The 280,995-nt window shown below is 48.0% G+C and overlaps 1 protein-coding gene across 2 annotated transcripts; it reads left to right on the top strand.

The window, feature by feature from the left end:
- Positions 1 to 89,702: 89,702 nt before the first annotated feature.
- COL5A1 (collagen type V alpha 1 chain) lies at positions 89,703 to 237,204 on the top strand. 2 transcript variants are annotated; one of them, XM_064676749.1, is made up of 66 exons: positions 89,703 to 90,088; positions 123,179 to 123,346; positions 128,960 to 129,173; positions 129,775 to 129,937; positions 154,223 to 154,354; positions 156,067 to 156,213; positions 156,356 to 156,604; positions 161,456 to 161,608; positions 161,896 to 161,952; positions 165,944 to 165,985; positions 166,226 to 166,288; positions 172,346 to 172,420; positions 174,085 to 174,177; positions 176,824 to 176,880; positions 177,011 to 177,064; positions 177,674 to 177,727; positions 178,556 to 178,609; positions 180,221 to 180,274; positions 181,164 to 181,217; positions 182,620 to 182,664; positions 185,434 to 185,487; positions 187,033 to 187,077; positions 187,764 to 187,817; positions 188,435 to 188,479; positions 189,581 to 189,634; positions 192,120 to 192,164; positions 193,669 to 193,722; positions 195,809 to 195,853; positions 196,869 to 196,922; positions 198,467 to 198,574; positions 199,191 to 199,244; positions 200,469 to 200,522; positions 204,852 to 204,896; positions 205,180 to 205,233; positions 206,168 to 206,212; positions 206,850 to 206,903; positions 207,485 to 207,538; positions 210,874 to 210,927; positions 212,416 to 212,523; positions 212,689 to 212,778; positions 212,871 to 212,924; positions 213,551 to 213,658; positions 215,345 to 215,452; positions 216,062 to 216,115; positions 216,819 to 216,872; positions 217,053 to 217,160; positions 217,255 to 217,308; positions 217,394 to 217,501; positions 217,639 to 217,692; positions 218,015 to 218,122; positions 219,172 to 219,225; positions 219,587 to 219,640; positions 220,090 to 220,143; positions 220,579 to 220,632; positions 221,353 to 221,460; positions 221,874 to 221,927; positions 222,021 to 222,074; positions 222,194 to 222,301; positions 222,732 to 222,785; positions 223,437 to 223,472; positions 224,237 to 224,290; positions 224,645 to 224,903; positions 225,337 to 225,449; positions 227,579 to 227,647; positions 231,373 to 231,606; positions 234,215 to 237,204. In XM_064676749.1, the coding sequence occupies exons 1-66, from the start codon at positions 89,989 to 89,991 to the stop codon at positions 234,359 to 234,361; spliced, it is 5,514 nt and encodes a 1,837-aa protein (XP_064532819.1). In that variant the 5' UTR covers positions 89,703 to 89,988; the 3' UTR covers positions 234,362 to 237,204. The 2 variants fall into 2 exon arrangements, with proteins under 2 accessions (XP_064532819.1, XP_064532818.1); XM_064676748.1 differs by lacking the exon at positions 227,579 to 227,647 and adding an exon at positions 227,456 to 227,524 and having other exon boundaries at positions 89,704 to 90,088.
- The last annotated feature ends 43,791 nt before the right edge of the window (positions 237,205 to 280,995 follow it).

Genomic DNA, 280,995 nt, shown 5'->3' with positions numbered 1-280,995 from the left:
CTCTGACCATGATGTGCCACAGCACAAGCAGAGAGGAATGGCACTGTCCTCCTGCCCTGGGTCTCTTGCCCCCCCATCAGCCACCAGCCAGAGCCCATCATCCCTGCCCCATTCCTGTTCCATCCGAGCCCCATCCCTGCCCCATCCCTGTTCCATCCGAGCCCCATCCCTGCCCCATCCCTGTTCCATCCCTGCCCCATCCCTGTTCCATCCCAGCCCACGCACTGCAGCCGAGCAGGGAGGCTGACAAGGTCAGGTTTGGAGGGAGGGCTGCTCCTGTGTGTCCATGGCCATCAACATCTGCCTCCCCTCCCAGCTCCCTGCCTGAGCACACACACCAGGACGTGGGTTCCTGGGCGATCCAAAGACATTACCTAATCCTCTGAAACTGGATCCTCCCGTCAGACTCCGGTTGGATGAGAAAAGCTTGCTCTGGCCTGTCTGTTCCTGCTCCAAAATTGTTTCCCTCCTCATGGCAAAGAATGCGCTGTGCCCGATTTCCTGCTGTCTGGAGGGTGGAGGTGGGTCCCCAAAGACCCCACGGATTAACCCCTGCCTTGAAGGGTTTGATCTTCATGTGCTGATAAATCTTGTTTCTTTTTAGGGAGCCAACTGCCCGTGCCATCTTTCTCTGCTGGAAATTCCCACCTCTCCTGCCCCTTGTCCCTTGGAAGAGACTCACTGACAGGAGATTCCTTCAAGCACATCAGAAGAGCTCACCATGAGTTTCAAAGCCAGACCAGTGCAGTTCAGCCAGTTTTTAGCTCTGACCTTACATGGCCCCATGTCCCGCAAACCAGACTGTTCTGGTGACAGCAGAGAGAGTGAGGGTGCTCTTGGGGCCCAATTTGTGGTAACGAGCCAAGGATGAGCCACATGAAACATTCCCCACTTGCAGAGCCATTTGTACATCCAGCTGGCTGTGGATTCACTGGTGCCCAATGTGGGATGCTCCCAGAGAAGGAAAATCTATAGGGGTATGAGTGAGAGGGTGCAACAGGGGCACCTGCCCAGGGCATCCTTGCTTGGACCCTGCAGGCAGGAGGAGGGCTTGGTGGGATTTAGGAAGACCCTCTCTATGGCTTGGTAGGGTGTGCACAGCCCGTTTCACCCTCCTTGCTGGGTTCTGGAGGCTCTCTGAGCATCTCAGCCTGCTGACAGGCGGGAGGAAGGCCGGCAGGAGACACAATTTGTGGCTGGTTATTTGCTGTTGTCACTCCAACCATTTCACCTTACGAGGCAATAAAGATGAAAGCCAATAATAAGCAGCCAGCCATCATTTGGAGGGAGGGGGGGAAAGGCTGTAATTTACTGTGCCAGGGCTGCAGGGAGTCCATCTGAGGCCGGGGTTATTGACAGCAAGTCTAGATGGTTGGTTTCTCACAGTACTTACGTGCGCTCAGAGCAGTTGAGGGTGACATTTTTAAAATCTAAAAATATATAGCCGGTAGCAAACTTCCAGCAGCATGGAAGGGAGGAGGAGGAGGATTTATGCCCAGAACATTTTGAACTTTAAGGCAAGAGTGTTTGTAGAAAAGGTTTTAAAGGGGTTGCAAGAGGGGAGCAGGCCCTGGGCTGCTGCTTGGCTGGGGGTGTCACTGGGGATGGTGGGTTTTGCTGAGGGTCCTTGTCCAGGGCAGTGCTGTCACATCTTCCTGGGGGTGTAAATTAGGACCTGGGTGATCCTACTCTGAGGTTCTTGTTCTGTAGCTGGACCAGGTGGTGGTTGAGAGTGAACCCAGCTATGGTAGGAGCAGACACGTGCCCTTTGGTCTGGAGCAGAGGACAGGGCTGTCACACAGCTCCGTGCAGACACAATAGAAATTAGGTTTTCAACCTCAAAGGAAGATGATTTGGATTCTCATTTTCTCCTGCTCAAAATAAGCAGTAACCTTGCTGAAAACAACACTTGCCCTGGGAGTACAAGGGCTTGATTCTGCAAATCTGGGGAACTCTATGATTAAGAGATGTCATAGACTCCTTCACAAGGAGATTCAATCCATCCTTCCCTTCAAGCCATCGTCCTGTGGGGGAGGGAGGAGGTGGTTTCAGGAAACACAACGAATGACTAATCTCTCTCCTGCCTCTGCCAAAGGAGAACAACCAGCCCCACGAGCACCCCTGCTGCTTGCAAGAGCTCTGGGATGTCAGCAGGGTTATGATTTATGGCAATCAATCCCTCAATCTTATTTATAGCAGCAGCTCTATGTGAGATTTCACACATGAAGATGGGATTTTTCTATGGCCTCACTCCTGCCAAAACTGTCTCTGGGCCTCCCCCCCTTCCAGGGGGCCTTTGCCTTGTCTCTGCCATGCCCATGTTGGGAGGTGCCTTTCCTACCCCGTTCCAACCCACTTTTTCCATCTTTATTGCCTCTATCAGAGCATGTTCTCACAGCCAGAGGTTTCCAGGCCGGTGGGAAGTGGATGAGATGGGAAGGGAAATGTTTACTCCTGCCCTGCAGTGCTGGGTAGACACAGGGCTTTCCTTCCTACCAAGAGTGTGGGGCTGCACTTTCTTAGTTAAAAATGTGATTTTCACCTCTGTAAAATGCCCTTTTTGACTATTCAAAATATTTTCCTGCTTGCCAGCTGTTGTTGCTCTGTATCTTTTCCATCCTGCTGGTATTTTGCCTGTTTGTCCTGCTGCTCCTGGATGTCTCGGTGTCCACTGGTCCACGCAGGCTGGCACTGGTTTCCAGGACCTCAGGATCTCCCAGTCATCTGGGAAACTCTGTTTTCCTCTGGTAGCAAAGGGAGGCTTCTAATCTGCTTCGAAAACTGTGACTCAGATACAGTCCTAAAGGTTCAGAAAACATATGGCAAATAAAGGGAATGAGCACATGTGAACCCCTGATCCTGTGACAGGAGAAACGAGCGAGGGTCTTGGGGATTGCAATTATGTTTTCTCCCTGATTAATTGGGAATGGGCACCCTGGAAACCCTTTCTCCCTGTCATAATACACGGTGACAGTGAGGGAAAATGTTGCAGCCCCTGTTTAAAGCTGAACCTGCTCCCAGTGGTTGGGTCAGCCCCGTTGTTGCTGCGCCGTGATGAATGGAGCCCTGGGACCTGCTGCCTGTAACAGCCAAATCACTTACCTTGGAAATGCAAACCTTATGGAGAGGGAATCAATAATTTCTGGGGCCTGGGCTTCGCTGACACGCGGCCCGAGCCCGCAGGAAATAAACCCTTTGTTAATCTTTCTCGGGAGGCACACGCAGCCCCCTATAAAAAGCTCCTGAAGTAAGTAACTAATTACGGGCTGCACGAGGCTCCAGTCTGTCACCCCCGACAGCTCAGTGGGAGAAGGAGCTGTGCTGCTGCTGGCCAGGATGATGGACGAGTGTGCACGAGCTCCTGGCTCCGCTCTGAAAGAGGGAGAATTAATGGGCAAATAAATTACAAATCAATTATTAAACCTTAGCAGCGTGCAGGGCCCTGCTCAGGCTGGGTATCAAATATACATTTCTAATTAACTCAACAACTCTTGTCTAATGTGCACTGGATGCTGCCTGCTGCCTGAAATAGGAATTTTTGTCACGGGCTCTAAATAGAGTATTTTATTTCTCCCTTCTTGCCTGGAGAGGCAGTTGAGGTCACAAGTCTGTAAGGCCCCTTTTTATGCAGAGGCAGCACTGAGGGACCCCCAACTTCATGCTGAGGCTCAGGACAGCCCTGGGCAAGCTGCAATGTCGTGGGGAACAAATCTGACACGTACTAAGCACTCGGGGTGCTGAGGGATCCTGTTGGCTTTCCCTGAGCCCCAAATCCCTGATTAAGAGGAAGCCACAGTATTTTCCTCCCCTCCCAGCTTTCCTGGGACTGTCTGTCAGCACCTGGAGCTATTGCCATGAGAATAACCACTGCCTGATACCTGCCTGCAGTGTCTAGACAGATCCCAGGCCAGAAGTTCTTCCTGGAGCTCTAAGAAAATAAAAGGACTTGGCAGATGGACGGCTGCACTCACACACCCACCTCTGCTATCCTTGGATGAGTTGTGTCCTCGAGCTCTCAGCGTCCTTCCACGTTCAGCACCACTCCTGTGTGAGGGCTGAGAAGCCCCTCAGGGAACTGGCTGCCACTGGGGTGTGGATGGAGGGTGATTTTACAGGATTTGTGTTGGAATGAACATCAGGCCCCTCGAAGGAGCTGAACCTCCGAGGGATTCAGCCTCTGCTCCACGGCAATATTTCTGCAGCTCACTAATCAATTATGATTCTTAGACAAGCTCCCATATGGTGCCTTTATAAATCACTCTCTCCAGTTATCAAGCCTGTCTTGTTTGCCTGACATGAGCTATAAGGAGGGTGGTTTTTAGGCTAATGTTAACTCAAGCACGCAGAATGTGATTTATTTATAGAGTTTTTTTAAAAAAGTGGTTTTTAAAAGTCAAATTCCGGGTCCTAAGGAGATAACCAAAAAGCTGGAGACTCATCCTGCCTGAGCATCACCATAACAAGCCCTGGTTCAGTGGGCTGGGTCATAAACACATGTCCTTGGTAACAGCACAAAGACCTGGGCAGGGGTCAAGCCCCTGCTCAAGGGGCTTTGGTGGTGGTACCTGTGTCTGTCCCCCTGGAGCAGCTCTCCATCCCAGTGCTTGGCCTGTGGGACCCCGGGAACAGGCAGGACACTCGGACAGCGACCTGAAGGTGAGGACTTGGTGGAAAAGCTGCACAGAGAGCTGGAACAAAGGGTGTGAGGAGGAACAGGGCAAAGAGAGGAGCCTTTCACCTCCTCATCTGAGTAGAAACCAGCATAAGGTCTTTGGAGCACGGATCTGAGCACACAGGAGAAAACCAGGGGTGTGGCAAAGCCATGTCCCTTGTCACGGGGCAGACAGAGTAAAGGCCAGCCCGGAGTGGATCCTGATGCTGGGTTTGTCTGTCAGGCACCTGAGCTGTTCCCGGCTCGGTTCCCTCACTCCGGCTCACTTGCTCCCCCCAGTGCACTCAGCCGGCTCCCCGAGTATCCCCGCGGCATCTCCCGCATCTCCCGGACTTTACCAATCCCGGGATGTTTCCTCCAACCACGAGGGAATCCCTCTCTTTCTCGACCCACTACTAATCTCCAAACCCAATCCTTCCTTCTGGAATCCTTCTTTCCTGGCCTTGTCTTCTTTTCAGAGTAATAAATCTCCGTTTTTCCCGATCTAAATACTCAATATGCAGGAGCACAGTGTGTGACACAGGAGCTGTCTCCTGTCTCTTTATTAGTTGTAGCATTCAAGATATTCTACTTTACGTTATCAAAATATACAACCAGCCTGCTCTGTTTGCAGATTCGCTTCTGGTTGAGAGCTCCAAAGTTTGCCATTCCCCTCCCCACAGATACACTCCCTAGTTATCTCCCACCTGCAAAATTTCACAATTTCAGCTGTGGATTTTTCATATGACAGCCCTGAACTGCACTAATTCTCTCCACTCTGCTCAGAGGCCAAACATTTTGGGGTCTGATGCTGCAGAGTTCAGCCCTCTCCCCCAGACCTTTGGTTCTAGCACCCTCCATACCAGGAATGTGGGTATGGAGGGGCTGTTTCCCCTCCAGACAGCGCATAAAGAGCATTTTTCTTTTTCCCATGGGAAAAATTCAACCTGAAAGGAAAATCCAGCACATCAGCTTGGTGTCACGTGGAAAGAGAACCTCCCTGGGCCTGTTGTGTTTCCAGGATTTGCATGACCTGAAGAGGATAAGCATATGGAAACCAGCGTTAGGAGCAGAAGGCAGTGGTATGGACAGGTTTCTCGGGAACCCTCGGGAGGTTCTCATTGTCCAGCTTCATTTCCTGGTGCCAACAAGTCCGAGCTTGCCCCCGTTAAGGCAGTTTTAGGGAGGATGTGAGGAAGGCTGTGGCTTGTTAACACGACAGCGGGTTTATGCGAGGAAGACAGACTTTTAAACTTGGGTCCTCAGGTTCCCGCTGGGTTTATCAAGTTCAGGAGCACGAAAGAACTCCCTTGACTCCCGCGTTCTGCTCCTGCTGAGCTGCCGTGAAACTCCAGCGGGATTGCATGGAGATACCTCGGCGTGTTCCCGTGGGCCCATCGCCGGGGCGGGTCGGGGTTCGGGGGTCCCGGCGGGTGCCGTGTCCATGCCGGGGGGGTCCGGAGGTGCCGGTGCGATGTCCCCTCGCCCCCAGCAGGTGACGCCCCAGCCCCGCGCATCCCCCAGCGCACCGCCCTCCCATTGGCTGCGCCGGCGCGTCTCCATGGCAACGCGGGGACCAGGCCCCGCCCCCCGCATCCCGCATCCTTCATCCCTCAGCCTGCATCGCTCGTGACTTCCACGAACTCTCTGCTGTTCCCCTTTCCCTGCTCACCTCTTTCCCCTTCCCTGCTCTCGCCTTTCCTTTCCCGTCTCTCCCTTTCCCCCTCACTGCTCTGCCCGGCTCAGCCCCGCGGGATCAGCAGCAGGGCCAGGGGGTACCCACGAGTGTCTGGTGACAGAGGGTGCCGAGTGGGAGGGCAGTGGGGCGAAACTGCTGCCACACCCAGTCCCACTGACACAGGGAGGGCTGTGCAAGGGCACCCTTTGCTGCTGCTGTGATTTTGCTGCTCGTAAATTCATCTGAACACAGACATGTAGTGATAGGACGAGGGGGAATGGCTTTAAAGTGAAAAAAGAATAGGCTTAGATGGGATATTGGGAAGAAAATCTTCCCTGGGAGAGTGGAGAGGCCCTGGCACAGGTTGCCCAGAGAAGCTGTGGCTGCCCCATGCCTGGAAGTGTCCAAGGCCAGGTTGGACAGGACTTGGAGCAACCTGGGCTAGTGGAAGGTGTCCCTGCCCATGGCAGGGGGGGGTGGAACTGGATGGACTTTAGGATTCCTTCCAACCCAAACCAGTGTGTGTTCCATGACATTTCTCCAGGGACACACACAGGGCTCCACTGAGCAAGGGCAGTGCTGCAGACGGGCTGACCTTGGGCAGTGACCTGAGACAGCAACATCTGCTTGGCCTGGGATAAGAAGCACAAGCACAGACTATAGAGAAGCTCAAGACAATCTTTTAGAGGCCAAATTCCCTCTCCTTGCTCGGGCTCCTCCAGCCAGGTCTCATTCTTGCCCTGGGTGTAGCTACATTTCTATCCCACTGGGAACGGGAAACCGTGTGCTGAGGGTAGAGAAGCCCCTTCAAACCCTGCCCGTGGATGAAGCAGGAGCCCTCTCAGGCCTTGGCTCTCTACAAATGGGATGTGTTCCCATGTGGATTGCATTTAACCCTTTCTGTGCCTGCACAGGAGGCAGAAAACAAAGATTTTGCACAACTGAACAACCCTTGAGCCTGCTACCTGTTCTGAGCAGGGAGATGGGATGCATCACACTCGCTGTTGTTTCTAAAACAACTCATCACCAGACCCAGGGGGCTGCAGTTATGGTTCCTCCCTCCTCTCCATCAAGGGCAGAACATCTGGAATGGGTTTGGATGAGCTGCATTTGCACTCCCAACAGGAGGCTGAAAACCACCCCCTCACTATTAGGAGTTTGATGCTCTGAAAACACTGGATATGACTTAATTTTGAGGTCTTTAAGTCGATTCAGAGATGCATTTGAACCAGACTCTCATCAGTTCTTGGCTGGCTGCATCCCTTCCCACCCGCTCGTGCTACTGGTTCCGCAGGCTCTCTAGTTCCTGGGAAGTGCTTGATCCATTTTTGGTGAACTGTACCTGCCAGGCTGCCTAACAACTGTTCTGGACTCACTGCTCAAGTGGTGTCCTCGTGGTGGTGTCCTGGGGCTGCAGCCCCCTGTGTGCTCAGGGGAATGGTGCTGGAAGCACTGGTGCATCCTCTGCTCTGTCAGCTCCAAGGGAAGGTCATTCCCACTCTTTGGGGCCATCCCTGCTTTCTTGCAGACACTACAAAGCTCCAGAAAAGCACTGGAGATGGGATTTCTCTGCTGGGTGGGGAAGGAGGCAAGGCTGGTCCAGCTCCCACGGCCTCGTCCCTCCTCGGAGTTGGAGCTCTCCCCTCTCCACCTCCTCAGTGGGCACTGGGCCTTCTCCTCCCATCACAGGGCAGGGAGTGGCACGAGGTGGGATTGGCACAGCCTTCCCCACAGGGGGGTTTATCCATGAGCCCCTGGGACTGCAGTTTTTCTGGTCCCAGCACAGCAGAGGGTGTTCAGGAAGAGGCATTTTCAGCAGGATGGGGACTCCTTCTTGCCTTTCCCCAAGGAAAGGGAGCTCACTGGAGGGAAGGCAGAGTTTCAGGCCCCTCCTTTGGAGTTTGTGTCACCCTCCTTCATGCCAGCTCAGTAAATTACAGCCCTAATTGAAACCATGCCCAGGCTGAGCTTGCCTAAATGGTGGTGTGAGCATTTCTGCTCCCAGGGAGGCTCTTGCAGGGACAGAGGTGCTTCCCCAGCGTTGGTGTGCCAGGCTCTGGCTCCAACAGACCCTTCAATGCTCCAGCACACACAGGAATTTTTGCCCTCTATCCTTTGTGAGGGTTGGTGGAGCTTGGACCCTGCAGCACCTGGGGGGCTTCACAACTGATGCAAGGGCCTCATGTGAGGCTGAGTTGGTGCAAACTCACCCCCTGAGCCAGAGGGCTACGGGCAGGTGGAATTGCCTCCACAAAGGCATTGGAAATCCATAGAAAGGGTGGTTTATCAAGGTCCTGGAAGTGCTCAGAGATCAGGAATGGGCTGGCAAAGGTTCTGTCCGAGCCATGGCTTCAATAAGGGGTGAGGAGGCAGGTCAGGAGCCTGGTCCTGCATGACTCAGGAATTTCCCCAAAATGTGGGGGCTGACTGTGTTCAGGATATATGTTGATGCTCAGCATCTTTTGCTCAGCTCAGGACCTTTACAGGCTTCCCAGCCTGGACCATGGGCTGATGGAGAGGCTGAGGCAGCTCCCGGGGATTTTGGGATGGGCTGGGATGAGGGAGAGTGGTCCAGAAAGGCCTCTGTGCCTCAACAACCCGAAGACTGTGCTGCTCCAAGCACAGGCTGCAGCTTCCACCACTCCCCTCCTTTGCCTGGGAGCTCCTGCTGCCACGTGGCCTTTTCCACTACAGCACCCTTTAGTCTGTGCCTTGCTCTGCCTCTTGTTCTTTTTCTTTTTTCCTCAGGAAACATCTGGAAGCTGAGTAAGAAACATTTAAAGGGGGAGGGAAAAAAAAAAAAAGAAAAGAAAAGAAAAGGAAAAAAGCAAGGGGGAAGGGATCTTGGGAACACCATATGATTTCACTTTCCTAAGACAACTGCAATTATGCCTTTGAGGCTTTACCAGTCACTGTAGATTCAAACCATGTTGGATGATGTAAGTGGGAAAATATGAAGGGCCTACTGGATGATAAAAAAAAAAAAAAAAAAAAAAGTAAAAAAGAGAAAAAGAGCAGTTTCTGGCATTTTATTTAACATTCTGAGTCAGAAAAAGGGCGTCGTCCAGATGGACTTTTTCTTTATTGCTTTCCTAGGCTTGGTTGGGCCTTGTTGGTCCCTTGGGAGAGGGGAATTGCCTCCTGTATCTCTCCAAATGACCTGCTCCTCTGTTCTGCAGCCCTCTGCTTCTGTCACGAGCCCTGAGATCCCCATGGACAGTGTTGGGAATGGATTTCTCCCAGAAAAGACACATCCCAGGCCAGGCTCTTCTTGCTCAGGGACCACTTACTTTTTGGAAGCTGGTGAGTGAGATAAGCAGGAGATGTCAATCCCAGTGCAGCACCCATGAGAACTCCTGTTTTCAGGCAACTTCCAGATAACCTGTGTGTTTGACACTGGGTTCTGGGCAGTTTTGGGAGCTTTGGATGTGGTGTCTCACACTGAGCCTGGAGCCTGGCACTGGGGCAGATCCACTGGAAAGGATAAAGATGTCGCTGTCAGATTTAAAGGAATTTCTACCTGAAAAACAGGAGGCTCCAGGAGAACTGGGATTTCAGCTGACAGGGGTTAAACTGCCATAAAATAGACTTGGGAATAATTAAATATTTCCCACTTCAATTCCCACAGGAGGAAACCAGCTTTGGAGAGAGACAATGCTGGGCATTGCTCACAGGGCAGGACTGGGGCTGTAATCCCTGTGCAAGATCCTGGCCAGCTCCAGGGTGATGCTGGGATCCTCTCTCCCTGTGGGTCGAGGGGGGTGGTGGGGAATTGGCACAGCCCAGACAAATATCTCTGTATGGAACACTGCTGGAATTCCATGGAAAAGCCTCCTTTTATAGAAGGCACGTATGTGTGTTTGCTCACCAGAAATGAGGGAAGAGGAGATTCTCCAGGAGTTTTGGCTGAAAAAAAATGAATTATTTCCTAATATTTTGGCTGCTGAAACTCAGAAAACGGTGCTGGGCTGGAATTTCTCAGCTCACCGTCACTGAAGACACAGACCCTGATTATTTCAGTACAAACCCAGGATTGTTTGAAGGAAAATATGCAGTGGAAAAAAACTTGGGTTTCACCAGTTTCACAGGAGAAGTAAAAAAACCCCTAAAATCCAATGCAGGGGAAGCCCTGCCCTGCCTGGGTGACCACCAGCTGAGTGAGCTCCTGTCACAGGGGTGGCACAGAGTGTGGGCACAGACCAGGGCAGTGGGTGGCTGTGGTGGCCCCAGTGATGGTCCCCAGCATCCCTGCATCCCAGTCAGGCCTGGGCTGAGCTGCTGGGCTGCATGGCTGGGGTTTTTGGAGCTGCCCTGAGCGTGGCAGGAGTGATGGGAGATGCTCTACAGCCTCACTGGTCTCCCAAACTGAACTTCTGTGTGGTGGTGAAACAACCCTCCCTGTGCTGCCTTCCCTTCTCCCTCCCATCCCTGAAAGGATTGGAAAATTCATTCAGCTTGAATAAAACCCCCCCTACACACCTGCCTTGTGTGACACCTGCCTGTCCTGCCTGGGGACTCCCACCCTTGGGGCCTGGGGGCTCCTTGCCTGTCCAGCAATCCCCTCTCTGGGCCTCCTCATGGGCTGAAAAGCCAGAGCGAGCCCATCAGCTCCAGCACAGGAAGGTTTTGCCATGGATTAGCCCTCCTGGGGTTTCCCTGGCATCTCTCCACCAGCTTGCAACCTTGATTTTGCTCTGCAGTTTAAAACAGCAGAGAGGGATCCTGGCAGAGCTTCAGCTGTGTGGAGGGAATTGGTCATAAATCCAGGGAGTTCATAAAACCCAGGGGTTGGAGGGAGTCCTGGGGGCTCCATCCCCCGAATTCCTGTCCACCAAAGCCAGGGACCAGCTCTTTCCTGCTTTGATGTATCCCTGAGCACATGGAGGGACCAGGTGCTGCAGACTCAGCTCCCTCCCAGGTTCTGAGCATCCCCATGGAGAGCAAACCCAACCACACTGCTCTGTGCAGGGATCAGCTTTAGCTTGATTTCCCCAGAGCTTAAAGATGCTGCTTCCCCAGCTTCCCAAGGCATCATCCTCCAGGGATTTGACTTTTTACAGCTCCTTTTTTTACCAGGGGAAGATCTATTTGCAGATTAAAAATTCCCTGGATCTGCATAAACCAACAGCCAAAGTGTATCAGGCAGTGGGAGGCTGTAGGAGGGGACGCCCCTCTGGGTGATGCTGGAAAACTTTCCAGGGTTTCTTGCAGCAAAGGGAATCTTAAATTAGAGTCAAAAAGTGGGGGACCACTGCCTGGTGGTGAAGGAAGGAGGAAAGCTCATCCCAACCTCTGCATAAGGGGAGAGCGTCAGTGTTCCCATAGAGACACCCCAGCACCTGCACTGACCCCAAAGTTCTTCCCATTTTCCCAAGAGAAACAACAAGTAAAGCAGAGGGATGGGAAGCAGCAGGACTTTTCCAAGGATGCCAAAGCCTCGATTTTCCTTTTCCTCTGAACAATCTGGTCCACATTTTGTCGTTTAACCAGTGAGTCCTGCAGGGCTTTTGCAGAGTTCCTGCACCCTTCTCCAATGAGAGCACTGGAAATGGAGCATGAATTTCTGCAGAGGCCAGCTTTTCCCTGGCACTGCCCTCAGGATGAGGCTGTGTTGTGACACAGGTAGCTCCCAGCAAAGCAGGGCAGCCCAAGGCAGCCAGCCTGGCTGGAGCTGCTTCCCCCAAATCCCAAAGTGTGCTGTGATTGCAGACAACAGCCAGGACTGCATTAAAACTCACTCAGGCCAATGCAAATCTTCCACTCGCTCCAGCAGTTTTGGTGAGGCTTGTTTTGAGGCAATGGGATTTTGCTGCTTTTATGGGTTATCAAAGCCAAAAGCTCATTTTCACGCAGGCTGGAAACACCAAAACACGAATGTTCCTGGAAAGCAAATATATCAGGACTGCAAATATGGACACATGAACAGTTGTAGCTGGATTCAAACAAAGGCACACACAAAAGCCTCTTGGAGGGAGGGATGTGAGGAGCATCCTTGGGATGGTGACCCAAGGTGCTTTCTGCGCTAGGAGCAATAACACCTACACAGCTGGCACTGGTCAAGTTTAACCTGTCCAGACTCACTCTGAAGAAGGAGAAGAGATCAGATCAGCAGGTCCCAGGACGTGACCTCTCCTTGAGCACAGTGTGGCCCCTGCCTTGTCCCTTCCAGGTGGCTGTGTCAGTGAACACCTCATTTATACATTCAATCCACGCAGCCACTTTACACCCCAGCTGTCCTGGGAGTGTGTGCTTTCCCTCCCCTGACCTTTCCAAGCTGTTAACACTGTCCATGGCTGACGTCCTGAACCCTTTACAAGATTTTTCGGCAGTGACAGCAAACAGCATCTCCTGACACGTTTTTGGTGATGCAGGTCAGGCCTTCTGATAACACACCACGAACACCCTGCACACGATGCTCTCAGCATCCTGAAAGGCTTTGCTGGCTGTTTGCAAATCCTCAGGGAGAGGCAGGAGTGCAAATGAAAATTCAAGTGCTTACAGCTCTTGGCCTCCTCCAGCTCCTCCCTGCAAGGGATTCTCCTGTCCAAACATCCCTTGTGTCCCAGAAACACAGAGACAGCACTGAAAATATATTTAGGGACCTGAGTCACACCAGTTTCCATCAGCTGGGTGTTGAATGGGAGAAGCTCAAACCCTCTCCCAACACCCACCTTTGCTTTCCCCATTGCCATGTGAAGAAAATATTCCTTCACTACTATTCTTTCCACAGGCTATTACCCTGTGCTATTTCAGCTCGTGTTCCAGCTCCAGCCTCACTGTTTGAAGCCAAAACTAATCCTAAATCGTGAATGGATATTAGGCAGGTGAGGTGAAGGTGAGGGCACTGCACAACATGCCTGGCTGAGCTCCCTGAGCACGTGGAGGAGCCCTGGCAGGGCTGGGGGCTGGAGGAGCTGGTCCCCATCAACCACATCCTACTGCTACCTCTGTGCTGCTGCTGCCTCCTCCTCCTCCATCCACTCCCAACTGCATCTCCTCCCCAGATGGTCCCCCAGGGCTGCAGCCCCAGCACAGCACCCACGGGTGCCTGGTACCTCTGGCTATTTGACTCAAAAAGTGCTTTACAGCACTGAATTCCCCTTTGCAACCCAATTAAAACGTTCATTCAAGGGCTCCAGCAGTTGGATTACAGCAATTAATTCACTTCCACGTCCCCAGGCACATCTTGCTCACTTGCTCCGGCGAAACCAGGAGGAGCATTTCGGTTTCTACCCGAAACCCCCCGATTTCAGCTCTCCCTTTGGTGGCTGGGAACTGAGCCTAGACGTGAAATAACGAACTAAAATCCTTCCATGCGTTGACCAAAGAAAACAGGCTGTCAAGTAGAAATATTCCCTCGCTTCTTTTCAAGCCAGCCCGACTCTCCTTCCCATCTGTAGGCATCGCTCTGCCGGGGAGGCAGCGCGAGTAACTCAGCAGGAAATTGTCAGCGACAGCATGTGATGCTGTTTGTAGAGCATAAATCAGCCTAGGAAATGAAAAGCACTATCCTCCAGGTCTTTTTTTTTCCAGGTTTGCTCAGCGTTTTATACCTCTGTGGGGATGCTGTGAAGGAGATTTTTTTGGCAGATTAAACCCAAGTCCAACGTTTGCTGTTAGGGCCTTAATTATGTTCAGTCTTCTTAGTGCTGTTTGCATTAGGCCATAATATCTCCCTCTCCAGAGCTCCAGTGACTCCACTTAAGCATGAAAATGCTGGAGGAGAGACTGAGTCTCTGCAGGTTTTCCAGCTTTTGGCTCAGCCTGGAGAGTGACAGAAGCCAGGACGATTTCAGTGCCTCTCTCACGTGGGTTTCCCACCACAGGAAGCTGGAGCCGTGAGGGGGGATAATGCAGGAAATTGGGCAGAGATTTCTGGGGGCTGAAAACTGAATAAGGGTTTTGAAAGGGCAGGTTTGTGCAGAGCCCCCTGCAAACACCAGAGGTCTCTGACCTCCACGGCTGAAGCTGTCAGGAGTAGCCCGAGCTCAGGCACATCTGTGCTGCAGAACTTACAGGTTGATGTGGTCAATACTCACCCTGAAGCAGAGAAACTTTGCAATTGCCCTTTAATCCTGGTTAAAGATGACCTGCACCACCTGTATTGAACGCTCCTCTAGGCTAAAGCAGAGTCACAGAATTATAGAATATCCAGAGCTGGAAGGGATCCACATCATCGAGTCCAACTCCCAGCCCTGGACAGGACACCCCAAGAATGCCACCAGATGCCTGAGAGAATTGGCCAAACACTTCCTGAACTCTGACAGGATTGGTGCTGTGATCACTTCCCTGGGGAGCCTGTTCCATGACATGCAAAGAGGCTGTTTCCATTCTCATCTGGAGCAACACAGGAGAGGAAATGTGTGAAGTTGTCCAATATTTGCCAAAAGACATGTGGTTCCAAGTCTCACTGGAATCAAATTGGTCCAGTCTTACCACCAAGTGGCATCTGGGTGGTGATGGCACTGCTGGGCCAGGGCACACTGTGCCTGCATCTCCACAGGCTCTTCCACATCCTTCTGCCTTGGCACTGAGAGTTTTAGGACTCAGCTCCTTACGGCCAGCCATCCTGCCCCTCTTCCTTCCCAAAAATCAAACCAGTGCTTATGACTCTGTTCCTGGGAGCTCACCCCTGCTCTAGTAGCAGTTCAGGCTGCAGAGCTGTGAATTCTCCAGCAAAGCAACAATCAGTACCAATTCTCCCAGTCAGCTGCTCCCATCTGCTCCGTGGGTTGTTTGTGTTTGTGGAGTGCAGAGAGCAGAGTTTTTCCTGAACTCACATGGTTCTTGCAGATCAGTTTGACAGAGTGAGATGAGCCATTTAATTTAAGCCAGTTCCTTCCTATTTTTTGCAAAACCTACCTGAAAGTTTGGAGATTGGCTGTGTGATGATGCTGCATCTACCAAAACCTTTGGGGAAGCCTAAGATTTTGGAATGTCTCAGCTGCTTGGCTGATGAGCTGTAAAAAATGGAATGAGCTTTTACACGGCTTTGTGTTCAGCCAATCTTTGTGGTTTTGGGTAGTTTTGCTCAAAGGTGCAGGTTTCACTCAAGCTGCACAGGGAACAAATTCCTTCTTCCCTCCCTACTCTCTCCTGCTCACGCTGCACAATCAGCTTTGGCTCATGGCCCTGGAGACCATGGTGGTGCATCAGGGCTGCAGGTCCTGGAGCTGCAGAGCCCTCAGGAAATGCTGTTTTTGGGATGCTTTGGGCTTGCAGGGGGGAGGGTGACTTCAGGCAGGTGGTTTCTGCACAAGCCCTTGCCTCAGCCTTGCAAGGGTTTAGCCATGGCCAGTCAAACAGCCTGGAAATTCTGGAATAGGAAGAAATTCTTCCCTGTGAGGGGGGGGGAGGCCCTGGCACAGGTTGCCCAGAGAACCCTGTGGCTGCCCCATCCCTGGAAATGTTCAAAACCAGGTTGGATGGGGCTTGGAGAAACCTGGGAGAAGGTGATGTTGCACCAAAAAAATAAGTGGAGAGGTCTCCAGCAGTTCCCACGATCAGAAAGCATCAGAAACGTCCCCCAGATTCAAACTGTTCTGGCCGGTGAAGAGTTATTATGAGGTGTTGCTCGATCAGCCTCACAAAGCCGGACCCTGCCGTGCTCTCCTGTCATCTGGAATGCATTTGGGATAGCGTGTGGCTCAGCCCTGCATCTTGAGCCCAGCCGGGCTCTCGGGTCGCGGCACAGAACGGCCGCGCCACGTGGTGATGCTGCACGGCCCGGGGTGGTGATGTAATGGTGGGAAGGGCCAGCAGAGCGTTCCAGCAAAGCTGCTGGCTCCTGCAGGGAACTGTTACGAGGGCAGTGGAAAGCTGAAGTGTGAACTGGAGATAATAGGTGAATAATTTCCTGATTTTTGTGTGATATTGATGCTCTTCAGGACGGTTACCCTGGTCCTGAGCACAAAGGAGGAGGGGGAGGGGGGGGGGGAAAGGCAGCGCAGGCTGAAGTGAGCTCAGGCTGCTCCAAGCATTGCTTCAGGGACATGGGTGTCCTCCCTGCCTCGTGCCATGTCCCACAGCCCACCTCAGAGCCTGCCTGTGCCTTTTCTGATCTGTATTTGAGGAAGGAACATTTCCCAAGAGGCCACTTCCCACTTGGTTTTGATTCCTATCTCCTGCCAAGCTGCTGTTCCCCCTTTACAGCTCACCATCTGTTTCCCAAGGGAGAGCACAGTGAGAAGGGCACTTTGTCCAGCTGCCTTTTCCATGGACCAGCAGGGCAGTGTGAGCTGCTGGGATTAAAATGGGGCTTTCAAACCCCTTGGCCTGTGGACTTGGCAGGAAACATCCCATCTCCACTTAAAAAGCACTGGAACAGGAGTATGGCTGTGCTCCCTCTGCCCTTGTGCTGTAGATGTTGAGGCCTCCCTGTCCCCACAAGATCTTGTCCTTGCTGTCCTAATGCCCTTTGGTCCTGGGAAACACCAACAGTCCCTTTCCCATGCCTTTTTCACCTAAACCCTCCTCTCCTGTCATGGTTATTGGCCAGAGAGATGTCACAGAATCGTGGAATCACAGACTGCTTTGGGCTGGAAGTGACCTCAGAGATCATCACGTTCCAGCCCCCTGCCATGGGTGGGGACACCTTCCACTAGAGCAGGTTTCTCCAAGCCCCATCCACATATCCTGGTGCATTTGTAGAGCATTTGGAAGCAGGCAAGCAGCTGCTGTGGCATTTCTGTCCCCACCAGGTTCAGGATGGTGAACCACGAGCCCGGGGAGGGCTGCACAGCACCAGTCCCAACAGGGCCCCACGGCATTCCAGGGTGGAGAGCAGAGGCAAAGCATCCCATCCAAAAAGACCTGTGCCAGCCTCACCTGTGAGCCTCCAAAACTCCCCTGCACAGCCCAGGGATGCCCACACCAACTCCAGTGTCTGCTGAGGGGGATTCTGGAAGGTGGTTGAGCTGACAGGGAATGAATGGAGCTTCTGTTCCATGGGAAGGGCTTGGATTTCAGCGTGGAGAGGGAGAGTGTGCTGGGGAAGGGAGAGTGTGCTGGAGCAGAGGGAGAGGCCCTGGTTTACAAAACAAATAACCACTGTGCCTTCTAATCTGTTATTCCAAAAGGATCAGGCATAATTTACCACCTGATAACAAACTCCTCTGCATTTTGAAAGGGAAGTTAACAAATGGAAGCTGAGACAGAGAAGTGGAAAGGCTGTTTGCCCAAAGCTGCTTTGTTTTGGAACTCCCTTAACCCAGGCTGTCCAAACCCAGTACATTACTCTGCCTCTGGGGACAGGGGTGACGGTGGCCACAGCTTGTCACTGAGACCAGGCAGCACGTTGGGGCTGGGGGTGCTGCCATCCCAGCACTGTGCATCCCATTCCATGGGCTGGGGATGATGCTGTACCCCTCACCCTGGTGCCTCCTGTCCCCTTTCTCCCACCTCTCTGCGGCCGTGCTGACAGGAATGCTGATGGGAGTACATGAGGGTTTATCCCACCTGCATCTGCTTTGGGGTCAAACCCTGCAATTCCCAAAAGGAGGGGGAAAAAAAAGTGATTATTTTCTTTGGCAGCTCCATCTGACTCCTGACAACAACTGTGGCCACCCCTTCTCCGTTTATGTGACATCACTCCAGCTCAGTCTGCGGTGGTTAGAGTGGGCCTTTTTGTTTGGACTAATTTAATCTTTCCATTTTCAAAACTGCTGATTCCTATAAACAGTTTTAAGCCAGAGGCTGAGCTGGATGCTCTGTTTCCTTGGAGTATGGCACTTACCCAGCTCAGCTACGTGAAAATGCTGTCTCTGGACAATCCTTGGGCAACTCATGTCTGACATTCCTGGTGATGGGAGCCAGCAGGACCCTCCTGCCCCCGCTGCTCTCGGAGTCCCGTCGGAGGTGCTGCCGCAGCTCCGGGCGGTGCTTCCCTGCCTGCTGCAGGCTCTGGCAGCAGGATCCATGAGGAGAACACTAGATGGCAGGTTGAGGCCATGTCTGAGCCTGCCGAGCCCAGAGCAGGGCGGTGTGGCATCGGGGACGGCTCAGAGGGTTGTGCTGGCTCTGCCCAAAGGATCTTCCAGACGGGGCGGGTGCAGAATCCCTCCGGCTTTATCCAGCTGCACGTTTGCATGAAACTTCTTCCAAACTCTTCCCCTCGGGCCTCTGGGCCCCTGCCAGGTATGGCAGGAGTTGGCAAGGAGGTTTTGAGAGGAGAGTTGGCAGCTCTGCAGGCAAGGGATGGTCTGAGCACTGGATTTGCAGAAAGTGAGGATGGAAACTAGAAAGAGAGGGAGTGTTTCAGCCCTGCTCTGTAACCCCCGTGCCCCTTCATTTGCAACCCCAGTCACTTCTGAGCTGCTCAGCATGACCTGGAATGAACCCCACACAGGGTCAGAGCAGGTCCCACACCCCCAGAGCAGAGGGCACAGCACCCCAAAACACAACCCCTGCCAGGCACCATCTCACCATCCCCGTGAGACGTGTCCTCTCAGCAGAGCCTGGGGCAGAGCACAGCACCCTCTGCAAAGTGCCCCCAAAACGAGGACAATCTGGGATTTCTGTCCCAGAAAGGGCGACTTTTGAGGAACGGCTTTTCCTGTCTCCCTTTCTTAAATCTGAACAAGCTGGAATCCCAGATTTATTACTATCCAGGGATCCTGCAGGCACACGAGAGACTGATTAGAGACATTCCAGGGCTTTTTAAGGACAGGGACAAGAGGTAAGGCCATCCCCTAGCACGACACTGGCAGTTACCAGGTTTTTGTGTTACCAGGTTTTTGTGTATCTAGAGCGTAGTTTGTAGCTGCTCAGTGTTTCCAAGGGCTGCCAGGAGCTGTGAAAAATCAGGAAGCAAAAGAAGGGGAGCAAGATGCAGAGGGCTGTGCTTCAGGTCGGTGTGTGATAGTAAATATGCTTGTAGCTCTTTGATTTCTGGAGCAAAACATCATTAAAACAAAGGAGATGGGAGCTGTGGGGTGCTGGTTCTGGGCTCTGAGCTGAGTTCAGTATAAAGAGGCTGGGTTTTTATCTGCTCTTGGGATTCTGACTTTTAAGAGAAGCCAGTGGTTGGACACAGCTTTTCCAGGCCAATTTTGTAGATTGGAGTTGTTTCACATCAGCCATGGCTGAACTCCTGAACTCCCACACACTTCCCAGAGCTGCAGCCTGGCCCTGGGGCTGGCCCTGACTCCAAGGAAAACTCTCCTCCAGAGTCCCTGGGGACAGCAGGGATGGGGCTCCTCACGGGCAGCTTTTTCACTCATGGAGCCTCCAACACTCCTGACACTTCCTAGTTCAAAGCAGACACTTGGACCTGACAATTTTGGGTGCCAAGAGCTGGAGGAGGCGACACCCAAATAATCAAAAAAATGGCAAACCCCAGTGTTTGGGCTGGGCAGGCAGAGAGCAGCTGATTCACTGATGCTCAGGCAATAATTAGTGAGAAAATTGCTCTGCAAAGGGAAATCCACTGGTGTGGCAAAGGTTTTCTGAGCATTCCTCAGAAGGGGACTGTGATGAGACCTTGCAGCTGAGGGAGGGTGGAAAGGACATTAAAGCCCACCCAGTTCCAACTCCCTGCCATGGGCAGGGACACCTTCTGCCAGCCCAGGTTGCTCCAAGCCCTGTCCAAGCTGGCCTTGGGCACTTCCAGGATGGGGCAACTCCTCCAGGCTCTTCACCCCCAGCTCTGTGGGCCGTGCAGGTGCTGGGGTTGCTGTCGGGGAGCCGCCGTGGCCGTGCCTCAGCAGAAGGGAATGTTCTTCCCGAGCAACTTAAAGGCCCAGAGCTCATGAGTCACCTCCCGCTGCACACGTGGGCTCCGACACAGCCAACATCCCCCAGCGCCAACAGCAACACCACGTAGCCTAGCAATGGGGAGCAACCCTACCATAACAACCCCGAGGGACTCGCAGCCCTGAGCAGCAGACCCGGATCCACTCCTTGTGTCTGAGGAGGATTTTCCAGAGGGCAGCCGGCACGGTCTGGGATCGTGAGGAGGGAAAGCAGAGGGAAACCATTTGTCTGGTGCAGCCTCGAGGTCAGGGCTGTGTCTGCCTGCTGCTCTCACACCTCCTCCAGCCTTATTTTCCATTCTCCTCATCTGTCTCCCTCCGTGAAAGCTTTTTTTTCTGAATCCTTTTCCCGGGGTGTTACTTGCCTGCAGTCACTGCCACGTGGAGCCCCTCAGAGCTCCCCTGGCCATGTGATGTCCCCAGAGCCCAGCTGATATCAGTCAGAGCTGCTGGCCTTGGCCAGACTGTGTTGGGAGCCAGGCCCACAGGCTGCTGAACAGCAGCTTGAACTTCTCCAAGGATTGCAGCAGGCTCTGAATCATGCCTTGACTGCTCATTGCATCTTGTCTGGATGGTGCTCCCACATGTGGTTGGCTTTAACCAAGCTCCTCCTTGAAACATTTGAATATATGAATATGCTTGAACCCCTTCTCCAGCACAGGATCCCTCTGCCATGGTCAAGGACAGAGAAGTTCCCTGACCTGGGGAAAATTGTTAATCTAAAATATGGAGACTGGCCCACCTATGGTCACTTGTAATGTCTTTCAGATTTTTCAGTCATAATTTCTGAGGATTAAATGTCTCCACCTGCCTCTAATGGGACTATTCTCACAGCTATTGCCATAGGTAAAGACTTAAAGTCAGACAATAATTAGTCCCACGAAAGAAACACTGTTTTCTTGTCATGTTCCATTAAACTGTTCACACCAGGAGCCAAAGAATTACTGGCCTTATTGTCTGGCCTTCAAAATAAATTATATTAGAGAGGAGAGAAGACACCAGGAGTACCAGTGCCCAGGACAATACAGCTACAAGGCTATTGGGATGTTTAACATATTTTATCTCACTACTGGTTTAATCAACAAGGGTTGGAGGGAGATTCTGGGGAAGAACCCTGGCCTGGGGAAGGTGGCTGGGCAGAGATGTTCCCTCCCTGCTGGGATTTGCTGAGGTTTATTTGTCATCCTGGCCAGTGCCATCGGCTCCATCCAGGCCTCACCTGGGGTGGGTGTGTTGTGGGAGCTATTTTTGCTGCTCCATGAGGGCTGGAATGCACAAACCTTCCCGTGGTGACAGATGTCAGCTGGGGAAGCGAAGGTGCCACAGCCATGTGCTGGCGGCCAGAACCTGAAATTCATTTGATTAATGAGCATTATTGTCATTTCCCCTCGAGCTGGAGAGCCTGGCAGGCTCCAAGTGGCTTGGAAGTACATCAAATCCCCCAAGGAAGAGAGGCAGAGTTTCCAGCCCTCCTGCCTGGGGAGGATTCGGAGCGGTTCATCTCCCAGACACCTGCAGACACCCTCGCGCCTATGCATAAAGGTGTGGCTCTGGGGGCTCAATTCCTCCTGCCCCAAGGGCTCATTTTCCACCTTTCTGCCTCTCTGGCTCTGAGGATTAAGAGATTTTCTCAGTGGAACAACTCTGAGCTCCTGAGCTTCCTCAATCCACAAGGGAGGCGGCTCACACGGGGACACCGGGACCTGTGTCTGCCAACAGGACATATGGCACAGGGAGATCAGCACAAGCCAAATCCAGGCCAGGTCTGCCTTGGCCCTTCTCAGGGTGCCACACTTCCCTAGGACATGGTTTTAGCAGCAGACCTTGGGATATGAAATGCCAACCCACTGCCACACACTGGGAAAGCCAAGTCTGGGCTGACTCCATCTGCATTTACCTCATGTCCTGGGAAGTTTCTCTCTGGCCCACACATCTCCCTGGACTCCCTTCCAAACGTATCAGGCAGCCCAGGAGAGCACAAAACAAAAAGGAAATAAATCTTCTTTAAATTGCTTCAAGGTTTTACTTTTTTTTTTTTTTTTTCCTTTTTTGGTTTCTGCTGCACCAGTCCTCGCAGACCAAATGTTACCCCTCACCTCTGGATGGACACAGCAGCTGCAACCCTTTTAACAACACCTTCCTCTCCTAAACACCAGCCCAGAAGGCTCATGTTTATGTCCATTGGTCTGCATTGATTTCTTTACTCATTTCTGTTTCAGGGCTGATATTGCTGAAAAACTTAAACTGCTTTTAAGACAGAGGGACACTCTGCTGCTGATTTATGTTCTGCTTCAGCCCGATGACATTCAGCTGGTTTGAATGATTTTTTAATTAAGGGGTCGAGGCCTAATGGCACTTTAGGGTTGAAAAATGATCTCTACACACTTACAGGGTGCTTACACCACACGGCCCTTGTCCAGCAAATGTAATTTTAGTCGAGGCAGTGAACTCAGCTGAGGACAGTGGGACGCCTTGGAGCAACACCAGACACGCAGGAGCACAGATGCTGTTGGGGTGGGAAATATCTCCATCAAAATCAGGCTCAGAAAGAACCACTGGATGCCAGCAAACACCCTGAACCTGCTTTCCTTACCTAAAAAATTGTTGACACGTGAGGTGTAATCAGCGCGGTGTTTTGCAACGTTTTCAAATGTTTATTTAACATTTGATCAGCTTCTTCAACATTTGTTCAGTTTCTTCAGGCACTGGGAATGATGTGGCTTGGGTTTGTTTGGGTTCTTCTTCTTTGTTTTCAAAATGTTCTCCTTTTCCCACACGGAGGGAACACTTTCTGCCTTCCTCCTATTCCACAGAGGCAATAAAAAGCTTAATTGTGAGGAGGAAAAGAAAGTCAGGCTCACTGTTAGTATCCAAGCTGCCTTCTTATGGCTTTAGGATTCACAGGCTGATATTCCCACAGTTCTACCTGTGCGCTTGGAAATGGATTATTATCCAGAAAGTGTCTCGGATTTCTCTGGATGGGGAAAAATACAAATCTAATGCCCTCTTGTGGCTCCTCCCAGCAGTGTCTGGCTGTGCCGTGGTGGCAGGGATGTCTCACCCTCTGCCCGTTTTGGGGTAGGAACGATAACTCTGAGGTGGGAAAGACAACAGGGGGGTGTGTCCCATCTCTTCACCCCAGGAGGTTCCTGGAACGAGTCGATGGGAACTTCCTTCTCCAAGGGAGAGAGGAGAAGTGTTTTGCAGGATGTTCTCACCGACAGGGAGGGGGAATGTGAAGCTCGAGGGCAGCTCTGGCTGCAGTGCCCGGGACATGTTCAGCCACGGCCTGTCATGGAAGGCACCCAGTGACACACAAGGACAGTGGTAGAAATGCTCTGTGTCTGAGAGCCCTCGTGCCTGTCCCCACACCAGCCTTCCAGGAAAGACCTCCATCGGCATCTGCTTCCCATTAAGCATCGTTGGGTTCCAGCCCAGAATAACTCCAAAGATTTATTGACTTCCATGATTTCTAAACAGCTCCCAGGGAGCAGTGGAGAGCCTGGTGGTGGCTCTGCTAACCCAGTGGGATGAGAGGGTTCTCCGTGCTCCTGACCCCACAGATTACCAGAATATGGAGCCAATCAATCACCCTTTGAATATTAACCTAAAACCACTTCCACTGTGAAATTTTAGGAATTTAGGACTCATAGAATTGCTGAGCAGATCTGAAATCAAACCAGTGGTCTATATTACTCAACAACCCCGCCCCCTCTCCAGCAGTGACCTCCCACTGCCTGGGAGAAGTTCTCATCCATTAGAGAGGATGTCCTAAAATAGGATGACCACAGCTCCTCCCTGCTTTTGTTTCAGTCCTTGTTCTTGGAATGAGGAATAGTTCCTCATTCCAATTAAGTGCTGAGCATCTGATTTAGCCCTGTGAGTATCTGGTGGTTGACAGTGCCACAACCTCCAGGATCAGCATTGCTGTCGAGGTGGTTTTTCAATATTTATTTTTATTCACGAGAAATTTCAGCAGCACCAACCTCTCTGTCAAAATACTGCTTTAGAATGTCTGCAGAGATGTTTTCAATTTGAAGTTTTCCTCTATGAAGCTTCTGAACATTAAAAAAAAAAAAAAAAAAAAAAAAAGGAAGAAAATTTTAACTTTAAAAGATGAGTTTATTTATTTTCAGCTCTTTGGCAAAGACCCAAACTTATTTTTTTGGGAAAAGTGTGAGTTGAGAGGGGGCAAAGTTCCTTTAGTGATCACTGCACACACCATCAGGAGGATGCTTACAAAAATAACAGCTGAAGAGCTAAGATATCTTAGCCAACTGCAGATGTCACATGGGCTTGTCCCCACTGTGGGCAGGGGCACTCTGCTGGGCTGAGAGCCAGGAGCATCCAACATCTAGCTTTTTGCTCTGGAGTGAGGATCCACATGAATCCTCCCTGCTGGGATGGGTCTTTTCTACCCCTTACCTTCTGGCCAAGCAAATCTTTCCCCCTTTTCCCTCCATGGTCTTGGCTCTTCCCTGGCCAGCAGAGAAATGGAACATGTATGGACACACCTGTGAGCACAGAATCCCAGACTGGTTTGGGTTGGAAGGGACCTTAAAGCCCATCTCATTCCACCCTCTGCCATGGGCAGGGACACCTTCCACTAGACCAGGTTGCTCCAAGCCCAGTCCCACCTCATTTCCCGTGGGGTTTCTGTGAAGTTGGGCTGTGATATTACTGCTGTGTGCTGCGTATGAGCTCCCAAGTCTGGGAGGAACTGTCCATAAAACAGCAGGGAAGTTGCCAAGTGAGCCCCTGTTTGCCAAAGAGCAGCCCCAGCTCTGCTCCTCCTTGCCTTGACCAGGTGAGCTCTTTCAAGACCCCATGGGATGGCTCAGGATTACCAGTGTGGGACTGTTTTAGCTTTTCCTGGGGTCTTCAACACCTTCCTAGGGAAAAATGTGTGATGCTCACACCCTGAGGAGCCCCTGGAAGTGTTCACCAAGCAGGGGATGCAGGGGAAGAAGCGAGCAGGGGTTTTGGCAGAGAGGCATCATCACACATCTGGCCCTGCGAGGCTCCATGTGCAGTCCCAGCACTCTCTGCTCATTTCTCACTTTTTCCTTTTTAAATGTCCACTTCAGAGAGAGAAATGGCTGAGAAAAGAAGGATGATCAGCTCTTTTGGCCACAGGCCTGGAGAGGATCTGGCAGCTGGTGGTGCTGGAGGGCTGTGCCCGGAGGCAGCGGGTGCTGCACAGGGGCTTCCAGGGTTCCTGTTATCATGGCTTGTGTTTGAAAGGAGGGATGTGGGAGTGGGAGGGGAGCAGATGGACAGTGTTGGAGGCCTGATGGTGGGTCTGATGGTTGAGATGTCGTGACAAGGGGAAGGGTAAGGGGTGCAGAAGGGAATTAGCAGCTTCTCAGGTCGTTCCTGGTAGGATTTCCCTCCTTACTTCCAGGCTCTGTTCAAACCAGGTTGTTGTTTTCTGCCTTGAAAGCAGAGGCTCCTCAGAGGGGCTTTTCTTTCTCTCAAGCAAACACAGATCTGCTAAAAAGCATGGCTCTGCTCTGTGCCAAGAGCTCCATTTCAGTCAGGATTTCAGGCACTACTCAGTAACTCCATTTCCTGGGAATCTCTTTCCAAGAGCTTTGTGCTGATCCTTCCTCTCTTCGTGGTGGGTGTTTGGGACAATCACTCTGGAGGGTGGGGGGATGCTCTCATCCAGCTGCTGGGCACCACATCCACGCTGTGCCTCGTGTGCTGTGAAACACATGAAGTGCTTCCTCCAGGCCCTGCCACTTTTGTTAATGTAAAGCAAAGCCTTGAGAAGACTCAGGGAATTTTGCACTGGGTGCTTTGCACTGTCTCAGCCTGGGCTGCACTGGAGATGTGCAGATCAGTTCCTGTGGCAATAATCACTGAGCAAGTGAGAGTGAGGACACAGTGGGAACATCAGCCTGATCCAACACGCAGCCCCCTGAGGGGTTTTTGCACCAGAGAGAAGGTCTGGGAGAGTTACCACACTCTGTACAAGTCAGAGCTCTGCTGGGTCTCTTAGTGAGAGGGGCAGGAGGGTGCTGCAGGCAGGGGATGGGACTGTCTGCCAGTTGCTGCTGTTCCCAGACAGAAAAGAGATGGAAAAGCCTCAGTCCTCACGCTTCTTTTGTGGCCTGGACAATGTGAGATTCGCTGAGTGCCTGGGCCACCCGAGGCTGCTGCCTGCTGTCCCTCCCTTCCCCCAGCACTCTGGCTCCCTCTCTGCTCCCTTAACATGCTTCTGGGTTCGAGGGGGAATGTAGAGGGACATATGGGAGAGGATGGAGTGACAGGGAAATGGAAGAACAAGACCCAGGCAGCTCCGAGCAGAGCCAGAGTGTAGCAAAGGACTCCAGCAGGAGCGTTCCCAAGCCTTCGGATCAGCAGTGGGACAGAGGAGTAAATTCAACACATATTTTCCATCCTCGGCTATCCACATTGCCCCTAACCTGATCCCAGTTAGATACACAGAGGCAGCTGCCAAGGAACTTTTATGACTCATTTGAAAGGGAGCCTGCACAAGAACCGCGCATTCGAATCCAGCTGTCTGCTCTCTGCTGTTGTTTAGGGAGGACATTTGTGCTTGCTTAGCTCACCTAGGAAAGGGCCAGCAGGCCCCTGGATACAGGGGAAACTGGTCTTCAGCCCAGCCTGGGAACACGCTGTGTATTCCTTAGAAAAAGGGAGAGCCAGAGTTGAGCTGACAGGGAGCATGGCTCAGCCTAAGGTGGTGTGGGCAGCAGATCTGAGCTCAGGGGGAGCCCTCCTTGCCACATTCCCTTTGCCTTCACAGGCTTGGCTGTGAACAGAGCCATTCCCTACCAACACTGCCCCAAAACCATCTGGGAAGTGGAAAATCCTGGGGCTTGGCAGCTGCCCCTGTGTTAGAAGGGACACGACCCTCTCCTCTCACAGAGGCACCAGCAGAAGGGAGAAGCAGAGAGTGTTTGATGCACCCTAAAAATGGGCTGGTGTTCAGCAGCAAGTCTAATGACACAACCAAACCTTGCTCAGGAAATCCCAGGTTAAATGAGACCTTAAACTCACCTGGGTCTCTTACAGCAGCCAGATCCTGCTGTAGGAGGATTTTCACAGCAGAGCGTGTTCCTGCCCATGCTGAGTCCCATCCCAGTCTTTAATAACAACAGATCAACCTAAACCCTGAAGAGTGAGATGGAAAATCCCTTCCCAAATGCTTTCTGTTATTATAACTGCAGTGATTCTTGCTACTGCCACGGTCCACAAATTGCCTGCCTGTCCCCTGGTGTGCTTTAGGTATCTGGGACAAGGTGTATGGGATGTTCTCAGCTGGAATTGGGCAAAAAGGTAGAATATGGTGAATATTTTGTGTCAGGAGTTCAGAGGCTGTCAAACTAGTCTTTGTTAGGAAAATGCATCATTTCTGATTCCAGTCTGGCACCAGAAAGCAGGAGGTTTATCTTCAAAGCTGTGACTTTAAAACAAAACAGACAAACAACCCCCCTCCTTGTGAGAGAGCAGAACAGGTTTTTGGTGTCTCTGCATTGCTCAAAATTCTCATTGATTCTACAAAACTGGCCTGAAGATGCCTCAGTCTCAGAGATCCCTGTCCCAGGCAGGGTTGATTTTTTTGGGCAAACTCCCTGACTTCCAAACATTTTGCTTTCAATATGTAACAGGACACATTTCCCCTCAATACCTTGAAAACTTTCACTAAGTGGAACCGTCCTTTTACCACCCATCTCTAAAATTCGGTGTCTGCAACACCCGTCTTTTCAAGTTTCTGAAGCCCTGCCACTCTTTTAGCTCATATTTTCCCATCATTTCAAATAAGTACCATTAAACAAAAGCTGAGACACTTATAAATTCACATGAGCCTGGAAAATGGATCATTGAGAAAAGTACCTGAATGGATCATTAAGAAAAGTACCTGCTATCCCAAAACCGTTCCTAGCAAGTGCAATCATGTCTCACAAACCCAGGTGGGATCCTGCTGCCATGTGCATCCCCTGCACTTCCAGGGCAGGGAATTTCACAGCATGAAGCTGGCTCAGCATCCTGCAGAGTTAACAACCCTCTGCTGCAAAAAAAGGGGTGGTGGAACCCCATGATGAGCTCCCAGGAAGGGCTGTGCCAGAGGCTGATGTGAAAGAGTGGGCATTGCCCTCACCAGATGGATGAGCAGGATCGAGGAAGGGTTTGGACCACCCAGGAGGTACTCCAGGATGGGATTCCCTAGTTTCCCTGTTGCTCACATTGCTCTTATCTCTCCCTGGGGCTGGAATGCCACACACAACACCCAGCCCTGCACACTGGCACCCCTCCCAACACATCAACACCCAGCCCAGCACACGGGTACCCAGCCCAGCACACCGCACCCAGCCCGACTCCCGCGGGGTTTTTGGGGCCGGTTGTCTCAGGGCCGGCCCGGGCAGCCCGCACAGAGGGGACCGCACCGGGACCGCCGGCAGCATCACTAGATGGTGCTCACGCTTGCCTTTTCCCGAGCTCCCGGAGCACCGGAGCCGCGGGCACCCGCAGGGATGCTCAGGTGGCTCCCGGCGGTCCCCGAGGCCTCGGGAGCCGTCGCGGCGTTGCCATTAATAATAGCGGCCACGAGGAAGATGCTTCCCGGCTCTCCGCTTGTTTCCAGGCTGCCAAGGGGGAGGAACATGCTGCAGGATGCGTCCCTGGGGTGTTCACGGAACCTGTTCTCCCTCTGCTGCTCCCTCCGAGGACGCCACGTGCCAGCCCCAGTGCACTGGGCTCCTCTCCCCAGATTCCTCCACCTCCGTGGGGCTCCCGCAGCCGTGAGTCACCGCAGCCAGCCCTGCACCACATCCTCTGAGACAAACCCACACAGGAGCAAGAGACGCTCAGGGCATTCTCTGGAGAAATTGCTTTCTCGTGACTAAATATTAACATACAAGAAAAAATGATCCGTGGCCATAAATTTACTTAAGACCCATCGTCGACTCCCCAGCCCAGAGGGAAGCCTGGTGTTGCTGCCGTGGTGTGAAGCAGATGAAGGGAGAGGGGTTGGGTGTGTGGGTGAGGGATGCTCCAAGCACCTCCTTTCCAAGAGCTTCCTGTGGCCAGCTAATGACCTGGGCTGCAGGGAGCTCGCTGGGGTGGCCTCCAAAAGGACAACTTCTTGGCTTTATTCTTATAAATAAGGATCTATTTATTAGCAGCTCCTTGCAGCACAAGGGAGAGGAGCAGCTGGGATTGCACTGACACGCAAACTGCTGGGAAAGCTTCAAATCCGTTCTGGCTTTCAGCAAGTCCCCAAGTCCCCTTCCCCAGGCAGAGCAGGAGCCACTGCCTGCCAGGAGCCCTGGGATGGGGTCACCCTAATTAAAAATCCACTCCAACCTGCAACAGGGACCCTCATTTTGCTTTATCATCCCCCCTCTCCTCGGGTTTGAGGTTAGAAAAGTGCCAGCACCACACGAGACAGAGAGTTCTGGTAGGCATAGCTGGTTGCCAGTCACCCTTGGAATTTTGTTAACAGGCTGATCCAGGAGCAAATGAAACCACTGTAAGTGATATTGTTTCTGCACAGTCATGGTCAGAAAAGTTTCAGGCTGTGTCCCCAGCAAATTTTCTTCTGCAGGATATGATTTACCCTTGGTTATGCCAGGACTGGGCTGGTGTTGGGAGTGTTTTCAGTTCCTTAATAAAAATGTTGTCTGGGCAAACCAGACCCTGCACTCCAGAGCAGAGAGTAGAGGAGTGGGAAGGGCAGAGAGCAGAGAGTGCTGACCACGGGGACAAGCTGGCTCAGACCGAGCTGGGAGGGGAAGGACAGGGATCCAGGAGAAATTTGAGGGAAAACCTAAGGAGGCAGAAGGGATTAGTCCCTGCCAATGTTAGCCAGGATGAGCTAAATACCTGGCTTGTCATGCTTTCCCCCAGCATTGCAGCTGAGAGGATCTGCACACATCGCAGGAGGATTTTGGATGGTTTGGGGGAGTGCAATTCCTGTGGGATGTGATCCCCCAGGGGGTGCTGGGCCCTGTGCTCTGCTGAGAGCTGCCTGACCTCCTGCTCCACGCCGTGGAACCGGGGAGAGAGCGAGAAGGAGCCTGAGCAACACGAGCAAACCCAAATGTGTTTCCACTTAGCGGCTCCTCCGAGGCCAAATGATGTAACTCCCGCGAAGCTCTGCAATATGTTGGCAGGAGGAGCCTAGTGACAACTCCAACTGTAAGTTCCTGAGCTAATGAGCACAAAAGTTGAATAAAAATAAATAAATAAAAAAAAGGCTTTTTTTTTTTTTTTTTGGCTTAACACAGCGATCCTCCCCGGGACTGTTTTCTGAGCAGAGAAACAGCACACTGAAGGAAAAATTCCAACCCCAAGGACCCTGGTTCCTCTCCCCTGGGTCTAATGGGGCAAAGCCAAGGGGTCACCACCCATCAGGGCAAGCATTTCAAAGCAGCAGAGCTGGGGTTTGCTCAGTCTGACGAGATGCTGAAGCAGATCCCTGCTCCAGAAGGAGCTCACTGCCATCCTCTGCTCCAGCCTTTATGGAGTTAACCACAATTATTATTACTAAGGTTGGATTTTTCTGTCTATGTGTGTGTGTTACCAGCAAAGAATGTTTTACTACAGCTCTCCACTCAGCCACCAGCCTCCAAATGGACCATGTTACAGTAGAGCTAAATATTGTGTCAGGGACCATGTGTTTCTTGTAAGATGGGCTCGAGCCACAACTGTGTAGGAAATTGTTTATCTCTCTCCCCCCTCTCCCTCTTTCTGCCTTTATCCTCCCACGGGCTGTGTGGACAGACAAGGCTCTGCCGATGGGAACTTTCCTGGGGATGCTGGCGGGGTTTTTTCCCAACTATTAATCCAGTGAGGGCAACTGCAGGCCATGATCCGTCCCTTTCTGGCTGGTGACACGTCACTCCTGCTCCCAAGGGACATGAGTGGCTCTGTCACTGGGCTTGGGTGACTCCAGGCAGTGGCCAGCACCACTGAGGAGGGCTGGCTCAGCACCACAGATGCCTGGGGAACCTCTGCTGGAGGGTTGGGATGGAGCAAACAGCACAATGCTGATGTGTGTGTGGACGTGTCACAGAGGGAAATCTGGTCAGAGAGGTGTTGGTCAAGGTGGAGATGAACCTTTGGAAATCTCGATGTCTGCAGGGTGGACTGCAGAGCCAGATGGTTGGCTGAGAAGCAGAGCAAACCCTCTGAAAATGGATTTTACTGCTGCTGCAGCTAACACAGAGCAGAGCAGCCCCTCTGGGTGCTGGTCTGAGCTGAGCCTTTGCCGCCCATGCCACTGGTGTGACGCTGCTGTCACTGTGAGCAGGGCAAAGGCTTGGCTTGCACATCCATTCCGTGCACAGCAGAGGCACCACAGGCAGGAAACTCCCTTTTGCCTTTACTGAGACAAAATCAGCAGATCTGGGACTTGTTTGTCCCCTGCACTGCTCTGCCAGAGGGATGTCAGGGAAACCTGAGCCCCTCGTGCCTTCCTCTCCTTATCCGTCCATCTCGACGCCATCCCCAAACGTAACAAAGCACTTCTCCTTTTTGCTGCCTCTGCTCTCTCCTGGCCACTGATCTGTACAAAAGCATAATTGTACATAAACATCTGATTTCTTTTACTTTGCCTCAGTAATAGCTTGTAGCAACCCTTTCCAACATCTATTAATACCGTGCAATGTATTAGATCCAGACTTCAGATCCCCAAATGTGACTGTCTTCAAATAAAGTGGGGAAAGGCTGAACCCGGATCAAACATTTGCTCCCTGGTCATTTTTAAATACAGTATAATCTGTGTGTCTCTATAAATTTAGCAAAGGCTCTTGCTTTTAAGCACCTTGGATTTTTCTCTTGGTGAAATATTATAGATGAGGCCCACCTGGATCAGACTGATGATCTCCAAACAGCAGAATCCCGAGTTTCAGCCAGGTGGACCTGGCAGGGCAATGATGCTCCCATTGCCTCTTATCTAGAGCAGAGCTGTAGGAGATCAGGATGTCTATAGGGGGAAATCATGAGCATAGAGATGAACTGACCCATCCCAAACCACCCAGTAGCCAGGGGGGAGGTAGAAACCACCAGATTAATGATGGTCACTCCCTCCAGCAATCCCAGGACCTGGTGTGGGTTTTCGATGGGAACAATGCTGAGGTGCCATTTCAGAGATGCAGAGACTTCAGAGGTGCAGTTGCTTCCTCAATCAGCAAGGCTTGCATTTAATTTAGTCTTTGGAACAGGAGGGTTTTAACAGATAGAGAAATTAATGTTTTTCCAGACAGACTTTTTTTTCTGAATTGTTTTGACTGCAGACAGATTTGGGGGCCCTGTCACTGAAGGTGACTTGCTCTATCCCTGACCCACCTGCAGAGGCAGAAGCAAAAAGCAGTAAATATAGCTAAAAATATGGGCCATATCTAATTCCTGTTCCTTCCCACTATAAGACAGGATAACTTTTGAGCAGTCCTGTGCTGGCAGAGCTGCAGGGCCTGGCTGTGCTGGCATGCAGGGCACCAGGCAGGACCAGCACCCTGCCTGACCAAAGGCAGAGCTGGGGAATGGGGCAGCACTTCCATTGGGAAATTGTCTTTCTCTGCCTAAAAGTAAAAATCCACCCAGCTTATAATAACAAAAAGAAGTGTTAGCCCTGACTGTATCTCTGGGAATGAGAAAAACAGCCAGGGTTAAAACTTCCAGCTAGTTAAAGTTCCTGGGAAGTGCCCCCTGCCCTTCCTTGTCAGGACACCATCAGGGTACAGACCCAATTTTTTTGTGCAAAAAACCCATAAACCCACGTCCTCAGCTGTATTTTTCTTCCCTTGCCCCATGCCATGCACACACCACTGCTGGTGGCAGTGGTGGCTCTGTACATCCCATTGCTCCCTCAGAGTGATCCAACAGACGATACTTGAGGAGAAAAGGACACTGAAGAATTTGGCTTGGAGAGAAAAACTGTCTGTGAAGATCTTCTGGGGATGTCTTTAGGTTTTCAGGCTAAAAGAGATCAGGCCATTTTTCCTCTTCACCAGAAACAGCAATTTAAGGATTTCCCTGGTTCTGCTTTGCTTCTTTCTGCTGGTCACTGGTCTAAATCAGGAAAGGGACTCTTTCTCTCTTCCTGATGCTTGAGGTCATTAAAAAGCCTGAACTGTACCATGGGCTGGTCCAGCCCTTCAGATGCCAACCTGTTTTACCACCAGCCTGTGCCCCAAATTCCTGCAGCTGGGAATCTTTCTCTTTGATCCATCCCTGCTATTAAACAGCTTCAGATAAAGCCACGAAGCTCGTTTCTAGGAAAGGGAACTGAACAACCTAAATCTTGGAGCTGAGCAGCAGTGGGGAGCCGATCTTCAAACTGCGTCTCCTCACCGGCTTCAAAAGCAAAGCAGCTCATTTTAACTCACTACACGACACTTCAGCAATGATTAAAGCACCTTAAACGTGCACCTTTTTCATCACAGCCCCGTCTGCTGACAGGGTGCCAAGTGCAACAAACCCCATCAAAAGCGTCATCCCTGTGATGGATTTAATTGTCGTCGTCTTGGTTTTTTTTTTTTCTGAGCAAAAAATAGAGAAATATGCACATCCTCACACAGAAATAACCCCCTAAAAGCAAAGTGAAGCCGTGGAGGAGCCAGTCTGCCAGGCACAGACACCAAGTGCCGAGCCAAGGAGATAACTGGCTGGTGAGCACCGGGAAATAATGCCCTGAAATCCTTCCGAGCCCATTCATCACCCCGGCTCTAGTGATCATCTCAGCAATAAATTCCCTTATCATCCTATTGGAATTTGACATTAATGACCTGCCTGTTATTTCAGAGGGAGATGGACTGTAACCGGCGGGTAATTGGTAGGAAAAATTGCCGGTTATAGCAAAGATCTGATACCGTCAGAGTAGTTACACCACGAGAGAGGGAGATTAGGGAGCTTTGTTTACCACAAGGGGCTTATTCATCCTGAATAAATGTGTTCACTTCCCAGAGCCTTCCTCTTACACCCTGATTGCCCTTCAGTGGCGTCTTAATATCAGCACTAATACAGTTTTTTTTTCCCAGTGGCTCCGGTACGAAGAACAGCAAAGGAGCTGCTGTCAGTGCACAGATGTCTGTAAAAATGATTAAAAAGTTCTCATCAAACCCTCATTAGTTTATGCATTTATTTCTGAGCTGTCTCAGCAAAGGCAACTGTAATTTCTTAATCATTCACATCACTCAGAGTGCTCCTGCAAACACCTCTGGTCTGCAAAATATTTAGCAACCAAACTGTGCCTGGTTTAGGTTTTGTTTCTGTTTCTCTGCTGGAGCGACACAATTCGTTTATTAACATTTTTCTTTGCACCTGCAGGTCAACTTCCAGTCTACTGTGCCCAAATAATCAAGCCCATGTTCACAGGGGGAGCCTGCAGCCTTAACCAAAAATAGGACAACTGACTTCTCTGGAGCGTGTTGGGAGAGAGCCAAAAGCAAATCCAGAGGTAAAATCCTGGTTTTGCTGCAGTGAACGATACCTTTGCCCTGACTTGATGAGTCTGTGCCTTTCTCAAAGGTTTCCTGTTCCTTCCATCCACTTCCCAGCTACAGGACCAGCAACAGAGACAGAACGTTATTTTTTGGTGAACATTCCTGCTTTTTAAATTAGCTCCCTGGAGTGTTCACAAGAACAAAGCTGCAAGGCATGGCCACAGGAGGACTGAGGCTGCTGCAGAAGTACCGGCACAGGTTCAGAATAAACCATCTGCATTCTTTGCACAGCTCTGACTGTAACTTCCCAACACATCCTTCACCTTTCTGGGGAAGAAAGAACTGGTGATGGTGCTGGGAAAATTGCTTCTCAGGAGCTAAAGGGGGTTTTGCAATCACTTTAACTGGAGCCAGGGCTGCTTTTAACCCTCTGTATTCCCCACCCTGTGGGCTCCCACCACTGTAAGCAGTGATGGAGGAAAATCAATGTTCCTTTTCCAGGCAGATTCTCCCTGGAGTGCCTGCAGGTGGAGGGGGTGGCTCCAAAGGCTCCTTCAGAACGAGACTGGCTTTCTCTGCATCAAGCCTGACAAAATTCACCTTCCAGACTCTTCTGAGCACTTGGATGTGCCAGGCTGGATGTGAGTTCAGGATGATCATCACAATATCCTCTGGCCATGGCAGGCCAACAGTCTGATGCCTGGCCTTGGCATCACCACAGGATGCCAGGATTTGGGAACAAAATACATGGCAGCAAAATCCTTCCAAAACAACAAAACTACCCAGAGAGGTAGTCTGGCTGGAGCTCTTCTCAACCACTCTTTAAAACAGAGATTTGAAATTGGGCTGGGAGCACAGATGGAGCATCAGACCCCTAAAGAGGGAGCAGAGCTTGGAGGGATGGATGGAAAATTTGAGCTTTGCCTTAGCAGCATCTGAGACAGGAGGCTGGAACAACCCTGGAGCCTGAGCACACTGCCCTGGAGCTGAACCGTCCCCTGCAATGGCTTTAACAGGGGCTGGGAGTCGATTCCCACGTCTCTGGTGCCGGGAGGGGGGGAAGGTGCAGGTAACGAGCTGTGGCCGTGCCTCTGCTGGAGACAGCAGAACCAGAATCCTGGGAGTTGGATTTCTTCCCTGCAGCCACATAAAAGCTGTTAACTGCCACTGCAGGAACGGAGCCTGTGGATCCAGCACTGCACTCCTTTTTTGTGGAAGGCTCTCCGTGCAAAAAAAGCATCATCCGAATGAATTAAGCACCCTGGTAGTGGCCACATTCCTGAGTGTTCCTTGTGCTCTTCACTTGACTCACCAATAAGGAAGCCAAGATATTTTGTAGAGGCTGTTTTGAAAACACTCTAATTGATTGAATTCATTGCCAGAGCCCTGGACACCCCCCCAGGAACGTGCTCAATCCCTGGTTGCCCTGTGTCCGTGGATTTGGTGTCCTCCAGCTCGTTCCCTCTTGGCTGCAGCACTGTGCCTGGGGAATGGGGTTTTGCTGCTGGTCTTTGAGGCCATGCACAAGAATGAAAATATTGGTGACAGCCTGAAACAAGCCTCAATTCCTCCTTGCCTTGTTGAAAGGCATGTTGTTTACCGCAGACAAATCGGAGATGAACACGCCACAAAGAGTCCAGGGAGTTCATAAATTAAACCCCGAATAATTGCAGTATTCCTCCAAGAAGGGTTCTCTTATCTTGATTTTCTCCCTTTTTCTCTCTCTCTCTCTTCCCTCCTCCATCTTGGACTAATCACTACCAGAGCAGGAACCTTCAAACAGATTTGTTTGGAGACTTGGCCTGAGCTCGTGGTCGCTGAAGCCTTCACTTCCCCTACGAAAAACAGAGGGGAAGGAGAGCCCCAGTCAGAGCTGAAGTCAGAGCCTAAACAGCACACGTTGCAAACCAGATGAGAAGTAGAAAGCTGCTTAAAACATCTCTGGCGCCTGCCCTGCACATCTCCAAGAGAACCACTTTCCCTTCGAGTTGTGCTGGCGGAGTCGCGATCGCGGCGGGGATCGACCCTCCTGTGGTTTGTTCTTTGTGTGTTTGGGAGGCAGCTCCCAAAACAAGTCTGGAGGCATCAATCTCATCTCTCACAGCCACGGACAGCAATGTGTCAGTCTGTGGGAGAGTCCGGGAGTTGATTTGCACCCAAGGACTGTTTTAGCTCCCCTATGCCCTGCCTGGTTCCATGCTGGAAAATAGGGTGTTGTGGGGTGGGATCCTGGGCATCTGTGGTAGAAATAGGTTCATGAAAGCTGGTGAGAAGACCCCCTAAGGGTTGCCGTAGTCTGGAGCAGCCAGGCAGCCCCTCAACCCTGGGGAAATGCTCGCTGATGCCCAGAGCTGAAACACAGCTTTGGGAAGGGGGTTGTGCTTGTGGCTGTGCCCTGTGGAAGAAAACCCTGCCAAGAGGTTTCTGCCCGTGGGACAGAGTGAGGAGGTAATTTTCTAAGGGTGGGAGAAACCTTTCTGCTCAGCCCACAGGCAGGAGTGGTGAAAATTGGGTATTTAATACCTTTCTCAGCTGGAAATTTCAACCAATAGCAAAACAATGGAAAGCCCCCCAAAAAGATGAGAGTCTCAACCAGAGGGGTTGTCCCCAAACCAGAGGCAGGGATGATGCCTGGGAAGGAAATGTGTTGGCCATATGAGTTTGTGAGTCATCCTGGTTGTGAACAGCACACTAGTCAAGCGCTGGCTCACGATACATCAGGACATATCCAGATAAATCTCCCTCTGAATCCTTCTCTTTACCTTTCTGTCCCAGAAAACAGCCAAGCTGCAAACACTCTGAGGAGGATGACACAGCAAAATAAATGTTTTAGCAAAAAAAAAAACAAAAAAAAAAAAACAACAAAAAACAATGGAGAGAAATGAGATTTGCATATGTTTTTCTGGGAAAAACACCAAGTTTTCCCTGTTGGAAAATGAATGTGTTGGAAACCAGCTTGTAAAACTCCAAGCCTGTTCTCAAGCACTGATTTGCCACGGACTGTCACCTACTCTGGATGTTCACAAGAACTCCTCAGCCCTCTGTCCAAAAGGGAGGATTGCTGCTGATATTTTACTGAGGGATTTGTGGAAGAGCAAATCCTGGTCAGGGAAGTGACTGGAGCTTTCTGTGAATTTGGCAGCGGGCGAGGAAAGTTTGTGGAATACAGAATATCCCTGTGCTTGCTGCTGAGCTGTTCCCAAGGAGATTGGGAGACTGGTGATAAATGAATTTCAGGAAGCCTGGGGGTTCAGCTTGGCTAAGGGGAAAACTGCTGGTGTCCATCTGAGCATTGCAAACCTGATTTTCCACTTACACACCCGATAATAAATCAGCACTAAATGCACTTTTGGTGACGTGCCAAGTTTTCCCTTGGATGTCGTTCCATAGGCACACGCTCCTTCGACCACAGGTGATTAGGTTTGATGAAGGAACCACCAAGAGAGGTGCTTTGGTGGGTATCAGTGGGAGATGTGTTGCATTAGACACCCCAACTGGATGCCAGCAGAGACTGCAACCCAGTGGAGACCCAGCCAGCAGGAATCCTCTGTCTGCAAAGCTCCTCGAGTCTGGAAAAACTGGGCTGGAAATCTCTTAAGAGGTTTTTGATTAATGTAAATTGAATTTTTTTTTGCAGCAGCAAAGCAAAGCTTTGGTTTATATTCGCGTCCCCTTGAGGCTTATTGAGTCTGAGGTTTCCTTGCTGAGGAGCGTGCACAGCTCTTCTCCCTGCTTTCTGTTAAGAAGGACAAAAAGCATCCCAGTGCCTGTATTCCCAAAGAAGTCAAGCCCTGAGCCTGCAAACCAGAGCCACCAAATCACAACTAAAGCCACGAGAACAAGTCCAGCACTCGAGGCTCCTGCGAAGGGCAGGAAAGGAGGTGCTTGGAAACTGGGGCAAAAGTTGAAACAGGATTTAATTTTATCTGGATTGATTCATCTGTCCCTAATTACTAATAGCTTCCCAGTGCATGATGTAAGAATATGCAGAGGGTTTTTAATGAATAACTCTCGGCTAAGATAAAGTGTAGCCATTCTCAGAGAGTTCTTTTATACGCCAGCAGAGATTTGGGCAGTCAAAGATGAAAAATAGATGAGATCCCACAATCACACATGTTGAAGGTTAAAATCTTTTAGGATATAGATCCTGTCTTCTTACCAATTTATTGTGGAAAAAAGCAGTAATTTTTCCATATCCCCTGCTTTAATAACTGTATTTATTTTTACTGAGAGAGGACTGTTAAGCTCCCAAAACTACACAGCACATGATGCTGTACAGAGGGATGAGGTACAAAAACTCTCTATGATTGTTCTGAAAGTTCCAAAAACAGCTGGCAAAAAATGGCCATGTTTAATGGCACGTCAAAAAAAAAAAACAAACAAACAACAAATGAAGCAATTAGTTAAATTAAAAATCCCCATTTTCTAGTTTTTCATGGCAATAACATGAGACTGGGCCACGTCGATCGTCTCATACTGCACAGTCCTTCCCTCTTCCATATCATTCCCTTGCTCCCAGTCATACATCCTTGTACCATCCCACATATTTCATCTCAGTTCTCCGTGCTCACACCCTTGAAATCCTTCCAGGCTGCCTTCATGTGCACTTCTCTAACTCACCTCTCTGAGCCAAGCTATAGATCCAGGCTCTAATTCTTCCCTCTAAACTGATCCCTCTGAGGCCCTGACCATTCTCTGATATTTCCATGAGCCGTGCAACGTGTGAGTTCCTTCTCCTCTTCTAACATCAATAAAAGTCCAGAAACTTTCACCAGGGCGAGAGGAGAATCAGGTTTCTGGGTTCCTTTGAGCAGCTCGGGGATGCTGCTCATGGTCCTCACCCAGCGGTGAAGAACCGGGGCAGGACACGTTGAGCAGATGGTGATTCTGGACTGCAGATGAGGGCTGAATTGCTGTGTTCAAATCACATCTTTGATACCCTTCCAGCTTTTATCAGATGGTTCCACTCAATGCTTGGCACAGCTGAGGCAAAGGGAAGGCCAGGAGAGCACTCAAACAGCGTGAGCAGCTGAAGCAGCCCTGCTCAGGAGAAGGGCCCTGTCCCTGAGGTGCTCTGGCTGTCACACTCCATCCCCACTATGCTGAAGTGGGGACTTCTCTGACCACCCCCACACTTCCAGCACTTGCAGAGCTTAAATATTTACCCCTACATGCAAAAAAAAAATAAAAAAAAAAAAAATCCCAGTAACTCACTGGCTACAAATCCTCTGCTCCTCCTGCCACATCGCTTCATGTTGCGAGCAGCAATTGATTGTAAATCAAAATCTCTGGGAGGATTGATGGCATGTGAGCAGTTTCTCAGAGTTAAAAGACTTCCCTCCTCAGGTTTTGGCTTTGGATGACCCGTGCTCCTAATGCACTCTTCACTTCATTCACCCCTGCCAGTGCCAATGCTCTTATTTATGAGGTCGGTAATCGCTTTCCATCAACACGCTCTGAAAATCTGCTCCTTCCCCAGAACATTCCTGCAAGTAAATCCTTCCCCATGAATATTCTCAGTACAAGCTGAGTCCGGGGCCTGCTCAGGGCAGAGGAGAGGACTTTCAAAGGACTCCCACTGAGTTCAGTTGGCTCAGACCCCAAGTGAACACACACCCACACCCACAAAGCTCTGTTATAAATGGCCTTGTGGAAGTTCACAAGAAGAAAACCCAAAGCCCTTAGGAGGGCCCAGGGTTGTTTTGCCATCCTTCTGCTGCATGTGGACCCCAGGGTTTTACCTCTCAGGAGGAATCTCAGGCAGCACCACCAAGCACACAGCTGAAGGGCTGTGCTGACTGAAAATCCTTCCAGAACACTGAGCCTGGTTCTCTTTTTTCTCCCTTAACTTAAAAGCCAGAAAAATATCTAGAAATGCCTGTGCAGGAGAATCAATCACATCCAAAGGAACCTTCTGGGTCCCATGAAAGAGCCCGTGTTTTCAGCCTTGGCAGTTTATTCTTCCTCCTTTTGGGAGGCAGCATAGATATGTTTTCCATTTGGAATATCCCAGGAGTCTTGCAGCTCACGCTGAGCCCTCAGAAGTAAACGAGCCACTTTTCCCAGCAGCAATCCCAGCTACAATTAAGAAATGTTTTTTTTTTTTTTCAGCATACCCAGACTGGTACTTGGTTCGAGCCATAGAAAAGCAGAGGCACAGGGGCCACACCAGAGCAGAACCAACAAATACATAAATAAGAACATCTTTAGCTCAGCGTGTTCTGCTCCATCTCTCTCAGCTGTTTCACAGCCCAGGCAAAGCTCTTTATTGGTGTCATTTACTCAGCTGTCAAATGGGGTTTTTATCCTAAAGCTCTGCAGTGGGGAAATAGGAACCTGCAATGAACTTGCCCCAAATTGAAACAGATATTTAACTAGAATAAACCAGTGGCTGGGCTGAATAAACACAGCAGGCACTTTAGAAAGAATGTGAAGTTGACATAAGATCTGTTGGGTGAGTCCAAGAAATGGGAGACTTTGTGCTGGAGTCATAAATCTTCTGGGTTGAAAAGGGGATAGTGCTGAGCTCTGCACCTTGGTGCCCTGCTGGGAGAGACTGATGCAGGAGGTTTGCTGTCCCAGAGGCTGTTGGTGTGGGCAGAGAGGTTTCTTCCCCATCAGAGCTGCTGGGGAGTGTGGACTTCATCTCTCTCTTGTGCAGCTCTGCAGCTCAGTGAAGCCTCTGGCAGAGGGTCCTGTCCCTGGCTGTGTGAGCCTGGGTGTTCTGTGAGGAGCTGAATCTCTGCTAAGCCCTGACACACAAATACCTTAAAGCCCAGGGTCTCTGGGCCAACAACATTTGTCCCAGCTGGGACAGCCCCAAATGCTGCTGAGGGTCCAGGCAGTGATGAACCCCAGTGGGGCTGCCCTGCAGCTCCTGCTGTGTTTGGAAAGCACAGTGCCCTCACATGACCCTGATCTGCTCTCCTTTGCCTCTGAAAGGCAGGGATGGGTGAAAGGGTGGGTCTCGGTCTTGGCTCTGGATCTCCTCCAAGCAGCCTGGATGATCTGAGGGGCAAGTCAGAGCCCATTTCCTCCCGGCTTTGCAGCTGCTGGAGGTGTGAACTGCCTGGGGCTGGGCTGGGCACGGGGCACCCAACCAATTCCTGCCCCTCTGAGGGCAGGCTGGAGATGCTGACAGCCCCAGGTAACCTTCAGCTCTGTTCTGAGCAGAGCAAAGCCTTCCACAGTGCTGAAATCCCATTTAATGTGGCTTTGCCAGGACAGTCAGCCCTGCCATGCGTGGCTGTTGTCACTGCGTGGTGGCAACTGGGTACAAAAAACCTCTTGGTTTTGTTTCCCTTTTTTTTTTTAAAAAATTGTACTTATTAAAGAAAGGTTTTAAAAAAACTGGGTATCACTGAAAACCTTGACACACTGCCCTACCTACAGTGATGGATTGCCTGGGCTGGCAGGACCTTCTAGTGGAAGGTGTCCCATGGCAGGGGGTTGGAACAACTTGAGCTTTCAGGTCCCTTCCAACCCAAACCACTCTGTCATTCCATAACCTTTGGGCTTTGCTCAGCCACACCTGGCAGCTGAATGCCTTGGGGAGGTTTGGACCTGCCTGCAGCTCTGCCTCCATCTGCAGCCCCCACGTCCTGAGCGTGCAGGTCATGTTCCCTGGGGAGCGGGCTGATCTCAGCAAAACGCTCTCCACGTCCCTCCGTGGTACCTGCAGGGTGGACTAATCCATGGCCCACGGGGTGAGAGCCCTGGTAAGTCAGCCTGTGCTAAAGAATCCCAGATGTTTAATATTTCTGGCCCCTGCTCCAAAGAAAGGCAGAGAGGAGCTGCAGAGAGCACAGCAATATTTTTTTTCAATACATTCCATATGTTTCCTCCATAAGTCAAGATTAAGCAGCCGTGCTGGTCAGAATAGAAATCAGCCAGCCGGCTGTTCTGCTGTCTCTGGAGGCAGAAGGAGCCCCAGCACGGGCTCTGACCTGACTCCAGAACACATTTCCATGGAGACAGGTGGAATTGTCATCCTCCCAGCAGTGCTGTTGCCTCTGCAAGAAGGACTGGTCAGTCCTGGCCCCACCTGCATGGTGGGGAAACCTGAATTCTGGACAGTTTCTTGGAGGCTTCACACAGTCCTCGTGCTGCAGCCCAATGTGGCATTCCCAGGAAAAAATCAATGTCCTTCAGATCCCTCAGCTCCAGGCCAGTGTAGCCAGCTATGTCAAAACAAAGGTGGCACGAGGCTTCTGTACCTTGAGCCCTCAGTTATCACCCATCCCACCAGCACTCACAAGGTTTTATTTAAATAAAAAAAAAAAAATTAAAAATTATATTTTTTTTCTATTTTTCCCCCTGATTTTCTCGCTCCAGCAGCGCAATTTCAGTCTTCTTGCCACCACCACTCAGGTTGCTTAGCTCCAGCCACTGCAAAAGCCATCTCTGAGGATGGCAGGTCCACAGGGAGGAGGAAAACCCAGCAACCAGGAGGGGAAGGAATTTGCTCCCTCCTGAAGGGCACACTTGGAATAATTGTGCCAGCCAAGTGTGTGCAGAAAGTCCTCAGTAATTGCTATGGAAATCATTTCACATGTGTGGGGTTTTTTAGGCTAAAGTATAATTACAGCTAATTGCTGTTTGATTTTGTTCCTGTTTATATACCCATTAAAGGAATTGTTGAAATGTCTCTGCTAAAAGACTTTCTTCTTTCTTGTTTTTTTTTTTTTCTTCTCCTCTTTTTCTAAAATCATAATGGGAAAAAAAGGGATCGCGTTGCAACACTGGGAGTTCATGAATGGCCATTAGCTCTCCAATGATCTTACAACAAAGAGCCATGGAAAGCCCACAAGAGCCTGATGTTTTCCCACTGTTGGGAACCAACGGGCCTTGAATTTGCAGAACTAAGGAGAATTTGCAAAGATCTTGGCTGTTTGTTAAAGAAACCCTTCTGGGCAAGAGGCTGAGGGGAGATGGGAGGGTTGGAGAGGTTTGCAGGCAGGAGGAAAGGTGCCCTTGACCAGCTGGTTTGGGGAGAGAAATAAGTGACATTTCTGCTGTGTGTCCCCCATGGGAGGCTGGTCCAGAGTACAAAAATGATGGCCTTTGTTTTGAAGTGTCTCATTATTTTTCTTTCCCTGTCCCACACTGATTTTACACTTTGTCCATCTGTTAGAGCCAGCAGAGAGAGAACTGATGCTGGCAGAGCTCAGTGTGTGTGTCCTGGGATCCACTAGAAGCTTCTGTTGGCATGGCTGGTACTGGTACCATCACTGATTATCTTTTCTCAGCCCTGGTTTTTAGCACAGTTGTCCCAGGGCACAACTTGGAGAGAATTAAACATCATGTGTGCTTAAAATCTGGCGAGCTCTTATGTTCTAATGGCCTGCAGCGAGGCCAGAAAACTCTCTTATCAGTTCATCAAATAAAAAAAAAAATATATACATATATATAAATATACATCTTTGAACCATCCTGCAGAATGGCTTTTCCAGGTTTTATTGTTCTACAGGAAAATTGACTTTATGTAGAGGTCTTGAGCAGGTTTTGGGAGAAAGAACAGAAGGAGTTAGTTTTCCTGTCCTGGGAGAATCCCCCACCCCCTTGTTTCATTTGGAATGAAAAATGGAACTGGGAATGATGCTAAAAGTTGAATATATTCTTGACTATGCCCATAGAAGTGCTTTAGGTTCATTCAGCATTTAGCAACTAAAAATCAATCAAAAAAGAACATGCACAAAAAAAAGTGTTGCTTCCTGGGCTCCACTACTTCAGCATCATTTTCCCAGGAGCTTCTCCCTTACCATGTGATTCTTTGGGGGCTGAAGCACTTGGCAGAAGCTCATGAGGTGGGTGATGGTCAGTGGAAGACTGCTGGAAGAAGGGCTGGAGAGGGGCTTTTATGAGTCCTTCAAATACATCCTGGAGGAGGTAACAGGGGACCCCCTTCCGGGCTCTACTACCTCAACAAAATGCAATGTCCCTGTGGAGGAAGGAGAGGCTGTGCCTCACAAAGCTGTAATATTCTCATTCCAGAGATCTGTGCTCTTCAGAGAGGACCCAGACCACATGAAAAGTGTCCTGGCTGTGGTGAGCCACAGGTGATCGCTCCCGGCCCTCGGCAGCCACATGCAAAATGTGGAGCAGGGAGAAAGCACAGAAAATACAGGATTATGTTGCTAAGGGATGGGATGGAAAGAGGGGCTGGTGCCATCACAGCCCTTTGCCTTGGAAAACAGGGAGCTTGTTTGCTCTATATTATTTTTTCCTTTTTTTCCCCCCTTTCTATTTGGCTTCTGCCTCTGCTCCGAGAAGCCAAATTAGCTCATGGTCTGAGGCTCCAGAGCTGCACATAAGCAAGATGACATTGGCTGGAAATAGAGGCAGAAATAGAGCTGTTTACCATCCTGTTTCACTTCCACACTTGGAGGGAGCAGAAAACAATTCCAGGGCATGGACACTCACACTACAGCCACCAAAAGCACCTCTGTAAGCACAGTTGGTTCATGGAATCACAGAACCATGGGATGGTGTGGGTTGGAAGGGACCTTAAAGACCATCTTGTTCCAACTCCCTGTCATAGGCAGGGGCACCTTCCACTAGACCAGGCTGCTCAAAGCCCCATCCAACCTGGCCTTGAACTGGATGGGGAATCCACAGCTTCTCTGGGCAATGTTTCCCATGTGGCAGATGCTTTATGGCTGCTGCTTATCCCCACCCCAAAATTCTATGGGACAGGACATCCCCTGCTTCAGTCAGAATGTTCCAGCCCATCCAATGGGTGTTGAGATAATTTCCAAGGGACTGCATTTCTCTCCCTGAGCAGATGGGAGCCCATACCTCAACCAGGAATTGGCCAGGGAATATAAAACAGAGATTGCAACACACAGTATCCCAGCTGATTGCTTATCCCAAATTGAGATCCTGAGCTGGTGACTGCATCTGGAAGCTGCTGCCCCTCTCAGCACCACAGCCTGTAGTGTATTTTTAACAGGCTCTTCTGAGGAGGATAATGATACAGTGGTGCCTCTTCCCTGCAATTTTGTGAAGTCTCTGAATTTGGAAGATGATTTCAGCCGTGGCACTTGCAGGCTAAATAGCAGGAGGAAGAAGAATGAGCTCTTGATTAAAATATGTCTAGACAGAGAGAGCCTTCTGTATTTTTAGGTCCTAGTTTAGAGAACACAGGTATGGAGGGATTTACATCATTTCCAAAACCTGATCGGTTGATTCTGATGGTTGTAGGACAGTTCTCTTGGTCAGTTCTCAATTTTAACAACAGTTTTGGTGTTTGGTGTTTTCCTGTTGGCCCAAATGGATCCCAGAGTAAACAAGACCTGTAAATGTTGAAGTTTCAGTGGGGAGGGAATCGTAGAATCATAGAATGGTTTGAGTAGAGAGTTGAAAGAGACTTTTTAAAGATGAAACAACACTACCATTAAATGGGATGTTTTGAGCCATCTCATGACTTTTGAAGGCTTGGGGTTTCTGTGCCTACAGAGAAGACCCTCCTAACTTTCAGACCACTTGTGTAGCTTAAGATCCCCAGTCCCAAATCCAGAACTGCCAGCAGCCTGCAGGGTTTTTTGACCCAGCATCCACCAAACCCTCTGAAGGGAAACTCTGTCACGCAGGAATGAGTGCCCCTGGGGACTAATGTGGCAACTGAGCCTTTCCACTTGAAGACCAGCTTGTTCCAATTCCAGCCATGTCGGCAGCATCCTGAGGATAAAGCCAGTCTGAGCCGGGAGCTGCTGCTGGCAGGACACGTTTTCCAACAGTGTGAACAGACTCAACCTAAGAGCAATTTACTCTGCCTGTGGAAAAGCCTCAGAATCCCAACCAGCCATGCTCCAGGTAGCTGTGACAGCACAAAACCCCCCTGATTAGTGGACACATCGAGCCCACATCCACTCCACTGTAATTATCACTGGCACTCAGCTTGATTTGGAAATCAAGTTACCTAATAGCCTTATTATTTCAACTTGTTGAGCAGACCCAAAGTTGAGGCTGCACTTTCCATCCACTGACAATCAGCCTGAGTGTTTTTGCACCACTCAGCCCTGTGTTTGGTTACAAACTCCATTGGAGAGCTCCACAATTACTGGCCTCTCGAATGCAGACACAGTTGATAACCAGGGTTAATCTTGCTGAAACTCTTTGCACTCCACCAAGAACAAAGAGTGGCATGTGAGTGTATTTTGCAGAGCTCTAGAGGAAAGCAGGGTCTGGAGTGTTTGGGTACAAAATTACTTCTGCCAAAATCTATTTCTTCTGCAGGAGAGCCAGATTCTGCAAGGCATGAGGATAATGAGAGTTGGACAGCTTTGTCAGCACCTCAGAAAACAGGTTTGCAAATGGTCACTTTTTGATCCGGTGAACTAAGCAAAGGAAAAGGGAGTGAGACACTAACTGAGATGTAGTTAAGTTTGTATTAATTCCTAAAAAAGCTCGAAGGAGAAAATCAGAGATTTTGCTCCTGGTAGAAGAGCTGATTTTCAATTAGTCTCTTGCCCAGAAGCATTAAAATAATGACAGGATACGAAGAAAAATGAGAACTTCTGGGCTTTTTAAAATCCTCTGTTCAGTTGGGCTTAATGGCTCTTTCTTTTTGAGAAATGCTTCATCCTGTGAGCGTGTAACCAGCCTCAGGACGAGGATGGCATTGCACACATCTGGAATAATGCTTCCTGACAGCTCTGTGGAGGTGGTGGGACTTGGAAAAGTTAATGAGAAACACAAGCTTTCAAAAAGTGGGTGGGAAAAAGGGTTAGAGATACAGCAAAGTGGTTTGCATCCAGATCTCAGGAACGTTTAATGACTCAGTGTGTGCTGACTTTTGAGCTAGAGATGTTGTCAACTCCTTAATGATTTCTCCATCCACGGGCCCACGAAGAAGGGTTTAATGTACTGGAGATGTGAGTCACTATTCCAGCCCTTACAAGGCAGAGAAACTCAGGGAAAAAGATGAAATGGATCTTTATTGTGCCTGTGGATGAGTAACCCCAGGAACTCTCTAACTTGCATCTCAAGGGTATCATTGAAAACCAGTCTGGGAACCCTCCCAGTGCCACACCACGATGGTGGCTGGGCAGCCTGGGCCATGAGGCAGGGTTTATTTTGGGATGTATGTCTCGCTTTCGAGGGCCATGATCCCTGCTCCCATGGCCTGTCAGCCTCCTGGGCTTCTTCTAGCCCGGGACCATCCCAGTCCCTTGGATGACTACTCATTTCAAAGGCAGACAAGGCTTCCCACAGCTATTGTCCTGTGGCTGTCTGCATATTTCAGCCCTTCACTATTCCTGCTCCCAGCAAGAATCCAATCAGAAGCTCTGAACTTCAGCTGAAAGCACACAAATAAAACTTTGAACTAAATAAAAGACACCCCCCTCCAACTTTTACTGAAACACTCTTTAAAAAACAAATCCTTATATATTCTAAACTCAAAAACATCTGGGTTTCCAAGCCCCAGGAAATTACAACTCCCATACTGGAAATAAAATTCATGTTTGTCCATATATCGTATTAATTATACCCCATAATATGGAAAGAGGCCAGTGAAATGTTTTCCTGCTGGTTGGCAGATTTGCATAGCAATTTATTATATTACCAATTGTTATTAATATTATTATTATCATCATCATGTATTCCTTCATGTCAGCTGTGAGTAGAACTACAGAGTGTTCTTTGCTGATCAAGAGAGAAAATAATCTGGTCTCACAGCGATCTGATTATTATTTATCTGCCCTGGTTCACACTGGGGAATCCCAAAGCCTTGTGGACGTGCTGGCTTATTGATTGTAGTGTGTGATTTTAGCAAGGAAGAGGTTCATAATTGGATGTTGACACTGGTAATTTATAAAAACAAGCAATGACAGACTGAGGATGACAGATCTGTCCTCCAGTCTGCTCCTGGAAGGGCTGTGGTTCCATCCCTCCACTCCCAATGTCCCATCTCCCATGGGGAAGTCCCTCATGGATAGAATCCACCCAGTGCCACCATTCCTGCTCCTGAGCCGTGTGCCTTCAGCCCCTGGCCTGGGATCAGGGTGGCAGGAAATGCCACATCAGAAACATTCCAGCTACCGAGGAAAATGATCTGGGGACTGGGAAAAGTGCAGACTCCGGTTGTTCTTCGTGGGTTTTGCATTTTTTCCTGGTGAGGTACCGTGCCCAAAGCCTGTCCTGCTCCATGTGGTCAGCGTTTTACCATAAACAGAGCAGTTGCACGTTGTTAAATTATTATTAGCTCAGCTACCACTGGGAAGGTTGTGTCAGCTCCTCCAGCAGAGCTAAACCAAACACCCACTGGCAGCACGAGCTCTTGTGTGAGTGTGGATGGTGGCACTCCATGAAAATGCCCTGTGTCCCCTCTGTCCCTCCAAACACTGACCCTTCCTCCCCTCCCCAGCCCTTGGAAAGGAGTCCAAGCCTCGGCAGAGGGAATTATTTTCAAAGACATGGGTTGACCTTGTGGATCCTGAGCAGAGGCCAAATTGCCTCAGACTTCAATACATGCCTTCATTCCCCAAGTTGTGTCAGCCCATCTTAAGTTGAAGAAGCCGCTGCCAAAGGAAATCTGGATGCGAATTTTGGATTCCAAAAACCCTGAAGCTGGCAATAGTTGTATCAAGAAATATGAAAGAATTCAGGAAGATTTTCATGGCTAATTTTTTTCTGCCTGGACACAACTCACGCTGTTCAGGTGCTCCAACATCAACACTGATTTTGTGAGGTATTTTTATGGCATTTTGCCATGCCTATGCCACGGGAGAGAAGAGCATTACTTTATCAGAAATGATCCATAGAAAGAGCACGTAGCAAATCCAACTTCTCATCCCCATCCAAGGGGCATCCATCAAAACAAGGTTAGGACTAGAAGCAGCTGCGAGTCTCAGCCTGAACCTGGAGTGCCCATCCCAGTGCTGTTGGGGAAGGAGGAGACAGCCAAGAAACGTGGCAGTCTCCAGTCATAATCTCCAGCCCAGCTGGTCACAGTGTGTTATCACCACTGGATGGGAACGTGCCCTGCATCCCAGCCCCAGCTCACTGACCTCCCCACACCTCCTCAGCCGGAGTTCAGGGATGCAACTCCCTCAGCAGCCCAGGCAGGTCTCATCCTCTCCAATTAACAGTTATTTGCAGCCAAGGAAGTGCATATTCCATCTGTGACACGATCTGGTGACAGCAACCTCCCCTCACAGGGCAGGGGATGTCGAGCGAGACAAAACATCCCGTTGCCTCTCCTCCCTCGTTAAAATAAATGTCATATACTCTGATCAGCCTCTGTGTACATGCACACAGCCAGCAGGAGAAAATCAAACATCAAAAGGATGAAAAAAAAAACACAACCCTGAACAGGATATTGCCATCAATAGGAGTTCTGTGGAGAGAGATGAAATGTAAAATTGAGTTGCAATCCGGCTGATGGAAGTTAAAGATGCCGTTAACCCTTGAGCAGATCCACTGCTGACATGAAAGGGAGGAGAGTTTGGGAAAGCTCAGAGCTACTTGTTCTTACACAGGCACCTGGGCTGTGCTTTTCTTAGGAATCTGGAGGGAATCTGGCACTCAGATTCCTTGGAAAGCCAAACACATAATGCCTTAAGTTCCCTGGGAATTGGCACTTTAATCACTGTTACAGGTCCAACATGTCGTGGGGGAGAAAACCAATTTCCTTCATTTTCCTCTCACCATAGTTTTTCCATTGCTTCTTTCCTAATGGAAAGAGCTCTTTGTTCCAGTGATGAAAGAGGGGGAAAAAAATGATGATAAAGGAAAAAGAGAGCAAAGGTGCAGGACAAACGTTTCTGCCAGATTTTTTGGTTTGGGATGAGAAATAAAAAAAAAAAAAAAGAACTAAAAGAAGTTCCTGACGGAGAATTCTTGGCAGCTTTAATGTCACAACCTCTGACCTTTGGCCACGTCAGCCAAAAAGCTCCTGCAGACACTCTGACGTATTCCCAGCACTGTGGTCTGGGCACTGGGTCTGGATTAATCCACAACTGAAGAAGCAAAGCTCAAGTTGGGAAATCAGAGCCCAGTCCAGTTCTGGGGGGTCAGCAGTCCAACCCCACTCCCACTGGCTTGGACATCCCATATAATAACTGTGCCCTAAGGGGACATGACCTTCAGCTGCAACCTGAAATGCCTGTGATGTTCATACTTATCCTTAGAAAACTCAATTTATTTTCTTAACATCTCTTTTCTGTTTATTTTAAGAAATAATCAGCCGTAGAGTTTGTATTAAGGACAGTCTCTTCTTGCACATTTTTTTCTGACAGAACAAAGGGATTTATTTCTGCAGTGAAGAAATAGCAAAATAACTTGTAAAGACAACTGTAATTCCATCTATTTGAAGTTGTTTCTCGCTCTGCAGCAGCCCCAGATAACTTCAGAAGTAAGTTTAGAAGGGATTTTTATCTCATTGCCTGGATAAGCATCTCCTTGACTTTATCCTTGGTTTCTCAACTTGAGGCTGTTGTGGAAATAACAGGAAGCGACATCATAAAATCATAGAATTATTAAGGTTGGAAAAGACATCTAAGATCATTGAGTCCAAATCCCTGGGTCCAAATTTGCCCCAAGATTCGGGATGAAAACCTGGCTGAATGGCAGGGGACCTCTCTCCCCAGAACAGATCCATCCCATGGGTTTTCATGTTGTGGATGAAAATCTGGGAGAGACTCAAACGTTTTGCTGGGTCTGGACATCCCCACCACTTCAGGGGACAGAAGTGTACAGCGAAGCCTTGGTGGAATAAAGCAGAATAACTCCATGCTGAGGCTTCCTGGAGCAGGGCAGGGTGAGAGGTCCCATCCCTGCCCCAGACAGACTCATCCCCACCAGGACTTGGGTCTGACCCTCCGTCGCTCCGTCTGCTCCGACGGTGCCAGTTGTTAACCAGCACCACTTGCTTGGCCTGAGCTGACCCGGCCTGTACCTGGAAGCAATGAAGCAAAGAGGCCACGAAGGCAAAGGGATTGTTATTTAACAAGTTTGAACAGGAGGGGAAAGGCAATTTGCACCATCACTCCGAGGTTTCCAGGCTGCTGGTGCCTGGAGCTCCCCACGCCGTGATCCAGGAGCCCAACCTCTGTCCCCTGTGCATCCACAGGTGCCTTCAGGGCTTGCTGCTTCTCAGCCTTGGGTGTTCAACTTGCATTTCTTCTCCTGTTCTGTTGAAATAGCCTTAATTATTCCCTATTGCAGCAGGATTAGGACAAAGCTGATGAACTGCAGGTTTTCCTGCACACGAGCTCAGGCCAATTCCCATCTGAGCCATGCTGCAGACCCGGGCATTAACAAGCAGAGCAGTTGGCTTTGGATTTGAACTTTTGGGACAAAATGCACGTGGTCCCTGCCCAGAGGGGCAGGCAGGGATCTGGGGGTGCTCAGCTCCAAGCAGGATGAGCTGTGGGTGCATTCCCAGTCCGGCTCTGCCGCTCAGCCCCGGGATGCCGGTGTGTCACAGGGGCGATGACACAGGACATATGGAGCTCTGTGTTTCAACATACATTTTCAAAAAGCTATTTAAGACATTCCTTCGCACCGAGTAATGTTCTGGAAAGGATCCAGGCTCGGGGATGTTTCTATAAACACGTCATCTCTTGCTGCTCTTCTACCTCTCTCGCTGCGAGCCGAAGGATATGGTGTTTCCCTCTCGTGCTGTCACTTGGATGTCACTTAAGAGTTTGCTGGTCCATTAAAGCACAATTTTTCATTCTTACTCAACTTTCCAGTCAGTGCAGATCACGTCAGAAAACCTTGGGGTCTGTAGCTTTTCATATAGTCTGTGCCTCGAGGAGATGATTTCCTAGAAACAGCCTTCGATTTCTCCAGCTATGAAAACATTCCCGGTACATCCTGTGTGTGGAGATGATTAGACACAGCACACACACACACACACCCATTAGATTGTTTTTCTTAGCTTTTTTGTTTGTTTGAATTGTTACTCGAGATAGGTGACATTTCCTCACAATGCTTGAAAACAACCAGAAAATGCAGGTTCCGAAATACCAGAGGGCTTTAAAAATGTGCATTGAGCCTCCAGTTTCATCATCTGGGAGAAGATGAGCACACAAAGTTATTTTGAGATAGCAATTTGGTAGGAACAAGCTTTAGATCTGTATTTCTATAAACCAGCAAAGAAATATGGATGACTGTTGAAAATATCAAATCCGTTAGGTTGGGATTTTTGCTTTAAAAAGAACAAATATTTTAAAGCTTGGACTCAAACCTGGATGCTTTCTTTAAACCCAGACAGATGTATTCCAGTTGGGAAGGAGCTATTCCAAACAAAGTTTGAATGCTTTCCCACAATTTCTACATTGCCAAAAAGCCAAATTTTGGTTGTTACAGCCTGATATTCAAATCCACCCTTAACTGAGTCTGAAACTACAACAGTGGTTTATTTCCTACAGAAGAAAAACTCAGTGTTTAAATACAGTGGGACATGGTATGGAAAAGCTTTCCTTGTCTCTGATAGACTGGAATCAGCCTCTGTTCCCAGCAGCCCAGGGGCACCCAGGGCATTCTGAAGATTGTGCTGAAATTAGGGATTCAGCAGTGAGACTGATTGAAAATCACTATTTTTACAAAATAGTTTGCATCTCTAAAATATTTCAGAGAAAAAATATTTTTTGGAAATCATATATTTAAAAAAAAATGTATTTCCCCAAAATTGAGGGAAAAAAATTCTGCAGGGGCGGGGTGGTGGTTCCTCAGTACAGAGGGGAATAACCAGTGGAAATGGGAACCATCCCAGGGCGCACACTGGGAGAATGGGGGAGAGCCTGATCCAGGTCTAACTGCCCTCAAGGGTCCGTCCACTGCATTTTCTCCTCTTCAGTCTGCTCAGTTTGGGCCAAAAAGACACAAATTGGGTAGAGCCAAGGCCCTGGAGCTGAGGACTCTGAGCTGAGTCACCCTCCAGCCCTGTGCTCTCTCCCAGGGAAGTGGTGATGGATAGAGAGCAAATACCATGGCCACGACCTTGCCACTGCTGCAGCTCTTGCTCTCTCCCCAGCCCAGCCCAGCAATTTTCCTCATGGCCAGGAAATCATTTTCATGGCCTTTAACTTACATTTTTAGTTAAGTTTTCAGAGCTTGTCCTAAATAATTTGGACTTTATTTTCCTATCAGTTCCTGGCTCTGCCCCAGCCCATCATATTTGAAAAGAGCCTTTACTCAGCAAGTCTCCACTTTGTCTATCTTTGTGTGTGTTGAGGTTCTTGGTCTCCAGGACAAATTCTTTCAAAGCAAAGCAAAATATAAGAGTTAATTGGAACTTAAAATGCAGAGTGTCCTCCATGCACACAGAAATAGCCACTGCTGGTCTAAATTCTTGGTCAAATCACTCAGAGTGAGCAGCTCGTGGCACCAGTAATTTTTTAGGTGTCCAACAAGCAAAGAACTACACAGACCCTGCTCATTGCCCATTAGATCTGCTTAATTAGAGTCAGAAGCATCAGACAATAAGTTAGGGTCATGTTTCTATTTTACTCTAAAATTTCATTGATGTCTTTACAGCCAAGATAAGCAGGTTGTGCTGTGCTTTGCTCTGCCCCTTTGCAAGCACAAAACATTTATTTTAATAGATCTTCATCTTCTTCCCCAGAAATACAGAGTGAACAGGTGTAATTAGAGCAGGAATCACACGTCTGCATTCAGAGAGGAATTCCAATAGATGCAGTTTGCATTCAGAGCAGCCTGGAGTTAAATCCAGGTGCTGGATCCAGACACCTCCAATTTTATTCCAAATGCTAATTGGAATCTGGAAGCTTTTCACTTCAAGGAACAAGGAAAACTCAGTGTACACCATTTTGCACAGTTTCCACTAGGCACGAGAACTGGCCTCCCAGTTTAATTTATGTTGTGAGAATCCCTCACTGCATGATGCCTCTGTTTCCAGATATTCTTAACAGAGCTGGAGTGTCCTTCCATGTGTTCTGGTGGAAAGTAGCTATAAATCAAACGTGCTTCTGGGATGATTGCAAAACTTCCATGAAACTTGACTCACAGTCTAAAAATGTGCCTGTGGAATGGTGGTTGCATCATGTAGGTGCTGCAAAGCAAACAGAAATTGAGGAACCTCCTCTCCTCATCCGCACTCTTCCCTGCAGCACATTGCCACGCATTTCCTCCCTGAGGGATTGGGAAACACTGGAAGTGCATCCCCAGGAATCTGCAGTGCTTGTCTTCTTCTCTGCTTCCACTTTTCTTAGCAGCGAAAGGATCACTGGAGCAGGGATTTGAGAGCTCAGTTGCAGCTTCTGAGCTTATTCCTGCAGTGGAGGAGACCAAGGGAGAAGGGAAGGGAGAGGAGAAACATCTGGAGGCTGGTGCGTGGCAGCTTGGCCTTTGCTTCCAGGGAGCAGCCTTTGGAGAGGAAATTCCCTTGTGGATAGCTGATAGGAGTGTTTGCTCAGGGGGGAGCAATGGGCCTGGGCAGGGGGGGGGAAATTCCTGAGTGCCAAGTCAAATACAGGGAAAAAATCTGGATTCTGCAAGAAAAAATCTCCACTGGAGCGAGGCAGCCAAGTTCTGGCTGGGCACTGGGATGGGCAGCTGAGGTCCTGGAATGAAGCATGTCCTGGTGCTCTGGCATCCTGCATCCCGTTGCATCCCTGGGCTCCATGCGTGGTCCATGCTCTCCCTCTGGCATGGTTGTTTTGCATGGCCAGCTCTCCACTTTGGGAGTCATCTTGTGTCATCTTCCAGCTTCTTTATGCCATGGAACAAGTAGTGAGGGAAAAAGCAGGGAAAAAGCAAGGAAAAAGGAGAAAGAAAAAAAAGAAAGCAAACCAACACAGTTTTCTGTGACCCTCCTCTGGCTTCTGCTCAGTAAAAATCCTGGCATCCACAACCATCAGGTCTCTGGTTGAACAACATTTTAATTTGGGCTGTATTAAAACAGTATGTTTTCCATGAACAACCTCGGCACAAAAGGGGAAGAGGAGGTTCTCAAGAACCTCTTCAGCTTGAGAGTCCCAACATGTGCCCCAGATGCCCTCACGACATCTCTGACAGGCAGGCCAGTTGATTTAAAAGGGAGCAGGGGGGCTCAGTTAATTGAAAGCAGGGTTTTATGATAACCAAGTGTCCTACATCTTGTGCATCCCCCAGAGATGGCAATGCAGACTGTAAAAAAAAAAGAGAGAGAAATAATAATGCTACGTCCGTTTGCAGGGAGAGATCAAAGGATCTCCTGGAAAGAAGAGCCCAGTTGTCCCTTGAATGCATCTGGGCTGCAGACAGCCTCTGGAAAAGCCTATTCCATTCATCCACGAGGCCGAGGAATGCTGTCTGGATGCTTTGAAAAGTGCATGGGCTGGTTGAGGGAGGAGAAGGCTCTGTGTAAAGGGAGCTGAGGGACCTCAACATGGTTTTATGACCAGCCACGGGCAGGTCTCCTCACCCTCTCTTGCCATTGCAATGGGATCCTCTGCTCTGTGCTTTCAGCACAAGGATCAGCTGGTGCTGTGGTACCTGGAATGCTGACTGGAGTCTGAAATGGGAGATAACTGAGGAGCAGGAGATCCAGCACGGCAAACACCCAGGTATTGGGAAGCCAAAGCTCCCTTTAATTCCTGGGATACCTCAGGGTGAACAGCATTCTCAAAACTATTCCCTTTCTTTGGATAATTAAGGCCCAGGAGCCAACGTGCTCCTTGAAAGCACCTTGGCAGAAACACATTTCTTCCCCCAGCCAGTGTCCTCTGAGGTGGCTCTGCCCACACCTGCTCTCACCTTGGACCAGGGTTGGTGGGTGCAGTGAAGCTTCCTCTGCAGTGGAGGAGATGCTGTCTGGGTGAATCAGGATCATCCCAGCTCTTCCTCCTGGGATCGCCCCGACACGTTCCCCTGCAGAACATCTGCTCCTGCACACCCAGCTGCTGCTGGGGCCACGCTCACCTTCCTGCTCCTGGGGCTCTCACCTCATCCAAGCAGCTCTGTGTGTCCCAGAACCACTTACACAACAGCTTTGGCTCTTAACCAGGGGATATTCCCTTCATTTAGAAGTTATCATTATACCTGCAGTAAAGGAAAGGGCAGTGTCCGAGCACCAGATGATCTGAAGGAGCCTTTGATGGCTCTAAGCTGAAAAACAGTGGGTTTAGATGAGATATTAAGAAGAAATTCTCCCCTGTGAGGGTGGGGAGGCCCTGGCACAGGTTGTCCAGAGAAGCTGTGACTGCCCCATCCCTGGAAGTGTCCAAGGCCAGGTTGGATGGGGCTTGGAGCAACCTGGGCTAGTGGAAGGTGTCTCTGCCCATGGCAGGGGGCTTGGAACAAAATGGGCTTTAAGGTCCCTTCCAACCCAAACCATTCTGGGATTTTATGAGCCTTGCTGTGCCCCAAAATGAATGGACCCAGTCTCCCCCCCCAAAAGCCAAACAGATGCCAATGACCTGCAAACACAGCTCAGACACCTGAGCCCTCATTCCCTCCTATAACCATAGGACCAGCCCTTTTCCTCATTAGAGGGTGAATCCCACCACAGGATAAATTAAAAATAACATGGACATGATTAGTGTAAATTAGAAGCAGGATATGGAGGTGAGAGATTTGTGCCTCCAAATTTGCTCCTCAGTTTGGCTCTTCTCTGGTTGCCTCCAAGGCAACCTTCCCTTGCTCAGGAAGGTATTTCTGAGGAAAAAAGGGGAAGGTCTGGATGATTTTGGAAGGCATCTGATTGCACCAGATGGTAAATATATATTTTTTCATTCTCCTGGGAGGATGCCCTGTGAATCACCTAACAGGGTTTTATTGCTTTCTTCTGCATCCCCTGGCAAATTTCTGAGTGCAAAAACTCTGTTTTGTTTGCATTTGTAATGAGGCATTTGGGAACATCTGCCAACAGCTCAGCTTCCCAAGCAGACAGAAAGCCCACTTTTATTTACGGGTATTTCAAACTGCAATTAAAATTACAGACCATCTTCTCATACTAACACGAGCAAAAATTGGGGAATGGCCTCTAGAAATCCAGAGTAACTGAAAGCAGAGCTTGCTCCCATGCTTTGACAAGCGTTATTGTGAATACAGAACACAGCAACCAAGAAAAAAACACCCTTTTAATAAATGCATAGCACCGAGTGGATAGTTTTGTTAAACATTTATGAGATATTGGAAAATTCAAGTCCAGCCCTCATGTTTCATCAGCTGCAGCTAAATGCTTCAGCACAGATGGACAGGACCCAGATGGCAACCTCGGCTCTGGAATTTGTCTCTGCCCTGGACCATATGCTGCTCCGAAGGGAAAAGGACACGGAGCTCGCTTTGAAGCCTGGGCCGGGATGCTCTGAGGGTGGATGGTGCCACATGGACACTCAGAGCTCCTCATCTGCATGTGACCAAGGCATGAACTGAGCCCTGGTGACATGGCAGGGGCGTGGGTCTGGCACTCCCATCACCGTGTGCTCGTGGAGATGCGTCCCAGCGAGGAGCAGGGAGTGCCCCAGGGAGCTGTGGACATTCCCACTGGGAGTTTGTGGTGCTATTACTGGGATGGTGAATAAGACAAATGGGGGTGTCACCACAGCAAGGTACGCTTTTAAAGTGGAGTTATCAGTGAGAAAGCTTTGGGAGTTTGGGATGAGCATTTCCCTAAAAGCAGAGAGTTTTTCTTCTATTTTCCTTTCTTGAGAAGGTGAGATCTGAGCAAGCACCTTCAGCAATAGTCTTTACAGAGCCTCTTTTTGTCTCCTTCCCGAGATGCTGCTGCTCTGCATGTAGGAATGAGCCTTCTTGATGCCTGCCACATTCCCATGACATATTCTGTTTGAGGTGCCAAGCTTTGGATGAGTAACACTCCCCAACTGTGCACCAGTTTGATCATCTCCTGGTGAGCCAACCAGCAGAACCGATGTGAGAGGAGGAAGAGGAGGGTTCCCAGACACCAGCCTAATTGCTGAGTTGTCACCCTCACCCCTGCTGTGTCTGTCTTGGCACATGGTGGCAAACTGGGGGCAAGGCTGCCTTGCTTCAGCACAGAGGAGCACTTTTAATGAGCCACTCAGTGCCCAGATCAGAGGCAGGATTTGGGGACAACAAGATGCAAGTGGATGCTTGATGGAGACACTGATGGCTGGTGGAGAAACCATAAGAGGGGGAACAAACAGATTTAAACAAGCTGTGTTTGCTCTCCTCCATTTTCCTTTGCTCCTGGGCATGGGATGCAGCTCATGGTAAACTCCAGAAGACCTTCTCCGTTGGCATCTGCTGTCCTTGGAAAGGCAAGTGCAGAGCAGCTGGGTGGGCTCCATCCCACCCTGCACCACGATTCCCAACTCCCTTCCCTGAGCTGGGACCAGACAAGGCCTTCAGAGAGCCCTGAGCTGTGCTTATGTTTCAGAGACATATGTTTTTAAAGGTAGCAGATGTTAGAGAATGCTGTTTGCCAGCTCTCTCTGGTTTAACCAGTGCTCTGGGAGCTTTTCCCTTATTTATTACCTTTGAAAAGCAGGAGTGTGGGATCAGCCTTCGTGGAGATGCAGTTTATTGATCCCCCTTTTTCATCCTTCCCTTGCATTACACAATTGTTTCTCCTTTCCCAACCCCCTGGCATCACCGTGGGCACCTGGATCTGGGGAGTGAGGGCAGTGCTGGACCCTTCCTCTCCCATTTTTCCCCTCCTGTTCCCCATCTCACATCTTGGCATGGCTCTAATGGAGAAGTAGAGAGGCATTTTTATTGCACACACAGCTCTGTGTATCTTTTCCTCAGCATTTGTTTTTCCTAGATATACATGTGTTTATCCACAGCCACTTCTACAGTCAGAGATCTTAATTTGGCATCATATGTGGAAAGTTTTAGACATCTGATCAGAATCAGCACAAGCTTCTGGGAGCTGCTTGCCAGCTGAAGGAGAAAGAAAGGCCAATATTAAAAAGAAGCCTTTCCTTAATAAACATAAGTACTGCAAACATAAACACTTAAAAATGTTATTAGCTGTATTTGGAAAGTTTTGGTGAATCAATGGAGTGTGGGGGTGAAAGAGTCAAGCAGAGGCAATGAAATACAAACTTGGGGTTTTTTTATTTGAGTGCCCTGAGAGATCCAAGCTTTAAAAATCCATGTCCCAGTCTGCAAGTCTGATTTTCTTTGTGCCACCTACAGTGTCTGCTTCGAGCATGACCCAAAGTCCCTCAAGGTCATGGTGATGGGCTGCAGTGGTGCTTCACCCAGCACTTGTTGCTGCATGAGCTGCAGATTGCTCAGCCCTGAGGCAGAGAATGTCTCCAGGAGGCCTCAAGCCATGGTGCCACCCAAGAAATGCCACCAGGTGAGGGCTTGGCAGCTGTTCTTCAACAATTCCTGCCTAGGACTGAGGTGGAAACCTCTGAACCAGTCCTTCCTGCATCTTTAGGTTTATCCTGGACCAGGAGGACTTTCCTGAGTGTACAAAAAGTTCAATGCTCTTCAAACCCCTAGGAAACGCTCCAGGGACACCCAGAGCACAGTGTTCTCCTGCCTTGGCTGCTGCCAACCCAGAGCAAAGCCTGGCCCCCACCCACCCACCCACACCCCCCAGCGCCGGTGCCCTCCCTGCAGGGCGCGTGTCAAAAGGCCTCCTTAATTTTCCTGACATTCTTTTCCTGCTCCCAGGGCTAAATTAACACTAAATGAGACCCAGATTCCTCTGTAATTAAGGGCCTCTGTTCCACATCAGTCTGTTACTGAAGATCCTCCTATCTCAGGGGAACTTGCCTGGTGCTTCTTCTTCTCCTCCAAGCCCAATATCCCAAGATTCCTCCTTTTCTTTACATCTCCTTGTCCAATTCCCCTGGGATCCAGCTTCATCTTCTCCCTGCTGTCAACAGGGATGGGAGCACAGAGGGATTTCTCCCACCACTTGCCCTGCTCCTTGACCCGAGGACAGAGCACATGTTTTTCATGAATGAGAAAGCAATTTGAAGCCACGTAAATAAAAATAGCAACGCCAACCAAATCTAAGAGAACGACTCATGCTCGGGAACAGTCAGAAATTCTTGTCTTCTCTTTTCCCATGCAAGTTTTATTTCTCCCCATTCTTTCCATCGTTCCATGCTTTCCAGCTACCAAAGCTTGAGGAATCTCGAGACACGGTCAGCCCGTGGTGGCCCAAAGAGGAGTGAAAAACCTCTCCAGAAAACTCATTTGGAAGTGTTCTTCTATATCCCTGCGATTTCACAGGTTGTGGTAGGATTAGGGTTTGTCTCCTCCAATAAGCTCCAGCACAATAAGCTCCAGCATATGTGTTCCTGGCTCCCAAGGAGGCACCACTGGACAGTCCACGCCAAAGACTGCTCCAGAAACTTGACCTTCTCGTGAACTTCGGGGCTATTTTCTGTTCTGCTCCCAGCTCTGTGCAGGCAGGACTGTCTGGCCAGTGGATTCTGGCCCTTTTGCATGGAAAATGAGCTGTGTCAGCCTGCATGGCTGGGTGACTTGCCAGCTGTGTCCCTGACAGCACTTCACAGCCTCCTCCTGCTCCTCCCTTGTCCAACGAGTCACCTTTGCTCAGATTCTCTTCTCACATGGGGCTGCAACAAGGGGATCACCCCTGGGGGCCTGGGGCCAGCTGGATGACCCCCAGATTCCCCACTGCAGCAACCAACTCTCAACTCAACTCAAGAGAATTTTGTGGGATTTTCCCTTTTTCTTCCTCTTTCCAGAATGCTCAATGTTTTGGTGACATTTTTCCTGGTTTCCCCACCTTCCCCTCCCAGCAGCTGGTGCTGATAGCTGGTCAAGGTCCAGCTTGGGCTGGACATCAACCCAGCAGCACTCCCAACTCAAACCAGGATTATCTACCCAGCCTAAAGCCATTTATGCTGATATTAATAACAAGGCACCAAGTTCCAGCACTAAGGATCTGCAGTGAGCTGTAGTTGAATTTCACAGCAACATTTGTGCCGTTCCTGGGGTCACCAGCATCCTCAGGGGCCCCCAAACCTCACCTGGCCAACCCCACCATGCAGCCCCTTCCTCCCTATCTGTAAAATCAGGGATAACCTCAGTATTCCCAGATTACTTCCCTGTTTCTTTTGCACTCACTGCATCAAAGGGGATCTCTGGTTAAGTGGCTCTTCCAGTAACCCCATTAACAAGCCTTTTAATTAGTTTTTTTTTTTTTCCTAAGTAATTGCTATAGCATGAGATCCACTTGGGAGATGCAGATGAACTGGAAGCAGGATGCAGGAAGGCAGTGGAGGAGCTGAAAGCTGCTGTTAATATCTCCTGACAGGCTGTGTTAGGAGGGGCAGCCCCAGCCCTGGACAGGCAGGTACCTGCCAGGGACTGGGAGCTTCCCTTCTCCACCACACACCTGCCACGGTGCCAGGGGCTCCTGGGCAGATGCCACCTGCCTGCCAGTGGCCCCTGGCTGCTGCTCCAGCCACCTCACCAACCTGGAAAGATGTCACACGTGGTCTGAGCTGCAACAAAGGAGGCATTTTACCTGCAGGAACCACTGTTTCAGGCTGAGGCTAAGTTAGCCCATGGAAATGAGCAACAGCTGCAGAGGGGTTGCTGTTCTCAACAAAATTAGGTCGAGTTTGTGCCTGCACAGCTTTTCCAGCTCCACTTTGACATCCTCTCACATCAGGACAGCTTGAATATGGATATTACAGATGTCACTGGTCATCACCATGCAAGTGTGGAGGGGAAATTTGGGCGAGCAAGTGAGCAGCCATGCCCCAGGCAGGAGCTAAATCCCATCCCTAACCAGGATCTCGTCTCATTTACTGCACAAAGTGCTCCTTCACAGGCCTGGCTGTCCCAGCCCTGCAACAGCCACACTGCTCACATGCTGAGCTGCCTCTTGCTCTTGAGCCAAGTGACTCTGTGTGGAATGAGCTGCTCAGCACCGCTGGCTGAGGCCTCAGCAGGTCCAAAGTGTGACTTCCCCCAGTGTGGCTGTTCTCCTGCCAAACCAGGAAAGCAGCAGCCTGTCCCTTCTGGGAAGTGGCTGAATGAAACTCAGCCAAAACTGCTTTCAGTGTGAAAAAGGAGCCCAAAGGGGCTGTTCTGGGGAAGGACAGTCCTTATGTAGAACAGGACTGTTCAACTTCAGGCAGCAGATACTTGGTGAAGACAGTCAGTCAGATCAGTGGGATGAGCCTGTTATCAAATGAGCATCAGGCTCTTGGCACATGGTACTGGATTCTGGGGAAGGCTCACAAGAGATTTTGCCCAGTGGCCACATCCTTCAGCATCCACAAAGCAAAACACACCTTCAACAAAAGAGGGTTTAGGTGAGATCTTGGGAAGAAATTCTTCCCTGTGAGGGTGGGGAGGCCCTGGCACAGGTTGCCCAGGGAAGCTTTGGCTGCCTCATCCCTGGAAGTGTTCGAGATCAAGTTGGACAGGGCTTGGAACAACTTGGGATAGTGGGAGGTGTCCCTGCCCATGGTAGAGGAGTTGGAACAAGATGATCTGTAAGATCCCTTTCAACCCAAACCATTCTCTGATTCTATGAAAAGGGGCAGCATGAAAAGCCTGACAGATTTGATTCTGCCCAGGCTGGCTCTCTTTGTCTGTTTGTCTGGGTGGTTCCTGTGCACCACTGTGCCACTGCAGTTCTGCTCTGGCTTCTTTTGGGGGCCCAGCCCTGCTTCCCCACATCTGTGCTCCTGGAATGGCCATGTGTGAAGTCCAGCAGGGAGGTGCAGAAAAGCAGGGCTCTAGGACAGGGAGGGCTCTCCAGGCAGCAGATGAGCTCACTGGGTCGAGCACCCTGGCTTTGCCACAGCAGCTCAAATTCACAAGGAAAAGCAGAAAGAAGGGTCTGAAACCCCACTGGGAGCCAGGGCTGGAAGTGCTGCCTCAGCTAAAGATCTCTTTGGGAAATTTCCAGCTTAGCTGAGTTTCTCTGGTGCACAATAAATGGGGACCTTTGTAGCAGAGTTGTTCAAGGGCACATTTCCCCCAGCACCACGACCACTGTTCCCTCTGTCAGTACAGCGAGTTCCCCATGAATTCACATCTCACCTCTCTCCTGGAGGCAGCACCCACGTGGCCATCAGCTCTGCTGCTGTTGCTGCCTTTTATCCTCTGCATCCCTGAGCAGAGCTCACAAGTGATGCTTTGTGCCGGGGCTGGAAGAAAATGAAAGCCGTGTGCCCTAACACACAAAAGGAAAAAGCCCCATCTCACCTCTTGTGTTTTTCCTGGATGTGTCAGTGCCTTTAATGCATCAAATAATTAGGATCACTTCTCCCCCTTTGTTTGCCTTGGCCCTTTCAGCTCACGTTGAACAGGCCAACATAAACCCACGTGTGCCGCAGGAATTTCGGGCGCAGCCTATTCCGTAGCTTTGGGCTCAGGCTGGGGAGTGACTCCCAAAAGCCAATTCCCTGGCTCTGCTTTGTGGGTCTGAGCAGCTCTGGGTGTAGTTGGTCACTGCCCTGAGGAACCAAGATCCTGCTGGTGGGTGTCCTGCTCCATCTGAAGACTTGACTCCAGGTGGAATATTTTTTCCCAGGGACCCGCCTCTAAGAAAACCCTCTGGCATCAGGGAGGAGAAAATTGGGAATGGAGTTTGTATATGTGGGATATTTTGATTGGAAGCTGCCAGGACTGAGGGGCACATGCCTGACTCACAGCAGGCAGGGATGTGCAGGAGAGTGATGGGATGTACCAGGAACCAGCAGGTTCAGCATCCCCTCCATACCTGATATGCCATCAATAATGAATAGATGGATGGATGGATGGATGGATGGATGGATGGACGGACAACAGAGCCAGAGTTAGATCCAGGGGGAGCAGACAAGAGTGGCAGCACAGACCTTGCACCTCTGTTCCCAACACTGGCTCTGATGCCAGGTAAAATTAGGCCAATAGATCATTAAATAAATACTTTGAGGATTAGCTGAGCTGTAGGTATAGACCCCTTTCAGATTGGCTATGTTTCAGTAGGTATAGTTTCAATAATTAGCTAACACTTTTAAAACCTATGCTGCATAATTAGTCCTTCACTTATTATAAGACATTTATAAAGCAGATGTCTGAAGCAGAGCAATATATAAGGATCTCTTTTTAAATTGTAATACACGTAGTTATAATGAGAATTATTAGCTGCCATCAAACATACACTAATGAAATAAAGAAACCCCATCACTAGTAACTTTATAACCCGACATACTCCAGGAATAAAGGTAAATAGGGGAATTTCCCCTCATAACAGTTTGAGATTTCACAAGACAAATGTGTTTGGGTGTCTCTGCATCTTTGAGGATATTTATAGACAAACTGACAGATTTCTTGGGAAGTTGTGTAGTTTTGGAAGCCAGTTTTTCTCCTGATTCCTGGTCATTATATCCCCTTGAAAAGCTCAAACTGGAAAAGCACCTTGCTGCTGCTGTCACTGCAGAGGCTTGCTGATGGGTTTTTGCAGAATTACATTCACTGGGAGATTTATTTGTACAGAGATACCAACATTGCCTTTCTTCCAGTGAGGAAATAATTGTCCAAATTCTCGGTGAGAAGAGCCACGTGGTTTTCAAATGATTTTTGTCTGAGAATGCAATCAGCTGAGGTCAGTGCTGCTCTCAGAGACCTGAGCAAAGCTCTTAAATATTACTCAGGGAGTTATTTTCGTATCAAAGGGAAGAAAGTGGCCCTTGCTGTGTGCACCTTCCTAATGATCTTCACAGCACTCGGTCCATCTTAGCTCTTCCTCCTCACTGCACCACGCTGAAAACACCTATACAGAAAATAAAAGCTGAAAATAGGCCATCCTTCCCTTACAGTGAGTGTAATTAAGCTTTGGAAGAGGTACCCCAGGGATATAATGCATCCACAACTGCTTGGAGAATTTAAATTGAGTCGAGTGGAGATGCTTTGCTCAGAGCAGCTGTGAGCTGCAGGCAAGTCCCCTGGGACACACCACTGGCTTTTGGGGTCTCCAGACCAGCTCTTACTGGGGTTTTGGCAGCTCTTTGGATACCAACAGACTCAACTGCTCCCAGTTCAGCTTCTGATCTTCCCAGTTCAGCTTCCTGTGCAATGACTTTTGTTACAGGGCCGAATCAGGGAGACTCCACTGGTTACCAAGCCCATTGGCTGTTTTTCCTGGTGTGTTCAATGGCATCTGTGTGGGAATGGGAATAACCTGGAGGCAGCCCAGGCTGCTCCATGGGTGTCTCACACCACAGCTGGGTCCTCCATGCTGTGCTTGCTCATTTTGGGCTGGAACTCTGCTTGCATCAGCTCCTTCTGTTCAATGGAACAACCCCAAATCCCCTGGGATTTGACCCAAACAGACAGAGGTGGTCCCTGTGTAGGGAATATGATATTCCCTGATATTCCCCATGATATTCCCAGCTTCCAAGTCCAAGGACATCAGCCCTCAGACTTCCCAAGCCCATGGATGCCCCACAGCTCCACAGGTTTCAGTATTGTTGTCACCAGGTGAGCCTTGTCCACATCAATTTTGCTTTCTTACTTTGTTTCTAAGCTGGTGTTCGAGCTTTTTGGCACGCAGACAAATTTTCCCTTCCAAGATTTCAGTGCTGGAGGACTGTTTCCCTAATCCCCAATGGTTTAAGATTATCTCTGGCCAACTATTAATCAAAATCAGAATCTAGCAGTGTTTGTTTTTGCTGTTGCACTTGAGCACATAAAAAAAGAAATCTTTTTCCTCTGAAGAAACACAGTTGGTATTTTTTTTTCATGTGTCCCTGATTTCTTTAGCACCAGCTCCTCGGACACAGAACAGCCACATTTCTCATTCAATACTCAATATCATACCAAGATGCCACAAGGACCAAGGGGGCCTTTAAAAACACTGGTGAAACGAGCAAACACCAATTCAGGAAAGGCTTAAAACAAGCTAGAAAACAACAAAGAAACTCTGTTATATTTTCTCCTTCCACAGTGTCTCCTTCGAGTGCAGAAGAATGAATTGCCCTATAAAACCCTGGCATATTGATAGTCAATTAGCTCCTGCACTGACATGGCTTATAGAGCAGAAGATGGATTTTTACAGCACCTCCCATATGCCAAGTCTCCAAAAGCCTTCCCAGAGAAGTGAATTAGATGCCACTGACTTTTCAGGGTCAGGAGCTGGAATGGACCCTTTGCTTCACTAGTGTTTCAAGCCTGGCTGGTGTATTGCAGAGGAGGAATCCCACAGGATCCAAGGCACAAGAAATCCACTTAAAGGAGAGTCTTGCTCCCCCACTAACATGGGAAGAAATTCCAGCTTGGCCACGCACAGGGTTTGTGCCTGGGGTAGGGATTTCTCCTGTTTCCCACCCTGTTTTGTCATTAAATCAATTCTGAACATCACCAAGCTCTTGTGGATGGCAGACTGGCACCCAGGGACCTGGCACTTCTGTAGTCACCCTAAATAATTGATTTTTCAGTGCACAAAATGCCAAGAGGTGCTCTTTGGACACTGCACCTTGGAGAAATGTTAAAATGCAATATAAATTGCTAAAGGAAAGCAGCATCCTTCCTCCTGTGTCAGCACCTCCTTAGGACTGCTTGGCACAGGCAAAGAGTCAATGATCCCACTTTGGACTCCCACAATCCCAAATCCTCCATCAGGAATTCCTGCTCTCAGTGACCCTGGAAGAGGTTCAGCTGCATCCAAACTTTCCATGCAGACCCACTGCAGACCCTGTGAGGGGAATTTTTTTTTCCAATCCCACAATCTTCTGATGGGGCTTTCACCAGCTCAAGCTGCCTCTCTATTTACATCTCTCCAGGCTGAAAGGAAAACACACTTCCCACAGCAACCCAAACCAGGGAAACTCGTGCTGCTTTGTCAGATCTAATTTCAGGCAGCTCCTTTCCTTAAGCTGGTTACGAGCAAGCGAGGATAATGCAGCACATAACTCGCTTCCGAGATGATTCTCCCATGCTGAGCCCTGATCTACTGCTGTCTGAGGCACTCTGCTCAAGAGATGACAGCACGATGCCAGCTCTGGCTGGCAGACAGCATGGAGCTAAAGCCACAAAACAGGATGGGATTTGCATTTGTCCCACTCATCCTGAGAGCTGTCACAGGGGAGGACACGGAGCTCTGAGCCGGCGCTCGCTGTGTGCCGAGGGATCCCACGTTATCACCGCTGTCATCTCCCGAGCTGGGTGTTACACAGAGCAGGAGAGTTGCCAAGTTGCTCCCTAAGCCAGTAGGTATTCCTGGAGGCAAAACCCAAACTGGGTCCCAGAGCTGTTGTTTGAGCTTTGCTTGGGTTTTATTTCCTCGAGAATTGGACGCCCCGCTCCCTCTGTCAGCTCAGACCAGGCCTTGTTTCAAACTGAGGACTGATCTAGAGCTCAGCAAGGCCAGAGGAGCAGCTCCCACTGCCACCAGGGCTTTCTGGGTCAGGCCCTGAGGATGCTGCCCAGGCTCTGCTCACTCATGTCCCTGGAGCCCATGGCAGGAGTGTCAGTGCTCAGAACCTCCCAGCCCTCAGCTCAGCCTTGCTTTGAAGTCAAGATGTGCCTGGACCTTCTGCTGGGGAAGTTTTACTAAGGCTTTACCCAGCTGAAAATGGAAAGTTCACATAAAATTGTCATATAATAGCCGTGAAGGGCTCAATTTGTAAATGCACTGTCTGCTGGAATAGTTCTGCATCCTCTATTTACCAGCCAGCAATTATCCTCACTTGAGTTACTTCTTATTTAGCTGCTCCCAAATTGAAATGAGCAGGAATGGCATTTCCTTGCTGAAGTATAAAATGGAAATCTTGTCTTCACTGAGGAAGCACCAGATGAGCACCAGCTCTGGCTGCATCCTCCACTTCCAGCAGTGACATGACCTGGGCAGAGGCTGCAGGGAGGGGGGTGTTTTTAGGGAGTGTGATTATCTTTTGTGTCTCACCAGAGGCACAAAAATCCTGCTGGGCTAAACAAGCTGAGCTGCTCTAGTGAGGGCAGTTCTCCATCTGCAGGTGATCCATCTGTTCATCTCTTTTACTGAGGGACATCTGAAGATGCCTCGTGGAACCCACAGTGCTACATGTGCACGGTCAGAGAGAGCTGCCAGACCAAAATCAGGTGGGAGTTACACAAACGAGATAAGGAGTGGGAGAAAAGAGCCTTTGGCTCGTTTGCAGCCAAACAGCCCAGGCATGGAGCAATTAAACAGCTTGACAAAGGTCATGTAAAGAACATGTGGCAGAGCTGAGATGAAATCCAGACCCAAGCCTTTAACCACAAGGCTTCTCTCGTGTCTGTGCTGCTGCAGCACAGATCATAATTGATCCTGAGCTTTGTCCCATTCCCAAATAAATGTATAAAAGCTGAGGAATGACTTTCACACCCCAAAACTGGAGAGGACACGTGTGGCCCTGCAGCCTTCACACTGGTCTCCTCTTCCAGGGTGGCTTCTGATGTCCTGATGTACGACCTGGAGAGCTGAGCTCCAGCAGGAAAGAGCCAGACACCTCCCCAGTGGGATCTGCTGGGGCAGATGGGAGCTGGAGGGACATGGAGGGTCCCAGGGACATGGATCATCCCGGTGTTTGCTGTGGCTGCAGCAGAGCCAGAGGTGCAGCCCGAGGTGCCAGGGAGGCCCTGAACCCTTCTCCGAGGACATGCTCCACCTTCACATCTCACCTACGTCAGAATTACTTCATGTTCATAACTCCAGGAATTTCCAGCTGGTGCAGCCAAGCCTTTAGCTGCTAAATTAAAGTTTCTACCCCTTCCCCAGAGAGTTATTTTCCCTCCTTTCTTTTTTATTAATAAATTAATAATAAAGTATTGTGCTGGAGAGACATGGTGGATTCAGCTGCAGGCGTGGCAGAGCAAAACAAGTACAAACATCAGCTTGTTTATGAGCACATCTGTCTGCAGGGTTTGGGTACCAGAAATCAAATCCTCCATTTAGTGCTTGCCAGAGCAGCTGGAAGGTGTGATGGATGTTTTCACAGGAAAGAATCCTCCTTCTTTCTGCCCAAACCTTGGCACAGCTTATCCAGCCCAGCAGCCAAGCTCTGCTCCGTGGTCAGTCCATGGCACCCTGTCCCTGTGGGTGCTGGTGGGTGCTCCCTTCATCTCCTAAAACTGGAATTTCTTCAGTGTAGACACAGAAAACACTTAAATCCTGATGGACTCAGAGCAGCAAAGCTCTGGGCTTGCTCACCACTCATCAGTGAGGTCTGTTTAGTGACAAAGACCTGCTTTGTCCCTCTGCTCTGCCCAATGTCAAGTTTCCAGAAGTAAAACCAGTCCATCCCCTCTGTGACTGGCAAGGCTGGTAAGAAGCAAAGCAAGGCTGGGAGTCAGCTATTTTCCTATTTTGCAAACCAAGGTCTCATCCCTTTTCTCTCTGAGAGGAGACATAGACTTACTTCTCACACTTTTATTTTTTTAAGTCACCAATAATCAAATTCAAAGACTGTTCCTGCAAGGTTGCTTCAGGTTTTGACTTAAACAATTGTATTTGCTGCTGAATCAAAATATTTTTTCTCTTATCTAATTTCTAGCCCTGGAGGGAGCAGCAGGCAGCTGAAACATCATGGTGGAGGCAGGAAATTTTAGATGCAGGCACTGACCAGCGGGGCTGGGCTTTGATTAGGTACCAATGGCAGCCCCTGACGAGTACAAACGGGTTGGTTGGAGATTAAGAGAATTCCTGAACACATGGAGCCTGGGCTCAAACTGGAGCCAGCCCAGAAATGGGATTTCTGCAGCTGGTTCCCATGCCTGTTTTCCCTGCTCCCACACACCGTTGGTGCTGCAGGAGGGTCCTGCTTCCCCCGTGGAGGGATGGGGAGCCCCTGCCCCAAACAAACCCAGTGCTGAGGGGTGTTCAGGTACAGGATTGTATCTCGGGGAGGGAGGGGGCAAAATAAGGGAGAGCAGGTGGGCTCTGTGCCAAGGCTCATCTTTTCCATACTTTCATGGCACTCTGTAACATGGTGTTGCTGCTGGTTTCCTAATATGAACCTGGAGAAACCAGCTGGGATTCAAGGCAAGGAAAAAACTTCTGTCTCCCATGAATAATCCCAGCCTCAATGGGCAGCTCTGTGCCAAGGGCTGCACCTGCAGTAGGGCAAGGTGGGCTTGGGAGGGTTAATAAATCCCTGTGTTCACTGTGTCAGTGAGTTAAACAGCACAACACACAGTAAACAGGGGTGGCCCCAAACACAGCAGATCCATGCAGATGTTATCACCCAACAAGTGGCCAGATGGTTCCTGCTCTGGTTCCTGCTGTGATCCCATCCCTGATGCCAAGGCACATCTCACAGCTGTAAACACAAGCAGAAAACTGCCCAGTCTGCAACCTGCTGATTCATTACAGCCTATATATGATTTTAACCATTAACCTGGGACCTGGTTTTGTAATCTCTGCACAAATCTCCAGCTGAACGTTGATTTAGGGTGGTGCCTTTCCCCCCCAGCCTTTCGGGGCTTTGCAAGAACCACGAGCTGACCACACAGAGGGATTTTTTTGGCACTGGGATGTGCAGCCATCTTTGGGCTGCAGCATGGAAGGGCTTTAATGATGTGCAGTGAAATGGCTGAGCCCTGAAACGTGGAGATGGGAAGGGAAGAGAAGAGGAACAGGCGCTTCTTGAACCTGTAAAGCTGTGACATGGCAGCAGTTGATGTTCCCTGAAATGTCACTCTGTGATGAATTATACATGTGATGTTAGGGAGGCAAAGTTGCCATGGGTTGGCTGGAAATAACACACAACCCTGTGTTCATTCCCAGTGCAGTGGGAATTCGTGTCTGCAGAAGGCTCATCCCTGATGTGGAAGTTGGCCGGGAAAGCGGTGGCTGACACCTCCACTCTCCCTCACAGCACAGCAGGGCCTTGCTGGGAGCAGAACTTTTGATCTCTCAGCAAGAGAACTGCAGCAGAGCATCTGCTTGCCTGCTCCAGGACAGTCAGGACAAATCCCATGGCACGTTATCCTGACCTGCTCTGGCAGCGCAGCCAGAGGGGCTTCTACCTCTGTCAGGGGAGAAGGGCAGCAGGACAGGAGGGAAAGATTTACAGGGAGCACCCTGGAATGGTCAAGCTTAGGAAAAAATAAAGCAGCAGCAGGTGGATGAAGTTAATCATGATTTGAGCTCAGCTGAGGCACCAGCTGAGCCCAGTTCTGTGTGATTGGGGAGGTGGGAAGGGGCTTTATTAGGAGCCCATCAAGGGTTTCTTTTTTTTCTGCTTCTTGAGGAGTTGCTGGGCAGGCTGGGCTGAGCTGGAGGATGGATGCATGGACACACCAGGTAACAGCTTCCTCTGATGTTTTTCATGTACCTTTGAGATGCTGGTCCTCAGCAAGAGCTGAATACTGTCGGGGAACTCCTCTGGAAAGTGTTTTCCTCTGTCTGGTGGTGTTTGGGGAACACTGGAACCAGCTCCATCCAGAGGATGGAGCAGCTGGGGATGGCTCTCCACTTGGGAATGAAGGCAAAAGGAGTATTTTTTTTTTTGTTTCTTTTAGTGTTTTCATTCCTTGTGCATTGGTCTATAAAAAGCCTGTATGCTTTTGATGTGGGCCAGGTTGAATACTGTGGGTAATGATGGGATAAAATTCCTCAGTGGCCCTGTGGAAACAGCTGGTTGAATGAGAGCAAGTTTGCTACGGGCTGATCCAGAAATTATGGATATATCCCTGCACATGGCTATAGAGAGAGGGGTGTTAATAGGGGGAAGGAATATTTATATGTGCATTCCTAGTACAAAAAAGAGACTTTAATTCCAGTACCCTTATGTGGAAGCAATGTATTGATATTACAGCAGCACCCCAGCAACAGACTGGGATGTTATTTTGCACAAATGTAAAATATAAGGTGTTTCCCTGTCCTATGATCTTGTAATCCAAAGGGACTGAGGAACTGCCCAGGACACAGGGGCTTTTGGAAAGTCAAATCCCCAGGCTGGGAAGAGAAGTGTTTTTCCCTGCCTGGGAACAGGGAAGGAAGGTGAAAGGAAGGGCTGCTTTTGATCCCAAATCCTATTCAGGATACAGTCTTACCTTCTGAGTGTCTGTCTTTCTCTTCCTCCAATCCCCTGTAAAATGGGAATGGCAGATTTTTGCTTTTCTCAGTGGAATAACGTTTGGGTCGGGTTTTTTTCAAAACTTTGGGATTAGATCTTGACTTGTGAAGTGTATTTGCAGTCACACCAGGCAGCTTGTCAGGCAAAGCTCCCCTTACCCAGGCTCATCCACTGTGATATTCCCTCTTCCCTGTGCTTTGTAGATTGTCTGTATCCTCGTGGCTCCTGAGCTCACACTTTGCTCCTGAGCAGCTCCACAGTCAATCTTCATTAACCACCACCAGCCTTGCAGAGCTCCTTACCCTGATTTCATGCTGAAATGATTCTTTAATCTTTTCTGGAGTTATATAAGCTCTCTATAAATTGTTTGGCATCTCCATGTTACAATTTAAGAAAGAGGGGGGAGGGATATACACACAGAAAAAGATTGTTTAGGAACTAGACTTTAATCTCCACGCAGCCAGCTCTCTCCTAAATGTACATTTGCTGCACAGGAGAGCACACTGGTGGATTCATTTCAGAGCCACCACAGGGATGGTGCTGCATGTTATTCATTGTGCTGCTGAATTCAGTGGTGCAGAGAGGTTTAAAGCTCCCCCAAATAATTTCCTGCCTGGGACAAACCCTGTGCCATCACCCTGCTGCAAAGCAGAAGGCACATGGGCCTCCTAATTTAAAAAATAAAGGAAAAAGGGCATAAGCAGGGGTTTGAGAAACCACTTATAATTCCCATCCCAGCTTGCAGAAGTGTCACCTTATCGTGTCCAGCCAAGAGAGACAACCATGTCCTGGAGCTCTTTTCCCCCAGTGTCAGCTCTTTCCACCATGTGTGAGGGGTTTTTGGGATGTGTGTCCTTCCTCCCCAGCCAGAGATACAAGTGGAAGCAGCAACAAGAGTCACCCTTCAGCCCCTGCCAGCTAAATGGAAGAACTAATCCATCTGTCTTGCTCTGCTTGTTTAATGTTCCTCTTCTGCAGAGAAGTGAGACACTTACTTACACTTTCCAATATGTTGGGACAGTCTTTTGGCCTCAAAATGCTCCAGAATAATGAAAAGGTCTATTTACAGTAGCAAAAGCTCAGTCTGTTACCTCCTGGGATTAATTTACTACACTGGGATTTCTGGGAAGACTGTTTTCTGTCTCAAAATAAGTGTCTTGGCAGCTCCTTACTAATGCCAGGTATTAAGTTTTTGCAAACTTACCACGGTGATTTATTTCTTAAAGATCTGTGGGACTATTTTTTTTTTTGGAGGGAGAAGGGAAGAACCTCTGTTCTGTGGAGATGGCAAGAGTGGCAGAGCTGCTCCTGGGCTGAGGATGCATCTGGAGAAGCTGGAAGTGTTTGCAGAAGGGTCAGGCTGTGGCAGAGCTGCCCAATCCCTCCTTGTCCAAGGGCCACTGGTATTCCCAGCCTAAAGGTGATGGTTTTGACCCAATTGCTTGCAGGAGGCAATTGCAGCCCCAGCCTTGGGCTGGAGCCAGTGTAGCCACAGCAATCCCCTCACTTTGCTTGGCTTGATGACTGGCCAAAATTTCTGGGAGCTCCTGGTCCACTCTCCTTGGTTTGAGCCATCATTTCAATTTACAGCTTTGGAAGCTGGTTGTCAGGCTGTCCCTTGGAGCTGGGAACATGGTATTTTGTAGGGCTGGTTCTTCCTTCAACATATTCTAAAGGGGCTCCAAGAGAGTCAGAAAGGGACTTTTGACAAGGGCCTGGAGTGGCAGGACCAGGGGGAATGGCTTCACACTGATAGAGGGCAGAGTTAGATGGGATAGTAGGAAAACAATTCCTTGCTGTGAGGGAGGTGAGACCCTGGCACAGGTTGCCCAGAGAAGCTGTGGCTGCCCCATCCCTGGGAGTGTCCAAGGCCAGGCTGGACAGGGCTTGGAGCAACCTGGGCTAGTGGAAGGTGTCCCTGCCCATGGCAGGGGGTGGATGAGATGAGCTTTAAGTTCCCTTCCAAGCCTGATGAGTCTGTGACTCTGTTAGGGATGGGTTTTGCAGTGTTGTCCCATGTTTTTGTGGATAAGTGAAGAGGACAGCACCATGAGCACCAGGCACATCCTGTTATCCAGGACTGGCTACATCTGTTCCTTTTGGAAGCTGCTGTGTTTATTACAGTTATTGTTTGCTTTGCTGTTATTTTGCTTTGGAGGAGAACTCCGGGAGGTTCTGGCTCTCAGTGCATGTAAATGCTCATGTAGCACTGAACCCTGATCTCTGCTGCCCTGATCTGTGGGATCTATTTATTTATTCTGCAAACTGGTGCCTGGAGCTGTGCCCTAAGGGAGGGCTTTTCTCTGGCACTGGTGAAGGAATGCTACCCCTGCTCATCCCAAGCTGTGCTCCAGCCCAAGCACAGCAGCTTTCCCTGCTGTAGGTGCAATTTTCCTCACGGGTTTCCACTCTCTGAGTTGCAGTTGCACTTGGAGCTCCTGCTGCAGCTTTGATTCACAAAACTCCAAGCTCATGTTGCTGCAGGCAGTTAAGAAAACAAAAGCACGGAAGAAATGGAAAAGCCAGCTGTGTGGTGTGGTAGGAACACTGGGAGTTTGCTATTGCAGGTCACAACTGGGATCTCTCACTTCTGTCTCTTGGTGCCAGCTGTGGTACATCAGTCCCTGGGCTGCCCAAAGGGGTTACAAGTTTCTTCCTTGCAGCCTATAGATCCTAGAGGAAGACAGCTGATTTTCCATTACTGAGAAAGCCTCTGGATCCCAGAGGGTCCCTGAGCTTAATGATTCCTAAGGCTGACCAGCTCATAAATTTCACATTTCATTAAATTGATTGCTCTTGTTTAAAAACAACATCCCAGCTGTTCCCTGTGTCCATCTCAGGTCTAACAAGGGGAAAAAGCAAGGTTTGTCCAACAGCCTTGAGGGCTGGAGCTTTTTCCATAGGATAACTGGAGGGGCTGGTAGACTCATTATGGTGTCTTGGAGCTGCAGGATGTGTTTGGCAAGAAGAAATCCCTTTTTCTCTTGCGTCAAAAGCAGGCTGTGGTATGTGTGAGAAATGCAAAGAGTTGGGTAATTTTGGAAGTCAGGGAAGATGATGGCCTGGATCCCACAGAGTGGGATTGAGCCCTGGCCCTGGTTCTTCACACTGTGTGTATATTGTCAGCTGTAGCTGCTCTGTTGTCAAAACTCTGGACAGAATAAGTGATGAAGATGGTAAAGCCAGAAGTAATTCAGCTTTAGGGGGAGGCTGATATACTGTGCTATTTTTTTTTTCTTGCAAGAGATTTAATTAAACCTTACTAAATATCCTGAAAATGTTCACATTTCACTCTTCTGTGGATGTAAAGAAGAAACACTCATGCTGCTCTTCCACACGTGCCCATCCGTGCTGCCTGTTCACTAGAAGCAACAATGTAACTTGAATATCCAAATTTTAACTTTAAAGGGCTCCAGGAAAAAAAACCTAAAAATTATGGCACTTTCCTCATCTTTCCACCTTTCCCTGAAGTGTGGCAGAAGTCGTGTTTCTCACTGAATATGAAGACTCTTCCACACTGATTCCAAGGGAAGCAGGTGAACGCGCTGAGCCGGAAAGAGGCGGCGGCAGCGCCACGAGGCAAAACCACGACACGGTGACAAGCTTCATTTATTTCAAGCTCTGTGGCAGCGGTAGCTGGCATGTTTGTACCACTGGCACAGATGTGTTTATGAACTGGTGACTCCTCCAAAGTACATGCTGGCAATAATTCCCTCTAAGGCCCCCAGGAGCTGTTGCAGTCGCTGTGAGAGCTGGACCCGGGAAAGCGGGGGGGACACTGGAGCAGTGCCTCTTGTTTTTGGGAAGAAACAAATGGTGAGTGCCCCAGAAGGGACAGTGTGTCTAGAAAGGGCCATTTGACAGCCTCTGAGCAGTGTTTTGGCAGGGATGCTCCCAGAATTATCAAAAGCCATAGTAAGCTGGAGTTTGCAGCCTCTCCTTTTTCTAACAAAGGCCACAGTTTATCTCCTCTTCATATTACGGAGCCTTAAAAGGGGTGGGAGTGATGCTACAGAGAGAACAGCTCTTCTCCTCATCCCCAGGGCTATTGATGCCAACACAGCATTCGGGGGAACAACAGAGCTCCTGTTTAATCTAATAATATTAACTCCATGTCGCAGCAGAGCCTGTGAGGGGATGAATAACCCTGCACAGTTAATTGCCATTTGGCTTGAGCTTGATGATGAAAACATGCTGCCTATATTGTGTGACCTTTCCTGTGCAGGAGAAATGATCCTGATGGTGGGTCCTGGGGCAGTGTGGGGATGGCTGGAGCCTGGGAAGGGAAGGGCAGAGCTCCTTGCTGGGAGGAGAGCAACAAGACAGGGTTGTGATGGCCAGGAGGGCTCAAGAACTCCTGTTTGCACACCCTGCTTCTAACTGGGCTGTCTGTGAGGTGGTAAATCAGTGAGTGAAAAGCAGAGGCTTTTCTGGGTTGCTGATGTGCTCCACACATGCAGGTCTTCCAAATCCATGTAGTGCTCCTGGAAGAAATGTTTGCAGGGTGCTGGGTTCACCCCTCAGTGAGCTGCCCTCTTCAGCACTTTGTCTTAGTGCCAGTGCTCTCACTGCACATCACTTTCTCAGAGCTGCTGTAACAAATCCTGCAAATAATCTGCCCCTGGGGCTTTGTGCAAATGGCCCAAACTTGCTCTTGATTCTTGTGCTTGATCCTTGATGCATCTTGATCCTCGCTGCTGCTGTTTTGGAAAATGCTGATTCTGCACAATTCTTGGCAGAGCTTTTTTGTGCATGGGAGGGTCTGCAGGTGAACTGACTTCAGTTGCACTGAACTGACATTTTTAACAGCAAATGTTGATCTCACTCCACGAGTTAAATACTTGTGCTGAACATCTGCAGTGATCTGAGATGCTCAGTGACTCTGAAGGCCACACTGGTAATATTCCTTCTGTATTTGTGGGACCTCAGTGAATGGAAATGATAAGGAAGACATGGATATGGCTTATCAGACTTCATGTATCAGATGCTGCAGCACTCAGAAGTTGCAGCTGGCAGCAGATAAAACAGCCACCAGGCACATTTTTGCCATGTCCCATGGGGATAATGTGTGTGGTAGAATGAATCACAGGAAGGAACGAGCCAAGTGAGTCACTGTTGGGGTTGGGGGCTTGCTCTGGGATTCCAGAGGGTTCCTTTGGGAGACTGGCATCTCTTTCAGTGGCTGTCTGAGAGAATTTGGACTGTAACAATGAGAGTGCAAAGCAGCAACTGGGCTTGTCTGGCTTTATTTACACCAAGGGGATTTGTGTGGGATAATGATTTTTCATTGGACTGTGGACTGATATTTTCATAAATGTGTTTCCAACCTGTGTGAGGAATTTGCTTGGTCGATGCTTAAACTACAGACTGGAGGAATAGAGATATTCAGAGGTATTTAGTTATTCATTTGGGGATGCAAAAATGCAGGTGCTGAAGAGGTCAGCATATAGCTTTATTGGGAAAGGACTGAATGAGCACATCTGTGATTTCCCAGCACTAAGATGCAGTTCAGCTACTACAGAATACACCAAAACCCCTAAACTTCACATGGTGTGACTGTGCAGTTTTCAGTACAACACTGCACAGGCACCCATGACCAACACTCCAGATTTAACACTGAATTAAACCATAGCTCTTCATACCTGGATAAAAAAAGCCACTTCTGAGTTTTTCCCCCCTCATCCTGCCTCGGAGCAGATCAAGTGAAAAGTCACAGTTGAGAGATCAACAGGATATTTTTCAGAGCTGCCTGAGACTGATTTTGACATGTTTGCTTCCTTTGGGGCCAGTAAGCTCTGCTTCTCTGGGACTAAACCTTGTGGAAACTTATCATTTATCTTCCCCATCTGGGAAGAAGGAGGCCAGGTGTAAATCTGTGCTCTGAATCAGGCACACAGCAGTGCATCTCAAAATATCCAAAATCCCAGTGTTTTTTTCCCAAAACCATCACAGGGACTGCTGTTTAACTTCTGACTGATTCACCAAGAGTCAGTAGAGGAGCTGGGAAATGTTTTAGGTTTCTTCCCCATGCCAGTGACTCAGTCAAAAGGCTCTTTGCTTTGGCTTTTATGGCCAGCTCCCAATCCAGGCGGGAGCTTTGCGCATCTTGCTGCTGGAAGTTCTCAGCCTGGTCCCCGCTGCTGTCTCTTGGTATCTCACAGGCTAGACTGCTTCCTGCAGTGCTAAGACAAATTAACAGAGGATGTGGGAGAGGACTGGTTGGTTGGAGTGCCTGTCTTTGCTCCAGAGGCTTTTCATTAGGAGCGTGGAAGTGGCTCTAGCGGGACAGGTGCTGTTCCCGCAGGCTCCGGCTTCCTCTCCGTGTCTCCTGCAAACCCGATTTCCTCCACTCACACATCTGCTTCCCACATTTGCTGCCTCCTGCTCCAGCAAGGGGCTGTCAGAGCTGCTGGGTGAGATCCCAACTCCCCTTCATCCGTGGGGGCCCACCCAGCCGAGATGCTCCCGCGCTGGGAATGGGGAATGCGTTGCCTGCTGCTGGGAGGGATGTGCAGGGAGGGATGGGGATGCCAGCACGCAGGAATGCAGTTCTGGCTGTCCATGGATGACTGTCCCTATTCAGATCCCAGTCCCAGCACCTGGGCTTTTTTTTTTTTTTTTTTTTTCCAAGAAAAAACCTCAGTGAAGTCAAGGAAATTCATAGACAACAGGAGTGCTGAGGTGGAAAGGAGTTCTATGGACACACTTGGGTGTAAGACAGCAGAGGTCAGACAGGGGGTCTTTAAGAGGAGACTTGATTTCTTTTTTTTTTTTTAAGTTATTTTTTGAGAGCTTGTGTTGGACTGACTCTGCTTTGTAATCATATTTTTTCATAATATGTCCCTGGTGTATCAGGTTTAGATGGTCCTGGAGAGCTCAGAGGGAGAGAAGCAGCTTGCAAACTCCCTGTGGGGTTATTCTGTGGACATTGCAATTTCCAGCGGGGTGTAACAAAAATCAGCTTAGAAAAGCAGTGTTTGGGTGCTTAACCAAGCAGCAAACCTCCTGCAAGTCACATCAGAGGCAGGAGAAACTGTCCTGATGAAAAGTGAAGTTATTTGGAAGTTGAGGGACCTTTGCAGTTGAATGCAATTTTGAAAATGTTTTTTTAATCATTTTTCTTCAGGAATTGAACATCTTTTCCAAGTACAAAGAGCCTGTTTACGTGTAACAGTGAGGCATTTGGGGTAAAAGCTATTTTACTTCAGGGGTGCAGAATGGGCATAACAAATCCAAGGATGGGCATGGCCCTGAGGTTTTCCCTTGGTTATTAGTGTTGGAAGCATTGACAGGGAAAAAGGAGAGTGGTGTCTGAGGCTCTGCATCCTGAGAATCTCAGCTTGCACTATCTGCTTGTTAAAAGCTGGTGTCACCTGCAGTCACCCTGTGTGAGGCCATTTATCCCAAGCAACTGGACTTTTCCAAGGTTGTCCCAAAATCAATGGGATACAGGAGGATCTTAAAGATGGGTTAGCTTCTGTATTTGTGGGATTTTCAACGCTGTAGAATGTAAACTTGTAGTAGTTTCCTCCCAAAAATCTTTAAATGTCAAAGGAAATAGTCTTCTGCTGAGCCTCTGCTCCCTTTTGAGGGAAAACACAATCCCAGAGGTGTAAGAAATGCAAGGAAAATCAAAAGGAGCAAATGCTTTCATGACATAATGCCTGTGATGTGACTTGCCAGTGCAAACTTGGCTGGCATGTTGATGTTGTATCCACAGGGTAAGCAAATAGTGTCACCCTCTTCCCAGATCCCCAACAAGCTCCTCAATGTGTAGGCAGCAGCTGCTGATCCTCATGGAACAAACATGTCCCCTTCCAACAGGAGAGACAACACAAGGTCCTTTGATTCCTCCTAATTGCATTTCAGTGTCTGTGGCTGAATTGTAGAGTTTCTGCAGAAGTTCAGCAATTTTGGTTGCTGGCTTCCTCTCCTTGCTGACCTACAAATACCAGTTTTCAGGGCAAGATTTATGAGCAGCACGAAATTACCGTCTTGTAAAAGCACAAATCACAGCTATAAATAGGGGTCTGGAATATGCACAGGAACCCCACGGGAATAGGGACTTGCTTTGTCTGTGCAGGACAGCCCTGCTAAACTAACCCAGGTTGAGGAGGAATCCGGTGCTTTTGACTTTTCTAACTGGCAGAATGCCAGCCAACCTTCCCCTAATCCACATCCTCACAAGGATGGGAATAACATCTGGCCAGACTGACAGTAGTCAGGCTTGAGAGTAACTGAGAGCCCTGAAAACTGAACCTTCTCAAGCCTTGTGTGCATTTATCTTCCTTTCCAGAACATTAGCAGGCAGAGTTTGTTTTCAGTGAGTTATTTAGCAGAAAGAGGGATTAGACCTTGGGCTAGCATTGATTAACCCCTGCATGTTGAGTTGTTTAACAGCATAATGGATTAGTCATGTTTGCTGGTGACCTTTGTCAATTGAATCCTTCATCTGAAGCCTCGTCTGTCTTTTTAAATACACAGATCCTTAAAAGTGGAATATATGCTGCAATATCCCTCAGGGGAATGGCTGAGCACAGAACTGGGGCAAACAGTCCTGGAATTTCTGATTTTAGGTTTGACATTGCATGGGTTGAGTCATGGGAGCCCCACTTCCACAGCTGCCCACAGAACTGAGCAGTGAGTGCTCGAGTCCTGCATGAGCTGGGAATGAATTGCTACCTGAATGGAAGAGCATTCCTGGAAAGGGATTGAATCTTCTGTGGGTCTTGGGGAAGGTTGCAGAATGAGGGTCCAGTTAGCAACAGGATTTAATGTTGTCCTGGAAATTAAATCAGTCGTGTTTGGTGATTAAGTAGCTGACTCTTTCATCTAAAGGCAGGGATGGCAGCAGAGGTGCCGTGAGCAGAGTTGTGTGAAGCCTCATTGCCTTTGATGGAGCCATGAACATTTCAATCAGTTGAGCATCTTAGCTGGATAAAATATAATAAAATGTACATATAATATACATATAATTCTGCTGCTGAAACCAGGGACCAAAGGGGAGAAAAACTACTTGGTGAGACCGAACACAACACCAAGGAAAGCATCTTAAACTGCAGGAAGGCACCAATGACAATTTAAGGGCTGCCAGAATTGTATAAAAGGCCTCACATAGGTCAGATTTGGACCCAGCAGAATGTGTCTGAGCTGAGGGTGTCTCCTCAGACCTTCCATTCTCTCAGCAGTGCCACGAGGAAGCTGTTTTACTTGACTCCTCAAGCAAAATACCTTCCTGCTGCAGCCAGGAGTTCTTTCTGGGCTCCTTTTGCTGCAGTACAAGTCAGGTCAAGAAGTTTGTTTGGTTTACTAAAAAAGATACTCTAGTTCAAACAAAACTTAATTCATTGAAGCCCCGTGGCCTCTGTGAAACATGAACCCCTCTGGCCTCATGATTTATGAATACAAAGCCATGGGGAAGTCTTGGCAGAGGAAAACAAGCTGTATGACAGGTAAATAAAAGGCACTGAGGCAGGAAAAGGGGTAAAGGCACCCATAAATGTGCAGCCACGCAGCTGGGAGGTGCAATGAGCTGTCAAGGGCTCTGCTGGCCCAGAGGGACTTTCCTTCTGTGGGAGGGGAGATGCTGAGGGTATTCTGGAGTTGGTGGCTTTTAGCAGAGGGTTTGGGACAGGTCTGCTGCAGCCCTTGGCTTTTGGTTTGTCTGTACAAACCTGGATAGACTTGAAAGAAGAATAAATCCACAGCAGCATTTTATGGCTTTGTTTTGTGATGTTGAGAGGGGGAAGGGATTGAACCAGGTGAGAGTCGCTCAGGACTCAGCAGAAGGTTATTTCCTTTGACATGTAAAGATTTTGGGGAGAAACTTCCTATCAGAATAGGTCTTGGGGAAGAGGCAGGACCCAGCTGAGTCTCCCAGCCTCTCTCCCAGCTCTCCTGTGGGAGATGTCCTGCCAAATTCCTATTGCTGTGATCACCAGCAGTAAAAAACCCACACATCTGGTCCTGATCAGGACACAAGAATCCCTATGCTAACTTGTTAATTATGCAGATATCTATTTCTTAACGTTTAGGAGTTGTTTGCAGGCATTAGATGTCTGGGGGTTTCTCTCAATACATTTGCAAACCTCCTAACAAGGCCAGGGCTAATTAAGCCACAAGGAGTGATGAAGCTGTGGCTGTGATTGCTCTGGGACATTGTTTGGTGATGCAGCAAATCCTTTTAACCCCAAAAAATCCAGAGGTACACAGGGTGAGTGGAAGTGTTCTTAGAGATCTCCTCACCCTCTGGGGAAGGAGCTGCAGCTAAAAAGAAAAAACAAACCAATGGTACTTATATCTGTTCCCTGATAGTTACCTTCTAGTGCTTTGGGAAAGAACAATTAGAGTTGGTTTTTTTACTGGATCAGATCCTCAAAGGGTTGTGAAATGCTGGTGGATATTTTGCCCTGCTGATCTTGAAGGTATATGTGTCCAAGCTCCTTGGACTTGTCGGAGGTGTTTGAGAGACATATAAAAACCCCAAACCAAAATAAGTAAAGATGAGGCTTTAGGATGCTGATCTGGTCCGGAACTGAACTGGGAACAAAACTGTTCTTTAAAAAAGTAATTCAGCAAGAGGTGACCAACCCATCTGTGCTTTCAGATGGCTGCAGAACCTGGAACAACCCCAGCAGACTGTAAGACACCAGCACTGGGAGGTATCATCCCCAAACAGTGTTTGAGTATCTGTTGTAGAAATATGATGAATGTGTGGGTGCTGCATCCTAAAATCCCAGCTGAAATAAGAGGCTGAGGGACTGGAGCCTGAGCCAGGATTAGCAGGCAGTTGGGTGACCTGGGGGGGGTGGTTTTGGTGCTGAATCCAGGTGGGTGAGCTTTGTGTCTCCGGGTGAAAACATCACTGATCTGGTACCTCGTTCTGACCAAGGTCTGCACCTTTGGCCTTGCATTTTGGTCTTCCCAGAGCTCCCCAAACTGGAAAATTCGTCTGTGTGGAGAGAAAGGAGTAAGTTACTGTGAGGACTTGTGGAAAGGTGATGTGTTTGAAGGTGACTTACTGGAAACACTGAACTGAGAAGTAAAAATTAGTCATGTTAGAGCCCACTCGGTAGCTGGATTGGATTCCTCGAGTGATTCATCCACAAAAAAAGACTGCTTTGCCTGACATTTTATTTCCCCTGCCTATTTAGACAGTAGCTTACACTTAGTAAGACTGTGTCCCGTTGTCTGGATGGCTTTTTGATAGCTGGGTGGTGCACACAGAATCCCTGGATTCTCATAATTTCTAAACCACTACTTCAGCAAGGAGGGGAAAAGACAACAAAATGAAGGGCTTTGTCACTGCAGAAGCCCTGGGTGGAATGAACCTGTAATCTTGGGGAATCAAAAGGGAATCTACAGAATGTGCCTTTTTTGGGGGATGGCTAATGCCACAAAATCAGAAATGGAAAGAGCTGCCTGGAAATTGTTACGTGGTTCATTGATGGAAATATTTAGAGGAGGGTAAATGTGGATGGAAATTGCTTGGTGAAATGAAATCTTTAGGATTTAAGTGACTCTAGTCCCTTCTTAAAAAGAGAAATAGAGCATGAAAGGACCATCAGATGATGCAAAATGTACTGAGGTGCTTTAATCAGTTACTAGAACTGGGTAGAATAATCCATAGCTGATGTTAATTTGGGGTGTGCTTGGACATCAATGTTTTCCTTAGTTTTTATTTTGGTATTGATGTATTCAAAGAAGCTGCTCTTGCTGTCTTTGACATCCTTGGCCAGATTTAAAAACAGGTGGGCCTTGACCTTCCTTATCTCACTTCTACTTACTCTGATAACATCTCTTAGCAGTGACAATGAACACCCCAGTGGTGTTGATGAAGATCCTCTGATCAGGCACCCAAGTTGAACCCCTGCAGCCAGAGGGGTGATTTGGGACCTGTCCATAAACTCTGTGGTTTGGGCTCACCTTTAATCTTCAAACATGATTATGATGGACAAACTGGAACTAGAAAATGAAGCCTGTGATGTTCAGCCAAACCTTCCCTGGGGTCAAAGAGAGTTTAGGAACTTCTTCATTTCTTGCCCCTGGTGGAGATCATAGGGTAAGTCACAGGTCCCAGTTACTGAGCAGCCTCTTGGTTTAACATAACACTTTGTGCAGCCCCAGGGATTATCTCCTCAAGTCTAGACAGATTATACAGGGTTTAGCCTGAGCCATTGACCGCAGATCATAGGGCAGGGGGAAATAAAACACAGGGATGTGAAGAGGGAATGGCAGCTCCTGCCAGGCCTCCAGGCTGGCACTGGGCATGGAGAGCAACGGGATGAAAGGGGAAAAGGGTCAGCTGAGTTCATCCTTCTCAGTAGGAACCGTGGAGCAATTTATCCTTCTGCCTTTAATAGATTGGGATGGTTCAAACACATAGAAGGCTTGGACTCATTAACACAAAGCTGAAGAGAAGGCAACAACACTGGAAAAAGGGGAGGAGTGGAAAGTCTGTTCTCTTTATAATGCTATTTCCTCTATTAAACAGACCTCTCTGACTGTGAAACATTTAAAATATACAAAAAAACAAGCCCCACCTTGTGTTGGCTGCTCTTTCCACTGATGGGGCTTGTCCTGGTGCCACCTCATGGCAAAAATCAGATTTGAATTTCCACTGGGATCTGGGAGAATTGGCTGCCCAGTTCCCAGCACTGGAGCTGTTTTGTAAAGAAATTGGATTGCAAAGTCAAAACAGGTGCTTATCCACAGGAGGGGAGGGAATTTTGCTTCTGTGATCCGTAATTTGTCTTTCTGGGGGAAAAATTTAACTCTAGAAAGAGTTTTACAATGTGTTTTTTCCTGTTTGGGAGGTACCTGTCAAATCTATTTATCATATCACCAGCCAGCCTGGATTCTAATTAAAGGGTAAAGTATCCCCTCTATGTGGTTATCACCTGATAGCTTGAAATATTCCATGGAAGTGTTGATGTGTTACCCACCACCATCTGCAAATGCAGATTTGTGGTGGCCTCTGTTCAGAACAGTGTTTTCAGAAAGGTTTTTGGGCACTGGGGAAGTTGCTGCCACTCTGCAGTGGGAATGGATATGAACAGTCCTGGATAGTGCAGTAAACACTTTGCTCAAATTAAAGACCACACAGAGCTCTGAGTTTGGGACAGTGTTCAGCTCTGGGATACCAGATGTGAAACTTCCTCTGTGGAGAAATGAATAGCTTTATTTTTTTCAAGCCTCTCGATCCAAAATGTCTCAGTGGCATTAAATTCTCAATTTTATTTTTTTTCTTTTTTAAACTGAATTTCGGAGCAATCATTTCCAGGGCAGCAGGTGTGAGATCCTAAGTCAGGATTGTGATATAGGATCTCACTTCAGCAGGGGACAATTGATAAAAATTGAGTTAAGGGGAGGGCTGCAACTGTGCTTATATGTTTGCAAAGAGTAAAGGCAAACACTAAGATTGTGTGGGGGAAAATTGTCTGTTTTATATGTGTGCTCTTCATAAATATTATTTGTAATCATCCCTGAGAGCATTATATATACATATATATATAATTTATACATATATATATATTATTTATACAACAGCTCAGGTAATTCTAATATCTCACTTTCAGTCTGTTCCCATCACTTGGCCATTGAGTGTTATCAATAACGGGCCTTTTTGATTCTCCCAATACTTTCAAAGTACAGAACAATGGCCTATGGGGGTTTCTTGGCTGAATGCTGGTGATGATTTCATAGGACATAAATTACTTTTAAAAAAATTTACCTATATTCCTTAAGCTTTTTTTTTTTTTTTTTTTGGAAAGCTCACAGACGTGTCCTCCATCCCATAAACAACGGGCAGCTGGGCTCAAGATGCATTTAGCCATGGAAATACTTGTATAAACTGCTGTTCCTTAAAGATGTTTGGCCACCTGCCACTGCTGCAGCGTGTTCCTTTGGCTGGTCTGATGTTACCTCGAGTGGGATGGAGGGATTTGGAGTTGGAGTGAACCACCCCAGCCCTCGTAAACCTCCTTGGAGCTCACACCACCAGATGATCTGGCCCCCTCCAACCCAGAACTTGGCTCTTTAAACTTGGCACGTGGATGCTGGAATTTTCCAGTTTGCCATTACAAGCTTATTTCTTTATTTCTCTGTTATTGTCGAGGAGGGGCAAACAGGTCTGTGCAAGCTTTGAAATCACCTGGAAAGCAACTGGAAACTCAGACTTGCTGCTCAACAAAAGCTCCCTGGGCCAGGTTCTCACTTGGTTGAGTTGCTTTGCATCTGATGTGGGTCCAGGTTTGGATATTCTGGCTCGATTCTGGAGTTGAGAGCCCTTGGAAAATGGGTGGTGTGCGAGTGCACTGCTCTGAGCTGCTTTTATTTCCTTGTCTGCAGTGCTTTTGGTGCTTTAGGTATTCCCCTTCCTATAGCTGTATGCCTCTGGAAGGGCAAGGAATGTCAACACTTGCAGTGTTCAGGTGTCAGTGGGATTTTCACTTGCTGCTGGTGAAGACAAAGTGGGGTCTCATTCCAAAACAATGGGCTGTTTGTATGGCCAGAAATGCCAGTCTGGGGTGAGCAGACCCAGGATCCTGGCATTTGTGTACCTGGGGCTAAAATGGTTCCCCACATCTGGCAGTGCCTCTCAAGGGTGATTAGACATCCAGAGAAATACTGTGGATCAAGTGATTCCTTTGGTATCATAATAAGAAGAGGTTACTGGGAATCATAAAATCATGGAATGATTTGGGTTGGAAAGAACCATAAAGGCCATGCAGTTCTGACCCTGCTGCTGTGAGCAGGGGACAAGGGGAGGGTATTTGCAACCTATAGGGTCTGATGGTGTTTTTAGTTGTCCTGGTTCCGTGTCCATATGCCTGGGATACTTCATGGTCTGTACGTGGAAGGGAGAGAAAGGATCTGTCACGGTGTGTTTGGGAGCCAAGGAACAGCTTCTCTGCTCCACACCAGAGGCACTGGGGGCCTGTGGGAAGGACCAGCTGTGAGCAGAGAGATATTTTAAAGCAGGAGGGAGGTGCAGCATTGATGGATGTTGTCACTGCTGGGCTGCACCCAGTGGGTGCTCAGCAGAGGTGGTTGCAGGGGGTGCACGGGTGTGGGACCGGGAGAGTTTGCCCCCAGGCTCCTCCTGCACATGGAACATCAGGTAATTTGTCTCACCAGCCTCCAGTCATCTGGTTACTCATGAAAGGCAAGACCTGGAAGGGGTTTTCATCTGAGAGATGTGCCCAGGAGTGCCACTGGCACCGTACCCAGGCTACACGTGGCTGCAGGCAGCACATGCTGTGTTCCTCCTCCCAACTCGGGGGCTTGCAGCCAATCTGCCTTTCACCTCTGCCTGCTGAAAGGCTCTTTCAGCAGAGAATCTCTTCCTGTGTGTGGCTCATGCTCCAGCCTTTCCAGTTTCACAGGGAGGCTGGGAGGAGGGGACAGGTATCTCAACAGGTTTGGAGGTAAAGGGAGGGATTTCCTGCAGCTCTTCTCCATTGAACCATTAGGAAACTTCATTACCAGGCTACAAGCTCAGTGGGCTGGGAGGACCCCTTTCCCTTGGCTTGATCTGAGGGCTTTGGCCTCCTCTGCTTGTAGGTTTTGATGTGTTTGATAACAATTATCCGTCCAAGTAACTCTCCATCCATCAGGGCAAAGGTTTATGTCGGGTGAATGGCTGAAGCTCAATATAAACCCTTGTGGTGCCGAGTTCTTCCACCAGACAGCCCAAATCAGGGACAGGATGAGTGATCCCTAACTCCTTATTGCCCTCCTTGTGTGTCCCAGGATGCCTGGTGACTGCTCAGGCTCCTGCTGTGCTGAGTGACCAAACCCACAGACAAGGAAACTGGAGTCCAGGGTAGGCAGAGTTTGGGAATTCGAGTCATGACATTTTTTTCCCCTGTGGATGACGAAGGCCTTAAGGATGATGCTGGGCAAACAGTGGGGAGGGCTGGGATGCTTTGGTGTGGCTCAGGGTGTGAATCTAGAGGTGAAATCACTGCTCCATGAAAAATCAGTACAGCTCAACCACCCAAGGAGCTGGGACTGCCACCTGGATATGTGCCAGGAATGATGGTCAGGACTTCAGTGGCACTGACAAAGCAAGTGTTGATGCCAACAAGTGTCTTTCAAGCATTTAATTAAGGGAGGGGGCTGGATTTTGTTGTTCTTCCTTCTCTGGTCTCCTGATAACCTGATTTTGAGGGGTCTTCAGCAGTGGGGGCCACCAGTGTGATATCCATCCTCCTCTCCTGGTACCTGAGGGAAGGGGCTGGTGTAGGGGAGTCGTGTCAGCTTTTGCTCTTTTCTGTAGAATAATGGACAGGCTTGAGTTGGAAGGGACCTTAAAGACCACCTGGCTCCAACCCTCAGTGCCATTCTAATATTGCTGCCATACAATGCCAGGACAAGAGCAACCATTTGAAGTTGGGGTTCACCAGTGTGGTGCACCAGTGTTGTCACAGGGGAATTGGGGCTGAGTGACACAGGGACTGGAGCAGGGCAGTGCTGGGGCTGGATTCAGGACCAGCCAGGTGTGCAGAGGGGGCTCAGCTCTCCATTCCTTCCCAGCCCTCTGTCTTGCCTGCCAAGGATGGGCTTTGCCACCCAGCACCCAAGGGATGTACCCTCCCTTTCCACTCCTTCCTGCTTGCACTTTTGCATGCACTTTTTTCCTGAATCCTTGCCTTTTCCATGCTTCCACAAGCCTCTAGGCCTCATCTCAGAACTGTTGAATTCTGAGTAGGAAGGGACCCACAAGGATCATTGAATCCAGCTCCTGGCCCTGCACAGGACACTCCAACAATCCCCCCTGTCCTTGAGAGCATCGTCCAAAGGCTCCTTGAGGAGGAGGTTTGGGGCTGTGACCACTGCCCTGGGGAGCTGTTCTAGTGCCCAACCACCCTCTGGATGGAGAAACTTTTCCTGATATCCAACCTAAACCTCCCCTGACACAGCTCCAGCCATTCCCCTGGGGTCTTATCGCTGGTCACAGTGAGGAGATCACCACCCCTCTTGCTTCCCTGTCTCCTCTTCCCGGGGGATCGGGAAGAGCTGGGAGGGGAGCGTGGGGTGGGAAGAGAAGGAAAACTCCATTTGGTGCTACCCCAGCGGGGGGAAAAGGGAGGCAAACGCTTTTTGGGGGGCCGGGACATCCCGTGACCGCTCGTTCGAAGTTGCCGCGGGGCCGGGGCGGGCGGGGGGCGGGCGGGGGGGCCGGGCCGGCCCCGGGAGGGGCATGGGGGGGCTGCTCCGCCCGGGCCCTGATTTGCTGCGCGGCTCCGAGATTGACAATTGGGTTTAAAAGAAGAGGGAGAGAGAGGAGGAAAGGGAGAGAGGAAAAAAAAAAAAAAAAGAGGGGTGGGGGGAAGAGAGAGAGAGAGAAGGAAAAGTTTTTCCGCTGCAGGAGCAGGCAGGGCCGGAGCGAGCGCGGCGGAGCCCCCGCAGCCCTCCGCCCGCCCCATGGCTTTATAAAGCGGCTGCTCCCCGGGGGGGGCTGGCGGGGGGGGTCTGAGCGCCTCTCCTTCGCTTGTGTATATATATATTTTTATTTTTTTTCGCCCTTTCCCCCGCCCCGGGTTGTCCCGAGCTGGTGCCCCGTTTTTTGTGGACCATGGATACGCACACGCGGTGGAAAAGGCGCAGTTGGATACGGAGCTGCTCGGTGCCCGCTGCCCTGGTGCTGCTGGCTGCCCTGTCCCTCGGCCGGGCAGGTAAGGGGGGTCCCCCAACCCCGGGCGGAGGGTCCTGCGGGGTCGCGGAGTGGGCGAGGGGGCTTTTGTGCCTTGTCTTTCCTTCCCCGATGCGTTCCGGCAAAAAAGAAAGAAGAAAAAGAAACTCCAACAAAACCCACCCAACCTCCTTTAGCTGCCCTAGTCTCTGAATGCCATTTGTCAGGGGGCCCGTAAAAGGGGGAAAAAACTTAAAACAATACTTTATTCGCCTTTCTTGGAGCAGAGCTGCCTGTTGCCGGGCTGCTTTTTCTGGAGGAAAAGTCAGGACGAGTTTCTGGAGGCTCTGGTTCTTTACATATCTGCGTGGATATATATGTGAATGTATATTTAGTCGACTGGAAAGCTCTGGGCTTGCGTAGTTCCTCCTCCTTGAGGAGAAGAAAGTTTTTTGTCCCGCTGGAATCTGCTCTCCCTCCGCACATCAAAGCACCAGAGCTCGGGACACAAAAGCTTTGGAGTCGCTCGGGACCCCAGAGCTCCGCTGCCCCCTCACCAGCCCCAATCCACAGGGTTTTTCCCTAAAACTGGGACTGTTGAATGTGGCGGGAGGAAGCTCTGAAGTTCCAGATGTGCAACAGCACAGAAAACCCCTGGAATGTCATTTCTTTTCCTCATGGTGCAGAAGGGGGACTTTAAACACTCCTATTTCCCTTCGGGGTTGTGGAGCGTTTTTCCAGAGCTCTGCTTCCCAAATGTCTGCCTTCCCCCCGGGTGGGCTGGGAAATGCCGGAGCAGGGCAGCTGGGGGCTGGTGGGGCTGCTGGAAAAGTTTTCCGTGTGTTTGCAGAGCGTTCCCTGAGTTTGTAGTGGACACTTGGAGGCATCGGCGCTCTGAGCTCTGTTTATGTTGGATTCCAAGGGAATGACTGAGGAGCGGTTTGTTGGCAAAGTTGATTCTTTTGAAATCCGAAAAGTTAAACTTGAGAAACTGAGAAATGCCCCGAAATGCTGAGCTGTCTGGGATTCAGGTTTTGATTCAGCTTTCCTGCCTGATTTTTGTGTGCTCCGGGTAATTTTCCCCGGGAAGCCCTGGCAGGGGTGTTTGCAGGGTTGTGTGAGTGTTACCAGGGCAAACGCCCGTGGGATTCTGTTCCTAGCAGTGGGATTCTGTGTACAAAGCAGCGTGATTGCGAATTACTGTCATTTCTGGGTTCTTAAAATGACATTAAGGAAGAAAAGGTTGGGCGTAGGAGGAATGCTTTCATTAATGGTTTGCTTGTGAAGGCTGAGCAAGATGGAAAAGCAGTTGCTGGTCAATGAATAAAGTCTCTAGAACATCCCTGCAGGGAAAAGTTCAGGGCGGTGGGAGCTGCCACAGAGTTTGTGCTGCAGAAGTATCGGGCTGTTCAAGCAGTTTTCAGACCAGCAGACCTGGAGTGACACCAGCTCCTCTGGAGCTCCCTCTTGTCCCGCCAGCTCGTCGGGCCCCTCGGTTATTGTGTATTTATTTTGTATCGGTTGAAAATACAAATATTTCCAGTTTCGTCCATTTCAAAGGGTAAAACCCCAAAGTTTTCCTTTCACTGTTGCCTGTGCTGATGCCGTAATGGTTTCAGAGCATCCTTAGGCGTTTCCCTGTCCGTGTGTATCCTCCAGACAGCTGCAATATAAGCCCCGACTCCCTTCCAAAGTTACCAGGTAACTTTTTCAAACTTCTGGGTGCAGCTGGGGGAGCAGAGGAATGGCTGGAAGCTTTTGTGGGGCCACTGTGCAGAGTAATGACTCTCGTGGTGAAAGGCTTTGAGTTTTCCTAATGAGCCGCCTAATAGGACATCAAATAATTTGGATGAGGGTGGAGTCAGACCGGGACTGCTGATGGCATTGACTAATGCTCTTTATGGCTTTTTTTTTTTTTTTTTTAATTTTTTTCAACTTCTCTTGGGTTTTATTTCAGCTCAGCTCGTTTCAATTTCATTATAGTTGGTTTCTCAGTACTGAGAGGAGAATCTTCCCTGTAATCCATTGTGTAGTCCCAAAGAAAGGGGGAGGACACCTTGTAGAGAGGATTTCCAGAAAAATAGAGAAATAGCCATGTCAAAGGCAACATGATCTGAGCTGCCTCCAAACACAGCCCTTCCAGCTCAGATTTTCCCATATTTTAACAGATGATGTCACACAAAAATCTAACCCACAGACAAAGTTGGAATCTGTCTCTGCTTTTACAAATCCCTGTAAAATCGAATCAGGTTTCTGGGTGAAAATTTTTGGATGCAGCAGTTTCCTTTAGTGGCAAAGTGTAATAAGAATACATGGTGTGCCCTTTAAAATAAAAATGCTGGAAATTGTGAAGTATCCCGTTACCATCTGTTGCTTCTCTCCTTGGCTCTTCCCCAGTCACCTAAATGAGCTAAAAAAATAATCTTGATCCAGCCAGTTAAAAGTGTTTTTTTTAAATGCTTTGCCAATCAAAAGTGTTGATACTGTTTTACAAGAAGAAATATGACTTTATAAGTCTGGAATTGATGGCAGATCTGATTTCCACTGTAAAAACCTGGATTATGCTGTCAATGTATTGCCAGATTGGAATGGGAATTTGTAACTTAAAAGCACCCAGCTGTGGGACATGCCCTGGCCAGGGGCTGCAGCAGAGGCATTTGGCTGAGGTAATGTGTTGTTCTCCCATGGGAGCAGGGTCAGGAGGAAAACCCTTTGCTGACCATTCCCTTCAAGGTGGTGTTTGGAGGCTGCTCCTGGAATCTCCTCCTGCAGGGCTGAGGATGCTGTGATGGATGTGAGAGCTGAATTTGTCAGCTCCCTCCAAAGCTACTGGGCAGTAATTTGGGGACCAGAGGAATCATCTCTTGTCTTCAGGGGTAGCTCTAAGGCAAAACTTGCTGAGGAGTTGTTGATTTTTGTGCACAAAGAGGGACAGCAGTGAGGACTCACCTGCTGGCACTGCTGGCTCTGACCTCTCATGCTGGACCCTCAGATATAAAACCTCTTTTTAATGGCAAGTTTAAAAAACAAAGCTGTCTTATTGTTACTCCTGGTGCTTACACAGTCTGTAACAGGGAATAACATTTACCCTAGGACAAATCAGGAGGGCCTGGAAAGGGGATGTGCATCCTTATTTTAAAGGAGTGCTGTCCCTGCCCATTATGGAGTTGGAGATGGACTTTTCAGGTTCATTCCTTTTTGAAATACAGAGCAAACCCAACTGGCAGGTTTCTGTCTCGTGGTGACCTGCAGTCAGGTGGTAGCACTGTAGGGGTTGTACTGATATCAGAACTGAGGGGGTGACTCAGTAAAGTGGCTCCTGCTCTGATCTCCCCCCTCTGTGTGACACAGGGCTGGAGGTGAGAGCCTGATTTACCCTCCTGGGAGCGCCCAGGGAGTTCATTTGAGTTCCACTTCTCTGTGCTCAGCTGCAGCAGCTGCACTGGATGGGCTGTTCAGCACAGAATGACAGAACCATTAAGGCTGGAAAAGATCTCCAAGTTCAACCTTTGCCCAAACAGCACCTTGTTGAGCAAACCACAGCAGATCACAGCTTGAATTCTGAAGCAGCTTTTTTTTCTCTTTTTTTTTTCTTTGCCACTGTCCCAGAGGCTCAGACCCTCAATGACACACAGATGTCCCCATCACCCTTGGCAGCCTGTGCCTGCTTGCTTTTCTCCTAACACTGAAGATGTGATCTGGTGCTGATGCTGTCTGTCCCTCTGAGTCAACATCTGCCTGTCTGTCCTGCAGCCTGGCTCCAGGGGCAGAGGCTCAGAGTCTGTGTTCTCACACCTGCTTTGAGTTACAGAAATAATCTTTAGGATGAGACAAAGCGTGGCAGCAGATGCTGAGTAGCAGAAAGCACTGCTGTGGAATATGCCACTAATGCAGAGGCATCAGTGGGAAGGGCCATTTATAGATGTGTTTTAGGTAATCTGAGTTTTGTCTGTGCTTCAGAAATAAATCTGTGGGTGTGCTTTCCAGGAAACTTCAGTTTGAGGGATTTTTTTTTTTTTTTACTGTAGAGGTAAAACAAATTTACCATTAATTTTTTTAACAATTACTTTTTGTCTTATGTCCAGATGCTTTGACTTGCTCTCTCTGTGTTCTCCCTCTGGATCTGGATGTTCAGAATACCCTTCCCAAAGTGGTGGTGGACGGGTGCCAATCACTGTGTAAACATGGAAGTCTACACTTGGGAAAACTGCAGGGAGCAAAAAGCTGGGAATGCTCTCACAGGAGCAGGTTGAGGGTCAGGGGCTTTTTGGCCCTACAAGGGGGGATGAAGGGAAGGGGGGACAGGTCAGGTGGACCCTGGGGGAGGTAGTGATGTAAAAACTGCTCAAGTGAGGTATCACCATGGTGATTCCTGGTTTTACCATTTGTTTGTGTCGTTGCCTTGGATATATCTGGGGAATGGTGGGACCTGGGAAGAGTGGGGAGCTGAGACACCTGAGTTGTTGGATGGCAGCAAATGCTGCAGGTGCAAAGATGGGTCTGGGACCCTCTTCAAACAGAGTCATAGAATGGTTTGGGTTGGAAAGGACTTTAAAGGTTCATCTCATCCCACCCCCTGCCATGGGCAGGGACACCTTCCACTAGCCCAGGTTGCTCCAAACCCTGTTCCACCTGGCCTTGGACACTTCCAGGGATGGGGCAACCCCAGCTTCTCTGGGCAACCTGTGCCAGGGCCTCACCACCCTCACAGGGAATAATTTCTTCCCAGTACCCAATTTAACCTACTCCCTTTCAGTTAAAGGACATTCCCCTTTGTCCCAAGTCCCTCACCAGTTTTCTTGCAGCCCTTTCAGACACTGGAAGTGGCTCTAAGATCTTCCCAGACTCTTTGGGAAGAGCAATTCCATTTGGAGCTCATTCTCTGCTGTCTTGGGAGTTGACTTTGAAGTGTAGCAGCCCCAAAGACAGGGGAAATCCCTGCTGAGTTACAAGCACAGATTTGGCACTTGATCACCTGTGTACACCCTCACCCACAGATCTCCTTGCCTGGTTTGTTTAGCAGGAGTTTTATCCTCAGGATGCAGCTATTGTTCTATAAAATGGATGATTTTACAGAGAAAGGCTTAAAATATTACTTGAATTCTGTTGAAAACACGGTTATAATCTTGTAATACATAGATTTTGGTAAGTGGGAACTGCTGTTTAAAATGAGAGAATTGTCTGGGAAATAAACCAGGAGTGAACCACAAAACACACCTCAAAACACTTCCTCCTTTTTCATGTGGAGGAAGAATTCTTCCCATCTGTTCTGAGCTTTTATTCAGCATAGACTTCTACTCATCACATGTTTAGCAAAGCCCTGACTCTGCTGTGGGTCTCTGATGCTGCTGCTGCTAAGGACATTTTGGGAATGCTGAGGCCTTTGAAGAGTCAGCTGCTGGAATTGGGTCCAATTTATGATCTGCAGAAAAGTCAGTGTCAGCCATGGGCACACACGAGCTGCTGGAGCTCAGCTCGATCATCTCCACTGTCTCTGCAGGTCCTTGACTTTCTTTTTAGCATGGAATGTAACCCCCTCTCTTGGATTTATGGCAAGTCTGTTTGACAGAAGCAGCAGGACCTGGGACTGGCATCCTGTGGGAGATGCTGCCTCCCAAAAGGGGGGGATCACCTGGGGGGCCCCAAGGGAGGGCTGATGCAATCAAAGGCATCTCCTGAGCTTCCTTCCAAGCTCTGGCTCTGCTGAGGTTTGGAGGCTCCTTGATGTTTTATGTTCTCCTGGATCAGGACTGCTCAGTGCCAGTTTTTGGCTCTCATTTCTTTTATTTGGATTTCTCTCTGGCTCTGACCCCTCTGGAGTGCAGGTCTAGTACAGAGATGTCAGTAATAGCAGTTAAAAGGTGCTGGTGGGTTTTTGTTCCCTGCTAAGGGCATGGTGGCTTTCTGGGGAGGTTTTAAGAGCTTTTTTGGAAGGAAAACCCTTTCAGGTGGTCACTCTTACATGTTCCGGAGCAGGCAGAGCTTCCCATCTGTCTCAGGGAATGGGGTTTGTTCCCTTTGAGCATCAGCAGAGCCCAGTGGTGTCCTGAGTTTGCAGCTTCATGGTTTGACCATGGGTGCAAATACTTCTCCAAGGCAGCAGAATCCAGTTTTCAGACCCTTAATATATTTTGTTCTACATCCTGGTGTTGCCTGTACCTACTTACACCTTCAGTTGTTTTTCCAGGCAGTGCATTCCCTTTCCTTTACTCTCCTGGCTTGCTTGGGAGAGCTTCTTGCAACTGGCCTTGCTGTATATATTTTAAATATTTTACTCTCCTCAGCTAGATCACAGCTGATGTGATGTGTACTGACTTTGCAAGCTGGAAGTTTTCCTTAAAAATATAAAAAATCCTTTGTGTGAAACAAAGAAAAACTCAGTATGGGAAGAATGAGCAGAAACCAGGAGGTAAAAAAAAAAAAAAAAGGTTGAGACATGAAAGGATGGAAACATTTTGTTGAAATCTAATGTTATATGGAAAAAACTTGGGTTGGCAACATGGTATAATTAGCCACTGGGTTACTGTTGGCAAGTTCCAGGGCTCTTGAAATGCAGCCTAGCACTGAGGGAAGCATCCAAATGATGTCGTGGTTTCTCTGTGGACGTGTCTGGAAAATGTGTAGAACTAAAATAAATAAATGAAGGAGCTACACAAAAGGCATTTTTGAGCTTGGTTGCTCCAAGTCTGGGCTCTTTTTGTGTCCAGAAGCCGAGAGAGGGTTCTCAGCATCACCTGGAAGCTTTCATGAGGATGAGATGTCACTTTTTGAAAGCAGGAAAATGGTATTAATGTATTTACAAGGTTGGAGTTTTTCTTCCATTTGGTATAACAAGCCTGAGAGAAAAAGGATAGTTTGGGGGTTGAATGAGTGGAACAACCTACATCAGAGTTCATTCCTAACCTCTGCTGTGGATTTTCTTCCAGCCTTTAGGCAAATCCCTGTGTTTCCCATCCCCTGGGGCATGATCACATCTCCCTATGTGGAACCTGGGTTGAGGTGTTGCTCTAACACAATTTTACTGCTGATATGCCAACAAGACACATGTTTGCAAGCACTAAAGTGTTTTAAGAGGTTCTTTTCCATCCCTGAGCCTCAGGTTATATTAGTGGCTGTGGTCTTTCTACTTTAAAAATGCTTTTCCTCCCTGGGATGGGGTTTTCCTCTCCAGCAGCACTAGTGTCTCACACTGCAAATCCAGAGGATTCCTTGGATTTTGTCTTTAGATTTGGGCAGATTTCTTGCAGGTTATATCATGGGCTGCAAGAACCACCAAGCTGTTGTATTGACTGCTCTCAGGATGCTTTGGAGAATTAGGTCTATAACAGAAATCTGAAGCAGAGGATTTTTTTTGGCAGCCACACACTTCAATTTATTGGGGAAAAAACCCTCTGGAAGGTGGAGGGATGCAAATGGAAAGGGGGTGCTGGATCCTGAGGAACTGGGGGTCTGGATGTGCTGTGGGCAGGAGCAGGAGGCCAGATAAGCTTCTATCAGGCTGTCACTTCCCTGCCCTGGGGTGGTGACATTCAGCTGTTCTGCTGATGTGAGAAGGTAATTCCAGTGTGTTTTGCTGAGGGCTCTGCAATGGGCTCAGTACATTCACCCCTCTGGGTTAGGTTGGATTTCCTGGGAAGTCTCCCATGCCTGATGCTCCAGCCCTGCATCTCTGGAGTCTCTGGAAAGAGGTTTGACAGCCAAACTTTAGCCTTGTGCTCAGAGATAGCTTTCCACTGGCCTGGATGTCCCCCAAAGGAGCAAGACACCCTGTTTTCCTAATTAGGAATGTGATGTGTGTTTGGGGGAGCTCTAGTTCTCCTTCAGCTTGATGAAAACCTGAATTATCCTAAACACAGCTAAATGTCACTGTTAGCATGAGATGACCCCATGTGCCATCCCTGTCTGGATCAACCTGTGCACCTGCAGCCAGGGAGATGCTGATTCCTTCAGAGTAAATAAATTAATAAGTGTTTTCCTGGCTCAGGTTTTAAGAAAACTGCTTAAAGCCCTTGCCTTGCCTCTCTGCTCTTGGACAGGGGAGTTTGCAGCTCTGAGGGAAGTGCTGTGAGGAGTTGATGGAAGAAGCTCCCGGGGAGAGGAGAGGTCACTAAGGGGTCTGTGGAGCCCCTGCTCGGGGGGACTGTCAGGTTTAGTGACCAGATTTAGGGTTTCATTTCATGTCAGCTGGAGCTTCTCTTTTTGAGTGAGGACATACAGGAAGGAGCCGGCTCAGCTCTGCCTGAGCCCGTGTCTTACACAGCCTCTCTGGCCTCTCCTCCTCTGCCTTTCCTCCCTCCACCCCCTTTTTTTGTTTCCAAGACAATACTTAAGTAAGAATTCACTGCAGCTGAATTCCTGGAGATGACACTGCTGGTTTCCCAGGGTCTCTTGTACTCCTGCAGCATTTTACTCTGATTTTTTGGTGTGTCTCGTTCCCTCCAATATGAATTAAGCAGCGAGTTTGTGTGATTTTTTTTATTTTTTTTTTTTTGCCTTTGAGGGGGTTCATCCTAGATGTGCTGGAATGAGATACCTACTCTGTGTGTGCTCTTGTCTGCTGCAGGGTAGAGATTTGGTCCGAGGGCTGCAGTTCACCAGCTGAATAATGAACACATTGTCTGTGTGCCCTTATTTCCAGCTTGCACCATTAAAAGTGAATAGAAAGGTCAAGGAGATGAGTCACTGTGAATACAAGTGTCATTCTGCTCAGGAGAAATGGAAAAAAAGAAGCTTCCAAGCGAGGTGTTTCGGCTGGTGCCAAACTGCTCTGTTCCACGGGAGTTACAGGGAGTTACAAGAGGAAATCTGGGCTGAGATTTGCTGGAGTGTTCAAGCACGTAAAAAGCCCAGCAAGGGGCTGGAGCTGGGCTCTGGCTGTTGTAGCTGCAGTGGGCTCTGTTTGGAAAATCAGGGTGATGCTCTGGAAGCATTGGGCTCCTTGCTGCTGTCTTGGAAAACAGACAGCTGGAGTGTGTCGGGTTGGGAGCTCTTGTTCTCAGCTCCATGCCATACCCAGTGGTACCCAGAAGAAAAGTCTTCCTCCAAATCCATGTGGAAACTCCTAATACGGAGCCAGAGCACCTTCCTCCAGACCCAGAGCAAGTGTTAGTAACGGAGTGAAGGTGCTGGCATGGGACAGTGTTGTTGGAGAGGGACTTTGGACAAGGGTATGGGGACAGGACAAGGGGGAATGGTTTCACCCTGACAGAGGGCAGGGTTAGATTGGATATTAGGAAGAAATTCTTCCCTGTGAGGGTGGTGAGGCCCTGGCACAGGTTGCCTGGGGAGGTTGTGGATGTCCCATTGCTAGAAGTGTCCAAGGCCAGGTTGGAGAAACATGGGCTAGTGGAAGGTGTCCCTGCCCATGGCAGGGAGTGGAACTATGTGATCTTTCAGGTCCCTTCTAACCCAAATCATTTACAATTCTCTTGAAACTCTGGTGAGAGAACTGGGTGCACCAGGCTGTCAGCAGGGTCCCACTCAGTCCCTGCACTATCCCAGGGGAAGGAGCAGGGTGGTGACATCCATGGATCTGCAGGGTGCCTGGAGCTGAGCCCGGGCCCAGCCCCTGCCCCGGCTCTGGTAAATGCCCATTTGTAAATTAAGCTTTTTTAATTTCCTGCCCAAAAGCTTGATTCAACAAGCCCCAGGCAGCTGGTTAACCACGCTGGAAATGGAAATAGAAACGTGGCTCGTGGGCTGCACGTGTGGAAGGGGGTGGTGAGCTGGGGGTGGGTGTGTGCCAAGTGGGTGGGATGGGACGGGGACCCGGCCAGAGCTTTTGCCTTTAATTGACAGTGTAATTCCAGTAAAACAGCAGCAGTGGGTGGAACACAGAAGCCAGTTCAGGAGTTGTTAATGCTTTTTTAATGGGGTGGAGTTGCTTTATGTCTTGGGCTCCTGTACCTGCGGGTTTCCTTTTTCACGTGGCTCAAACACCCTCCTCTGGGTGACCAAACACCCTCCTCTGGGTTCAGCATTTTGGGTTCAGCATTTTGGCTAATTGCTTTCCACTGTCCTGGAAGGGAAACAGCCCCAGTGCATTTGAGATCAAGGTGTGCTCTGACAGACACCCCTGCACATTGTCCAGCACTGCTTTGGTATTTTGACAGAATTTCAATCCTGAACGAAAGCACATAGGAATATTTAAATTTTTGATTTCCAGCCACTGGATTTTTCTGTTCTGAAGTCACTCTTTTGGTGTAAAATAGCTATTCTTCTGAAAAATAGCTAAAGCTTTAGAAGCTTGATTTATCCTCCCTCATCAAAATACACCTTCAGCAGGAAACTAAGCCAACTATTTCTCTTGCCCACCTAATCCAAGATCTTTTCCATAAACAACTTGCAAATGAATTTGCCAGTACAGCTTTGATCCAAGGTGGCCAAAAATTCAACACAAATTCCAGCTGGTATCAAATGACTGGGAGCTGGGACTCGTCTGCTGATGATGCAATAGAACCATGGAATGGTTTGGGTTGGAAAGGACCTGGAAGTGTGATAGTAGTGTGATGCTGGCAGGGCTGGGGTGAGGCAGGAGCTGATGCCTTGTAGCTCACGTGCATTGGGGGGACTGTGCCTGGTTTTGGGATGTTTAATCTTAGTGTTGGTGTTTCCTGGAAAGGTTTCTGCAGGTGGATGAGGTGGGTGACAGTGTGGGACCAGCAGAGCTGCTCTGGGTTGCCGGTGTGGGACTCCATGGGAGAATCCTGCTGTGGGGCAGGAGCCCCTCTGGAAATGCCCCTTGGAGGGTTTTCCGTGGGAGACACGAGGCTGTCCATCCCCTGAGTGCAGCATCTGCTCCCTGCCCCTGGGAAAAGCTGTCCTTTTGGAAAGCTGTCCATTCCTTGAAGGATAAGCTCTGTTTTCCCGGAGCCCTGGGCTGCGAATTCTTGCCTCGCTGCTGTTTTGCTGCAGCCCGTTGGGTTTCCTGCTTTGTGTTACGGGGAGGGCAGATCCCTGAGAATCCCCTCATCGTGTCTGCGCTCCAAAAACGACGCGAGGGCGGGAGGAGGAAGCCGCTTTCACCCCGGCAGCTGCCTTTGGCGCTCGCTGGCTGGTTCCTATCGGGAAAACTGCTCAGAATGTTCTCTCGCAGGGGTTTGCAGGGACCGGGAGAGGCACATTATCACGTCTTGAGCACTTCGGGAGAAAGTCCCTCGCTCTGCCTCTCTCAAATGTTTAAATGAAAACAGTCTGTCTTTCTGCAACTCTTGGATGCTTTCCCTGCTGACCTCAGGAGCTGGGATGGGAGGAGGAGCAAACAGACCCGAACTGGCTCCGGCTTTCCTTCTTTTTTTTTTTTTTTTTAACTTCAGTCCTGGTTCCCTGCAGGATGCAAAGCAGAAAAACAATAAGGGCCATATCTGCTCTGGAAACATCAATTTTCCCAGTGCTCTGTAATTAAGGAGCTATATCAGGAAGCAGTGGAGTCTTTCTGCACTGGAGGCTGTTGGCAGCTGCCAGAGCCCGCACCGAGGGTTAAGTCCTCTGCTGTGTCTCACCAGCTCTTTCTTTTCCAACCACAGACATTCCCCACAGCAGGGTCTGCTCCCTGTGAGCAGAGAGGAGTGCTGGGTTGGATCGGCCTGTTACTCCTAAAATGGGGGGAGCAAAGGGGAGACACTTCAGAGCTTTGTCTGACAGCCGTGCCCAAGGATGCTGGAGGTGACACTTTGTCCTGTGGTCCCTGTGCTGGGAATTCTTCTGCCCCAAGTCGTTGGACTTGATGATCCTTAAGGTCTTTTCCAACCTTAACGATGCTGTGAATCTGTGGAAGTCATCCCTGTGTCTGGGCCAGGGTTTTTGGGCTGACCCTTCAATGCTTACTCCGAGTTTGGTCTTGGCCCAGGGCCCCATGGCTGGGCAGGGATGGGATTTTTTTCCTTCTTGGATATGAATCAGGCTCTTGCAGCACTGCCCTGTTGCAGGAGTCTGTCTACGTGGAGCTATGGGCGGATACAGGGCTGGGACTGGGCTCCTGTTGACTTTGGGAATTTAGGCAGTGAAGTAGCACAGCATCATCAGGCCTGAATCACAAAACCACCCTTCATCTCCTTCTACCACTGCTGTTGACTTGCTGCCTTCACTGCCCACAGGCCTGCATACTTTTTTTTGGCAGTTTATGCAGCATTTTGCAGTCCTGATTGGGATTCAGCACAGGAAAATGCAATGGGGTTTCTTGTGGCTGTGTGGAATAGGCATGGATTACACCAAGCTGATTCAGATTTTTCCTATGAAATATGAACCAGACCCAAAACTGGAGCTTTTTTTTTTTTTTTTTTCTTTTTGTGGGGTGTGGAAATACCCATAAAGCACTTTGGGTTCCTCATCTGAAGGTTCTTAAAAATCCACACCAGTAAACTTGGAGATGCTCTGAAACAGAGTCAGAACATGAGTTAAAGATGTTGTGCACATTCAGAGCAGCCCAGCGTGTTTCCCTCCCTGCAGCTCCTTCTCCAGAGCCTTGGCCAGACAAGCCGGGGCCCTCCTTGCCCTGGGGACACTCATCCCAAATAACCAACAGCCCTGCTGCTAAAAGGAGCACAATTCCTGCAGCCTGGAAATAGCTGTGTCTCTGCTGCTGGAGCAGAGCTGCCCAATTTGTGGCCTGGGACTAAGCTTTTTATGCACGAAGCTGAAACATCTGCTTTCGGGGGAGGGAAATGTGCTGCAACTTTGGTTTAGCTCAGGAACCCTGATGGGATTTGGGGCCCCGTGTACCTGCCCCTGTTGGGACTTGTGGGGTCAGGTTGGTTTATTTTTCTGAGGGTGGCAAAATGCCCAAACTCACAGGAAATTTTAGTCCAGTGAGAAGGCTAAAAATAGATGTGGGAGATGAGAGGGAGCTTCTATGAAAGTGAAACGGGTGGTTGAGCATCAAAAGGTGCAGGAGTAGCCCCAGGAAATGTATTTGGGGGAACAGTTCTGCTTCAACACTTTGCATCCTGTTTTAGGGAGTCAGGAATTAGGCAGGTGGGTTGTGCCTGTGCAATGTCAGTCGACACAGGATTAAATAAGGCATGTGGAAAATTCTAAGTAAAGCCTAGTGAGAAATAACCATTGGGGAACTCAGGAGGAGAAATAACTTGCTCTAGACAAGCCACAGTCCTCATCTGTGCCTCTGGAAGCCGTGGATCCATCCAAGTGTGCTGGATCAGCAGTTGGAAGGCAGTGGCAGAGGTGAGGCTGGTCTGAGAGCATCCTGCAGTGCAGGGAGCAGTTTCTGTGCTCAGTGGTGTCCTGCCATCTGTAAAACCTCCCAGAGCAAGAGGAGGGAGAGAGGGATGCAGGGCAGGAGCTGCTTTGAATGGACACAGTGGTGAATTTGACCCATAATATCCTGGGGTTTATATTAAATTATTCTGTTATCTGTGCATGGTAGTGATGGGCTTGCAGCTGGATCCTCTCTGCACATACCCTGATGGGTTTGACAGGAATGGGCAGAAAGAGTCAGGATGGTGCTGGAAAAGGGCAGAGTTCTTTCTAAACTCAGGGGTTTGAGTCTTGCTGATGTATATTTTCTAGGATATCTGTCCTAATGTCAAAGGGAATGTCTCCTTCCTTCTTGCTCTGGGATAGATATCTCAGCATACTGATGAAGAGGAACATACTGTGAGCGACTTCTTTGCACTTGAAGGACAAAACTGGTTTTCCTGTAGCTCTGAAAAGTCTGTCTTCCCGTTGAGCTAGAAATGAGGGAACACAAAATGTACACAGATTACTTTTAAGCTCTTGGTATCCTCTAGCATGAAGTTCTTCATATATTGCTTATTTTAGTGATGGAGAGGGTATCAAGCATGCTTCATGTATAAATCAGCCTTCCTAAAATACACTGATAACTCAGCATTTGCCTTGTCTCCAGCTTCCCAAATATTTCCTTACTTCATTTAGCTCCTTTCACTCCTCGAGGTGCCTTTTGCTCATCTTTGCTGAGTGGTGCTGGGCTGTGCTTGTCTGCAGGGATTGATGCCTGGATGTGTCATTTACCTTCCCTCTCCCACATGTAAAAAAATACCAGACATCACTTGCACACGTTCACGAGTGGCTGCACAAATGATTGGAAGTGTCAGCGTGCGCTTTTCCAGATGGTGGAAGCGTGTTCCTTTCCTTCATTTCTTTCAAATGTCAAACCCAATGAAGTTAATTACTGCCAGACTCCAAGTGACGGAGTGATTCTTGTCTCGGTTTCACCAGTGAAGCTGCACAATCCAGAGCAGGAGCCTCCAGGAGCTGAAATGCAACCACTAAACTGTGACCCCGAGTGGAGGAAAGATCTGGATTTGCAGCAGGATGACTAGTTGTTTTTTGTTTTTTTTGTTTATTGGTTTTGTGGGGGGGAAAATGGGTTTGGGCTGGGTAGGGAGGAATGTCACGGTGGGTGAAAGATGAATTTTGTCTCTCATTTCTTCTCTGCTCTGCCTGGCAGGAATGCAGCAGCTTCCCTGGGAAGTGCCTTGCTGTTGTCCTGCTTATTCCTGCAGCTTTGGTGTCCTCGTGGCACTCCAGTGAGCTCTGCATCGACCCTTAATCTCTTGCCCTTCTTTATCTGTAAAAAAATGATGTGGTGTCTTCTTTTTTTCAAATTTATACAAATGTCTTGTTAAATTCTCGGGCTCTTTGGTGATAGGAATCATCCAAAAAAAGTTTGGACCAGATGATCCCTGAAGGGTCCCTTTCAAGCTGGTGTTCTATAATTCTGTGCTAATAATTGTAGAAATTGGGCAGTTGAAGGGAAGTTGCTCTGGTCAGATCCTGGCAAAGCTCCAGGGAATAAACACTGGATTTGGGTGCCCAAGTTGTGGCAGGGAAGGACTGAATTTCAGCTTAAACAGCTCTGAATGAAAGCTCTGAGTTCTCTGCAGGCTTGGAATTCGGGGTGGAGGAGTCTCAAGACAGTCCTGTTGCAATGGAAGCAGGAACAGAAAAATTCTTGCTTGCTGCTGTTCCACTCCCTGGCTCTGTTTGCATCGTGGCTGTCCTGCTTCTGGGAACTCTGCAGAGCTCCAGGGAGTTGCTTGGAATTTCGTGCAGCCCCTGGGTCAGAGACAGAGCTGAGAGGCTTCCCAGGGACAATAACTCTGCCTGTATTTTAATGTGCTTGTTTTTCACCCTGCATTTTGCTTCAAACAAAACAAGCATGTTCTTGTAAGGGCTTTTCTAGATAATTCTTTGTAATAATCCTTTGCATTTCTGACACCCTTATTCCTCTTTTCCAAGGACACCTTGCAGCAACTATTTAAGCAGAGTTTGCCATTTACTTCAGGGAAATAGTTATCAGAGAATCTCTAACTGTGCCTAATTCAGGATTCCCCATATTTAACCCCACATTCCCAACACACCTTAGAAGGTTCTCTGGGCTGATACTTTCTCTTCCTCAGTAGCCATTTTTTTCCAGTGTCTCTCCCAAGACTTATCTGAGCCTTCCATAGCCAGAAAAATAAACAGCCCCATCTCCTTTTGCCCTCTATTGTTCCTCTCTTTTGTGCTAAGTACAGTAATGCCTCTGAGCTACCCCAGGGCTCCCTGGTTCCCATGCTTCCCCATCCCTCTCACAAAGGACCTCTTTTCTCCCTCCCTTCTGGGTGTTTGGGGCTCTGCAAATACGTGCCAGCGACCCTTTGCTCTGTATGAAAATAGCCCCTGCCTTTTTGGAGCTGTCACTTATTCTTGCTCCTTTAATTAGACTTGATCCTGCTTGTATTTTTTTTTTCCCTTTGACCCTTCTTTTTTTACTGCAGGGAGTAAGTTTTTTTTGGGGAGGTTTTTTCAGCTCCCTTTCTACCTGTGCTGGCTCACACGAGTCTTCCCTCTTTGGATTAAGTTGGAAGGAACTTTAATTGCAGGACTCCAAACTTTCCCAAATATTTCCTACTTGTGTGCTGTAAGGCCCCCCTGGGATGGGATTGCACACTTGTAGTTCAGATTATCTTTCCATCTGCTTTTGCCTAAAGCTGGCAGCTATTTGAGTGACTCCCTCAAATTCTTGCCTCCGTGGATATTTTAATACTTCCATCATTGTTGAATGTGAAATATTCGTACTCATTGGCATCTTCATTCATCCTGGCTGGCTGCTTTTCAAGGATCACAGCCAAACAAAGGACCTGACAGCTCCTCATGCACCGACTGTCATGTGCTGAGACTTTTCCCTGTGTGAAGGATCTTTCCCTGCAATGAAGTTCCCCTTCTGCTGGGATTTCAAGGCAGTGATGCTGATTTACACCACGTGAGGATCTGCTCTGTGGTACCTGGCTGTGCCCAGCTGAGCTCTTTTCCCATCTCATCAATATCTCATCACTCAAAAATCCCTCTCCCGCTGCTGATCAAAGCCCAGGCGTGGATTTAGTCGGGAAAGCGTTTCCAGCTCTGTTTTCAGTGACCACCCTGGAGTGCAGGCTGGAGCAGCATCCTCAGCCACCTGACTACTTTAGGATCCACAGCCATACAATGCTCATCCTGTCATCCAACTCCTTTGGAACATCTCTGCAGATCCAGCTTCACCCCCTGCCTCCTCCTCCCTCTGCCTTCCCCTCCTCAGCTGCCTCTGCTGCTGCCTTGGGTTGGTCCCTGTGATGGCTCCTGCCACACACAGTGGGTGTGATGTGCACTGGCTGCTCTTCCAAATTAATCAGGAGTCAGCTGTCACAGGATCATTTTAGGTTGGAAAAGACCCCTAAGATCACCGAGGTCAACCCAGCCAAGCCCACCACTAAACCATGTCCCCAAGTGCCATGTCCTTCTGGAGCACCCCTGGCCATCCCTTTGCCTTGGGGAGGGGTTTTTCATCCTGGATTTGCCTGGATGATGCTTTGTTTGTTTGAGTGGAAGGTTGTGCTTGGCAGAGAACAGTGTTTGTGTCCTGTTTAACCACGGTGGTTTCTGAAGTAAAAAACCACTTGGAAATGCTGCAGGGCTTCTCCAGGAGCAAACCTGAAGGGTTTTCCACAGGCTGTGCAGGGATGGAAGTGGCCAACAGCTGCTTTGTGTGGACAGTGTGGGAGCAGATTCCTGCCCAGGAACAGCTTGGGGTCATGTTAAAAACTGTTAAAGGGCAATAGGGTGAGTTAGTGCTCATCCTCAGGGATGACTGACACAACTTTATGGGGCTCTGCTGAAGGGTCTGGAAGCTGAGGCAGGTTCTGTGTGCTCAGAGGGAAGGTTATGATGCCTTTGGGACTGAACAGCAGTGGCTGAAAAACTTCCAGTTTAAGGCTTATAAAGCACATGCTAAATTAACACTTAATGTCTAACACAGGTGATTAAGGGGAAGTCTCTTGGCTGGGCAAGTCAGTATGGCCTGATGTTCAAAGCTGTAGATGAACACTCTCCTCATCTCTCTCTGACTCCTGTACCCCTGCTCAGGGTATTATTACCCTTCTGATAATGAAAGAAAGAAAAATTAACAGGAAATGCTGTGAGCCTTTAAAACAAATAAAGGGATAATGTCAAGGGAAACGTCTTGTGCCACAGACAGAACAGTTTAGGAAGTGGTTAATATGTCAGGGTGTTGATTTCTTTGCTGCTTTTTACTCATCTGCTTTTTACCTGCTGCATTTTTGCACCCTTTGGAGGGGTGGGAACGGTGTGGGCTCTGCTTGTGCTGGAGCTGAGACACGTGTAGAATACACATCAATACCAATCTCTGCTCAGTCCAGCGATGTGGGATTGATCCTTTGAAGGCAAGAGGCTCTTGGGGGGGCTGCAGAGCTCAGTGCAGGAGCAAAGTGTCTCATCCTTGGAGTCTGAGACCCTGCTTTGCTCGTGAGTTGCTGTGTTACATCTTGTTTGAGTGTCTGTGCTGTGATTTCATTGCTCAACGTCACATAAATGAAGGCTTGTTGTGCTGTGTCCTTATACAAAGGTATTTTTTTATCACCCATCTCCTATGTGCAGATACTGCAGCCTTATCACCTTATTAAGGAAATTGCCACTGAAGTTACTGGGGGTTGTTTGAAAGCAAAGGAATGAATTATTCCTCGATGGGAATAAGGCCTGGAAGAGTTATGTGGGGAGCACATGGCTGTGCTGGGATCTGCACAAAACCTCCCCCTTGCCAAGCAGTTTTCTTTACAAAGCTGGAGTTTAGTTGTTTCCCTTTAGAGAATTGTCTGATGGAAAACCAGTTCTTTAGCAAAAGTCAAAACAAAATCAAAAATACTCATTTTTTTTTAGTGGCCAGTATATGAAGGTATTTCTCCTGTGCACTTCACTGGCTTTGAATGAATTATCTGTATAACTATCTGTGATTTGTGCCCTGGAAACTCAGGATGGTTTGAGAACTTTTTGTCCCTCAAATAAAATTCTGAACTCGTTTTTTGAATTTAGCACCATTTTAGGTGCCAAGAACCTCATCCCTCTGCCAAGCTCCTTTTTCAACATCATCCAAGTTACCTTCTTGCAGTTAAGGAGCCAGAAGTAGAATTTGCTGAAAGCACTTGGAGTATATATGTATTAGGGTATAAAAAGTATCATTATAACCCTATATATGCTAAAAACTGCTGTATATATAGTCTGCAGATATTACAGGCCTGACTGATCAAAGTCCTGATTGAGCTCTTTACACCTCTAAGTATGGTTATAAGAGGTCATGCCATGAACTAGTTCCAGGCAAGGGAAAATAAGATTGAGGCTGGAATCAATGTTTCCCAAATGCAAAGTTTTTTTTAGCTTACAGCTGAGAAAAGGTGTCCTGCAGATAGAAATGCTGTAATATAAATTCCTTTTCTCACCTGCAGACAGAAATGGGACACTGGTCAACACCTGAGCTGAATATTGCAGGAGAAAACCTTCAGTTAATTCCAGGCATTAGCTGGAAAGGAATGAACAGCAGAAAATATATTTTAATTTTTTTTTTTATTGGACCTTCAGGACTGGTTTGTGAGAAGGTTATTTATTATCTTCCTCTTTACTAGGAGGGAGCACTAACTGCTTCCTTGCTTGGGTTAAATGGGTTTGCAGTGATCAGGTTCTCCCTGGGAATGCAAACAGGGGGTCACCTTCCATCAGCATCCCAGGAACAACTTGCACCGGGACTTGTTGGACCAAGGAACCAGCAATGAGGTGCCAAGTCTCAGCACTGCCTCCTGATTGGGAAGGTAACAGCTTCCAACACAGCATTTGCTGTTGTCTTCCTCTCTCCAGGTCTGTCCTGGGGGTGGGAAGATCAACAGGAGGGGTAGAGGAATTTGTCTTACTGACCTAGTTCAGTTCTATGACCCTGACATGCTCTGATGGACTGTGTTGCTTCCAGTAACTTGAATCTCACTCAAAAGGCCTCAGGAGCACAATAAAACCGTGAGAAAAGAGAAGGGAAAAGATATTTAGCAAGTGATTATGTATTTCAGTCATCCACTGCTGGATACCAGCTCGTGGGGGAGTGGGATGGACAGTCCTTGGAGCCACATCTGCAAAATGAGGAGCAAATATGGTCACTGGTCCCTCCCCACCCACTGAGCAAGGCAGGGATGGGAATGTTGTGTTGTATCTCTCTTTCTTGGCAGATTTGGCAAACTTGGAAGGGATTTAGGAACCAGCAGCTGAAGCAGTGATGGGGCTTGGTGGCTGGACTTGCAGGGACTCAGTGAAACAAGTCAGCAGGAGAAGGTCTCCTCTGGAGGGTCAGGAGCACGAAGGGATTTAGGTGTTGAACTATTTGCTCAGATTGGTGAATTTGAGAGCCAAGTGTCTGAGCCAGTCACAGGGAAAGGGACCCTGCAGGGAGGTCCTGCAGGACCTGTCTGGGGGGAGGAACATTTACAGCTGAACTAAGCACAGTGGGAAAAATGCCCAGAAGGAAAAGTGTCCTGGCAGGAGATGGGCTGCAGAGCAGCAGATCTCTGGCTCCTGCAGCTTGTCCTCTGCTGTCACTGCCTCTGCTGAGCTCCCTGTTGAAGTGTGATCCCTGGGGAGAAGCTGGAGGTGGTGTCACCAGTTTGGTCCCTTTCCAGCAGGGGAAAGAGGCAATTTTAATAATTGGATTGATGAGAGGAGCCTGCATGTGCAGGGAGCCCCAGGGATCTCCATCACTGTGACTGGAGGCTGCACAGGGATGGCTCTGAACAAACCTCTGGGTTGTTTCTTGCTGCAAGCCCAGGAGTGGGTTTCCTGATCTTCCACTTCACCAGTGGGCTTGAAACCTCACCTTAAATCTGGGTTGTGCACGTTTTTATTCTTGGTAAAGAACCACCCCAAGGACCTTGTCCTGCATTTGTCTTACTCTTTCTGTGCTCAGTTGATTACTTTTAGCCACATTGTGTTTAGATGCTACAGCAGGACTTGAGAATTGAGGTCCAGGTTGGGTTGTCTGCATGGATTCAGGGAAAGGTTCATCCCAAGGGCTGATGTGTAAAGCAGAGAGGAACAAAAATTACTATTTCAGGGTCATAGCACAAGAACCAGGCACGAGTGGGCATTTCTGCCAGGAGACCTCTTACCCTTTCCCCATCAATTTTCCATTTCCCAGCGCGTGGTCAGCCAGAGGCAGGAGCCAGCCCTCCTCCATCACCTCCTCCGAGTCTGACAGTCCCCTCCCGATTTTCCCAGGGGAGCAGGAGGGCTGGGACAGCCCCGGTGCTGCCCATCACTCAAGTACCACTTCTTCCTCCCAGCAAGCACTGACAAGGAGAACTCAGTGATTTTTATAACTGTCATTGGCCTCTAATTAGATGCTTGATGCCAAAGTAATGATAATAAAAGGCTCTTTATTTAAAACAAACCCATGTGAATAATTATGTAAATATTTGTCTGGGCCAGTGTTGGTTTGAGTCCTGGGAAAGCTTTTTGGATGACTGTCTTGGATATTTCTTGTTAGCTTTTATAGTAGCATATTTCGACTTAGATGCTATCTTTGGGTTTGAATTCTCCTTCGTGTATAATGGAAGACCTGAGATGACATCTGGGCTCTGAAGTGCAGCAGATATTTCCAAGAACAGTCAATGCACAAATCACCTTGTAACCTGTTTGATAGGAAATATCTGAAAGGGGGGGGGGGAAATGATTATGCAGCTGTGACCCAGATTATCTAAAATCAGTCCTTGTCCCTGTGTGACTCGTGAAACACCATTGTGACAGTTCTGGCTTTCAAGGAGGTGAAGCCAGGATTTTATAGGAATATTGGTACATGATGAGCAAAAATCCATCAGCTCCAGGAACTGTAGTGAGAGATGGATTCTGGCAGTGTCTTTGCTGCCTCCGAGGGGGTTTGTATCCCATCACAGGTAGGATGGCGCAGGGAGGAGGGGCTGGCGATGGGTAATTAGCTCTGATTTGGCTCCTGATAGCTGTCTGTAATGGAGATGCTGCTCTGAGGGGGTTAATGGGTTGGCTTTCTCCCCTAATGACCGAGGATCCGAGATCACAAAGGTCTGTCAAGGCCGAACAGGAGTTTCTTGACGTTCCCCTAATGCCTCTTGATGTGCTCAGTTAATGGTAACAAACCCCTTCCACCCTTTGGTGCTGCCTGAACCGAGGGATGAGTGGGGAAGGAATCCTGTGCTTTTAGAGCAAAACCATTAAACCACCAAAATGTGCTATTTCTTAATTTGGGCAGAAGGGAAATACACCCCGTACTCATGTTTTATTTATAATGGGACTGGAAATCGGAAAGGAATGGGAGCTGGAGTGTTGTGTTTGGATGAGCCTCTTCTGCATGTTTGAACATCACCAGACTATATATTATTCTAGCTGGTCCATAAAAAAACCTCAATTGGCCTAAAGTAAAATAACACTCGTTCCCTGGTGACGTTAACAAAGAAATCCATTTAAACACCTAATCGGGAACAAGATCTGCTGAATAAGTGTGGATTAGAAGTGAGAAAAATCATTAGGAACAGGTAATTCAAAGGGTGACTCTCTCCCTGCTCGCAGATGTCCCTTGAGGGCGTCACAGCTCCTTGTGGGGTTGTGGTGCTTGCTGAGAACGGACGGAACTCATGGCAGGGGTGTTAATTCAGGGCTCTGTCTTCCTCCCGCTCTTCTTCCCTTGAAAGCAGCACCTCTGTCATGAAACTCAAGTTAATGCTCCTGAGAAAACTTGGGAAACACGTTTCAGAAATGCTTTTCCTGAAGTCAAGCAGATATTAATTTGAAATTTGCCTTCTGGCTGTGTTTTTGAGGAAAATCAGAGACGAAATAAATGTTAAGAGTTGGTGGCTTTAAATATCTGAGAGAAAGAATCGGTTTTATACTTCTTTCCCTCTGTCAAAATATTGAAGTACACAGTGGTGCTGGAAAGAATTGTGCAGGGCTTTTTAAAAATCATCCAATAAAATATTTAAAAATAAAAATTACTTATGTTTGGTTCCATTAACTTTATAGAGAACTAAAAACCCCACGGTGCATGAAAATGAGCCTTTAGCTTCTGAATTCCTGTGTTCTGGGAGCATCCCAGCTGGGCTACCTGGGTAGTGGGGTAGTGCCCTGCAGGGAAGCCCTGGGTGGATTTGTTCCCTTTGAAGTGGGGATGGGATGTGCCAGCCATGGGAAGCTGCTCCTCAGCCTGACTGGAGCTGATTTACCCTGCTGTAAATGATTGTAATCGTGCAGGTGCTTGTGCTGATGTGTTTAATTAATCTCATGGTTGGGCAATGCACTTGCAGCACCACAACAGGAATTAAAGGGCTGGCCGTGGCTCCGGGGAGGCTGGACAGGGGGTGCTATTCCAGAATGGATCCTGTTCCCCACAACTTGTACATTTTGGCTGCTTTTTTTCCAGATTTATTGGTATAGCTGGTAAAAGATGCTGCTTGTCCTCTGTGTCCTCACACACAGCAGCTCCAGGCAAGGGTTTGGACACTCTGCTCCAAAGGTACCTCTTCAGCATCTCCCACTTTCCCTGAGTGTGTGCTGGAAGATGCCAAGAGGGAATACAATCCTTTGCACTGCAGGGGTGAAGATGGTCCCATTTTTTTAGGCACAAACTTCCATTTAAAAAAGTGGCATCATGAGCTTTTTTTAATAACCCTGAAGTGTCAAGAAGAGATGTGGTGTTGGCCATCCTGTGTGGATGTGGGCTGCTCACCTGTGTCCTGCTGTGCTTCCACTGCAGAGGAGGAGGAGGAGGAGGAAAAGCCCTGCCCATGGCTTGCTGTGCTCCTAAACTGCCCTGACATGCACAAGGGCTGCTGGATGCTTGTCAGCATCCCAACTAGAAGGGCTGGGATTTCCTGGATGGAGGGCATGGCTGCATCAGCCTTGCCTGATATAATTCCCATTCCATGTCTGTGAGTGCTCAGTGACATCCTTGGGATGCAGAGGGATGCACATAAAGCAACCCAGAGCATTGCTTTTGCAGGAAAATCACAGTTTAGCTGTTGGAATTTGGTTTCTTTGTGGAAATTTTCTCTTAGGGAGGTTTTGGGTGATGCCATGCAGATGAGGTTGTTGCCCCGATCCATGAATCCCTGTTTTCATCCAGAGGTGATGCCCTTGTTCTTGATTCAGTGCCAGGGAGCTTTGGACACCAAAAGGAGGAAGGAAGGTGCCCTCTGATGTGCTGGTGCAGCAGGTTGGAGCAGATGGCAGCCCTGGCAGAGGAGGATGCTCTGACAAGGAGGCTGTTAGGTCAGGTCTCTGTGTGTTGTTTCCCCTTCTCTGGGGGATGTTTATGCCAGTTGGATGTTTCCTTGCAGGAATAAATGTTCTGCACCCCATTAAAACTGGTTGCAAACCTTCTGTTGACTTTAATGTGCTGCAAGCTCAGACCCTAATTAATTCTTGTAGAGTTTTGAGTGGTTGATTATTACAAATTACTTTGCAAATGTAACTGCTGTCCAGATGCCAGATGATCGGGAAACACGTGGCACTCTTTGCAGCAAAGACAAAAGGTTGAATTTTGCTTTTCCACCCTCAAATGCACCTGGGTGAGAGGTGCAGGAGTCCACGTGCTGCTGACTTAGGTGTGAGTCCCATGGCAGTGAGGGAAAACTGGGAAAGGCCTTCCCAAGTTCACAGGGAAGAATTTCTTCCTAATATCCCATCTAAACCTGCCCTCTTTCAGTTTAAAGCCATTCCCCCCTGTCCTGTCACTACATGCCCTTGTCAAAAGTCCCTCTCCTGGAAAATCTCAACGCTCCCCCTGCAGAGCTGCTTTCCAAAAGGGTGTGCCAAGGTTCTACTTGGGAAGAGAGACTCTTTGGGTGTGATTTCCATCTCTTGCTGCTACATCTCCATGTGTTCCCTCGGAGCTGAGGCAATTCAGGGCCTTGCAGAGATTTTAAAGTGGGTTTTTTGAGTAAAGGAACCAGAGCCCGGGGGCTGGAGGGAGGGGAGAGGAGAGTGTCTGTTCCTTTGCACATAACTTGGATCCCTTTATGGCTGGTTTTCTGAAACTGCTCCTAAAACTGAGCTCTCTTTAAGACCTCTCAGTTAGTCATTCCGAAGATGGAGTCATGCTCCGTCACTGTTTCCTTTTGTGGATCTGCTGAGTGTGTGAGTTTGAAGCTTTAATAGCTCTGAAAGTTTCAGCCTCCATTCACCCTTGGTCGTTTAAAGGGCAAGGCTCCCGCCAGTAATGAAACTTCTGCTGGAATGCTTCCCAAAATGTCACAGTGACCCAGAAATGCTTGCTCCAACTGGGAGGTGTGTGTGGGGGGATTGGAAAGTTCCCCTGGATCCCAGCGTGGGGGTGGCTGGGGTGGGGTGAGAGCAGTGCAGGGCTGTGGGCAGGGTGGTATGTGAGGCATCTGTGTGAGCAGAGGCAAGGACAGGGACTGTGGAACTGGTGATTCACCTCATTCCTCTGATCCCCCTGTCAGGATGGGCCCCTAAAGCCTCCCTGGACACTGAACAGTGACACGGAGCGCTGACAGGAGCGGGGCATCCACAGGGCTTGGCTTGGGCTCCGTCCTAAAAACCTTTGTGCTTTTTGCTCGGTGGATGGGGTGTTTCCTTCAGGGAGGAGTGGCTGGAAGGAAGGACTTGTGTCACACTCCCTGTGTTGGGGATAAATGGTGAAACCCAGTGGGAATGCCACTGATCCCAGCTGGGGTGTGAGAGGCTGCCCATGAGCAGGCAAAGGGATGTTGGGCGTTGGTTTTGCACCCTCAGACCTGCCCATTTAGGGACCCCACCACCCCTTTTCCCTGTGCCCTGGGTTTTGTTCATCACTTTTTCCCAGGATTTGTGGCAGTGCAGGTCAGCATCTCCTTGAAAGGGGCAGAACCCCCCTGTGGGTGCTCTCCTCTGTGTGTCATGGAACAACAGGCTGTCCCCAGCTGCCTGGTGACACATGTGTCACTGGGATGTTCCCTGGCCACAGAGGGATGTTCCCTGGCTCCCACACTGGCTGGGGCAGGGATTGCTTTGGCTGGATCTGCTCTGATTTAAGGAGAAAGCCCATCCTCTCCCCAACCCTTTAGCACCCCCTGTGAGCCATCCCCTGCTTGCAGCCGCGGATTCGTCCTTCCCCTCTCAGAGGAGAGTTCAAAATCCCCAGTTCTTTAAAACACCCTTGAGCACGGCTGGGATTTCCTCCCAGATCCTGAACATTTGCCTGTTTTCTGGGCATTGTGTCTTTAAGTTCTGCATGGCATTTGCAGCAGATTGTTACTGCGTGGTTTAATTGTATTCCACGGAGGAGAGACTTGCTCTTTGCTCGCTGTTCTCTGCTCGCACCAGGGCTTTGTTAGAAACCCAAACGATTGATTATTTTAGAAAAAAAAAAAAAAAAGGATTTATCCTCAAAGGAACAAAGATTATCTCATTTTTTGAATTCGATGGAGTCTCCCAGAGCTGCTCCAGTATCAGTTCTGGGGGTTTTTTTTCTTTCCCTTTTGGGATTACAGGGACGATCTTTCAGATCTCACTCCACATAATGGTTTCCTTTGTTCTCAGTCGGGACTATTTGGGCTTTACACACACAAAAAAAAGAAAACCATAAGGGGATGACATGAGTCACTGGTGAAATATTCAGCTCTGGAGCAGTGTGAACTGACACAGCTCTGTGGCAGCTATTGGAAGGAGCAGATGAGTTCTGACCCCTTCCGTAGCTGGCCTGTTTTTTCCTGTATTATACCCTTTCCTAGGGAACAAACTCTTCATATTTTCAACCCTGCAGTTCATATTCCTCGATTCTCCTCCTTAAAATGCCTTTTCTCTTTGTCCAAATGAATTACCCTGTTTTACTGGGCTGCTGGGATGCTGAGGAATTTAAGAGGCTGTGTTAAGTCCATCCAAATGATGCTGGAGCGGTGGCAACTGGAGCTTTATATTCTTCTTTTTCCTCTGTATTTTATTTTGGCCTCTGCCATCTTGTTTTAATCAGTTATCCAAGAGCTGCAGCCAGGTCAGCTGTGGTCAAAACTGTTTGGATAAGGAGTAGAAATGGTTGAAATCCCACAAGCCATGATATGGAGACTCCATTAAAATGCATCACCCGGCAAAGCAGCTTCCAGTTCTCATCTGCCTTTATCTCTCAGGAACATCTACCCCGTGGTATTTCATTCCTACTGTAAGTCCAGATGTTCATGTGAACCTCTGGGCAGCTGCCTGGGGAGTGAGAAACCCAGAGCCCAGGGAAAGAGCATCCTTCCCCCTGCACACTCTGCCCTGCCTGGAGCCGGGTCCTCCAAAGGCAATAATTGAGTGTTTATTTAGGGCTAAGAATAAACTGTCTTGGAAAAGTACTGAAAGAAGGAAAAACTGGTAAAGATGGGAGGGAAGGGGTTTCTTTGAGCAGTGTGTTCTTTTTCCTTGCTGGAGCAACCAACCCCTGGCCCTGCCAGGAGCTCTGTCGTGTGGATTCTCAGCTCCCTCCTGGAGGGACCCTGACCTTGGGGGGGTTTCCCAGGTTGGGATTAAAGCTTTGGCTGGATCTGCCTATGCTTGGAGCTGTGTTCTGCTCTTGGAGGTGGTGATGGAAACCCGGGCAGCTCAGACTGATGAATTTACCTCAATGTAGTTGAGCCCAGGATCCAACTTTTTAAAAATTTATTGTATTTAATCTTTCATTTTTTTGATCTACTGCCTTTATATGAGAAAGATAAATCTCCTGTTCTTCATTTATTGAAGTATTTTCCTCTATTCACTGTTTTGCATCACTTTAGTAATTTCCCTTTGCCTTTGAAATACATGAAATTCTCCTGCTTAAGGTCTTGAGTGAGACTGGTAGTTAAGGAGTCAAGTTGATCCAGGAAAGCTCTGGCAAGTATCTAGGCACAGGTTTTCCATGCCCAGCCATGGGGCTGGGGTGTAGGGCTGGGATACATGGATCACTTTGTTTATCAGGAGTCAGGATAGTGGGATGGGCACAACAGAGCCACTCCAGGCAGCCTGGGTGCCACCAGAGATCTGTGTGCAGGAGAAACAGGGCAATTTAAGTCACTTGGTTGATTGTGGGCAGATTAACTGCTTTGCTTTTTCCTTGAAAATGACTGTTTTCATCTTTCTATGGGACTTGAAATCCCTTTCAAGGAGACACTGCTCTTGAAATAATCCTTTTTTGCTTTATTTACTGTCATTGCTTGCTGTGAGATAAGATGACAACGTGGTTTTATGTTGCTTGTTCATACAGGAAGGCTTCACTTCCCAGCAAAGCTGCTGATGTGATTCTTGGATACAACCCCCCAGACTGCTGGGATGTGTGTTAAATGATGAGAAAGTTGCAGAGGGCACCTGGAATGAGCTGGGAACATAAATGCTTATTCATTCCTCACCTTAGGACCTCAGATCTCTGGCAATAATTGCACATAAACCATAGCATGACTAAGTGCTGCATCATTAAATCCTGAAGGTCTTTGGATGTCCTTCAGCTGCTCTGAAACCGAATATGGAAGAATGGTTCTCCCTTCACAGGGTGGTGACCCCTTCTCCAGGCACCCAAATGTCTTGGTTATTGTGTTAATGCAGCATCAGCTCAGCTGGGTGCAATAAATTTGGGTCTCAGGATGCTGAGAAGGGATTTTTTTCCCCACTTTGACGGATACTGTGAGGCAAAAACTTGATGAATGGGGGATTTCCTTGAGTCTAAGCTCTAGGAATGTGTTCAGTGATCACCACACAATGGTTTGGGTTGAAGGGACCTTAAAGCTCCTCTCATTTCAATCCCCTTCCACTGGACCAAGTTCCTCAGAGCTCAACTTTATAATTCACTGGAATCCAGACCAAACCCTTTTTGTAGGCCTGGCTTTACCTTTTGACCAGTCCACGCTGGTGCTGCCCAGTTCACCCTGATGGGCTGTGTGGGGTGACTGGGAAGAGCAGGGAGAACACAGGGAATGTCTCTCCCCAGCACTGCTGGGCTTAAGTAGCTCCAGCTTTCAGCTCAGTGGCAAGTTTAAATATTGTGCATTTCCTTGGGGATAAGGATTTAATTAAAGAGCTTGAAAAATGGGATTTGTTTTGAGGTTTGTTGCTTGTAATTTGGTAATTTTTCAGACACTGGAAACATGGATACTCACAAGTAACACACAAGCAACTTATGGATCCTGAATTGTTTTGGGGCCTGTTCATGAGCTTTGCTTCAGGTGTTAAAAATTATTATTACAGCCATAAATGTGGCTTAGATTAATGACTTCTGGCTAATGCTGTGTATGCTGGGATTTTTCAGTGTGGTCTACAGAAGCTGCAGTTCCATCTTGTACAGAATTTAAGAGCAGAATTTCCATTAGATTCTTGGGTTGTTTTGGTTTTTTGGGATTTTTTTCAGGGTAGAATAATGTCTTATTTTTCTGCTGATCCATCCTGCCTTTAAGAGCATCAAGCTGGGGAGCAGGGAACTGAAAGTGTGGGTCCTCTTTGGGCTGACCCCCATGAGCCCTCACAGGAGTGCAGTGAGGACAGGATAGCTTTCCCTGGGGAATGCCTTGGCCAGGGAAGATAAAATTAGGAGGGGAAACCACAGATTAGGATGGGGAAATCAACTGTTCCACCTTTGCACAGCGGTCACGTGGTAGATGGTGTGTGGAGAAAGTCTTTAACTGACCTTCACTGCAGCCAAACCAGGGCTGGTTGTCCCCTCTCTCCTGCTCTGTGACTGGCAAGGGAAATGGCATTTAAATTAAATCCTTGTTCATTATTGCACCTATCTTGAAGGATCAGCAGGGCTTAAGACTTCCTTTGCTCTTCAAATTTGTCTTAAGCACCAGCCAGGGGAAGGAAAGGTGAGGATGAACAGCCCAGCCCTGTTGGGAACGGGGTTTACCCACAGGCAGGGGTGTCTGGTGTGCTCTGATATTCCATGTCAGGTGTTAGTGATGCTCTGGTCTCCTTTTGAGTCCTGTGGGGGTATTTCTGCTCCTGCATCCCATGGCTGAGTCCAAGAGGGTGGTTTGGCTGCAGAGGGGGTGGCAGGGTACGGCCACACCAACTCTGTGTTGATTGGAGCCTGTGCCCAGCCCAAAGACAAGGAGTTTGTTCCAATGAATCCTGCTTGATTTGCTCTAATATTGATGTGTGAGAAAGAAAACGTGTCAGGCCATTGCTGGGTCAAGGCAGAGTTACAGACTTAATGCCAGCTGCCTCTGTTCCAGGTTTTAAACATGTATTTAAATAATTAGGAATCAGATGATGGTTTAATCGTGGTAACGGAAGAAGTGGGGATTTAATTCCTCCTTTTGCCATGTTTGGTTCATCAGCAAATCATTCATAGAATAACAGAATGGTTTGGGTTGGAAGGGAACCTTAGAGATCATCTCATTCCACCCCTTGCCATGGGCAGGGACACCTTCCACTAGACCAGGTTGCTCCAAGCCTTGTCCAACCTGGCCTTGAATGCTCCCAGCTCCCCATTTCCTTGGAACTGAACAAAAGCCAACCTTTTGACACTAATTCTTATCTTTCCATTCCTTCCTCCAACACTCTATTTCTCCTCTGAGCATATTTAGGAGCATATTTAGGTCCTGACATCCCTGCCCTGTTAAAATGGGAAGCAATGCTCCCTTTCGGTCTGATTGAAGGGCTTAACAGACTGCTGGGTGCAGGCTTTTGGGGCAGCCTCTGCTCTGATTTTTGGTCTATTTTAGTTGTTTGGGGTTTGCCTCTCTGTGTACTGGTTATACTGACACAGCAGGGACAGAGCTGCTCGTTTCTTTGGGGGACCTGTGCACCTCGAGCAAAGAATGTTCCTGTGTGTGATGCTGCACAGTGATGTTATTCATAAAACAGCAAGTGAAAAAAGAAAAGCTTTCATAAAGCAACAGCTAATTCAGTTCTCAGATGAAGGCCAAGCCCAGTGCAAACTTGTAAGAAACACCCTGCAGAGCCTGAATGTGGTCAGTCAGGTCTCTGTCCTGGGCACGAGGCTGTCACAGCCCCTACAGGAGATCGCTGAGTTTAGATGTGGCTGAAAAATCAAGGGGAAATAAATGAACTGATTAGCTCTCAGGAATGAGAGCTGCTCCTCTGTGCAGCTCATCTTTCTAGGAAGAGCTGGGGATTTTCATGCTGCTGGAGTCCTACTCAAAGGATGCTCTTAGTGATGAAGTGCAGCACCAGTGGCCTGTGGGGCTTTAGTTGGCTCCTCACCTCCTCTTTGATTTCCAGCAGCAAGCAGAGATGAGACACTCATGCACCTCTGTGAACAGAGGGTTGTCCTTTCCTGCTGGTCACCTGTGAGGTTTGCAGTTTGTTTGGGCAATATTCAGATTGGTTTTCTACTTTAATATCTCATTTTGACCTAATTCATCACAGTTATGGAGGTACAGAGGACCTTCCTTGGCAGTGAAGATGGATTGCATGTTGTGTTTGGAGGCTCCCAGCAGTGCAGGGAGGCAGCAGGTGCTTGAATCATCCTTTACAAATGAGAAGAGCTGCACCTCTCACACTGATGAAGGGTTGGGGTTGCTCAGAAGGCTCCAGGCAGGGGTTGGAGCTCCAAACCTGCTGGTGGCCCTGGAGGAGGCCCAGCTCCCCTGAGTGCCCGTAACCACTGCAGGAGCACTCCCCTGCCAAAGGAGAGGATGTTCCCATAGCTTTTGTCATAACAGCAGCTGAGCCTCCAGGCTGTGGATTCATCTGCAGATGTTTCTCTTCCTTCAAACACCTCTGGGTGGCTGATGTGCAGCGTTGAGTGAGGCTCAGACCCCCTGCACCCGGCGTGGGGACCCGGCTGATGGCAGGACTCTGCAATTCCCATCCCCTCCCCCTTGCTTTTCCCCCCCTCTGCTCCCTAAATAAATGTTGGAGGCAGCTTAGGAGCTGGCTGTTCCGAATTTCTTGGAGCACAGGGATGTGACTGGAAGCAGAGGTGGAGTTTTATTGTAATTTTAGTTGCTGTGTGTGTGTGCAGATACTTCTGTGTGAAATAAGGCACGGTGGAAGGCGGGGGGAAGATCCAAGTGGCCAGGACAGCTTAGACAAATGTGTCATCCATACACTGCCTAACAAGAATGAGAGATGAGGAAATATTATAGCTGTGTGCTGCTGAGGCCAGGCTCCCTCAGCTCCTTTATTATCTGCTGTGCTCACTTGGATTTGCCATATGTTTGTAATCTCTCTTTGAGGGCCCAGTTTCTCAGGATTATGGAAACTTTTAAAAACTGCCTAACAATGTACATGAATTTTCCATGCAAATATTAGGCTGATCTTCTTGGTAACCAAAACTTTTTGATATTGTAAAAGATGTGTTCGTGCTGTTTCTTTCCACTGCTGGAGGGTTTGTGTTCGGTGCTGATGGCCATGGTGCAGCCCTTCCCCCTGGATGCAGCCAGTGGGGATGGGGCAGAGAATCAGAAAAAGTGGAGGGGAAAAAATAATGGTGGGTCGAGATAAAACCAGTTCAATAGGTAAAACAAGGAAAGCAAAGCAAGGAATTCTTGCCCACTTCTCACAGGCAGACCGTGGAGGGCAGGGCTCCATCACACATGATGGTGTTTTGGGAAGACAAACATCATCACTTCAAGTGTTCCCCCTCTCTCCTTCTTCCCCCAGCTTTATATGCTGGACATGATGGGATGGAATATTCCTGGGGTCAGCTGTCCTGGCTGTGCCCCCCCAACTCCTTGGGCACCCCCAAGCCTGTTCATTGGTGGGGTGGGTGAGGAGCAGAAGATCCTTTGACTCCACCTAAGCCCTGCTCAGCAGCAGTGGAAACATCCCTGTGTTATCAACACTGTTTTCAGCACAAATCCCAAATGTAGCCTCATATCAGCTACTACTGAAGACATTGAACTCTACCCCAGCCAAAAGCAGCACAGGCTAATTTGCTTTGGGCACTGCTGGGGTTTGAGTTGGGTGGGTCATGTTTCTGACAGCATTTTGCTCCAGCTATCAAGTCAAAATTCAGAATCATTTCTTTTAAGGGTTTTAAGTCAGATCTGGTTATTCCACTTCTGGAGACTCCATCTCTCCTGACATGAGCAAGACCAGATTAGGAAGTTAATGAGACGTATCATTTGCATTACTTAATTGATATCCTGGAGACCTGAACATCTGGAGGTGAACCAGCCCTGACTGTGCTGGTGTGGGGAGCTCAGGGTGTCAAACAAGGTCTCTTCATTATCTAAGAGCCTCAGGGTATGAGCCTGATGGGATGTGGCTGAGGAAAGGAGCCTTTGGCTTCATGTCATTAGTCAAAATGCAGATTTTTTCCATTTCTGTGAAGCAAATGTGGGGTTTTGACCATCCAGCTGCACTCTTGTGTACACTGGTGGTTGTACAGAAATCCCAGTGCCATGGGGGAGAATTTCTGGGGAATAATTTGGTGAGAATCGGGCACTTGGCTGCCTTAGGTGGAGCTGTGCTGCATCCCTGCCCTGTGTCACCTTGCTTCACCCCGGGCAGGGTTAGACCTGCATCAGCTTGATGGTGACTTGTTGATTTAAAGCCCTTCTCTCAGATCATGAATTTCCTGTCTAAATGCTTAATCTTCAGGATGCACTTGAATGATGGAGACTGGGTGAAGACATCCAGGAAAATACAACTACTGTAACTAATAAGACAGCCCATTCTCCCTCCTGTCCTGGTGCAGACAGCTGATGAGCTGCTCGTCTCTGCATTGAATTAGTGTCTTTGACCAGCAGCACAACTTGTTGGCTTTGAAGCTGTATTAACATCATATTTGCAGATGTATTGAAAGCCTATTTCATCTGTTTTTAAGGTTGTGTTGATGGATTTGTGTGTTGCAGGCTGAGACTGATTTGGATCTGAGCAAGTGCCAGTCCTGTTGCCTGCTAATTCTTGTTTTCTCCTTTTCTCTTCACAGCTGACCCTGCAGACCTCTTGAAGGTATTAGATTTTCATAATTTACCTGATGGTATAACAAAAACAACAGGGTTTTGCACAAGCAGAAGATCTTCAAAAGAAGCAGATGTTGCTTATAGAGTAACAAAAGATGCTCAGCTTAGTGCACCGACAAAGCAGCTGTATCCTGGTGAGTCCCCAGCTTTTTATTTATCCTATGGAAGCATCTGACCCTTTCCTCAAATTCTGCAGGCACACACAAGGCACACTGTGTGATTCCTTAATTTTCCAAGTGTGTTTGCACGCTCCCCTTGGCGGGGAGGGGTTCTGCTGTTTCAGGGGGGCTGCAAACTCCCAGTCATCCAATAGAACTGCAGTAGTTGTTCTTTTATCACTGCAGTTGCATGTGGTGATGGGTTTCACGGCAGAAGATGTGGCCAGTGCCTGCATCTGTCCCCTCCTAGGTTGGAAAGTTTCTGCTCTCTCATTATCACACGGTGACATCCAGCTGGGGAGAGAGGCTTGGAGGATGCAGAGGAACACAGGCTGTGTTTTGTTCTGTGTTTGTGGAGTGCCAAGAACAGTGGGGTCTTATTCTGTGGCTGTGGTGTCTCTCATAACACAAATAATCACCATATAAAAATAATAGACTGTCCCACAAGAACAGATGTCCCATGAAAAGTTGTTTGAAGGACTGGGAGGTTCATTAGAGGAAGCCACGAAGATGCAGGAGTTCACAAAGCCCTTGGAGAGCACGTGGGCTACTGACCATTTTATTTCTGATTGAGGATGCACTGGAGTCTAATTTTTCAGCGAAACTGCCACAGAGTGAAATGTGTTTGTAAAAAGAGTGGACCCATTATGGACCTGAATTCCTCACTGACTGAGATCCTCAGTCTGGAGCGTGTAGCCACCATCAGAAATCTTCCTTCCCAAGCCATACAGGAGCGCTGGGATATCCCTGTTTCACGTGGCAATGCTGGCAACAGGCATGGCAGGACTTTTCTAAGTGAGAAAAGTGCCTTTGCTGAGGAAGGTTTAACAGTGAGGCAAAGGCAGTGCCTGAAACTCGTCTGTGAGACAGGAGGTGATTTAAGCAAAGCAGACACACACATTCTCTTTCAGTGTTTGTGAGACAATGAATGTATTGGCTAAATCAGAGCTAATGTTCTGTGCCACTATCAATGCTTTTTAATTAACAAGCTGTTTCTATCAGACCCAGCCTGTCAGTGGCCCAAATGAAGACCTTGAGGCTGGGCTGCTGATGTGCTTCCATCCTCTGCTCCTCCTCTGTTTCCTTTGTTGCTTCATTGCATGTGTTATCACTGAGGTTATTTTCAGGCTTCATTATTGTCCTACTGTGACAACAAGCAGGTAAATTATATTTAATCCCTGGTGAGCAGGAGCACAGCCTGTGTCTTGCACACAAACTGAGCCTGACATGAAGATAGATGAGAGCAGTGTTTGACAGGCTGGTAGCCCATCATCACATTGTCAGCCCTTAGCAAAGGACCTGCCTAAAGCCCTGTTTAAATGTCTGCAGAAAGGCAAAACAGACCCTATATTTGTCTTTATTGCTGCCCAGGGCAGGACAGTCCTTTCTGACTAGAGATAACACCACTGTGTGCCCAACTGCACCCCTCCTCTGCCAGGCTGTGCCTTCATGTTCCATCATGTCCCTCCACGACATGTATCTGAAATGACTCAAAAGTTTGGTCCAGCTGGTGTCTACAAGCTCAAAAAGTGTTTGAAGGAAGTGGTTCCAGTTTGGAATATACAACTGCAGTGGATTTGAGAGCTTTCCAGTAGCTTCTGTAGCCACTGTGAAATTTTGCCTGATCATGTTTATGTAACAGAAACCAGCAAACAGTGGTGGCCCCAAGATATAAAACAAAGGATGGAATATTCTGCCTGATTAACGTAGCAAGGAGACTGGATCACACTGGCTCTGACACAGGTTAACACAACAAGACAACAGGCAGGGACCAAATCATGGTCACAGGAGAGAACTTGGCACTGGAGGAGACTTTCTTGCTCTTGTCCCACCTCACTACTCATGATGTCCTCAATGAGTTCTTGGTTTGCATCAACTGTCTTCCTTGGGTTAGAAGACCTGGATGGTGTTTCCTTGGTGTCATCAAGCAGCTTTTGAATCATTTCATCATCTGGACAGCCATGGGGTCACTGAAGCAGCTCAGTCCCTCTCTGGAGGCTCCCAAAGTCGTGGAGTATTCTCTGCTGCTCACTGAGGAAACAGGGAAGAGCAGAGCGAAGAACTCCTGGTGTTTTCCATCAGATCAACAGATGTTTTCTCTTTACGTCTCCATAACTAGATGTGACTTCAGCTCACACCACCAAATGAGAGAGAGAGGGGATGAAGATAACAAAGTAATTGCGGTGCAATGTACCAGGGGAAATGTGGGTTTAGTGATTTCCCGCTACCAGGCGGGTGGGTTGGAGCGTGACTTTCCCTCCCTGCTATGGAGCACCCTTGGCAAACGTGCTCTGTACAGAATATTTTGTGCTAATTAGAAGTCAGTGCTTTTCTAAGATGGTAATTTGATGGGCTTTGCATTCTGCTGCCACAGCCAGCAAAGCAAGATGTGTGTGTGTATATATATATATCTAAACTTGTTTTTTGCAAGCTCTGAAGAGTGAGAAAAATCTGCTGAGATGCTTTTTGTCCTTTCTCCCTAAATAAGTTCCACTTCCCAGCAAAAGCCATGCTCTTCCAGCAGAAGCAAGAAAGGCAAGGTTTTCAGTGGCAGCCAGCAAAATGTCCTTTGTGTTTTTCAATCAAATTTTCAATTGTCACTTGCATTCTTGAAAATCTCTGTTATAGCTTGAACAGTCACCTCTGAGGAAAATAAGTCATTTCACAATTGAGTCTTTTCGGATGAAGAAAAAGGCCAGAAGTTGGTAAAACCATTGCAGAGCTGTTTTCCTCTGAAAGCTGGAAAGGTTCTGGAAATGACACCACCTCACCCTGTGTTCGTGTCAGAAATTGGATCAGCTCCTTGGTTTTGCTGATTATTTTTTGCTCTTAAGCAGCTGAAACTTTGCTGCCCTTCCCAGATCAGGAGCAGGGCTCGCTCTTTATTTTAGGCTGTGTCTGGACACACCTGGATTAGGAAGAAGGTCCCAGCTGTCCCTGTTTTGAAGACCATGATGTTGTACACAAGCCTTTAATCCCTGGTCATGGTGCTCAAGAAAGGAGAAGAGACTCAGCCTGACCCTACTGGTTTATCTGTCGGAGCATTCCACAGATGCACTTGCTCCAGGGAAGCTGATGGCATTGGGCAGCTTTTTCCATGGCTCCACCTGCAGGACTGGGGCCTTCACCCCTTGTTTCTGCTTTGCAGGAGGTTCCACGTAGTGAGTTTGAGAGGATTTGGCCAGGGGGTGGAAGGAGGATGCCAAGCCAAACCCGTCACTGGTGCGGTGCCTTTAAGTGACGGATGTGCAACATCTCTCAGCATGAGCTCGTTTGAAGAGTGAATCAAATATGAGGACTCAATCCCAGACCCTGTGTTGGGGGGGTGGGGGGTGTCCCCATTGTTTTTAAGGGGATTTGGGTCAATTTCTGTGTGCTTCATATATTTATTACGTTGTATTTATTAGTATTGCTGTCTGTGTGGATGTGTTTTCATACATCAGTCACCAGCCTGGGTCATTTCTAGCTATGACAGTGAAGGCATTGTTATTTTGCCAGGACAGCAGAGCAGTAACAGAGTAATGTCAGCTATAATTCATCCATTATGATTATTTGGGTTGAGAAACTCGCATCACCATGGAGACATTTTAATAATAATGAAAAAAAATTAAAAGCAGCTCTTTAATGAGTTGGCAGCTTGGCCAAGTTGAAAGGTACTGTATTGTGGATTCATAATGAAATTTTGGACATGAACTATTTTACATAAAAGGCCCAAATCTGTAGCCTGTAATTGGAACCAGGAAGGCGTATGGTCTTGATTCAGAGCTACAGGAGGATTTGTGTACAGCAGGAGGGAGATAAAGCTCAGTGCATCCTATGGGAGGCACAAAAATCGGATGCTGCATTTGCCAAATATCTGGGTCTGTGTCCTGGGGGGAAATCAGGCTATAATCCTGGCATTTAATTACTGACTGCGAGCCCTCTCTGCAGAATGCTGCTTTCTGCTGCTTTCCAAATATTATTTAACCAAGGTGAGGGATATTAACTGTGTTTGTCTCTGTAGGTATCCTCAGTTCTCCCCCTCGGTGTCCCCTCAGTGCTGATTTTGATGCAGCCCAGATTTCTCCTGCCTCCTCCCCTGCCCTGTGCTAGGCAGATAAATGCATTTAAGACACTGGTTGTCCATAAAAGTTAAAGCAACTCCCAGGCAGAAGAGGGGAGGTTGAGCTCGTTTGAACTCTCTAACTTTGCTGTGGTTGGAAGAATTCCCCACTGCCATGTTCCTCATCCCCTCCCTGGTTCAAAATCCCTTATGCAGCCCTTGGATAACATCTAAGAAAAGCCTAAAGGAGCGAAGGAAATATGTTTGAAGATTACAGGCACTGAGCTTGATGTTTTCTGTGGTTTACATGGCTACACATGTGCAGTTTAAAAGTGACCCATTGTGTTCCTTTCCCTGTGGGCTGGTCCCACTGGTGGGGCTGCCCCATTTTACTCTGCCCTGCTGTGGTTTAAGATTTCTGAAGGGGATATCCAGGGGTACAACGTAATCCTTGTTTTGGAAAGGTGGATCTTGAAGGAAAGATTCCCTGCAAGCCCCACGCTGCTGAAATGCAGCATCTGAGGAGTTTATGGTACCCTGGAGGTGCCACCTTGGTTATTTGATCAAGTAATCTCCTTTATTAATGCTTCTAGTGTTCTTTTTAAGATGTCCTATTTGGGATGTGCATCCAGGCTCATTTTTTTTCAGTTTGAATGGCAGAGAAACCCTAACAGAGGAGCTTGGGTTTCTACAGCAGCGTGATGCCCAGATTGACTTGAAACTTTAAATGTGTGTGTCTGACCTTGCATGGATTGACCCTTCCCCTGTGCAGAGCATTGCCTCTGTATTGACAGGACTTTAACGGCTTTAACCCTCCAAACCTGGCAAAAAATAAAGACAGAAATCACCTGTGTGATCAGGCAGGGTTGCTTTCCTGAGTGGAAAAATAAAAAGCTAGGAAATCAGATAATACACAGACAAGTTCAAATTAGCACCTCCTACTGATTGCCACATTTATTTCTGTTTTTAGAATGTTGTGTTTTGTTTTGTTTTGTTTTTTTTTTTTTTGCTGTGTCTGCACCAACCCTGAAAGCCAAAGCCACAGAATCCTCTGTTCTCATCTGGAATGGACAAACCATGATGCAATTCCCTCCTCCCTTGAATAAACCCCTTCAATACTGTGTGTGCCCACCTGGCACAGGATGCTTAATTAGCTCTGTCCCTCTGACATCTAAAGCTCCTTTTTGGGACCTTAAGATATATGAAACAAAGTTTTGCCTTGTCTCCTAAAAAGCTCTAGAGCATATTAAGGAAGGGTTAGGAGCACAGTAAGGAGGAGTTAGGTGTCCCTTGGGGACACTGTTCTACACTGGCTTTGCTGGTCCAATCTACTTTGGGATTCAGCCATTCCCAACCCTGTATCTCAATAAGCTTTGGGTGAAAGCCAGATTTCACCTGGCCCCATATAAATTTTTAAGGTTGCTGGCGTGCACACATGTGGAGAGAGAAACCAGAGGTCTCCCCATGGGTTATTAGACAGCAGGACTCTTTCTGTAGGGATTAATTTTCAAGGAAACCTGACTAACCTCTTTGCTTTTCCACTCCAGCTTCCCCATTCCCCGAGGACTTCTCCATTCTAACCACTGTAAAAGCGAAGAAAGGAGGTCAGTCCTTCTTGATCTCAATTTACAATGAGCAAGGGATCCAGCAAATTGGTGTGGAGTTGGGTAGATCTCCTGTATTCCTGTATGAAGACCATACAGGAAAGCCAGGCCCAGAAGACTATCCTCTCTTTAGAGGCATTAACCTTGCAGATGGCAAGTAAGTGAAATTTTGTGCACAAAGGAAAAACAGTTCATTGTTTATATCAATACCAGCATGTTGAACGTTGTGTAAAATAGGAGTCATGCCTATATAAATGTATATACACACCTCTGACTGCTGCCAAGTGTCTCAGTCTGTAATTTTGGCCTTCGGTGAATAAATATTTTATATATATAAGAAGTGTGAACGACTAGCTAGTGCAAAATTGTCTGACACTGATGGGGACAGGAATGTGGACTTCAGCTGCAAAGGGCCTTAAGAAATCAGTTTGCCTTGCAAAATCCCCACTGAGACTTTTTCAGGACATAAGGAGGGTGGAAAAGGGGGCTAACCAGGGAGTCACTGTGTGGTTTTTATCTCTGCCTCTTGCTGAAGCCAGAACTGGCATTCTCTTACCTGTCTTGGAGGGATGAAAAGTGAATGGCATCCCCTCAATCAGCCTTTGTATTTCACATGAAATCTTTAGCTGCCCAAGGAGAATTTCCAGGAAGGTTTGCAGGACATCAGTTTGTGAAACGTCACTGTTACACAATCATTAGTTTGCTCTGGGAAAAGCCCAAGGCTGTGTTTAACACATTTGTGGGCTGTGTTCTTGTAGGTGGCACAGAGTAGCTCTCAGTGTGCAGAAGAAAAATGTCACCTTGATTTTGGACTGTAAAAAGAAGATAACCAAGTTCCTGGACAGAAGTGACCATCCCATCATTGACGTCAACGGCATCATCGTGTTTGGAACGAGGATATTGGATGAGGAAGTCTTTGAGGTAAGTCATGGCAAGGAGCAGCTCTGGGGTTGTTCCACAGAGAGGATGAGCTGGGTTCTGGATGTTGAGATATTTACAGCTCAGTTTTGCCACTTGTACTGGGTTTTTACACAGCAGAATGGTGTTGTATGTAATTTTTGTTTTAAGTTTTTATTTTGACTAAGTAAATGTTTCTTGTAGTAACGATTAAATCGTGAGCCAGGTGACCTGTTGGAGTGAGCTCCTCTGGTTTCATGCCTTTGCTGGAATTCTGGATCATCTCTGCCCTGGGGTTCTGTAGATCTGTAGCTCTTGGCACATATAACATGGGAAGGGCTCACAAAGGTTTTCATTCGTCCCTGTTAAGATTTAGATAAAGCTGCAGGGGCAGCAAATGAAGGCCGAGGAAAGCAGCTCCCTTGCAAGTCACAGTTCACTCCGAGGCTGTAGGAATTTGCTCTTTTTTCCATGCATTGGCCATGGATTCTTGGTTTCTTGCACCATGACAAAAGGGGACCCTCCTTGACAGCTTGTTTGGCAGCCCTGTCACCTCCCACACGGCGACTGCTTTCAAAAGCAAAGCAAAATCCTGATGGGTGGAAAGTTCCCATGAGCTCCTCTGATTTAAGCAAAGAGATAGAGGATTATTTATAGACAAGGTACATATGGCAGAAGTTTTTCCCATAGTTCAGCAACTAGTTTAATGTATGCATTTCTCTGGCAATCTCAACTTCTGCGCTCTGCTGCACTTCTGAGACTTCCATGTGGATGAGGATCTTGCTCCTGATCTTTCTTGCAAGCTAAAAATGTTCCCTGAAATCAAGCCCAGTGCAGTGGAGTGTAAACCAAGACCTACTGATCTGTATCTCCTTACTTTTATTGAATTTATGTGGGGGAAGAGCTGTATCTCCTGGGCCTCCCCCAGCCCAGCAAAGGGATGGGGAATATCTCCTATCCATGGATAATTAGAGCCGTAGCAAAGCCAGCTCTTGTCTGCATTTTGCTGTCACTTGGAAGGAAAGTTCCAGCCTGTTTAATATTACCAACATCTGGGAGCTGGGCTGCTGTAAACAGAGCAAGAATGCATGGACTGAGCAGTGCTGCCAAAATCCCAGTTACAGAGTTAGAGCTGAATCTCTAAATTGTATTAAATTAAGGGATGTTCCCTGGGAAGTTTAACAACGAAAATGGAAAGTAAAAGCTGGGTTTAAGGGGCACTGGGGCGTCTTTAGCAGGCATTGGATGTTCTGTCAGACATTTCAGCAGCTGCACTGGGTGCTGTGCTTTGAGTGGAGCTGTTATATGAAGTGGTGAGCTCTTCTGGGGAGAGCTGGTGGATCCAGGGATCTACTAGATCCACGTAAAGAACTTGGAATCACATCCAGAGCGGGTGAGAAACCTGCACTTTGGACTCCTTCCTTTTGCAAAGTGGTACCTTTTCCATAAATGTCTCTGAAGCTTGAGGTGCTTCCAGGGGGCTTTTAGGGCTCACCTGGATTTAGGACAGCTGATTCCTCTGCCAAGATGGGAACACATGCTCGTAGGTGGCAGTGCTCTCCCAGCTCCTGTCTTAGACATTTCCATGGGCTTGGCCACGGTTCCCTTGCTGAAAAGGTCTTATTTCTGGGTGTAAGCTCAGAGGGGCTGTGAAACCTCCTCAGCCTTGGGATGTGGGATAGAATGGAGTGAACTTTTCCTCCACTGGAGCTGTTTCCTGTTCTGGATACGAGATGCAGCTACAAGATCTTGCAGGCATTTACTGAGAACTGCATAATCAGAAAATACTTTTCTCCTCTGCCTTATGTGTACTGACATTATTCAACTTGTACATAAAAACCCTTCTAGTTCTGGTATTTATCCTTTTTTTTGTCACCCTCAAGATACCAGCAGCTTTAAACCCAGTGTAATAGGTTTTCTGAAGGCAGTGGACTATAACCTAATTTCCTTCATATCTCAGCAACTTCATTTCCTTTGGCCCCTCCTTTCTTCTTTCTGCAAGACTAAGCAGAAACTCTACAGGGAAAACTGTGGCTCACAACAATGGGAAATGGGTGTAAACTGGTAAATTTATGTAGTCCTGGAAAGCTGATAACTTCTGGACCTCATGCAGATGAAGCTGCTGCTGTCCTGCAGGCAACTGCTCTGCAGACCTCAGCTAACAAGATGCTCCCCAGTGTTTTCTGCATCCATGGCTCTTATGTGTTTGTCACTTATGCTGGAAATTAAAATAACCCAGTTAGGTGGGAGTGGGGTGGGAGACAGCGTTGGGGAGGGCTGGGATCGGCTGTGTCTCAGCACAAGAGCTTTAAGCAGTGGGAATTCATGTCCTCCCGGTCAGGACTGAAATCAAATCGACCCCCAAACGCTTTTTGTTTTGAAAGTTGCAATTATTTAAGCTCCAGGTCCATCTGGGGTTGTGAGGGGAGCAGCACAACTGAATGGTGGGATGGGAACTTCCTCGCTCGTACTCCGCCGCAGAAAAAGCCTGGCAGGAAAGGTTAGAGGAGTTTCAAAATATTTCTCTAGCACAACATTCTTCCAGTGGAAAAATGACTTCCTCTCATTAAAATTCAATTAGCTGGGAGGCTGTGTGGGTCTCTGTCCGGCCAGGGGAGCGCTGGGGAGGTTTGACAAGGGGCCAAGCCTGGAGCCCAGGGTTGTACAAGTTGAGTTTTGTGCTGAGTCGTTGTTGAAAACAGGAGTTCACAAATGTCAGGACAGGTTCTCGCTCCAGGGTTGGCAAGTGGTGTCCGGCCTCAAGCTGGGAGTGAGGGGATGCTCCTGTGAGACAGCAAAGGGCTTTTTGCAGTGGGAGAGGGAAGGGCAAAAGAAATAGCCCATGGGGTAGGGTAAACACTTTCTCCCTGCTTGCAGGCTGTAGTGAGAGGTGTTCCCGTGGCTACAGCAGCACTGGGAGGGAGTCAGAAGACATGTGAATGTATCTCAGCTTCAGAGGGATGAACTGCTGCTTTTGATGCGCTTTTTTTAAAAACATAAATTACAAACCAAGTCCTAGCACAGTCCTGGTGATTTAGTGTAGGAATAGAAGGAGGATGAAGCTTGGGAAAGTCCCTTTCCCAGAAAGCAAAGCTTCTTCTGCCTGACAGCCAGGGAGACTTTGCAAAACATCCTGGTGATGTGATGGCCCCATTCCTGCCTCTCCTCAGGGGTGCACAGCAGGATCTGCCTGCTCAGTGCCTGTGGTCTGTTGAAGGAGTCACCTTTCTGTGCAGGATCCCAGTAGTTGTTGTGTGGAGAACAAACTGGAAGTGTTGATCCCTTCCTTGGCCAAGATGGTCTGGTGGAGAAGCAATTCAGCTGGCTCTGGGCTAAGGCTGCTCTGGTTTAGCAGGTGTGGGTTGAAACAAAGTTCAGATCCTGGCTTAGGAGGGTCACTGGGGCTGTCATTCAGTCCTGGAAGTGGCCGTGTCACAGCAGGGACCAGAGAAACCCCATAACCCACAGCTGGATGATCTTTCTGCGCAGGAATTGCTGCACAATAGCTGTGGCAGGTAAATTTTACCATTTCTGACCTGGATTAGGTGGACTTAACCCCTTTGTGATGGTGTTTAAGAACATCTCATATAAGAAGTTTGGTTTCTGCAGCAGTGAGTGCCCAGCCTTGTTTTACTGCTCAGTGTTACTCCAGACCAGCATTTCAGTGATGGGCTGATGAGGAAAATGAAGTTTGTTCAGACCTTGCTATGTCATATTTCTGCTGTCCCTTGTGCCAGAGCCTGTCTGGGATGAGCTGTGGCACACTGTGTGTGTGTGTGTGGGAGTGTTGGATGATGCTGAAAGGATTTTGCTTTTTATTTTGTTTCCTCCTTTGTGTTTTGTTGTTTTGGTGGGGGTTTTTTTTGTTGCTTTTTTTGGGTTTTTTTTGATGACCACGAGTGAAATCAAGACATCAGAAATGGAGGGAAAGCAATTTGGGCCGGGGAGAGCCAGAAAGGCCGGGCAGGGAGCCAGAGGTGCTCTTAGGGCTGTTGAGTGTTTCAAGGCACAACAAGACAAAAGCAGAATAGAAGCATCAATGCTCTCAGCTGAGACATTGGGGCCGTTCAGGTGCTCTGTTGCTCTTGGGTTGAAATGCCAACTCTCTTTTCATCTTCTGCCTTGTTTACACTTAAAAAACAATTATCACTGTGGTTGATAATCCCAGATTTCATTTCACTATTGTCAGGGCTTTCTCCTTCCCTTCCCATGCTCTTGGCTGTAGCATTTTCGTGTCTGGAAAGTGCTCTTATTTTTTAAGTTTCTGTAGGTTATTTTTCTCAGACACCCCTGAGATTGGATCAACAGCTTTTGTTTTAGTGAAAGGTGTAGAAATGAAAACAGGTTCTTATACACACAGGTGCATTTTATGGTATTTTCTGGTAAAGATGGAGAAGTTTAGGAGTCTCCTCCTTGAGGCAGTTATTTGTTTATTCACAGGAGAAGCAAGAAGGTTCCCAATTCAGGAAGAATTTCTTCAAGGAAAGGATGGTCAGGCACTGGAGTCACTATCCTAGGAAGTACTTAAGAAAAAACTGGACATGGCACTCAGGGCTCTGGTCTAGTTGACAAGGTGGGAATCGGTCAAAGGTTGGACTTGATGATCTTGGAGGTCTTTTCCAACCTAAATGATTCTGTGATCTTTAAACCAGAGGCATTGGAACAGCCCCACTGAGCTCAGTGAGGCTTTTCACGAGCTCAGCACTGGACCCATCGTGTTCTGCAAGATCTGGGCTTAGCCCAGAGGGTCAGGAAGGAACTGGGCAAAGCTCGGGTTTATTAAGTTTTTGTTAACCTTCAGAAGGCGTTTTTAAAAATTGGGGTTTTTTTGCTAACCTGGATTTCTCTGTCGGGATGCAGCACGGATACACGTTCCCGTTTGTTTTCCCTACCTTGGCAGACTGCTGAAAGAAGCTAATTTACAGTGCTGGCTGCCTGCTTTCCTGGGCCTGCCAAATCTGATTTCACCTCCTTTGCTGTGGAGTCTTTCAGGGAGTGCAAAGAGTCGATGTTTTACACCACCAGCATATACCATGGTGTGAGATGATGGAAAATAAAACATCCTGAGCCAGCATTTAGGGTTCTTTATTGAAGATGTCTGTAGCTTTCCCCAGTCTCCTAATAATTCTCCATTTGCTTGCTGGTTTTCTCGTCATTTCTTCTGCTTTTGTTTTTTTTTGGGGTTTTTTTTTGGTTTTTTTTTTAAAGGATCCTCTTTAAGCAAAATGGTGCACTTGAGACATATGGATTAAATCACAGCACTCTGCTCTTCCAGGAGAGCAAAGCTGCCTAGAAAACGTCCACAATTATTGAAGGTTATGCCTCTGGATGGGTTTGCAATTAACGGTGAGGTTTTTGTGCTGGAGTCCAGGCCATGGAGTCAGTCTAATCAAAACCCAAACGTGATGTTTGGCCCCAGCTGGCAACGTCTCAGACACAGCATCGTCTTACATGGGTACCCAGGGACGTCATCTGGTTTTATCAGCGTGTCTGCATCGAGGGAGGGGCAGGACCTGCTCCAGAATAAGAATTGCAAAGCAGCTTGTAAAAGTTAGGCTGTGCTTCAGGTGGTTTCATTTCAACCCTAAACTGACACCGTTTTATCTGACCTGTAGCTGTCAGGTGCCAGCAAGGAAAGTGAGAGCTGGGGTGGAAACATCAGCTGAACTGTTTGCATACACTTTGGTGAAACTCTTGCTTTTCATTTAGATTTGCTGGGTAATTGGGGTTTGGCCATCTGGCCTGCAGTCAAGCTTGGTGACTGGGTCAGGGTTGCCTGTAATGATGGAGCCTTATTAGTCATGATTACAAAATACACATATTTAATGTTTCTAACTTTTTTATTATTATTATTTTTGGTTGGTTGCTTGATTTGGGTTTTTTTTTGTTAGTGCTGAATTCCATAAACTGTAAAAGAAACTGCCTTGGCCTGTGTGGATAATTAGTGCAGTTTGCTGGTATCAAATGCCTCCAGGCCTCTGATAGCTTACAAAGCACTTTATTGTTCAAACAGATCATAAAAGTGCTTTTATCGATGTTTAGCAGTCATTCAGTCCATCATTTATCTTTTAATATTGCCAAGTTACACATCAGCTTAGGAAGCTGCAGGGTCTTAGAGTTTGCCCAGAACTAAAGCCCAGTCTTACAGGAGGACCCTGCTGGGGTGGAAGGTGTCTGTACCCGTGGCGTGGGGGTGGAATGAGACGAGCTTTAAGGTCCCTTCCAGCCCAAACCAGCTTGGGATTCCGTGATCCCCCTCAGGTTTTGCCTCAGGATGGTGCTGTTGAGAGTTACCTTTGAGGCAGTGGGTGTCTCTTAACCCCTCATGGTCCTTATTTCGTCCTGACCTCACCTGAGGTGGTGACTGTGATTATCCACAGCACTTCATATTCCCTGTGTCCAGCAGAGGAGACAAAAGGATTCTGCATGGAAGGAGATGGGGAGACAGCAGAATCCCAGGAAGTCTGGCAGTGTGGAATAGCTGTGTGTGCTTGGCTGCCCACCCTGACCTCAGTGCTGGTGTGGATTGTCTGTCTAGAAAGGGAATTTAGTCCTTTTGATGTCATTGTAAGGGCTTTTCAATTGATGCTTCGCTCTGCTGGTGTCTGTGAATGGGAGAAAACCTCCAACCAAGAGCAGTTTCTTGTAGAGATGTCTCTCCTCACAGTTCTGTGAGCAAAACATGGTGAATGCTGAGGACACGGAAATGAAAATCCAGAATTAATGTTCTCTGAGTCGCTGGTGGAGGATGTGGGACCTCATCCCTGTCTGAGGGACCACTGACTTCCCTGCCTGCTCCTGGACCGTGGTCACAGCAGCTGTGATGGGCTGTGACTCCAGCAGCCACCAAAGGGGAAAATTCACAATTATTTTTTTATTATTACGCTTCAAACAGACAGTTTGGAGCCTGCTGGTTGCCTTACCAGGGACCCCTGCAGGCAAGTTGGTTTGGAGGAGTGTTTTCCAATTTGGAGGGCTTGGCAAGGACACTGGGGGGAACTGCCACGGGGAGGGATGCTGAGCTGTCCCCTGCAGGGCTCCCCATCCCAGCTGTCTTAGGCCATGGCATGGAGGGGTCAGGCAGGTTTTTTCCCAGTTTTCCCTGGCCTGGGGTACCTCCTGCAGAGTGGGGTAATCAGCAGAACCTGCTAAGGAGGAAAACTGAGTGATCTCTGGAGGGCAAAGCTCATCCTGAAAAGCAGTTTCCATCCAGCACGGGGACCGTGGGGTTTGGGGAGCAGGGTTGTGTCTGGCTGTTCCTGACGTTCACCTGGCAGAGCTCTGTGTTTAAATGCTGGCAGGCAGAGGGCCAGGCAGGCTCGTTAGAGGTGATGGATGCTCTCAGATGTAGGGTCATTACTCTTCCAGCTGATGGCTTAGTTTTTGCTTCGCTTCCCCCCTTGGACAGTGGGAGGAAGGAGGAGGGGGCTCGGTTTCTTCCATGGAAACTCTGAGGAGCAGGAGGCTGATTGCTGAACCCAGACAGGGTGATGTAATGCTGGAAACCTGCTCCTCTCTGGTGACATCATGCCAAGGTTTGCAGTGCTGCTGTGGACAGGGGTGTCTGCAGGGAGAAGGACGAGGCTTCAGGAGCAGAAAAGGCACCACAAGGGGACCTGGCGTGTCTTGGAAAGGCACTGAAAGGAGAGCAAATGGAAGCATTTGGGAAAGATGACTCTCCTCAGCTTGAGCATGGAGGAAAAGCCAAATCCTCGTGCTCTTGGGGAGAAGTTTCCAGCTGAACTTTATTGGCAGTTTGGCTGTGCAACATGGAAAAGAGCTTACTGAGAGCAGAGTATGACAGTGTGTCCCCAACCCAAACCAGGGCATGTTTCCCCTTCCCTGCTAATTTGGGAACCTTGTTCTATGTGGGAGGTGACTCACCAATTAGTCTTATTTGTATAAAAGTGAATTTCTGGAACAGAAGCCTCTGAATAGGAAAAAATCCCCTTCTATACACAAACAGCTTGATTGATTTGCATTGTTGCAGTGAACTGATAGGAAGTAAAGGCTCATCTGAGCCAAACTCATGGGAGTGTGAGGAAGAGGATGGTGAGCACCAAGCTCTGTAAAGCTGGTCATGCAGGGAGGTGGGTTTGTGTCCTTGTGGACCTGGTGGTGCTCAAGCTGATGTTTCTCTGAAATTTAGGTCTTTATTGCTATTGTTCGCACAGTTTGCAGTCTGCACTTCTCTGAGCAAAGTTTTTCTTCACATAACCTCTCCCTGCAGCAAGGGCAGGCTAAACCCAGCAGAAAAAAGACCATCCAAACCTAGAAACCTCTTAGTTGACTTTGTGTTCAACCCATTCCCTCGTCACTTAGGTACGAACAAATGAAACACATGTTCCTCGCACATGGTGAGGTCTTTCTATTTCTTTTTTTTTTTTTTTTTCTTTTTTTTTTTATTTTATTTTTGAGGCAGTCTGGGCTGGCTGCCAAAACCCAAAGGAAAATCCTAACCCGCTCCAGACATCCCCAGTGTGCAGGTGGACTGCTCGCTCCGACGGAGCCGAGCGGGATCGAATGTGTATGTTCACAATAAATACATCACCCTGGGGACGGGAGCTGGAAGAGGGTATTCCTAATGAGTTGTGCAGAAGATTGGACGGGGCCAGTGTGTTTGTGTGGATGTGTGTTTTCTATTCCCTGCAAGAACACGGAAAAAAGCCTCTAACCGTGGGCTCATTGTTCTGCACACGTAGCCACACTCTGGCGGGGGTTCGGGAGGTCAGACCTGCTTGAACAAACAGTGCTCTGGCCACTGAAGTGAAATGTGTGGGGAGATGAGAGAACTGGTGCTGAATATTACTTTTGTGCACTGTTCTCTCCTCTGGAATGTCTGCAAACACAGCGAGGTTTTCCTGAGGCTTTGATGCCTTGCATAAGCAAATTTATCTGCAATTTGTGTTTACCCTCTTCCAGCCCTGCTGCTCAGAGTAGTGAAATCTGAGCTGTGATGCTCAGCTACCTCTGGCTGCATCCATTCTTGTTCCTTAGTGGAAAACCATATTTCTGGGCTGAACTTCACATCTGCTCTTCAGGCTGTAGGGTGTTCAAACCCAGCTCCCTTTCTTGGGATGAAAAGTTTGGGTAGTTCCAAATTAGCTTTGTGACGGAACTACACAGATTTTTGTGCTTGAAAAAAAAAAATCACAGGATATCCTGACTTGGAAGGGGACCCATCAAGGATCATAAAAGTCCAACTTCAAGGCAAGATTTTTTTGAATGCTTGCATTTGAGATGGCAGATGCTGCACGGAGATTCTTTTGCAGGGACAAATAAAACCCAATTAATTTTTCATGGACAATTAGCACTATTGAAACATAATTGAAAAAACTGGAGTATGAAAACATCATCAAAGGACACATTGTAGTTTCCCGGAGGAAGAGGGAGAAAGATGTATGGACAAGAGGTGTTGCACACTAGCTCAGCTTTCCATTTTCAGCTCTTTCCTGAGCAGCCAAATTTCCAGAAGTGGTGGCAATTAGCAATAGGAACCTGCACAAAAGCTCCTTCTTGGGTGGTCCCACCAGATGTGTCCTGCTCCGTGTTCCATGGTTTGGTGATTGTCGCCAGCCAAACGCAGGAAAATACTTTTCCAACCAAAATTTGGTGTTAAGTTAAATTGTGAGTGTGTCAGCAGATACCCCCACACCTAAGCATGTAATCCCACTTATATCCTGAGATAACTTTGGCAGTCAGGTCTATTTTCCCCCGTGTTCCCTTTAATCCATGAAACCTGGATCCTGTATTCACCTCCTGGGGCAGAAAACATTCCAAGTCGTGATGAAAAGCCTCTGTGCACACAAACCCCTTGATCCTGAGCCACCTTGGTGTGGAGGGCTGAGGAGGAAACTTCAGGGTGGATCTTGGGGTTGTGGCAGTCAGGGGTGGAAATCCTGTCTGTGGAGCCGAGAAAGCGGCAGCTCCACTTCCAGAATAATTTGGCTATGAAAAGAAAAATGGAATAAAAGCAAGTTTTCAGAGGAGCTCCAGCTGCTGTGGGATGGGAGCAGGAAACCCTGATGTGCTGCTAGAAGCAAAGAGCCACCCTTTGGCAATGGAAGTGAGCCCAGACCAGGGGAGGCTGAGGAGTTCCAACAGGAGCTGTGGGCTTTGGAGCTGTCTGAGGGCTCACCTGGGGTTTTGTCCTGGAGTTTGGGAAGGGGAAATGATGGGAAATCCACAGAGTAGCAGTGTGAGGCTGCCCCTGGTTGCTCTTCCTGCCCTGTAGCAGTGGTGTGAGTTGTCTGATGGAGCTGTGAAATGCAGCTGCTGTTTGACCATCACAAGAGGCTGTGGCAAGAAGTTTGATGGAGATCTGAGGTCCCCAGCACAGGAAGGGCATCAACCTGTTGGGATGAGTCCAAAGGAAGCCACAAAGATAATTAGAGGGTTGGAGCACCTCTCCTGTGAGGAAAGGCTGAGAGAATTGGGGTTGTTCTGCCTGGAAAAGAGAAGGTTTTGGGGTGACTTAACTAGGGCCTCTCAGTACCTCAAGGGAACCAACAAGAAAGGTGGAGAGAGACTTGTGACAAGCACCTGGAGTGACAGAACAAGAGGGAATGGTTTCAAACTGACAGAGAGCAGATTTAGATCAGATATTAGGAAGAAATTCTTCCCTGTGAGATTGGTGAGGCCCTGGCACAGGTTGCCCAGAGAAGCTGTGGATGCCCCATCCCTGGAAGTGTCCAAGGCCAGGCTGGAGCAAGCTGGACTAGTGGAAGGTGTCCCTGCCCATGGCAGGGGTTGGAACAGTATGAGTTTTAAGGTCCTTTCCCACCCAAGCCATTCTATGACCTTAAATAGGATTTCTTTCCTGTCACCTCCTTTTCTGTGCAAAGACCAGCTGCCCCTCAAGTCTCCTGTTCACCACCTTCCCCAAACCCTCTCTTTTGCTTTGCATCCCCCATCTCCCTTGGAGCCAGAGGTGGGAATGAAGCCCAGAGCTCTCTGGGTCAGTGGGACCAACACCTCCCAGGCAGCCACTGTGACCCTGTTTACACAGGGCTGGTTAAAAGCTGAGCAACTGCCTCCACTCGGGCTCAGCGCAGCTCCAGCTGCAACTCAAGCCAAGGGCTTTGCTTTACTACATATTTTCCACTGTGAGAGAGTCCCCCTTACAATCCACTGGCGCATCCATCTTCACGTGGGCGGCACAGCCAGCAGGAGCTGATCTGGTTCCTAATTTTCCACATAGGAAAGGGGAATAAATCAATATGAAGCCGGAGCCAGGAAGCGGCGGCGTTCGGCGCAGAGCGGGGGGGACGCAAAGGAGCGACGGGTGTGATGTGCTTGTAAGGAGGGAGAATCGGGTTTTAAACTATCCCTTCATGGTTCACACATATGTCATTGAAAAATAACCCCTGTAGGAAAAAGCCAGCCCTTTAGCTCGGTTATTAGAGGATTATTTGATTTGGAGGGAAAGGGGAAACTTGGAACGGCGTGATGGGCCCTCGGTGACACCGGGAGGTGAGGTTGGATGGGGAGAAGTGCAGCACTCGATGGAATGGCAAAGAAAATAGGGAATTTGAGTATGTGGTCAGGTCTGCATGACCACAAGAAGAAAAGTTGAAGGCTGGTCGGCCTTTGGCAGCCCTGCAGCCTCTAATTTGGGATTACGTGGAGTTTTCGGAGACTGCATATTCCCCTCCGCTCTGCGTCGCCTCTCCAAGGAAAACTGCAATTTCCTTGTTTGGAAAAGGTAGCCTGGATAACAGGGCACTGCCCAGAGCTGGTCCCTGGACTGTGGATGGGGACACCAGCCAGGCTGTGGGGCTGCTCAGGCCCTGCTGCAGCAGGGGATGACCTTCAGCAGGTGACAACTGGGACCCCGAGAGTGGTGGCAGTGGTTGTGCTTGGGCTACCTGGTGCTCAGAGAGCAGTGGAGGACAAGGGGAAATGGGGCCTTGGGTTTCTTCCAGGGATTCCTAATGAATACAGCGAGGAAAATGGAGAAAATATGTTTTTTGAGCGTGTCCTATGGAGCGCAGGGGATTGAGTGTGTGCTGCAGAAAGGCGGCGTTATTCGGAATACACGGGACGCAAAATGAGGGGATTATTTCAAAATTGCTTATGGGTTCATCTTCTCACTCTCTCAGCATTATTAACTGCTAGTTAAAGGGCTGACAGAGCAGGACAGACAATGACATCCATTCATTTTGCCCCATTCATTTCTCAGAGGCCTGGGCTGGGCTTTTGTGGGATTTTTCTTTTCCTTTTTAATTTCCATGCTGGACACTGAAGGTCAGGCTGACCCTATCCCCCCTTTCTGTAAATGCCTCCCACAGTGTGCATGCCATGAGTTAATGCAGCTTTCCAGAGGGTCTGAATGAGTTCTGTGGGATGCTGTCCATGGGTCTGAGCCTTGCTGGCACACAGGACACTCGGGGTGGTTCTCAGGGACAGCACCACCATGTCACACTGTCCCATTGCCTTGCCCTTGCACGAAAAATTTCTTTTCTTGACTATCTAACTTGCTAAATCCCATTTCCAGGTGCCTCCTGAGCCACCCTGCTTAAGCATATCCAGGGAAGCCAACTTTCTGAGCAAGTATAAAGAGATTTTTTTGTGAATAGTCTAATTTGCCGCTTGTGAGGTTTCAGAAGCATAATCTGACTTGATGCCTCAATTAGGGAACAAAGCCACACCGTGTGAATGTACCTGAGCCAAATCAGCTCCTATTGGAAAACAATTGGGAAGAACTGCTGGAAAAACTGCTGCTGTGGGGTTATTCACGTTGGTGGTTTTATGAATGCTTTGGAATAGAGAATTACCCAAAGAAAGGGCAAAAAGAAAAGGGTGTTTGAATTCTGGAGAGATATCTGAGGGATAGATTTTGGGGTTTTGAGTAATCTCGTGCTCTGAAGTCACTCTCAGCGGGTGGTATTAATATTGTAAACAGATGGTGGGTGCCTCGATTGAAAAATACCTGTGAACTTGGTGGTACAAGTTTTGAGCAGGTTTTAAAGCATTGCTTTCAAAGTTATCCTATAGATTTCCACTAAGCATTTATAATCTGGAGGGGGGGGGGAGAAAAAACCCAGCTGTTTAAGTGACCACTATAAAGGTCTGGATGTAAAAGCAGTGACAACACAGCACATGGTGATTGTGGGGCCTCTATTCTTAGGGCTCAAGGCTGTAATTTGTGTGGAGCATGACATAAATGCTGATTTTAAGCTACCAAATGAGGAGTTTGAAGGCAGAAATCACAGAGGGACGGGCTGCTGTGTGGTCATAGAGGAAAAAAATAGCTCCAAGGGTTTGATCCTGGGGTGTTTGAAGAACCAGTAACAATTACAAGCGTGTTGTGCAGATGGATCAGCGGCTGTCCTTGGATAAAGGCTCCTCTGAGGTTGCCTGGGTGGCAGTGCCAGTCAGAGCATGGCCAGCATCTGATGGCAGGTATCAACAAACCCTTGGGCTCTGCTGTGTCCCATGAAATTCCTTTGGGAAGGGCAGCTGGCTGAACTGAGACCTGGAGCTGCTCACTTTCCTTCTCCATTCTTCTTGTGTCTGGAAAATTGAGGAGAAGAGGGTGTTTTCCATGTATGGGAAAGGATGCAAGAAAACCTGCTTATTTTGTGGTGTTTCAGCTTCATCTTTTCGCAGTCGCTGCGGGAATTGGGAATCTCAGGGATGCTTTGAGATTAGTCAGGTCTGGGTTCCTTCTAATTTGTGTCTCGTGGTTGCTTCAACTTATGGCAGGAACATTAAAGAGATGAGTTCTGTGCATGCCTGTGTCTGCAGGGATGTGAACTCACAGCAGAGCCTCCCCAGACAATGCACTTGGATGATGGATTTTACTGAGCTGTCTGTTTCCATGACATTTATAGCACTTTAATTATCTCGAGCCTTTTTTCCTCCTGTCAAAAGTGATTGAAATCAGGTATCAGATCCAAGAGATATTGGGATAGACGGACACACCTGTGGCTGCACGAAGAGATCACACAGGGCTTGGTTTTGGGGGGGAACCAGCCAAAAAAGTGCATTGCTGTCCTAATGAATTCGTTAGAGAATGCTTCCTCATGTGTTAGCTTAAACCTTCAAATTAAACAACTCTCCCTGTGGTTGCTCTGGTATCCATGGGGTGAATATTTAGGTCCTAGCAGTTGTAATCACAGAGTTGTGTTGTTCCTCTGGTGAAGGTGTTTCCCTCTGGCATATGCCCACAACAGCTCTTCTCCAAATATTTCCTCTCCCTGCAGGGAGAGATCCAGTTCCTTGTGCTGGCAAAAAATGCAAGAACTGGTTCTGACTGGAGGCCACAGTTAAGATCCCCCATCCACAGAGCAGGTCTGCTAAGGACCTACACCAGGTCTGACCTGAACATCTCACACATTCCCTGGGAGCTGGTGGGAGTGTGCCAAGTCCTCCTGCCAAGCTGGCCCTGCCTGCAGAGTCTCAACCTGCTTTTCTCTCATTCCAGCTCTTCTCAGAATTGAGTTTCCTACTTTTCAGTCAAAACTGGAGAGGGGAAAAGAAAGTCAGACTATTTACCATGTTCATGGGAGTTTTGGAGCAGCCAAAAAAAACTGAGTCACCTTGGAAGGGTTCTCTGCAGTCAGGTTTTTTACCTTTTTTTTTTTTTTAATTTTCTCCTGAAATAGAAGGGACACCTTTGCCCAGCCAGCAGAGAAGTTATTCCTTCCAGTCAAGCCTGGTTAGTAGCATGTTCTAGATAGATCCATTGCAAAGTTTCCATCCTGTGGCTGTGAGAACCTCTGGTGGCTCAGTCCCAGTGAGCCAAGGAGCTCCTGTCCCATTTCCTGCTCCTGGGGAAGGTGTCACTGCAGGAGACCTGTAAATGGTTTCTCAAGAGAAGAGTGTCAGCTAAGGATGGTCCCTGCTGTAGGTGATGCAATCCTTCATAGAATCATAGAATGGTTTGGGTTGGAAGGGACCTGGATGATAATCTGGTTCCAACTCCCTGCCATGGACAAGGACACCTTCCTCTAGACCAGGTTGCTCCAAGCCCTGGCCAGCAATTCTTCATCCTCACAAGATGTCACAGTGACATCTGTAATGTTTCTCAGCAAGCAGGGGACATGCAGGTATAGGCAGCTACATGTGTGTATGTGTACATACACAAAACATCTCTTATGGGTAACCTACCATGCAGCTGCTGCTTTAGAGAGAAAATATTTACTTCAGCGTGATGAAATTTGAACTAAAAGTCAGGCAGTTTAATAAAAACCTGTGGTTCAGATTCCTTGTTCTTCACATATGTTTCTAATCTGCTGGGGGGGTTCAGACCATCTGCTCAGAGCACACAATTAAAAGCAAAAGCTTAAAAATACTCATTTTGCAAATATAAAGACTCGCCTTACAATAGGCAAGTGAAATTTGAGAGTAATGTTCTCTCTTTATTGGGGTGGAGAGAGGTGGGACTGTCAGGGGGTTCTTCTTTTCTTTCTTTCTTTCTTTTTTTTCCCCCTTTAAAAACCTCAACTGTACAATTATTTTTCCCCTCTTTGCAAAATAGCTGCAGAAACCTCTCGTATTATTTTTGCCTGTGTTACCACAGTGCTTGGCCAGGCTATAGAGAAGGAGTGAATATAAAGCAGCCTTTTGTCACACCAGTCTGTGCAGCCCCTCTCCCAGTCTGTCTGTCCTTCCAGGCTGGGGCTGCAGGGCAGGGCGAGCCATTCAACCCCATCCTGCTTTTCATGTCCATAACTGATTGTTTTGCACCCAAAAATCCTCGTAGATAGCTTGTGGTTTGTTTAACAGACATAAATATATAAAAATAGCCAGCAGAGTGTCTGAGCATGACGGTTGTTGATTTAAGGATATCTGTCTCTGGGTATTTTCAGCAGGTCTTTGTATTTGCTTTGTTTTTTTAAGGCACCTTGGCTGCCTTTTCCCTTTCCTGCAGTCCCAACTTTTTGGCTGCTTTGCCCTGGACATACCTTTCTGTCCCATAGAAGAGGCTGTGGTGTTTGTGCTCGCTCAAAAGAGGAGGAATGCAGACAAATCCATGGACAGCAGTGGTTCTAAGAGGGACCTGGGTGAGCAGGGAGCTTGAAGTGGAAGGGAAAATCAGAGCCTGAAAATATTTTGTTCCAAAGGACTCCAGTGTGTGGTGATGATGATGATGCCCCCACGCTCAGGGTGGCTGATGTCAGGCTGCCTGCAGGGAGCTGTGAGGATAAACAGAAGCTGAGCAGTCATTTCTCCTCTGGGTGGGTCCTGCTCCCTGGGCTAATGAGCTGCAGCAGATATTGGAAGTGTTTGCTCTGCAGTGGAGCACACAGCCCATGTCTGGGGTTTTGCAGCTCCAGACATGAGTCAAGGGGAAGCTGGACACATCCCGGGATATGTGGGTGTGAGGAACACTGCCTGACCCGGGATGCTCCTCATTGGAAGGATAGGAGACTTAAACCACAGTCCAGTTTTTCCTGTTTTTTTTTTTCCTTAGCTTAAATTTTCCCATTTTCTGGAGAAAATCCCCCTTGACACCAGCACCTGTGGCTCTGAGGCAGCCTGGCACTGCCCCATCCATGCCAGGCTGGAGGGACTGCGTGGGGCAGAGCTGCTGTTCCCACAGTGCCTTTTCCAGCTTGGAAGCAAAATCCCTGGAGAAATGCATTGCTAGGATGGCCTTGTAGTAAATACTTTGTAAGTCTGATGCTTTCTGTGCTTCTGCCAACACCACCTGCTTTCTGAGCTGCCTCTGTCTCCAGGATTGTTTGTCTCTCTGCCCTGTGTCCCCGAAGTTGCTGGATCCTAATTAAGTGGCAGGTTGCTAATTTGCCTTAGCTGGGTTTTTCCACTCATTCGGTAAGTTCTTGAACAAAAACTGTCCTCCAAGGTCTAGGCACTGGCATTTAGCTAGGAAAGATGGATTGTCCACTGGAAGCAACGCTCATTTATGGATCACAGTGGGAGACACAGGGTGAGCCTCTGAGATGTGCATGTGATGCTTCATCTGAGCACTGCAGCCCCTCAGTCAGGCAGGGCCAAGGTTGACTAAGGTGAAATACAATTATCTCAGAGCATAAAGCAGCCCCAGAGCTTTTGGGGATCTTTAAACTGGTGATTAGATGTGTCTTCTGAAAGGATGGAGGCTTCAATTAGGCGAAGTGCCTGGGGATGAATCAGTGTTGGCAGTGAAGGGATGGGGAGCTGGGGCAGGGAGAACGTGTGGGGAATTTGGAGCTTGGCTTGGGCTCTTGCCCCATCATTAAATGTCCATTTGAGCTTGGTCAGGCTTTTGCATTCTGTCCCTTTTCTGTTTTCTCCATGGCGTTGCTGGTCCCTGCACAAGAAGCTCTCAGGGCAGGATGTGACGTGGAGCAGAGCAGGGTGGCAGAGGGCTGAGGAAGGGTTGGCTCTAGAGCTCTTACAGGGACTGCAGAGAGCAAAGGGGCTCTGGGCTGTCAGGATTTGGTGAGGATTCCAGGGAATGAGTGGCAGGAAGGAGTCAGCCATGATTAAAGGGTTTGACAGACTCAGCCACTGGGAAAGGCAAGAAAACCTTTCACCCGCTGAGGATGGGAAGCTGGAGCAGTGGCTGGATCCTGTAAAGCACTGCAGTGTAAATAATCCAGACTGCTGGGGAGTACTGTGTATGTTGTCTTTGGGAATTAGCTCTGTGTTCACAAACAAAGAAGGACTTGGGCATAAGCTCTGGCTTCACTTTTGCTCCAGTGAGTGCACAGGGTGCTCGGTGTCGTGCTGGTGGCTGTGGCTGCTGCTGGGGAACGTTTGCATTAGGGCAGGGGGTTATTTACAGTGGGGTTATCAGGGCTGGGTGGGAAGTAGACACCTGGAAATAAACCCAGTACTAGTGTCTTCTGCTCTGCTAATGACTCGAGTCCTTGACTGGTATTTGGGTACTGGCAGAGTGACAGCTTCTTCAGGAGAGCTTTCCAGAATTAGCAGAGCCATCTGGCTTTTGTTCTCCTCTCAGGGAATTGCCTGTCCTTCCCTTCCAATAAGGAGTCCTTGCTAAACTGCTCCACAATTGTGTTGTGATATCACACAGACAGACCTACAGCATGCTGTGGTCTCTGAAAGCACGGAGGAAATGCAGCCCTTTGCTCCAAAAAGCCTCCTAATTTTAAGAAACAGCCATGAGGGTGCTGATGCAGGGATCCAGCAGTTATGGATGGAGGAAGCATGATGTGGTGTTGCCCATCTGTTGGAGCAGGGCTGGGTGTTGGGGACAGCTTGGAGATTCCCAGGGTTCAGGGAAGAGGAGGGGACAGCACTTCCCTGCCTCACTCCTTCAAATCCAGCAGCTGGGACTAGCAGTGATTTAGTGGATTCTCATTTGATAGGAGATTGGGTTCCTCCCTGGGATTGTAAAATAAAAAGGTTGAAAAATTACTGGGGAGGTTAATTACCACTGAGCCGAAGGGCTTATTTTCTTCTTGTTGCTGTGGTCAGGGAAAGAGGCTTGTGTGTTGTCCAAATAATTACTGTGTGTTCTGCAAGTCTAATATCAGAAATGCTCATGGCTGATCCGGGGGTGGGGATGCAGGACTGGGCTGATGTGTGGTCAGAGGGGGTTTCTTGGGGTCCCCAGATGGAGATCCATGGAAAAGAGAAACCTTTATCAGCCCTTGCTTGAGAGGGTTCTTCTTTGAAGCCATATTTAGTTCTAGTAAAACTTCTATCCCTGTTCTGCTTAATTAAACCTGTTTTTGCTAAAGAAGGCTCAGAAGAGGCTCCTCTCTGAGTGCCAAAAGCCAGCAGGAGCTGTTCTTGTGGTAACTGGAGCCCAGGAGGGGAAATAGCAGAGGCCTCACAGCAAAGCTGCCCCGGCCGATCCCGCAGCCCCTCTGTGCGGGACGGGGACACAAACATCCTGCTGGACTCCAAACCACCGAGGACTCGGAGCTGACTCATGACTGCATCTGAGTCAAGCCTTTTTTTTTTTTTTTTGTTATTTAGCCAGCCTAAAGCCATTGCCTTCTCATTTTGGAGTGCAAAACTACCATTCCTGTTTGTGGCTGGACAGCAAGAGGGGCTCAGGCTGCAGGTACAGGGACTGGTGGGCACTGATGAGGCTTCATTTGGCCCCAGTGCTGCAGCTGGGCTTCTTTTTCTGGAGCAGCTGTGTTTTAATGAGGGATTCTGGGATGAAACCAGTACAGCAAAGGATGCAGAGATGCTCTGAGCACTTACAATACCTCTGACTGTTGGGATCTCACTATGACAGAACTGGGAGCACACTGAGTCCCGGGTCCCCCCTTGTTTTCCTTCTTCCCTGAAGTCTCCAACACCACTTTTACTCCAACCTGCTTGGAGCCCTGGAGCAGGGCAGCTGCTGTGTCTGTAGCACTGAGCATCCCTGGGCAAGTGCTGATGACTGGTTTTATCAAGTGGAACATCTGAGGGCTGGCAGGCTGTCTCTGAGACAGGGATTAGGTTTTTTGGAAGCTCACTTTGGAAGCTCTCTGAGCTTTCACTTCATCATAGAGCTGCACTGAACCTCTGCCACTCTTCAGCCTGGGTTTGGGTTTATGGAACCAGTGAGTTTGTTATAATAAAACTCAGCAATATCTCAGTTACTTCCAATAATTTTGTAGACTATTTTGATACAGTTGTAGGTCCCAGGCCTGTGTTTATCCAATTTAAATGCAGGAGTTTAGAAAAGCACATCAAGCTGCCTTTATTCTTAGGGATGCCATCTCTCAGATTTTTGGGTAATGCACTAAACCAACAGTCCAGTTAATTATCAGTGCATTGCAGTGAGAGCCCTGAAGAATCCCAGTATTTATGGAGCTGCTGCCAATGCCAGATGAAGTCACTCTGATTATCCAGGCCAGCTGTTTTTTTGTGGGTTTTTTTTGATTTTTTGTTGAACCACAATGATTTCTCCAAGTTACTGCAGTTGATGTCATTGGAATTGATGTGACATTTTTTGCACGCATATAGAATAAGTGTTAAAAAACGCTCCAGAAAGAGCTTTTCCAGTCTTGTCTGGGAGCTGGCTGGGGAGTTGAATTAAACTGGCTTGATGGAACTTAATCCATAAAGCAAATGAGTCATCAGGCATAAATGGCTTTACCATAAATGTCAGACAGATTCTTACTGGTCCTGACAGTCAGCACTTACATCTGTTTGGTGGAGCAAATAAAAGCCTCACAGTTCACAATCATTTTCACAAATGTGCTGTCCTGCCTCTTCCTCTTCACAAGAAGCTCTAGGAATAAAGGTCGAAATGTGATTTATTCTCCTTTTTTAAAAGCTAGCTCTTCTGATGGATGAAATAGTGGTTATTTTCAGGAAAAAAAATTGAGCTTTTTATTCTCCACTTGAAATTTTTTGTTGAACCAGCAAAGCACAGCTGTGGTTTGTACACAGGTACAGGGACTGATGGGGATGATGAGGCTTTGTCTGACCCCCTTGCTGCAGCTTGGCTTCTTTTCTGGAGCAGCTGAGTTTTAACAAGGGACTCTGGGATGATGCTCAGAGGTGCTCTGAGCACTTATCCTACCTCTGACTTTTGGGGTCTCACTGTGCTGGCAGAGGAGGGGGCACAAGCCACAACTGTGCTTTGCCTTTGCACACTACAAACTACCCCAGTTACTGGAGGACTTTCTTGAGCCCTGAGTGCCCAGATGTGCCCAAGAGAGAACTTTTGCCAACTCATTCATGTGCCAAGAGAGAACTTTACCCACTTGTGCGGGTGGCTGAGGGTGAAGAACACTGTGCTGGCGACTTCTCCTTCAGAGCAACACCAGAGTGTTCGTGACCAGAGAGTTAGATCCCTCTTTGCTTGAAAATAAGGCTTAAAATGATTTGGCTGGTAAAGTCTTTAAAGTACTTTATTGGTGCAGTTGTAAGTTCTCTCTCTTACAAAGGCTCCCTGGAAAACCCGCCGTGTGAATTAACGGTATCTTCGTTATCTCCGCTGCAAAAAGCAGATGCTGACATGGGAAGGAGACAGGCTTTGGGTGGTTTGTGTAACCATAACAGGGGAACAAACAGACACTTGAGTGAGGAAGGGGAGCAGGGGGCTGGCTGCCCCTTTGTCAGCCTGGGCCGGGGCAGCGAGCTCCTGGTGCAATTTATTAGCGGCAACACACTCGAGAGGACACAAAGGGCTCGCGACCCTCCCAGCACGGCTCGCTCCAGTGCAGGGAGGCTTTCTAAATCAAAGAAATGGGGCTCTTGACAGCACAGCTTTGTGCATCTTTTGTGAAGTTCAGATAGTGGGGCTTTTCATTGCGGGCTAAATTAGCCCATTTTATTGTTTTGCACCGAGGGATGAGGTCAATTGACTGGGAATCTTGCTAACAAGGTTTTTACTCCTGTCTGCTTTTTACAAGTGTTAACACGGGGTATCCACCAGTGCTGTGCACTTGCTGTTAATGAAACAAAGATGAATGGTCTGGCGACCCCCTGAGCTCTCCTCCTTCCCCCACCACTGAGCTGCTCAGCCCATGTCACCGCGCTGGCGCTCGGAGGCTCCCCGGGGCTCTCATTCCCCCAAAATCGGGCGCCTCGGTTTTTCCTTGATTTTCACTCTGCCGCTGGAACAACGAGAAAAGGATGAACTTTGGGCAGGGTGATTGATTGGGTTTGAAAAGGAAATGGGAAAGTAGTGGCCGTGTGGAATGATGCTCGTGAAGCGTGGTGAGCTCTGAAGGAGCTGTCTGATGGGGCTCACGCTTTTTCCTGGCACTCTCTGCATTCTAAATTTATTCAGTTACGCACTGATTCTCTCAGGTTCTTGACCCAAAACGAGCAGGAAGCTTCCCCTGTTCATCCTCCCCTGCTCACTCATCAGCAACTGCTGGACCAACACTGTCCTTTGGTGTGTTGAGTGAGTTTGGGGTTTCTGGCATGGTCCCGAGACTGGAGCCTGTGGCTCCTGGGACTTGCAGGTGGTTTTTTGCCATGTACTTAAAGGCACTGCCAATGCCTCGGGCCATCAGAGCCAGAGGATGCTCAGCTCCTGCAGGGAATCAAGCCAGGATTTCTTCTCAGGAACTGCCATCAGCTGAGACTAAAAGTAAACTCAGCTTTAACAGATTCTCTTCTGCTTAACCTTTTGCACCGTGTTTAGCCAACATGCCTTTCCTTGCTTTATCTGCTCCTTGAGGAAACACAGTTACAGTCCTGGTCACTTATATGATGCAGACTATCAGCTCTCCTTGAGGTGTAAATCCAACCTTATCAGGAAGAAAAAGCTTTTTCAGCCTTCCTTGCCTCTTGCAGACAAGCACCAGGTCTGCTTTGTGGCTGCTTTATTTCAGCTTATCCCAACAGTGCCAGACACTTCCCATCATCCTGTGGAAAATGGGGAGCTTTAACCACCTGAGTGAGAGAAGGGCAGAAATGGCTTAACTCGGGTGTCAGTGAGGGCTGACTGAGGTTCCACGTGCAGAAATAGCAGCTGGAAGGGTCTTCACATCACCCACTTGAAACAAAAATCCTTGGCCAGGTTGGGCATCCCCTGCTGGAGGGAACTCCAAAGGAACAGCCTGTTTTGTTGCTCTGAACTGCCTTGGAAGACCAGGGATGGTGATATTTGGTGTGAGGAGCCCCATGACACCCCCAGCTCCTTCCAGTCTCTGCTCAGGGCTGGGTGATGTCCTGTAGGTCACACCATGGCTAAGTTCCCTGTGTGGGTCCCATTGGCAGGTGGTGGCCAGAGCTGATTGGAAATGGGAAGTGTTTGACAAGACAAAAACCTGGCATTTTCTGTTTTCCTAATACTCCCTTTCTATTTTTTGGTGATTACATTGAAAAAGAAAAAGCCAGAACATTAATGACAGAACCCTGCTCTATGAATTTAAAACAAAAAAGAAAAAGGGGGGAAGGAAAGGAAAGATTGTTTCTCCTTAAAATGGAAAATTGAAAACCACTTTGCAGACATTTCTGCTAATTTTCTAAAGGTTATTCACTGGAAAAAATGACTAATAAGCTCAAACCAATGCTCAGTTTTAGGGTTACTTGTGTAGCATCTGAAAGGTGCCCAGATGTCAGTGAATTTCTGCAGAGAGGGATGTGATAACCTGGAATTTGGGGAAGGAAGCTCCATTCAGCTGTAAGCTGCTCCTTTCCCTCAGAGTCAGGCAGGTTGTGGCCAGGTCCACATGGTCCTTGCAACCTTCTTTCCTGCTGAATCTCTCCCAAAAATGTGAACAGCACCTTTTTTTAGTGAAGTCAGTGGTCCATGTTCATGGGAAGCTGAGCTCCCCAGGACCCAGAGACACCCATGGCTGGACCATGCAGACTGAGGCACACTCGGTCCATCACTTCTAAAGTAGCCTTTGGGTTTTCCATGGGGATGTTTGCCAATCTGGCCAGGCTCCATTTGGAGCTTCTGGTTCCTATTACATCCTCAAATCATCCTCCCAGTTTTGCTGTAATGCTCCTGCTTTTTTCCCCCTGATGTTTTAGCCATGTTTTTCTATTATTAAACAAGAAATTTTTTTCCCCCTAATTAAATACCAGCTCTAACCATCCAAGTAGCAAAGTCTTATGTAATTGTCTAAATAAACTGGGCTGAATAAACTGGGTTTTGGTGTCATAGTGAAGCAGTGTGGTGGTTCTTCAGGAAACTACAAAGCAATTTCTGCTCTGACCTTGGGGCTGTGGCTGGAGCCTCGTTCTCTCTGCAGCAAGTTCCCCATTAACGAGCCTCGGTGCCTAATGAGCTCCCTCTGCACCTGGTTTTTAGTGAGCCATTGCAACCCCCCTCCCTCTTGGCTCTTTTCTTGGATTAGCAGGTGCATTTCTAATCTCTTTCTGTGTCTGCTGTGGGTGGAAAATTGAGGTGAGGCAAGATGTAGGGAGGAGGAGTGATGCCTTTTGTGAGGCCAACTGATGGAGTGGGAGAAGCAGAGAAGTTTTGAGGGCGATAAACAGCTTTTTGGACAGGACAGGGCAACTCTGGAGCCCTGTAGAGCTGCACAGGACCAGGTGGAAAGGAGGTGATTCGGGGTGTGTAAAGCCCTTTCCTCTTATTTTCCCTGCACCCACCTTACCTGGGGTTGGTGGTGCTGTTGTGCTGTAGGCATGAGGGTGACCCCTCTGCAGATGTGCTTATCTTTTGGGGAGGTGCTTTTGGGACAGGGGATGAAGCACAGCAGCTTCACACCTTGTGGAGCAGCCAGAGATGAGTGGCTTCTTAAACCAGAGATAAGTGGCTTCTTAACCCAGCCCTGGACACGGAGGGTTTTCACCTGGCTCATCTCAGGGGCCGTGCCCGTGTCAGGGAGGTGGCTCTGCCAAGTGTTTTGCTTTTGATTTCTTGGTGTTGTTCATGCCTTTGACTGTAGCATCGTGCTGGTGGCTCCATGTGCACCATCCATTCCCTGACCCTCTGTCCTCCCTTCCCTGCAGGGTGACATCCAGCAGCTCCTGATCGTGGCGGACCCCCGAGCAGCCCTGGATTACTGTGAACACTACAGCCCCGACTGTGACACCGCCATCCCCGACTCCCCCCAGTCCCAGGACCCCAACCAGGATGAATATGTAAGTGTCTCACAGGTCTGGGGATGTTTTTTGGGCGGCAGCATCTGGTTCCATGTTGTGGTCACAAAGACATTCAGCTTCTTCCTCAAGCTCAGCTTCCCAGCGACTCTTCTCTTAACATCCAAGACAGAGCTTGTTTTTAGGATTTGTAGGTTCTGTTTGAGGGTCTTGCCTTTAAGAGTTCTCCTTCCTTCTGCACTCCTCTCATTTCCTGAGACTGTAATGAACATTCACTTGGAGCTCAAAAACTTGCAGGAGAGACAACATGAGCAGAGTGTGAAACATTGACCTTCCCTGGCAGGTCGAGTCCTGTCCAGAACAGGCACCTGTTTCTAAATTTCAAATTTTACTGTTGAACTTGTAAAAGGATTAAACAGTTCTTTTTCAACATTCTTTGAAACAACAGGTGTTAAAAGGAGAGGGTAGTATTTTTGCCCACGGATTTGTCATTTGAATTTCATTTTGGCAGAAATGCTCCTGATTCATCCCTGTAAGCTGCTGTGCTCAGTAGTTTTTCTATGAAGAATTAGCCTCAGGTCTTTTCTTAAAAAAAAAAAGAAAACAAAGAAAAAAAGGCTGATGCAGGATACACTCTAATTTTTTGCTGCCCAATTAAAAATGTCTGGGTGTGACTGACTTCCACAAGAGCATCACCTGAATTTTGACCTTGTTTGGGAGGTCTCAGGCTCAGCTCCCAGCAGTTGGTGCCTGGCATCCTCAGCCACTTCTCAACAACTTTCTTGGTCTGATTTGCTTTCTGTTGGTCTCAGACCTGCGGGTTCCTGCCGAATCCCCACAAAGCTGTAATGCCCTCAGCTCTCTCAGTTTATTTTTGGGATTGAATTCATCCTGCACCTAAGCAGGGCTTTGGGGAGCAGCGCAGTGCTCGTGGTGAGGCACAGCCACCCAGCCCCAGGCAAGTGCTGTAACCAGCGCTTCTGGAGAAACAATAAATAAGAGAAATAAAACAACACTTTGGTACGGTCGAAATACGTGGTAGTAGGAAAATAAAACTCTTCTTTTGGAGCCAGCAGCTCAACAAGAGCTGGCTTGTCTCAGGGCCGTGTTGCTCCATGTAAGAATAACTCTTCCACGCGCCGGCTGCCAGCGAGAGCGTTGGGCTGGCGAGGAGATTCTCCATGCCCGGCTGTAACCAGCTGGTTTGTTTGGATTTCATTTTGAAGAATGACTGACGCCTTGTGGAACACGCTGAAAATATCTGGTTTCCAGAGCCCTTCTGCCTGCGGGCTGTGGGTGGATGGGAAGTGACACGGGTGCTGTCAGTGCAGTCGGATGAGTGGAAACAGCGGCTCCAGTGCTTTCTTCCCCTCCCTCAGGATGTCAGATGGGTGACCTGGGAGGTCTCAGCAATCTGAGGTTAAAAAAAAAAATAAATCATAGAATCGCTGGTTTGGGTTGGAAGGACCTTAAAGTCCATCCAGTTCCAACCCCCTGCCATGGGCAGGGACACCTTCCACTGGACCAGGTGGCTCCAAGCCTCATAAAATAGGATCTTGAACACTGGCAGGGATGCAGCAGGCACAGCTTCTCTGGGCAACCTGTGCTAGGGCCTCACCACCCTCCCAGGGAAGAATTTCTCCCTAATATCTCACCTAACCCTACCCTCTGTCAGTTTGAAGCCATGCTGTCTAAAGGATTTGCTAGGAATATGCTGGGGTGCTCATTTTCTGCTTCTCATCTTCTCCCTGCAGTACACGGACGGGGAGGGAGAAGGTGACACCTACTACTATGAATACCCCTACTATGAAGATGTTGATGACTCTGTAAAACCAGAAGCCCCCACCACCAAACCTGGCCCTCCTGAAGTGGCTGCTGGAGAGAGACCTGAAATCAAGGAGGTACCAAGGCGGGGTCCTGGCAAGGATGAGGTTGATAAACACCATCTTTATAGAAGGGGAGGTGGAGGATGATGCAGAATCTTCTTTTTTTTTTTTTTTTTTTGTTTGTTTCCCTGATTCTGGTGTTTCATTTCTGCCACAGGATTATCCTGCTCCCACGGTGCCACCGGAGAGAGGGAACCCCGGGAAGCCACCGAAGGAGGACGGGACAGTGGATGATCCCCTTGTTGATGAGTACAACTACGAAACCATCAACGAGGAGTACTTCACACCCATGCCCTATGAAGACATCAACTACAACGAGGAAGTAGATCCCCAGGGTGGCCTCACTGAAAATGCCGTGGAAGCCGAGCTGCCCACGAGCACCGTCATCACCTACAACGAGACCGATGTAATTTCAATGCATTTTGTTTGTTATTTCTGGTGTTTCTTGCATTTTGTTTGTTATTTCTGGTGTTTCTTGCATTTTGTTTGTTATTTCTGGTGTTTCTTGCATTTTGTTTGTTATTTCTGGTGTTTCTTGCATTTTGTTTGTTATTTCTGATGTTTCTTGCATTTTGTTTGTTATTTCTGGTGTTTCTTGCATTTTGTTTGTTATTTCTGATGTTTCTTGCATTTTGTTTGTTATTTCTGGTGTTTCTTGCATTTTGTTTGTTATTTCTTATGTTTCTTTCATTTTGTTTGTTATTTCTGGTGTTTCTTTCATTTTGTTTGTTATTTCTGGTGTTTCTTTCATTTTGTTTGTTATTTCTGGTGTTTCTTTCATTTTGTTTGTTATTTCTGGTGTTTCTTTCATTTTGTTTGTTATTTCTGGTGTTTCTTTCATTTCGTTTGTTATTTCTGGTGTTTCTTGCATTTTGTTTGTTATTTCTGGTGTTTCTTGCATTTTGTTTGTTATTTCTGGTGTTTCTTAGCCCCTCAAAGCAAAGGAGACGTGAGCACCCAAATGGTAAAACCCCTAAGTGCTTTAGGCAGCTGCTGGAAGAGGAAGTTCCTTGTAAAATATTTTCACTCCAGATATTTCAGGGTGGGGAACGCAGATACTTAGAGTTAAGGATTATTCCCCTGGAAAAATCTGTTCATGTTGACATCTGCATTTCCTTGCGTGAAGTGGTTTTCTGACAAAAAGAGAAATGAGGCTTGATGTTAAAATCTAACTAAAAGCATTTTACTTCGAAGTTATTAATATAAATCCTCAAAATGTTGATTCGATGGAGGACATCAATATTTTTCATTTTGGCAGCCCTACTGAATAGCATCTTTGTTTTTCAGTTTGTTGCTTTAAAAACCTCAACGTTTCAACACTGGGAAAAAAACCCCAGTGATTTCAAACAACTGCATTCACCCAGAACGAGCCCCTCTGTTCTGTGCACAGATCAGCTCAGGGATGAGATCAGTCCAGATCCCACAGCTGACGTTTCTGTTGGAGCATTTGCACTTTTTTCTACCCATATTTTAATATGCTTCAACTGAAATATGTTGCACTTGAGACTCTCGTATCCCTGAGACTCGCCCAGTTCTCGCCTTTTATACGGATGCTCAAATAGATGAACGTTGGTCTGAGCCTTAGATGAGATGGAGATAAATTGCTGGGGAGCTGCAGAGCTGTAGAATTCACTGTGCAAGGAAATAATGGCACTAGATGAGGCAAATTCTTCATTATCCAGGAATATTAGCAAGGAGAATTCATAGTGGGATAACGTGGAGGTGCTCAAGGCAAGGCTGGATGGGGCTCTGAGCAACCTGCTCTGCTGGAAGGTGTCCCTGCCCCTGGAGTTGGAACTGGATGATCTTTAAGGTCCCTTCCAACCCACACCATTCCACGGTTCTATAATGTTGCCAAGTCCCATCCTACCCCCCAGGAAGAGTTTGGTGGTGGTTTCTCTAGTGGAGAAGAATTACTTGGTTGACGGGGATGTCAGAATTCCAGGTTTTCCGGGAGGCGCTGGAAGGTGGCAAAACAGACAGCGAGAGTTGGCCGAGACACTTGGAGTTGGAGCTGGAAGTTTGAATGAAAAGGTGTCGGGGAAAGTGTCCAAGCAAAGAGAGGAGCAGCTGGAGCGAGGCGGGCGTGGATCCAACCGCCCCGAGGGCTGGGGCGTGGGGGGATCCGCTCCAGCCAACTGGGGATGAAAAATGTGCTGGAGAAGGAGGTTGAGCAGCTAAAAAAGATACACAGAGGGAAACAGAAGAGGCTCCAGCGTATCGAGGGAGCGAGCGCCAACCTGAGGGAGCCCAGGGATGGGAAAGTTTTCTGTTTCCTGACAAAGAGCCAGAAATCTTTGGCCAAGATTGAACTTTCTAATAGAGAGGAATTAAAGATTGGATAGCGTGACCTTAAAAAAAAGGAACTGGGAGAGGAAGTAAGAGGCTCAAGGGCCACTTTACTGGTTAGGAAAAGGAAACAGAAGAGGAGGAAAGTTCAGGTAGGGAAACACATGGTGTGGCTTTCTGATGGGAAAGCTCAGCCAGGTCTTGGCAAAGCATCTGGCTGCCTCTGGCAGCTCCAAAGGAGCTGGTGTTTGGATGGGAAGGGCTGTAGGAATGCTCCTGGGTGGGATATTGCTCCAGTGGATCTTTTAGCTGATGAGCAGAGGAAAGGACACAACTTGCCTGGCTGGAGGAGATTCCCGTGCACTGAGGCGAAGGCTAACATGGCATGACATAGGGAAGACTCCCAAAAAGTGCCAGCCTGAGGGACAGATAGCCAAGAGGATATGGATTCCAGGTTTACACCTTGGAGTAGGAGCTAAGGGTCCTGTCTGCAGCCACAAATTCCTGGGGAAACCAAATCCTTGAGTCCAGCAGAATGGAAGTGGGGATTAGGATTGTACATATAATTCCCTTCCCAATAGCTGTTATTAGGAACAGGGTTCCAGCAGGAATACAGCCTGCTGGAGTGGATGGAGAAGTTTATGTGCTCTTCAAAACAATTACCTAAAAAACTCCTAAGTTTTTTGGCTAGTTTAGGGAACAAAATAGTGCTCATGGTCATGAGTAAGTGTGGCATAATTTCAAGTTGTCCCAGGTTTTTTCCAGCAGTTGGAGACCCTGGATTGCTGCACAGGGATGCACAGGCATTCCTCATGGTGCTAGTCCTGCACTGCTCAATTTTGGTCCTGGGATCAAAGAGGATAATCTTGATCTGGTGCAAAATAGTCATTTTGATCATTCCTTGGCAGATTTGCTGCAAGATCAGGATGTGTCTGTCACTACTGAAGTTCACCTGTCTGTATTTTGGGGAGACTCTGATTCCTACAACAGGAATTAAAAGGGGATTTAGTTCTACACAAATGAAACTCTGTGAGAGCTTTGGAGGCAGGAAGAGTCACTGGCTCTCCTGGGCTTGGGTTTCATTCTGGCTGATATCACCCTGACAAAGGCCAGGGAAGCAATTCCAGGATTTAGTAGGCAGCAATACTCCCCTAAGCAGGAGGAACAGGGGACAGATAGACTTTGTTCATGGCCTGCTGTTCTTCAGGCACTTTGTTTTACTTGTCCAGATGTAATACCAGCATTTCACATGGACATTGCTTCTCAAAGGGAGAATTAAAAGTGGTTTAACTGAAGCTGTTACCAGCCAAGGAGAGTCACAGTACTCACACACTGATTTTGGGGCCTCCTCTTGTCCTTCTTGACTGTTTTCTCATTCAGCTTGTAGAACAACATTGTTAAGGAGATTATTTTTAGGCTTTTGGTTTGGTTTTTCTCCAAAGCACCTGCAAGTCTCAGCATGGAGAACTTTCCTCCCTCTCTGCCCAGTTATTCATAATATCATCTTTCCATGCAAATAGACTCGTGGACCTTAATTAAAATATCAAACCAGACATTTTTGATATTCAAGACATGCAATTTGCTGTGTTATCCCCAAACTTTTATAGCCAGATAAACAGGTTTTAAGGTTTCAAAGTGTAAAACCAGGTAAAATATTTCAAACAGGGTAAAAACATGTGTGATAGCACTAGATCCATTTGAACAGCACAACAGGAAAAAATAATGCTGACTTGGCCAAGTTTTCTAATTCAATAATTGCCAAACTGTAATTTCTGCCAAGGCCAGTTGGTATTTGCAGAGGTAAAAGAAGGTGGGGTGATGATTGCCTTAGCTCTAGGCTTATTCTTACTTTAAAACCTCTTGAATTTAGATCCAGATGCTCGTGTTTATGAGTTCTGAGCAGTTTTGGCACAGAAACAAGGTCTGGAAGTGGTGATGGCATTTAAGTGATTCTGAATTCATAGTAGCGAGGAGATAATTTCTCCGGGAAGCACTGGAAATAATTCAATTTATGGACTATTTTGGTCATTACCTGGATGGGAAAGAAAGAAAATAAATATCAGCAGCACATGTTGTTCTTTGCAGTGCTGCTCCAAGCAAAGGATGCCAAGGGACTGTGCCTGCCAGGCTGCTGGAAGCACAGAGATATGGAGAGGAGCAAGGAAATTCTGATGCTTGTCTAGATGTCCTTGCTTGTGGCCCATAGCATCTGTTGCTGTAAGGATTCAGGAGGGATTCAGGGATTAAGGCATCAGCTTTGTAAAGATTTCTGCTTCTGCTCTTTGGACAAGAACAGTTGCAAATTGGATCCCAGACTAAACAAACAGGACGTTTTCAGAGAAGCGGACTTGGATTTTTCCACATTTCCTCCTGTAATTGGATCCTCACAGTGACACATTGTGGTTTTGATGTGCATTTTAAATATGGGAACGGATGTGTGACTTCTGGTGCTTGATAATCCATGGTCTCGGATGCTGAGGCCACGAGACATGAGGAGGACTTGGAGTTTGGAACTTCCATTCCTTCTTTCTTTAAGCGTTCAGAGTTTGCAGGATCCTCCTGACATGAGATGGGTTTTGTTTTCCTCACTCGAACTTTCATAGTCAGTGTTTTATCAGGGATCAACAAAGAAATCCCAGGGAAAGCCAGGGTGTGCCTTTGACATAAAGATTCTCCTTTTATTCTTGCCTACCATTGGAGAAGAACCTTGGAGGTCACTTGGAGACCTTAAAACTCCAGAATTTACCTTTCCCCAGATTTTTTACATGTAACTACTATTGTAAAACATCCCTCACTTTGCACAAATCACATATAATACTAATATTATATTATATGTAATATAACATTATTAATATTATATTATGTCATTATTAATATATAATATAATATTATTAATATTATTGATATTCTGGCATGTGTAACCAGGAGAGATTTGCAGCCTGACACGTTGCTGCTCTTTCCCTTCCAGGCTGCTCAAGGAGGAGATGACCTGGACAAAGATTTCACTGAGGAAACAATAAAAGAATACGATGGGAATTATTATGAGAATTATTATGACAGGACGGCCTCTCCCGACATCGGGCCCGGGATGCCTGCGAACCAGGACACCATCTATGAGGGGGTAAGAGGGTTCATTCTCCATTGAGGAGGAGACTAGTTCATAATATTTGCCTTTCCATAATTTAGAGCATAATTAGCAACACAAAAACCAGTGTTGGGAGCATCATCTCGCTTGGATTCCCCCACCTGCCCCCAGGCGAGGAGGAGCTGCCCCGTGTCCCTCCAACAGGAATTTCAGCAGTTCCTTGGGTTTGCAGTTCTCTCAGGACCTCCAGCTGCAATTCCTGCTCATGCTGCTGATGAAGGCTGTGTCCTCTCTGACTTCTGTGTTTCCCTTGTGTGCTGCAGATCGGTGGCCCACGGGGCGAGAAGGGGCAGAAGGGAGAACCTGCCATTATTGAACCGGTAAGGACCGTCTGAGTTTTTGGGGTTTGATGTTTTTCTCGAGGAAAAAGGCACAAAGGAATTTTTCAGTGTGTGTTGGTGGTACTTGGTGGTTCAGTATTGTCTCAATGATACAGCTGGGAGGCTGGAAAACTTCCCATGAAAGAATTACTTGGTTCATTTGAAAACTTTTAACATAAAATACTGTAATTACATATTTAATTTTTTTTTTTAAACTTCAAGAAGCGACCTAAATCATGAAGGAAGTGCAAAATTTCCCATGAAATCTCTCATTTAGCAAAATAGAAACTGGAGCTTCAGGCAGGGGGCACATCTCACCCCTCCAGAGGGTTGGAAGTGCCCCTGGCTCCACACCAAACCTGCTCCCCTGAGCACTCGCAGCCCGTGGCCAGGTCGAATCCTGACCTGAACTTGCAGCCTGGGGTTGGCTTTAATTGTGCAACTAATGGGTTCATCCCTCTGGAAATAAAAGGGTTCTCCCTGCACACAGCTGTGGAAAGGAGAGGTTTGCTCCTGCACCAGCCCCGGGGTCCCACCAGATTCCACTTGCAGAGAAACCCTGTGTCGCCCCAGGAGTAGAACCCAGCACACTCTTTCTTTATAGTTCTGCCCTGGGCTGTTTCTGAGGTTGTTCTTCATTCAAAACAATGGTTATAATCTGCCTGTGCCCTTTGCAGAAAATGTGGGTGCCCAACTGAGCAGCCCTGAGGTGAGGGTGGAGCTGCTGCCCCACGGTGGGAATGGCTGGGGCTTGCTCAGAGGCTCCTGCTGAGCAGAGCAAGGGGCTGTTGGTTGATGCCCATCTGTCTGTCCCTCTCAGTGTGTCAGGACGCCCAGGTACCCCCATTCCTGCTCCTCCCCAGGCTGGAGATGGAACTTCAGGCCCTTGCACCCACCTCCCCTGAGCAGGTCCCTGGCAGGCTGAGCCCATGCTCGCTGCTCACCACCAGCTCAATTAACCTAATTTTCCTTGGCAGAGAGCCAGTGTTGCAGCAGCACTTCCCATCATCCCGAAGCCACTATTTTTCTTTTAATTCTTCCTTCCTTTCCTCCTCTGCCTGAAACTTCTGCAGGTAGTGGAGAGGGGAGCCAGGGAGAAGCTGGGCTGCAGCAGCAGGGCTTGAAAAGCCTGAGTTCCTAACAAAACCATTCCCGACCTTTCCTTCCTTCTCTTCCTTTCTGGGTCTCGCTCCCACTCTGCAAACAAAAGGAAGAAGAGCGATTTCCTTATCGGAGGGGTGGGGAGAGGACGGGGGGGAGCAGCCAAACGCCGGGGAGGGGTGGGCAGCCAAACCCCGCGAAGGCGATGGCAGGAACCCAGCCAGAAACGCTACAAAGCGAACAAAATAGTTAAGTTTAATCATCCAGAAAGAATTTGGCCGCCTTCACGATTTCCAAACACTGGAGCATGTACAGCTTTTGCCAGAAAGTAAACAAGACCAAATGCCGCCCGGTCCCTCTCCGTGCGGCTCCTCTTTAGCAGGAAAATTCGGATTTGTTGCGCTTTTTAGCTCCCCCCTTTCTTTTTATTATTTAATTTTTTTTTTTGGTGGGAGCTGCAGGAGAAGGGAAATAAAAACCAAACGCAAAGTTGGATTCTGCTGGATCTTCTCTCCTCCTCGTTCAAACCGCCTGTCCTTCAATCCTTGCTCTGTGCTGACACTTGCTGGAGGCAGCAGGGCAGGACAGGGGCAGGGGGAGAAGGGATGGAGAGGAGAGATGCAGGGACCCCTGACATCCAAGGTCTGGAGCCATCAGGGTGCTGCTGCCTCCTCAGAGCCCTCTGTCCTTTTTGGGGGGACTCTGGTGCTCACATCTACTTTTGGGGAGGATTTACTCAGCACCTCTATGTGTTGGTGCCAGACTTTGGGCTGTTTCTGTGGCAGTGGCTTCACTTGTGTTGACTGAGTGGAGGGAACACCCTGTTTTCCCCTGGGACAGTCCCAAATCCCTGATTTGCCTGCTCTACCCGAGGTGATTGCCCTTGGTGGCACCCCCCCCACGGGTCCTGTCCCCAAACCCTTGCACGTTTCCATTGCTCCCATTGATGAGAAATCATGTAAACAGTGGAGGTTTCTTGCCAAGGAGAATCTCCAGATGTCCCTGAGGCTGGAGCTCAACATAAACCAACAGATAAGTATGGGAAGATGCCAAGGATGTTTGCATCCCAAATTAGCTAATTAGCCTTGACTCTTGCCCGTGTGGAGGAGTGTCCCCAGAGTCCTAGGTGGCCATGGGAAGCAGAACCTCAGTGCTGTGTGTGCTCAGAGCAGGGTAATGCTGGCACCCAGCAGCCCAAAAATCTCCTGGGGAGTCCTCTGTGGGCTGTGATTCTCTGTCCCAGCCCAGACACTGATTAGTTTTTGTTTTAGAACCTGTCACACCAAAAATGTGCCATCATTGGTCTCAACAGGGATTGATTTGGGTCCTTCCCTGCAATGTCCTTCATTGTGTGTCTGAAAAGGAACCAGTGCTTAATGGGTGTTCTTGGGGACACTTTCTCCATCAACAGAACTCACCTCTCCGTTGAAGTCTCCAACAGCAAGAGCTGAAAGTCAGTGCAGGCTGGGGGAAGGGGGTGTGGAGTTCACCCCTAATTCCCACCCAGAGGAGAGCAGTGTCTCCATGGCCCTGCTGTCAAAATATGGGCACAGGGTGAAACCTTGTGACCCAAATTCTTTCCTGGTGAAGAATGACTGCAGAGGCACTTCTGTGGTGGTGGCAGCAGCAGCAAATTTCCCCTCACACATCCAACTGAGGGAGAGGCCAGGTTTTAAATAAGATTTTAAACGAGGTGGTAATGAGTAGTGTGGACACTGGGAAAGGCAGAAAATAGTGCTGGCCACATATTAGTGGTGCAGGAACGTGTATCCCACTGATGGAAGCAGGGATGGTCCATGGCAGCGTGTTTTATGCTATTTTTTGCTCCTCTGGGCTTAGAGACTGTGGCTTTTGGGGCAGGAATGCCTGGATTTTCCTCTAGACACTTCAGATTCGTTCAGCTCAGCCCTGTCTGCTGGAGTGGCTGCCCTGGGTCAGCCAAGGTTTTTGGCACCAGAGCCTGAGAACAGTTAAGGGTGTCCCAAGAGCAGTCCCTGCACTTGCTTCCTCCAGGCTTCACCCACATGAGCCAACTGCTTATCTACAGGTTTTTAAAGATGGGTTTCATCCCATAGGAGAAATATCCCTGTTTCCTACAGGTGAGCTGGGAAGTGCTGGTACTGCTCTGGCTTGACCTGGCTCTTGCTGGGCTCCAGAGATAAAAGAGGCAGTGCTCTCTGTGGAGCTCTTCCCAACACATCATCCTGGAAAACATTTGCCAGGTTTAGTGGGAGGTTTCTTTCTTGCCTCTTACATACTCATAAAGAAAAAAAAACAACTCAATTCTACTGAGCACATGATAGATCTGATATAAAGTTATGACAAAATATTTAGATTAAAACGGATGGAGAAGCATTATTTTACCATTTTGCCCACACAGTGATTTCCTACTTACACAGAGTAAATCACAGCGTGCAGTCTGCTGGAAAAAATAATTTTAAAAAACATCTTGCTGTTTGATTGCTAACTACTTTTTAAGCTCTTTGGGTCTAGAAACAGCTTTTTTTCCTGAAGCTCCAGCACCATCAAGGCTGGCTGTGCTGCAGGGTTTGCCTTTGCCTGACTGTGGGCAAAGAGAGAAGGGCTGTGTTTAGGAAGGTGACCCTGTGCTGGGGTGAGGATGGGCCTGATGCTGGGGGTAAGGGCTGTTTGCCATGCCCTCAATGATTTAAATAGACATTATTTGGCTTTTCAATGGGCTTTCTGTGCCTCTGGCAACAGGGACACAGGAGATGCCATCCAAGAGGGTCGAAACCCTTCATCTCTGGAGTGTCTCCATGTAGCAGCAAGACCTGAAAAATTTAAGCACAGGGCTTAAATAAAGCCCTGGAATCAAACTGACCTGAGGGATGTGCCTTGCTAATCACTTTTTTTCCTTCCTTTTGCCCAGGGTATGCTGGTGGAAGGCCCACCTGGTCCTGAAGGCCCAGCAGTAAGTGGCACTTTTCCCTTACTCCGGGTTTGGGGTGCACATGGAAGGCTCAGCACACGGCTGTCCCCGGGCTCTATTGCTTCCATATGCCACACATGTGCACAGAGCGCTTTGGGGTGGATTTTCTGGTGCAAAAATAAACAGAAAGCTCTGAATCTTTTCCTGCTCGTTGTATAAATCTGCTACAAATAATAACACATTTTAGTGGCTCACTTTTTTCCTGTCTTTTTTCCATGCTAGGGCCTTCCAGGACCTCCAGGACCAACTGGACCCGTGGGCTTAATGGGTGACCCAGGGGAGAGGGTGAGTATTTGTGTTTTTGTCCTCTTTGTTGAGGCTTTGGGTGCTTTTGTGTGTGCACAGTGGGACTGTGGTGTGTCCCTGGAGCCCTAAAATCATCCTCATCCTGTAATAGCACTTTCCTCTGAGTCAGCCCCCAAAGGAACTCATGGTGGGGTACAGTGCTGCCCTTTGGGGCAAAGGGTTGGGGAACAGCCACGTTAGTCAAATATATTAAACCATTTTCCAAGTTAAAACCAATAGTTTGGGCTGAAAACCCTCTGCTCTCTGTCTGTGCTCTTTGGCTGCTCCTTCCAGTGCAGGAGCTGGGCTGTGGCACTGGGAGAACAGGATGAGCAAACACCAAAATAGTCACTAACACAGTAAAATGAAGTTCAACCACTCTTCTGCATCCTCATTGCAGCTGGTGCTGTGAGTCCTGGCAGAGGGTTTGGTTTTGGTTGGGACCAGGATGGTCCTGGGGTCATGCCAGCACTGCTGCTGTGGGTCTTTCCTTATGTTCATTTTGTGTCCCAAACTGCTCCCAGTGGGAAAGGGGCTCTCGTGCAGCACTTTACCTTTGCTGGACATGGATTATTGGTCTGTACCAACAGCACTAGAGACTGATTTATGTGCTTAACAATGCAATAACTTAGGGTTTGATGTTACTGTAAATCAGTTTTGTCCCTGGCAGCCACTGCTTTTTAAACTGCTGCTGCAGAAGCCTCTGGCTTCGGGATGTCTCATCAAAGGCAGCTGCTCCCAAGTGCTTTTGTGGATTGTGACCCCAAATCCCATAATTTAACACCACACTTCAATCAGAGCTGTATATTTATTTGTTATTGCTGAGTCCCCACCTGGGATCAGGAGTGACCTGTGTTTTGGGAGCTGCTGAACTCAAGCCTCAGGTCAGAGAGTGCTGCACCATTCCAGCAGTAATTCCAGTGCTTGGCAACGCCACAAATTAAAACCCACTGTCCTTGCTTCAAGAGCTGAGTCTCTGGAGTGGCCCTGTTACCAATGGACTCCTCACTTGCTTTTGTTCACCCACAGTTCAAGCCTGTTTCTCCTCCCTGGCAGAGGCAGCCAGGTGAGCACACCTGGGCAGATGTGCAGCAGGCTGCCCACTGCTCCCAGTCCTCCTCCCAGCAGGAATTTTGGCCTGACATCTAGTGGAAAATTCACCATAGCACAGACAGGATCTGGCCCTGCAGAGAAGCGAGGTGGGATCAGCTTTGTTGTCTCAGCTCAGTTTGGAGCTGGGAGCAGAGGAGCACATTTCCTGCTGGATAAGGCAGCTCTGTGCCCGTGGCAGCCTGGGGTGCACCACAGCATCCTCCACGGAGCCAAGAGCTCAGTTCCAGGTGGGGAACCACATCCCCTTTGCCTCCTGGGGGCCCAGGAAGGATGAGCTGGGGTGACCAGATGCAGACTCTCTGCCTTTGTAGGGCTTCCTACTTTCCTGGCTTGGACAAGATGGGAAAAGACAATTGGAAAGTCTGGCTGGATAAGGGAGTTGTGCTGTTTTGATGTGTGTCTCACACATTTAATTGCTGCAAATTCTTTAACTGTTCATGTCATGGCCTTGGTTATATATATTTTTTCTTGAACACTCTTTTTCTTTGGTCTTAATTGAGCAACCTAAGACCCAGAAAAAATAGAAGGGAGAATTCCTTTAATTACAGAAGATCAGAACAAGATCTCTGTGCCCCCAAGGATCTCCCCTTAGCCTTGTTTTAACTGTTGCTGTGATGCCAGAGGTCTGCCATGGTTTCCTCTGTGGTGGCCATCCTTGTGTTTCCTTTTCTTTCTGAAGCACCCATGTTGCAAAATGCAACCACTTAGAGAATTAAAATCATTGCTGTCCTGCACTGGGAAGTGAATGCAGTGGTTTTAAGGTGCACTTGAGGAGATTCCTCAGCTGTTGGGGCATTCCTGTGGCAATATCCCTAACCTGGGCCCAGGATTTTTTTTTTAGCAGAGGTTCTTTGTTGCCTTCTTGGTCCCTGGGGGATCGGCCGGAGTCTGCTGGCTGCTGCATTCCCACTTTTTCCCCTGGAGCACTGCTGGAGAGACCCTCACCTCGTTTACTCTCCTGGTGCATTTATTGTGTTTTTCGATGGAACAGTAATAACGTTTCTGGTGGTTGTGACATGACTGAGAACGAGGGGCCCTGACTGTGCTCCATCGATCGGTGCCTGCGAGCTCAGAAAGTCGATACAGGCTGCAGGCTCAGCCCAGGGCTGGGAGCCAGGGCCACTGCTCCTGGAGAGCTGGGCTTAATTAACCCTTGTAGCACTGCAGCTCTGGATCCTCCTGAAGGACCAAGGGCAGGCTCTGCATCCTTGGTGTTGGCTTCCCAGAGGATGGGTGAGCTGGGCAAGGCCCCGGCTGTGTTTTGCATCTTGCAGTGGTCCAGGATTACTCAAAAGAGCTGCGTGGCTTCATCAGATTCTTGGTAGGTCTTCATCCTGCTTGGGTTCCTGCATGATGCCCAGCTTCCTCTTCTCCTCCCTTGGATGGGCTGTATCTACTCCTGCATTCCTGGCAGGCTGGATGCTGCCCCTGGTGACAAGGGAGTGTGTTTCTGTCATTTGTCCAGGCAGATGCAGACATTTGCTGGCCAAGCTCCTCTTGAACAGCCCTGCAAAGCCAACCAGCAGCAGACATGCTGTCCCTGACGATGCTGCTCCACACCCTAAAATGAAAGGAATAATTTGCATTCTAGCACAGGCAGCACATCCCACTTTTCCAAGTGTCCAGAACAGAGTGTGATACAACATGCTGTGCACAGAAGAGCGATGAACTTGCAGAGCCAGGAACTGCAACTGTATTAAAATACTCCTTTTCAATTAGAGCAGCTCCACTTTTAATTTGTTTATTATTAACCCTGCCCGTGGCTCATGAATTTACATGACTTCCCCTGTACGGGGAGGAACGTTCCCTCTGCCTGCATCTGATAGAAAGACCTTTTATTTGCAATCAGGCAGGTGCACTGAATTAATGTACCGACAATATTCAGGTATGTTAATATTGGCCAACATTCATTTACCTCTGGTTTATTCATCATGTCAGCTCGTTCATTTTTTCCCAGTTATTTTACAACATGCAGAGGAACTTGTGTCAATGGCAAAGCTGTTTGTGGGAGGTTTCAGGGGGCTCAGCTGAGGGGAGGGCGGTTGGGGATGACTTAGGCAGGTTTCTTTGAGCAGTGGGAAGAAGGAAATATGGCACTTAGGAGACCGAAGAGTTATTTCATGGGTACTCCAGGCTGGAATAAAGAAAGCAGGAAAATGTGTTGTTTTGAACAGGATGAGGTGCAGTATTAGAGCAAAATGCAGCTCCATCACTCTCCCCATTGTGTGTTTGGAATTCTGGGCTGTCTGGGTCTGGGGTGGTCAGCACACCTTGGGGGAAGGCTGGTCACAAAGCAATAGCTGTATCTTCCAAGACCATACAACCATTGAGTCCCAAAAGACTTATTCCCCTGGGGACAGTTTTGCACCTCAGAAGTGCAATAGGATCCCTAAAATCCTTATTGGGCTTCTGCAAGGCTTGATATTTTCAGGGTGCTGGTTTTCCTATCAGATTGCAAGTGCTGCCTTGCCTAGCAGATCCCAGAAACTGCAAGAAAGATCTTCTATTACATAATTTTCTGACCAGGGCTGAAAGTGGCACCAAAATAATCAGAGAGAGAGACCCAGTGAATTTTGAGTTCCAGTGCTGTGGGCTGTTGGGTACCACTCTCACTGCCTGCGACTCGAGGAGCCCCAGCACCAACACGCTGAGGTTTCAGTTTAACCATTCCCTTGAAATATTGCACCAGTGTTTGCACTCAGCGTGGCATTTTAGAGCACTGCACCAAATGAGAGTTGAAGTCCCCATCCCTGGCTGCCATATATCAGCAAATCCCTATTTACATAACGAGGGCGACACAGATTTACGCCCTGAGCCTGGCAGGCTGCATTTCTTCCAGGCATTCGTGAATTTAAATTTACAAAGTGCTTTATGGGTTTGATTTTCCTCCGTCCCCCTTGCCCCCCACTGATCCACCCCACAAGGAACAGACCTCCCACACCCAACCTGAAACAAAAAGAGGCATTTATGGGTATAAAAGCGTTGCATCAACATTTGTCAGGCGGAGGACACGCATACGGAGAGATAAACAAAGCTCATTCCTGAGCCATCATATGCAGGACTGGAGTTAAAGGAGAAGAGGGAGAGAAAAGAAACTTTATCATATAAAACAAGTCTGGCCTAAATTATTTATGGGGCTTCTGCTCCAACAGATGGGACTGGCCTCTGCACCTCATCAGCAGGGTCAGGGGCTCCGGTGTCAGCCAGACTGAGCAAACAGCGCGAACGCAACACCGTGAGCTTGTCTTGAAAAATGGATGGGCTGGTGTGTTCTGCAGCCTCCCTTTGCTGCTGAGGGAGCTGCTGGGCTTTTTTTCCCCTGTATTTTTTTGCTGATAAATCACTGGCTGCAGCTCTGGCTGCTGCAGCAGCGCCGGGAGCAGTGTTGTTATTCCGGGCTGGTCGCGGTGCAGAGCCGGGCTCCGGGTCCGCGGGGCTGCGGGGCAGCTCTGCCCTGTCATTGCGGTGCAGGTCCCACCACAGCCCCGTCCTGCCTGGGGCAGGGTGGAGTAGCCACAGCTCCTCACCCCCTCCCTGGTGCTGGGCTCTAATTTAGGGCTTGGAACTCTGGCTTGGGTGTTTTGGGTTCCTCTGTAAGCGGGAGACAATAAGGGAATTGTGAAGTTGAACACGGCACAGAGGAATGGGAGAAGGAGGAGGACAGAGGTGTGAAATGCAAAGAGAATGTTCTGGAAGACAGTGGGGCAAGGATAACACACCAACTGTTTTGGTTTGGTGGTTTGGGATTTTTTAATGCTCTGATTTTCAGGGACTTCGTTACCTATTTCTCTTTCCCTGATCCTTTTCCCACTTTTATCCACCTCCCTTTGCCCTGCGGGGTGAACATATGACTTTCTGTGACCCTGCAGCACGTCCATCTGTGTCTGAGATTTGTGACAGGGTTTTACCTTACTATTATTTTTACTATTGCACACACTGGAAGGCTTCAGAGAAGTTGAAGAGAGTGAGAACTGACATAGGTGTCTGTTGCTTGCCCTTCCAACAGCACTGGTTCTCAATAGATGGATTTATTATTGGCGTTTACTAAATAAAGGAGTACCCAACTCCTCAATCTTGAGTTGTCCGGCCACAAAATGAGCACCAGGCCTCACTGGGATGTGGCCAAGTCACTCCTACCTTAAGCTGATGTGAAAACTGCAATTAGACACACCTATTGACTAGTTGGATGTCATCCTCATTTGCATGTAGGATCACTGGATGGATGTGTAAATTGGGGTTAACTTAAACTTTTTGTCAAGTCCACAGTTGGGAATACAGATAATCCATGGGCTGTCTTGGGAAAATTGGCCATATTTGATTATTTATAGCTTCATCAATAGATCTTTTACTGCACACTCGTTTCTTTAGTACGAGTTAAAGACACTCAAACTGATGTTAATCAGCACAGCTCCATTGAGATCCACAGAGTTTGGCTGATTTACAGCTGCTGACAGGATCACTCCATTGGAGATGGAAGTGGCCTCATAGGACTTAAAAAGAAAAAAAAAGGGAAAAAAGCCAGAAGAGAGAAAAGTGGAATGACCCAGATGATTGAACACTATGGAAATGAATTTATCTTGCTTCTTTTCTATCTCACTGTCCCTGAGTTATGAAGTTTCTTTTTTTTTTTTAATAAGTTTTAACGGATCCAACTAAACATCGATTCCGTTAACTTGCAGCATTGCAGAGATTTTTTGTTGTTCACTCAAAAAGAGCTTGGAAATGTGGGGGCCAGGATGGAAGAAGAGGGAATTACTGGGAAAAGTCGTGTGGGCTTGCAGATGTGCTTCCACAAATTTTGCCATGGCATTGGGATGTCTACAAGCTCAATCCCTGTGTGTCAAGACAATATCATGACATATCCCTTTATAGCCACAGCTGCTTATGTGTGGACACAATCAAAATGATGCTATAGAAGTTTATTTTTATTTGTTCTTCTCTCAGGGACCACCTGGTCGCCCAGGTCTTCCAGGAGCAGATGGTTTACCAGGACCACCAGGGACAATGCTTATGTTGCCTGTAAGTACAAACATAACTTAAAAAAGCATTTAAATGATCAGGTCTCTTGGCTCTGTTGCTGTTCAGTGCCCGTTCCTGCAGAAGCCTCCCATCTCTTTCACACCAAGGACACGTTTTCCTTGAGGTAAAAGACGGATCCTGATGGTTTTCCTTGTAAATTTACTTTTTGCAAAGCACTGTAATTTCTTCACTCGTCAAAAGCACTAGGTTAAAATTTCCAGAAGTGATGAGTAGTCATAGAATTCATAGGATATCCTGAGTTGGAAGGAACCCACAAGGATCCAACTTCTGGCTCTGTACAGGATACTCCAAAAATCCCACTGTGTGCCTGAGAGCGTTGTCCAAACACTTCCTGAACTCTGAAAAAGCTTAAGTGTTTCTGCCTGGGCACAGTGTTGGAGACCAAAACACATGAAGAAGCAACTGGAGACACTTCCAAGGGCCAAATTTCCATGCAGAACCCTCCCTCCTACAGTGAAGAACCTCGAACAGTCCTTCAAAGCCAAAATTATAAGCACCTGAACAAACTGGTCTTCTTTGATGACCAGTGGTTAATTTGTGTTATTTTTTGTCTTCTACATGAAGACAGTAAGTACCAAATCAGCCTTCATGGTCCTGGGATGCTGAAGGAATGGTTATATTTTGTATCTGCTTTGATGTGAGACAACCCTATGGAAACCAGCTGCTGAAAATAAGTAGTTGGGTCCTGAAGGGAAGGAGTTTTTAGTGACAAACCTCAGCACACTTGGACAGGTTCCAAAGGGCTGGGTGAGGCTGGGTAGGTTCCTGGCAAGGTTCCTGAGCAGGCTGGGCCAAGAGCTCAGCGTGGAGCTCAGCTGGCCATTACAATGCATTTGTTGGCCCCTCCAGAACCAACCATGGGCCCATAAATTGCGTCTCTTTGAACCTCCTTGCCAAGTTGGTGTGGTCACACACCTAACACCAACCAGAGGAAAGGCCAAGGTGAAATGGAGGTGACAGAACTGTCTAAGTAGGTTCTGCAGCCACATCTATCCTTCTTGCAACACCCCAAGTGCACAACTAAGGCAGGAGGAGGGTGTGTGCCCAGGAAAGTGGGGCTTTTTGGGGTGGAAAAGGCAGAAGGAAACGTTAATCTCCTTCTCTTTCAGGTTTGGAAATAAAACATTAATGCTTGAGGTTTTTAAATCCTTTGAGTGCTGAGGGATCCTGGCTTGAACCATAGGCCAAATTCTGGGTTTTGGAGCAAACTGCCACGCTTGAGAAACCCAGCCTTTGTTGGGGCAAACGGGCAGCTACAGCCAAATAACCTGATCCAACCCCATCTGCCCGGGGTGTCCTGGCCAACAGCATCCACACAGGGAATATCAGCCCTGTGAGAGCTGTGCACTGAGTTCTGAACAGTGGTTGTGTGAGGTCCTCACGTGCAGAGCCCACAATCCCCCCCATTGTGTGTCCCTCCGGGCTGGCAGAGCTCGCGGGGCGGGTGCGGACGTGGGAAGCACGGTTGGTTTTTGTGACTCTGAGCTGGGTGACCCGAGTGTGGTGGGTTAATGGGATGGGCTGGAAAGACAGTGATGGATTTGGGTCAGTCATGCTGAACCAAATTGTTTAGGAGTCAGGCTACTGTGAGGGTGGGAGGACAGCAACCCGGTGACCTGCTTTCTCTGTCTTGTCCCCATCAGTTCCGCTTTAGCGGAGGAGGAGATGCTGGATCCAAAGGACCTCTTGTTTCAGCCCAGGAGGCCCAAGCCCAAGCCATCCTGCAGCAGGCCAGGGTAAGTGATGGGAGGTGGGATGTCTCCTGCAGCAGGTTCTCATGGAATCAAAGGAAAACCAGAATAAGTGTGTCAGAGGAGATATCTTCGTACTCACACCCTTCGTGGTGGTGGCAACAACTTCCCATCTGAGGTGGAATTGCTCGTGTGCCTTGAGATGATGGCACCTCATTTTGGATTTTTATTAATGGCCAGTGAGGGTCCAGGTCCCAGAAAGCTGGTTTTACATTGCCTACAGCCTTTGGAGCAGACCTTTTGCTGGTTCCAGACCTGGTGGCTCCAGTGCTGTTTGTGCTGACAGTTTTGAGGGTCCATATGAACAGTTGTGGATGTGCTCTAGGGATTCCTTTCTTTTGTGTGGTTTTTTTTTCCCAATAAATCACAATAATTAGCTGTAAGTCACTGATGGAAGCTGTTCCCAGCCCCACGAATCTCAGCAGGCAGATCTGTAATTTTCTTTAATGTATTTATCTGGAAATACATGATGGTTATCCATGCAATGTTTCTTTCCATGGATGACCTTATTGATTGATGATCAAATCACCCCTGGTTTACTGGTGACAAAAAACTGGTCGTGCACATTCCCAGTACAGCTCCTGTTCCCCGCCTGGATGAGTGACTTGGTGTATAGGGCTTTGTACTCATCTATTCAGAATGAAACTTAATTTTTAGCCAGTGCAGCTTAGAAATTTTTCTTCCATGAGTGGTTGTGGTGTTTTTTTGGTTTTGTTTATTTTTTTTAGTTGAGCTGTTTAACATGATCACTGCCACATTAAAAGCAGAGATGCAAGAGTCACAATTCCAGCAGAAGGGAACAGCCACAATGTTGTGTTTGCCCTGATCTTGCCCAAGAGGAACCGAATTCTGGCTGTTTAAGGAGGCAGTTCCCAAAGGGACACGGCTTTGGGACATTGCATTTGGGGACAGAGCTGAGATGTGCTCCTCAGGTCCAAAGCCCACATCTATCTGCAGCTGGAATGTGCTGTCTGTTATTCAGGGCTGTTTGCAGTCACTTCAGCACAGACTTTTTGGGGCTGGGCTGCTGAAATGGGCTAAAAAAGCGATTTATTTCACCCTTGAATGAAATAAAACCCATTGGGATCTCCACCCAGCTGGGCGACATTTGCTCCTTTTGGGTTTATAACAAGGAATTTGGCTTAGCTGGGGCTATTCTGGATTCCATCCAGCTCCCCTTTTACAAAGGAGTTTGATTTTATACTTATTCAGGTAGAGCACAGGGCCTTGATTCCACCAGTCACTGCATTTTCCTGTCCATTAACCTTGTTCTGAGAATAATATCAGCGGATTATGTTTCTGGTGTTGCCTTGTCAGTCTTAATTTCAAGCCTGCCTATGGTTTTTCCATCAGCATCTTATTTTGCTGGGAAAGAGGGAGTTTGACCTGATAAAGGTTTCATGAGAAGCACCTGCTTTCTCAGACTCTCTGGTTTTGTTCTTTTTTTTTATCCTGCCTGTTGAAAATTGTGATTTATGAAAAAAAAAAGCTCCTTCCTCTCACTCCAAGTCCCTTTCTTTTTTAAATTTTTCGGTTTGAGGAAAAAAATTTCAAAACCAAATAAATCCTGGGTAACTTTAGAGCACTGGATGAAAAGTTGTGTACTTTTATAAATGAAAAAATTAATTCTTGGTTAACTTCAACGTTTTTGGCTGAAAACTTGGATACCAAAGCAGAAAGGGAAATAAATGTAATTTTTTTTTTTTTGTGGTGAAGCTACAGGGTATGGCAGGAATGGAAAAGAAGTCCTGCAAGGGGGAGGATGCCTTCTTTCCTTTTTGGGGCTTGTTTTTCTTGTTATCACTGCTGTTAATTGCATTATTAGGTTGATTTATTCCCTTAAAATTTGGCTTTCATTAGGCACCAAACGTTATCCCAGCCAGCAGTGGTTCAGAGCGTCTCCCTTTTAATGGGGTGTTGTAAAAAGATGCCACATAATCCAGCATTTGTGCAATATTTATGCCATTCCAAGTGCAATCACGGGTAGATTTTAATTACTGGAGTACACAGATAATTACAACTCTTTGAAAGTGTTGAATTGTCACGAGGGAACAAATTGTCTGAGTGATGCTTTAAGTGTGGACCAGCTCCATTACCCACCATGGAAATTACTCACTTGATACATGGTTACATGACTCCTTAATTATTGAGCTAAAAGCCCCCCGTTGCAAATAGAACTGCAGTTCAGTTTGGACCATAAAGAAAAAAATTCTCCTAAACTGAAGTGGGATCATAAATATTTATGTCCTCTCAGCAGGCTCGTGCACCAGCCAGGGGGTTTCAAGGAATTATGGAACACTTTGGGTTGGAAGGGACCTTTAGGATCGTCCAGGAAGGTGGGCAGGGACACCTTCCACCAGACCAGGTTGCTGCAAGTCCCATCCAGCCTGGCCTTGGACACTTGCAGGGATGGGGCAGCTACAGCTTCGCTGGGCACAGAGGAGTTGTTTGCCCGTTTGTGGGAGGCAAAAGGAGCCAGTGGGGCAGCACGTGACGTTTCCTGGGGATAGAAAGGGTTGGTGGCCTCGGGGCATGGAGAGAGCGTGTGGCTGGTGGTGCAGTGGTGGCTTTGTCCCCCCCGGAGCAACAAAGCAGAGACACACCTGAGCCCCTTTTCCCTTTGTGTTGCAGCTGGCGCTGAGGGGACCCGCGGGGCCGATGGGGCTGACGGGGCGGCCGGGCCCCATGGTGAGTGAGGGGGCAGGACAGGAGGGAGCTCTGGAGGGTGGGCTCTGGGATACCTCCAGGAATGGCTTTTTCTTTACATGGTGTGATTCTGTTGAGGAAAAATGTAATTAATTGTGTTCTCTGCCCAAAGGGACCCCCGGGCAGTGGAGGACTAAAGGGAGAGGCTGGAGAAATGGGACCGCAGGTGAGTGTGGGCAAATGGGGTGACTGGGGGCAAACAAAGGTGTGGAGCAGCCAGTCCTGCTTTAGAGGCTGTTGGGAAGGAGGGATTCAGTAATCCAATGCCAGTGGAAAGTAGGAAGGTGTGGGAACACCTATTTTGCATGTAAATGTCCCTCCAAGTGTCTGAATCTGGACAGGATTTTAAGCCAACAGCGTACAACTCTGCAGGTGGTATTCCCTTCCTGCCAAGACATGCATGGAGGGATAGGCTGGAGTACAGGGAGTTCAGGAATGCTCAGGAAGTTGTTCTTCCAAGCTGTAAATCCTGCACTAAGGGGAAGTTCCCATTTTCTTCTGGTGGAGGACGTGATTTATCTACCCTATGTGGAGCTGCTCGCAGGGCAAAAGCTTCCTCGTGGATAAATGCCCACAATTCCTGTCCAGAGATGCTCAGTCCTGAGCCTTCCCTGTGTGTTTGGAACTACAGGCTCTGCTTGAGGGGTTCACCTCCCACTTTGTAGCCCTGGTGACCCTGACAGCCCCAGCAGTGCCTGCTCTGAGCCCTGAGCAGGGTCTGTTCTTCGTGCCCTGGGGTGATGCCATTTCATCCTCTCTCCTTGATGCCTTGCAGGGTCCACGAGGCATCCAGGGCCCTCCCGGTCCGGCAGGAAAACCAGGCCGCAGGGTGAGTGTCCTGGCAGCTGCTCTGACACTGCATTAGCTACGATTTCTGCTGGAAACTGTTTCTGCTGCCAAACAATCCCCGAGCACCGGGAGCGTTGCACAAGAGCCGGCTGGAGGCCAGGCAGGGGCTTGTCCAGGACCTCTCTGGACATCTGGACAGACAGGAATGAGGATGAGAGTTAAAAGCTGGGCAGTGTGGGGAGAACTGCAAGGCCACACGTCCCACTCTTTTTATCCTGTTTTGTTTTTTTTTTTTTTTGGCTCTGCAGCTTTGAGGTTGTCCCTGCATAAGTGCCTTGAGCTGGTTGGACAGTCCTCGGGGCTGGTGGAGTGCGAGGAGGATCCAGCCCCTGGGGGGGGTCTGGTTTTGGTATAAATCCTGCTCACTCGCTCTGTTGACATCCCCAATGCTGATTTTTATTTTACACCATCCTCTGCCTCATCATTTTACACCATCCTTCCTGCCAGAGGAAGAAACGAGCAGGTCTTTTGTGTGACCCACTTCTGGCTTCCTTAAAAGAGAAATGATCCCATTTCGATTTGCAGCCATCATCATTAGCATATCCTAAAGTGTGCTGGAAGATAATTATTTCAAATAAAAATCAATGACCATGTCCCAGCATCCCATACGGTGAAGTAGCTTTGCTGCTGTTTGTCTCTCACCTCTCATTAGCTCCAGGCTGAGCCTGGATGTTGCTTTAAACACAGGGAAGTGGTTTTTTCCCTCTCCAACCTGTGAGATCCAACTTAAATAAACCCTCACTTTGCACAGATGTCCCTGTGGCCCTGACCTACCCTCTGTGTGTGACTTTGCTTGTCTCTGTTGCAGGGCCGAGCTGGCAGCGACGGTGCCCGGGGAATGCCAGGCCAGACAGGACCAAAGGTAGCACCACATATTTATGTCTCCTGGGAACCTGCATCTGCTTTTTAGCAGGAATGAACTGAGGGACCCGTGGAGAAGGAGCCCACCTTGCTTTGGAGGAGGTTGTTTTGGTGGTCCAGAGACTCCTGTGGAGTTATGGAAGTTGAGGGAGGGAGGTTAAACACACTCCCAGAAGGCACGATAGCAGTTTTTCTTTTCTCTTTCTGTTTTTTTTTAATACAACTTTTTTTAATTACTGGATCCTCTTAAGGATGAAATATGCTCCCTTGCTTAAGAATGAAATATGCTGCAGTTGTAGAACAAATACTTCAGAATCCCAATTACAGAAACCAAACATGAATGAGTGGTTGGAAACATCCTAGAATATGACTACCAAAAACATACCTATTAACTGAGTGAGGAAATGCAGGAGGTGTGGTGAGGAATTCTAATTCCCTGTACTTTTTAGACAAAATCCCTTCATTCTGCTGGTATTATCAAGCAAGGAAGAAGCTGCTCCGCTCAAATTGAATGCAGAGGAAGTTTGCTCAGGGAATCATGTCTTAGAAGGTTTAAGTACTTTATTATGTAGATACTTAGGGCTGGAATAGATGGGGGGTTTTGATACAGAGACAGGAGACTGCAAATCATTTATCCAGTAAAGTGCTTTAATGAGCGTCGACTGCCCTCAGAGGAGGGGATGCCAGGGAAGAAGGGAAGCAGAATAACGAGCAGTGCTGGGAAGGAGAAGGAAATTTGCTGTGAGCAGAGGCAGAGAGATGCTCCAGGACCTGCCAAAAGGAGGGAGCTGGAGGTTACTCTGGGTGCATCCCAACCAGCCTTGGCCAGCCCAGTCTGCCCTTCCATCTGCCCAGGTGTAACAGAATTCCCTTCCCTTGCTTTCCTTTCCTTTGTAGAAGGGAGGAGCTGGTACTATTTTAGCAATTCACATACCATGAGGATGTGAAAACACAAGTGGCTTCACCCCTTTACAGAGAAAAAGGGACTTTTCTGCCTGTGGGGCCTTCCTCGCTGTCACCCACGATTTGCAAACCCCCTGTGCCATCTCTCTTCTCCAAAGATTTGAGGCATTTGGGAAATAACTCTCTGTGCATTCCTGCCCTAGTTTCATTAAGACAACTTCCAGAATTTATTTACATATATTTCTTTCCCTGGAGTGTCCAGGAGGGTTAAAAATGATATATGGGATAGATTGTGGCAAAGCTCAGGACGGTGTTTGGGAACCTGTTGGTAGGTGAGGGAACACCAGTGTCCAGTTTGCTCCCCAGTGGATTGCAGTTTGTAATTCCATGGAATTAAAACTAAATTAATATTTGGACTACAAAAACCTGCTTTATATCATGGAGAAGTCACTCAGAGAAACTCTGAAATCCACATAGAAAAGCATTTAAACTGTAGGTGTTGGGAGGAGTTTAACTGCAAATGACTTTGAGGTGGTTTTTTTTTTTCTTGTTTTAATCTATACCTTTGAAATCATCACTGGTCTGATGGAAGGTGAAGGCTGAATGTCTGAGGGAGAAAATCGATCCCTCCTTGACATGAGAAAAGAAACAAATTGGAAGGATATTCAACTGCAGGTGGAAATGTGCTCTAACCTGAGTTTTCTTTCAGGGTGACCGAGGGTTTGATGGCTTGGCTGGTTTGCCTGGTGAGAAGGGAAACAGAGTAAGTTTTCTTTCACTTGTCTTCAGGCCACTGGCTGGAATAAAACCTTGGCAAGAGGAAGTGGCTGGGAGAGACTGGGAGGAGGGCAGCTATTGCTGGGGATGAGCCACAGTGGTTTAATTAAGAGAGGATGAGTGTCCCTAAGAACATGTGGGATGTCACAGCTTCCCTCCCAGCATTCCCATCCCAGGAAGCTGCAAGATCCTTCTCGGACTGCTCATAATTGGAATGGAGGGAAAAAATGCCTTAATAAAATGCAACTGAAAATTAAAGCAGGAGGCAAAAGCTGCTGTTAGTGCAGCTGGGGATGGAAAGCGCCAGAAATGGCAATGGGTTAAACTTCTTTGCTTTATAATTAAACAATGGAGGGGGGGGAAATGCCAGGAGGTGGTTATTTTGGCAGGCTGTGTGTCCCTCCCCTCCCTGGAGATGCAGACACTGCTTTATAAAGCAAGGGAGTGTTTGAGCAGCAAAGATTGAATCGTGATTACAAGTTACACAGGGAAGGAGAGATGATGCCTGGGAGAGATGTTTAATCTGCCAGCACTGGAGTGGCATGGCCTGGCCACAGCAATAACTGTGTGCAGAGCATGAGTCCTGCTCCTCAGGGAGATCTTTGGTTCCCAGTCCCCTGACAAAGTGTCACCAATAAATCTCATAAACTGCAGCCCCCAGGATGAGTCTGTGGGTGCTGGAGCCCATGAGGGATAGAGAAGGGCTGCTGCTGCTTCAGGGAGCACAGAGACAGCAGCTATGAGGGTACAACCACCTTCAGCAAGTACAGGCAGAGAAGTCAAGTCCATCACTTGGTTTATCACCATTCCCTGATGTTTTCTGTTGCCAAAGTGCTTCTGCCTTCTCTGAAGCATTCTCTGCCTTTCCTTTACAGGGTGAGCCAGGCCCCCACGGACCCCCAGGGGCACCTGGAGAGGATGGGGAGAGGGTAAGTCTGTCTGTGGACTCAGCAACCCTTTGAATTCCTAACGAACCCCAGCAAACAAGAAGCAGATGCACCAACAGCCCAGAGACGTGGCAGGAGCAGCCGACACATGAGATCTCGGTCCTCGTGCCCCGGGGATGCTGCTGGTGGCTGTGGAGGGAGGGAAGCACACCAAGGAGCTGGGAGTAAAGCAAAGAGAAAAATCTGGTTTTAAAGATCTGGTCAGAAAACTCGGGTTTTGTTAAAAAAGAAAAAAAAAGATGACACAAGAAAAATGTGAGCAAAGTATCGCTCCTGATTTCCTGAGACCCAGCGAACTGCAGCAAAACTTGGGGAAGAGAAATTCCGGGCAGATGCAGGAATCAGAGATTAAATTGTTCACTTCTCTTTCCACTGTGTTCAGTCAATAATCAAAGGTCTCCAGCAAAGCTCAAACTAAGTGATTACAGCTCTAGAGAGCCTGGTTTAAAGGGAGAGATTGAAAATGCCGAAGCCGGGGGTGTGAGGAGCGTGTGGTTTAACCGGAGCGGCCTCTATGGATTTCCCAGGCTCTAATCCCCTTCCACGATATTTTCTTTCCACCTTTGGCTATTTGTTTCCCGTGTAAAGCTCAGATAATAACACCTTCCTCACCACAGGGTTGGCAGGATTAATTAGTTGTGGCTCTAAAGTGCTTTGAAGTCGAACAGAGCAAACCCGTGTCTTGTGGGGGAAGAACGAGTGTCTGGAGAACTTTAATCCTAAAAGAGAAAAAGAAACCATTTGAGGTGTGCAGGGAGAACAGAGGGCATAACTGAGAAGAAGAGCATGAATTTTATCAGCAGAGGAGGAGGGTTTACAAGGCCTGGCTGCTGGGATTGATTTCCTAAGAGGAAGCCTCAGGTTTTGGGTTATTTAAAACGACTCAGGGGAAGCACCGTCTAATAATTTTGGGGTTTTGTTGGGACATCAGCAAGATGTGGGAGTAAGGGGATGAAGAATTACCCCTTTGTTGCCTCTGGTTTATCTGAGGAGCCCTAATTTGGCTAAATCACATTCCCAGGGTGTTGCTCCCATACTGCCTTGCCATTCAGTTTGGTGTTAAATCTTGTGGTTATTGTCTCACATGCCCTGAATTGTTTCTACAACGTCTTGACTGGTAGGAAAATCCATCTTTATAAACATCAACATGAATTATGAAGTATCCTTAGAGCATTTCTAATCCCTGGTAAATTCTGCACACACAACATTAGTCTCCAGGCTTACAAGGTCTTCCTCATGCACAGATTCCCTTCCAGTCCTCCAGGGAAGCTGCTTCTCTGTGTGAATATTATTTAACAGGAACAAAACCCCTGTGGTGTGACTGAAATATAACTGGTTTATTCTGTCTCTTGCTGCTTCTCTCCTTTTCTCTGCTGCTCAACAGGGAGATGATGGAGAAGTTGGACCCAGAGGTCTTCCTGGAGAACCTGTGAGTAGCTTCTTCATTGACTTCATTGCTGCTTTGGGCAAGGTCTTGATGTGATAATGGTGTTTTTAGGGGTCCCATGGGGCAGCTCTCCTGGCACTAAGCAAGACCCTTGAGGTCCTGCAGGGACTGAGTTTCTCTTGCTTGAAAACCCACATGAACAGTTTAGAGATTATCTGTGCTGTGACAGCTCTGGTTTGCTTATTTTCACTAAGACACCCACCACAAAGAGAAGATGCTCTGGGGTTTTTTGTTTGATTGGGTTTCTATTGTTTTTTTAGGGTTTTTTTTTTTTAATGAGCAAAATTCTCATTGATTTTGTTTGCTCACTGGCTGGCCATTGAAAAAATTTTAACTGTAAATGTAAAAAGCTTAGCTTAGATTAGTTTTATACTTTTCCTGCCTCTGCTCTGCTTCCTGATTTAGAATAGAGGTAAGTAGGCTGGGGTCAAAATTAGACGTGGCAAACATATGTGAAAAACAGGTTTTTTGAGTGTTCATAGGAAACTCCAGTGAGAAAAAGCTTTCTCTGCTATCCCAGGGCAGTGGCAGCTTCACCAGGTAGCTGCTGAGCACTTTGTTCTGTGCAGTGTTAGTGATCTCTTATAAACCTCAGGGTGAAATCCTGGCAGGATTGAACTCAAGGGCACTTTTAGCCCTAATGTCAGTGGGGTCAATATTCTGCTCACAGTGCACAAAACTTCATCAATCTGCAGTTTGTTCCTGTTTGGGCCCCCACTGGTAACAGCTGAACCAGGAGGTGGGAATTGCTGGTGTCAGTAAGATTAAAGGAGATGTCAGTGGTGTTGGACAAAAACCTTTGGACCAACCCAAAGAAATGCTTTCACAGAGTATCCTACTGAAAAAAACCAATTGGGTTGTCAACTAGGTACCCTGAAAAGGCATTTTTTTCCCCTAATACTGAGTATTTCTCTCTTTACTGGCAACAGCAAGCCCTGCTTCTGGCTGGGTGTAGATTTTTGTGTGTAGTACAGTTGTTGGCTGCTTATTTCATCCAAAATGCATTTCCTTTGTTATGAAAAGAACATTATCTGTCATTTACAGTCGGCTTTGCTTTCAAAATGTCTTATTTGGTTGTTCTGAGGCCCAGCGTGGTGGCCCGAGAGTAATTGATGGGAATTGTTGGACACAGTTCATGTGAGGAAGGGAAGGGTTGGCATTTACAGACTCACTGGAACTAAATTATAGACAAGATGTCTGATTAACTTCTGGGAAAGATTAATCAACTCAGCTATCTCCTTAGCACATGTCTAAGCAATAACTTATGGGTTATTAACTTCTTAAAAGCTTTTATGTGCTCAGGTAACACAGCAACAAAAAAGGAGCTGAAATGACGGTGATACAGGCAGGGAAGTTTATTTTTGTTTCAGCAACGTGAGTAAAAATACCTGGGATGGCCAGAATAAAGGTTTCAATTGCATTACAGGAAGCTTAGTCATAAATATAAACACCCTAAATGTGTGTGGTTTTCTTCTTCTCTGCCCTGAGCCAAAGGAGGGGTTTTTGGTGACTGAAGCTGGTGGTGGGACTTCAAAATGGGTTTGCCTTCATCCTGCTCCATCTCCTTCCAGTTCCCATCAACTGACACCAGCAGAATTCCTGCTCTGCTGGGGTCTGTGCAGGGCTTGAGCTCATGGAGTTTTCAGTGGCCAGGATAGACCCCTTGGCTGATGCATCCAGTTTTTGCTGCAAACAGCATTTTTTTGCAGGATCAAAATCCCCACAGCCTCCAGGATCAGACACTTTATTAATGTAGCTTTACCCTGTAACATTTCATTTTAATTCCTCGGTTCTCTCTGCATCATAAAAAAGGGGCACATGTAATATTTGGGCAGACAGATAAAACTGCTCATCAATCATGAACGATTTTCCTCCGTGACAATGGATGAGCACCATCCACACAACTTCCCAGCGTTCCCTTATGTTCCCTCATTTCAGAAAGGGCCTGTGTTTAAAAGATGGGCTCTCAGGCCTGCAGTGAGTGCACACAGACCCCATCCCTTTCCCTCTGCTACAAAACCCCCTGAAGGCTGGAGGTCCAGGAGGTGCTGGGATGTGATTTGCAGAGCTTCCTGTTGCAGGAATGCAATTCTCCTGCCCTGTTTCTGCTTATTCAATGTGATTTTCCAATCCTACCAATTTCCCCGAAGATGACATGAGGTTAAATGTGGTGAGAAAGCTGGAAATGGAAAGAAAACACCAGGATACCAGGAGTCCTGGCTGGTTAAAGCTGAAGGACCAAATGGCTTTGAAAATGTACATTTATGCTGCAGGCTGAAAACCTTTCCCAGCCTTGCTGAGTTGTATAGATTGTTGATGATAAAAGCTGAATCTGGAGAGATTTTGAAATGCTGACCCTAACAATCCATTAGTGTTATCAGGTCATCCTTCATAATACTCCCCATCTAGAATGACTTGGCTGCAAAATGTTTTGCATCCTCGTGTGCCTTACAGGGTAATCCAGGAATATGATTGAATTAATAAAAACAAGTTGGTTCAAGTGGGTTTTCTTCCAATCCAAAGAATAAATGCCTGTGCCTGTATTATTTATCTTTATAATTCAAGGCTTTGTGCACACAGGATTTCTTCCCCACCAGTTTGTAAGTCAAGAAAGCTGCTGCTGCTGCACTGCCAGCCCTGACGTGTCCCTGGGCAGTGCAGTGCTCAGCCAGGCACGAGCTCATCCCAATCCATGCTCAGGGGAAGGGGGGCACTGGGAATGCTTAACCCCATTTGTTTTTTTCCCCACAGGGACCCCGAGGACTGTTGGGACCGAAGGGGCCACCAGGACCCCCGGGGCCACCGGTGAGTTCCTGGGGCTGCTGCCCTGCCCGAGCCTTGGAGATAAAAAACCCCCCATCCCCATCAGTCATTCAGGCAGATTTTCTACAGCTGTGCAATGAAAAGCAGTGGTATTTCACAAAAAAAAAAAAAGGAAGAAAAGATGGCTCAAAGTCTCTATTCTCCCCCATTTTCAGTGGTGTCACGTCCATTTAGGGCAGCTGAAGATTTGGCCCACCTGAGTAAATATTAATGCCTTGCTCAGGCTGAGAGGGAAGAATGAGAGTTATTAACACAGTGGCTTTGCTATTAACTTTTGCCTGAGGGCTGGTGAGGCTTTAAAGCAGTTTGTTCATATTTTGGGCAAAAGCTGAGGAAGGAGCACGTTGGTTTATATTCAGGAGACAGTCACCTTATCCCTGGAAGTGCTGATGCAGGGGCTGTCTCCCTAAATCACTGCTGCCTGCTGGAGTCCCACAGCTTAAAAACCCAAACCCTGCTAGAGCTGAAGGGGTCAGTGTTTAATGGGGAGCGTTGTGAAGCCCTTAACCCCTCCTGGGATGTGGAGACATCTTTGCTGGGAGCTCCCAGACCTGCTGAAATTTAATGAGGAGAAATTTAATGCAGGATTTGCTCCAAAACTGTCTCATCTCCCACAAATGTGATGTTATACCCAGATACCTTGTGCTGCCCCACAGCAAAAGCTTAGCCTGGAGAACAGGGGGCTCAGGGAGAGCTTCTTGCTCTCTACCTGAAAGGAGGTTCTAGTGGGGTGGGTGTCAGCCTCTTCTCCCAGGTAACAAAATGAGAGGAAATGGTCCCAAGTGGCACCAGGGGAGGTTTGGATTGGCTATTAGGGAAAATGTCTTCATGGAACGGGTTGCCAAGCACTGGAATGGGCTGCCCAGGGAAGTGGTGGAGTCACCATCCCTGTAAATGTTCAAAAAACATGTGGATGTGGCACTTGGGCACATGATTTAATGGTGAACGTGGTGGTGGTGGTGGGTTGATGGTTGGACTCGATGATCTTTGAGGTTTTTTCCAACCCTAACAATCCTATGACTATAAAGCAGTGACAGGGGGACATCTCCAGCTGACCATGTACCACATTATCCCCTCAGTGATGATGCTCAGGGCAACTTTGACCCCAGCTGCCTTTTGTTTTGGCTCAAGGCAGCTCAGCCCTGTTGCCTTTACCTGCTGCCTGGTTGAATGATGCCTTGCATCCCAAGGCAGGTGTTTTTCCCTGTTTTCCTTTGCTGCTCTGTGCCTGCTCACTGTCAGAGGCAATCCAGCTGTGGTATTTAGCCAGGATTTGCTCGACCTGGTGCTGATTCTGCCTCCCAGGCAGGTTAAACCAGTGGGGAAAGCACTGAAATGATTTTTTAAAGTGTAAACTGGATCCGTGGAATTGGCTGCTGTAACAAACACCTCTAAAAAATTGTTCCCTTTCCACGTGGCCCAAAGGGCCTCCCGATGCTTTGCTGTTTTTTATGGCAATTTCCCTACTTTTCTGGTGCAAAATAACGAGAAATTTTCTTACTGCTGTTTTTATAAATCCTTTCTCAGGGTGTGGCTGGTATGGATGGACAAACAGGTCCCAAAGGGAATGTGGTAAGTTCTCACTGCAAATTTTTACAGGCAGCTCAGATATAAGGAGCAAAATGTAAAATGTACTCTATTAGATTAGATTTGCTAATTGCTTTTTAGCTTGGTCTAGATTCCTATCAGAGCCTGCAAAAAACATGGAGAACATCTTCCTACAGCAAATGGATGTTAATTAATTGTAATTTCTGATGGAATTACACATTATTTCCCCATGAAAGATGAAACATTTTCATCGAGATGTGTGTTGGTCTAACGAGTATCAAAATACAGTAATTTAACTGAGAGGAAAAAAAGTCTTTCTATGCCTCATACTCTGCACGGATCGGATGGAATGGATTCCCTGGAGAAGAGCTGATGCAGAGCCAGGTAGTGTCAGAGCCTTACTCAGCTCATTTGGGCTGCAAATCCCTGCGGGGAAATGAGTGTGCCTGGAAGTAACTTCTCCCCTCCCTATCCCACTGGGAGAGAAGCTGTTTCCAGAAGCTTTTGGTTGCTGGCAGAAGGTTAGAGAGGGTTCAAGCTGCTGTGAGGGTGTGGATCTGGGAGCTCAGGTCTGTCCAGGCAGTGGGAACACAGGGACAGGGTTGGGGGAATCAGGTGTCCATGCAGGGCAGGAGTCGTGGTGCCTGAGGTCACACTGGCCCTGCTCCCACCTCTCCTACCTTCATCTCTGCCCTTGTCTCTCCTCACAGGGTCCTCAAGGTGAGCCAGGTCCCCCAGGACAGCAGGGTAACCCAGGTGCTCAGGTAAGAGCAAAACTCCTTTTCCACAGGTAGGAAAAAGGAATGATAGTTTAGCACAACTTCACTCCCCTGCCAGGGATGGGACCACCAACATGGAGATCTGCTGGGAATTGGCTTGGTGATACATTGCTGGTCCAAAACCTTCCTGAAAATACTCCCAGTTCAGATCCCCCCAGTTCTCACCTGGCTTTTGCTGCGTGTTGCAAAGCCAAGCCCAGGTCTGAGCCGTCTCTTTTGCCGAGTCATATCTCATGGCTCACGTCTGATTTTTAGCATCCCAGACTCCAGTTGCTCCACAGCCAGCTGGGTAATACAGATGTCCAGGCCTTGCTGTCAGCCTTCTCCACGGCTCTCAGAGAGTTTTGCTCCTCAGAGCAGCTCTGTTTCCACCCTGCTGCCCATGACCAGGTGGAGCAGCTCCCCCAGCTCTGCCACACTGTGCTGAAAGGCAATTTCATCGTTCCTCACAAGACATTTTGAGAATGAATGGAGCTGAGGAAACCCCCAGCCATCACAGGCACTAGAATAATACTCAGCTGAGACACTGCCAAGATGCATTTGGAAGGAATAACTTGTTCCTTAATGACTCTATATTTTTTTTTTTTTTTTGCTTTTCACAGGGTCTTCCAGGTCCACAAGGCGCGATCGGTCCCCCAGGAGAGAAAGTAGGTTTCGATATTGCAGCTCTGGCCTCAGACAACTGTTGCCATTGATATGCATTTGCTCCCTCAGCTGCTCCTTTGCCCCATATGCAACATCTGTTTGCAGCTGTGTCCATGGAAGTCTAATGCCTCTCATTCCAGACAGAGGAGAGATCAAGACAGCACGGTTTACCTCGAATTCATAATATTTGCATTCATTTCCCCTCTGAGGAGAAACATTTTGAAGGCAGTAAAACATTAGGAGAGGATTGAAAAGTGTCTTTTTCTGTGGGCTGAACGCTTTGGATGATAATGGGAAGAGCCCATGGATGTGGCTCACTCAGCTGAGTTCCCCTCCCTCTGTCTCTCTGATTTTTGGTGGCTGTTGCCATGGGGTGGGTGCCAGCCTTGGCTCCCCCCAACAGCCCTGGGACCATCAGATTTAGAGAAGGGGAAGTTTTGCCTACAGAGGGTTCATTCTCCAGGGCTTTGCTCAGCTCCCACTGAGCAGGGACACAGTGTGTGTCCTGGTGTGTGCACTGGGAGAAGCCTCTGCTTGTGTGGAGTGGACTCAAGTTATCGATAATTCCCCTGCAAAGGAGCACATTAAAGTTCTGTCAGATAAGTGGCACTTCCCAGTGGAGTGAGAAATCAGGGGCTGCTTAATTAAAAGGTACTCACTGAGCAGTGTTAGAGCAGCAAGTGCAGTCAGTTGGAGCAGCTCCTTTCCTCCTTAATCACCTCGAGATTTGTCACCAAGGAATGGGCATTTCTTGATCCTGTAACTCCACAGTTCGACATCCTCCACCTTGTCCTCGTGTCCCTGTGCAGCATCGTGTCCCTTTGGCAGGGCACAGGTGGTGCCCATGCCCTGAGCTCTCAGTGCTGCCTCGTGTCTGTGTGTGTGAGGTGCCAGCACGGGCACTGCAGCCCCTCAGGGTGCTGGAACAGCTCTGCCCACAGAAATCAACAGACTCCCTACAAGTCATGGAAGCTTTTCCACCAGGCTCGTGTCTGTGCAGCCTTTCACAGGCAGGAAAAGCAAGAAATGTGGCTGAAAAGCCCTGTCCTCTGATGTTCTGGAGACTCTGACCACTGAACTGTTGACTTTCTGTTCATTTTCAGGGGCCACTGGGCAAACCTGGTCTCCCTGGCATGCCTGGGGCAGATGGGCCTCCGGTAAGTCATCCTTTCCTAATTCCCTGCTTGGCACCGGGTTGGATTCTGCCCCATCCACCCTTGGGTTTATGAATTCATGAGCCCACGTCGTGGTTTAACCCCAGCCACCAACCAAACCCCACACAGCCGCTCCCTCACTGCCCCACCAGTGGGACTGGGGAGAGAATGGGAAGGGTAAAAGCTGGAAAACTCGTGGGTTGAGATAAAAGCAGTTTAATATGGACTCAAACAGCACAGCCCACAAGGTCAAGCTCGTCCTTGGCTGTGTGTTGGCTGGTTTGGCAAGCCCTATCCCTGCTCCCAGCTTTGCTCACCCTGGGTGCTTCTCACCATCTCCTCGGGCCTCTCATTCCCTTCCACCTGTTTCTCCTTTCAGTTCTCCAAACTTTGGCAGCTCCCTGAGGCAGGGACAGGTTTCTCTGTGTATTTATGCACACCACAGCACGTGCCTGGGGTGCTCCTCACCTCTTTCAGGGCTGCCAGGCATGGCTGCACAGCGGTGATAAGAGCAGGGGGAAATTACATGTCACTGGTCTATTCTTGCAGCTTCCTCCTGTAATCCTGCTTTAAACATAATTTGCTCCTTGCTCCAGAAATCGGTCTTAAAAATCTCTGGCCTTTAAACCTGAGCTCATTTTTTACCCATCTCAGTGGTACCTGGTTTTTAAGGGTGAAAAATGTAAAGCGGCTGCATTCTATTAATGCAAATGCAGAGCGTGGCAAAAAAAAAAAAGAAAAATAAAAAAAAATTACATTTCCCACCCTGGGATTATCATTCCTACCGAGGGCACTTGGAACGTCCGTACAATTGTTAGCTGAGTCAACAGAGCAGCTAAAAGCAAAGCCCAGAACATCTCTAAATCTGTAGTTTTTGATGTGAAATTCCTGCAGCAGCCTCCAGGGAAGTTCTGCTGGAGAAGCCGCCGGGTCTATTTTTACACAGCCTGGAGGCTGTGTGAGACCTGCAGGCTGAGCACGTGGTGGGGGGTGCGTGGACACGGGGCCTTTCCCACAGGTAGATGTGTGGATTTGTGCAGATTCCGAGGCTTTGGAAGCACGGTGGTTGCTCTTTCCAAGGACAAAAACCCGCCTGTGTTCTATTTATAGAAAGCGGTGTTGGAAGACACCTGAAAACCCCTGAGGGCCTGACGTGTCTCTCTCTGCGAAAGCCAACTCAGCTGCTCATCAATTTTTGATCTCAGCAGCAGTAATGGAGATGGGCATTTTTTGAAAACGGTGGTGATTTAGTGCAGAGCTGGACCAAGGCTTTTGAAATCCTGCTGCACGTCCCTCGTGCCTCCCCTGGAGTGCAGGGACACACCTGGAGCTGAGGGCAGACGAGGTTCCGTGAGCCCCCTCATGCACTGATGCTCTTGGTGCTGTTTAAACTCACAGGAAAAACTGAGGTTGTGTTTTCTCCCACTTTTTTTTTTCTTTTTTGATCTAAAAATGACAGCTGTCATTTAGTTTCTTTTTTAATCCATCTTATTTTGTGAAATGCAGCTCATCTGACATTCCCGTTCTGAATCTGACGACGGAAAACACTCTTAGAATTTTCTTTGTTATAGTGGTAGAAACTCACTGGTGTATTTAAAGGAGAGAGTTCATAAATAAGGAATCCATTGAGTGCAGAAGGTTCTGAGTGGCTTTAGAGCAGCTGGATGTGTTTTCAGCATCTTCATAAAATGAAGGTGTCTGGGTGTGAAGCCCTTGCAGGGGTTATTTCTGTTGTCCAGACATTGCCAACCCAAGGGTCACCTTCCATCCTGGCTCCATTTTGGATCCAACAGTAGGGAAATCAGTAAAAACTGCTTTCATGGATTTCCCTAACTTCTCACCAATCCTCCAAACTGTGTCTGAGGCAATTCAGACACAGGCAAAAAGAATTCCAAAGTCTATCGATGAGAATGGGTTGGAAACTCTTGGATGTGGAGTTATTCAGCATCAAATCCCAAGAGGAATGCTGGCCAGCATCCAGCCTGCCTCTGTCTAGCAGGGATGCAGGTTAGCTGAGCATTCGTCATGAGATCTTGTACTGGACTCCAGGAATTAGGAATTTAATGAGGGGCTCTGACCAGTCTGGGCATCTTGTGACCTTCACAAGTTTGCTGACACATGGACTTGATTTTATCTGTTTTCCTATCTGCAAAATTCAAATGCTGCTGAACTCACCAAGCTGTTCAAACATACAAAGAATATTGAAAAAATGGTTTGTGCTTCTCTGCTGAAAGGTGGTGAAGAGCAAAAATAGAAATAACCAGGTAGGAAACCCTCAAGGACCCAAATTCTGCTCTCTTCCTTTTGGGACAAGCTTACCCCTTGCAAGGTGGTTTCAGGGGGGCCACTTGTCTCAGTAGGAGCTTCCTGGGGAGCAACTGTTCTCTGACAAATAAATCTCAGCTGCCAGAGCAGCTTGTTGGCTTCTGAAGCTTGAGATGTGCACTAAACCCCCAAATCTTCTTCTCTTTGTCTCTTTTATTAACAGGGTCATCCTGGCAAGGAAGGTCCTCCTGGAGAGAAAGGCAGTCAGGTGGGTGTGTCCACAAGATCCTCATCACTGCTAAGGGGAAGGTCCTGGATCTGCCTGGGGACTGATCTCCATGGAGCTGTGGGAATGGCTGGGCAGGCAGGGATGTGGGGCAGGGGAGGTGGCAAGGAGCAAACCTGGCTGAGATTTGAAAGCTGAGCCCAGATTTCATCTGCTCGCTTGCCTCTTCTGGTGCTTGGACAGGTCCTCTCTCAGCTCCTCCCAGCTCTCCTGGCAGTGAGGCTCTGTAGCACAGTGGACAGAAAAACTGACCCTGGGAAGGGAAGCCTTCTCTTGACAGACACAAATAAATATCCTTTGTGGCACAGGGAATGCAAAAAGTAGCTTTTTTTAAAAAAATTATTACTATTTCCTGATCTCCCTTTTTCTTCCCCTGCCCCTCAAAGTCCCCCTTTAACAATATATTTGAGATTATTGCTGGAGGCCAGAGTCCATCTGTCCAGGAGATTTACCATCTGCATTCCTGCTGCCTCCCATTCAGTCAAAAAAAATTACATTTGTCAAAAGTCTTTGATTAGAGCTCTGGCTTGATGGACATTTGAGAGTGCTGGTGCTGCCAGAACAAAACCCACAGCCATTTACCCGCCTGGTGTCACACGAGGCTGAAAATTCCAACCTCTGCAGAGCACAAAGAGCCAATAAATGGTTGTGGTGGTGATCCCTGTGCTGGAAGACATCGAGCAAATGTCAGAGAGGTGGTTTTGGAGCAGCACTGGTGCTGCAGGGCCCTCCAAGCAGAATTCATGCGAGGTCTGGGATGCTGGAGAGCACGTCAGCTTCCTCAGGCTGGAAAAAATGGTCTGTCTCAGGCTGGGAGAAGTGGAAGAGTGTTTGTTTAGAAAGGAAACTGGGTAAAATAACAGCCAGCTGGGGCCAGTAGAGAACCTGAATTATTTGCAGGTGTGAGGGCGGGAAGGAGTTTTTACAGGGTGTGTGTCAGGCACAGTGTCCAGCACAGCCCGTGGTGTCCTTGAGGATTTGAAGTTCTCAGTGCCAGAAGGGAGCTTTGGAGCATCTCCCCTCCCACATGGCTGAGGCCAAAGGACATCACCCCAAGGCTTGTGCCTCAAGCAGTAACTCCTCTCTGTTATCACCATTGTGAGTTCTGCTGTTTTACTGCAAGCCAGGATGGTTGGGAAGTGGGGACAGAGCAGAACGTGTTCCTGCTCTCTTGAGAACTGGTTCTTTAATCCAAAACACAAATTGTCAGCCCTGTGTATAAATCCCCTTTCTAACAAGTTGTTGCTATCCTGACTCCTCTCATCCTCCTTTTCCTTTGCCATCAGCTTAGCCCAGCACACCTGCTCGGGGAGCTGCTCCTGCACCTCTCAGGGCTATTTTGGGCTATTTTCAGGTGGCCACTCCCATTCCTGCCTGGTCTGAAGCAGCCAGATGGCTGGAAATTTGTTTTCCACACACTCTCCTTGTCACTGCACCTTTGTTTTGATTTTGACACGTTTTTCTTCTTGCATTTTGTTCCCCCCAGGGTCCCCCAGGCCCTCAGGGCCCCATCGGTTACCCGGGACCACGTGGAGTCAAGGTAAGGAGGGCACAGGAACAGTGTCCATGGCATTGCTTGTCCAGCTGGAGCTTTCCAGCTGGTGCTGGAGGTGGACAGATGTCCTACCAGGGCTCTTAGGGCCACCTCAGTGATCAACAGCATTTATTGCTCGAGCGAGTCTTGGTCCAGCATCTTCTCCCATCCACGAGGATTCCAAATTCCCTGATCCCCCACAACCCCTCCTGGCATTGTTCAGCGCTTTGGAGAGATTCCTCTTGTAATTCCCAGTGAGAATGGCTCACTCCCATTCCCATTGTTTCCAGTTTACAACCAAAAGTAAAGCTCAGCCAGAATGTGAAGACTTTAACAAGGCTTGTTAAACAAACGAAGCGAGCTTTTCATGCTCCTCATCCAAAGCCTTGTTAGATGGAGTTTGTGCATCTCAGCAATGAGCTTTGTCACTAGATTGAATTCCAGCTTTTCCTTGCTCCTGCTGCCTGCAGCCCTGCATGCTGATGACAAGGCAGTGGGGGTTTTTTCCCCGTTCAGCTCTGGCTGTTGTACCCATCAAGATGTATTAGTTCAGGTGCAGATACGTCCTGCATTCCAAAGGGCCAATGAATCTGCAGGGATCTGCACTAGCAGGTACAAACACAGCTTGGGGACTGACTGGAGGTGAAGTTAAACCCTCTTAAACCCCCTTTTTTTCCAATAGCAGAAACCCATTTGCTGTTCTGCCTTCAAAATTTAAGCAGGATGTATTTAACCAAAGCAAACTTCCATCTCATTTCTTGCAAGGTTGCAGATTGAGACACAGTGGTCCATTAGGGAATGGTTTGCTGTGGTGTTTACCACTGAAGTGGAACAGTTCCACATTAGAGTGAGCTGCAGAAAGTGTGTCATGCACCAGACCCTACAGACAAGGTTTGTCTTCCTACAGGCAGGGTTCTATTAACTGCATGAGCCTCCAGCTTGGAAAAAAATGTTTGGGTTTGTAGCTATAAATAACTTTTAGACCTTGCCTTGCTCGCCAGAACCCTGTTCTGTGGCACAGACTTGTACTTCTAATTATACTTTTTCTTGACATGTTAAAGGGAAGAAAAAATTAAAACACCCCAAGCAAATTATTCCTCAAAAAAAACCCCAAAATGTGGGGGTGGGTTTTCTGCTGCACTGTACAGCTGGTGTAGATACTCGAGGGTGATGGTTTATCCTGAGAGACAGGATAGTCTGAGGGTGGTGAGGCCCTGGCACAGGTTGCCCAGAGAAGCTGTGGCTGCCCCATCCCTGGAAGTGTCCAAGGCCAGGTTGGACAGGGCTTGGAGCAACCTGGGCTAGTGGAAGGTGTCCCTGCCCATGGCAGGGGGTGAACTGGATGATCTTTAGGTCCCTTCCAACCCAAACCATTCTGTGACTCTATGATAGATGGGAAGTCAGGGGGTCCAACAGTTTTGAGCTGGTGGCATAAAAAGGGGCAGATCCTGACCACACTCAGCACCTCCAGGCTGAGCACCATGGACTGGTTGCCTTGGTGAAGGTCTGGAGAGCATCTGCTCTGTATCACAAATGCCCACACCAGTTGCATTTTCTTTTTTTCTGTCTTTTGGTGCCTAATTGTACCTTAAAATTATAATGCATGCACAGAGGTGAGAAGCATGGTAAAAAAGAGCTGAGTTTGCCTTTGAGTGTTAGACATGAATGTTAGACTCCAGCTCTGAGATTTTAATATGGATTCACTTCCCAAGTGTCCATGCACAGCTCGAGCACTGGTTTTCCTGTGAATAATCAAGTGAACTCAGCCTGCTGGCAAGGCATTTATGGAAATGTTTGTATGAAAAATAAAAAAAAAAATCTTTTCAAAGTGAACTTTATCCCTGGAAACAGAACTCATGGGTAGAGACCACCAACCCAAAATCAAGTCAGCGGAGGTTGGTGACTCTAAGATGCTCCCTGGTGACCCAAAAGCAGCTGATATTTAATCAGCAATATGTTTAGGAACATCACAGTTTGTAGAAATCCCATTGTCAACATCAGAGAAAGCAAAAATCACCATAATTAATGGTGATTTTTAGTTTCTTCACTCTGTAGTGATACCATTGTAACATCTTGTTTTATCTCCTGCAAGGGAGCAGATGGAGTTCGTGGATTGAAAGGAACCAAAGGTGAAAAGGTGAGTTAATGCTGCACATCTGGGTGGAATTTCTAAAGCCTCTGAGCATTGTTGCAGATGAGTCCCACAGGGTGCTCCCTGGGACATTTTCTCCTGCACAAAGGGTTTCTCTTGGACAAGAAGTGGGACTGAGCACCCAAAGGACCCATAACCTCTTTGTCTGTGGACTGGGTACAGGATGGACAGCCCAGAGTCCAGTGTTGGGATGATTTCCTCCTGACAAGATTTGTAACTGGAGTGATTCCATGGAGCCTGAAGGGGTTGTGAGTGTTACAGCTGGATAACAGTGCACAGGATGTGCTGCCTGGGACCCAAATCAATGAGAGAGTCAACACAGTGTATCCCTGCATGTCCCAAAGATGCAGCTGGTTTCTCCCAGAGGAAGAGCAGGAGGTGGAGAAAAATCTTGCTCAGTCCCTTAAGCAGATCCCTGTTCCTTCATCCCTGCCCCCCCAGCAATTCAGCAGCAAATCCAGCAGTTTTAGCAAGGGAATCCTTGCAGGGACCTTCCAAACTCTAAAAGTCTTTCTGGGAACTGTGTCTTCATTGCCTATCAAGGATTAGCTGTAGGATGAGATGCATTATTGATTGGAGCTCTGCAATTAAATCTTCTTGGCTGAAAGGAATACTGCCAGTGTCCTAGAGGCTGCCTGGGAGCCCAGTGTAAAACATCCTCCATGAGAAGAAAACCAGTTGTACTCCAGAAATAATTGATTCCCAGTACTGCCAAGGGGATGTTACTCACGTGGGGCCAGATTTGTGGCCTTGGCTTGCAGCCAGGATGGGATGCAGGGAACAATTGTTGGGATCCCTTGGGATCAGCCACAGCCCAGCTGGCTTTCCACGCCTGTTTGTTCACACCAAAGAACTTAGAGGAACCAAAGTGATGAGCACTGTGGGGACCTCATCTTGCCCTCTCTGAGTAGTGACTCTAGAGATATTTTTTTTTTCCTGTTTTTTTTTTTCCCCTTTTATACACCCTGTCTGATTCCCCCCTCCCTTCTCCATTATTTAGGGTGAAGATGGCTTCCCTGGCTTCAAAGGTGACATGGGCATCAAAGGAGACCGGGTAAGAGTCTGTGACTGATGGGATCTTGTTGTGCTTTGCTTTTCAAACCTGTGTGTTATTGTTCAAATGCTGTTCAGGGAGAGCAGCCGGGGGGGGTCATGTCAGAGCCCTTTTGGCACATCCAATCTTGAGTCAGGAGTGCAGGAATTTCGTGTTCACCTCGAGCACAGCAGTTGTGAAGCCCTGAATTTTCTAATCTCACCTTGAAGGTAAAAGAAGCCTGAGTGGTAATAGAGAGCCCTGTCTTGCTGTTTTGACTGCAAGGAATGCTGTGTAATCCAGCTGTATCACATGTTTATTTTCAGTATCTCTTTTCCCCTATAAAATTCCATGTAGGGCTTGGTAGGCATCTTTATTTGCTCTGCCCAAGGTGCTTCCATGCCATCAGTGGGAAGCACAAAATTGCCAGGAACACACTTTATTAAAACCAGAGCAGTGCTGTGGAAACTGCCAAGGGTGGAGTGTTCTGTGAGACTTGATCTTCACACCAGCAGGATTCCCAAATTCCCCTTGGATGCAGGCAGTGGCTGCAGCACTTGGCTTTACAGCACTTCTGTCCATCCTCTGTGCCCAGTCCTTGGGGACAGGTGTCTGTCCTGTCCCCTTACTAAGTGATGTAATGCCTGGGACTTGAGCACTGAAACTCTCCCCGGGATCCAGAGAGCTCTGCCACATTTAAAGGGAAAATGAATGTCTTGTGTGAAGGCTTGTAAAAGTAGACATCAAATCCTCCATTTTTCCTGGTGTTTAATTGAGCATTTAAATCAAAAGCTTCCTCAGCCTCCACTTCTTGCCAAGGACTAAAGGTGACACCTCAGGGAGGTGACTCTTGTCCTCACCATAAGCACAAGATCTTTCAACCAAACTCAGCCTCCAGTTCCCACCATCGAGCTCTTTGTGCTCCATGATGAGCAGTGAAAGGACAGGGGATACTCAAGAGCCTCATGGATAAATCTCACCAGCTCCTGGTGAGAGAGGAGAAGGCTGCCTGTGCTCCCAGCATGGAGGCATCTCCTGTTACCCTGAGTGACAAAGTGACAACTGCTGTCCTGTGAGCCAGAACTGGCAGTGTCACAGTCCCTGTTAACAGCTCAGTCCTCTCCACTCTCCAATTTCATAATGATTTTCAGCACAAAAGCTCCAGTCCTCTCTTTATTCTCCAGTTGCCTGGTTCAGCCCTCAATTAAACACATCCCAGGGCTTGCCTGCACATCAAACCACAATCTGGGGAAGTGGGAGGAGGGTTAAAGGGCGTGTTGCAATCAGAGCTAATGAAGGCTCTTTCTGTGGAGAGATTCTGTGTGTGGATGCTGCAGGAAAAGATGGATGTTGTGTGGGAGACGGTGGCCAGGCTGTGGGACTAAAAGTGTGGTGGTAACACCCCACACTTTACAGCCTTGCCTGAGCCTCCTGGTGGAGAGCAGCTTTCTCCAGGAGTTGTTCTGGGAGCTCCAAGGGGGATCTGATGGCAGCTGTGAGGGTATTTTGCAAACATGGGGTCTGGGACCCTCCTGCCTCATCACTGCTTGTCTTCTGATTAACAGGGGGAAATTGGACCTCCTGGCCCCCGGGGTGAGGATGGTCCCGAGGGTCCCAAAGGTCGCTCTGGCCCCAATGGAGATCCGGGTCCTCTTGGTCCTGCTGGAGAGAAGGTGAGTCTCAAGGAGGGAATGGTCCAGGGGTGTTTTAACTAAAAACCACCTTTATTTGGGTGTGTTGGGTGGATGGCCAGAGCAGTGCCCAGCGTGGGGGGCACAGTTTTAGGGCAGGGGGACGAAGAGGAGCTGTAGGAGGTTTGTGTGAAGGGAGGCCTGAGTGGTTCAACAGAAAGACCGGAGGAGACCCCAGGGAGGTGGTTTTAGTGCAGCAGCACGACTTGAATGTGTTGACAACGTGGTCTTTTTGGGATTATCTGCTTGGGCACAATGTCTTGAAAAAAAAATAGAGTAGAAAATAGAGAAATTGGAAGTATCACAGACTCCAGTCTAATTTCTATGTTCACCCAGTTGAAAAAAAAATATATAAAAACCCAACCGTTCCCAAGAAGTCCCCAGCACATTTACAGTGCTCACTCTGTACCACCCCCCAGGTGTCTCTCAGGGAGGGCAGAGGATGATCCCAGTGCCCCAAGAGCTTTATTCCACCCACATCTCATCTGCTTTGCTCTTGACTTCTCCACACTTGGAGTCTTCCCTTTCTGCTGGTGCGGATCTGAAGCTGCTCCCGAGGTCTCTTGCCCAAGATAACACACTTTTATTTGTGTTCCAGGGAAAACTCGGCGTGCCAGGACTGCCTGGGTACCCGGGCAGGCAGGGCCCAAAGGTAACTGGGCTGGGGGGGGGTCTCTGGGAGGGTTGGGGTGTCCTGGGGAACCCAATGACACAGCCAAGCCCTGGCAGTGCAGCCGTGCAGAAGGCTCAGCCCCCCCACTGGTGGGATGAGATCCCTCCTTCCCACCCAGGCAGGACAAAAATATAGATGGGTAAAAATAGCTCCCAGCCCTTGGCTGGTGGAATTCAGGGACTGGTTCTGCATGGCTTCAGTCTCCTAAAGTGGTGGGAAGAGATGGAGAGGGATGGGGTGTGCAGGACTGCTTTGGTGATGGATGCAAACAGGCACCTTGTGAGCCTTCATGCTGGGATTAGGCATAACAGTCCTTCCCCTTGTATTATGTTTTATATCTTCCAAGATCTGTGCTAGTGTTATCTAATTAATTAAAAATTAGAATGAATAATGAATCAGGGCCTCCCTGGAATGAAAATAAAACTGCCATTTTGCAGATTTGCAAACATCCTTTGTAGCTTATCTACACTCCCACCTTCATCTGGGCCATTTTCAAGTCATTTTTTAAATTGAAACTGTGAATTCCACTACATAGATGAAGCCTACAGCCTAATTTTTACATGCCCTGGAGGCTTTGGGAACTTACGTTTTTGTTAACTTTTTTTTAAGAATCATATTTAATTTTTCATGCTCATTGCTTAAAAAAAAAAAAACAAGCAACCAAAACAGGCTTGTTTAATTCTGGAGACATAATTATCTGCAAGAGATTGTTTCTTCAGTTTTGTGGTTGTGGCGTTGACGGTTTATTTTTTAATTTGCATCTTATACGTCGGGGTAGAGGTTGGGAGTTTTTTTGCATTTCTTCGACTAATTCATATTTTAAAAGCAGCAGCAGCTATTCTCCAGGCACTCACATCAGAAAGGAACAAGCCAGGAGTTAAATTTTCATGTGTAACGTAGTGACTTGGGAGCTAAAATCCAAATTCCTGCCTGTTCCCCGGGCACCCGCCACAACCGTGGGCTTGGTCCTTGCAGTGACTGCTAATGAGGCACGGACCTTCCTGTTGTTGTTGTTATTTCTGGATGAAATTTCCTTTCTGAGGTCATTTCAGGTCTGTCTGTGCTTGTGTTGTTTGTAAGGTTTAAGAAAGGAGGGCTGGGAGCTGTGGATGTCGGTGGGTCATCCCGGGCTGGGGTGGGTGGGCTGAGCTGCCCCTTTGGGCGTCCAGAACCTCTTACTCTCTCTTTGCTCTTCCCCCAAAGGGCTCAATCGGCTTCCCAGGATTTCCAGGAGCCAACGGAGAGAAGGGCACACGGGTAAGAGCTGCTTTGTCTGGCTGCTTTGCTGATTTAATTCCCTCCAAAGCTCCTGGGGCAGGACACAGGGATCAACTCTTTGGCTTTTGCCCAAAGAGTCTCATCCCAGGACGAGATTCCCAGCACAGGACCAGTGAGAGGCTCCCAGTGCTGCCTGCTGGGAGAGGAGGATGCTGGGGATGGCACAGTCAGCTCTGCAGCTTCCCAATTAAACCCTGGAAATTTCCCCCTCAAGATATTTTAAGAGACTTCTTTGAACCTGAATCCTTCCCACGCTGTCAGACTTCACTCAGGGCATCAAGAGCTTTTTAATTAACAATAATTATTAGAGATGGGTGAATCTGCTCAGAACCAGCAAAGAACCACTGTTAACCTAACTGGAAATTCAAAATGCATAGCTGAAAATCCATACAAATTCCTCCTTTTTAATAAGCTCTTCAAAATTCATAGACACCTTTAAAGTGTGGGGGCTCCATCCCCCAGACTTGTCTCTACCTCTCACCCACCTCCACAGACTTTGCTCTGAATAGGGATTGTCTAAATATACAGATTTATTTTTTATCTTGTGAAAAACACGCTTGAATTAAGGGATTCAGAGTACAAACAAAGTCATTTTCTGCACCAGCTCTGGTCACAGTGACAAGAAGGGGGAGTGAGGATAGCAAGTGGAATTAGTTTCCTTTTTGCTCTCATTTAAATACAAATGACTTCTAACAGACGGGTTTGAGAGGAGCCCAGAAAATATAAATCACTTTGCACTGCATTAATATCATGCCACCGAAATTTGGTTTATATCCACCCCCCTCCCTTTATTTTTTTTTTTTTTTTTTTATTCCACTGAGTAATTTCATTTCATTCTGAGCTACAAATGCACATCCTCATCCCTCCCTCCACTCTGGCCTGGCAGGAGGAGGGAGCCCATGAATAAAGCAGCTGCCACCACAGCCTTGAATTCACTGTAGCCCTGTAATTACCACCCAGCTTATCAAATATACAGCAATAAAATCCTTGGGCTGGGGGTTTGGGTGGTGTAAAGCAGCAGGGAGGAGATGGGAGATGTGCTGCTTTGCATCCCTGAGCATCCACATCCCTCCACATCCCTCGGCTGATTTTGTCCTGGTGCTGTGGGAAACCTTTCAGGTACCAGGAGTTGGTGGTTTATGAGTTTGGAACAAGCAATAATAAGAGAAAAAAAGGCAAAAAATCAGCAGTTTTCTCATTTTTATTTGGTGCCTTCAATGGAGGTAGTGAGGACCCTTAGTTACACCCCTTGGCAGGCCACCATTTCTTCAGGAATTAAAAAGAGTTTTCTTGGTTTACTCCATGGTGTTTTTAATTTTTTTTATTTTTTTTAAAATATATTTTATTTTCAATGTGTGACTGGACCATTTCTGCCATTTTACAGCCAATCCAGGAGCCTACAATTCATTTGATTGTATGTGTGTGTGAGAGAGAAGATATTCAGGGACAAACCTTTCCTTTAGCAAAAGGAGCCCAGCTTGAAATTTTTTTTAATAGCAAAAATACTGATTTTCAGTAACAGTTTTGGTATCTGTATTGTTTTTCTTTTTCCTCCCAAGTATCTCATTTGAAATAAGAGAAATTATACACAGAATTATAGGCTAAGCTGGGATCACACTGCTCCAGTCCAAATGGAGACCATCATCTTAATTTAAGCCCCATTGAGTTAGACTTGATAAATCCCCCTCTGTTTCTCTTAAGACCACTAAATCTGCTGCTTTTATAAGTATGTTCACACAGAGTCAAAGAAAGAGAATTTCTAAGATTTGCTTCTCCAGTGCCTTGTGGAATAACCCAATTTGCAGCTGAAACAACCCCAAATCATTTATTTGTCTTTTCTTTAACACAGTATTACAATTACACTGCTCAACGTGGTTTATGTGTCCAAAATAACGTGAATCACTCGTCTCTCTTACAAAATGGAAATAAGCTCTGCAGCTTGTTATTTCAGCAACACAAACAGTCTTCCCAAGCCCTTAAATAATTTAAAAAAAAAAGGTGAAAATCCAAGGCAGAAGGATTTTCCACACCAGCATAGGCAGCTGAATTTTGGTGTTGCAGTGTTGAACCCCTCCCAAAACCTGAAACTTCAACTTCTGGCTGTTCAGCTCCACAAAAAGGGCTGGAAAAATTAAAAATGGGAAGAGAAAAAAGGGATGGAGATGATTAGAGGTGATGGAGCACCTCTCCTATAAGGAAAGGCTGAAGGAATTTGGATTGTTCGCGCAGGAAAAGAGAAGTTTTGGGGTGACCTAACTGGGGCCTGCCAGTACCTCAAGGTAGACTGCAGGAAAGTTGGAGAGAGACTATTTCCTAGGGCCTGGAATGACAGGACTAGCAGGAATGGCTTCACACTGCCAGAGGGCAGGGTTAGATGGGATATTGGGAAGGAATTCCTGGCTGGCAGAGTGGGGAGGCCCTGGCACAGGTTGCTCAGAGAAGCTGTGGCTGCCCTGGAGGTGTCCAAGGCCAGGTTGGACAGGGCTTGGAGCACCCTGGGCTAGTGGAAGGTGTCCCTGCCCATGGCAGGGGGTGGATGAGATGAGCTTTAAGGTCCCTTCCAACCCAAACCATCCTGTGATTCAATGTTTGGTGTTCCTGGAGAATTATGACCCATTAAATACCCCAATAGTGTTGGTGAGCAGCTGCTCATCACCCTGCCTGTCCTCAGCCCCAGGTGAGCCCTGGAGAGCTTGCTTGGATAAATCAAAAACCTGATCATAAAATCAATAGCTGGACGTGAAAAAGTGATCTTATTTTTAGAGCTGATGGGCCTCTGCCATTAGCAGGGGGTAATAGATCTCCCTGCTCGCCCGCCCTGACAGAGCCTGGGGGGTGTGGAGGGACCCAAATCCAACCATTTATTTGTGTGCCTAGAAAATAATCGGAATTTAGATGCCTTTATGTCAGAATCTCTGCTTGAAAAATATAGGTCTGTGTGCATTTACAGTGCTATATAAATTCTTTGCAGCAGTACATGGGGCTGCATGCATGATTAACGACAGCAATGAGAAGGGGGAATTTTGCTTAAAAATAGAATTGAGGAAGAAGGAGAGGAGTGTGGGGGCTACCTGAGGGGAGGCAGCACACACTCCTCTCCACCTGCTCCAAATTTAGCCTCCCAGAGCTAAAAGAAAACCAGCTGGAGTACTTTAAAGTGATTTTTGTAATTAATTTTAAAAAAGTATGCCAGCAGGGTTTATTAAACGGAGCCGCAGAACAAGGAGGATTCAGCAGGACTAATTTTAGTAGCTTGAAGAAAGTTGATTGTAAAGTTTCCCAGCTCCTGTTTTATGTTCAGCTGGTTAATGAGTGCCAGATACGGGAAGGCAGGATAGTGAGATGATGGATTTGGGGCAGAAAATGGCAAGTGATATTTTAAGCATTCAGTGTTCCTTGCACAGGAATCAAGTCTTCCTCATCCTTCCTTTAACAGGTGATTGGTACCATTAATGAGCTGCAGGTCCAAAGAGGGAAAGTTAAACCTCTCAGAACTCTGTTTTTTTGGAGGCTTGACACTGGCCAAAAGAATGTTTTCAGGCCATTAGTTTGCTTTGAGGCACAGGGTAATGGAGCTTAATGTAGTGCCAGATTTAGGACCCTCTGTCTTTTCTCTGTCAGGATTAATCACAGTCACCCATCCTGGGGAGCTGAGTGCATCTGTCAGATCACATGAGCCTCCTGCTCCTGCTCTGCACAACAATCACTTGTTTAGCACAGAGTTTGCAGCGACCAAGAAAGATTTGTAAATATGTAGGGCAGCTTAATTGGCTTGTGTGGCATAAAATAAGCGCTCCGAGCAGGAATCCTGCTCTGCTGCTGTCAGTCCTTAAATGTTGAGCAGCAACACGTGTGAGCAGCAGGATGAGGACCAGCCCTTCCCCCTGTCAGGAGCTGAGGGAAGGGATTAGCAGGGATCAGTGGGAAAAAAAAAGGGATTATGGGTGTTGGGGTGGCAGAGTTGAATGGGTTTTTGCTGGTTGTGCTGTGAGTTTTTGGGATACTGTATGGTCTGAGTGGGTGGCCTCATCTTTGAAAGCTTTGGAGGACTCAGAATACTGTTCCTTAGGAGAGTCATTCCCTCAGATAACAGATGTTGTCTGGGCATAGGGATTATTGTCCAGACCTGCCCAAGCATTATAAATTAAAACAAATACGAGAAACAGAACATGAAAGTAAACCTGCTGTTGACTTTTTCATCACAAATGAGAACCAGAGAGGTTTTAAGGCCCTTTGTAATGGGCTCTGTGACAGGATCATCTGCTCTGGTGCTGGTTGCTAACTCCTCTTCCTTTCTTTTCATTCCAGGGGACACCTGGCAAACCAGGTCCGAGGGGGCAGCGCGGCCCAACGGTAACGAGCCAATCTTGTGCATTTGGAAGGCTTGTCATGGCCAAGGGAAACTGGGATCTGATGTGTGTCTTCACTGGGGGGTAGGATCTGGCCTTCAGCACTCACAGCTAAGCAGAGGGGACACAGTGCTTTGGGTAACATGGTTTGAAGTCGTCAGACTCCAGTGAGAGTGATGATGGCTCCTGTCAGCCCTTGCTGCTGGTGGGATGACTTGTTGCCCGATCACAATGTAGCTGTGGGTAGAAGAAAGGGCTAAAATGTCACCTTTTGTGTCTTTTTTAAGGGTCCACGTGGGGAAAGAGGGCCTAGGGGAAGCACTGGAAAACCTGGCCCAAAGGTAAGGTTTTGGGAAGCCTTCGGGGTCACATCCTAACAAGTGTTGGTATTGAGACTGTCTGGTTCACTGCCCTCCATTTCCCTCCTCTCCTTTCTCCACTGGATTTGGAAAGCTGAGCCCTTCTAAGCTTTATTCCCAGATCATAACCCGACTGTAAAATACATGCACAGGTTCTAAAAACGTGTTGGCCCACAATTCCACATCAAGTGCAGGAATTAGAGCCATCTCAACAAGAAGGGGAGGGAGCTCCCCCACATCAGCACAACCCTCCAACGCCCTGACACCTCCCCTAAACCCTCTTTTTTGGTGTTTAAGTAGTGTTTGAACCACCTAAGGCTGTGCCACAGGTGAAGGGACGTGTTGCTGCTGGTCTCCAGCTCCTTGCACCTTGCCGAGCCACTTTGCCTGCCCACTGTTGGCCCAGGATGGGTCACCAGGCAAAATTAGGTATTTTATTCCCAGCCAACCTGGGGAGGCACACTCAGCTCCAGAACCTGCTGCACACACTGATTCCCTGACCATCAGTCTCTGGGTGTGACGGAAGCCACACTTTTGTAGCGAGGCATCATCACCACCACACTGCCAGATTTAAAAATAAATGTCTCTCCTTTGTGTTGGCATGAATTTTTGATAAATACCTCATCTTTGTGGTGGCATTTATCTCTCAGAGGGAGGCCATTGTGAAGTGGAAATATCCCTTGCTCACTGACGTTATCTTTCCTGTATTTTTATTAAGCAACGTGGGGAGGAATGAGCAGCTGCTTATTTGTCACTGGGTGATGCTCCTGATGCAGAATTATTATTAGTGAGGGACAGGGGAGTGGGTGGTGTGGTGCCACTGTGGGCTTGGTGCCATTTGAAGTCTTTGCACACAGCAGCTTCAATGGTGATAGATGTATTTTTAATGGTCTCTTGTTTTCTTTATTCATAAAAGGGCAACTCTGGTGGTGATGGGCCCCCTGGTCCTCCTGGAGAAAGGGTAAGACAACCTGGTGGGGTAAAACGGGACTCAGAGGAGGGTTTGCAGGGCTGAGATGGTGCTGAGGGGTTTTGGCAGTGAACATCCTCCAAGGTGACCTGTTAAGCAGAGATGAGTGGGCAGCTCACAGGAGCTGGGATGCAACTCAGCACACTTCAGTCAGCAAAGGGAAAAGTCTGGTTAGAAATCCAGGGTGAAAAGTGCTTGTGTGGAGAGAGGTCCCACAAGTCACCTCCAACCCTTAGGTCTTTTCTGAGCTCTCCAGGGAGGGCTCACATGGGACCTTGGGTGTCCTGTGTAAACATCACTCCATGGGAAAAGGAGGAAGTCACCCCGGGCTTTTGTGCAGGCAGCCAGAGCCCCAGATTTTTGGGGGATGTGGTCCTCTAGGATCTCATAGTGCTTTCCCCAGATTGGTGGAAAAAACTGAAACAATGGGACTTTCATGATTTTAGCCTCAATTTCTGTCTCTTTTTTTTTTTTTTTACTGGGTTTTGGTTTTAAATTTTCTACAAAGTCACCCAGTGTTTGGCTTTCCAGACCTTTGTGCTCATCTGCTGCTCACACAGAGCTGGTGTTTCACAGTGAAGTGTTACAGGTTCCTTAACTGTGTTTTCTGGCTTGTCTTTCATCCCAGGGACCACCAGGGCCTCAAGGACCGACTGGATTTCCTGGACCAAAAGGCCCCCCTGTAAGTAACTCACTTTCTAGAGCATCCAAAGAAATCCAAAGCCTTTCCCACCCAGCTGTGACTGCCTGTGCCAGCTCAGCCTGAGCTGCCTCCCTGACAAGTGGTGATGTCCCCAATAAAAGGCTTCACTGAGACATCACGATAATGACCCAGTGGTTTAAGATTTTAAATAGCCAAGTAAATTGCAGCTGATTATAAATGTTCATTTCCTAATGAGTCAGAATCTCTGGGATCTTTCCTGGGTGTTCTGTTCCTTATTTTCCCTCTGGGTATGAGGAGGACAGCACAACACTAACACTGCTGTCTCTGCAATTATTATACACTGGTGAGGGACCTCAGAAACCTTTGTGGAGTGATTTCCTCCCCTGTGGTGAGCAGCTCACTACTGCTCTGAGCCTGTAAGATAAATCTTTCCTTTGGGAGGTGTGTGGGAAAGGGATGTAGCTTTTAGGGTTCTGAGCACCCCAATTTCACTGTAAAATGGGTGGCAACTGAGACAAGCAGGGTTGATTCAGCTCTTATCACAGTTTTATTACTGAGCACTCAGTGATGTTCCTTCTCACCCTGGTTCTCTGCTGTAGGGTCCTCCTGGGAAGGATGGATTGCCTGGTCACCCCGGACAGAGAGGAGAAACTGTAAGTAGCCAAAAAACCTTGGGCAGATCATTAGTCCTGAGTCTCATCTTGCCAGGTGATTTCTCTAAACCCTCCTGTGCAGCTGGGGAGATGTGGCCACACCTTTGGATTCCCTGGAGGTTTGTGTCTCTCCAGCTGCACGGGATGGTCTATGGGAAGCAACCCTGTTCCGAGCAGGACAGGCTGGTCTAATGATGGTTTATCTGGAGGCTGTGACCAGCTCCTCTCTCTGTGTCCTTCAGTAGATCATGGAGGTCAATGTGTGTGGTTTGAGGATCTGAGCAGGGATGTTGTGGTGCCAGTGACTGGCATCGGGGGCCACTTGAGTTTCTTCTGTGATGGGTGTTGCAAGAGGCAGCTCCTTGAGAGCTGAGAGGATGTTTTGATTGTGTTGAGTGTTGGTCAGCACCAGCACAAGCCAGTGCTTGGTGTGGTTCCTACTTCCATGAGGTGGAGAGGAAGCTGGGGAGTGATTTCTGAGCAGGCCTTGTGGCTGGGACTCTGTACCCCGAGGACTCATTGTAGCTCTTGTCCCTTTGCCTTCCCACAGGAAGGCTGTGCCTCTGCCCTTTGGAGTGTTATGGGTAATCCCTGGGCTTTCTTTCCCACTGGCCTTTGGAGATGTGCAGGTTTCATGTCTCTATTTGAGAGGCTTAACTCTAGGCTGTGATAGCAGGGGTTTGTCATGTGAGACAGGATCCATTCTCCACCCTCTCAGCTTCCCACACCCATGTGTGCCTGGGACCAGGCACAGTTTTATTTTCTCTGGCACCTGGAATAGGGAGAAACAAACACTTTTCACTTCTTGATGCACCACGTGGCCAATGCCACAGCGGAGAAGAGTTACAGCCCAGTTTTGGCCATGCTTGTCTGGAGAGGAAGGCAATTCCTGACCAAGGGGAGACATGGAATGATTTTCCTCTAGTTTTTGTGTCTACACCAGTTCCTGCAGCACCTGAGTAAGAAGAGATAAGCAAAAAATTTGTGGCTGCCCCATCCCTGGAGGTGTCCAAGGCCAGGTTGGATGGGGCTTGGAGCAACCTGGTCTAGTGGAAGGTGTCCCTGCCCATGGAATAAGATGACTTTTATAGTCCCTTCCAACCCAAAGCAATCTGTGATTCCACGATCTCTGCCCACGCTGCCTTTCAGCCAAAGCTACTCACAAGAGCCTCCCCCAGTTGTACCTGTGCCCCTCCAGCAATATTCCCTGGGGAGCAGCTCCTGGCTGGCATTTTGGCATCTTGGATGGAATGTTTATTGTTTTTCCTCAGCTGTTTACAATCCAGCTCAGTCACTGCTTTTGGTACACCCCTCTCCCATCACTGCATGCTGCACGTTGGCAGACAGACCCTTCGTTCTGTCTCTGTTTTACAGAGGAAAAAACCAAACCCGTTTCCTCTCCTCAGCTTTGCATTTTTCTCTACTGCCTTCCCAGCAAATGAGCATAAAAAAGGCTTTGCACATTATGCATTTTTTCCCCCCAACTTATCACACAATTTAATTAACTTGCCTGGCATTTGCTAAGCAAGGCAATGCAAACACTGCTCAGCAACACCAGATATTTATTTACACTCCACAAGACTGGCTCTAGGGCAGTGGTTGGGGTAGTTTTGAGCAGAGTCTTCAGGTCAGGATTAACTGAAAGGTGAAGAGTTTTCACCTGCCAGAGCCTGGCTGGCATTTAGTCTTCCTTTCTCGAGTTATCCATAATGTCCAGGACACTACATTTGAGCTGGAAGAAACAATAAAAAACTTTGCTTTTTTCTGCTATTATCAACTTCTGAGACTGGAATAAAGCATCAAACTCCAAGTCTGCATGACTAAGAATGGAGAATGGGCTTTCAATTATATTGGGTCTGAAAGTTCTCCCTAATAGCTTTCCTCAGTCACTGCAGCAGTAGTTTGCCTCTCCCAGGAAAATCCTGCCAGAAAACAAAATCTCTATTAATCTGTGTCATCAAACTTGCAAAAATCCCTTTCCCCTGCAACCCCTTGGAGTAGGAGAATACCCTTTTTGTCCCCCTTTCCCTACACAGTGCCAGAAAGCAAGAGAAACATAAAAGCAAATTAAGTATTATTTCTCCATCAATAGCCTGGTCAGTGCAATGTGTCTTCATGCAAGAAAATCTAGGCTTGAAATCTCTGTGTGAAACACTTCCCTTTATTTTACTTCTCTTTCGGTGGCAAACAGCCATGCTGAAATATTTGGCCATATTAAATTTAAACAAAGATTGGATCTAAAAAACCATGACAAATTGTAAAACCCCTGCGCCCGAGGCTCCAACAGCACAAAAGGAAACCCCTTTTCTCCAGGTTAACAAGAAAAGTCCTGAGCAGAAATGGTCTAAATATTTCTCTACGATGAGAGTTTAAATTGTACCTTCATTTCCCAACGATGTTTTGCCATTTCCCCGTCAGTGACAGGATATTTTCTGTGATCTGCAGGCAGCTAGAATATCATGGAGGAGTTGTTTTAGCACGACACATTAGCATTGACATGGGATTTATCTGATCCTCTTTTGTGGCAATGAGAAAATAGCCTGTATGCCTTAAATGCCATTTCTCAAGCTTGTCAGCGTGCTGCAGTAAGAACGATAATTAATGTGCTTTTAAAGAGTGGCTTAGGAGAGCTAAACAATTGCAGTGGTGATGGCTCGTTATTGTCACTCTTCAAAATGACATTATAAGGAGCTGTCATGGAGCCTTCACTGCTCATCAGCGTTCGGGGACAAACGGGGCTCTGATTCCTTTCAGCAGATGTTGGTGAAGGAAATAAAGCTTCACTCCCCCCCCCCATGGCTGGAGGGTTTGGGGCTGCAGCAGGGCTGGAGATGGGAGCTGCCGGTGCCCAAAGTGGAAGAGAGGGTCACCCAGCCCCTGAGCTCCTGGGAGCTGAGCTTAAAACAGAACTGAGCCTAAACCAGCACCAGAATGGGGAGCAGGAGAAGGGAAAACAGCTTTTAAGAACTGCTCAGTGTGAAGAAACTCACTCTGACTTTTTAATAGCCCTTTAACAGGCGTTGCCTCAACAGGTTTTATGAGCGTAGCAAATTTTTTAATATATATGGCCAATCCTTCAGCCAAACCACAGTAGCCCCACCAAAACAGCAGAGCTGAGCATTGAGAATCCATTCTTCTTCCTCTGTTTCACCCCTGTATAAATTCAAATATGTATTTTCCACCTTCTTTTTGATTTCTTCTTTTTCCCTTGGGTGTCCATCCGCTCCCAGTCAGTGGTTTCACTACAGGAGGAGCAGTCAGGTGGCAGTCTGACCCTTGCTGGAGCAATCCTTGGCAGAAGTGTCACCTCTTTCTCTTTTACCTTTCTCTAACAGGGTTTCCAAGGCAAGACTGGCCCTCCAGGACCCCCTGGTGTCGTAGGCCCTCAGGTAAGAAGCAAATACTCGCACTTGTACCAACCCTCTGCAACTCCTCTTCCTCAGGTGGGCACTGTGGGCTCTCAGAGCTCTGATGGTTCAGATGGAGGTGCTGGAACCAGGGGTTATACAGCAGGGACTCCTCTTCCAGGGAAGGCAAAGGCATGTCAGATAGCTTTGAAATTCCTGGCCAAGGTGTGAAATATCCCAGTGGTTCCCAGCCCACCTTGTGGAGGCCTTTGGATGGTGTTTAGACAAACGTGCCTGGGGGCTGCTGTAAGTAAGGTGGTTCCTGTGAACTTAAAACAACTACCCTGGTGTAAATTGGAAAGACCAGCTCCACACAATTCAACTAAAAGACCTGTAAACAGACAGTGAGTTAAACAAGATCTCCAAGGGCTGTACAGCTGCTGGTGTTCAGGGCACTGCAAGCGTGATGCAAGAGTGCTCTTACGTGTCGCTGTGAAGAAAGTCATCCCTCTCTAATCTGAAGTGCTGCCAGATTCTGTCAGAGCTGGGCTGGTTTCTTTCAGTCATAAAAAGCCCTGTGCAATCTGGAAATAGTCACTGCACAAGCAGAACTCAGAGCCTTTAAGTACAGGCGTGCAGGGCTCGTGGGTCAGTTCTGGGCAGAGTCCTGGACTAAGTAGGACTGGCTTTGGGTCAAGTCTTCTTTGCTGAACTGCTGGGGAGCTCGCTCTTTAATTAGAAAGTAATTAATTTGTCCTCTTTAATGACAGTGTGTAAAGTCCCTGATTTGTAAATTCCCTGATTAGGGGCAATCCCCTGACGACTGTGTCTGTCTTCTCAAGTGCAAATTAAGTTCAGTGGCAATTTTATCGGGCTCTGCTGCGCGTACTTAGTGTGATCTGTGGCTGCTGAGCGAGGCAGTGGTGGAGTTCTGCTGGCACTAAGTGGCACCCTGCAGCAGGACATGAATTACAGCCCCTGTCCCAGCAGACACCGAGGGGCAGGGATGTTACAGGCTTGTGCTCATGGCTCCTGTCCTCCCCTAAAATGGGCCACTGGGGAACCCTCTGTGCTGGGCTTTATCTTACACTCATCACATTAGTGCCCGCGGAGGGCATGGAGGCAGTGGATAATTGCTGTGCAGTACAAGCCTAATGCATTATTTATGCCCCATGGAAGGGAGAATCAGCAGGGTTGTAGAGTGCTTAGGAAGTTTTCAATTAAAAAGAAAAACCTAAGCATAACGGTTGTAGTAATGACATCTCATTTCTGTGAATGCTTTCACTCCAGAGGTTCCCAGTGCCTCTGCTCTGCCAAGTGCAATGCTGCCCACTTCCAAAACACAAGGTTTCTTTAGGTGCCAAAGGAGGTGTCTCTTCAGGGATTCCTGGTGGCACTGCAGGGGACACTTAAGGGAATAAGCATTTCCATCCCATTGCAACCCAAAGGACTAAACTGATATCCTGCACCTCTTCCATCCTCGGTTGTTCTCCCAATACCCACCACCCTCTCACTGATTGTTTTTTTCAGGGTCCAACTGGTGAGACTGGGCCGATGGGTGAGCGGGGGCACCCAGGCCCTCCGGGTCCCCCGGGTGAACAAGGTCTTCCTGGCCTCACTGGAAAAGAAGGGACCAAGGTAGGGACTAGAATTCACCCTCCCTGCCAGCCTGGGCGCCTGCCTCTCCCCATAGATGGAGAGCATGATTCAGAAGAGAAATGAAGCTTCTGTCTCCTCATGGAGAGACAAGCTGGGTCTCCATGGAGTCTGCAGAGCCTCAGCTGTTCATCCCTGTCGTTGCAGGGGGACCCTGGTCCCGCTGGCCTCCCAGGGAAGGACGGTCCCCCCGGCTTGCGAGGCTTCCCCGGAGAGAGAGGGCTCCCTGGCCCCATTGTGAGTAGAGGCTGCTCGGTCCTTCCAGCAGGAAGGATGCCTGGGAGGTGCAGCACCCACCTCCCAAAATGACTTTGTTTTCCTCCCTCCAGGGTTCTCCAGGGCTGAAAGGCAACGAAGGTCCCCCAGGCCCTCCAGGCCCAGCAGTGAGTATCCTTGCCCTTGCAGGCACCACCTAACCATTTACAAGCTTGGCAGGCCAGAGGGGGGTTAGTCACAGCTCCAGGCTTTATCCCTTATTTCCTTTGCACTAACAAACAACTCCCTGGACGTTGTTTTATTTTACAAGACACGCGTGTAACGACGCAGTCGTTTTGTGGTGTCAGCTGGGAACATACGTGACCAGCTGAGGGAACTGCAGTGGTTCAGGACACCCAGAGTTTTGCTTCTAAGCCACCTGCTTTCCCTCTGGAAGTTGTCCTCACTTGAGATCCATGTTCAGTGCTGCCCTCCTGGAAGAAAATATTCATCATCCAACCCTCCCTGCTGCGTTGGCTGTGAAGTGGCTCTCGTTCCAAGCTGTTAATGTATCCCCAGGAACTGAGCTCCCTGCACCATCCAGAGGAGAAACCAGCCCTTCCAGGGATTTTAATTAAAAAAACGATCTGCAGGACCCCTTAGGCTGGTGGTACCAAGTCATCACATGGCAGTTATCCCATCAAACGTGCTCACGTACTGACAGTGTGTTTGCAGCATCCTGCTGCTGGATTTCTTTGTCTCTTCATGAAGCTCAATACTGCAGTTAAAGCTTCTTTCCTTCTTCTCCCAACAGGGCTCTCCTGGGGAGCGTGGCCCAGCAGGATCAGCTGGCCCAATAGGTTTGCCAGGGCGACCTGGCCCCCAGGGGCCTCCGGGACCTGCAGGTGAAAAGGGAGCTCCAGTAAGTACCAGTATAAAGGTTAAAGGGTATGGGTCAACTAGAAATGTGCACAGCAGGGAGCTGAGCATGGAACCAGTCCCTGGGGGAGGAGGATGAAAGATTTAAATGAATAAATAAAATAGGAATTCAGGTAGAAATTCATTTTCTCATCTTGAGCACACCAAGCCACTAAATATTAATGGCTCAACTGCCCCGTTTGGGATGCCCGTGCTATCAAAAATGGATGTGATCCCCAGGGACCAACATGTCCTCAGGCCACAAGGGCTGAGCAGGCGAAATGACAGCCTGTGTGACCTCCTAGTGACAAGCAGCCAAAGGCCAGGCCTTTGGGAAGAGGAGCGAGCCAGCCCTATCCCTGCTTACAAGGATGCGATGGGAGCAGCAGTTTCCACGGAGCCCAAATAAATCCTTCCCCGGACAATGGGCAGCACGGGAAGGCGCTGCGGAGATTTTGGGATGCTGCATGGTGGTGGTGCAGCATCAGCGCTCCCAGGCATCCACCCCGCTGGTGCCCGTGACAGAGCTGCTCCCAGCAGGATCCCGAGCCCAGCACGGCTGAGTCCTGCCATATGGTCCCTCTCCGGAGCGTTCTCCAGCCAACCCGCGCAAACTCGCACGTCTTTCGCTCCCCCGGCACGCGCGTGAAATGTCACGTGCGGGCAGGAGGGAGTGGGCTGGGATGTGGCTATTTCTGTTCCTGGAGAGCTCGGCACTGACAGTCCCCATGCCTCCAGTTCCCGCCCAAAAGGGTTGGAAGGGATGTTTGGGTTGCCTGCCTCAAACCTAAGCTCGGCTTCAGGCCCAGCAAGATGAGCGAGCGGTGGCGTCGGTGATGTCAGGCTCCATCTCATGGGTGATTGATGTTGTTATCAAAAGCATTTAGCAGCCACTGTATTCCACATTTGCTGGCTTATTAGAAACTCCGGCAGCTAATCCAGAGGCAGGAATTTCCTGGTGAATCAGCTTTAGGAACATCTGTCCTGCCGAGTACCTATATGATGTATCAGTCAGTGGGTAGATGAATAGGCAATTTATGTGGCATGTAATTATTCAGAAGAGAGCACCCAGGATTCAGATGCAATTAAATTATGTACGAGGAAACTGGAAAATATTCACTGTTCAGTTCCTGTAAACAAACAAATTTGATTGAAGGCTCCAGCTTGGAGGAGTGCTAGTAGTTGTTTAAGCAGGAGGCCAGCAGAGATTGCTTTATTCACTTCAGGTGTTTTCCTTTGTCCAGAAGCTCAGGGGGGAGCTCAGGGCCTCCTGAGAACCCCCCTTAGCTAGGAATCAGCCAGGGAAGGGAAAAGGCTGGGGCAGCCTGGAGCACAATCAGCAAAACCTGGCTTGTGGGAGTAAAAATTAGTTGGGGTCTTGTTTGTCATCTGGAGAGAGATGGCAGAGGGTTCAGATTAAATCTGATTATACTGCTATAGCAGTGAAATTGCAGCTGGGATCTGGGTATTCACTGTGTAGATTTGTTTGTTCCTTCGTTATCTCTCAAGACAGAAATTTTGTCTTGTTTCAGACAGCGAGCCCAGAGCCTGATGAAATATCAGCTGGAACAGGTTTTGCTATTCATGCCCAGGGGTTGTTAGCAGCTGAATAAAACATTAATGGGATGTAATGGGCTGGTTGGAGGGTGGAGGAGAGCTCTGTGTGACCTGCTTGTTCTTCTGCTTCCAGGGGGAGAAGGGTCCTCAAGGACCAGCTGGCCGGGATGGCATCCAGGGCCCCGTGGGACTGCCGGGTCCAGCAGGTCCTGTCGGCCCCCCTGGAGAAGATGGAGACAAGGTGGGAACAGCTCCCTGCTGCTCAGGGTCACTCAGCTCCAGGGTCACCAAGGAACTGTGCCCCCTTGGTGCTTCCACCACATTGGGTGGGATGTGCTGCTGGAGCATGTTCTGTAGTGCTCCCAAGTGAGATGAGCGGCATCCAACCTGGGGAGCAGCAGCAGATGGGGCTCTGTGTGCTCTGCCAGCCACAGGCACACCATTCCATGAAATCCAGTTTGCATTCCCCTAAAACCTGCAGCAGCACCTGCCTGTGGGTGCCTGGCCTTTCCAAATTAATTACCTTTGCCCACTCTCTCATTAAGCCCCTCTGGAATGGAAGATTCTTAGAAAACACAGTCTGGGATGACTCTCTCATGGCTGCTAAAAGGGTCTGCAAAATGATGCTTCTTGCATTGCATGGCAGCCAAGGAGAGTTGCAGGATGGAAAAGGGTTTGGTTATACCTGGAATGGTCAAATCACTGGCATTGTTCAGCACACTCTAGGCTTTTTCTGTGGGAATTGGCAGCTTTGGGATGAGGATACAGACACTCAGGACTATTGCTGGACTGTTGAGATGGGGAGGTGCTCACCAAGTGAACTAACTTTGTGCTCCTTTGTTCCTGGCAGGGTGAGATTGGGGAGCCTGGCCAGAAGGGCAGCAAGGGCGACAAAGGGGAGCAGGTGAGTGCAGTGGACATTGCAGCTGCTTCTCTTGAGGGGTGTTGTTACATTGTGTGACTTGCTGGAAACAGAAAACAATATAATTTTAATGTATTTCTTTCATTGCTTGATTCCCTCCTCTTCTTCATCAAATACCCACATGATATTAAAAAGAGTGAGAGCCTCCAGCTCCTAGGAACACAATGAGACATTTCCATGTCAGCCATGTACCATGTAAACATCTGTGAAACATTAATACCCCTTGCCACTGAAGTTGGGTCTTTGGCTGAAGTTCCCCTTGTGATCCAGTTGAAGATGTCCCTGCTCATGACAGAGGGGTTGGACCAGGTGACCTTTAGAGGTCACTTCCAACCCAAACCATTCTGTAATTCTATGATAACTCCAGCTGCTTGCAGCACACTGAAGCACCCTTTCTGTGCTGCCCAGAGCCTGAGGAACACGAGTCACACATGGGTATTTAGATAGAACTGAGCGGTGTGACATTGCTTTTCTGGAGCAAAAATGTGTTAAGATGTGTCTGCTGTGCCATTGGCACAAGGGCTGAGGAATGCTAGTGTGTCCAGAGACACCTGACCCTGTTCTCCCTCTCTGGTTTGGGAATTAATGCAGGTTTAATGGAGGCTGTGTTGAAGGGCATCACCTTTTCCAAGGGAACTTGGCGCTCTGCTCCTAACGCTGACATTGCCCTTCTGTTTTGTGACAGGGTCCACCAGGTCCTACCGGCCCCCAGGGTCCAATTGGTCAGCCTGGCCCAGCTGTGAGTACTGTTCTCCTTTTTTCCACTAAAAAACACTGTAAGGATGAGCAGTTTCTGCCTGGCACTGCTGATGCCCAACACGAGCCGGGCATGGCCATGGGCTGCAGCAGGAGGTGATGGGGATGGGGTTTGTGTCTACCTTGTGTTTTTGCTGAGCTGTGTCAGACCCTTTCCTTGTAGGGAGCTGATGGAGAGCCAGGACCCAGAGGACAGCAGGGCCTCTTTGGGCAGAAAGGCGATGAAGGACCCCGAGGTTTCCCTGGTCCCCCCGGCCCTGTGGGCTTGCAGGTGACTTGTGGCATCGAGGGAGGGCTTGGGGCAGTGAGAGCTGGGGCTCACCTGAGATGTTCACAGCTAACACTCACCCCCTCCACCTCCACAGGGCTTGCCTGGACCACCTGGGGAGAAAGGAGAAACAGGAGACGTTGGGCAAATGGTAAGATGGTTCCATACTTCTTTTTTCATCACTGACGTCATTGCTCTGAGAAATGTGTCTTAAATTTGTCTCTCCTTTCTCTCAGGGTCCACCAGGCCCACCAGGACCCAGAGGCCCATCTGGGCCACCAGGAGCAGATGGTCCACAAGGTCCTCCTGGGGGAATAGGAAATCCTGGTGCAGTAGGAGAGAAGGTAAAGCATCTGGACAAGCCTGATTGAAGCTCACAGGAGTTTGCTACAACACTCCTCGGTCAGCTTTGCTCCGTCAGCAGAAAATCTCATCACCCTGCCGAAATATAAGTATTTCCATCCTCTTTTCCCTTGTGCAGGGTGAACCTGGTGAATCTGGTGAGCCTGGTCTTCCTGGCGAGGTTGGGCTCCCGGTGAGTACCCTCTGGGAAGGCATGGATGTGGATGGAGAGGTGTGGATGTGGATGGGACAGAAACCCTGTCCTTGGTTTGGGTATCAGATGACACATCACCATGTTCCTGGGTATTTATAGTATCACATTTAGTCACCAAATATGGGCTACCCACGACTGAACACCATGAACACCATTTAATCTTTGTGGGAAGGGACTGCTAAATCATGTCCTTGTGTTTGGAGATGCAAATAGAGCTTCTTTCTCAGAACTGATTAAAGGATAATTAGAGATCAGTACATTGTTTTCCTGGATAACAGAAACACCTTTTTTTCCTTTGCAGGGTCCTAAAGGTGAAAGAGGTGAAAAGGGTGAAGCAGGTCCCTCTGGTGCTGCTGGCCCACCTGGCCCCAAAGGCCCACCAGGTGATGATGGTCCCAAAGGCAGCCCTGTAAGTACCCCTTCAGTGTTTCCTTGGCTTGCCCAGCAGGGATTTCTGCATGAAAATAGGTTTTCCAGAGATATTTGTGGAAATTTGAAAGCATTTACCAGCCATAGAATTGTTCCTCTAATGATACATGATATGAGCCCCCTTCTTTAGGGTGCTAATGAGGGAAAGACCCAGCTGTGCTATATTTTCCAGCAATACTGGAATTATTAGCCCTTTTTGCAGGCCATCATAAAACTCACCCCCATGGAGAGGGCCTGCACTAGATTTACTTGGCACTTCAGGATATGGATTGCCAAGGTCTTCTGCAAAGAGCAAAGCTTCCAAAACAGCACAGAGAAGATTTATGTGGATTTGGGAGCTGTACCTCCACGGCCAGATCCCTGCTGCTGCTAATTGCTGTAGCTCTGGTGAAGCCAGTGGAGCTCTCCTGATTTATACCAGATGACAATGGTACAGTATTTATCTTGCCCTCTCCTTTGATGCTTGCTGTCTGGAGAAATTTATTCTGAGATAAGCAAAGATGGCATAAAACAGCAGAGGAGGCAGGGGAGTTACTCATCTCTCAACAGATGGGGTTTGGGATGTCTCGTGATTGGGTGAAATCTGGTTTTTGAGTGCTGGTCTTGGAATCATTTGAAGTACCTGACAGACACTGCCTGAGGAAGAATGGTGAAGTGTTTTAGTCATTAAATGCTTTGAGACGATCTTCCTGGGAAAAAATGTTACACATCATGTAGGAAGCAGAAGCAAAATCTTCTAATCTGCACCTTCCCCAAAGCTGTGAGGATTTTGCTGTCACCCGTCCAATGTCTGTATGAAAAACTAAATGAAACCCCCAATGTTGCCTTTGGAGCTTTGCACAGCCTGGATGCAGAGGCTGTGACAGGATGAAAATACTGAAGCTGCAAAGATGGGATGTGATCTGGGATTGTGTTTGAGGGAATTGGGGCCTGCTCCGTAGGGTGACTCCCCATGCTGTCCACTAGTGCTCTGCAGTTCTCCAGATGCAACATCCCTGACTTGGGACTATCCTTCTTCTCTCTTTGCAGGGTCCAGTGGGTTTCCCTGGCGACCCTGGTCCTCCTGGAGAACCTGGTCCAGCTGTAAGTGTTTGTCTCACAGAAGGGCAGATCAGTTCCTCCTCCTAGTTTGGTGAAGTGTGACTGTGCTGCTCATTCCCCAGAAGCTCCTCTGTCATTTACTCTTCCCTTACTTGGGAAAGGTTAGGAAGTCCCACCAAAAGTCTGTCTGACTGTGCTCCAGCCTTTGGGGCAGTAGCTATATGAGTGCAGTTATCCCTGTATTTGACATTGGACATCATGTTGTCAGTGCTCCCAGTGGGAGGTGGGAAGGGGTGGTGCCTGGTGACATGAAGACCAGCTGAACCTGCTGCTGCCAACACTCTGCTCAAGTCCATTCATACCCTAAATACACCTCCTTGTTTCTTTTTGTCTTCCTATTCAGGGTCAAGATGGTCCCCCTGGTGACAAAGGTGATGATGGTGAACCTGGACAGACTGTGAGTAACTGGACAGATGAGATCTGTTCCCCCCACTCCCTGTGTGCAGGTCCAAGGACACTGAGCACCAAATTCCCACCAGCACTGGTCCCCTGATGCCCGTCCATCCTATTTGTGGCAGCCTGGCTGCTGCCATCCATCCATCCACCCATCCATCCACCCACCCACCCATCCAGCTTAGCAATACATCCCAAAAGCATAAATTACCTCATGGAAAAACAACTTCCAAGCCTTTGCTTTCAGCTTTTCCGCGCCGTATGGTACTTCATGGTGGGAAGGGATAAAACGAGATACCACCTGCACCCCGAGGAGGTGTTGGGAGTTGTACTGGCTGCCCACGCCTCAGCTCAGCACAAACTCGAGATCCTGACTCAAGTTTTACACATTTGCTGCTCTTTCACACGTCTCGTGGTGCATTTATGGCTTTTTCTCCTCCCCTCTCCATTTAGGGTTCCCCTGGTCCCACGGGAGAGCCAGGCCCCTCTGGACCCCCAGGAAAAAGGGTAAGCTGGTTGTTTTAGGAGGATTTTTCCAAATGTATCTGTGCTGACTTTTTAAAACTCATTTTATTGCGAAGTCTCCCATAAATGCTGTGTAAATACTGTGTAAAATGTATGATAATTAAAAAAAGAAATTATACACCATCCACAGCCATTGGAAATTGATGGGAAGCTGTCAGCTGAATCCCATGGATTTTTTTTTAAGGTGTTAACAGGCCAAAAGAAAATACAAGTATGAGGTGCTTCTGCTCTTCCTGCATTGCTGGCAGAGCTTAGGGATTCATTTAGCAAGCAGCTAATTCAAAAAGCTTTCCAGAGATATTTGTCTCCATTTTGCCTCCTTCCCTGGGGCTGCAGCATCATTTTGCTAATTCCAATGGACCATTTCAGATCACTGTGATCTAATTGTGTTTTGCATCTATTTTGTGCTTTCTTTAGGGCCCTCCTGGTCCAGCTGGTCCCGAAGGAAGGCAAGGAGAGAAAGGAGCCAAGGTAAGAATTAAAGGGGATTTTACTTCTCCTACATCCTTGATATGCCAAAAGCATCAGCCTCTGCAACACCAGCGTTTGAAAGGCAGGGATTTGATTTTACTGCATTTTACAACAAATTAACCTGGATTTGGGGACATTGGCATCAAATCTGAGCTTATGTTTCATCCTTTAACAAACTCTGTGGAGATAATTAGGGCTTGGTAAGGTCATGGGAACGTCTTTTCTTGTTTTGAAATGACCAAGTGCTATATTTGGCCATTTAACGTCTTGTAAATAACAGGGCGTGCACAGCCCCACGTCCCTTCCCAGGGCAAACATGGGGCCATGATTGTTTTGGTAGGAGTGGTGGGGAAATGGAGAGAGGGATTGCAAATTATAGATCCAGTTGTTGTGGCAGCTGCAGGAACACTGATGGTGGAGGATTCCCTCTTACTAGCTCATCTCCCAGGACTGAACCCAGGAAAGCTTCCTGCCCTGTGGAGCTCAGAGGCAAGGGGTGGTTCCTGCTGGAAAACAAGCAAGGCTGAAAAGTGAAGGAGTTTGGAGACCTCTCCTTAGTGCACAAGGGGGAGGGAGCAGTAGGAAAATCAAGGAACAGAAAGTTTTACTTGCTTTGCGTGGACCTGCCTCCACCCCGTGACATCCTGGCAGCAGCCACAGGGTACTGAAAATCATTTGATGCCCCAGCACAAATTAAACCATCCTGCCTCTTCCCTCCAGGGTGAAGCTGGTTTGGAAGGACCTCCTGGGAAGACTGGCCCAATTGGTCCCCAAGGTGCTCCAGGGAAGCCCGGCCCCGACGGCCTTCGAGGGATTCCTGGTCCAGTCGTGAGTATTCCCAGTCTGAGAAAGCTTCTGGGCAGGGTTGTTCCTGGTGCTTCACCATATCCCATCTGCTTGGAAGATACTTTTCTCCCAGAGTAACATTCTGTCTGTGCTTAAATATCTGACAGCAGATAAAATATATTTAGTGGAAATAATAGAACAGTGAGTAACATCTTCCACCATGTTTTCTTTGAGTCTTGGGTCTTCTCAGCCACTCTTTTTGGGTGGGAGTTTCCTCCCAAGTCCCTGTTCCAGTTAGAGATTTGAGCATGAAAGGACCATAAATCCTTTTGCCTTTGCCATCTGGGAAAAGCCAGGACAAACATTCCCAGGCACAGGCGAATAATCAGAATATTCCCAGCTGGGAGCACTGCTGTCATGGATGACTGTTTTCAGGGAATTGCACTGTTTTACAGGGTGAACAAGGTCTCCCAGGATCCCCTGGCCCAGATGGTCCTCCAGGCCCAATGGTATGTCCATAGTATCAAATTCCAAGAGTTTTTGAAATGGGTGTGTGTGACATGAATTCATCCCCTCTTTTATTTTCCCCCTGTCTCCCAAAGGGCCCACCGGGTTTGCCTGGTCTGAAAGGAGACTCTGGTCCTAAAGGGGAGAAGGTAAGAACAGCACCTGGGATATATTTGGGTTTGTATCTAGAAATGTCTTTGCTGTGTAGCTTTGGTGTTCAATTGCCTCCAGTGAGAATTCCTAATTAACATCTGCTGTTTTCCCTTAGGGTCATCCAGGTTTAATTGGCCTTATTGGGCCACCGGGAGAGCAGGGAGAAAAGGGTGACAGAGGTCTCCCAGGCCCCCAGGGCTCAGCAGGACCCAAAGGAGAACAGGTAAAGATTCCATTAGATCTTCATGGGACGTGCTTTTGAGCTGCAGGTTTGCTGCCCTTGAGGAGGCACAGCCCAGCAGAGATGGTCAAAGGGACTCCTGCTAATTTTCAAAGGAATATTTTCTATATTAATGTGGTTTATTCTACATGTGAAATGTGGATATGCTGCAAAATGACCCATTTTAGTGGGAAGCAGATTCTCAAGGGTAGTATGAAAAGAGTTGAATGGACTTGGAGGGATGGTATCATTAAATATTCATCTAGAGGGCTGATTTTTAAAACTGTGTGTGCCTAAATGAGATATGGGATTCCTTGTTCATGCTCCTGTCTGGATCATGCACATGCTTAAAAACCAGTTAAAGCCCCAGATTGGGATGGAGTCCTCTGAAGCTGGGTGGTCAAATCAATGTTGTTCTGCTGTTATTTTTCAGGGTATCACAGGTCCTTCTGGGCCCATCGGACCTCCAGGGCCACCAGGATTACCGGTATGTGGCAACTGATTATCCTGGAATTCCTTGGGAGCTGCACAGTCCTTCAGGAGCCACTTTAGTGCCCTCAAATACCCAGCACAGTCCTGGCCTGACTTTACCTTGTCTGAGGGTTCTGGTCACAACGGGTTTGCTCAGCTGAGCCCATTACAAACACCTGAATGAGTTCCAGGGGTGCTGGAAGGTGACGTGTGAGATGGGCACGGCGGGATGAAGGCAGGGAAATCATCCCACCCTGCTTCTCTTCCCCCTTTCTTTTGCATTATCTGCAATCACACGGTGATTTTTTGCACTTTTTCCTGCTATTTGTATTTTTTCCCAGTGGATATCCTGGGATGAGCAGCTGGGTGTCCTTAGCACAGAGCCAGGATCAGCCTCACATTGCAGTGAGCCCCCAGCAGCTTTTCCAGTCCTCGTCAGGGCAGGGCTGTGGAGTACTGACACAGATTGCTCTGACACAAATGCTTTCTGTGTGTTGGCAAATAAAAGCAGCACCCAACTCAAGTGATTGTGGAAAGTGGAAATAGAAATAGAGTGAATTTTAAAAAAAACCTTTTATATAGCACTATTTTCTCTCTCTAAGGAGAGACTGATGACTTCTCTGCTTGGAAATGTACTGACTCTTCTCTATATTTTTTCTCTACGCAGGGTCCACCTGGTCCCAAAGGTGCTAAAGGATCATCAGTGAGTATAGACACTGTTAAATGAAGAGGCTGAGGAGCTCTTATTAAGTGTAGAACCTGCTGTGACTCCTCCACATCAGTGGCATTAAAGCAATTAGCCAGAGATGACTGTAGCAAACGCAGCCTTTTCAGGCTGTCTGAGCTCAGGAACGGTAATTGGGAAAGGTTTTTGTGCCACAACTGTACTTCACTGAGCAGCAGCGCAGCACAGATCATAAGGAGGAATCCAGTGCATAGTCCTTGGGAGAAAACCTGCTGCTGTAGAGTGGAGGGTATTAAAAATAGACTGAAAGCGGGAGGTGAGAAGCTGAAGAGCGAAGAACTCGGTGAGAAATACGACACTGAAACTTCGTGGTGCAGATCTCCTTTGCAGGCAGCTAAAAATTCCCCTTGGGCAACTTCCTAGTGTCTTTTTCCCATTCAGAATTCAATGTTTTATTAATTTTAAGATCGTATTTGACTTGTAAAGATGTTGGATTGATTTGGAGGGGTAAAGTTTTTGTGCATTGGAGGATCCTTCCTTTTCTGTAGGGAGCCTAAGCAAAATTTGTCTCTTTAGTCCCCAGTGTTTGATCTTTTCTTTTACCTAAACATCAAAGATAACCTAAAGAAACATTTTCTTGGGAGGTGGGTACAAGAAGACTCCTGTAGTGTGCCTGAAGAATAAGGTTTTTGCCGTGAAAGAAATAATGTTTGGGATGTGATAAAAGTAACAACTGCTTTTTCCCTGAGTGACTCGTGTTTTTCTCTTGTTTTTCCACCCAGGGTCCAACAGGTCCAAAGGGTGAATCAGGTCTTCCTGGGCCCCCAGGGCCTCCTGTAAGTAGAATCCATGACACAAAGTGTGAAACCATGTTTGGATTTAATGGATGTTGTAACGTTGGGAAGTAGAAGATTTCTGGACAAGGATTCATTGCCAATCCTGGGAAGGGAGTGGCATCTCTTAGGGATGCTGGGGGAGAAAGCAGGATGTAAAGGGAGAAATTACTAATGGGAAGGTGGAAAGGGAAGGTGGACCCAATGTTTCAGCAGCACCATCAGGGGTGTTTTACATGTCTAACGTGTATCTCGTGATGCTGTTTCTCAGTGCTGGGAGCTGCTTTGGTCACCTCTCCTGCCTCTCCTCCACTTCCAGTGCAATGAGAAGTTGTATCCTCTTTCCCCACAAATCAGGGTCCTCCTGGAGAGGTCATCCAGCCGCTGCCCATCCAGGCTTCCAAGAGGACCAGGCGGAACATCGACGCCAGCCAGCTGGTGGACGACGGGAACGCCGACAACTACATGGACTATGCTGATGGCATGGAGGAGATCTTCGGCTCCCTGAACTCCCTGAAACTGGAAATCGAGCAAATGAAGCATCCACTGGGCACTCAGCACAACCCAGCACGGACCTGCAAGGACCTGCAGCTCTGTCACCCCGACTTCCCAGATGGTGTGTCCTGGGACAGAGGGGATATGGAGAGAACACTGGGGGTTTCCCAGCTCCACAAAACAAAGAGAAGGGAGGGTGGGAGGAGGAGTAATTTGAGGAGTCCCTTGTCCTGGTGCTCCATGAGAAATTTTGCTGGAAGAGAAGGAATTTGTAGAGTTGGGCTAGATAATCATTGTACATCCCTTCCAAGTGAAATTTTCTATTCTAAGAATGGGGATATAGAGTGAAAACATCTCTTATGTAAAGTGCCACAGTATTAACTAGAACAGGAACTTAAACCAGTTTTTCAAAACCAGTTTTTCATAAACTACATATAAATAGTAGCCTGTGACAGAGATGAAACATTCCTGGTAAGAGGGTTGGGAAAGTGCCCATTGTCCTTCCTTCCCAGTGCTAATTCTTTCTTCCCTTCTCTCCCTGCTCATGCATCCAGGTGAATACTGGGTTGATCCAAACCAAGGATGTTCCAGGGACTCTTTCAAAGTTTACTGTAATTTCACAGCTGGTGGAGAGACTTGCATCTTCCCTGATAAGAAATCTGAAGGAGTAAGTCCACACAACCTTTAATTTCCCCCTGTGTCCTGGTGATAGATTGTTCCCTACTATGAATATTCATAGACAGTCAATTTCAGGATAATTTAATAATAACCAGTGAGGATCAAAGATCCAGAACATTCCTTCGTTACACAACATTGCTTCTAAAATAATAAGGAACATGTTGACAAAGAGAATTTCTTTGAGTAAGTCAGATTGGAACAAGCCTTTGATGATTTCCCAGGCATAATAAATACTAAAACGTTAATTTTTTTAACTCTGCTGTACAAAGGCAGATGAGTGTGTTGGGGCAGGAATTGGGGCTCCCTGGGAGCTTTGTTTAACTCATTCCCTGTCTCCCCTCCCAGCCGGGCTGTCGCTCCGCTGCCTGCATGTCTAAGCACCACTGACTCCTCTCCCCTTACTGTGTCTCCAAGCAGAGCAGATAAATGTTTATCTCCTGTCATTTTTTCCTGCTGTTTCCTGTGGGCAAATGATCCTAAATGATTGCAAGTATCGTCAGCTCTCTCCCTGGTGCTGATGTGCAAGGTTGATGAAGTTATTTTGTGTAATGATGCGCTTAGCTCAACCAAACTCATCATTTTTGTCCTGCATCCATGCACTCTGCTTTCCAGAGCTGCTCTTCCCACTGCCTGGGGACCAGCTCTTGCACTGGCCAAGCAGAAGCTCTTGCAATTCAGCCTGGGGGAGCTCTGCCAGTGTCACAGTTGTGCTCCAGCTGTGACAAAGCTGAGCCGTTCGCTTGCTGCATTTCACCCACCAGAAATATGTGTCACTGCTGAACAAATAACATGCAACATAAATATTCCTGGAGTTTTTCTTAGGGCTGTTTAAACAGGAGATAGATTTCTTCTCCTGTGCATCAACTTGCCATGTCTCTCCTCGAAATGTTGACAGCTAAAATTGGATTCTGGCCATGATCTTACAGGATCTCAGAGTCTTGCCATGCTCGTCCTGTGAGGGGCTCTGTGTGATACTCCTCAAGTGCAAACTGTGCTACGCTTCTGCAATACTTTATTCATAAGAAAAACCTTCAGCCTGCTCTTTTTCCATCTAGAGGAATGCAAACATTGACCACAGAAGCACTGAGTACTGGCTGAGTGGTTTTATTATAAGCCACAGCAGAGTTTGAGCCATATCCCCTCTCAGTTCATCCCTCAACCAGCAGAAACACGCTGACTTGCTTTACAGTTCACGTGCTGGAAAGGAAAGGACAATCCCAAGACACCTGCATGGAGCTTGGCTGTAGTTTTTGGGGAGATTTGAGGCAGAAGTTAGGGGGTTTGTGGGAGGGTGAGGGAGCAGAAGGCAGCCATGTTACTTCCTTGTGCTCTGACTCAAAAAAAGTGCTTCAGCTGCTTGGCTGGGGCTGCCATAAAGAGTGCTCTGATGGCTGGTTTTTTGTCATGGTCACCGTCGCTCCGGGTTGTTGGAGCTCCATCACATGTGGTCCAGCACCATCTGCACGGTCTGTGCTGCACCTTAAACACAGGAGACAGGTAGAGGCTCTTCCTTAATCACATCCTTTGCCTTTCCCAGCCCCACAGCATCTGGATTTGGCATTAGAGTGGCAGAAGCCTCCTCAGTTTCCAGCGCTGCCTCTCCACCGCAGCCCTCCCATGAAGATCATTGCACCTTTCACCATCCATGTTTCCTTTTTCCCTCTCTATCTTTCCTTTTACTTTTCCTCTGATTAGACTGCACTGCTAGATTTGCATCCAAAGTGTCTAGGAGGCAGAGATCATTAGCCCTTAGCTAAGGAAGGTGGTGCTAGAGCACCACTGGGTACCTGGGGGAGGACCACACCATCCTCCTCTGTTCTAGGGGCACCTTAGTGCTCTGCCCACCACTTATTATTGGTGTAAAAGATTAAGAAATTATTCAGAAGGAAGTTGGACACTTCCAATAAGACATGCTGCTTGTGGAACTGAATGTAACTGTTTTAATTTCTTTTTTTTTTTTCTTTCTCTCTTCCCTCCTTGCCGTCCCCAAACTAGGCTAGAATTACTTCTTGGCCAAAGGAAACCCCGGGCTCCTGGTTCAGTGAATTCAAGCGCGGTAAACTGGTAAGATGCATCTTGGTGCTTTCTGTTTTCCTTAACCCCTGTCATATTTTACAGAGTAAAATGGCTCGTTGGCCCAAAGAACAGCCTTCCACATGGTATAGTCAATACAAGCGGGGGTCTTTGGTAAGTGGCTCACCTTGGCCCTCGAGCCTGAATCAGAGCTCCTCATCTGCTTTGGTATGGCCAGACCTGCTGCACTCTGCATGCTGGACTAATCACCACCACCAGCCGTGGCAAAACATTTAAGGTGGAATACTGAGAAAGAAACAAAACCCCGTGGAGGCACTTTTTTTTCCAGTTTGCTTGACTGGGAACCCGGGAACAGGTGATGAGCTTTGCCCTGTGTTAGAAGGGGACACAGTGATGTGCTGGGGGACCCTGAAGAGATGGAGCTGTTGTAGGTTTGTCCTCACAGGGCACAGCAGGATGTCTGCATCCCACGAGGATTTCTGCATCCCACAAGGATGTCTGCATCCCACAAGGAGGGCTGTTGCTGTCTCCTCATCAGTTCCCATTATGGCAAGGGCAAACTGGGTGTCCCCATGTCCCACAGAGACGAGGCCTTATCCCAAGAGCTGAGAGACCCCTAAAGTGATGCTCCAGCCCAGAGCTGTCACAGCCTGTGCTCACTGGTATCCAGGTTGAGGGCGTGGATCTGCACATATCTGGTCTGGGGCAGGTTTTCCCCAAAGGATGGATTTTGTCTCCTATACTGGAGATGAGCCACACCAGGGACTCCCACATTCCTCACGGAGCTTGGGAGACATGAAGTCACTATTTTAGAGGAAGATTTCAAGTCACCTGCATTTGCCAAGTCTAGTGGGCAGGGTTTTGACTTAGTCACAATTAAGGATTTTTTCAAGGGAGAAGAGCAGCTGTAAAGTCAGACAATGTTTGATGTCAGAAAGACAGCAACACATAAAACAGAGAAAACTCCTGTATATTGTCCTGTAATTGTCCACTTTGTGGACAGATCACTCCCACAGAGACCAAGTCCTGGTCAGGGATGTCAGAGCAGCAGCTGATTAGGGTCAGCCAGGTCTCCTTAAGCAACAGAAATCTCCCCCTTGTGTATCAGTTTGTGTAGGATTAGCAAGAAGCAGATAATGAGCTCAGTCAAATGAGGAGAATTAGGGAAGAAGATAATTTATCCAGCAGATAAAACCGACCTGCCCCCAAAGGCAGATGCTCTGCTGTGTCACACTGAGCTGCTCCATGCTGTTGTCCTCTCCCCAGGGAAGGGGGTTCTTGCAGTGCCCCCCAAACTTCCACCTTAAAAGGCAAACAACCCAGAAAATCACCACGTTGTTTCCCTGCACCGCATTTCATCGCTGCTAAACACATTTTGCTCTGATTCTGCCCACAAGAAGGACGTGGCTTCTGTAGCTTTTCTGCATTATCAAGTAAGGCTTCAAAGCCAAGGCTTCAGCCTCGTGGCTCCTTGGAGGGCAACTACTCATAGCTTAATTACAGAGCACTTAATCAGTTAATATTACACAAGTGCCTTCACTTCTCCATATTCCCTGCTTCTTTTTTTCCCAGTCTATCAGCTACATTAGAGGCTCAATTGTCAACCTAGACCTTAGGGCTTATTTTTTTTAGATAGGAATTTCTGGTGCTACTTGGAGCTCTTTGTTCCATCTTTTTGTATTGTCATTTTCTTGCTTTTTTTACCTTTCCTGCTTTTTCTATTTGGAGGAAAAAAAAAAAGCCACCAGCACGTAGAAGACCTACCTAAGCAATCCACAAAACTTTTAAACACACAAGCCATGGAAGCAAAGAGTTATTTATCTCTTTATTTTGAAAGGTCCCCTCATTTTACCCGTCTCTACTTGGAGCCATGAGATTGGTAAATTGAGGAGATATTTTCCTGGTGGATCCCAGATCAGCTAAAATCTGTGTGTAGATGGAGGGAATGAATAAGTTTGAGTTCTCCTCTGGGTGCAACTCCGCTCCTGTTACTCCATGGAGAAGGTCCCTGGTGTCTTTCCACGCAGGCTGAGCAGATTTTTTGGTGCCTGAGCCCATGGGGAACCCCAAATTGGAGGGGAAGATTTTCACCTGGATGCTTTGCACTGCTGACAGGGGGCTCCAGGTGAATCCTGGAATTGCACAGGGTGTGCAGCTGGGAACACCCAAAGTAAGAAGGATGTAGTAACTGTGCAATACGAAGAAATCAGCTTGGTTTGATGCTTCCACACTGTCATTAATCAATGACACAGAGTACCTGGAGCCAATTTCTTACCTTTTCTCATGATGCAGCCAAACTGAATTTAGAGGGATGAGAGGGTTGCAGATGTTTTCTTCTGCTTTCATTCTGTGTGTGTTACACACAATTCCCACTAGCTCTAACAAGGCCTGCCACCCATCCCATCCCATCCCATTATCCTTCACAGCCATATGGCATCTGCCACAGGGAAATACCAGCACAGGAAAAAGAGGAAATGACTGATTTTTGCAAAGCTGTTCCCATGAGCAAACCTTATGCCCACAACCAGTTCCCAGTGGCTCCAATTGCAAAGCTGGGACAGGGCTTCACTCAATCTGCAGAAGCTAAACAGCATCAGAGACCCCTTAATGAGCAGCCAGGCTCCAAACCAAGCTCTGAACTGAAATAAGACCAAATAAGAGCAGCGGGTCCTGCAGGTCAGTAGTGCCACATGGCACTGGGTGTGTGCCAAGTGCTTGGCATTTTGTGTCCCCTTCCTTCCACGTCCTGGTGGTTTTCTGGTAGCTCTCCTGGCATGCCTGGCTCTCTGCTGGTCAGTCATATTTAACTCTCAGGAGGACAGTGCAACAGTATCCTGACAACCGGTTGGTACATTCATTTATTTTTATTACCTTTTAATTCATTGTTTTATTACCTGGTTATGAATCTCTTCTACTGTTTGCAGCTTGCACCACAACTCGATGTCTCGTGGTACCTCGAAGGAAACTCCGCTGGTTTTGTGCCTGTGTTTTTCTCCTGGTTGTTTCTAAAGAAACCCAACTGTCCCTCGAGGGCAGTGGCTTGGTCATGGCTGGAGATGCCACCTCAAGCACAGCCAGTTCATATGTGCAAACTCATTTTGTGTTTGCTTCTTCGGCGGGGCACAAAACTCCCAGAAAGTCCTGAATCCCTTAAGCGCTGGAATTGGGTTTCAGTAAATTCCATTTTGCAGAAATGTATTATAGGCACCGTTCTCCTGCTTGGGAGAAAAGCAGCCTGATGGGAAGAACTGAGCAAATCTCAGCGTGCAGGGGCAGCCCTGTGTTCACAACATGCCCTAAGGGCAGCAAATCCATTTTCCCTTTACCTGAGTGCAGCCTTGCCAGCCACAGCAGCCCCCAGTCCTTATCAGCAGGAACAGGATTGCTGCAGATCAAGTGCAAAGATTGCTTGAAACCCCAGTGTTTGGTGCCCAGGAAAAATGAATGGGAAATACCACAGAGTATGCAGAATAAAAGACCCACAGCAGGCAGGAAATCTTGTCAAACAGGACAGAAAAATAAAGCCCCAAACCCTTACAGGAATCTGCTTTCTCTCCTCCTCAAAAGCTGGAGAAATATGCTCAGTATTGGCTTAAACTTGAGACATATATCCCCAAATGTGCACCTTTTTGGGTTGAATTCCCCTTCCTTTTGTCTCATGCCTTGAATTAGCCTTATTTTTTTAGCTCATGTGCAGCAAGAGAATAAAATGCCCTTTGTCATCCATGCCCCGGCCACAGGAGGACCAGAGCAGCCCTGTGGCAGGAGCAGTGCCTGCACCCCGGTGGGGTGGTGACACTGGTGGTCCTCAGAGCCTCCCCAGACACGTTGCATCCCCCCTCACTGCCCAGCATTTCCCATTCTCTGCCCCCTCACAGCTCTCCTACGTGGACTCGGACGGGAACCCCATCGGGGTGGTGCAGATGACCTTCCTGCGGCTCCTGAGCGCCTCGGCCCACCAGAACATCACCTACAACTGCTACCAGTCCGTGGCCTGGCACGATGCCACCACCAACAGCTACGACAAGGCCATCAGGTTCCTGGGCTCCAACGACGAGGAGATGTCCTACGACAACAACCCCTACATCCGAGCCGCCCTGGACGGCTGCGCGGTACGTGGGCAGGGCTGGAAGGGGACACCCCAGGGCTCTCTGTCCCCCTCCCTGGGTTGTCCAGCACCATCTGCCTCGGAGCAAATCCCCTCCAAATTTCCTGTGCCTGTTGGTGTAGTTGTCCTGAGGGCGGGCCCTGGCATGGGAGACATGGAGCTCGCTCTTCCATAAACTGGGAATATGTGATTCCACTCCAGGTCAGGAGAAGCTGCAGCACCTCTAGGAATCAAATTGATCTGATAATCAAATTAACCTGCCTAAAAACTCCTTTTAGACTGCTTTTAAACGTCCCCTCCTTGCCTTTGCTCTCCCCTGTTTCCTCACAGGGGGTGAGGTGAGCGATGACACCCAGTCCTGGATGAGTTTTGCAGGTTTAATAATGATCTTTTTAACTGCCCTCAGGAAATCTTGGAGGGGAAAGTACTAAGGGTTTGGCATTGGGTTGGATGAGGTTTTTCTGTGTGCAGCCCCAGGGGCTTTGCTGGTCATGGGGGTGCATCCAGCTCCAGCCAGGGGAGCCCAGCCCAGAGCTGGGCTTTGCTCTGTGTGTCCCCCCGCCCTTCACAGGAGCCACCAGTGCCCCTGGGAGAGGACAAACCAAAGCAAAGCCTGGCTCTGTACAGATGAGATGATCTAAGGGATGCAGGAGACAGGTTCACACCCCTGCTCGTGTTTCAAATGTGACTTCTAACATCTTTGTCTTCAGCTTTTTCCCCCCATGAGATTTTTTTGCCCAGAATGAAGCTCTCCCCTCCCCTTCCAGCCCATCCTGCTCCTCACCTTCCCTTCAGCCACAAGGAGCAGCCACAGTTTCCAGAGGGGCTCAGCATCCCCTCTTTGCTTCTGCCTCTTTCATTGGATGCCTGATTTGGGTTTAAACTCTTAAAAATCTGCCATCAGGAGATAAAAATTTGGCAAAGCAGGTGCTGCCTGCCTTTATTTTGAGACCCAGCTTGCTGGTGCAAAAACATGCATAATTCCCACCCTCTGGAACTGCAGTGCTTGAAGCCCACGGGACAGAAAGATTGAGATGTTTGACAGAAAAAGCTCCCCACATAATTTGAGATTAAAATGGTTCTGTTCTGGCACAAACACGATTTTTGCTGTAGGAGCAATGAGGAAAATCATATTAGAATCACTTCTTTTAACATGTTCGTGGAGAGGGAAAGGGCAAGGATAAACTCAGAAGTTTATCCTCAAGTACCTCATATCTCCTGCTGACACAACATGTCCCTGGCAAAAAGTGCCTTCCTTTCCCTTCTGAAGTCTCAGGGATGTTGTAGGATCACACATTTCACTTGTTAGGGTGGGTGTGCCTGCTGAAAACCCTTTGAGTTTAAATGTGCCATCATTCCTCTCTCTAATGAGGAATACTAGGCCAAGGGGGAATGGCTTTAAGATGAAGAAGGATAGATTTAGATTGGCTATTAGAAAGGAATTTTTCCCTGTGAGGGTGGGGAGGCCCTGGCACAGGTTGCTCTGCATCACCTGGACTCCTGTAACCTCCCTGGTAGACTGTGCTGCCCAAACCACAGGCAGGATATTTAAGATTTAAGGGAGTTTATTGTTTACAACAGTTCTTCTACATTAAAGATGATTTTAATCTGAATCTTAGACCAACTAAAAGGCTGTGAGAACCCTGCCAGAAATTTAGAGATGCATTCAATCCATTTGTGGGAGCGAGTACTAGAACTGATTCAGGTTACAGACTTGGCCATGCTGGGTTAATGGTTGGACTTGGTGATCTTAAAGGTCTTTTCCAACCTAAATGATTCTGTGATTGAGCCCTGCTGTGTGGAAAATGAGGTTGATCTGCCCGACACGGCGTTGCCGCAGAGGTCCTGGTAGGACCCACGCTCTGGCTGTGCTGCAGTCAGTGGATCTCCAGGGCTTATGTTCAGACCATTATTTGAATGTGTTTTTCCTGATCTTACAGCCCTTTCTCAGTAGCTGTGATACAGCCAACTCTGCCGAGACACACAAATCAGAGGGAAAGGTAGAGCCAAAAGCTGCTCCATAAATTCACTTGTTTGTGCAGCCTTGTATGCCCTCGGGTGCACTTCTGCTCCTCTAATAATTATTTATATTTTGGAAATAACTGTATGGCTACCAGGCACAATAAAAAGACAACATCACCTTGTGAATTCCATCAAACTTTAAATGTGATCTTTTCGGTAGCGCTCGGGTAATAGTCAAACTAATATATTCAAATTAAATCGCTCCCATTTGCTCAACAACCCATGCGTGTCCTCGGGGAGGTAAAACAACTATTGCACAGCCACAACAATTTTACCAGGCTCCTGTTCCGGCTGGGAGATGTGCTGACAGCAGAGTTAGTGTGTCGTGATCTGCATGGCAGCAAAGTCTGGGCTCAGGGTGAACATCTCCCAGGGCTTTGCTCAGTGGTCCCCATCCCACGTCTGGTAAATCTGCAGGGCAAATAAATCCGTGTTTATTGCTGGGTGACTAATTTGGGTCAGAAAACGCCTGGGTAAGGTATCTCTGGGCGTTGCCTGAGTGGTGAATGCTCAGTCATGATACCTTGCTGATGTTGGCTTGGAAGGCATCACCAGAGCTCCTCTATCTCTCTCCCTCTTCTCCCCACCAGGCAAAGAAGGGCTATCAGAAAACCATCCTGGAAATCAACACGCCCAAAGTAGAGCAAGTACCTATAGTCGACATCATGTTCAATGACTTCGGAGAAGCGTCACAGAAATTTGGATTCGAGGTGGGACCAGCTTGCTTCATGGGCTAAGAGCCACCTGAAAACTAGTCTCCAAATGAGCAACCTCGTAACCTCATTGCGCCATTTAATTAAAAAAAAAAAAAATTGAATAGAAAAAAAAAAAAAAGAAAAGAAGAATTCCTTGTCACATGCACATTGCGAGACTGGACAGCGATGGGTTATTTTTTTTTGTTGTTTTCGTTTCATCCCTCGTTTTTTCCCCCTGAGTTTTCCTCTGGGACACCTCTGACCCACAGTCACCACGGACGCAGAATTCCATGACCGACCGCCGCACACGTGGCCCGGAGACCTGTCCCTGCTGCTCCAGGGCCACCGAGCAGACCCCGCCGCCATCAGAGACTCCTTCTTCTTCTTCTTCTTCTCGTGAGCAGCAGCGAGCGCTTGCCTGTAGATTGTTGTTTGTCTGCTCGTTTCTAAGGAAAAAAAAATTGGGGAAAAACTTGAAACTCCTGTGTTCAGCTTGATGTTGAAGTCCTGGCTCCAATCCAAAGCTCATCAAAGGCATTTTGTTGTTATTCCACGAGATTTGGCTCAGCTCTAGCAAGGAGGTGTCGTGGCCAATCCCAGAAATTTTAGTTATCTCCACTGAGTTGCCTAATTCTACGTTTTCGCAAAATTTAGCTAGAGGTCACACTGGGCATCTCTCTCCCATGTATTAAAGGTGCTTATATTTTTATATGTTTGTAAGTAAATATTTGTATTGTATATTATTTTAAATGTTTGAATGTTTCTGGCTTCCAAACATGCACGTGACCTTGTGTGTATCAAACCCACCGCCCTTCCCACCAGCAGCCCAGCCAAGCATCCACCTGGGAATAAAAACTCCTGTCCCCACTGCCTCTGCCTCTTCCCAGCCCTGAGCCAGGAGGGCCTTGGAGTGACACCCAGGATGAGTCTTGGCAGGATGAGGTGCAAAACAGCCCCCCGAGCCACAGTTGCCTTTTGGAAGGATTCACTTCAAAATTAGGAAATTAAAGCCACTTTTTAACAAATTTTCTACAAAACCCTGATCGAAAAGCAGGATCTGCTTTGAGTCTCTGCCTTTTTATGCGCTTGCTTAACATACCTGTTTTAAATTAATTCTTCTTTTTTCCCTTCAACATTCTTTTATAATAATAATAATTAAAACCAAATCCATCCCCAGTGGCAGGGGAAGTCCATTTGTCCTCTCTGAATATCAAGTGTAAAAAAAAAAAAAAAAAAAAGGAAGAAAAAAAAAAGGTGCTTTTTATTTTTACACGTCTCTGTGGTGCTATCTGTTTGATAACTTTAATACAACACTGGTGATACCCTGCCACTGGCCAATCTCCCACCAGCTTTCAGACACTTTCAGACAGACTTATAAATGCATGTCACCTTTATATTTGTTAAGTAGAAGACTCTCTCCTCTCCTTTGTATCGCAGCAGCTTTTACGGTCCGTGCAGAAAAGGTACTAAATGTACTTTCCTTTATTTCTTACATCTTTTTTTTCCTTTTTTTTTTTCTTTTTTTTTTTCTTTTTTTTTTTTTTTTTTCCCAAGACTATCCACACGTTTTTCCCGGTGGTAACCAGAGCAGATTGTACTCAGTGCTGAACGTTTGTGGTGCTAATTTATGTAGATGTCGGGTGTCCTGACGCGGTGCCGGAGCCGTGTGGGTGCTGCCGGGACTCTGCAATTCTCTTGCTGTTCCCACAGTGGCTTTTTTTTTTTCCACGGCTCACAACGTGCTGACACCATCTTCTTTTTCCATTTGTTTTTTTCTCCGTGGCCGTTTTCCTCGTTTAGATCTCTCAGCTGGAAAAAATAGATGTTGCAGGGCGGGGGTGTTTTTTTTTTATTATTATTATTATTATTATTTGGCCTGGAGTGTTACAGCAACGCTTGAACCAAGGGGGATCTTTCACCATAAAGGAAAAGACATCACATTTACTGTGAAGAAAAGCCTATATATGATGTTTTTTCCCCCCTCCTTCCCAAGCAGAGAGCAGCAGCATCCGAGGAAGGGAGGCCAAGCCGTGCTGGAGGGAGCGGCGATGCCGCGTGGTGCTTTTTGGCCTGGGAGAGCCGTGTCCATCCATCTCCCTTCTTCTGGAGTGTTCTCTCATGGGGTTTGTTTGGTGGTTTGTTTTTTTTTCAATTTAGGAGAATAAAAGAATAAAAAGGTGCTACCCTAAAAACTGCAGACTCCGGCAGCAAAGCAGTGAAAAGGAATATATAATAATATATAAGGAATTCAGCTTCTCAGTCACCTTGGCAACAGCCTTGTTCAGGAACAGCGGGAAGGTCAGGAAAGGTTGCACATTCCTCTCTGCAACAGCAAAGCCATATATTGATGTATGTCCACACGTGTGCGTCCGTCTAGGTCATGTGATTCTGTTATAAATTTTCATCAAGGGAGCTTTTTTCTTTTATTTTTTTTTCCTTTTATTTCTTTGCTTTAAGTAAAAAAAAAAAAAAAAAAATTCCTCTGTTGAAGTCCACAGTGTTGTAATTGTACTGAGCTCCAAACTGTTCCGATTTTCCCCAGACCACTTAGCTCTACGGTATATTGCAATAAAATTACTACTTGTATTTGCAGACCTTCTTTTTGTGTAATTTTATTTCCCTCCTCCCTTAATATATATGACTTGAACAAATGTTGATAAGAAAAATAAAACCTATGGAAAAAAAATTTTTTAGTACATAAGGCCCTTTTTAAAATATAGTGTCAAATGACATATTGTACATTTCTTCAAAGTCCAATAAACATGTCATAAAATTTAAGTGTAATGCCCATAAGAGCTATTTTTAAATATTTTAAACCTGTGTAATAAAGGAATAAATGTAATAGATTTTTTTTCAATAAATCAAGTTTACTGTTTCCACCTAAACCAACGTGATGTGAATGTCTTCTTGAAGTTGATTGCAGCAGGATTTCTCCACGACCCTGAGGAGCCCGAAGAGTTCATCAGAGGAGCTGTGCAAGTGCTTAAAGGTAATACATACTGTAAAATATAAACCAAATGCAGAAGAAAGAGAACTTCCAGGCCTGGAATTTTATTTTTTTTATTCCTTAGTGAGAATCTCCAGTTGACCCAACAGTGCAAAAAGCCAACCTGGGGATTTCGGTGCCTGGGATCTGGATGAGAAGATTGGGTGGCCACCTGCTCTCCACCTCCACACCAGCAGAAATGTCACCAGAGGACACTTTGCTCGGCACCACGGCCTTTGCTCTTGCTGATCTTCTCACCCTGAGACGAATCCAGAAACAAACATTTTTCCAGCTTTTTGGTGAGCTCCTCAACCCCCAAACCCATCCTCAGGGCAATGTTGTGTGGAGGTGCTGGGGGAAGCAAACATGAGGGACACTTTGCTTACCCTCTCCTCCTCACCTCCGCGGGTTTCACTCCAGGGATGTGCAGGAAGGTGACGGATCCTCTGGGAAGCACTGCAGGAATCACAGGTCCCTGCCTGCCAACACCAGCACCGGCCGCCGGATCCACGTCACTCTGGTTCTCAGGGGCTTCTTGCAAAGAACATCTGGTTGGTGCTGCTGCTCTGCAGGTTCAAGAAGATGTTTGTATCTTCCAAATGTGGTGTTTGCAACATTGCAGGTGTGTAAGATGCAAGAACAGGGGCATGGGCACGAGCCAACCCTTGCAGTGACCAAGCCAAGCTGTGTGTCCCCTCAGCCCCTCCCCTGCGTTCTTTGGCTGCAGCAGATCTTTGATGACCTGAGAGGCAGATCTCAGATGGAGGCAGATGTTCAGATAACGAGCCAAAGTCACAGAATCACAGAATGGTTTGGGTTGGAAGGGTCCTTAAAGATCACCTTGTTCCAACCCCCTGCCATGGGCAAGGACACCTTCCACTAGACCAGGTTGCTTCAAGCCCCGTCCAGCCTGGCCTTTAAAGTCCTTTAGTCTAAGTATATAATTAACTTATAGGAGTAATTTTCCAAAATCTCAGAGTGTTAAGGCTAAATCTTCATCCAAAGGGACCCCAGAAATGCAGGGGTACCACAGCTGAAGGAATAAATTAGGGGAAAGTAACTTTAATTACTTTAACCTGGCTAGAAACGTTTAACTTACATCTTGATCTTGCTTCAAGGTGACACTAACCCATCCATGCTGACTTGCCAGTTGTGATTTGCACTCAATAATTGCTGGTTGCAGCAAATGCCTCAGAGCCTCGCTGCTGAGAGAAGCTTTGATCTGCTATTAGGAGAAAACAGAGATCTGAGGAAGGATCTGACTGTTTCTGGCAGTGCCAGACACAGAAGCCATGGCAGCTTTTTCACCTCTTTTCACATAACAAAGTCTGTGATTTAGTGCTGGAGCTACAAAGCTGTGACTCCACCAGGTGAGATACGGAGGGGAATTTTTAGAAGATCCACAAAAAGAGCAGCAGATAATTGAGACAGAGTGTGAGCACCCAAAGCAGGTCAGGTTTCCTGTGAGGATGGAGTGGGGATGGGGCTGCTCATCCCAAACTCCCACAGCAGCTGCCCCCCACCTCGGGGATGCTGCAAAGGGGCAGGACCAGGAGCCCAAACCTCAGGATGCAGCAAAGAGAGCAAGAGGACCAAGCCCAGCAGCCAGGGCAGCCCTGGAGGGAACAGAGCAACACCCACCCCTGGTACAGCTCAGGGAAGGGGAGTTATCCAAGGGCAGCTGATCCCGATGGTGTTTCCAACAGCCTGTAAAGCAGCTGAGCCAGCCTGGGCGGGGAAGGGGTGTCTGCAGGGTTGTGGGGCTGCTGGTCTGCTTTGCTCTGCATGTGGTGTTTTTTTCTGACAGGCAGAGGTTTAACTGGGCTGGGATTTATGCAATTCTGTGTGTTAAGGAAACAGGTGAAGCCTGAAAAGTTTTCCCTGCCCAGTTACCCGAGCTGACCCAGGCGTGAGGACACGTGCATGTGCTTCCTGGCTGCTGCCACAGGTAAAACAGGAGTTGCTGTGGGACTTGCTTTCTGCCTGTAAAATGGAATTGTTCTTTGGTTTATTTTTTAGCCCTGCTCTGGAGGAAGAGGCCCAGGCCCTCGTGATGGCTGTGTGTCTCTTGACTCCCTGTCTTTTATCTTGGATTCCTTTGGCTCGCTTCACTTGGACTCGGTAACCTTTAAGGTCTGTCTCAACCTAAACAATTCTATGATTCAACTAGTGGAGCTCTGGCTATCCCTAAAAAAAAAAAAAAAAAGCACATTCCTACATGTTTTGCAAGAGTAGGAAGTGGGGCAGAGAAAAGAACCTTTGGAGAAAAGAGCAAAGCAGCTGTTTGGAAACACAGCTCCCTCTGGTTGTGCTTCAACCCCGGGGCTGCACTACCAGCAACCAGCACATTCCTGTTTCTCCTGGGAGCTGGTGGGGAAGGGAACCAGGATCAGCAGCCCTGTACCACTCCCAGCCCAAGCTGTGCCATGCAGGGACACCCTGTGATCACACCATTTGCTCTCCACAAGACACAGCAGCTCTGGTTGGGTTGTGTCCTGCAGTTGTTACCTCCCAAAGTGATGTTCCTCCCAGCTCCTTAAATACCGTGTTTACAAGAGACTGGTAAAAATAAAAATTACCAAGAAGGAAGCGTTGGCAATGATTAAATTTAGAGACCAGATCCTGGGCATCCCTTCCCTGTGGTCTAGGTGAGTTTGGGGAGAATTAAAACTGTGAATGGGTGTTTTATACAAAGTATTGAGCATCCTTAGTGAGACTAAAGCTCTCCTGGAAAGACAGGAACAGCAAGACCAAGTGGGAGGCTTTAATGAGAAGGGGAGAGGACTGTGCATGAATTAGCATGAAGAAAATATGCAAATTGTTGGGTAGAGTGAGGCTTTCACAGCATACAAGAGAGCTGGAGCTATTCTTGTTGTTCAGCTGCTTTTTGTCCTGCATCTTCTCCCCAGCCAGTCTTGATTTGACTTGGGTTTATTTTTATTAACGTCTCAAGCAAAAGATTAGAATTTATCTGACCCACAGCTCTCAGAAAAGAAAAAAGAAAGAAAAAAACCCTCTCCATGACTTCCTATGAGAAAGAGCAAGTGAGCTGGAGGTGCCTCTGGCAGTTCACCACCACCTGTAAATTAAGCTACAGAGTCCCCACAGAAAGCTAATACAGTGCAAGTCAAATGTGTCTCTTCTCTTAACACCTTGCACAGGAGCTCTGCCTCTGCAAATTCACTTTCCTGCAGCCCAGACAGACAATTTCCATGTTCTTTTAATATTTTTTTAACATCGGTGGTCTGACAGGACAGATCGTTGCTGCACCAGGGAGAAGCATCAGCCTGATCCTCGTGTCACTTGGTACTGAAACATTGGTGTCCTTCTGCCATGAGCAGGTGGGAAGCAATGGTTTATCATAATTATCCATTAATTATCAATGCATATTCTGTTTTTTCCTGGCTTTCTGTTTGCTTTCCATGTACTTCCCCTTTTAAGGCAAAAGCAACCTTTGATGGCAACCTGGGCTGGTGTTCTCAACATCTGCCAGGGGCTGTTTAACCAGGGCTGCTCTTCTGCCATTACACAATGGCCCAAAATGTTATATCCTTGGAAATGATTACTCTTAACTCATCCCTCCCTCTGTGCTTCCAGCTGTGGGGAATCCAATCCCCTTTCACATCAAGGATTGCTTCTTCCCACCATCTTCTCTGGACCTGCTCTCATCAAAATCTCAGCACTGAAAACCAAGTTTGCTTTTGAGAGGAGTGTTAATGTGCTGTAGTTTTATTTATGGCACCTATTGCCACTTCATTTATTCCTTGTAACTTCTCCAGTTGCAGATTTTTTTCCCATCCTGGGGCATCATGGCAGCAAAGTGATTTTCTCCAGAGGCACAAACTCAATAGCTCAGACAGACCCTGCGTGTTCCTACCTTCCCAGCAAACAAAACTTAGCAATTTATGCTTGTATTTAATGGGTTTTCTCAAATAGCCCGGAGCAAAAATAAACACCCCAAAGAAATCAAACACACGGAAAACCGTGAAGAAGAAGCTGTTTTCTCTCCTTCAGAGAGAAGCCAACATGCTTGTTTTTTAAGAGATGCATAACGAAGGGAGCTCTGAAGCGCTAAAATTACATCTTGTAAGGCACAGGCTGTCACACTCAGAGGCACCCCTGGAACTGCTGCTCCACACAGCTGAACACGGAGAGCAAATGTGCCATCGTCAGGCCCTGCATTGGGACTTAATGTTCTCATTCTGCCTAATTATTAATATGTTAATTTGACAATGAGATGTTGTTCTTCGCAGAAAAATTTTCAGCTCTCTGCTTGGCTGCTTTCTTTTTTTTTTTTTTTTTCAGCTGCTCCTCAGCTCAGCAAATTTTTCTTTTTCTCTGTTTCTTGGCTCAGGGCAGAAGATCAGGGGAGGCACCTGGGGGCTGTTTTTGCCCCATCCCTGGAAGTGTTCAAGGCCAGGCTGGGCAGGGCTTGGAGCAACCTGGGCTAGTGGAAGGTGTCCCTGCCCATGGCAGGGGTTGGATCAAGATGGGCTTTCAGGTCTTTGGGCTTCCAACCCAAACCATTGTGTGATTCTGTGATTCCCTGAGGATCCCGAGGTGCCAAGGATATCCAGTTCAGGTGACCATTGTGCTGGCACTGACTCCCAACCTGACCTCGGAGACATTCCCTAGTGTGGCCAAACCATGATCCCAGACCTGTCTGAGGTGGATGCTGGGCTGAAGCACTGCCCTGCAGCCCCAGGGATGGGTCTGGCTGTGGCTGTGCCACTGCCTGGGGACCCAGAGGGAAAAGATGCCCTCACTGTGCCCTTTTAAGTGCAAAACTTCACCTGGGCAGCTGAGCAGGGACCATGAGCTGCTGGTGGAGTCCCTCAGCCAAGGGTGGTCTTGCCCACATTCACAAGCATGGTGAAGACTTTGGTCTTTTTGGAATGTAGCAAAAATTCACATCCAAATATCTTCTGGGGGCTTCCAGACAGAAACCTGGGTTGGAAAAGCGCCTCTCTTCAGCCCCAAATCCCCCAGAGCTGAAGCAACTCTGTCACAGGCCAGACCCCAGCTTGGAGCTGCTCCTTGCTGCTACCTGCACAATGTCAAATTTCAGGAGAAGGCAGGAGCCACCAGAAAAATCAAACAAAATTGCCCCTCCTTTAGGTTTTCTTTTCCAGCAGGTCGATCAGACATCCTGTTGAAACGGAAATCAAAAAGCTGTGCCAGACTTGAAACATTAATTAAGATACACAACAGGGAGAGAGGGGGAGAAGGAAGGAGGGGAGAGTCTCTTCATGAATTATCTGCTCTAGGAGGCGGCGGCCGTGGATTCCACAGGCATCTATCATTTTGGAGGGGAAGGAAGGCAATTGAATCAAACTACACAGGAAGTTTGGTACACCAGCGTGGATTTAATTTTCAAACTTTCAGCAGGCAAAGATTAACCTTGCCGAAGGGCGTCAGCAGAGTGGGCAGAAATGTAGAAATTAATCCCTGCTATAAGTTTCTTCAGGAGGAAACACTAAGCAGTATTAAATATTTATTGTATATAAATACCTTCTTCCCCACCTCTCCCACTTTCTTGCCTGATTTGCATTTCAGTTGCTTCTTCCACCAAAGCCTCTTTGCCCAGCAAGGCAGCGAACCCGGTTCTTGCTGTGAGAGTGCAAGGGTTTGTTTTCTCTACTGGGTAAGGTGGAATAATTCATTTGCCACCTCGATTTTTCCACTCCCTCCCCTCTGAAGATTGATACCGTTGCACTTAGAGGGGAGAAAATCAAGTTGTGCTGATCTATGACCAGACACTATTTATTCTCATAGAATCTCATCTGCAATTTTGTTCGGCGTCTTCGGAATTAAAATCCCTTTGCAATCTCTCCAGCTGACTCAAAATGTGCCATTTCCCTCCCTTTCCCTCTCAGATGTCTCTTCCCTCTGCCCAGGGTACACTGTTATCCATGATGTGATTCTGCTTTATATTCAGGTGGTTGTGGAAATTTTGCACCATAAATAAAGCTCCTGTGCAGCTTGTGCAGAACGATTCTGATAGGTTTTTATTTTTTTTTTCCTTTTATTATTTCTTTTCCTTCTCTCTTTCCCCTTCTATGTTTCTTTCTTCAGATCTTGGAATGGGTGATAAATTAATCATTTCTTCCCCCGTAGCAACCGCCAACGTACAATATGGAGCTGATTCCTTCACACCTGTGATGGAGACTTGGAGGTGACCCTGCAAACGGCAGAACAGAGCCTGTTCCATGGATCCTGTGCTGCCTGGGAGGAGCAAAGCAGCCCAGCACAGAAACATGGCTCAGCACATTAGTCCTAGAAAGCAGCTTACGGTCCCAGTGTCCCTCTGGTGTCCCCAGCACTCGAGCAGGGACAGCCTGGCCAGCTGAGTTCATGCCTGAGGGCATTTCTGGAGCAGACAAAGCTGCTTCCTGCTTTTTGCAGGGATTAAGGTGGTGTGCGTGGGTAATTCCTGCTTGGTGGGATGATGGGACTTCGGCTGGTGGGCCCATGTCCTCCAGATCCTGCCCCAGCTACCTGGAGCAGACAGGATGTCACCAGCAGGGCTGGCTTGCTGCAAAACATTTATTTTATTTTATTTTATTTATTTTATTTTATTTTATTATTTTATATTTTATTTTATTTTATTATTTTAATTTTTATTTTATTTTATTTTATTTTATTTTATTTTATTTTATTTTATTTTATTATTTTTTCTCTGGTTAGAAATACAAAAGCACCTGAGGGAAGGTGGAGATGAACATCCCACCAAGTAGCACAGGGTCCCTGGGGCTACAAACCACCTTTTGCAGACCCAGCTGCCTGTTGCCCCCTCTATGACCTGGCTAATCACTGCCTGTTATCCAAGGCTGCTGGTCAGCAGAGGCAGGAATATCTGCAGTTATACCTGTCTGACCTCGATTTGCTGAAATAAGTGGACTCAGTGAGAGGGAACGGCCTCAAGTTGTGCCAGGGGAGGTTTAGACTGGATATCAGGAAAGATTCCTTCACTGAGAGGGTTGTTCAGCACTGGAAAAGCCTGTCCAGGGGAGTGGTGGAGTCACCATCCCTGGAAGGATTTAAAAGACAGAGAGATGTGGCACCTGGGGACTTGGTTTAGTGGTGGCCTTGGCAATGTTTGGACTCGATGATCTTACAGGGCCTTTCCAGCCTCAGTGATTCTGTGACTGTGTGACCTGAACTCTGGATTAGCCCCCTCTGTTCTGGGGGCTGCAGAGTGTGACCTGATGGCTCTGCAGGTTCCAAGGGCAGAGCTGCAGGGTCTGGTTTGTGTTGATGTTTTTACCTCAGGAGCAGAGCCTGGGTGGCTCCAGCTGAATGTGGGGGGTCAGGACCCCCTTAATCTGCTTGCAAGAGGCTGCCCAGCCCTGGCATTGCTCCAGAGCTGGTGGTGTGTGGTCATGGAGGAGACTCCATTCCTCCTCCTCTCTCTGCTCAGGAGATTTGCTTCTGCTGCCCAGGGGAAGGGCTGGAAAGGACTCACAGAACCCACCGGGATGCATTTTCCTACTGTTTGTAGGATCCCTCCCTTTGATTTCCAGTACAAATAACAATTTGTGACTAAAAGGAAATCCACCTGAAAATGTCCCATGGAGTCATTATCCACTTGAAAAGGCTTTTCTGGGGCTGATCCAAGCCCTTTCTCATGGCTGAATTTCTATTTATTTTTTAAAAGCACGAGATTTCATGTTGTTTTGTTTCTAATTTTCCAGAGAGCTAATCGGATTGGCAAGCAGAGAAAGGAGCTTTCAAGGGAGGCAGCTGCTGAATAGCAGCAAGTGTATAAAGCTTGGATTGTGTAATCCAAGCCTTATTAAGATCTAGATGTTTTATTATGGGCATATATCCAGCTGGATTTCATATTAAGTTTTGTGATTTCTCCCTTTCCCCCCCTCCCCTTCCCAACATTTTTTTTTTTCTTCATGTAATTTGCTGCCTTTTGCTGGAGGAATCTCGTTTAACTGGTACACGTGTTGCACTGAGCAACATCCTCAATTTAAATGGAAATTCTATCAATAACAAATGCACTACCTCTCCTCACCCAGGGAAGGGCTTAGAAACATCATTCAGAGATAAAAAAAAACCCCACCAGAGCTCCAGGAAGAGCCCCAGTCCTCTTGCAGGGGCCAATTGCAGATAATAAACTGCCCATTTGTTTGCAGCCAAGATAGTGTGAATTATCTGGAGGAAATATGAGTCCGGTAATCAAGCCTGAAAACTGAAATGAAGGCGAGGGGAAGAGGGAATCTCATTATGTGGTGACTATTATCGTTTATTGCAGCAGCCCTGAAAGGCTGGGGCTGAAAATAGGGGCCAACCTGTGGACAAGGAAACGGAGACAGAAGCTCCGGGAGCAGGAAGGAGCTGCAGCAGATGTGAGGAGCAGCTGGGGAGAGGAGGGTTTGAGTGACCCAGCCAAGGGCACGAGGAGTTTAAGGTGGAGAAAGGGACTAAATGCATGGCTGGGTCCCAACCTGTCGCCCTCTCCGAGCCTGCAGCTTTTCCTACCAGTTTTCTCGCCTTATAATTAATTCATTATATTTATTTCAAGCCTCGCAAGGCACTTCTTGGGGCAGAGGTTTTTCTGTCTCGTGTGATGCTGTGAATGCCCTGCAACACATCCCTAAGCCTAAACATAATCATGAAAAAACTAAACGGGGTTAAAATACTTCTATCCCTTTTTCTGTGAGGAAAAGGGAGAAAACCTAATAAAAAAAAAATATTTCATTTTCCCGTCATCATTCAAAATTCCAAAAATCTTCAGAAATGGCTCTTTTCTGGTTGAGAAACTTTCGAAAATGAGAAACTTTGCCAGATGTCCATATTGTTAAAAAGCCATTTGCTCCTAAAAGAGATGCTTTGAGGAAAATTTTTCAGGCGACTGTAAAAATAAATCATGGAATATTGCTGCCTTTGACTGCTGAGATTTATGGGTGCAGGGAAGATGATTTATAGGGAATTGCATAAAGCTGGTTTTTCTGATGCACTCAATAAAGCAAGTCTCCTCCCCAGCTGGGGCAGAGCACTGATGCTCCATGGAATGCCAGTGGCACCACGTCCCGTGGCACCAGGTGAGGATCAGATCCATGGATTTCCTTCCCATGTGCAGGAGTTGCATTTTTACCCCCTTTTGTGAATGTCAGGGTGCAGGGAGAGGCAGCCAGGCACCCCCACCCCATAGCTCTGACAGGGCTCTCACTGCTCCCCTTGTTTTCCAGAGGCAGAATTCCAGAACCAGAGGTAAATCACCTCCCAGGTGTGTGTTAATCAAGCAGGAGGACACTCATCATGTCTGACCATGACAGAGGTTGGGTAAGATAAACACCTCTCTCCTCTTTTACAGGTTTCACCTGTTAATCTACTCTCTGCTGTCCAGACTGCTGGGTCCTGGTGGTCCCCAACCCCCTGGGCTGTGACAGCAGAGAGAGCCCAAGCCCCACATCCCATCTGTGACAGGCTCTGCCTCACATGCACCTGCTGCAGGGCAGGTGATTCTCACGTGGTGTGGTGCAGAGAGGCTCCAGCTCCCTCAAAGATGGGGAAAAAATTCCCAGTCCTGTCCAGATTTGGGGTGTAGCTGACTTCCTAAATCTGTCGTGCTTCATTTCTCACTGTGAGGGATCCGCTGCCCATATGGTTAAATACCAAAGAAGTGCAGCCTTGCAAATATCTGCTCACCCGGGATGAATAATTTTGGTTGACAGGCAATCAAGAAAAGATTAGTATTTTCGTTGTCATCAACAGCTCTAAGATACTTTGGAGAAGTTTCCATGTCCTTTTCCCTGCAGAGCTGTGTGGTGTCTCACAATTTGCTGCTGCTTCTCTCTTTCCCTGTCCACTTCATCCCAGAGTGCAAAGCTGTTTGCAAAACCCATCACCTTCCTCAAAAATAACACAAGCAGGGCGCTTCCACCTTGTGTCATAAATCATGGCAGGAAAAATGACATTATAGGAGTTTGCAAGACCCACTAAGCCAGGGCCGATGCTGAATTCATCAATCCCATGGCATGGCCAGAGCACAGGTTTCAGCTTAGCCCTTCCCCTTAGACTGGTGTTGCATGAAAAAAGATATTTCTGAGCCTGTGGCAATGACAGTGGTGAGAAGAAATAACACATAATCATCCATAGTGTCTACCTGGACTGAGTTTCCTTCAGGAAAGGCTGGAGGAGCCACCTGTGTGAAATAAAAGGCTTTAAGGAGCAAAGGAATCAATTTTATCCAAAGCTATTTTTCTCTGAGACTGAGGGATGGATCTTCTTTGCCCTGGTGCACATCCTTGGTTAGTAACTGGAGTCTTCACCATGAAATACTGTGTGAGGAAACTACATTTTCATTCACCAGAGTTTTGGAGAGAGGGAAGGAAAGGCACTTCCCAAGGAGCACGAGAGCTGTGAAAGCTCTTCAACACCTTTAGTTCCTGTGTAGCATCTGCTGGTATTTTATTTTTGGCACCTATAAAGCATCTATTATCCCTGCTGAGTTTTAACCCAGTCATGTTTGCTTATGGAAAAATAAAATCACACCACATAATAAATAAATGCTGGGAATAAACTAATTAAAAGAGCAGATTATTTGGAGAAGGGAGGTAGGCCTGGAGCTGCAGAGGGCTGGGTTGCCCTGCAGAGATTCAGCAGGCCCTTCAGCCACCCAAGGTGTTTTTTAGAGGAACCTATTCCTCATGCTAAAGCTAATGACTGGTAGAACCTCATCCCCCCAGGGCAGCCCTTTCCACTGAACCAAACAAGTGGTGTGATTTTTCCAGGGTGGAGGAACAAGGAAAGGTTAGCCTATTATTAAAAACTTCATTAATATGCTAATGATGGAGAAACTTCTGCTAAAAATCATTTCTCACTGATTACCTCCTCCCCCACACCTTTCCCCAGGATGGTGCTAAAGACTTTTTACAGGATCATAGAACGGGGAGCAAATGGCCTTAAAGATCATCTGATTCCCCCTGCCCTGGGCAGGGACACCTTCCACTAGCCCAGGTTGCTCCAAGCCCTGTCCAACCTGGCCTTGAACGCTTCCAGGGATGAGGCATCAACAACTTCCACATCATCTCACAATTCCTGGGGCAATTTCCTCTGGTTGAAGCTCTGGGGATGGATCCAGCCCTGCAGCCAAGGGCTGAGAGCAGCCCATCTTCCAACCACACAGAGAATTCCCCTTCCAAGGGTCATGCAAGGATCAAACCTGGCTTTCCGGAGCATCCTGAGCTGGGGGTGGCCAGTGAGGGGGACAGGCAGCTCCTGCCCGGCTCCAGCCCTGCTTTGCTGGCACGGATGGGCAGGCAGGAGGGTTGCCAGGCCATGGAGCTGCTTTTCCCTCTCTCCCTGTGCCGTGAGGAGCCTCCTCGCCGTGACTCACGGCCGGGTCCATCTGTCCCCGCTGAGCTTCCGCCCCGTGCCAGCAAGACCAGCAGAGCTCACTTCCCTCCAAGAAAATGAAGTGAAATGTTCCTTTGGAGAGGGACCATCAGCACAGGGTTGGTATTTCAGGGCTTAACTACTGAGTTTAGTTCTCACCAGCTTTTGCTCGAAGGAGTTCTCTCATTACTGAGCTCAGAAGCTGCTGACTCATTTATTCTGTTCCTTTTAGGCTGGCTATATATATTCCAGCATTAAGGAGTGCTTTGGATTTCAGGGACAAGGGGGAAAGGGAAAAGAATGCTGGAGGAGAGAGCATTACATGCCCAGCCTGAGGTTTGCTGCAATGGCTTCAAACGAAATGATGTCCTGTAAAGATCAATATGTTTTAAGGGTTTCTCCAGCTGTCATTGCTCCAGCTCCAGGGAACTGGGGCACTTGCAGAAGTGTGTATTTCCAGGGAATGTGTGTCCTGTCCATCATCACAGAGGGGTGGAGAAATTAGGGGATCTTTGCCACCCCCTTCTTTCAGCATCCCCTGTGTCTCCTCCTCACCATCTGTCTGCATCGATCTTCAGAGAATCACAGACTGGTTTGGGTTGGAAGGGACCTCAAAGCTCATCTTGTTCCAATTCCCTGCCACGGGCAGGGACACCTTCCACTAGCCCAGGTTGCTCCAAGCCCTGGCCAACCTGGCCTTGGACACTTCCAGGGATGGAGCAGCCACAGCTTCTCTGGGCAACCTGTGCCAGGGCCTGACCACCCTCACAGGGAAGAATTTCTTCCTAATATCTATCTAAACTTGCCCTCTTTCAGTTTAAAGCCATTCCCATCTTTTGTGTCACTCCATGCCCTTGTCAAAAGTCTCTCTCCATCTTTCTTGTAGCCTGTTCTTCCTCCCTGTTCATCTCCATCAACTCCCCGTTGCTTTTCAATTCTTCACTGCAAACATTTCCCGGCTCCCATGCCTTGCACACTCAATTATTCCTTCCCTCTGCTATTATTTCCCAGTGTGACGCTCCCAGATGGGGTCTCCTGTACAGCAAGGCTATAAGAACATCGTGGAATGGATTGAAAAAGGGAATACATCCTTTTTGGCACAGACATCCCGTGCTGGGGGTTGTTTGCTGTTTGCTGTCTCCTCAGGCAAGTGGGACCAAATGCAAAAGCTTTCTGAAAAGAAGCTGCTTCCTTTCCCTGCTGAACTGAGGGCCTTCGGTTTAAGAGCACACCTGAAACTAGTTGCTTTACCTTTAAATAAGTGAAAAGAGAAGAACTGAATCAAATTATCAGACTGGGGTTTTAGAAGGGATTTAGGCACCTGTAACATTTGCCCTCTGGCATCACCTCCCAGCTCCCCCTCTGCTGTCGAGTCTCAGGGCTGGGATCAACATCTGCAGTCACTGAGAATCACCCTGGGAAGCTGAAGTAGCCAAAATAAAGACTTGGCTTTGATGGTTTTCATGCAGTTGGCTGTGAAAACCATCCCAAAGCCGTGATCAGGAACCTGCAGGTCCCTGTCCCTGCGTCTGTGGCCCTGGTGTGTCCTTGCTGAGCGTTGCTGGCAATGCAGTTTTAAAAGGTAAATAAACATGCAAAAAGTGTCTTTTATAGGTCTGTTCTGACCTCGTGCCTGGTGGTGATCGCTGACAGAGTTATTGACCTGATAGTTTGCTGCTCTCAAGAATTTTCAAAATGCCAGGTGGGTGTTCATAAATCAAACAGTCCCACACATTTTTCTTGTGGAGTCAGAGCACTGCTGTGGCTGCGTAAATCACTGTGTACAGAGCCTTTATTGGGGGTGATAAATCTCAAAGCTCTCACCTTTTTTTTTTTTTTCTTCTTTTCCCTTTAATTATTAAAGTCCAAACTGAGAAGGAAAACGGCTAAAACCCTTTGTAAACTCCGTGGTTTTGGGGGATATTTCTGGAATGCTCAGAGAAAGGGAGACAGATGGGAGAGGTGGGGCAGATCTCCTGTGCTTGAATGAATTTATTCCTCTTTGAAGCTGAACTTTTCATTTACAAAAATAGCCTATCTTGGTTTTAAAATCGAGAAGACACCACCACAAACATTGAAGCATGGCTGCTGTTGATATTCATCTTCTTACTTAAAAATATAATTCTTACAATAAGGAATAAAAGAATTCCTTATTATAAGGAATAAAAAAATAAAGGATTGTTTAGGAGGGGACCCCAAAGTCTTGCTGTCAGAAAATTCATACCATGTACTGCATAAAACTGAAGAAACTCAGGTTGTTTTTTTTTTTTTGTTCTTTCATGGGGCCTCTTTCCAAATTAGAATGAATGAGATGATCATAAGGAGATAAGAAAAGGATATTGAAAGAACAGTTCTCAGGGGGGAACATAGTTATAAAAATTAAGCCAATTAGATTGAATATGGGTTGTTTTTCCTCTTCCTGAAGAAGCACTAAGAGGTAGATAATGAAGGCCAGCACAGATGTAAGGATTAGTATTCCTGGCTGTGAAGCCCAGAGTTTTAATTAGTCACTGGGTCTGTCTGAGGGCCACGTTAATAGAGAAGGGCGTGATGACCTTTTCCTTTCCTCTCCACCAGGTTCATTCCAGCCCTGCTCATTGCCATGTTACACTGAGCTCTGGGCCTGCAGCTGCTTCAAAAGGAAAGCCAGCACTGTGGGTCACCCCAAAGGCACCTCAAATATCAGCCAAAACTGAGAAATCCTGGGCTGGTACTTTCCCATTCCTTCCTCTGCATCCACAGCTCCTCGGAGCAGGGGAGTGAGACACGAGGGAGCTGATGGTGGGCAGTGTCCTGAGAGGCAAAGGGAGGGATGTCCTGGTGCCTGCTGGGGTGTATAATCTTCTTTTCAAAGATGTCTGCTCAGCTTGGTATTGAAAACCACTGGGACACCACAATGTGCTTGTGAGAGTGTCCCCCTGCTTGCCTGCCTTCCCCTGTGCTCTGCCTACAGGCAAACATTGATTTCTCCATTCCCTTTTCTACCTTTCTACCGTTTCCCTGTTATCTCCAGCTCCTTTCAAGAAAGCTACCATGAGACTTCTTAAGGAAAATCTTAAGAAAGCAAAGGCACCTTTAAAGTGCTGATGATTTCAACACCTTGTCTTGCACTGCTCGAGCAGATTCCCCACGAGCTCTTTGAAATACCAACAATAGCCATGAAAAGTTAAACTCTCTGGGTGTGCTGTGGTCCATGGCTGGTGTCTGAGCTGTGTCTGCCTTCACAGCATCTTCCCTGACACTGTCTGTGGGATAAAACCTGAGCACACAGGAAAAAACATAGATTTACTATGCCCTGGGCAGTGCCAAAGCTCTGGGAGGTGGAAGTGAGACGGGGATTTCAGTCAGTACAGCTCAAGATTCTTTTGTGAGGGTTTATTTTAAAAGGGTTGGTGTGGCTGACAGCAGAGCAAGTGAAGCTCCTGGTGTCTGATAAAACACAGAGGAGAAACTTGGTCTCAAACTTAAGGGCACTGCTCCCCTTGACACAAGGAAACTCCCAGCCAAGTCTCCTACAAGGGGAAAAAAAATCTTTACTCATTTTTAAGGGATTTAGTTTAACAACTGAGTGCAGCTGAGGGTCTGGAGCTTCCCAGCTCAGGATTACTCTGCTGATGATTTGGGAATGGAGCTTATTTTTCAGAGGAAGATCAGTTTAGTGCAGCTGGCCCAGCATTGCACTCTCATTGTCACCTCCAACTCTATTTCCCAGGATCCAGGGGGACATAAGGAGCATGTGGATAGTGCTCCTCTTCTTCCCAAGTTTTCTGAGGGAGAAAGCTTTCCTGTTTCCAGGAGAAATTTGTTCCAGGAGTTGCAAATGGATCTGTGTGTGTGTGCAGCATGACCTGGCTGTTTAGCAAGCTGTTGATCTCTTGGGTTTATTGATGCACAGAGATTATTTGCAGGTCTTTGAAATGAAAGTATGTGTCTCATCCCCTTTGTAACCGTGTCTGTATCTGTACCAGGCTGGAGTAAATCAGGCAGCCCAACTTTTGCCAAGTCTCTGCTGTTACACCGGGGTAAAACTCACATAAATGAGATCAGAGTCGAGTCCAAACCTGGCAGTCAATGAACTGCAGCAGCAAAAGCGAGTTTAATGGATGTGTACTGCAGTTTAATGGATATGTACAGCTCTTGTTTTATTGCTGGGTTTTAGGAGAGTAGCAACCCTTTAATTGACTTTGATAGAAGAGGGTCTCCTTAGCGCTGCAGTCGAGGGCAAAACGGATCATTAATATAATTAAGGCCTTTACTTCCAGCAGATATTTGTTCTTTCTTACTGTAACTCCTGCCTTGAGGACTTTGCTGGCTGCACAGTGACCTCAGTGCTGGCCTGCTCCCCACTTTGCCATGGAAAAGAAGGGACCACTTCTCCCCTACTCTGCCTGTTCCCCCACGACAACCCAGGGGTGCTTGAGGGCTTGGTGTTTTTATCTCGAGCACAACCAGCACTGATGGTGATGTGAGGGCTCATCAGCAGCACTGAGGGGTGGGGGAAAGGCTCAGCACCAGCTCCACGTGTCTGTCACCCTCCCCTGGGTGCCACAGCAAGCCCTCAGCACAGCCCCCCACGCATCACTCACCTGCCCATGGCCTGAGCTGAACTCTGAGCTGCTCTCCCAGTAACAAACGTGTCCCCCCTCCCTGCTCCCCGAGACGTGAGTTGGATTCTTCCTTCCACATGTCCTTTGATGGGAGCTGCAGTTATGGGGGTGGGCAGTGCTTGGGTAGGCGGCTGCCAAGGGCTACTGGAAGAAAATCAAGGGCTCCATCTCCTCCTGCAAAGCCCCAGGCTGCCAGTCCCCGCCCGGGCAGGTTGGATCTGCCGTGCTCAGCACCGTGGGTGAGTGGGAACGACGAGCATCCCACCAGGCTCATCATTCCAGTGTGGGAAGACCTGCCCAGGGGGGATCTATTGAGCACTGCAGGCAGGGTTTGCAGTGCCCAGCCTTTGCCAGGGTTCACTATTCTGTAGCCTCAAAAAAGACCCCTCATTTTGCCCCCTCCAACACCTGGGCCTGAGACAGGGAGAGGAGGTGGCACCCCACAGACTCAGACAATAGAAGAGACGTGGCTCCTCTCCCTCTAAGATATTTCATGGCACTTTTCCCATAAGCAGATGACACCACTATGGTGGCAACTCCCTTTTCCAGATGGCTCCTGTCATTTATAATGGGCAGAGAAACTGTTCTGCTGTGGTTGGTTAAAAACACCCTGAATTTCATTCTGAGCGATGTGAAATCCATCCCTTTGGATCCCTTTCACAGCAGAAATGAAATAAAAATGAATGCACAAATGTAGGACAATTATCACTCAATTAATTCCAGTCCTGTCACCATAACACACTGTTTGACCTTATTCATAGTTACTTGATCTTCAGCTCTTTAATATTTCAGTTGACCTTTCGGGCTGGAAAGATGCTGCTGTTTCTCACCAGCATTCATGAGTCAACCTGTGCATCAAGTCACAGCAGTGGCCCCAGCCTCATTTATCATTCCATTTAAGGTGTCAGCAGAGCCATTATTCAGATGACTGGCCACACATGTAATCAATCTTTAATGAAACAATAATTGCACCTTCCACTCCACAAGATCTCTGCCTTCCTTAAAGGTATCTTGTATATTAATTATTGAAAACAAGTGTGTTTTACCAGCAATAAGTTATGTTTCATCCATTGTCATCTTTCAAGAGAATTTTAACTGGGAAATTTATGACCTTTGGCTTCACTAAGGGATGGGTAAACAGCAGCTTCTGTTGTTCTTTCTCTCACCTTATAATTTCTCATAATTCCTGTAGGTTTTTGCATATTGTCAGAAACAGAAGCGTGGGATCAATGGGCTGCTGGCAATAAAGAGGTGACATGTTTACATGCCCAAGGTGACATTGGTGAGTGTCCCTGTGCAAAGTGCTCCTGTTCTGCAAGAGGTGATGCTGCAGCAAAGCAAAGGATATTTCCAAAATGGGAGACCTCAGGGCTACCTGTGTCTTCTTTCCTTTCAAAAAGTATTCAAACTTGCATTATTTTTTGAGATGGTTAGTTCAGAGACACATGGTAGTAAACCAGCCTTTCATCAGGTGAGGCTCCTCATTGCTTTTTGCCCCATAAAAAGCAGCAGCTGCTGGGCTTGTGTTCCTTGCAAGCTGAGAAGGGCTTAGGAGCACTTCATCTCGTGCTGCTCCTTGGAAGTCAAGTGGAGGTAAGACAGAAGGTTTAGTGCTGGCAGCATTTGGAAACTGGGGGGGGGGGGGGGGGGGAAGGCTTATCAAAATTTAGGCTTTTAAACGTTTAATTAGAGCAATGGATATTTTTTAATGAATATGAACAATTTTTGTGAATTTATAGACCCCAAAGTACTTTCTGTCTAAAGATGATTCACGAGAAAAATTTAACTGGCTGTAAAAGCTGCTTGGTTTGGGAGTAAATTGCTCAGTGACGGAGCAGCATTTTTAAAAGTGAATGCAGGGAGAGTGGTAAGTGCTGCTGTTGGTCCTGGTGCAGCCCCTGTAGATCTCAGAAACAGCAGCAGAGCCCTGCTCCTGCTGTAGCAACAGAGGAGTTAATGGTAAAGTTGCTCTTGCGAGCCTCTTTGTTTTCTCAGAGCTGTATTATTTTACTTGTGTATTTCTTTCACCTTGTTCACAACCTTCAGCAGCCATTTCAGCTGGGGGTTTTTGTTTTCTCTTTTTTTTTTTTTTTTCTTCCTGAAATTACCATCAGCCTCGTTGGAGGAGACTATTACAAGGGTCTGGTACCCTGAGCTGTTTGCACTGCCATCCCAGCGGAGGAGGGAGAGCAAAATGAACCTCCCATTTATGCAGCGAGTCTAATGATGGGGGAGCAAGGCAAATATGTGAACAAAGAGCCTCTGTTTGCCTCTGCTGTGACAAGGCTGTGTCTTGGGGAGCAATCTCTCCTGTTGTTAAGTTTCTCTCCCGTCATTATTGACTTTCTGTGCTGCACTGAGACAGCTCCTGCCTTCCACAACAGAATGGTGACGGATAAAGCAGCCCAGTGAGCAGGGAAAGCTTCGTGCATGGGGCTGGAAATGCGTTTTGTGGTTTGGGCGTTTTTTTCCCCTCGAAGTGTTTTCATGCAGTTCCATTCTTTGCTGCTCTCAGCTGCCCAGGTTCAAGGTTCTCTTGTACTGCACGGTAAGAGCTCAGTGTTCCTTCTGCAAGATAAACCAGCAGCTGAGAAACGGCCTCAGCAGGGCCACCCTGGCACAGGGGAGGGGGGGTGAGCAGCACAGAAACACACACATTGCCCTCCTCTGTGTCCCCCTGTCATTCTCCTTTCAGCCCCCTTCTCCACAAACCCCCAATCTATAGCAAGGAGCTCCTCTCCACCCCCCCTTTGGGTCTGCTCAGGGTGAAGGAAGTGAGGATTTTTCTTATTTTTCCTGCATGTTCCTGCTTGGCAGCAATACCTTCTCCCACGGGACTCAAGGTGCTGCACTTCATCCCACAGGGAGATTTCTCGTTTTAAGAAGCCATGTCCTTCAGAACAGGCTCCACCTGCTGCTGTGTGGCTGTGGTGGATGTGAAGGCAGGAGCAGGACCCCAGTCTGGTCCTGCCAAAACCAGGGCTCAGCAGGTGCTGGTGCCACTGCTGGCTGGGATTATCAGTGAGAACAGCACTGGCAAAGTCTCTTGGGGTCAGGGAGAAGGGACCCATCTACCTTGTGCCATCTTCTTGTCACCTCCCAGCATAAACCCCTCGTGTATAGAGGTATTTTACTGTGTTTAGTGGCATGAAAAACACTCTTGTTTGTACATCCTTGGGGCTGGTTGTTAGAATGCTGCCCTGGGGACGATGCACAGGGCTGAGGTTTTTAAAGGACAACTGAGGGCATGAACCTTGCTTGAACTTGAAGAGGGGACACTGCTCAGGCATTCCAAGAGAGATCCCAAGTTGGGCCATCTCCATTCCAGGGTGGTTGCAGTGCTACCTCAGCTCTGGGGAACTACCTTGGAGCAAAGCTCCAGAGGGGAAGGGAAAAAAAAAGTGAAACCATTCTGCTGGCACAGGATTAGTTAGTGCAAGGTTAAATCCCACTAATTTAAAAGACTGGATTGCAGGGTGATAAATGACACAGCTTCCTGTATTGTTTGATAATGAATTGTTTGAATCCTGTTGTATTAAGGGGTGGGAAAAACAGCCAGATAAAAGAGGAATGCCCTTTTCCTTCTATGCACACTGAACTCCATTTGTTCGGGAAGGATTTATAGTTTTCATCATAATTTAATTCTAAAACATATCACTTAATTAAGGGGATTTATTAAAATCCTCTGGCAGTGCCTTTTTACGATTAGCCCAGGACTCAGCTCCTGAATGTCATGCAGAAAATTCATCAATTGATTTGTTGAACTGCACAGGTCTCACCCCCTCCCTGCTCTGGCTGACTCGGGGTGGAAGAAAGAAATCTATAGTCAAAAGCTTAAAAATCTCAGAGATGGATTGGGTTTGCTGATTTCATCCCTTTTTTCCTTCCCCTCCCCCTATCCCTGGGACTGGTTTCCCGAGCCTCTGTTAATGAGCCGATTAATATTGATGATGGAGCACTGAGCTGTCAGTCTGGCTGCCAGAGCCTGACTCCAGCACTCGAGGAGCTCTGCTCTGATAGCAGCCACAGGGACACCAGTTTCCCAGTCTCTGAGGAGACATCCAAGATGGATTCATGCTGGGATGAAAATGGTACCTGTCCTTCCCTCAGCAAGGCCTTGGGCTCTGTGTTGTACGAGCCTGAATGAGCCCTGAGCCTGAAAAAGCTTTCTGACATTGACTGCTCTGTGACACCCTCCCTCAAAATCAGGCAGCTCTTGGGGTTGTATGGGAGAAAGGCTCTGCTTCCTGCTGGTACAGCTGAAGAAAAGGGCCTGGAAATATTTCTAGGTGTCCTGAATTGCCTAAAGGTTCAAAATACTGAGGGCAAATGAGAACCCCACCAAAAGGGCTGTGAATGAGCATCCTGCCTCTCCACACTTTCTCCAGCTTCCAGGTTGGTCTGGGAGAGAGGGGACTTTTTCAGATTGTGATGGGGACTTGAGAATGGGAGCACATCCAGCTGCAGGAGTAGCTCCCTTGTCACTATCTCTGACCACTTTCATTTGTCTCCCACAGAGTTATTCTCCTCCTGTTCGAACTTCTGATGAGATGTATCGAGAGCCGCTCTCCTCTAAGCCCATAAATCCTCCCATAACCCAACCAGAGAGCCTTGGGAGTCTTATTAAAAAACCCATGAAGGAGTTCAAACCACCTCTGATGACATTGTGCCTGTAGCCTTTTTAGTGCTCCACTGTGAAACCGGGAATTTCAGCCCCGTGTTTGGCATCGCTCCCCGAGCCCGGGGCTCGTGGGGAATACAAATCAGTGCTGAGGGGCTCCAGCTCTGGATCCTCGTGTCAGCCTGAAATGCACTCAATCTCTGGATGTAGCTGTCTGTTAGCCTTGTTTATCAGAGCTGCAAGGACCAGGGGAGAAAGAAAAGAGGGAAAAGCTTTTCAGTTTTCTTAGTTCCCTCCCTGTGCTGTACAGTGATGTGGACCGAAGGTGATGAAGTGCTGCCTTGGGAGGCACCTTTGCAGTCTCACTGTGCAAATGTTTTAATCAGAATAGTCCAGCCCCAGTGGCTGATCCTTTTCTTTTTGGCCTTTACCATCACAGCTGCAGGGAGCAGCTATTCAAGTCAGCTTGGTGTTTTGGGTAGAATACATGAAGGCTCTGAAAGCATTTTTTTTATCCCTTTAATGAGTCTTTCTGACCCTAAATGTTGCCACCAAGCAGGAGAGGGTCACCAACAACATACTTTTTCTGCATCTTGCCCAGACTGATGATGCACATCAGCATCAGGTGCACTGTGGTGCTTGGGACCAACCTGTGCTCAGAGCCTGGTGAGACCAATTCCTCATTAGACTCAGCCAAGAGAAAGGGCTCATCTGTTGAGGTGGAAAGATGAGGTTAAAAAGCCCCTTTCTCTGCTGCCTCCTCCCAAAGCCTCTGGTTTTGGTCCATGGCAATCCTTTCTCCTGGAGTCACTGTATTTCCCTGTGCTGCTCCAGGCAGCTCCCATGAAAATCCCACCTAACTGGGGTGGGCTTGGGGAGGACACTCACAGCTCACAGGGCTGGGCTTTGGGAACCCAATCAAACTGCTCAATGCAGCATTTTTCTCAAAAATAGCCCCTCAGAGGAGTTTTTTCCAAAGCTTTTAACTCTCCCATCTTTCCAAGGAGGAGGGGGTGAAGGTTGCCAGTGCAGCAGTTCATTTGCATTACAAAATGTGAGTGAGACGTTGTCCTCAGGCTTATGAAGTCCTGTCAGAAGACTGAATTGAAATACAGTGCCCCAAGTCCCTCTTGGTTTGTATTTAATTAAGGCCTTTCATTCATCATTTATTTCTGCATCCCACCATCTTTGGTAGCTCATAAAGAAAGAGGAAAATAAGGTTTCTGACAAAGATGCTTTTAAGTGTTTTATGAAGGCAACAGGCTCCTCTGCTCTTTGTCTCTGTTGAAGACTTCTTTAACCCCTTTCTCTTTTTTTTTAGTGACACAGGCACTTTTTATTTGCTTTTTACTAAAGGGAGTCCTGCCAAGTTTATCAGAAATGAAGGATGATTCCTTACCCCCTCGTGCCAAAGTCTCCCTGCTGCTCCTGACATTAGTGCCCAGTTCTTTTGTGGGACAGAGAACTATGTTAATTTTTGGATAAAAATGAAAACTAATGAGGAAGAGACAACTGTGGCTTCCCTGTGCTAGGTCTGGAGTCTTTCAAGTCTGGCTATAAAAGCGCTGGTGTGCACAAAGCTTGGCTCGGCGTCTGTAAGAATTCATTCTGAAAAGGGATTTATATTTATCCTCCCATCTTTCTTCCAGTTACCAAAACACATTCTTAATGCAGGTAATTAAAAATGCACACACATCCCAAGAGCAGAGCTGTTCAGAAAGCAGCTCAGGTGCAGCCAAGCGTGCCCACTTCTCCATTTTACCCTTTGAACTCCCTAAGAATCCAAGGGAATCATCTTCAGACAGTGGGGAATTGCTTATTCCCCCCCCCCCCCTTTGTTTGTGTGGCATCTTCCCTTAAGAAAATGTGAACATTTTTTGCTGGCTGTGAAAGTGTGGGGGAGGTGGTTTCAGTCCTGCCGAGGTGTGAAGAGTGAAGTCTCTCCTGTCTCATGCACTGTGGTGTTGCTGGGGGGTGTCTCATCCATCCCGAGCTGCCGGATCATGCTCCAGCCGGGAATGAGGCACCCTGAGCCCTCCCAGCCCTGGGAAGGATTCAGCTTTGCCAAAACACTTCATCCCCACATGGCTCGATGCCCCTTGGCTTTATAAACCCCCGTTCCCATCGCTCCTGATCCGCTGTCCTATTTGTCTCCCTGGCTCTGCCTTCCCTGGAGTGAAGGCTGGAGCTCCTCTCGCTCGCTGGGGAAAATTCAGGGATATTTATCACTGTCAGCAGGGAGGTGGAGGGGTTTTCATAACAACTCCCTACATGTGTTCTGGCACATGATCCTGTTTTTACATGGGCTTAAATGTGGATCGATGATCTGCCCTGTCCCCCGAAGAGCCATGTGGCAGCCGTGACATTTCGGAGCTGCCTTCGGTGTATCACCACTTGCAGACTTGCCAGAGCACTTCTGCAGCTCTCATCCCTTCTGACAATCCATTATTTGAGAAATTAAATCTGAAGTGCATATGTGACCATCCTTCTGATTCGCAGGGTCGGCACCGGGGGCTTCGCAGGAATAAACAAAAGCCTCTGGTTGGGGCTCCTGGGTCCTGCTGCCTTCATCCAAACCTTTTCTGACAGCACTTATCAATTATTTGAGTCTCTGGGAGGAGGGAAAGGCTCTGTGCTGTGGTGCCAGTTGTTGCTGGTGACCAGCCTGAAGGCTCAGGGCCAAAATCCTGGAGGCCCTTAACAGTGCCTGCTTTGCTGCTGGTGACAAGGAGGAATTTTCTCCTCTCCTTTGCTCTGTGAGCAGTAGAAAGAGTTTCTTATCCAGCCCCATCCAGGGCTTCTCCTCCTCCATAGTTATCACAGCTGTGCCTCATTGTTAATGGCAGAATAATGGGAGCAAGTGGAGATGGGAGGAGAGCTCTCTTCCCTGGGCACTGGGAACAGAAGATGCTCTTCCTTCTCCCTGTTTAACCTCCTGCTGATTTTGGCTCTGCCTGGACTCCCATTATGCCAGAGAAACACAGCTGGGGAGGAAAGAACAGGGGGAGGAGATTGGGGAGGCTCTTGGATACTTGTGCAGTAATAACTTATTTATTTAAGAATTCGAAAGGTATGTTGTCTCTGTGGTGTGTCTGAACACACGCAGGGTGATGAGACCTGGAGAAGAGAAAAAAACCTTCATTTTCTGGTTCAGTTTTAACTCTTTCTCCTTTTAAAAACACGGTTTAAGTGGTGAAATGGGAGTGTTTAGGACCAGCATAACTGTTTAGTAAACAAGCCTGGAAATACAAACTTCTGGTTCTGCAGCATTGCTGCAAAACCAAACTCAAATGGAGAGGGAATTAGCTAAAAATTCATGGCTGCTGGGAGCCCCTGCTCAGCCCAGCTGAGCTGTAGCTCCCAGCACCCCCTCCCTGAGCTGCTCCTGCCATTCCCCAAGTTGCCAGCTTGGATGATGGTCTCAAGAGGGAATCAATGAGAAAGGACCATTTCTGTTATTTATTAGGAGCTCTATGGATTTGGTGGCAGGGCTGTGAGACTAAACTTCCTCTCTATCTCTGCTTATTGTCCTCCAGGGCTGGGCTGGGAGAAGCACAGAGCTTTTATTGCCCTTTGCCTGAATGTACCTGTTCAGCAGATGAATAAAGGCCACTTTTCTCCAGTGCTGTCAGCCAGGCTCCTTTTAACCAGCAAGTTTTGCCCATTTAGTTTTGACACTTAATAAGAGCTTTAGCAGGCAGAAACCTTGTACTGCATTTTCTGAAATAGGCTCCTGCTCAGTAAAGCCTGGTATTAAGGAAGCACTTAAATCAAGACAGATGTTTACATGAATTTTGGAGCAGAAGCTGCAAAATGTTTGGAGAATACACAGCCAAGCTCTGTTCCACAACAGAGCACTGAAATCCTCCACTTTGGAGCTGTGGTTACATTCCAGCCTGTAATTTAGTTTTCAAATGCACGAGGTGCCTGCAATGGTGCTACAAAATGTTCCCTCAGTGTTAATCTGCACTGCAGTCTGACCACCTGAAAGGCACCTTTTTGGGGATGAAACGGCCTGTTTCATCCAGGTTGCTTTTTTGTGCTTTTTTTTCCACTGCTTTCTTCTTGTTCTTGGAGCATCCTTTGACTTCTCTGCTGGTATTGATCAGAGCCAGGGCCTGCAGTGAGTGCTGGGAGGGAATGGGGTGAGCCAGGGCAGTCAAGGGGGTCAGTGCTCTGTGCAGCCAGAGTTTGGCTTCCAGCAAGGATGGAAATGCTCTGCTTGAGGGCATGGAGGGAGAATGTCGGGGGAAAAAAGGCAGCAGAAGCATTTGCTTTCCCTCAGTGCCTTGCCAAGGCAAACCTGGCTGCTCCCTTACCTGTGGCAGCAGCTGCAGCAGTGGTTTAGCCCTATGAAAGGTGTGAGCCTCATCTCATCGTGTCAAAGGGATGAAGGAGGTGGTGGGAAGTCCAGTGAAGTGCTACAAAGATGATGAAGGGACTGGAGCATCTCTCTGATCGGGACAGGCTGAGGGAGCTGGGCCTGGTCATCCTTGAGCTGTCTGAGAGGGGGGCTGAGGTACCGTCTGTGTCTGCAAGGAGGGGTCAGAGGATGGACCAGGCTCTGCTCTGGGGTCACTAACGATGAGACAAGAGGCAGTGGGCCAAAACTGATGCCCAGGAGGCTCCACATGAATATGAGGAAGAACTTCTTCCCTGTGCAGTGGTGGAGCACTGGAACAGGTCACCCAGAGAAGGTGTAGAGTCTCCCTCACTGGGGATATTCCAGAACTGTCAGGACACAATCCTGTGCCACGTGCTCTGGGATGCCCTTGCCTGAGCAAGGAATGGACCAAATGTGGGACCTGTGGTCCCTTCCAGTCTTATCCATTCTGTGATTCTGTGATTATCCATGGAAGGAGGCTCAGCTGGGAGGTGAGCTCATTGCCCCGGGGCCAGAGCAGGGCCCGCCGGGTTTAATTGCACTCAGACTCTGATTGATTCCTTTTCTTCTTTTCCTTTTCTCTTTTTTTCTTTTTTTTGTAGCTCATTACCCAGCAAGTCATTTTAATTAACACCATCTAATATGGGTTGAGATGTATTTTGCAAATGTCAGCACTCTTTTTTTTTTTTCTCTTTCCCTTCCTCCCCGTAGACCAAATGTGGAAAGTTCCACGTTCCAAAGCTAAATGATTCCAGTTGATTTAGCAGTGGTAAAGCAAGTCGTTAGCAAAGTGCTTTATGAAGCCATAAACGTCCTTTCCAAGTCCTTTCCAAGATTCTTGGGGAAAATCTTTTTGTCACAGAGAGTTTTCCACTGCAACACTCTTCACCTGATGAACAAAGGGGTCAGAGTAGATGTGGGGCTTGTGCATCTCATCTTTGTGGGGACATTTCTCCACAAAGCAAGGGAAAGGCAAATCCCAGAGCAGCACCCATATTCTGCTCAGCTTCCAGGTGCCAATGTAGGGAACTCCTGAGACCCCCAGGGACCCCTCAAGTGTGAGATGGGGCCAAGGAGGGATCAGTAATAACAGGAGCAAGGGCAGCTCTTACCAGATCCACTGGGAGTTGAATAAAGCTCCTGGTAAAGTCACTGCCAAAGCTCTTAATGATCTCAGTTGTGTCTGACAAAGCTCCAGGAACAACCTGAACCAGTCTTATAGTTAAATCCTCCGCTGTTAAGCTGTGCTGGTGCAGGTCACCACCACAGTTTCAAGTGACAGGAGGCATTTGCTGCTTGTCACCTGTTGGCTCAGTTCTCGGAGTGTGAACACCAGGAAAAAGTATTTCCAGGCTGAAATCCTGATTAACCCCTTGGAACCCACAGCCAGTGTTCCCCCCTTCATCAGGGAATGATGGAGAAAGGGTTGCAGAGAGATCCAGCAGGTACCAGCTGTGAGTGTGTGGGCACAGGAATAGCTGAGCAGCCTGATGAAATAGTTTCTCTCCTCATATCTCTGACAACATTACACCTTCCTTTCTCCTGGTGTTCAGGGGGGGAAATGGAAAGCATAAAACTGGAATATCTCCATTAGAAAGCTGATACCCCTAAAAATGAGACATACTCCTGTAGCACCACTGTAATACAACTGCAGATAAAAACCTGTCAAGAGCAAAGAGCCTGATGGAAGCAGTGACCACAGAGTGGCTTATTCCTTGGGGGTTTATTTAGTTCAGTCTGGGAGGCAATGTGCTAAGTGATTTGCTATTTCCAAAGCCCTCTCAGAGCTGCCAGATTTAGGCTGATAAATAGCAGTCAAGCTTAGTGTATAAAGTCCACACTGATAAATTAGTGGTCTTGGGCGAAGGATCTTCCTCATTGAGGTGGTTCAAGAGGCTGTGCCAAACCATTGAAGGATTTGGTACAACATACATCGTGTTTAACAACATGTGCAGAGCTATCTTTCCCAATCCATTTCTCTTGGATACCCCTCATCCTGGGCCTAAACATGAAATACAGCAGGTGCTGCTTTCAGCGTTGTTGCCTCTCATCACCCACGGGTGCGAAATGATCTGTAATATTTAATATCTATTCAGCAGACCAGATTTAATGCAGACTTAAAGCACGAGGCCTGGTGAGGTTTTTTTTTTTCCTCCCCTCTCCCTTACATTTGTACAACTTCACTGGCTTCAGTTCAAGCTTCATTAGGAGCAGACTATTACACACAACAGCCGAGGATGGATGGCTCGTAATGAACGCTGGGGTTTGCAGGATTCCTCCTACTCTGTGCCAGCGAGCCAAGCCCGTAAAACTGATACTACATCATCCTTTTTTTTATTATTTATTGCTTGTAAATATCCTTTCCAAGCAAAGTGGTGCCTAAATGCTCCCCTGTGCTGCTGAGGGTTCAACTGGGATGTTGCCGGCCGCTGGTGCCAGCTGGGGAGTTTGTCCAGAGGTTCAGGCTTGTGAGGAGAAAAGTACCAAGTTATCTTTCATTCTCGCTTCTAAAAAGTAGTTTTGCTGACAAAACATGTCCCTCATTCGTATCAAACATCTCTTTCATAGAATCATAGAATGGTTTGGGTTGGAAGGGACTATAAAGGTCATCTCATTCCAACCCCTGCCATGGGCAGGGACACCTTCCACTAGCCCAGGTTGCTCCAAGCCCTGGCCAACCTGGCCTTGGACACTTCCAGGGATGGGGCAGCCACAGCTTCTCTGGGCAACCTGTGCCAGGATCTCACCACCCTCACAGGGAAAAATTTCTTCCCAATATCTGATCTAAACTTGCCCTCTGTCAGCTTAAAACCATTGGATGCTCTTTTCCCAGTTCTGCAGTCCCAGGGAGGTGTTTTGGGTTCAGACCATTCAGTTGTGCTCCAACTAGTTATTTTAATGGGAAAAAACACAGTGGGCTGCAGAGTCCTTTCCCACCTGGCTCTAATTAATTTAGACCTCATTAATTATGACCAAAGATTTCCTGACCATAAACCATGTTGAGTTTGAAAGTAGATAATACCAGTTAGTGATGGGGATGAAATCTCAGAAATGTGTCTGCTTCACCTCCCAGAGTGCCTCAATCCAAAGGGTGCTTGCACAGGAGTCACAATCCTGTTTTTCTCCTCCAAGGGGGAGAATCTCCAGCATCCTCCCTCCACTGGTCTCTTCTCTTTCCCCCCAAACCCAGTCCCAGCTGCCTGGTACCTCACTGCCAGCTGGGGTTAAACCACGACAATCTGTGAGGACAGAGAGTGAGGAAAAAAAGGAAAATCTGAGAAACTTTCTCCCAGCATCAGCACTTTGAGAGTTGTGGGTGAGACATGCAAATGAGATTGATTCGTCTTTCTGAGGGGAGTCGGACGATTTAATTTATTCCTCAGCGTTCCTGTAGCTCTCACATAAAGCTGTGCTGAGGGGCACGAGGATCCCTCCACCCTGAGGCTGCAGGAGGCTCAGAGCAGTGAGTTGTTCAGGGTTTCATTGCAGGGCCTGGGGGCTGCACCTCCCCTCCCCGAGCTGCTGCAGAGGAGCACTTTGCCTGCTAATCCTGTCATTCAGGGACTGGCTCTTTTGGGAAATAGAAGAGCAGGGAAGAGCCCTGACGTGCTGCTTCCCTGGCTTTGCAGGGTCCCGTTTCCTCCCCCACACAGTCAAGGCTCGTGGGAAGCTGGGTGTGATCCTTGAGCTTGCCACAATCTCAGGGACTTGTTGACAAGATTGCTGAGGGTGTTTTTTGTGCTTTTGGAAAGAACAGTTTTCCCTCGTGCAGGATCCCAATCTTGACTCATTCTGCCATACTTCCTCCTGCTTCTCCCATCTGCTTTTCCTCAGGTAGCTGGAGTTGGCTGTGCTGCCTCCCTTTTGCTCCCCCCAGCCCAGGCAGGAGTGAAGTGCTGAGCATCCCCCTGTGCTGCAGGAGACACCCCTGCCTGCAATGGCAAAAGAAGGTACCTCTCATCTTCAGGGAGTTTTATTTTTCCCCCACATGCACAGTCCTGCACGGCTTCAGCCTTCCCCCAACTTCTGGGAATCACTGGAATCAGAAACCCTGAGCACTGTTGTGCTTCTGCTCAGGAATACTCTGAATCAGGCACAGGGAAAACTTGCAATTGTGTGAAAAAATCAGATTTAGGAAATTCTTCTTGGGTTCTTTTCTCTTTCCTTCCCTTCTATGTTTCTGATCCATTAGCTGATGTTTTTTCTGCTCTAAAGGCTAACATGAAAGGCTTTTTTAAAGTAGAACCTGTGATTCCCAGGTAACTACCTCGCCTTGGAGCTGTGGGTTTAAGAAAAACACTGAATACCTTATAGCTCATGATTAAAACACTGCCAGTGATCAAAGCAGCTCTGGGAAGATTATTTAACCTTGAAGAAAGGAAGGTTCAGGGTAGGCATTAAGGAAAATTCCAGTTGTAAGGATGGGCACGTGCTGGCAGGGAGGGATGGAAGGTCAGAGCCAGGTCAGATGCTCTCTGCCAGGGGCAGGGAAGAAAGTTCCCACCTCCTTTGCCTCCTACACTGTAAGGTCTGGGATGGTCTTCTGCTCTGTGTGTGCAAGATGAGGGGTCAGCCTGGATTTACTGAAAGGCAATTAAAATACAGAACTGGCTGTTGTCCAAAGAAAAACTGAGTTGAGATCTCTGGTTGAAAAACTCAGGAGCCCCAAGGCTGAGTTTTGGGACATCACAAACCTTTTGCCTGCTCTCCATCCCAGAGAAAGCTGTGAGCTGCTCCCAGGAGGAGAGGCTGGTGGCAGTGCTGGTCCTGGACCCAGGAGCTGGTTCTCCCCAGACACACCAGCAGAGCCCCAGATCTCTCCAGCTGGTGAGCAAAGCCAGCAGGAGCTCAGGAAACCGAGTAAACTCCCCCCTGAGGTCTCTGAGTCGGTGTCTGGGCTGCCCTTTTCACACGTTCAGCCTCAGAACCTGTTGGTTTTTTTCCTGCAAAAACCCAAGAAAATGCAAAAGAGGAGCCAGTCCCCAAGGCCTGAGGTTGATTTAATACTAATCACTGCAAACATCCAAACTCTGGCTGGGGCTGGCTTTAATTAAAATGACAAAATAGGGGAGCCACGGGGATGAATTACTGAAGGAAAATGCTATATTTCCCCATGGCTAGTTTAATTTAAAAAAAACAATGCATCAGACATGAAGGACCTTCTCCCCTGTGCCAAAGCAGGAAGGGCAGGGCTGACACAGGCACTGGTGGTGACCATGTCACCCAAACAGTTTCCTCTGTCATTAAACCCACATTCCCAGCTCCAGAAACGCCCCCAGTGCATCCACTTGGCCAGCTTTGCTGCAGTTTTTTCCCCTCACTGCCTTTTTATTTGTATAAATTATCATACCCCCGGGCTCAAACATCTCAGATGCTGCAAAAGGAGAAAGAAATGCAGGGAGTGATGCCTCTCTTTATGCGCTGTCCTGCTCAGGAGTGGCAGAATCCAGGCTGCCACTGTTGGAGACGCTGCCCTTGCTTTCCTTATCACTTGCACCTCTGTGATGTTTAAGATCTGAAGGGTAGAGCAGGTCTTTAATTTTGGAATGGAGGTGGTGAGGGTCCCCTGGGTCTGGCTGTGCAGGGGCTGAGGTGATGTGGAGGGTTCTTTGCTTTTCTTCCTGCGTTCAGCTGCGCTCTCAACATGAGAAGGTGAATTTCCAGCCCCAAAGTCATTGGGGTCTAGTAGAGCCTTTCTTTTCCCTACTTGATGGTAGAGCCCTATGGCTTCTTTCCGAGGCTGTTTTTGATTCCTTTTTAGAGCAGAAGAGTGCCTCTGGATAAATAATTCTTGACCTGCAGCTCAAGAGGTGCATTCAACTGAACTCCAGTGCAGGAGCTCTCTGGCTCTCCTGAGACACCTGCTTTTCTTCTCCTATTAAAAAAAAAAACACTTTCATATCTACCATTTACTTCTTGCCCACCTCTGAACCCCCAGGATCTTCTGGGCCTGCATTAAACAAGCCCATCTTCTGATCTCCCTGGGTTTGGCAGCCAGAGCCCTGCTCGTGGACAGCTCCTTGCTAAGCCCTAGTGATGTTTATTGATTCCTAATTTCCATCCCCTGTGGTAGCCAAAGAGCTTTGTCCAGCACTCAGGTTAAAGAAAAACCTTGGCACGAATCCATCAGATGGAACAGGGCTTTCTGTGTCTTTTGTACCACGCTCAGGAATTAACTCATCCTCTGAGTCAACACATGTGTGCCTGTGCGGATTATCGCTCCTGCAGATAACTGTGCAACCATGGTTACAGCCTTTTAGGTGCTGGGATATTTGGGGCAGACTGTAATTTTGGCTCAGTACTTCGAAAGATGAAGGGGAGTCTGCTAGAAAAGGCTCTGCTCCTCTGGGTCTTCGGAGGATGGAAAATATCAGGCCCTTCTGGTGGTTGTGGCACGAAGCCGTGCGACGGCGCATTTGTGCCTCAGCATAATGTGCTTTTTTATTTATTACCCTTAAACAAGACAGAAACACCCCAAAGGGGACTTCTCCTGCTGGTCAGGGTGAAGAATTACACCCAAGTGACCCACTTGGGTCCATCAGACCATTCCCTGCTCTCAGGCTGGGTACAGTGTAGTCATGTTAAATCCATTGGTGAGTGACAAAAAGACCCTTTGGCACAGAGGGTAAAGCAAACTGCTCGTGGAGGTGGTTGGAGCTGTGAAGTCTGTGCCACCAGTTGATTTACCACTGGCACAGCGATGCTGAGCCAGGTCGATAAAGAAGCCAGACTCCAAAAATGGAATTAAATAATTTTTCTCACTTTCTTTGACTTCGGGAAGATCCTATTAGAGAAAAGAGCCTGGATTACTGCCTGGCTGACATTTTCCTCTGAGCCTGTCTCCAGATTGGATTTAGCTCTTTTATCTCCTAATCCCCAGAGCTTTTTAATGTAGAAAGTAATGGCATCCAAAGGCAAATTTAATTTTGACAAGTAATCTGACTTCCTTTCCTTTTCTGGATCCCGGTTTTAATCCTGTTTGCTGTCTGAAGCTGCATTATATGGATGTATTTAAAATCCTTACCCCTCTGAAATCTTTCAAAGAGGGAGCAAAATAAGGGAAACTGCAAGCCTGGAAGCAAGGAATAGTTTCTTATCAAACATTTCAAAACATTTCATTGCTGCTGGTTTTATTAACCCCTGCACTGCCCTTCAACTTGGCTCTGTGCTTCCTTTCTTTTGCTCCATTTTCAGTGTCAGAATCGTTCAAGGAGTGGGAATTTCAGGTTTTCTCCAGCTCTGCTGTTTGTGTCAGCAGGTTGGGGCTGGACTGTGAGTGCAGAGCTGTGACCCCCTTGGGGTGATGTCCCTCTGCCACCAACACACTCCGGTGTGGAGGATGCTGCCTACCCAGTGTTTGGCATCAGCCACTGCAAAAAAATCCCTAAACCCAAATCACAGGGAAAGGGCAGGGTAATGGAGCTTCAAAGCCACTAATCTCAGCAGAGAAAATAGAAATTTATGTTGTTATTACACTTCTCAGCTCCAGGTCCCAGAGGAACACCAATCCATTGGACTGATCATTGGCTATTTCCGACACGGTGACACCTCACCCTGTGCTGTCGTCCTGATTCATCCCAGCTCAGAGCTTACGGTTTCCTTGAAAATATCAATTGCTAATAGGGCCTTTCTCCTCCTGAGAAAATCTGTGCTTATTGACTGGGACTGTTTTCACAAAAAGCCATAAAATGCAGAATGTCCCTGTCACTCTGCGGCGACTCAGCTGATGGTTCATTATTCCAGCACATAAATACCTGACTCCTGCAGAAACCAAATGTGCAGCTCCAGGCACCGATGGCACCTCGCTATTAAACAAATAAAATGTATATCTGTCTCATTCCAGCTTGGTTAGAAAAACCATCTCAGCAAAAGGAGGGATTGTGTGTAAATACAGGGCTTTGCAAACGTCAGCCTCAAAACAGGGAGAGGAACTCGTGAGCCGGGCAGGGATGGAAGGGGATCAGTTTTCCACAGCGAGGTGCCGTGGTCAGAGGGAACTAAGTGAAACAAATGAGGGCTTTGCTGCAGGTGTGTTGGTGCTGGAGGATATCAGGGTAAGTCACGTCCCACATGCCAACATGCTCCATTAGGCTTCAGACCAGGGCCACACGCTCTCAGCAGAGAACCAGTGTACAACAGCATTAGTTACCGAGGGATGAAGCAGTAAAACCACTTCCTTTTGCAATTCCTGCCTTTTTTTCTCCCCTCCTTCCTAAGCCACCAATCCATCATGGGAAATAGATGGTGATGTAGAGGATTAGACCACTCTAGGGATGCAGAAGCATGTTGGCTGGGTTAGGAGCGAGGGGAAAACATTTGGCAGTACTTTTGTTTTCACTTTGCTCTCTGAAATAAATAGGACTTTTCCAACCTCTTTTTTTGACTACAGACAACCACACCTTGGCCATATTCTACCTGCATTCCCAACTAAACACGCACTGCATGATCCTGGCGTAAAGTAGAGGGTCTTCTTGTATGGAGTTGACTGGAAGAGGATGTTAAAGGACTTTCTGCTTGGAAGCTGATGCCCTGGTGCAGCTGTAACCAGCCAAAACCTGAGAGCCAGCCAACACCTCCATCATGGACCAGTAAGGTTGAGTCTATTGTTGCTCTCACCCTCAGTCTCTTTGGTCCCCCCAGAGAGGGGGGAAATGCAGGTGCTGCACCCACAATGCAGAGATGCCCTGCCCTGGGAATGCATCAGGAATCACAGCCAGCTGAGCCAAAATGGGAATCAAGGCACTATCCCCCCAGCCACCTCCAAGTACCAGCTTCCACCTTGGCTCCTCAAGGACCAACTCTGCTTTTAAAGGCAGGGCAGTCAGATCCAGTCGGGCTGTGGATGTTTCCCAGCAGCTGCCTGGTGCATACGGTTCTGCACATTTGTGTTAATGATCGTGATGAGCACTGGAAATGTGTCTGGGCGGGAAACAGAGAGCAGATGAGCCCAAGCACCACACAAGCTTCATTTCTTTCACGAAGCAGACTACTTGGGCATGAAATATTGTCACGCTTTCCCCCGTGGATGAGTGATTCCAGACTTGACCCAGTGCAAGCCGGCGTAAGTAAACACATCTCCTCCGTAGCTCTGGTAAATGATCTAAGAGATCTAACGCTGAGAGTAAGGAGAAGAGGGGAAATATTGTCCCAGGGTTGCTGGATGAGCTTAATGCATTTTTCTCCTTTTGTTTAGCAGGGTGCCTGGGATCTGGGTGGTGAAGGGTGCGTCCATCAAAGCTCAGATGACGTGTGGCCCTGTGGTGGGTGTGACGTTACCGGCGGGCTCACGTGCGGAGCGTTGGGATGATTCACCTCGATTCCGAGTCCCTTTCATCACCATTCAGCCCAGCCCCCAGCTTTCAGACACTCAAGGACCAGCTCTGTTTCTCCAAAGCTTTTCAAGTGTGTTTCAGCACAGCAAAAGCAGATCTGGAGCCAAACTCTCTCCCTGTGGGATGAGTTCATATCTGGGGGTCCAATGCAGGCTCCTGCTCAGCGTGTGAGTGCTGGATGCTGTGGGAGGGACATGGATGATGGTCATCACATAACTGCAAAAATCAATTCCTTTCCTTTTTTGTGACAGCATTTAAAAAACTCAGAGCTAATTTAAGAAATGACCCATTTGTTTATTTGTAATAGATGAGGATTGTTATGAACTATTTATTTTTTATCTCCTCTGCTTTGTCAAAACTAAATCTCTCAAAGTCCATGGTATCTCAAGCCAAACTGCAGGCAGGAACATCATGATGATGTTCCCCTTCCCTGGGAGGGTGGTGAGGCCCTGGCACAGCTGTGGCTGCCCCATCCCTGGAAGTGTCCAAGGCCAGGTTGGACAGGGCTTGGAGCAATCTGGGCTAGTGGAAGGTGTCCCTGCCCATGGCAGGGGGTGGGACTGGATGGTCTCTAAGGTCCCTTCCAACCCAAATTACTTTATGATTCTATGAATTCAGTAAAGATGACTTAGGAAAATGACAACCACAGTGACAACTCTGCCTTATACCATCCTGGTTTGTATTTTCAGGAACCCAACATGGAGAGGACTGAAGCTGTATAACAATTTCAACCCATGTGCAGCAACTAAAGATTTCAAGTGGTCAGGTAAGTGCCAAGCTTCTAGAGGGGAAACACAGTGAGAATCAAATCTCCTTGATAAAATGGAGAAGAAATGGAAACTTTTTACTGGTGACATGAGCAGCAGTGAAAAAAGCAGCATAATCCCCCCCCAATCACTCCCCAATTGGTGCATATAGATTAAAAATGGGGGCTTGTCTTAGGGCAGGACAGGAGGACTCCTGGTAAGATGTTGCTCTAGCTGTGGTATCTGACACCTCCCCAGCTGTTAAACGATGTGGGGTGTGACCCTGCAGCTGGTGCCCATAAACAGCCAGCCCTGATTCCTGGGATGGAAAGGGGTTTCTCCAGCCCAGTAGGGATGAAATGGCAAACCCAGGTACCCTTCAATGCAGGGCTGTTTTGGGCTGTGAAACAGAGAGGATGTTACCTCGTGGGACAGATGGAGAGGAAAGCGAGACAGCAGGAAAAAAAACACAATTCCAGCCAAGCAATATGGCCAGTTACCCAATTCCCTCTCTTTTTTCCTTTAATACTAAAGTAATAACAGCACATTATGTGGAATGGAGAAACCCCTCTCAGGACTGGGTTTTTATCAAGGTGGGTGACAAACCAAGACATATCACTGTGTGTTTGGGAGCCAGTGACAGATGGCAGAGCCCATTCCCTGCACCCCAGCACTGCAGGGAATGTTACAGGGAGAAGACAAGCAACCTGTCCCTCTCTCCTTTCTTATTTCCTTTTTTTTTTTTTTAATAACTGAAAATATTCCCATTCCCATTAGCCTTCTGTAAGTGCCTCTAAAGGCAGGCTGAAGCTGGGCTTTACAAATTTCCCCTGAATCTCTTGGGAGCAGCCAGAGCCTCCAAAGAAGCAATATTTGGATGGGAAACTTATGTCCTCCAAGCTGGCAAGTCGTAGCACTGACACAGATTTTCTTGTAGCTGCAAAGCTCTCTGTGTAAAGGGTATAAAGTCCCTTCTGCCTTCTCCTCCTTCTCCCCCCCTGTGTTATTTAACAACTGGCTATGATTTACATGGTTCATTAATGCACTGGTAACACTGACACACGCATTCCCAAATAAGCCAGAAGGTTTATATTTGACCTGGGCCCTCTGTTCACTGCAGCTGCCCCAGAGGATTTGAAAAACAGTGATCTGAAGTGATTGCATTGGATAAGGACATTACTCAGTGCAAATACAATTGGATGCAAGCATTTAATTTTTAAAAAAACACGGCTATTGCAGTGCCTTTGAGCCAGAGAAAACAACAGTTTAGCTCCCTTCATGGTTTTGGCTTTTTATTCTCCCTGAGGACAGGAAAGGGAAGCAGGACCAGTTTCAAACTGGAGAGGTTTTGTCAGGTGGCTTGGCTGGGATTGCTCTGAAATGGCCTTCAGGACCTTTCAGGTCCCACCTTGGGGGACTGACACCCCAGGCAGGGTGGCAGCAGAGTTTTGGGGTGTCCCTGGGCTGCTCAGCTCCTCCCCAGGCAGCACAGACAGACCTGAGCTCCCAGCCAGTTTCCAACAGCAAGAGATCAGGCCCGGGGATGAACTATAAAGGGGATTATTTGTCCCCCTCGGGTTGGATTTTTATTGCTCCATTTTGGTTATTGGGGACTGAAGGGAAGAAAAGGAGAGAGTTTAGAATGATGATTGCACAATAAATGGCAGCAGCTCTGCTAATGTGCTGAGTGCCTGCAAACAGCTGCTAGTCAAACACCCATAAAGGTTTGCTTTGATGAGGTGTATAACCTTCCTTTCCTTCAAACAGCTTAACTCCAATGGCTCCTTGCCCTTTCTCAGGCAGGTGAGGAAAAATCAGGGAGCTGGAGCACCAGAAGTACAAACCCTGGGATGGCAGGCGGGGATGGAGGGATCTCCGGGGACCAGAGTGATTCCCTGAGCTCCCTCCCTGCCGTGGAGACCATCAGGCTCAGGGATGGGGATATGGTGAATGAAAGCCTGTACAAACAACTGGGACAGGAGACAAGATTGCTGAACACACGAGGGAGCAAAGCAGTGAGAACGTTCCCAAATTCTCCTGTGCCAAAGATTCCCCAGAGAAACCCCCTTGGATGGCTCTGGGAAAACGCTTCCCTCTGCAAAGTTTATTATATCCCAAAAGCAACAGGAGAGGGACAGATCCCTTAGTAACATAAACAGGTCTGGTTTCCACCTATTCTGATGTTTTCTTTGCCTTTTTCACCCCAGATGAGAGCTGGACCCCAACAATTTGAACCCCCCAAAGCCAGCACACGTTTCTGTTCATCCTATGGCCACTCTCTCATTAATCCTTCCTACACCCCCTAAGGCCTCCTGTGATCTGCACAGCTCTTCCCATCTGAATGACTCCCAACTATTTACATACAAAAATAATTATTCTTTCTGGCTGCCCAGGCTGCAAGAACCATCACCGGCTGATTTGGCAGGCAGGAGAGTTTCCTGGGGAAGAAAGGAGAAGCAGCCTCTTTGCCTCTGTGCCAGCTCCACCCCCAGGAACCCTGGCACCATCCAAATTGGAAAGGAGGAGAGGGATTTTAAGGATATTTCCCTGGGTTTGTTAAAAAAACAGGGGCTGGAGGAAGAAAGGCCCAAGGTAAAGGCTCCGGGCTTGCTGGCCTTGAGCACCTACAGCTGCTGCCTGGTTTTGTATGAAGGGACCTGCAGTCAGGCCTTGGGATGGCAAAAGGCTTCTCTGATTCAGTGTCTCTACGAGGAACTGAGATGGGAAGAGCAGAGACAGCTGTCCCTGTTTGCCCTTTCAACCCCCCAAGCTGTCAGCAGTCCCGGGAGGATGCTAACAGGAGGAGAAAGGCAGATCCTGGTGGGTCTCCGTGGGGAGCAAGCTTGGGAAGAGCAGGGATTATCCATAGCAGCTTTTGGCTTGGTCTGAAAGGCAGCACTGAAAACATTTCAAAGGGTTAGAGACGCTGAAACACTTCCCAAACCGCCCCCCCTGTAGACCTATTAATTGCAATATTGGATCTTCCATCTTTTCCAGCAGGTTCCCAGCAGTGGGCACACAGCCAGCTTGGCTTTGGTTTTGTTTATTTTCCAGCTAATGTAGCAGCAGGATCAGTTCCAGCCAACAAAACTGGGAATGTCAGACAAGTGCTGTCCAGTTCCCACAGATAATTTGGGATGTACACCTGGAAGATGGTCGTTAGCAGTGTAATTAATCCAGCGCTGTGCCGGGGGAACAGGGACACCTCACACAAGTGGATCGTGGAAAACCCAACCATCAGAAAAGCAATAGGAGCAGATTTGCCCCATGGATGAAACACTGGCCACTGGCTGGATGGGAAAACTGCACTTGGAAACCTGGCAGCACACACAAAAACTCGGCTGCAAACACCCCTGTCCCCGCAGGACTGGAAGTGGCATCTGAGCAGTGCCCGTTTGGCATCACTGCAGGTGAGTTCAGAGTGTGCCCGGCCAAACTGAACCACCAGCATTTGTTACCGAGCCCATTAAGCTTCAAACAGCACTCGAGCTGCTGCTCCTCACTCATCTGTGCCTGGCTGGGGTTGTTTAACACATGGGCTCTGCCACACCCAGCCCAGACTGAGCACGAGCTGCCAGAAACCCCAACACCCAGCCCTGCCGTGTGCTCTGCTGGGGAGGGAGGCTCCTCGGAGCAACAAAAATCCAGGGGGGGGAAAAGGCAGGAGTAGGCTGAGAACAAAACAAAACAAAACAAAAAAAAAACAGATTAAAAAATTCATGTGTTTTGCCTTTTCCAGGAGCTCGGGTGGGATTTCATCAGGTGCCTGACCAGCAGGGCCCCGTAAGCACAGGGTTTGCAGGTCAGTGTTTGCCTGGCACCCACTCTTTGCCTGGCACCCACTCTTTGCCTGGCACCCACTCTTCCCTTTTATCTTCTCGCCTCCCTCTTGTTTTTTAAATATGCAAATAGATCAGAGGAGGGTTTCAAACCCCTGACTACAAATAGATCTGAAGGGCCTTTGAGCTTTTGAGAGGCTCCTGCCTTACTCTAACAGAATAAACAACCACAAAGGCATGGATGCTGCACGTTCCCTCTGCTGTGACTCCACAGTGGATCCGTCGTGAGGTCCAGTCCTGCCTCCCAGAACCTCCTTTGTCCTCCCATTCCCAGCATCGCCTGGGAATTTTTTTTGTGGGGAGTTTCCTGGGGTTCAGAGCAGCATAGGCAGTGGGGTCCCCCCTTTTCCTCCTTGTCCAGCTCCATCTCAAGCAGATGTTTCGGGGAGGAAAGCTCTGGGATGACGAGCTGAGCGAGCAGAGGGAATGTGAGGCTTTGACTCGAAAACACCGAGCGTTGAGTCATAATTCTCAAAAAAAAAAGGGAACAAAAAACAAATACGTGCCAGCTGGGTGGTTCAGAAAATCTCTGATTGGCTCTGATTGAAGCATTCAACAGCACTGGGTCTGCTGGAAAATCCTGAATGAAGATGCTGAGGCCCTGATTTGGCTGAGCACGCCCGGCTGTGTGTGACGGGGATTCAGCACCGTAGCAGAGCTGGCTGGTGGAAACCACAAAAAGAAGCGGTCCCTGTTATTCCCCATATTTCATTTTTCTGTGCATTTAACACCTTGGCCAACTGTTGTTAGTTTACCTCGTTGCTATTTTTCCACTCTGCTTTTGATGCTGGAAAATTGAGGTGCACGGGGAATTTGGACTGTTCCCCAGGGGAGGGGAAGGGAGTCCCAGCCCTGTGCTCACCTCTCCTCTGACTGAAATCCCTATTTATCACACTCTGTTTACTACTAGAAACTTTAAAAATGTTAAATGCTTAGAGGATTTCAGTTCAGACTTGATCCCCAGGCGACCTGTGGTGTATAGTTAAATAAGGCTGCCTTATTTATGCTGTACCCTAAATCTAAAGGTCAGGGGTTTGGCGGCCATAAATATTCAAACTGCACAGACTGGGTCTTTTAAACCTCCTTTTAAATATTTATGATGGTGCTTCCATGGCTGCAGGAGAATATTGTAATAGTATTAAGAGGAAAAAAAAATCCTTCTCCATCTAAAAGCTCAGCATGAGCCATTTTCATATATTATGCATCACTAAGTGCTGTTTATGGCCATTTTTGGCAGAGCTTGTACTGGATCGTGGCAGAGTTCATGAATCTGGAGCTGTGCAGAGCTCGGGGTGTTGGCTGTGCCATCCATCAGCCTGGGCATTGCCTCCAACGTGGTGGACACAGCTGATGGGACAGCTGAGGTCCTGCAGCCTGGCACTGGGGCTCTTGTCCTCCCACAGACCTGCTCGTCGTGTTGGCCCACGGCACAAAAGCGTCCCCGAAACACTTCGCTCCAAGCTCTGGAGATCCATGGAGGGAAGATGCCTCTGGAAGAGCGACCAAGCCCTTGCTTGTGCCAGCTGGAGGGTGAGCACAGCCATGCAGTTATTCTGCTGTTTATTCTCTCGTGGCATTTTGCTGAGAGCACCATCAACCTCAGCTGCAGGAACACGTCTCCTGGTGTTCCCGGGGCCGGGCATTCCAACCACAGCTGTGCCCTGCTGCCTCCTCGGAGAGCTCTGCTCATTCTGTGGGAATCAGCCGCCAACGGGAGCGGGTGGGTTGGGTGCAGTCAGCAGGATGGGTCGGAGCTGTGACCAACAGCACCCCCTCGGTGCCAGGACTCGGGGTTGCCCGGATGCCACAGCATCGCCGCCGGAACGGGATCTGACCGTGGAACCACGGGGTGAGCCAGCAGGGAGGTCAGCAGAGCTGAAATCACTTGCAGACTTTAATCAGCTTCCAATTAAAACTGAGATGGGTTTTTGTCCTTGGGTAGAGCAGCACAATTCAGCCTGACTGATGCCTCTTCCCTGGTGCTCACCACTCTTATCTCTTCAATTTTCAGCAGTGCTTATGGTTTAGGGGGAAGTGCTGTGTCAGCTCGGTTTCCCAGGACACAGGAACCTGTATCACGAACTTAATCTCCCACATGAAGTCATTTTGTGAGGGAAGCAAACTGGCTTTTCCCCTATTGCACTAAAACAGGCCCTCGAGCTCTAAAAAAATAAGAGAATGATGGACAGGCGAAAGGATGTACAACATCCACCAGCATGCACAGAGTGGGATGTCACAGGCTTCATTTCCTCAGGAAATCAGCTTTAAAATTAAGGCTAATCAGAGTTAAAAAACACTGCAGTTACCCTAGACCAAATGATACTATAATGTACTCAGTATATTACATCCTCAATAGCAAAGCAGCATCTGCTACATAAAATGAAATGTGTGTGTCACCATATGTAGGCAGCATAATGTGGACTCAAATTAAATAAAAACATTTCAGGGTATATGGTCCAATATGCAATCTGGGCCCTGGGAAATGCTGAGTTTTACTCTAAAGTTCTTAGCAGTTGGCTATAATGCTGAACCCAAAACAGTGCAAACAGGGTTTTTTAGCAACATAAGCTGTTATCTGCACTTTCCTCCCTTTAAGCCAATATTACTTCTGGAAATTTGGGAAATTATGTGGTTTATTTTTAATTTTTTCCTCTTTTTTTTTTTTTTTATCTGAGGCTTTTTGCATCTTTCCACGAGCTGAAAAATCTCTGAGAGACCAGAACCCTGAATGTTTGCAAATACTGCTTTCCATCTGAGAGCTGCCCTCCAGAAATACCATGGAAAAAGCCTGAGAAACCACTCAGCCTGTTATCTGTGTACCACAAATAAAGAGGTAAACGCTGCAAAATTACTTGACTTTCACCTTTTCCACTGTTTTTCCCACTGAAATCTCTCCCAAGCAAGGGGCTCCTGAAGCACTTTAGTGCTATTTTAAAAGAGATCAGGCTGCTAAACTGCACAGGCAATCTTCCCTGTGTGACTCAGGCTCACTGCAGCTCTGATGTTAGTTTTTATCCTCTTTGACCCCATTTGTTGTTAACAAAATGTGGCATAAACTGTGGATTCCCTCCAGGTGTCAGAAACGCTGGGAATACGCTGGTTTTGCCTGGCTTGGGCAGCTGAGGAGTTTGTTATGATGGATTGATCATTGTGTGCATTCAAGGCTGCTGGGAAGCTGCAAACCCTTTCAATCTGTTAATGTGGATTTCATTTTCGTTCAAAACAAATACAACAAGTGTAAAAATAACTTTAAAGTGCCAGTGAGGAAGGGGATGTTTGCAGAGGAGCTGCTTCACGCAGTTCTGCCCTCCTGCGCCAGGTTTCCCTGGTGTGGGGTTTTATCTTCTTTGCTCAGGTCCTTGAATTATTTGGATAATGAAGAGCCCAGGAAAGCCAGTGTTCTACTTTGTAGAAGCAGCAAAACAAAATTTCCAACTGTGAGGCTTGGACTGAAGCATTTGATGAGGGGAAAAGTCCAGCTGGACCAGAAAGCGAAGGAAAACACAGTGATGCCAGTGGAACTGGCTGTGCCACTGTCTGGAAATCCTGGATACACCTGTAATGGTCCGGGAAGTCACTGAGACAAAAGGAAGAATCCCTACATGCTGTTTTCACCGGGAAAAAGGGAACTCAAGGTAAATGACAGGGAGAGGAATGTAATGAATCTGTTCCTGCCTGGGGCGCTGCTGCCGACAGCAGACTCTGCCTTGGGGTCGTCTGAGACTTCCTGTGCCAATGGAGAAAGGATTCGGCAGCTCCCAGAGATCAGAGGCGTGGAGCTGGCTGCAGTGCCAGGGCTGGATGCCACCGAGGCTGGATGCCACCAAGGCTGCTGTCTCACACATCCACCCACCGCCCCGTCCCCTCAGCACTCCCAGCCCTGCGCTGGTTCGGCGCAGCAAACAAAGAGAGAAGCTGCAAACCTAAAAAAAACCAAAAAACCAACCTGGATGGCTTTTGGGTTTTCTCCTGCCATTAGTTCTGTCTTTTCCAGTTCCCTTCCTGCTCTTTGTCTTCTGCAGCTCCCCATTTCCTCAGCTTTTGTGTTATTCCTTCTCTCCGATGGCAAAGGCTGGTTCTTGCCATTCCTCGCGCGTGCCGCCGGTTTCTGACCTGTTCTCCCTCGGTCTCCCTGAAGCATTAGGGGATGAATTGAAGTCTGGCAGTGTCTGCTCCTCAACCCACTTCTGAGCAGGTAGGTGAAGAGCTGCAAAGAATGAAAGATGTTTGCTTTAAAAAAAAAAAAAAAAACAACACGCCACGTTTTTGGATCTGTGTGTGCACCTTGCTTTTCATTCCCATCTCCTTTGTCCTTTGGGGGCATCTGGAATTCCCAGTGCTGAGGCAGCAGGTGAAAATGCCTGGAAAGGGCCTTGTCTGACTTCAAACCAACTGCTCGAGAGATCAGATCCTTAGAGAAGATCAATGAAATTTGCCTGAAATCAGCTGGAATTGGTCCTAGATTTTTATCAGCCCATTGGGGATGGGCAGATACCAAGGCAGCTTTTCAGTGTCCAAGTGGACATTCATTGTGCAGCCACAGTCCTTCCTTCCTACCAAGTCTGTTTGGGACCTGGGGGTGTTGTCACCTTTCTGACTTGGCTAATCCATGACTTTTCCATGAGATCCTCATGACCAGAATGTCCATAGAGTGTCTCCTGTGGGTGGGGAAGGTGAGGAGGGACAATCCCAGGAGGGGCTGAGCCACCAGAGGCTCTGACAGGGAGATGCTGTGCGCTGAAACCAGGAACAGGGAGACAGCTCAGCACAGAGAGCTCTGCAAGGAGCCATGTCCTGTATTCATCACTGAGT

This window comes from Pseudopipra pipra, chromosome 20, assembly GCF_036250125.1.
Source record: "Pseudopipra pipra isolate bDixPip1 chromosome 20, bDixPip1.hap1, whole genome shotgun sequence".
Classification (NCBI taxonomy): Eukaryota; Metazoa; Chordata; class Aves; order Passeriformes; family Pipridae; genus Pseudopipra; species Pseudopipra pipra.
Note: the sequence above shows the minus strand (reverse complement) of the source record. Positions and strands in the feature narration are given on the sequence as shown.

What these genes read in the sequence shown, in the direction of transcription:
- COL5A1 (XM_064676749.1), top strand. Translation starts at nt 89,989, where the DNA reads ATGGATACGCACACGCGGTGGAAAAGGCGCAGTTGGATACGGAGCTGC. An exon ending in AGAGACCTGAAATCAAGGAG is followed by an intron (nt 156,214 to 156,355) that starts GTACCAAGGCGG and finishes TTTCTGCCACAG; the next exon opens with GATTATCCTGCTCCCACGGT. An exon ending in CTGGTGTCGTAGGCCCTCAG is followed by an intron (nt 210,928 to 212,415) that starts GTAAGAAGCAAA and finishes TGTTTTTTTCAG; the next exon opens with GGTCCAACTGGTGAGACTGG.